We start from the raw sequence: 242,712 nt of genomic DNA, 5'->3' as shown, positions 1-242,712 counted from the left end.
TCAAGATTTGGATTACTGCAGTATGTTCTACATGGGGCTGCCTTTGAAGTGCTTATAAACTTCAGTCAGTCTGAAACACAATAGTTAAGCCAGTTATTAAGAGCACATTGGTCCCATGTTGCAAGGGTTTCACCAGCTGCTGGTCTGTTTTCTAGGCCCAACTCAAAGTACTGCTCCATTTATGAGTGCTAAGCAGCTTAGGACCAGGGTTTCCAAAGGGCCATCTCTCATTTGAGCTCAACTACTTATTAAGATCAACTGGAGAGATCACCAAGAACTGGAAATCCCTGCCGTTAACCTTTTTTTGTTGGTACCACAAGGTTTGGAATCTGGCACTGATGGAAAAACTAACTCACAGATTAAAGTTGCTACAAAAAGGAACTGAGTTGGACAAATTTCAGGATTTATGGTACATTACACAGACCACCAAGGACAAAAATGTTTGTAAAGCTCCAGCCACACATGGTCAACTACACCTAAGTACTTTGGGCTGACAGATAAAATAGAAACAAAAATCAGCTAATGAATTCTCTATACTAGTTTGAACCTGATTATATTATGCAACATTATATGATGAACTGTCTCTTCATTGTTACATATTTTTGCAATTTTATATCAAAATCAATAAAATACTTTTAAAAAAAATCTGATGGAGAGTGTCTCCTTTGCACCCTGTCTGTATCTTAGGTGTGTTTGGTGTAGATGCAGAGGAGAGCAGTACCTAGACCCCTTGCTGGTTTCGCACCATCTCGTGGAAACTTTTAGCACTTGGCCTGCTAAGCTTATAATTGGTTTGTCGACTATCTGAGGAATGATATTTTTAAAGGTTACCTTTTCTGTTGTTTCTTTGACTTTATAAAAATTTATTATTATTATCTTACATTTTAAGTTTTGTAGTAACTTGTAGCAATTATTCCATAGAAAGATGAGGTATAAATATTTTAATAAAAAATAATTTCAGTATACCTGAAAATGAGCTGCTGTTGGGGATAGATTGGACACAAGACTGCTATTTACGCCTGCACATAACAGCTTTCACGAAACTCTTTTTAAAAAATATGCACTTTGTCTAATGTATATAAAACACTGGATAACAACACTCTGGTGTGACCAAGAAACAGAACCTGAGATGGAGCTAAGACATGCAGATAGGAATATGCTTGATTTTCAAAGGTTTGGATTAGGAGGGACAAGGAGCAGGTTAAGCTCCCCATGGTGCCCTGGAGTGTAATTGCTTTCCACCATCTATGTCAGAGGTAGCAAAGATGTTAGAGTCCTTCCAGCCTAGCCAGCATGGCCAGTGGTTAGGGATGATGGGAGCTGAAGTCCAACATATCTGGAGGACACCATCCTGGCTACACCTGATGTAAGCGAATGGTTGCCATTCATGCCTATGGAAAAAACTTAAGTGGTATACTTTGTGGTAACACTTGTAATGGGTTTGTAAACTGGGGTGCCTGGACTCGACAGGGATCCCATAGTGGTATGTTTGAGCACACAGCAAACACACTGCAGTCCCTCTCAGACAAGGCTGCATGCAGGGTTCAAACCTGTCCTCTGCTCACCCATCACAATGAAGAGCGTTTTGCCAGGGGAAGCCAGGTATGATTACCATTTGATATTGTAGCCCATTCAGCATGTAAAGTGCAACCTACCAGCTGAATACAACACAGATGCAGACGGTGAGTCACTGCACAGGAGACAAAAACGTTTCCCCCCCCTTTTCCAGCCACATCTTTGTTTCACTAGTGCAGCAAACCATATTTGTCTTATATACATTGTGACTTCTGTACAGGATGCAGCATAATTTTCATTCATGGGAACATATTGCTTTGAAGGGATAGTACATAATTCTGTTGACAAACAATACATGTTTACCTAAGTAAATAGGCAAGAAGTTCTGTAAGCTTAAAATGTTTAAAACAGTGCATGATAAACAATAAACCTTTCTGACATACATATATAGCTTCCCTTGTGTGGGAATAAAGGGTAGCATTTAACTAAGTTTTACTCAGAGAAGACCCATTGAAATGGGTCTTTTCTCCATACTGTATCTTTAAAAGTAGGGGAAATTATATATGATAGTTAATGGAACCTCCACCTTCAGAGAATCGAGTACCAGATGCTCTTGGGAACATACAGCGATCAGAGAAAACCGGTTACAGTGCTTTCATGCCCTGCTTGTGAGATGCTCAAAAGACCTTGATTGTTCCTTGCGGGAAACAGCATTTAAGGGATACTGATGTGTAGTAGCAACAACAACAACAGACCAGCCTTGTATCTTTACAAAAGGACGCCGCCGGCACTCTGCCCCGCGGTCAGAGTCACTTCCCGCGGAATTCAATTTAAAGAGAGCGGGAAAAGCCTTGCACCCTCGGAAGCCGAAGGCCCGACAGGCCTTTTACTTGCAGACAAAGGAGTTTTCAGTATAGAGCAGCGCGGTGGGTGAGGGGAGGCGAGCGGGGCGGAGTGAAGAAGCGGAGGGAGCTGCCTGCGCGGCGGCGGCGGGCCGTGGTGCGCGCTTCTTTCCCCCCCTCCTGAGGGAAGGCGGCGGGAGCTGCTCAGGCAAGGCCGGCGGCTGCAGCGCGGACTCCAGGCCGGCGAGCGCGAGGGGGGGCGCTGCGGTGGGAGGCCTCGGCGGCCAGGGGGGGGTGTGCCGGTGCCCGCCCGCCGGCCGGCTCATTCTCCCGCTGCCGCTGAGGGCGGGGCGACGGAGCTGCCGAGCGGGTCTCTGCCTGCCTGCCGGGCGGTCCTGGCTGTGCCAGAGGCCACCGCTGCCGCTCGGTGGGGTCTGGACGGGGGAGGCCGGCCGGCGCCATCACCATGAAGGAATGCGAGTACCGGCAGATCCCGCCGGGCACCCCGGCCGCTCCTCCTTCCTCGGAGCCTCCGGCGCCGGCAGCCTCTTCCGTGGCAGCAGCAGCCGCCGCCGCCACCCCGGCGCACGGGCGCCGCCGCAAGTGGGAGGTCTTCCCCGGGCGCAACCGCTTCTACTGCGGAGGCCGCCTCATGCTAGCCCGGCACAGCGGCGTCTTCCTCCTCACGCTCGGCCTCATCGTGGTCACCAGCGGCCTCTTTTTCGCCTTCGAGTGAGTCCGTGAGTGAAGGAGCCCAGGCTGGGGGGGGGGGGACGGGGACACCCAACGCCCCCCCTGCTTTTTGACATTTATTTACTTCCTTGAAAAACCGTGACCTCGCTTTGCAACCCCTGCTCCCCAAAGGGGTCGCAGAGTGTTTCCACATTAGTCAACCTTTTTCGTTATTGCCGTCGGCAGCAACCGAGCTAATTGCTAGAGGGTGTAACCTGTTTGCGCCTTGTGGCGACTGAAAGGCTGGCCAGGTGCGGCGTGGAACCAAACCTTTTCCTCTAGAAAGTCCCGCTGTGTTCAGTGGGTGTTTCCGCCCGCTTTAGGGGTGCATAGGATTGCGGACTAGAGCCCCACTTCGCCAGGCTAGTATCTAGTCCATAGAAGCTTAACATATATAACTGTCTGTGTAGATGTAGGTAAGATTTAGGAGCCACTTTTTGATGGCGTTTTCTGAGCAGTAAACCAGTATGCCCCAGTATATTTGTTAGGTGCTGCAGTACTGTGTTTTGTGTGAAGGCACCGTGCCAAAGCTTTACTTGATAAGACAAGATAATACAGTGGTACCTCGGGTTACATATGCTTCAGGTTACAGACTCTGCTAACCCAGAAATAGTACCTCAGGTTAAGAACTTTGTTTCAGGATGAGAACAGAAATTGTGCTCTGGTGGTGTGGCAGCAGCAGGAGGCCCCATTAGCTAAAGTGGTCTTCAGGTTAAGAACAGTTTCAGGTTAGCAACGGGCCTCCGGAACGAATTAAGTACTTAACCCAAGGTACTGTGGGCTAAAGCCTCAACGCCTAGGGCTTGCCGATCGAAAGGTCGGCGGTTCGAATCCCCGCGGGCGGGGTGCGCTCCCGCTGTTCGGTCCCAGCGCCTGCCCACCTAGCAGTTCGAAAGCACCCCCGGGTGCAAGTAGATAAATAGGTACCGCTTACCAGCGGGAAGGTAAACGGCGTTCCGTGTGCGGCTCTGGCTCGCCAGAGCAGCGATGTCACGCTGGCCACGTGACCCGGAAGTGTCCCCGGACAGCGCTGGCCCCCGGCCAATAAATGTGAGATGGGCGCACAAACCCCACAGTCTGTCAAGACTGGCCCGTTCGGGCAGGGGTACCTTTACCTTTACCTTACCACTGTACTGAAAAGGCACAGTGAAATAGGCATGGTTTTTACACTCCTTTTGAAAGGGAGGGTGTGCTTACTTCTGACCCCAACAGGGGAAGGAATTTTGTGATTCCAGTGCCACTGCTGTAATAAAGTTCCTGCTTTTGGATAAGCGCTAAATCCCCCCCCCCCTTAATTACATTTTTTAGGGCTTAGGGTAGCTTCCCCCCACCCCGCCAATTTATTCTTGCATCAACATTGTGAGATATGTTAGGTGTGAGAAAGCAATTGATACAAGATCATCCTGGAAACATCTGGCAGAGTTCACTTTCTCTCCCACTGGTGGGATTCCCATTGGCAACAGTAGCCCATAAAAAGCCCTTAAAATAATGTGTTGTGGAGAGAGGCTGAGCCAGTAACACTTGGCCTCTTCTTACATTCTTACTGCTGGCATAGCTCTCCCCTGAAAATGCAGAAACTTTGCTTGGTGCCCACAGCCCACACAAGAGGCACATCAAAATACTGCCTAGTGAAGGCAACCTGCACTGCATGCTTTAATTGTAAGAAAAAGCATAATAAGAACAGTCACAGTGTTAGGAATACCAGAAAACTGGGGAGAGGTATTGACATCCCTTTCCTCCACCATCTTTCTCAGCCCCCTCTCTCCCATGCCACCAAGGTGTTAGCAGTTTTGTATTGAATTGTTAGGATCCTCCAAGGCATTTTACGACAGATCATAACCAAAGATGAAAGGCAAGATGTACATCATTAAAATAAATAAATGTGCAAGACTTTGGGCTTCTCATCTCACTCAGCCTGTATGTGTGCATGCACATTTGTTCTAATAGGAAAATAAGGGGGTGGTGCTTCTCTTTTCCCACTTTGTCTTCCAAGTGCCCTATGAATGGACCTGAGTGAATCTTTTCACCATTGGTTATTTTAGGCTAACATGAGTGAAGAAAGCTGACTTGACTCATTGAAAGTAAGATCTGAGGTTAGGATGATTTAAGAAGTTGTTTTTCAGTGAATAGCACAAACATTCAAGAAGTTAACTTCAGATGACACCATAGGAGAGACTGCCACTTCTTAAATTTGCTCCAGAGCTTAGGTGGAAATGCAAGACATCATTAGAAAGGGTACGATTCATTGTGGTCTTCTTGCAGAGTAAGACGCATAATTGTCTATGGGGCAGGGAGAATGCAAAGAGCCACTAGGAGCTACATACATGAAGTTGGATGTTCATGCAAGTGAACGTTTGACTGAGCCCTGTCTGACTTGTGTTCATATTCTAAGCCACTTGTGGGCTTTGTTTGTGTGAGAGGAAACAAGATCTTCTGAAGGCATGCTAGCTCTCTTGCAAAGGCAGGTGGAAGTGAGTCAGGTGTGTGTGTGTGTGTGTGTGTGTTCAGTGTTGTGCTAATGAGTATGACAGAAAGGTCAGCAGTTTGAATCTGCATGATGGAGTGAGCTCCCATTGCTCTTTACCAGCTTATGCCATACCAGTTCAAGTAGATAATTAGGTACTTCTGCGATGGAAAGGTAAATGGCATTTCCATGTGCTCTGGCACTCATCACGGTCCTCCGTGCACTGGTAGTGGTTTTGTCTTGCTGGCCACAACCCGAAAGGCTGCCCGTGGACAAACGCCGGCTCCCTCGGCCTGAAAAGTAAGATGGGTGCCACAGCCTTTGACTGGACTTAACTATCCAGGGGTCTTTTACCTTTACCTGCTAATGCGTAGAATTGAGGCAGTTTTCCAAGATACTGCTGCCACATGGAGACCGCTTGAAACTGTCTCCATTGCTCCATTTGGGGTGTGCTAGCTTGTATCAGGTCTGCAGGGCCTGTCTCCCATTCTGCTAGAGTTGTTTGGCAACAGTGTGGGGACCATTCAGCCTATTCAGCTGCCATGCATAAGCATTCTCCAGCAGCTTCTATATCAACCTTGTAAATGTCCACCAAAGTGTGTAGGCAGCTTGAGAGCTGGCATCCGGTTCCTTGCTGTCTATGACTAACAGGTGAGTGCTTAAATACATGCCTGCCATATCATGAGAAACAACTCTTAATCTCCTTCTAACGTGCAATTAAGACATCTCTGTTAGACTCTTTACACTGACTAGAGGCTTTTAGCCAGGAATGGGGGGGGGACATACTGTGTACCAGCTTCACGTTGTGGTATCTGGTGTTTTGCCAAGAATGGTATTTGGCTCCCCTGTTAAAAAACCCTTTAAGGGGCGGCATCTTTTGTTACTTACACCCTCTCGGACCACTGGGATTAGCACCACTGTGGGGAAGGAAAAGTAGTGGAGGATTCAGGGATGTATGTGAAGGGCTTATGACATGTCCCTCTGCCCTTGGTTGCACAAAAGGGAAATCAAAGGACAGCTGCAGCAGATGATACTAGTGTTGATCTGGTGTGGCTTCACAACTGAACTTGGGAGATGCATCAGATTCCTCTAATCCTCTCATGACTAGGTATCAGGAAGTATTTGGGTAGCTTTTTTTGTATGCGTTGGGAGTCCGTGTGATTATCAGTGCTTATAATAGTAAAGTCCTTCTGCAGTGGGCGGGGGTGTTCTGTGTTTTCCTTATGTAAATGGTGCATTCCCCAGAGTGCTGGTTTTGTCTAAAGCCTCTGCTTGTGTGTCCAGCTCTCCTTGCCTTTGGTAGAAATTTAATCTTGGGAGTTTTAGCAGCTAGGCCCTGTTATTCCGTTCCAGCCATTAGGAGAGTGGAGTTGTAAGCTTTGTCTTCGCTACTGCAAAACTGTGGGCCAGTTTAATATGTTTATCCAGCCCATGTGACCTGCGCTGTGGATGGATTTTGGTACTGGTGTGATTGTGGCATTCCCTCATTGTATGCAGTAGCACTAGCCCCATGCCATCCTGTACCACACCACACATGTCAACTACCTAAACATAAACAGAGACCAGCCGCAGTACCCTAGCTGCCTGTAAATCTACATCCAGTTGTTTTCAGTCACAGAAAACCTTAACCACCTTCAGCTTTGACTTTATATTCTCAGAAGCTGACTTTGCTTCAGAAGACATATTAATGCTGTTCCTTAAGTTGACAAGCTTCCTCTCTGGAATTTTCTCTCCCCCTCCCCTGCTAGATCAAAAGTTGATGTGATTTTGAAAAGTGAAATAGTGCCTTGGAATAACTAGGGGCTCTCTCCTCTACTCATAGCCATGTAGTTTTGCAGATTGGAGGGCTGGAGCTAGAAGGGACCTTTGCCATTCTTTCGCTTGTGTACACTTCCCCTTTCTGCCCACTGTTCAGCGAAATCCATGCTTCTTTTGCCTTGGCTGCAAGGCAGACTGCAAGATGCTGGCTGGCAGGGGGGTTTTGTGCTGTTTTCCATTGGCTTGTGCTTTTGGTTATCTGTAGTAGGGGTGGGAATGAAGGGGGAAGCGTGCTTCTTCCTCAGCCAGTATGCTGGGTTCAAAGGCTGTTACTCCAGAATCCATGCAAATATAAATACATTATTGTTGAGATGATCCATTTCTGGACCGCCTCTCCCTATATAAACTGTCCTGGACTCTGTGTTCATCATCTGAAGCCCTTCTTTGTGTGCCTCCTCCGTTTGAGGTCCAGAGGGTGGCAACATGAGAATGGGCCTTTTCTGTAGTGGCTCCCTGTTTGTGGAACACCCTCCCCAGGGGGGGTTTGTTTGACGTCTTCAGTATATACATTTTAGATACTAGGGAAAAACGTTCCTCTTCAACCTGGCTGATTAATATACTACAGCCTGTTAAATGTATCTGTGGGAAAGGGGGGGTATTGTTTTGTTGTTTTGGTTCAATTTTTTACTTGTGTTTTATCTTGTATTTTATTCTGTGAACTGCCCTGAGATCTTTTGATGAAGGGCGATATATAAAATCAATCAATCAATCAATCAATCAATCCATCAATCAATCCTAGTTAGCCTTTGAAACAGCCCTGTTTACATAGATAAGCTTAAGTAGCTGCTTGGGATCCACTAAAATCAGTAGGGATTAGTAAACATATGTTATATGTTGCATCCTGCTTGTGATAAACATTTCAGAGGAAGCAGGGCTTGTGCTGAATTTTCCCCCACTGAGCAGGGTTGTGGGGCTTTTAGCTGGTCTCTGCAGCCATGCTTTGAATGGCAGATGCCAAGAAGTGGTAATATTGATCACCAAGCTGTGTGAAATTTCACCTGTTGATTTTCACAGACCAAACTGCCGTTTAAAGACACAGGATCAGACAAGGACATTTTTCCCTGGTTAGTTGACAAGCCTCTGTCACAAACTGTGCTTCTGCCATAGTCTTAGTATCAGCTCATTCACTGCACCTTCTGCAGCCTTTGTGGCTGTCTTTCTGCCAAACAACCCCAGCCCTTGAAAATCTGTTCTTTACTGAGAAGAACAGAACAGAAATAGTATTAATTTACCTCACGACACACAGCTCACTCCCACTTCTCAAATCAAGCTCCCACCCACCCTGCTTCTCCTTTTTAAAAAGAATGCCATGGTTACCCTTGACAACTCTAGGCCCAGCGTGATCAGGTTCTCCCTCGCTAATTTCCCCCTCTCCCAGATATGGTGACATGTCCTTGGACTATACTTGTGGTCTCATATATTGAAACCCTAAATAAGGATTCAAATGTCATTGCCACCTCTGGATTCAGATGGAGTTACTGTTCTTTTATTTAAAAAATTGTTTGGATCTGGCTTCGTTAACATCAGACGCAACAGTTCCGGTAATCTGGCTGCCCACTTTCGTGGACCAGAGTACAGCCGTACCTTGGAAGTCGAACAGAATCTGTTCTGGAAGTCCATTCGACTTTCAAAACACTTGGAAACAAAAGCACGGCTTCTGATTGGCTGCAGGAATCTCCTGCAGCCAATAGGAAGACATGGAAGCCCTCTTGGATGTTCGGCTTCCAAAAATAGTTCGCAAACCAGAACAGTCACTTCTGCATTAGCAGCATTCGGGAGCCAAAATGTTTGAGAACTAAGCTGTTCGGAAACTAAGGTACAACAGTATAGCTCAGAGTAGATGCTGGAGGCACAGGGTCTGGTGGCACGTCAACCTTGAGTTAAAGAGCAAGGGGGAAACAGCTGTGCTTCAGCAAGGTGATCCAAAATTGCTGGAGGCAGTGAAGCTTGTTCTAACCAGTGGATTCACTGTGTTTTCCAACACCAAATAATTGTGAACCAGTGTGATCCAGACAAATATTGGCATTGTCAAGTCTCATGCAGTCACACTGGCACTGGGTTGCCATTGACAAGTAACTTACCTCATAGTCCCTGTTCTGCTTCAATGAAACATAATAACTGTGGCCTCCCTCACAATATCTCTGTGATAGAAATCTAAAAAGATATTCAACTATTTGTTCATTAAAAATGGAGCTGTATCCATTATATAAAAAACAATGATAAAAGTGGATATATACACAGCAGGTTAATAAGATAAGAGGGCATCAGCTCTGTGACTAAACAGTCTTTAGAAACTGTATCAAGCTTACACTTGAAAGAACTTAGTGGAGATGTGTTGAAAAAAGGAGGGGAAAATAAAATAACTCTAGTTTGTAGATTTGCTTTCTTCAGGATTTAAGGAAAAACTAGATTTTTTAAAAATTGAATTTATATACTGCTCCATACCCAATAACTCCCCCCAGCAAAAAAACAACATTTTAAAAGGACTGTGTAGTAGGGAAGGATTTACTCCAGGAATAAGCTATGACTGATATAATGATTCTTACCTCATAAGATAGCTATTGCTGTCCACTTTGCCCCTTAATCCAGCCTTGCATTTAGCAATTTGCCTGGCAGGCATAGGTGACCAGGAGTTTTATGTAGGCAGGCATATGAAACTCTATAAAGGGAAGGGGCACTAGATCAAACTGTCCCTTATCCACTCTGTCCCAACTCCACAACGAGCATGGATGCACAGGCAATTTGCTTCTTAGCCGATGAGTAATTTTTGTAACTTTTGTGAGCTTATTTGCAAAGCGGTCCTTAATCATATTCTTCTAAAAGATCTACAAAATTTTGCAAGGTGGAATCTGAAGAAGTTATGATCTGTTGGCTTCAGAGGCCAACTAAAAGAAACTGTCCGCGAGTGTAGTGTTTGTGTGGTGAATGGAGGCCCTACTTCAAAAATGTGTTGTTCTTTTTTTCAGCTGTCCCTTCTTGGCTCGTAACCTGACCTTGGCCATTCCCATCATTGCTGGCATCCTGTTCCTCTTTGTCATCAGCTGTTTGCTGCAGACCAGTTTCAGAGATCCTGGTATCCTGCCCAGAGCCACCCCCAGTGAAGCTGCAGACCTGGAGAAATGGATAGGTGAGGTTCTAGTTGTCATTCTTCTACATCCTTGGAAAATTTTTAAAGCTCTACTCGTGATCTCATGGTATGCAACATCCTCGTTTGAGCATTTTCCTGAGTCTGAGGCTATCATGAGGGGAGACAAAGCAGTTGCCAGATCTTCACTGGAGGGACCCAATGGCTTAAACCTTTTCTAGGGAAAAACCGTGGTGACAGTGAGCAGCAGGCCCGTCCTATGTGACATTGCCTTTCCAAAATCTCCGAGAGAGATGAAGCCTGGGGACCTAGGAGTGTGAATTCATTGTAGTAGGAAGCTGGGTCCTAAAATGTTTCAAATAAGGGAATTGCAGATGTCTCTAGCTCAGTGTTTCCCAACCTTTTTTGGGCAAAGGCACACTTGTTTGATGAAAAAAATCTCGAGGCACACCACCATTACAGCCCCGTGACGTCAGCGCGCAGCGTCACGCCGGGAGGGACGCACAAAAGTGTAAGTTTCAATTTTTTCCCCTCCCCCTTGCCGGGGAACCTCCAAGCTTTGGGGGTGGGGGGAGGAGGCAGCAAAGCGAGGCAGGAAGGAGAGCGCGGCTTGGCTGGGTGAGCTTTGGCAGGGGCAGGGAATGAGAGCCGCGAGGCGGGCGCTGCGGACGGAGGCGCTGCCCGCCGAGCTCGCAGGCAGCCAGGCAGACAGACGGCGAGAGCCCCGCGCTGGGCGGCCTCTCCTTGCCGCCGCCGCCACCCCGCCTCTCGCCGCCCGACTCGCCCGCCTCCCTCCAGGCAACATCTCGCGGCACACCAGGCAACATCTCGCGGCACACTAGTGTGCCGCGGAACAGTGGTTGGGAAACACTGCTCTAGCTTCCTGTTGGATCTAACCCTTTATAGGTCATATGACCAATTTCCCAGATGTCTCAGCCAGATAACATAGTTCTGTTTCCTCTGCCCCAGGCATGTCCAACCCCCAAGAGTCTGCAATCTACTCCCAGTATAAAAAAATTGGTGATCTACCCATTGTCATTGGATGGAGGAGGAGCGTGCGTGGGGTGGGTGGAAGGGGAGGATTGCCCAGAGTTGTTCAGCTTTTCTTGGGGATGATTCCCCACAGTTGTTGAGCTTTTCTTGGAGGGGAGAGAGAAGAGTTGCTGAGCTTTTTTAAAGAGAGTATGCCAAAAATCCCTAATAGGCTGCTAATTAATGCGTCTAGCGCTAAACGAAACTATTGTATCCCCAATCACCAGAAGCAGACGCCAAACGACCCCCACTAGACGTGATGGAGCGACAGAGAGAGGGCGGCGGGGGGGGCGGACCCATCTCCCGGGGATCTACCTGTCGATCGCGGTCGACCGGTTGGACATCTGCTCTACCCTACTGCAAAACTTGGGTTGTTTTTGTTGTGACTTCTACTAATAAAAAATGCAACCCTTTATGTGTTGTGATGGTGGCTCACTGAGCAGTCAGTCCAAAGTTACCAAGAGCAAAATGAATACTTTTTCATTAATTTTTAAAGCAAACAAGATTTTCCAAAAGATCTCTATGCTTCCTTTTTTGCCAGTGACATTCAAGGCAACTGCAAACATTCCATAACAACAGCAAACAGAATAAAAACATGTCATTAGTACAAAATAGTAGATGAAATCCACCATTAACTAATTCAGTAAACTCATCTTCATATCAAACTGGGCAGACTAGTATAGTGATACACACCAGTCCCTACAACAAATTATATTTAAATCGCCCAAATTGTCAAAAAGATAAATATGAAGTGACCAGGAAAAGAGATGCGAATTTATTGGCTTAAATATGAATGAATGAATCTTTATTTGCATCAGCCATAACAATAAAACAACAATATGGTATACAAAAAATAGAAATAAAAAGTCAATTATATGAAATACATTTTAGCATTTTGAATAAATAGTCAAATAGTGGATCTTATTCTGATTGCCCCAGCTAAAAACCTTGCAACCTTTGCTATTGGCTTAAATATTGTACCAGCCTTCTCATTTCTGCCCTGTGGCTTGGAACAAATTCTGATGCAGGCATAGTGAGTGTTGAACTTGGAGCTTATCCTGTGTTTTAGCCTTGGTGGTGATAAGCTGTCAGATCATTTCTGCCAATTCCTCATCTGAGCCAGATATTTATTGTTGCTGTTTAAAGGTAAAGGTAAAGGTACCCCTGCCCGAACGGGCCAGTCTTGACAGACTGTGGGGTTTGTGCGCCCATCTCACATTTATTGGCCGGGGGCCAGCGCTGTCCGGGGACACTTCCGGGTCACGTGGCCAGCGTGACATCGCTGCTCTGGCGAGCCAGAGCCGCACACGGAACGCCGTTTACCTTCCCGCTGGTAAGCGGTACCTATTTATCTACTTGCACCCGGGGGTGCTTTCGAACTGCTAGGTGGGCAGGCGCTGGGACCGAACAGCGGGAGCGCACCCCGCCCGCGGGGATTCGAACCGCCGACCTTTCGATCGGCAAGCCCTAGGCGTTGAGGCTTTAGCCCACAGCGCCACCCGCGTTGCTGTTTAGGGCTAGGCAATAACTGATTTTCAAGATTGCAATTTATAACCAGCTAAATATCATGATACATCGATATATCATGATATCTGAAATAAGGAACTACACAGAGGCGAACAGGACAATGTCCTGGCAACTGCTACTACTTAAAGGTCTAAAACTGGTCACTTTTAGCAGCAGGCAAGCCAAAATGCATCCAAATGAGACATTTGGTTTTGGGCTTGGCTACAAAATGGTGGTATTCCAGACAGTCCAAAGTACGGTGATGAGTTATAGTGAATACAGATAATCTGAGACTGCAGGCAGGCTGCTAGGCAGCAGTCTGATGGCAGCAGAGCTATTAACAGAGAGGGCACAGAAGCAGCAAGAGCCTGGCAGCAGTGGCACAATAATCAGCAGCCCGTGAAGCCTCGGCACGGCAGTGGGCGGCAGCAGCAGAAGCAGTGGCAGCCAGTTAGGCCTTGTGGTGGTCTGCAAGGCCTTGCAGCAGTGGCAGAAGCGGTGACAGCCTGCAAGGCATTGTCATGCCGGTGGCAGTAGCAGCGACTTGCAAGGTCTTGCAGTGGTGGCAGGAGATAGTAGCAGAAGCACAGGTGGCCTGCAAGGCCTTGCTGAGGCAGGCTGCCACAACTTCTGCCACCAACTCCCACTACCGCCAGGAGGACTTGCTGGCCACCGCCACTTCTTGCCACCACGGCGAGGCCTCGCAGGCTGCCACTACTATTGCTGCCATCTCCTGTCACTGATGCAAGGCCTCGCAGGATGCCACTACTGCCATCACCTCCTGTGACTGCTGCAAGTCCCAACAGGTTTCTGCTGCGAGAACTCGCAGACCACCACTGCTTCTGCTGCCAAATCCTGTCACCACTGCGAGGCCTCACAGGCTAATGCTGTTACTGCTGCCACTTCCCATCGCCACTGCAAGGCCTCACAGGCTGCTGCCATCACTCTCTTGCAGGCCACTGCCTTTACTGTAGCTATGTTCCGTTGCTGCCGTGAGGCCTTGCAGGGTGTCATTATTGCAGCTACCTTTTGTCACTGCCTTGAGGCTTTGATGCCGCCGCCGCTACAGCTGCCGCCTCCCGTCACTGCTGTGAGTCCTTGCAGGCTGCCACTGCTACTGCCACTGCCTCCCATCGCTGTTGTGAGTCTTCGCAGGGTGCTGCCGCTACTGCCATCACTCTTAGCACTGCTACAAGGCCTCGCAGGTCACCACTGCTTATGCCACCACTGCTACTGCCCCCAGCTCCTGTTGCCACTGTGAGGCCTCGCAAGTTGCCACTGTTCATTCTGCCGCCGCAAGGCCTTGCAGGTTGTTGCTACTACTGCTGACACATACTGCGGTCATGGCAAGCTGTTTCTGGCACTGCTGCTTCTGCCTCCTAGCCTCTGCCTCCTGCCTGCTGGCAGTCCCAGATTATTTGAATTCACTAATGACTCATTGCCGTACTTTGGATTGTCCTGAATACCACCATTTGGTAGCCAAGCCCCAAACTAAAAGTCCTGTTGGGATGCATTTTGGCCTACTGATGAAACCGAGTGTGTGATGATTGATAATACTGTCATTTATCCATTTTTGACCCCTTAGTAGCAGTTACCAGATATTGTCCTGTTTGCCTCTGTATAGTTCCATCCTTATTTCAGACATTGTGGTAGTTTGCAATGTTTAGCTGGTGATATTGTGAGGTTTAGCTGGTGATAACATTGCAGTGTTTAGCTGGTGAGTTATTGCGATGTTTAGCTAGTGAGTTATTGCAATGTTTAACTGGTGAGTTGTCACGATGTTGAAAACCAGATATCGCCTAGCCCTTATACACATTGTGATTCACAATATATTGCCAGCTCAAATATTATGAAACAATTATCACAATGTGAACTTCAAACTGGTTTTGGACGATATATTGCCCAGCCCTTTTGCCATTCCATTCCTCTGAAGCAGTTTGAGGGGCAGCTTGTGTGAGTTAAACAATCTTTCTCTCTCTAATTCAGAGCACAGAGGGAAAACAGCTTCTAGCTGTCTGTCATAATTTGTTTCTGGCTGTTCACTTGTAGGTGACCAGGTAGGGAAGCTTACAAAGTTGTTGGAGAGGAGAGGTTACACCAGAACTGACTGATTTTTGGGGGCAGGCACACTAGAGTAAATTTTCATGGAGTAATAACTTATATAAACATTGTTTGTTTGTTTTTAAATGATATTTATTAAGGTATCCAAAAAAGAAGAAGTTACATGTATAATAAAAATAGAAAAAATTCAAAATACAGAAAAAATAAGAGACTTAAAAAACAAATCAATCTTTCCATGCCTTACATTTCATTTACTTGTTTCCCTGACCTCCTCATGCCTCCCTTTTTTGTATTCCAGTTCAGTTAATTAATTCAGCAATTCCTTTCTCTCTTTGTTTTTATCTTAATCCTTTAACTTAATATATTATAGCTTTAGGTTCTCTCACCTGTTAACAATCCATTTTTACATACACCTTTATAACATTGCTGCTAAAAGCACTTAACTTCATTCTGACATCATTCTAACATTCATTAATTTTACAGTATTTCTGTAAATAGTCTTTAAATTTCTTCCAATCTTCTTCCACTGACTCTTCTCCCTGGTCACGGATTCTGCCAGTCATTTCCGCCAATTCCATGTAGTCCATCACCCTCATTTGCCATTCTTCCAGAGTGGGTAGATGTTGTGTCTTCCAATACTTTGCAATAAGTATTCTTGCTGCTGTTGTGGCATACATAAAGAAAGTTCTGTCCTTCTTTGGCACCATTTGGCTGACCATGCCCAGGAGTAAGGCCTCTGGTTTCTTAAGAAAGGTATATTTAAATACCCTTTTCATTTCATTATAAATCATCTCCCAGAAAGCCTTAATCCTTGGGCACGTCCACCAAAGGTGAAAGAATGTACCTTCAGTTTCTTTACATTTCCAACATTTATTATCAGGCAAATGATAGATTTTTGCAAGCTTGACTGGTGTCATGTACCACCTGTATATCATTTTCATAATATTCTCTCTTAAGGCATTACATGCCGTAAACTTCATACCTGTGGTCCATAACTGTTCCCAGTCAGCCATCATTATGTTATGTCCAACATCTTGTGCCCATTTAATCATAGCAGATTTCACCGTTTCAACCTGAGTATTCCATTTCAACAGCAAGTTATACATCATTGACAAAATCTTGGTTTTGGGTTCTAACAGTTCTGTTTCCAATTTTGATTTTTCCACCTGGAAGCCAATTTTCTTGTCCAAATTATATGCCTCCATTATCTGATAATAATGAAGCCAATCTCGCACTTTATTTTTTAGTTTTTCAAAACTCTGCAATTTCAATCTGTCTCCCTCTTGTTCCAAAATTTCCCAATATTTCGGCCATTTGGCCTCTATATTGAGCTTTTTCTGAGCCTTCGCTTCCATCGGTGACAACCACCTTGGGGTTTTATTTTCAAGTAGGTCCTTATATCTTATCCAGACATTAAACAATGCTTTCCTGACAATATGATTTTTAAATGCTTTATGTGCTTTGACCTTATCATACCACAGATATGCATGCCATCCAAATACATTATTAAAACCTTCTAAATCCAAAATGTCTGTGTTTTCAAGAAGTAGCCACTCTTTCAGCCAGCAAAAAACTGTTTTCCTTTTCTGGGGGGAGTTGCGACCATTACAATTCCAACTTAATAGTTGCAGAGCCATGATGTAGTTACTTTACTTTCCTCCAGCTGCACCAAGCGCCTGTTCCTACTCTGTCGGTGCTATCACCTTCTCTGGGCAGTCTTTTAATCCAAAAGGTAGTTTTGCTATGTCTAATATTCCTTCTAGTGTTCTTGACTCTTCTCCAGATTCTTTCTGCAGGTCTTCTCCGTGGTCTCTCAAAAATCTTTCTTTGTCGTCCACTGATCTTATTTTTATTTAACTTATATAAACATTGTAACATCACTATTTTATTCAGCATCTAGTCTCCCACCAGAAGTGCATTTAGTGCTGCATCTTAAAATTCATTGGATTGGTAAAAGGAGGGGAAGGATGGCTTACTTGAAATCCATATGATCCCAGTTTATTAGAAATTGGAAGTGTGAGTTTAAACCAGTCTTTCCCTGTGCCCAAGCTTTGTGATTGAGGAGCCAAATACCTATACCTGTTCTCGTGGCTTTACTGATTCTTCAGATACATTTTTGGAGGTTTGTTGACAGGTCTGATGGACATTGATTGGCTTGTTTAGAACTGGTTTTATTTATTGGTTTAATGTATATTTTAAACCGTTTTGTGATTTTATTATATGAAAGCTGGTAAAGAAGCGTATTATAACGTCATCCCTGTTCATTTTGCCCACTAAAATCTAAAGAACTACATTTTGAGTGTAATTCAGTTATTTGCAAATCAATTTATCCAGCAATATGGAACTGTAACTTAAATGACAATGAGGAGCTGTTGTGGAGAAGGAAATAGAGTTGTAAGGGTAAGGAACCAAATACATGGGACAAAAGTCAATTGTCAATTGTCCAGATGCATTTTAGAGTTGTGATACTGGTTGGAGTCTAACTCACATGTAAATGCATATTACTCCTATTTTGTCCCAACTGCAATGCTTTCCTATTTGCTTCTGAGTTCAGTTCAAAGCATGGCATTCACCTTTACTGCTGTAAGTGATCTGAAGCATGTGTTGCTGTGGAAATGACTTCTTCCATATGTTATTTCCCAATTCCTTAGATCTGCAGGGGAGGTGTGCTGATGAAATGATTTTTAAATGTACAGTTGTTTATAGCCAAGTAGCCTGGATTTGCTTCTGGCTGTGATTTTATGTTCTATGTTAACTGTATTTTCTGAATATAGATTTAACTACTGAAGCTGCATGCCACTGAGAATCCAGCTAAATAAAATGAACTCTTCTGCCATGCTAAGAATTGTTGTGCAATAGCACTACAGAAAAAATATCTGGAGGCTGTGTTCAGTAGCTTCTCCCGTTTACTTAGCTTCAGCCTGATAGTGTGATGCTAGCTGGAAGTGCTTGGATATGAGGGAGATAAGGTAGAAAGTTGGCATATTTTATGTTTCACAGTGGATCAGATTATAGATTTGACTAGCAGCAATTCTATAAAGAAAGCACTTAAAGCAGGAATATCAAAGATATGCCCACAGATTGTATCAGGTCCTTTGAAGGTCTTAAATGCTCGAATTGTCATCTTTTTGCTGTAGTCATCTTAAGCCATCACTGTGTGCAAAATTTACAAAGCAAAAGTACCTACTTAGAATTTCTTAACAGTTTAAGACACAACTAATCTGTTGTAAGTAATCCTTACTATTCAGACTTGACAGTGGTCCACAATATTTTGCTGGCCTTGTAGTCAAGAGACAAAAACTGTATTCCTGCATGTGCCCTCCAGCTTGACTAATGAAACCCCCTTCCTTTTTTCATGTGTGGAATGCACCTTAATCAAGCATTAGCCACCCCCTTCTTTTTCTGGCAGAGAGTGTGTTGCCTTTGGCTGCTGTTTGGCAGAGGGGCTCATCTGCCGAGTAGCAGCCAAGGAAACCTCCTACCTCCCTTTCCAGCTCTGAAGCAAGGAAGCAGGCAGGATCTTGCCCCCTTGGCTCTGTATGACTGAAGTGCTTTAGGCACCTTAGGCACATAATTGCCAAAGAATCCAGTCTTGTTGCCAACCTTGGTATTGGAGAGGGAGCCAGGGATTGTCGTAGAGTTGCTGGGACAATCCCTGCCTACCTCTGTAGTTTCAAAGCCTGGAAGTTAGGAGAGATGCTGATCATGCTCATTGGGGTAGGGACTGTCTAGCTGCCCTCATTAGTGGAGCAAGCAAAGATGTGGAAGCCTGCTTAAGAACATAAGATGTGCTCTTGCTGGATCAGACCATAGCTGGCCCACCTATTCCAGTATTCTTTGCAAGGATTCAAGCAACCAGCAGACACTAGGTGGCCCACAAAAATTTGGTTGGTGGTAGACCATAATATAGCACCTGCTTGCTACAGAGCTGCAAAAAAATCTCCACAATTCTAGAGCCTCTTACCTGTAGCCAGGGGCCTGTTCTGTTGAATGTTGCAGCCAGGCTTGTAGCACCATAGAGCATAAGGACTGGATATAGGAATCCAAAGAGAAATCCTGTACAAGATCAGGCTGCCAGTTTATCTTTCTAAAGAGAAAGACATGTGAGAATCAGAAAGGTCTGATTATTTCTGTCTTGAGGTCAGTAATTCACACATCTATTTTCCACTCTGGCTTTTCTTAAATATCTAATTCAAGTAAACTTTCATTTTAAAATAGGGTGTATGTTCTGAACATGGGTTGTTTGTTCAGAATCCTACACTTTTTGTATCAGTTATAATATTATATAGACATGAGGAACAATGCATATTTAAAAATTAGCCTCTAAAAGATGCACTGCAAAAATGGATTCTGTTTCATACCTGTGGCATTTTATTGTTCAGATGGCATGTGTGTGAGTTGCGAGTTCTGCTTTTGGACAGGGGACTCAATGAGAAGATGGTCACATTCCCTCCATCCCTATGTTCCCTTCTCGGATGAGTGTAATATGTGGATGTTTTTGCCTTTGCAGACAGCCTGGGCACTTCAACCTACCGCCCACCTGCCCGCACCATGGAAGTTGTTATAAATAAATACATGGTGAAGTTGAAATACTGCTATACTTGCAAAATGTTCCGTCCTCCCAGGACCTCCCACTGCAGTGTCTGTGACAACTGTGTAGGTAAGTTCAGAAAGAGTTGCCTTACAGGCTGTCAGGGTTGCAGTTCTTACCTAATCTTCCTGCTTGACTGAAGGCCAGAAATGTGTGAATTTGAGGCAGTGTGTCTCCTCTTCCATAATCAATCTCAGCTATGCCCCAAATGATGATATTTGAGTCTGGGTAGGCATACGAAGAGAAGTATTGTCTATTTGCAGAGTGAAGAGAGGGCTGGTCAGGACTTCCACTGGCTGGTTGATGGGCTTCATTGTGCTTAACAGATCGGATAGGCTTCATTGACTGTTGCGCCTCCCCACCCCAATTTTTATTGTACTCCCATCTCCATTTTCCTGTTTTTGCTGCTTCAGTAACCATCCCCCCAATGCCAGACTTCAAACGTGAAAGCCTCAGTCTTGGAAGAACAATATTGTAATCTCTTGTTCTAAATTGCTCCAGGATTCTCTCTTGTGTACATGCAACAGATTAACCAAGCCATTTCTCTAGTGTCTCGGAGGAAGAATACATGAAACACAATACTTGTAGAATTTCTAAGGTGTATGATGTTCTTTTTTATGTAAATTGCAGTGACTAGACAGTACTCCCCTCACTGAACACACACATACATACACAAAAATACATGCATTTTGAAAGCAAAACATTGGTTTCCTTGATATAGGATTTAAACTGACACATTGCACTGATTTGGGGAGCATCCTCTTGGAGAAGGGGAGATGTATATTCCTGGGAAAGATTGCCAAGTTCTTAGACATGCTAAGATCTGTTGAAGTAGTTATGGAGAGGTGACACAACAATATTGTAACCTTGCTGAAAATTCAAGGGATAGGCAAGTTGCAAAAATATTTCTGCTTTAAAGAAAATTCAGCCCTAAATGCCTTCCATTCCTGGGCTGTTTGTAATGGTGATTTTTTCCTTTAGCAGTGGATTGTAATAAACATTAAAGGGCATATCAAGACATGAACAAAAGCTGTGGAAACGCCCACATTGTTAACTCTTGCCAGGATGTATAGTGCTTCAGGGGAGGGGGAGGTCTCTGGGAGACAATCAGTCATGAAATGGATTGCTGGATGCTTGAATTGCACAGTTTCTTTCTCCCGTTCTCTTTCTATATATGCTAAGGCAGTCTGATGAGTATACCTTCAAGAATTCAGTCTGAAAACAGATTTCCTTCCTCAGCCAAGTACATGTATAGTCATGTAGGTTATAGAGAGCAATTACAAGAACCAACTCGAAGGAAGTGTAATGTTAGGTTGAGTTGCTGGGCAGCACAGAACAACCATGTTCTGGGCAGGCTATGGCCAGCAGCCATTCAAAGGCTTTTCAGTAAGACATATGTTTTATATTCATCCAAAGATCTCAAGGCAGTTTGCAGCATAAAAATACAAAATAAACAGTATTCTTTGTGTGTGTAAGAGAGAGGAGGGTGAGGAATATAGGATCAGGGACCAGATATTACAACATGACTAGTGTACTTGTTTTTGTACAAGTAAGGCCACAAATCCTTGCTTTGGGAGTCTTTAAATGCATATAGATGTGGTAGTGCTGCAGGACAAGGAATATAATTTAGAACAGGATAGATCCACGCAGTGGGCACAATGGCTAAAGGAAGACTTGGAGTTGGCTTTTCCACAACCAAGCCAACACCTGAACGTCCCCCGAAAGGTCAGCCCTCAACAAGGTTATGTGTGATACAATCAGAAGCATCCATTGATTTCAGACAAAGTGACTTAAAATGGCCACAGCCCTCTCCTTTTTTCTTTTTTTAAAAATCAAGTTATTATTCTCACTATGTATATGTTAGAAGAGGACATGGTCATAAGAGTGGCCTCCAGTATTATTATTTTTTTGCAGTGCATTTTCTTGAAAATATACTTGAAATGCTGAAAATAAAGCTGCCAATATAATAATGCTACTATACAAATCTATTGTGTGACTCCACTTGGAATGCTTTGTACAGTTCTGGATGCCACACCTAACAAAGGATGTTCTAGAGTTAAAAAAGGAAGCAGAAAAAGGCAACCAAAATAATCAAGGAACTGGAGCAACTGCCCAGAGAGGAATGCTTACAACTTTTTAGGTTAGAAAAAATGTCAACTTTGGGGGCACAAGATAGAAATGTTTAAAATTATGCATAGCGTAGAGAATAAGTACAGGAGTGAGTTCCCATCTTCTCCCTCCCTCAAAATACTAGACCTAGTGGGACGTCCAATAAAGCTGAATGTTGGAAGATTCAGGACAGACAAAAAAGAATATAGTACACAATATAAAGTGGAATTAATGGAATTAACTACCATAGGATGTAGCGATGGCCATCAACTTAAAAGGGAATTAGACAAATTCATGGTGCTGCTATGCTTCTTTTGCTTTTGTTTTCCTTGGGTGTGTGGTATGTAAACCACCCTAATATTATCATCTTGTTGCCTTCCCTCCACAGAACGGTTTGATCACCACTGTCCCTGGGTGGGCAACTGCGTAGGGAAGCGAAATTATCGATACTTCTATGCCTTCATCCTCTCCCTCTCCTTCCTGACAGCCTTCATCTTTGCTTGTGTCATTACCCATCTTGCCCTGCGTAAGTATAGCTTTTAATAAAGTACTTTCTGAACCAGAAGCTCTTCAGCTGTCCCTGTAGGTGTCTAGGTGAGCACATTTCCAAGCCAGGATGCTTTTCAATGCACCATGCCACCAATCTCTTTGGATGGAGGGAGAATTTACAACACCAAGCCAACTGTAAAGCGTTATTTAAAAGCTGGTAGAACACAACATTTTACATACGTGCATTATCGTGCTAAATTTAGGCAAACCTATCCAGGATAGCCCAAAACTTGCCTCACTGCTTCAGTCTTCCTGAGAACCTGGGCTTCCAGAAGGGTTCTGTATGCCGTCAGTGTCACGTGACCTCTTGCATGCTTGAAATATAAAATGGCTTCGTTCAACTCATTCCTCTTTTTGCTTTGCTTTGCAGGCTCCCAGGGAAGTGATTTTCTCACTGTTTTGAAAGCAACACCAGCAAGATATCCTTTCACTATTGGCCTTCCTTCCCCCCTCCCCTCCTTTTTTTGTTGGGGACAAAGAAAGAGCCAGTTTAGCATAACAGATTCTAAAATCTAAAATGTCCTTCAATGTGTTTTCTGAGTGGGTAAAGCAAGAAACAGCCAAACTCTCATGATCACTCACACAGGGAATCTTCTTCTAGCAGTCAAATAAAACTTTTGCTTTGGGGCTCGATCTTTGTTAATCATCTCTTTTTTTCTTTTTGCAGAATTGTCCACATAATTCTGCCTAACAGCTAGGACTGATACAAAGAATGGCTTCATTTTGTAAAAATTTGACTACGTAGCCCAGTGTTTTCAATCGTGCCCAATCTGAAAAACAAATTCTCAGTGGCCCAAAGCAGAAATAATATTCAGCCCTGTGATCAGACTTCCCTTGATGCAGCTTGCCTGGTGCCATGTTCATTTCTTTTTGGTGTCAAATGGAGACCTTTTACATCTTCATTTTAACCTGGCCTGTGTGGCTGTCCTGTATGATGTACAGCTTTACTTTGTTGCCACCATTTGTTGTTAGTTTCATTTTCTTGTTTATGGGTTTTAAATTTTAAAAACCTGCTAATTTCTAGGACCTTTAACTAATCATTGAATCCTTTAAAGGACTGAAAAGCTGGGTATCTGATATTGCATATAAATAGCTAGAGATATCAGAAACTGAATCCTGGTCCTCTTGTACAGTACGTTTCTTGTTTTAGTGAACTACTTATGATAATTATCAACCAGTTTTTTTTGTTCATGCCACCTTCCAGAAATATGCTGAAAGTGGTTTGAGGGGTGGTAAACTAAAGGAAAAGATGCCTGTCTAGGGCTATTTGGGGTGAGTGGGTTCTCCACAATCACATACTGATGTTCCTTCCTTGACTCTTCACTCACTGTGTTGGAATTGGTGGTCTGTTTTTTCTCAGTATGGTCTATTTTTGGCCTCTCAGGGTTTCACACTTACTTAGTTGCCTCCAACTTGACAACCAATGAAGATGTGAGTATATATTTTTTCCATCTCCATTCATCAAATAGAAGCCCAATCACTCCTTATTAGGGTTTTAAACCAATTCCATAATCAAGTGGTGCTTGCTATCCACTATTTCTGTCAGATTCTCATACAAAATCCATCTGATTTCATCAGGACAACTTTTTAATTGATTATACTACAGTGGTGCCTCGCAAGACGAAATTAATTCGTTCCGCAAGTTTTTTCTTCTTGCGAGTTTTTCGTCTTGCGAAGCACGGTTTCCCATAGGAATGCATTGAAAATCAATCAATGCGTTCCTATGGAGACTGTCCGGGGACAGAGGGGAAGCGCTGTGCTTCCCGCTGTCCCCGGACCTGGGGCTACGGGGAGAAGATCGCTTCTCCCCGCCGCCCCTTGCTTCAAAAGAGGTCCAGGGACAGCAGGGAAGAAGCGCTGCGCTTCCCACTGTCCCCGGACCTCTTTTGAAGCAAGGGGCAGCGTGGAGAAGTGATCTCCCCGCAGCCCCTTGCTTCAAAAGAGGTCCAGGGACAGCGGGAAGCGCTTCCCGCTGTCCCCGGACCTGGGGCTGCAGGGAGAAGATCGCTTCTCCCCGCCGCCCCTTGCTTCAAAAGAGGTCCGGGGACAGCGGGGAAGAAGCGCTGTGCCCGGAGCTTGCGGGGCTAGCTTCATTTTGCGAAGCAAGCCCATAGGGAAATTCGTCTTGCGAGGCAACTCGAAAACGAAAAAACCTTTCGTTTTGCGAGTTTTTCGTCTCGCGAGGCGTTTGTCTTGCGAGGCACCACTGTAACTTCTTATTTGATGAGATATGTTATAGTCCTAATTCATGACTGGGGATAAGAGCAAAGCAGCCCTTTATGCTTCTAAAGACTTTTATTTTATATTTGAATTTGTTAGTTGCTCTTATATTTAAAGTGTTCAGACTGGCTTGCAAGTGAACAATAAAATTCTATATTATGTAAGACTTTAATCAATATATGGGGAACAAATCATTGTCATGCACTCCTCTATTGTGGAACTCTCTGCTCTGCACCTCAATAGATTTCATATATGTAAATGGGGAGAATCCAGAGTAAGGCCTCTTAGATCTCCAGCATATCTAAGAAGGCGGAGAGGTAATGATGCAACAATGCAGCACCAGGGCTCTCTATGATAGCAAAGTGTCATTGTGTGATTTATGTGCTTGTCAGTACAGTGGTACCTCGGGTTACATACGCTTCAGGTTACAGACTCTGCTAACCCAGAAATAGTACCTTGGGTTAAGAACTTTGCTTCAGGATGAGAACAGAAATCGTGCTCCGGCAGCGCGGCAGCAGCAGGAGGCCCCATTAGCTAAAGTGGTCTTCAGGTTAAGAACAGTTTCAGGTTAAGAACGGACCTCCAGAACAAATTAAGTACTTAACCCGAGGTACCACTGTATGTACCAACTTTCATAATAGAACATTAAGATGATACAAAAATGCAGATGGTGCTCTCCACTGAATGGTTATAAATTGTGCAAAAGTCAAAAGATTGTAGGAGACTTTCAGCAGAAAATGTATTGTATAGATGACACACACACACACAATTTCAGTTGATGCACTAAACAATTGCTGTGTTGTGCATTTTGAGCCCTCTTAAAAAGTTTAAGATTCAGCCACTAACTTGTCAAGAGAGGGAGTAGTGTTTGCATGAAACCCCTTCTTTGCTTCCCTCTAACCAAACAGTTGAAAGTCTCATCCTTTGGATTAGTGTGAGAAGATTTGTTAGCATTAAAATATACAGTTGTTTGTGATGGAACATTCACAAATAAATGGTGTGTGCTTTGAACTTGATATCTTTAAATTTGTAAATTTTCACTTGAATCACCCATGCAACCATTTTGGCTCCCAAGGTCCAAATTTCCCCACCCATCTGTCAGTCATAGGAAGTCATATGACTGAGCACTTGGTGGGGCCACCATCTGTCAAAATCCCTGGGTGCTTTGCAAAACTTGTGTTCTTCTCTTCTAAGCCCCTATCTCAGACTCTTAAAAGAGGGAGATTTGTAAAGGGTTCTGCTAGTCTTCTTCCTTCTGCCTTTAACTCCCCAATCTCAGAGGATTAAAAGGGGAGCAGGAGGAGACTCACAAAGCTTTTTGCCAGTCTCCTCGTGCTTCCCTTCCTAAGGCTCCAAGATGAAGAACTTAAAGCAGGAGGGAGACTTACCAAAGGCTTTAAGACAGCCCCAGTTTTCCGATTTGACCCTCCAGAAGCTCAAATGGGGGCACAGGCTATTTCAAAGGGTGTTTTTGAACAGACTTTAATCCCCACTCAGATGTTGAGCGGGGATTAAGTCCTGCTGCCTGCTGGGAATAGGATAGCACAGCCAGTGCAGGATTAAACCCCTGGTGATGTTTGCTAATAGGTGGGTGGACCTAGTTTTAAGAAAACGACATTGCATGTGAAATTAACTTAGCCTGGTGGGAGTAGCAACAACATCTGAGGAGTGCCAGTTGCTTCCAGCCTTCCTATAGAAGAGTGATGCGGAACTTGTGGTCATCCAGATGTTGCTAGACTCCAACTGGACCCCTTGACCATGCTGTCTGGGGCTGATGAGAGTTCAACAATATCTGAAGGGCCACATCTTCCTTGCTCCTAATGCAGATAGATCATAGAAATTACCTAATCATGTTAACTAAAGGCAGCTGCAAGTTCAGTCACTTTGCATTCTGTGGACAGTTGTTTTCTTCAGAAATTCCTTCATTGCTGAAGTGTGCTGGCACTTCTGTCATTTACTGATTCTTCAAAACTTGTTCATGTAGTCTATCTGCTCCAGACCGTATATGAATAACTCCAAGATGACTCCAAAATTATTTTATAGAGCATCCCAACACATGATTTTCATTATCTCCTGCCTCCCTTTCCTTTCCCTAACCGTCTCTCTCTTGGATTGTAGCTCAAAGGAGCATGGTCAAATAAAAGAGGCTCTGAATTTGCCAACCCCTACAGCCATAAAAGTATCTTCACCAACTGCTGTGCAGTGCTCTGTGGACCATTCTATCCCAGGTAAGGGCACTTGCTCCAGAATACCTGCTCCTGAATCATGTTCAAGTTAGGAGATAGATACTGAACAGCAGTATGAATTGATGTGTGTGTCAATATTGATTTGATGGGTAAGATATCACAGAAACCCAAAAGACAGGGACTTGCTAACTTGCCTAATTTTGCTTCTACATTCGAATTGTAAAGTTGAGAGGGATGTTGCTGTAATCTGCCATGACTGGCTTCTACCGCTACTCTGTGCTACTGTGCATGTAGGGAGAACAAAGGGAGAAACAACCAGTGTGTCAGGATCACACAGGTGGCCCATCACTGTTAATAAGGAAGAAATGGGCATGTGCTTCCAAAGGTGGGACGTTAACTGCAAAAACTATCTATACTGCTCAGAATGATAGCTGCTTCCTCCTTACAGCTTGGAGAGAGGTTGGTCACATTCATGCATAACACAAAGCTGAGGTTATTGGCTTAATAAATCATACTAAGCACAAAGTGCATGCAAATCAATTGCTTCCACCTCGTTCCTCCCCTGGTGAGAGTATACAAACACAGCACAAAGGGGATGGTTTGGCATTGCCTCTAAACCCAGCATTGAGGTTGGTTTTGTCCTAACAAACAGTGATTGCTCGCCAACCTTAAACCATGGTTTGTTGTTGGTTTACTGGTTTACTTGTTAGGATGAAACAAACAATGATCCTGGGTTCAGATGCAACACTAAACTGTCCCTTCATGGTTTGTTTACTTGCTCATGCCAGGAGAGGAGTGAAGCAGGACCGATTAAGTTGCATGCACGATACGATTTGTTAAGCCAAGAACCTTTGCTTACCATTATGTGCACACATGTCTGTTGAAACAACACAGAAACACATGCTCCTGTGCAAAACATAGACTTGGAAAGAAGGAGGAAATTAAAAGAGATGGCGGTGGGGAGGGCTTGGGGGGCGAGACTTAAACTAAAGGCAAGCAAGAAATTAAATGTTGAATGATGCAGAGCTCACCTGATATATTTTTGCACTTGAGGCTGGAAATTCAAGTTCATCCCCTTTCTCTCTCCTCTCTCTGCCCCTTAATATCACACACAAATTGCCTCCTTCAGGCAGCTTTTCCACTCAGCCTCATGGCAGGCCCAGCCCTGGAAAGATGTCAGATCTGTAGTGGTCTGAATTGCAAGTGCTATTATGAGCATTTGACAATTGCTGCTGTGAGAAATCTCCACTGAGTAACATTCTTGTCTGTCTAGCACACAGTTCTTCTGTATTTACAGATCCAAGTTTAATCTACCTGGTGCCTCGCTGATAATCCTAATTTAGCAATCTTCATGTAGTCACAAGGGGGCAGAATTGGACAAAGTGAAGTACAATTATATCACTAGCATGTGGTATTTATGAGATGACTCCTTGAAGGAATTCATGAAAACATAGACAGGAGGACAAGTTGTCAGCAAAAGGTTTTCCATGTACAGGATTTGAGAAGGATGATTTGGGCAGGACCTTTTGTTTCTGTTAAGTGGTTTCTATGGTATCCTGAGAAAAACTGGACATCTATGTGAGCTATAACTTTTCCACCGGGCGTTCGGCTTCCAAAGAATGTTCGAAAACCAGAACAATTCTGGTTTTCGTTTGTTCGGGAGCCAGAACATTCAGCTCCCAAGGCCTTTGGGAGCCAAGGTTCCACTGTAGTTGAAGAGCTCTTTCAGTTCAGCTTATTTTTTTACAGTTACTTTTTGTGCCACTTTTATTTTGGATTTCTCAGCTCATGTCTTCAATATATAGCACGTCCACATTGTTCCCTCTCTGAAACTACAATGGGCAATGAGCTGCTCTCATCATATGGGAGTCTGGTCTTTACAAAACTTACTCAGAATTTAGCCATGATTTAACAGTACTTCCAGTAGACAGAACTCCGTACCATCCAAACCACTTGCAAGAGACACACTAAGTGTTTGATGGGCCTTGGACTCTTCACTAATCCCTTCCTGGATGGAGGAATTTATCTGCTTCAGGCCTTCTTGAAGGGAAAATTCAAGGTTTTTCTTTATGAACATTCACCTAAATTTTTGACCACATGCCTTTGTATTCCTTTTTAAACATATTTATCGTTGTTTCAAAAACCAGGAAGAGAAGACGCAAGTAAATATAATAAAGAAGCATACTTTTCACCATCCATAATGCAAATCTTGATCTCCCCACCCAAGGGGACAACTTTGAAAGGAACCACTCACCTCTCAATTATCTGACAACATAATGACATCACATTTGGCACATGAGGAGGAGAGAGTGACCAACAGGACTGAACTTATGCACTAGCTGATGCACAAAGAGTTCCCTCCTCCTTTATGTAGAGCTTGGGGACATGAGAGTGTTCCCTGCAAGGAACTCAGACATGCACTTGAACCAAGTGGGATTTAGGTTCTCTACCCTTGCACTAATGCATAAATGATGCCCCTGATTTCATGTTTGTGATCCAAATGCAGATTGGAATTCCCACCTTATCCACAAACATGCATTGACAAGGTGAAAAAGTGCTGCTGCTGCTCATTTGGTTTAGCATTGATTACCAGACTGGCCTCCCTGTTACTTGTTTTTCTTTTTCCCCACTCCAGCCTAATAGACAGAAGAGGATTTATCCAGGCAGATGCTGGGACCCCATCCACTCCTAAGAGTGAAATACCTTCCTTTGGAACGAAATCCGATGCCAGCATGGTATGAGCCAACCCTTAAGCAGTCCTATGCCTATGCCTACCTCCAGCCGGTGCCTCTCCTCCATTTTACCATTTCCTGGGCCCAGGAAGGACAGCCTTGTAGGGCGGAGCCTCCAAAGTTCCTACTTAAAGCACATCCCATCGCCTTGTGCATTGATTTTTATTTGGTTTCATTTTTATACAGTGGAACTTAAATTGAACACTGCGGACTGCTGCAGTTAAGCCTCTAGACAGGGCCGTCTTTTCACAGGGGGGAAAAGAGTACTGGAGCCGCTTAGAGCAGAGAGTGCCTCTGGTTGGGAAATGCCAGCTTCTTGAAAGCCATTCATTCTCAGAGGGTCTTCTACAGGGGTTGGTTGAAAAGGATGTAGTAACGTGCATGGAGTTAGTACAATGAAGCAGGGGGAAACCAAGGTATCATCCCTGAAGCTATACTCCGGGTTATTTTTGAACTTGCTTCTTGGGTAAGGTGGACCGCTCTGCATAAGGGATCCCACCACAAAAGATAATTGGTGCTGCCCTAAGTTGTAAGGCAGAGAGCTGTATACAGCACTCCATGCCCTAGCAGCAAGTGGTGCTTGCTGATCTGGTTTGCCTGGCTCCCACCGATGGGAATGAAGGGGGTGCAAGCAGTTGAAGATCCCTAAGAAAGATCCTGAGCAGATCTACTTGATCAGCAGACAATGATTTCTCACTTTGGGAACTGACCAGGAGTTGTCCTTGTTCGTTTCAATTGCATGATTGCTGTGACAAGAGGATAAACACAGCCCAGTGAGGTTCTTTGTTTAATGGTTAGGAAAAAAATGAAGCAAGCCAATCTGAGATTCTTAAGTGATGTGAATAGAGATGAGACATAATTCATTGATGTGCATATGGGTGAGAGAGCTATGGTGGGGGTAGGGGTAAGGAAATCCGTACACCTGTTGACCAAAGGCTATTTTCAAAGAGGAATTTGGAGGGATATCTTCCTGCGTACACTGTCCAAAAATAAGCTTGTTTCCTGTAGGAAGTTGAGGCCATTCACTTCAATTCTTAACTAGTGACATAAAGACCAATATAACATGTTTCTTCTTACTGAAGATCCTCTTGCAGTGCCTCCCATCTTGTTCTGCTGAGTCCTTATGCATATAGGAAGGTTAAAATATGTTAGATACTTGAAATGTGTTTATTAAAAGCTGCTGGATATTTTTGCACATATTTTGTAGGTTTTTCTAAGGGTTTTTAAAAAAGTGACTTTTTACTATACATAAACCTGTGTCACAGGTTCTTGGAACCATGTTAGATATATAATTATTATTACAATGTTGAAATTTTTGTATCAAGTAATTTACATACACAAAGATCTCTAAGCCATTATTTCCTAGACTTCACCAGTCCATAGGAAAAGATGGGGAGCCCATAGCACACATTACGGCTAACTAGATTCTCCTTTCTTATCCCTATAGACCTGCAGAAACTAGGGTTTGTGGAAAACATGGTAGGATCTCTGGGCTCAAAGGGACAATTAAAGGGACATGAGCATGCCTTTCCCTGCCTTGCATCTACAGAGAATCAGGAAAGGACAAACATTGCATTTTTTAAAAAATAAAAATTTGCATAATTGAAGTCACCTTGTAGGAATTTGTGCTAATAGCTAGTGACTGAGTTAGCAGTTGGATAGTGAATAAGTCAGATCTTTCCTTCCAACGTCATTCATGCTGTTCAGGGCCATGTGTTACATCCATCAGCACTTTTGAGTAGCACCACCCCATTCAGCAGAATGTCCTTGAGAGCGATCAGTTACAACAAACAAGCACCTGGCAGACTTCACCCACTGGCCACGTAGAGGATTCTTGTAAGGGTTTCTCAGACGGGCAGCAAATTACCCAGCCCTGTAAAGAGGTATGTGTTTTGTGAAGAGGAGTAGCCAACTGTGTGTCCTCGAGATGTTTTTGTACTAAAGCTCCTATCATCCCTAACCAGTCTGGGGCTGATAGGAGTTGGACCTAGAGGTTCCTTATCCCACAAGTTCCTTAACTCTGTTCTATGCTTCCCTTGCTTTTCTTATTATTTTTGATTGTTCAGACAGCATAGTCCCATTCTAATGTGTTTGCCTGACAAATCAGGAGAGTTACAATGAGAAAGCAAGAAGCTCATATAATCACGTTCCTTTCTAAAACTTGGGTTTGCACTTAAGACAAGCTCAGGTACATACTGGACCAGGGCCATACTGGAACATTCTGCTGGTGTCTAAAGACTTCCACACCATTTCCCATTCAATCGGGTGTGTGTCTGGACTACATGATAGACACCCATCTCTATAATAGGGCTGCTTGACCAGTATATTTATTCTGATAGGTATAATTTGGCTTATTCATAGTACAGATCTGAAGGGTTTCGTAACTGATCGGCCTCTTGGAGAACCTCTGAGTATGATTTATTCCCTCAGGAGGTATGGCAGGTCTTGCAATTCTCTTCTGCTAAATATAGGACCCCAAGATACTATGGGTTTCCTAGCTAGTCCTCATCCTGACATCTGGATGCTATTGCAAAGGCTATTCCAAGTGTTGTGCTGGCTGATGCACGGGACAAGCGCTTGAACTCATGTGCCACTTAGGCAAGTGCCAAATCCGTTAATATTAACAGTCATGAACCTTGATGTTGAAGGCAGCAGTGCCCCCCAGTTGTGCCCTGCATCATGCCAGAGATGTTGTCAGCCTGTGCTGTTCCCATCGCAGCCACATTAACAGTCTCATCTGTGAAGGGTGCATTTCCAAAGGATAGCCTTGCCAGCAAAGCAGTTTTGGTTGGCCAATGGAGCCCCAAATGTTTTTGGAACTACCTGCTGAAAAGATAGCAGCTTTGCTTTCCAAGAGTTGATCTTATTTGGAAACACACTCATTTCTTGTACAACATTTCAGGAACAGAATCAGAAGTGCAGGAGGGAGAGAAGATTCCTGGCTTCCATAAGCCAGGCACACTAATCATTGTTTGTCCTAGATTGCCCACTTATTTACAGAAGGGTGGCCTCATTCAGTTATCAGGGAAGGATCCTGTTCTTGTTGAGGGAGAGCTCATGCCATCCTCCAACACCATCATATTTGTAAAGCTCAGGTGGGGAGGGAGGGGACAAGGACTTGTAGCAGTGTTACGTCTGTGTGGGGAGTTTCTTTTGTTATTTGCTTTTGTAATAAAAAAATTATTTTTAAAAAGCTAATTGCTTTGGATTTTGTGTTTGCATTTCCTTAATGCTAGATTTAAGAAGCTCAAGCTCCTTCCTATGCAAGAAGCTGAGCTTGGGCAAATCACTGGAGGAAGAACACCTGCTGGTTAAGATGGATGCCTGGATGCTGACACTAGAACCCAGCAGGCATAAAAGCAACTACTAAGGGCTCTCATTGTGGTTGAGGATATACATGGGGGGTGGGGATCTGTGTACTGTTAATTGCAGTGATTTAGTAGTGTAGAGTTTCAAAGTAGCCATAACTTAACCTGGCCAATCCCCGCACAAAGCACGTTATGCTACTGATGGAGGGTGCCCATGCTCTTTCTTTCTCTCTTCCCCTTTCCCTCCCCCAATTCTACTTCCCCAAACCTGAGACTGCCACGGTGCATAATCTCTGGTGTCTTCTCTAGGAGGATGCCTGCCAGGACTTTGCCATATCTTGCACTGCCTGATGGGATAACCCCATCCCACAGGATGGGTTAGCACTGCTCTCTGAAGGTTAGCTGGTAAGAACACATTGGTTTTTCCCCCCTCGCCCTCATCTGGTGAATCATCTCATTGTTGCCGCATGAATTGCTTCAAGCCTGGAGCCCATCTATCCCTCCAGTCTGTGTGGCTGTTCTCATTTTGTTGTGTGCCCTACAACCCATCCCACCAATAGCTTAAGCCACGTGAAGATCTGTGAGGCCTGTGTGACAGCAAGGTAGCCTTGAGGGATAGGTTAGGAGAACCTTGAGCAAATGAGATAGATGTTCATGGTACCTTCTACTCTCACCTCCCACGGCAGGACTCCCTGTGGCACCAAAACCATCATTACACATGTGGAAGTTTTCCAGGCAATCTTTTCAATGTGATGGGAACATGTTTTCACACACAATCTGTTTCTTGCCATGTATGGGCTACTGCCAGATGCCTGGCTTACCCCAGTGGATTTTGAGACTACACAGAAAGCAGGAAATGTCTTCACAAGCTTTTTTGGCAGGTCTTTACACTTCTGTATGATAGCTTGGAGGACTAAAAATGAAAAATACCTCCCATGTACTAGCTACTATCATGAAGTAGTCAAAAACTAGGCAGAAATCTCTTGTTTGTGTAAATCAAGTTATAAATTAAGGTAGGATTGTGGTTGAGCCTAACAGATGTCATGATTATGCCATGCAGTTATTTCCCAAAAGCTGGGACCAGGGAGATGCTTAAGCCAGACCCGGGGGTGGGGCCCAAGTCCCAATACTGCCAACTCCTTATTGCAACTAGTAGCAGATTATTATTTTTATAGTAGGTTATCAGCTCAAAAAAATTTGGGGGGCAGAACAAGGGATGATGTCCAGGATCATCAGCCTGCCCCTACCTTGTTTTCATAAAGGATCTTTTTGTTCATGGCAGGTTAAGGTGGGGACAGGGTAGAAAATATCACCACTTAGCATTTATATATAACTTTTTATATAGTATGTGAAGAGCTTCACATTATCTCTGTTTTTCTTATGACTATCCTGTATGATCAGTCTTCTCCCTATATTTCAGGTGGGACAGAGGCTGTGTGTGGGTGGTTTGCCTAATAGACCCACTCTCACATTCGAGGTGACAATTGAACCAAGGACTTCTTGGTTTACAGCCCAGTCTCTTAACCATTACCCCAGCTGGTGTGCAGGGTAGCCACCCAAATTTTTAGTGAAAAGCCAGAATCTAATCTGCTATCTTGGCTCTGCTCTTTTAATGGCTGTTGCCCCCACCCTCTCTGGTGCTCTCATTTTGTTGCCATCTCACGTCCTCCAAAATGAGGCTTAACCGTATCACATCTGTCTGTGCCCTGCTGGTAAGTAATTATGAGGATGCTTTGTTTGACAACAGTGTTGAATAAGGTGTGCAGGTGTTCCAGAACTCTGCTTCTCATTTGATTCAAAAGAGTATATTGATGTATGGAAGTTCATTGTCTTAACTTTTGGAAGTTCTGAATGCTTATATTACAGATAGATGGCCTGAGGTCTTGAGATGGACTAAATTTATGGATGTCCTGGAATAAGAGATATCTAGCAGCATTATCACTCACAAACAGTCTCATATTTTAATGTCTGTTTGCCTGGCTTGAATTAGTGCTGTTGCCCAGCCTCTAGGTTTATTTGTTGTGACTGTTCCATGGCAAAAATAGTCATAGCTTCCCAAAGTCTTTGATTTATATTAGGGATGGGCAGGGAGAGGGGTCTGACTCTTGAGACTCTTACCAAACCACACCACCCCTCGCCAGGAGTGCTTTGCACCCTTCCTTAAGTGTCTTTGCCTTGAACTCTTATAATACTTTTTCACTTGCCTGGATGAAGGATAGTGTGTGTGACGTGTTTGGAAACAAGCCTGCTGTACAAAGGTAAAATTAACATTCATTGCTCCTTCTGGCCCTGCTCATTGCTGTCATTTGCCCCTCAAGCTTGCCTAGGGCTGAAAAACAGGTTCCCCACCCCTAGTTTATATGCTACCCTTTGTGAAGAAATGCATGTTAACCACCCACTTGCCCACCTCACTTTCTCCTGTCTCCCATCAGCAAAAACAAATCTGGAGAACCTTCCTTATATCTTGCTCTCTCTTCATCTTGCCTTCCCCACTCCCCATCACTCACACGGAAGGGAGAAAGCTGTTGCTGCCCACTTGTCCTTGGCAAGAGCAAAAGGAGCAGCAGCTGGGGCAATGAGGGTTCTGCTAGCCGATAAAGCGAACTGCTTATTTTGGACTTGCCGCGACAGTTCTCTCCTTGCTGGAGTGCTGGGCAGAGCAGAAGAAGACTGAGCACTTGGGTTGAGCTGTCCAGCCACCTGCCTGCATTCACTGCTAGGGAAAGGGTGGGAGGTGAATTCCAAGTAGAACCCATCCCAGGCAAACTGCAACTTGCTTCCATCTGTTCCTCCGCAGCCTGAGCGCTCAGCAACCCAGCAAAGCCTCTCTTCACACCAGGGGCAGCCAACGTGGTGCCCACCAACAGCTGTTGGACTGCAGCTCCCATCACCCCTAAACATTAACCATGCTGGTGGCAGGTTGGAATCCAACAACTTCTGCAGCTTCACACTGGCTATTTCCTACTTAATGACTGTTGCTGCATTTACAGTATTGTATGATGGGGGCAGTGTGAAATGAAGTTCCTAACCATCCTGCTGAAAGTGGGCCGTGTATGTGTCTGAATGGAAGAGTCCATCAAACGGTCCTTTACCACACTATTTCTAGTGCTGAGATGCACCATGAACTTTGGGACACTTCTCTCTTCTGATGTGGCAGCAGAAGCTGTAGCTAAAACAGATGCCAAGGGAAGTGAATTAAGTGACTTGGGAGGCAACCTGACACACTTGGCTTCTGCCTGTATTTTGCTATCCAGACATTATGAGGTCTTTCCTTGCCTGTCCTGTCCTTTTCTTACACTTGCATGCCCACATGAAACACTAATCAGAAACCCTTTTTTGTTTTTGTTTTGTTTTGTAATTACACTTAACTAATCAGGATCACTTTGAAATCCCTTTCTTTGGTAGTCTGAAATACCGAATGCCTCCTTTTCCTGACATTTCTCACCTGGGCATTCATAAAGTCATCCTTACCAGAATGGCACTTGTTCCACATTTACCCAAACTGCACTAATTTCCCAGGATCTTCCCCCTTCCTCCTCTTTAGCTTGCCTGAAGGCACACCTACTCCTGTGAACATCCTTTTTTCTATCTCTGGTGTTTCCTTTTACTAATCCTATCTCTTTCTCTCTCTTTTTTCCCCCCTTCCTGCACTGCTTGGGAACATCCAGTGTGTCCGGGGCACAAAAGAGATTTTGAGGACCCTCTGCGCCTCGTGGCAAAACCCAAGGCGACCCCAAGAGGCTCTGTCAAATATCTGAAAGTACAGCCATTGCCACCACCTGTGCCTCTCTACCCTCCAGGGCTATCTATTTATTTATATTTAATATATCGCTGCATCTCTTCCCGTTTCACAGCAAGGATAGGGAGATGCCACATGCACAAGGAAAAAGCTACTCCAAACCCTCAGGCAGAGGTTGCTCCTGCTGTCTGTAGGGTTCGAAGCTTAAAGCCATACATGCCACCTGCTGTGAGTGCAATAACGGGAGTTCCTATTTTTTTGTGGGTGGGGGGAATGGACTCTAGCATCTAAGCACATAAAGACCAGGGAGAGGTTTTATCTAGTCTTGCTCTGCAGAAAAGATGTCTCAAGGCTCCAGAGATTGTAGGAGATAATTGTGTTACTTTTCTAGTCAATTGAAGGCACCCACCTCTTCTCTCTCCCCTCCACCCCGATCTGCTTGTAATGTCAAGAACTGATGTGGTGTCTTTAGCTGCAGCAGAGCAGGGCCCATTAAGCTGTGTTTGCACTAGCTGTTTAATGTGCTCCCACTTGATGCAGTTGGTCAAAACTTGCATCTGTTTGAATGCGATATGGTGCATTAGAACTGTGAACCAATACCCAGGGCTCTGTGTGTCTGTGTGTGATGTGATGTGGTTCCACAGGAGCATTAAAAACAATTTTGTTTTAATGTGGTAATGGATGCAGAATTCCTGTTCCTGAGAATCATATGCTTTTTTTCTTTAAAAAGGGCAAGTTCTAAACCTTAATTGTTACAAAGATATGCTTACTATGTGTAGGTGCTGTTTCTGCCGAAATTTCAAAGCCAGAAGGGTAGCAGACTTGGATTTCCAATGACTCAAGGTGGAGATTCGGTTCTCTACATCACCCTTCACTCCTTCCCATCACTGGCGAAAAAACAGAAATATGCAAATTTGTTAAATGATTATGTAAATAAGTCAACTAGCATAATTTATACACTGCGGAATTTAGCTTTTCATGATATAGAACTTTCTTTTCTTCTACCTTCTTAAGCACAGAGTGGCACACAGCCCTGCTATATAGGATGCTGTGCCTAACTCCTGTCTTGGGCTGCCCCATGAGGATGAGCGCAGCCAGGTCACCCCTGCTGACATGCACAAATGTAGCTGATACAGCCTGCAAAGCAGGATTTTGCATAGGCTGTGGATTAGAAAAACCCACATCTAAGCTGCTTGTTCAAACTTTTGAGTGTTGGGGGAAGGTGCACACTCCTTGGGTGTAGTCAGATAGGAATTTGTACCTTCCGGCATTTTAACTTGCTAATAAGCTCACTTGTTTTTAGGATTCCTTTAGATCTATTCCCTCTCTTTCATCCTCCACACCAAAAATAAATAAATATACCATTAACAGTATTTTGTAGTGCTTATCTAACAGTTCCTGTACAGAATTCTGCCTTGCCTCACCTTTTGCAGGTAGGTGAGGGCCAAGGAGCAGGGAGGTTGTCAGGTGGCTCTAGACAGAGAGCAAAACCAAACCCTTTCAGTCCCTTAAGTGTAGTTGTGTAGGGTTTGAAATTCAGTTATGCCTTTCACTTTTGTAACAATAAAATTTCTCCTATCTTACTCCATGACTGTCTGGTTTTTGCCTTTTAATTGATGGAAACATCTTCTTTGCAGGGCTGCCCATTTTTCTTTGCTGCCTACTATTGTTGCAGTGCAGTACTGTATACACCTAACTCTGCCTGTGATCTTGCAATCTCATGGTGTGACATGGTGGACTGTGTTGCAAACAACAAACTCTTTAGACTTAAATCTGCAAAGGCTAGATGGATAAAAATAGCTGGTACGAGGCAGCTTTGTATGATATTCTCTCTCTCTCTCTCTCTCTCTCTCTCTCTCTCTCTCACACACACACACACACACACACACACACACACACACTTTGCATTGTGTACCACAGAGCTGGGGAACTTGTGTCCCTCCATCTGTTGCCTGTCTCCAGCTCCCATCATCCCTGCTCGTTGGCCAGGCTGGCTGGTGCTGATGGGGGCTAGAGTCTAGCAACATCTGCAGGCTCACAGGTTCCTCGCCCCTACTCTACAATGTAGAGAGGCTCCTGCACAAATGAGAAAACGTGGTACAGGAACTGACAACTGTGGTGGATTTTTACACTACATAGAGCATTTTTATAGTACTGTACAAGCAAGACAATGTCACTCCATACTTATCAAGTCAGAAGTGTTTCTCAGACTCTAGGACAAAGACTAATGTCAGTTCTTGTAATGTATGGCTGGATAATCAAGAACAATGAATGGAACCCGGATCTCCCTCTTTCATTGTTATTTAAATGTTGAACCAAGATAATCAGTACTTAGGTGTTAAAGAAGACTGCTGCTCTGGGTTGCATCTGCTCTCTACGTACTCAGACAGCCTACTTTACCTTTTTATTTTGCAGCATTTATGTTGCTGTATGTGCAAAAATATAAATTGGCTGCGGGGAGCTGAAATCTGGTAAGGATACTGGAAAGTCTGACAACCATCCTGTGTCAAGCTTTCTATGTTCAGAACCCCCTTCTCTATATATTTTTGTTCTGACATTTTTTATTTTTAACATGCAGAGTTCTGGCACCCTTTGTGCTGTAGCCTTGTTTTTTTCTTGGTGCAGAGTAAATAAATAAAATAATAATAATAATAATAATAATAATAATAATAATAATAATACCCCACTCATCTGGCTAGGTTTCCCGAGCCACTCTGGGCAGCTTCCAACAAAATATTTAAAATACATTAGAACATCAGTCATTAAAAACTTCCCTAAACAGGGCTGCCTTCAGGTGTCTTCTAAAAGATCGTTGTGTATTTCCTTGATATCTGGTGGGAGGGCGGGCGCCACTACCGAGAAGGCCCCCGGTGCTGGACCTCACTGCCCAGGCTGAACAATGGGAGTGGAGACACTCCTAAATACAGCCCTGGCACAAGGTTGGAAAGTAGACAGCATGGGCACTTCTCTTTCATGATGGCAGCATGCTCTATACTGTTTGGAACACAGGCACAAAGACCCGCCCAGATGTCTGACATTCCAGCCTGTCATAGTAAGTTTGAGCCTTTCCTTTCTAGCAGGGCTTCCCAAGCTGTGGTCTACAGCATGGCTGTGAAGAGTTCAAATTGCAATACAGTGAAATACAACATATGAAATAAAAGCAGCAAGAAAAATACAATTAAAACAGTAACATGCTGCACCTGTGCTCGGCATTTGCTAAAGTGGTTCACTCAGCAATTATCGAGAACTGGAGTCCATGGGGAGGTGGGGGGGCAGGGAGGAAGGAAGTGTGGGAACATTCATATATCTAGTTATTTACAGCATAAAGTAAAAGTTGCTTACGGTTTAAAATATGACTCAGAGGTGGCTGGAGTGGCAAGGACAGTGGAGGGATGTTTGTGGGCCAGAAATCTTGTGCATATTTCAAACTTTGGGTTGCCTGAGGTTAAGCATGTGTTTCATAGGGCAGGTGGGTTTTGAAGCGATAATAGGCACCAGCCAGAGCCCAGTTGGTAGCATTTATCTCAACCCTAGGGCAGCCTTTCAGGCCTCTAATTGGAAGAACACCAAGCACTCGCTCTCACACACAATAATTGCCAGTTAAGTCACTGCTGTCATCACACTGTGTGTGTGGAAGGAGACGAAAAGGCTCTAGGTTACTCCTCTGCCTTAGGAAGTCACTGTCCATGGAGGTTCAAATCTCTCATCTACTATCTGTTAAAGCACCCCCCCCCCCCAAATAATCATGGTAACTATAGTTTATGCATGACAGCTACAATTCCCAGCATCCTTAACAAACGACAGTTTTTCTTTTTTGCGGGGAGATATGTGCTTTTTAAAGTATGGCAACCCTAGGATATTGACTTAGCTTACAGCAGGAATGGGTAGCCTCTTGCACTCCAGATATAGCTGAATTACAATTCTCCACCATCCTTGAGCGTTGCCCATGCAGCCTGGGACTGGTAAGAGTTGGAGTTTAATAACATCTGGAGGGGTGTGAGCTCCTCACAGAGGCTCCCCTTAGAGGCTTTGGATGCTCAAAAGCACTTTACACATGCTAAGTATTGTTCCCTGATGTGGACTGCTATTAGCCCTGAGAAGATGGAACCGCTTTACACAGAGGTAATATACCTGCTGGGGTTCCTCCCCCATTTATTTATTTTTTTACATCCTGCTTTTAGGCTTTCTGGAAGCAGCAGGTTGACCATTGCTGGGAATGTGAGCAATAGCCATCTTGTATGAGCTGAAAATGCTTCTTGGTGGCTTAGTCATGACATCAGTATGCTGACCAGCGGCAGGCAAACCCCTTAGATTCAGAGCTGACTCAAGAATCATGAACTTTCTTGGCGAGTGATTAGAAAACACTCATCTGTTTCCCAAGAGTTCTTGCCTGGCTTGCAATGGCGCATTTGCACTGATGGTACCAGCCGCATGCTCATTATATTGTGTTCTCTCCTGGGAATTGTATTCCAGCACCCCCAATGCCAGAAAACTGCTTGGAAATTCAGCCTCCCAAACCAACATAGCCACAGACATTGGGGGCATTGCTAATGCCAGCAGAAGCACTGTGTTTGTCATGAAAAAGTGCCACACAAGCATATAATTGTGTCCTGCGATTCTGCAATCTGATACAAGACACTCCCTTAAGAACCTGCAGGAATGTGAGGAGGTTGCAAGTGTAGCTCAAGAACCACCTTAGTGCAGAATCTGATAGCAGACGCCCACAAGGTTATTTTGTTTTCCGGTGCTATTGCTTTTTATAACATTTCTATTACCACCCTTCCTGTAAAAGGCTGTGTACAATCAAGCAATGAAAACACAGGGACCCTTGATAAGAAACGCAGCCCCTCCAAGTCCTAATAGCTTTGCTAGCTTGAGGAAATAATTCACCGTTTGCGAAGAGTTTTAATTTATTTGGATTGGAATCTTGGGGAAATACCCTGTCCCTAAAACAGGCCAACTTCCTTGCACAACCAATTAGCAATATATGGATCTGAGTCAGACCCATCATCTATATGGGCTGACAGCAGCTTTCTAGTTTTTCAGGCAGTGTTCCCTCCCCCCCCCCACGCCCCTTCATCACTTGCTGCTTTTTCAACTGAAGAGGGTCAGAAATTGAACCTGGGGCCTTTTGCATATAAATCAGGTGGTTTTGGCATATAGCATATAGCACTCTTCAAATACTTGGTATGCTGTCATACTGAAAAAAAGGACAAAGACTTGTTCCCTGCTGCCACAGAGGACAGGCCTAGATCAACTTACTGGGAGGGCAGGTTTCAACTGAACATGAGGAGAAAGCTCTTGGCCGAGCGGTTTGCCAGTGGAACCAATACCTGGGAGCGGGTGGGCTCTGCCTTGCGGAGATATGCAACCAGCCACCTGCAGAGCTGTACCTAGAGGTTGGCAAGACTGCCCCCCCAAAACACCCCAGAAACCTGTCTCCAGCTATCTGTGAAAGACTGTGAGCTTAGATAAGAGCTGGGAGCTGAGTGGTAAGAGCAGGCATAGGCAAACTCGGCCCTCCAGATGTTTTGGGACTACAACTCCCATCATCCCTAGCTAACAGGACCAGTGGTCAGGGATGATGGGAATTATAGTCTCAAAACATCTGGAGGGCCAAGTTTGCCTATGCCTGGGTAAGAGAAATGGCAAGACAGTATGATGGTAGACAGCTGGAGACTATGGGGTGTATGACGTATATGTGTGTGGCGACGCAATGCCGCCATCACAGCGAGATCAAACACAGGAGAAGCTTGCTTCAAGTACTTGGGTCGCATAAAATGTAGCAATTTCTAGTGCAGCTATTGCAGTAAGGTGATTTTTTTGTGGGGGGGGGAGCGCCGATACAGCTCCTTGCCAAGGGCACAAGGGACCCTAGGTTTGCCTCTGGCCATCAGTAAAAGGCTGCTCTAGCTCTGGATCCCCTGCTTTGAGCAAAGGTTGGACCAAATGATTCACAAGGCCTTCTCCTTCCAGTGCTCTGAAAGTGGACACCCCTCCTACAGTGCTGGTTGGTGCCCATTGTGATTGCTGGGGCTGAATATGGGGAGCCCAAACAGTAGGTGGCACCAGAGCCAATAAGAGGCAGAGCCACCTAATTCTGGTTTTGTCCCCATCCTCCCAGCTGAGTTCTGCTAGAGCAAAATGAGGCTGGGGAGGAGGACACCCCCTAGGCTTGCACAAAGTCAGGCACGTGGGCTGGCTGAGACTAGAATGGAAGTTGGTGGGGCTAATGGACCCAATTCCACTATCCTGCTACAAGGCCCTTGAAGCTGCCTGGGTGTGTTCCGGGGCTCCTGACCCATTTTCCTCCCTCACCTTAGGAATCTCCCTGCACCACCCAGTCGCTTGAGTTGAAAAGAAAAGTGCGGTCTGTGTCACCATGCTAAGATGCTACGAGGGAGTTTTGCTCAGACCACATAACGTAGATCAGCAATGAGTCACCCCTGGTGGAACAATTCACCTTCTCAAGCTGGAGCAACTGAGCTATCAGCCGCACCCATCCTCTCCTCATGCTAGCCTGGGATGTATCACCCTAGGCTCAAAAAACACTCAGCAGTGCAAGGAATTTGTCATGCAGTTGGGCTTTCTCCCATCTGCCTTTTTGGCAGTGTCAGAAGAAAGGAGAAGTCTTTTGGCAAGTGGCAACAGGTTGAGTTCTGAGAGTGAAACTTTTTCTGTACTTTCGTGGAGACAAAGGTGGAGCACGGTAAAGAAAAGACGAGAATGTATGGGTAATGTTTGTTGGAGTCTCTTTGTAGCTATATAGAAGGTCCCAGGTTCATTCCTCAGCATCCCCAAGCAGGTCTGTGAAAGACTCCTGTATGAAATCTTGGAGAGATGCTGCCAGTTAGTGTAGATCAGTCAACATGGTGTCCTCCATATGTTGCTGGACTATAAGTCCCAGCATTCCTAGCCATTGGCTATACTGGCTAGTGCTAATGGGAGTTGGAGTCCATCAGCATCTGGAGGGCACCACATTGGCTACCCCTGCTGACTATATCTTACTTTATGTAGCCAGTTGGTGTATATGGAGCTAGACTCTGTATATGGCTGAATCCTGTGCAATGCTGTACAACATAGGCACCAACTCCTTAGGGCTGATGTGTCTTCAGCCCCCTCCATATTGTTTAGCAGGGGGATCAGCCCCACTCCCAATATCAAGGGGGCAGAGGAGGCTGAGCGCTGAGCCAAATGTGGTGCAGCATCAGTGGCAGGCCACATTTGTGGTGGGGAAGAGAATGTGCTTTAAATACACAGTGGTATCTCGGAAGTGTAACGGAATCCGTTCTGGAAGTCCATTCGACTTCCAAAATGTTCAGAAACTAAGGCACAGCTTCTGATTGGCTGCAGAAAGCTCACGCAGCCAATCGGGAGCCGTGGAAGCCTCATCAGACGTTTGGGTTCCAAAGAACATTCGCAAACAGGAACACTCACTTCTGGGTTTGTGGCGTTCGGGAGGCAAAACGTTTGACTCACAGGTCATTCACAATCTAGGGTACGACTGTATGGTGTATATGCAGCCTTAGTGATCTGAGTACGGCCTCTCTCAAAATGCAGTGAGCCAGTTACAGTGGAACTTCGGTTCTTGAACATAATCTGTTCCAAAAGACCGTTTGAATTCCAAAATGTTTGAAAACCGAAGTGCAAAGGGCTGTCTGCAAATTCAACTGAGAAAATTGAAAAACACATAGCGGATGCTGTTTGACTTCCAAGGCGTGTTTGAAAACAGAAGCATTTACTTCCAGTTTTTCAGCGTTTGGGTTCTGAAATGTTAGTCAACAGAGACATACGAGAACCGAGGTACCACTGTATTCTGCTGCATTTGAGGGTCCCTCCTGGTGAGTTGGGCCCTGGACCTCAGTCCCAAAGTCCTTCCCTGACAGCACCTGCAGTTGCTACCAGTCAGAGTAGACAGTACTGGGCTAGATGAACCAATAATTTGATTAACTACAAGCAGCTTCCTAAGATAGGTGTGTGAGATCCTTGGCCTGTGATGATTTGTTGTGGCTGATTCACATATGCCGATCATCACATGAGGTTGCAATCACCGAGTGTGAACATGTGTGAACAGATGCCACATCCGTACCTCTCCAAAGAGGAGTCCACTCCTCCCTGTCAAACTGTAAAGTGACTGTTAGGTGTGGCAGGTGCTTCTTGGAGATATCACAGAAAAAGAAAACGACTCCAGCCAACAAGCTTGACACCTTTGAGCTAAAGCGTGATGTCTTTAGGTGATTATCTGTATTATTGTCTTCCTATTAGCTGCAAGTCACTGGGCTAAGGAGATTTGTGTTCTATCACATGCAGAGTTCCTTGAACTTGGATCTCTACGTAAACTTGAACAGCTGCGTTAAAACCAGAACAGTTAGGAGGCTGGGCTATTAGGGCAAATGGGACAGTGCCCCACCAACCTCAGTCTGCCAATAAGCTTCCAGTGTCTTAGTCCTGTGCTGCCAGCCATGGCAGAGCTCAGCAGAAGAAGAAGCCAGCCAGCCAAGTCTCAGGGGGGTACTTGCCTGGAGACAGAGTTTGCATACAAGGTCCAGTCCTAAGGTCAGGAGTATCTTAGTTCACGTAGTCAAACAATCCAGGGGTCAAGAAAGCCAAGGGTCCAAGGTCACAAGAAGCAGCAAGGTCAGGCCAGGAACGACGAAGGTTGTTTCCTGCAACTGACTAAGGCTGGAAACCCTGCTTAAGGAAGCTGGAGCCTGCTGGTTCTCATCAGGAGCAAGAAGGCTGATCAGCAGCAGGTGGAGTCACTTCCCCTTTGGCTCCTTCAGGCTGCTGCTCAGCAGGTGAAGCTGACTCCTGGCCCATGACATCGAGTGAGTTTCTTCCAAAGAGCCTGGAGAAGTGGGGTGAGCATAGCCATATTTGACTATCTGCACATTCTTGCAGGTGGCAGTGGGATCTGTGTCTAGTGGGAATATGCCATTTTGAGTTACAGGCAACTTATCATTTACGCAGGGGTTACATTCCAAGCCACCGTGCATTTAAGTGAAATTGCATATATTTGAAACACCATTGAAAAAGCCTGCAAACACCCTGTTCAGCCCCAACCCTGTCCCTTTCTGTGACGTTTTGGGGTCACGTCCGTGTTCGACATGGCCACACACAGTTTGCACACACATATTGAACACACATAAATTGCTCCAGATAGCCAAGTATCGTCCGCCCATGACTTGTCTCAAAGAATCCTGGGAACTCTAGTTTGTTATGGATGTTGGGAATTGCATCTCTGTAAGAGGTAAAATGTAGTTCCCATGGTTCTTTGGGTGGAACAGTGTACTTTAAATGTATGGTGTGTAGGCAGCCTAAGGCACCTTCCAATGGTCTTATGTTCCTAAATGGTAAAGCTGTTCCTGGTTAGTTTGTAGGTGGCTTATTTCCCCCCACATATTTGAATACTGCTCTTTTCCCACAACCCCCCCCCCACATATGTCAAACTTATGTGTCAGGAAGAAGGCCAGGTTTAATGCGTTCTGTGTGCGGGAGGGTGGGATTCCTTTTGTTTAATGGCAGAGTATCCAAACATGCACCCCATCTCCTCTGCTGTGGTACATTTCAGGGAAAGCTTTATTTGTTAAAATAATTTACTATATATACTGCTCTCTAATTTAAAATGGCTCATGCAGCCATAAAATCACAATAAAAATCCAGTTTAAAAGATCAATAAAACAACAACAGTATATCAGCCACAGTAACCGCTGTGGTCCTGTTCCATTGATCATATAAACTGGTCCCATGTTTGGAAGGGAGGCAATTTCACATAGTCAGTACTGGGTGTGTAGATGCCACACATTTAAAGCACACACAACAACAACAATAATTCTGGGAACTGTAGTTTACCCCTCACAGGTCTAGGATTCCCAGCACACTTGGAAAAACTACAGTTCCCATTATTTTTTGGGAGGATGAATGTGATTAGATAAATAGTACTGTAGGCATACTGAAATCCCCTGGAAAATACTGGCTAGAGAATTATGGGGATGGACAGGGGTTAAGATTGGGACTTGTGGGTCAGGTTAGGTTTTTGTGCACTGCCCCCTGGAGGGGAAGAGACGCTCTTTTATTTGAGCTCATGCTCTGTGGCCCATTTTTGTCCATGATGCCTGTCAGGAGGACAAGCGACCTCTTGCCTAAGAGGTCTCAGGGTCTCTCTGTCTGTCTCTCTCTCTCAGTCTGCATCCCTGGGCAGGTGAGCATTCATTCACCGTCTTGCTCAAAGAGTGAATCACTGCCACTTTCCTTTTAAGGAGAGGCTGCAGGAAAGGAAGTGGGGGAAGGGCAGCTCATTGAGCGCTTCTTCACCACGCCTTGTTCTTGCTCCAGGCTGAGACGCCAAAGCCAAAAGCCGATCCCGGCAGCTGAACTCAGCAGAGACTCTTGAGGGCTCTTCGAGTAGCTGCCTGATCTCTCTCCTTGCCCAGCACTCCCTTCCGTTGCCCCCACGATGGCCAGGAACCACCAGGTGCAGAAAGCCAAGCTGGCTGAGCAGGCCGAGCGCTATGAGGACATGGCCGACTTCATGAAGGCAGTGGTGGAGGACGGAGCTGAACTCTCGAACGAGGAGCGCAACCTCCTCTCCGTCGCCTACAAGAACGTGGTCGGCTGCCAGAGGTCTGCCTGGAGGGTCATCTCCAGCATCGAGCACAAGACCGAGGAAGGCGACGACAAATCCCAGCTGGTCAACGAATACCGGGAGAAGATTGAGAAGGAGCTGAAGGATGTCTGCAACGTTGTCCTGGGGCTGCTGGACAAGCACCTCATCAAGAAAGCCAGTGACCCAGAGAGCAAAGTCTTCTACCTGAAGATGAAAGGTGACTATTTCCGCTACTTGGCCGAGGTGGCCACTGGGGATGACCGCAAGCAGATCATCGACAATGCACGGAAAGCTTACCAAGAGGCAATGGACATCAGCAAGAAGGAGATGCAGCCCACTAACCCTATCCGGCTGGGCCTCGCCCTCAACTTTTCGGTCTTCCACTATGAGATCGCCAATGCCCCAGAAGAGGCCATCAAGCTAGCCAAAACCACCTTTGACGAGGCCATGGGCGACCTCCACACGCTCAGCGAAGACTCCTACAAAGACAGCACCCTCATCATGCAGCTTCTCAGGGACAACCTCACATTATGGACCGCAGAGTGCTCAGGAGAAGAAGGGGGAGAGGCTGGTGAAGAGCCAAAGAACTGAACTTTGCAGACTGCAGAACGACGGTAACTCATTGTCTCCCCTGCAACCTCACTGTCTCTCTCCCACCCGTCCCACTTTCCCAACCCATCCTATTTTTATAAGATTCATTTTCTCCAGCTCCTGGGAGCTCCAGCTGGATTTTTATAGCAAAAGGGGACTGATCCATGCGCAAATGGGACTTCAGCATTTACCTAACTCTCGTGTGGCAGCTTTTTGGAGGGGCATCGCTATTTCCTGGCCTCTGTACTTCCTGGTATGTGACCTCTTCCTGCAACCCAGAGCTCCTTGCTTTGTATTAACTCTTGTATCTATCTGGTCAGCACCTGGTTAACACAAGAGTCTTCCTGACCTGTTATGGAGGACAGAGATATCTGAATGTATATGTGTGTATACATATTTAGTGTTTAACTGTGGAAGAATGAATTTTTTTGTTTTGTTTTGCGTGGTAAAGTTGCCAAAGTAGCAGCTGAACAGAATTAAGCAAGAGTTGTCACCTTTGCTTCTCACGGCCCCCTTTTTAAAAAAATTAATCTGCTGGGTTTTCTCACTCAGGGCATCCTGTTGTAAGAAGATGGAGGTGATGGGCCTTTTCAAGGGTAGCGGGGGGCAGGCAGGATGGGGGGGAACTCTTCTGAGCGGGTTAAGAATAGCAATCTCAAGAGGGCCTCTTGTTATCATGGTGTTACTGAGGTGGTTCGCTACAATCTTCTTCCCCAATAAAAAGTTCACTTTCACACCTACCTTTTGTAGTTCTGGTCTTCACTTTCTTTCTCCCCGCACCCCAGACCCCCTGGGCAGTAGGAGGGGGAATGGGGTGGCACCCAGAGGGTTCCCCAACCCTTCTTGCTGGCATGCTGTGGGACGGGGAGAGGAGATCCGGGAAATGCGCAAGCCTAAGCAAAGCGTGCGGAAGACAGGTTGATGCACGTCAAGGCAGCTTTTCTGCTCCTCTGAAATCTGAGGCGCTCCCGCAAGCTTCGGGGGAGGCGGGAGGAAAGGTTACGCCTGAAGGCAGAGCGGTGCAACCTGAAGATGAGGTTGGGCCTTATCTGGGAAAGAAAGAGGCCAGGGTGGAGTTGCAGAACCACCCTGGGGAGAGGCAGCCAGGGACAGGAATGGCTTTGATCTGGGCAGAAAAGGGAGGCTGCTGTTGCTTACCTACCCAGGAGAAGAGTGTGCCCTTGCTTCTCACTACCTGCTGCAAATGTTTCTCCCTAGCTCAGGTGACAGAGGAGACAGAGCTAATCCCACCAATGGGATACCTCCCACCCCGCACACTACAAAAAACTGCTTCAGACTTTGGACATTCAGGGAAACATTCTGCTTGACTCATGTGCCAAGGACTCCCATTGCCATACAGAAAATTGGTGAGGAGGGCGCATGCCTTAGGGCAGGGCCATGGCTCAGTGGTACAGAGCATGTGTGTTGTGCACAGAAGGTCCTGGGTTCAATACTTGGCATTCCCAGGTCAGGCTGGGAGGGAGATTTTGTCTGAATTTATGAATCCAATGCTAGTCCAGACAAAGTAGACCCATTGATGTTAATGGACCTAAGTTACAGATGTATTGATTTCTGTGAGTTTAGGTAGGACTAGTATTGGTGACAACCCAGAGTTTCCGGTGCAGGGCACACACTGGCCTAACCAATTGGCTCCTCACAAAAATGAGAATGGGACCAATAGTTTAACCAATATCCTTATGGGCTGAAAGTGTGGCTGGCCAACTGCAATTCCACTTGCAGCTTTCAGCAGAAGAGGAATAATTTTGTAGAATTTATGAGTAGGGATGGGGAAGAAACACAATCCAATTCACATTTAAAAGCAAGCTTACCTAATTTATACTTTCCGAAACAATGTGTGAACCAAAACACAGCCATCCTTTTAAATTCGTGCTTCTGCAAATTTTGCTGTGGCAAGTTATATTTGCAAAAATACATTATATTTGGAGAAAATGCTTTGTATAAATGTGCATACAGTATTAGGTACCAAATTTGCACTAAAATGTTGACAATTTTTCACGAGGGCTTAAAAAAACCAACCACTGCAAATTGATGTGTATAAGTAGGGAATTGAACTAACGACTGGAAAAATGAGAAACTAAACGACACCAAAGTTGAGATATCCACACATTCCTCCTTATCTGCTATTAGCACTCACAAAGGAATCCTTGATAACCCACCCACCCCACCCCCAAATCCCACCATGATTCCCTGGAACACAATTTGAAAATCAACGTTTGATAATAAATTAAGCCAAACCTTCCACTTTATTTCTGGAAGAAAGGGTTTATTAAACTGCATTGCCTCTATCACAGGGCGGATGAGCAAACCTCTTGTTCTCAAATCTCAAAAGTGATTTTTCTAGTTTTCACGGAACCTGACAATGTGTTGCCAGTTTCTACTTCCAGTGAAACTGGAGAGGGTGCGGCTCAGACTGCAAGCAGCCAGCAGCTGGGGCTGTCTCCTGTGGCATTTCAGTAGCTTAATGCTTTTCCCAGGACCTTGAGAGCTGCTGCAGTGCCACTGATTCCTGTAGCATGGCTTGAGAAGCTTGATCTCCAGGCATGACCAGGAAAGACTCTTCTCTGAAACTCTAGGGCAGAGCTAGCCAATGCAGTGCCCTCCAGATGTTGCTGGACAGCAACTCACATCATCCTTGACTTGGCCATGCTAGCTGGGGCTAATGGGCGTTGGAATCCAACCATGTGAAGGGCACCACATTGGCTCTTCCTGCTTTGGAAATTTGCTGCCTGTCAGTGTAGACAATACTGAGCCAAATGGCCCAATGGTCTTGGCTCACTATAAAGCAGTTTCTTACGCAGAGATTTGGCAGGCATTTTACGTGGCAGGGCCAAGCTCAGTAGTACAGCTGTGCATTGCATGCAAAAGCTCTTGGGTTCAATCCCTGCCACCTCCAGATACAACTGGAAAAGACTCCTGCCTGAAACCTTACAGAGCCACTGCCAGTCAGTGTAAACCAAACTCGGGGCTTCTGTGGCCCTCTAGGTGTCGCTGACTACAATTCCCATCATCTCTGATCATTGGCCACGGTGGCTGGGGCTGATGGAAAATGGAGTCCGACAATACCTACCAAGTTCCCCACTCCTGGTGCAGACAATGCAAAACTAGACGGACTAATGGCCTGATCCAGTATAAGGCAGGTTCTTATGTTTTCCCGGCATAGCCTGGAGTTTCTCAGTGCAGGAAGGAGTGGTTTTTCATCAGCTTACACACCACTGAAATGAGTAGCAGGCCATGGTATCCCTTTACAGACCAGTTCGGTGTTAGGGAACACCGAAGTGGAAAATTCCACTTCTGCCTTCACCAATACTCCTGACCTACAGCCTGGTGCAAAAAAGCAAAAATACATCAATGAAGGACGTGGACTGGAATTGAATTTTGGATGCAGAACACTTGGTATGCATTTACTGAATTTGCAGAGTTTATAAATATGAAAATTATGTTTGGCAAAGAACACCAGCCCATTTTTCATACACAAAGGGAACCTGCCAATCCCAAATTTATAAGCTGTGTGGCCCCTCCACATTTTCAGGCTTCTTTTGCACATGAGGCACACAATTCACTAAGAAGATCAGTTGTGCAATCCTCACTGAAGTGAATGGGAGCTGACTGAGAGCACAGCTCTGCACCTGCTTGTTTCATAGCACCTCCCATTCATTTCAGTGATGCTTACAGAGAAAAACATGCCTGTCTCTTGTGCTCCATTTAATGCAAGAGGACTCTTGGCTCATGGGGGAGGAACATAGAAAGCTGCCTTATACCATGCTGGACTATTGGCTAATCTAGCCCAGTGCTGTCCCAGTACACTGGCTGGCAGTGGCTCTCCAGGCTTTCACATGGGAGCCCTCCCCAACCCTGGAGATGCCAAGGACTGAACCTGGGACCTCCTTCTCCAATGCAGGCCATGCAGCTTACATAGAAAGCTACCTTATATCATTTAGCTCAGTATCATCCACACTGACTGACATCAACCCTCCAGGGTTTCAGAAAGGGGACATTACCAGCCATGTCTGGAGATGCAGGGCATTAATCTAGGGACCTTCTGCACCCAAAGCAGATGTTCTACCACTGAGCTACAGCCTTTTCCCTTAGAGGCCAGTATGCCTGCAGACCTGCTGCTGTTCCAGGCACAACTTATCAGCTTCCTTTCCCTCCTTGCATTAGCTCTCTCACCTCCAAGGTACTGGGACAAGGGAGTGACATGCAGGAATGTGGGAAGCATCCTTTTAGCATGGGAGGGCACCAGTCACTTACAAGACATCTGGGATGAAAGCCAGCAGGGTTCTCCACCCCACTCACCCACATTCAGCTGTTGATAGATTGTGAGCTCTACCCAAAGGATTACACTAACTTCAAACGAGCAGCGCAATCCTATAAATGTCTACTCAGAATGAAGTCCCACTGGCTTCAGTGGGGCTTATTCCCAGGTAAGTGTGCACAGAATAGGGTGGTGGCCTAAAAACAGCACTCGTATGTATTGCCACTCCTGATGCACAAACTCAAAAACATGTAGACCATCGAGGACCGTCCACCCTCCTTACCGCCCCCCACAAACTGTTTCCACCCACATTTAACATTTGGAGGATAAGGCTATCAGGACCCACAATGGTTGCTGGGAATCACAAGTGTGTAGAATGCTGTAGCACTCAGGCCCGGCTGGCAGGCTTCCCACAGGGACCTGGTTGGCCATGGTGAGAAACAGGATGATGGACTAGATGGGCCACTGCCCTGGTCCAGCAGGGCTATTCTTGCGTATTCACTGCCTTGGCTACCCTACAGGGTTGTGAGAATCACTGGGTCAATTCCCTGAGCTTACATATATACACATTCTGCACTTAGACCAAGCAAATAGCAACAAAATAAATGGAATGAACACCCATGTTACATCAATGATACTATTTCAGCATGGGGACATTATATCCAGTAGAGAGTTCTTCCATCTTTCCATTTACTATACCTCCATTAATTATCCACTGTCCATATTATGTTATCCAAATCACTGCTTCCCCACCCCACCCCACCCCACCAGTCTGGATTTCATCATACCAGGGATACTTTGAAAAGGAGAGGGTATGAGAAATCCAGATTGAGGGAATGGGAAAGTGTGGGAAGGCCGTGATTTGGAGAAGAATGTCATATGGACAATGGATAATTATTGGGCAACCATCCAAGGATCATATATGCCAGTGGATGTGACCTGAGGCAGAAGTCAGCAGAACAAAGAGTACTAATTTGACCTTTCTCTATATGTAGGCTAGTTTCAGTGCACACTTACACACCCCTCTCCATCCAGGCAAGCGAGAGGCATTATCAGAGCCCAAGGACACCTTCCAGCCAGGCAAACACACTCAAGGGAGGTGCAAAGCAGGTCTGGCAAGAGTGAGTGCAGGTAGGGAAGGGTGCATAGCTGTCAACTTTCAGATTTGAAAATAAGGGATCAGCAGCCTCACCTGTCCCGGGGACAGTCTACGGGAAATCTAACAATCCGGGATAGCAGCGGAAAGCAGCGCTGGAATAAGGGAATTTCCCACCAAAAAAAGGGAAGGTTGACAGCTGTGGAAGGGTGTGTGACATGGGGAGAGTCCCAAGAGCCAGGTTGACAGGCTTGGGGGGCTGTATTTGGCCCCTGGGCCTGAGGTTCCCCACCCCTGCTTTAAACTACACATAAAAGCATCTCTGCATTTTCCTCTGGGTGACTTTTTTATTCTCACTAAGTGTTGTAGCCAACTAAGTTTTAATCAGAATAGACCCATTGAAATCAATGGACCCAAGTTAGCCCTGTTCATGAACTGCAATGGGTCGGGTCTGAGTAGGACTAGTATTGAATATAGCCACTTCCCTTTGATCATTTAGCACTGGGATGCTTCATAATGATGCAATCCATCAGGAATTTCTCTTACACAAGACCTCTTCAAACAAATCAGAGTTGGAGTACAATATTCCTAGAGCTGCCATACGTTCAGATTTTCCCAGGCATTACCAGGATTTAACAGATGGAACTGACGTCTGGGGGGATTTCCGAGAGGTGGCACTTTGTCCTGGATCTTAGGCAAGTCAATCAACAACTTTCGGGGTGTCCTGGTTTTTACTTTTTGAAATATGGCAATCCTAAGCATGCCCAAGTAGGAGAACCTTCTGAAGGATCATGCCCTATAGCTCAGACCTCCTGCTGCGGCATACTTAATGGTGCCCAATAAGATCCACTCCCTGAGGCTTTTGCCTCTGAATTTCTGATGTTCACCAGAATATACGTGCTAACATGTAAGCTTCTAGAAGCCATGAGTGTCAAACGTTAGACCAGAACCACTCCCACAGCCTCGTTGGAGGAAGAGAAGGAGGAGCCTGAGTAGCTGATGCAACATTCCCCCAATCCTCGTGGCTGATTCAAGCGGCGAATGCCCTTGCTCATCAAACACACTTAATTGCCCAGGGAAAATGAGCAGGGAACATTTCACAAGGCTATAGTTGCTGACTCAGTGCATTAATAGAGATGGTACATAATTTGGCATTAATTGTGGGCCCACAGCTACCAGGCAGGAAGGGTCACGTTTCAGTATAGTTAGCACAAGGTGTGGGATATGGTGTCTTTACCCAAGCAAAATCATTGACCGTGCACTTTGAACTGGTAGGAATCATGCTGGGGCTGAAGGAAGGATCTCAAAGCAGCTGATGTACAATTTTGATCTTCACAGCACTCCACAACCCATTTACTCATTCATTTAAATATTGTCTCAAGGCACTGGATGGATCCATAGTAACCCTCCATCCTCACTTAGCCTCCCCTCAGCCCAATGAGGGCCGTTGGGGAATCCTCTATCTCGTCATTCATGTGTTATAGCTAGGGAAACTAAGGCTGAGAAAAAGCAGCTACTTGCCCAAGGGCTGCTCAGCGAAGATGGGATCTCTGAACTCAAACTTCCCAACCACATAAAAGTGCTAGAGCTTTTTGCTAGCCCTGCCCCTGTCCTGTTGACAGCCCACATGGCATACAGGAAGTAGAATCAGATTTTCTCAATGCAGATCTCCATGCCAGGAAAAAGTGTCTTAGCTGCTAAACTGTATTACAGTATATGTTCATTTCATGTAATAATTCCCAGGAGCCTTAAAAAAACTACAGTTCCCAGGATTTTAGGGAGGGAAATGTGCTTTAAATGTATTGTGTGTACCCAGCCTAAAAACGAAAAAAGGGTTGCCATAAAGGGAGGGCCAGCCCGAGCATTTAACAAAATGGACTGTCTTAGTCCAATTGATGCTGGGGATGAGGGCCAAAACAGCAGTCCCACCCTGCTGTTCTTTCTGAGGCATCCAGCCATTTCCCTATGTTGTCGCATGGCCTTTCCTGGACCCCCTAAACTGGTCTCCTGCCTGAGCGCCAGTAGTGGCTGCTATTCTGTCACTACTGTTGAAGTAAAATTGGATTATTGTTCCAGGTGGCTTCTGCTTGGGGAATGGGGATGGGGGTGCCGTCTTGTCCTTGCCTCAGGTAGCAACATGTCTTGGGCTGAACCTGGAGTCTGGGGTGGGGTTTGAGAGACACAATATTTGAGAAATAGTGGGCTGCTGTTTGAGAACCACATTTCTCCCTGAGCATGTTTTTTTGGGATCCCAGTCAATCGTTGGCAACCATCTGTCTCGAAAGACAATGGAGTGCACCTCCAGGGGCAAAGTCAAGCCACTGGAGAATCACAGTGCCTGCTGTGGCTGCAGAGACTGGTAACTCGTAACTGCTGCCTCCCAAGTTGTTTTTCCTGTGTTAGCAGCACTGAAGTGACCTCTCCAAGGCGGAAGCCTGGGCAGTGTGTATGGAGGCTCTGGGCTGCCTAGATGATAACACCCCCTCTCAACCTCACTGATGTGGTCCAAATGAAAGCAGAGAAATACATTTGGCACCAGCTTGGCTGCAGGAGTTGCCATAAGGTGGTGTACAGGATGCCACCCAACCATCTTAAGAGCACTAGATTCGTGTAGGGTTTACTCCTTAGCCTTTTATTCTCCCAAAGATGTTCCGCAAAACAATGGGTATAGATTTTTCCTCAGAGTTCACTCCTAAAGCCTTTCTCATGGATGAGTATAGCTGCAAGGCAGCAGAAGTTTAGGATCAGAGTTTTCCTTCTCCTAGATGGGCTACCTTCCCAGGGTGACAAGCCCCATCTGCCCCTCATTTCCCTCTACAGCACATGTAGAAACCACATTCTTGACCACTGGACCCACTATTGGTCTTGTCCACTCAATCCGCTTGAGCATGTTTTGGCCTGCAGGCGAAGACCCTAACAGACCAAGGGTTTGAGGCCCATTGGCTACACTCACCTAGTTTAGTCAGCCAGTCAATGCTGTTTCCCTGGGTGTGGCTGCTGTCAAAGGCCGACAGCTTCTAGGAGCCACAAGTGAGAGCTGAGTGCAGGGTGGAAGCAAAGGTGGAAAAACTACCCCAGAAGAAGCATGACATGTCCACCACCAGAGGTATTAACACCCCAAACATCCCAGTCGATATACAAATGCAAAGTGTGTCAGTTCAGCTCCACCTCTGGAGTAGTTTGTGAAACTGCTGCAGGTTATTTGCTCTAGGGCCTGTTTTAATTGGGAGGAGGGCAGGGAGGAAAATACTTACAAGAAGGAAAGAACAGGTCTATAATGCTTTCAGCAAGAAACCAATAGATCCCCCAAAAGCTCCAACTTGAGTGTCTGGTTATCAGCTTACTCCTCCCTCCTGCTGCTGGACCTTTACCAGCTGCATGCCATGAAGAAATTGAGGAGGCAAAGCTTCCTCACCCACCCTAATCACTGGCATATCAGGAGAGGGGGCCCATGTACCCTGTGTCCAGTCCTCTGTTTGAAGGGTTGTCTGGACCAAGTCTTGTTGAAAGATAAGGAACGCCTAAGAAGGAAAGCTACCAACATGAGTCTGACCAAACTCCATGGGGTCATGAAGAGTTGGACATGACTAAACAACAACAAAAGAAGGAAAGGGGGAGAGGAGGTGGAGCTTTGAAGTTGTCTATCAGTTCCGAGCAGTACCTGGACAGGCACATCTGGCCACAGTCTTCCCCACTATGGGGAGATGCAGTGCTGGCCCAATACATTTTAGCACCTGAGGTGAACCACAAAATGGCACCATGGAAGAAGGGCCGAGTGAAGATCTACATCAGGCACAAGCAGTTGCCTCACTTTGCCTCATAGGTGGACTGGCTCTGGTGAGATGGATACCATTTCTCTTTTATTTGTATTAAATATTTCTAAATCTATACCTATACGTGTAAATGAGTATGTGCATATTTTATGCAACTCCCCCCCTCCTACAAACACATTGTACATCACTCAAAATTATTTAGGTTTTTCAAATTCCTTTGGCTTGCCAGCATTTATGCCTTGAATAGCTGCCTAATATGATAAGAAATTCAACAGGTGAAGCCTTCTCCATCGTGAAGCTGTGGTGAGCTAGAAAGCGGAACCTAACCTGGCAGAAATGTTGTGGCGAGGTGCCCCAGGGAATAATTGCTGAACAGCTGGAGGACAAATAGAAGGTAAACCTAAAACAGCTAAAATACTTTAATTGTATCATTTCTTACTAGGCAATTGGTTAGAATGCAACTTGCATACTTGTATTGCCACACCTAAACGGAGTAGATGTGCTTCTTAAAATAAAGCTAAACATTCAGGAACAGAGCCTGAAATAACCCTGAAGTAGTTAGGCCCTCATAATCCTTGTCTCTACCCCAGGCTACACAGCACTGTGAGCCAGAGGGCTTATTTCCAGCCATGCAACTGTTTTAAAGCACAAGCACCTCAGTCGGGAAAGGAGTTGGCAACCCTTTTGACACACCCTACTCTGATGGACTTGGAAGATACATCATGAAAGCAGTGAGCCAGGGAGCACTGGGTGGGTTAATGCAAAGAACTGCACCCTTGCTTGGCTGAAGCAAGAAGCAGCTTGGATCAAAGAACTTAGCACATTCCAAAACGCTTCCACACCCACCTCCTCCATTCCTCTGGGAATCGGGGAAGCTGTGCAGCTCCTGAACTGGCCCCTGTCCCATTTAATTTCTCCTGGGTGGAGCTCGGCAAGCTCAGCTGTGCTGGGGTTTCTCACTAGTTTCAACTTGAGTGATTAATTGTAACCAAATCCAGTCATGCCACCTTAGGGCTATGAACTGTCTAAGCCAGCAGAACAGAGCCTGGGTGCTCCACGACATTGGGGGGGGGGGGAGGCCCAGGCAGCAGCTGCAGCGAAACTGGGTGGGTGACCAGGCCAGTGTTACTCTCTGCCTTTGAGATGCTCCTCTCTGCAGTATGCTTCCAGCAAATACCAGTTGCTGGAAACCGCAGAAGGGGAGAGTGCTGTTTCATTCATGTCCTGCTTTCGGGCTTCCCACTGCGGCACCTGGTTGTGAGATCAGGATGCTGAATTAGATGGGCTAACTGGCCTGATCCAGCAGCGCTCTTCTGATGTCCTTGTGGGCTTTCTGTCCAGCTGTCTGTTTCTTCTCTGTCTGTTTGTACTTGGACTCTGATAATGCCTCCTGCTTGCATGTATGGAGGCTAGAGAGCAGTGTGCATGAAAAATAGCCTACTGTACAAAGGTAGTACGGTATTTACATTTGTTGCTCTGTTCACTTTTGCCTCTGACCCTACCAACCCTGGACAATGTGGCCAGCCTCTGGCTGGAAAAGGTTTCTCGCCTCTGGAGTGAATGAATCTCAGCTTGAGGGTGCAAGAGTCTGGCTTGTAAAAATGAGAAATCTTATGCTCTTCCTGTGTTCTCGTGTTTGCACAACAAGCAGAAATTAAGCAGCAGTGTTAGGGAAAACGTCAACTGCTGAATTTCTGCTTTGCACGGAGGGGTCTGCACAGCTGCTGGCCCACCAAGCTCATCACAGCTGTGTACTTGCACCTGCCAAGTGCAGATTTAGAAATATACTGCTGTTTTTGCAATCCTAGGCAGGGAGCAAAAAAAGCAGGAGGTTTATTAAGCACCCAGAAGGCTACTATTAGGATTGCCAGTTAACCAGAGGGGGTGGGGAAACTGGCTTGTCCTGTTTCTCTGCCTCTAAGAGAAGTTTGGGCCCAGAAATCACCAGGAGGAGCTTCCAGTGGCCAGCAGCAAAGCATTCAGTTGCTGCAAGCTATGCTGCCATTCAAGAAACAGCAACACAGGCTTGTTCAAAAGTTGGCAGCCCTAGCTGCCAACCATAGCTGGTAGGCTTCATTTGGCCTCATGGGCCACAAATTGTACAGGTTGTTAGTGATAGATAGAAAGACAGAAAGACAGACAGACAGACAGACAGACAGATAATACAACTCTACCAAGCCTACCCACCCCTAACCGGTCCAGTTCCTGGCATGAAAACAAAGGGATAGTTTTAATTCAAGTTTTAATTCAAGGATGGGGAGCTGGTGGCCCTCTAGCCCTTGCTGGCCAGAGTGGATGGGAGCTGGAGTCCAACCACATCTGGGGAGCCACAAATCCCCCAGCCCTGATTTCTGTATGTCATGCTGCTTGAATGCACAGGAGGGCAAGTAAAAGAGGGGGGGAAAGGGGGGGTATTTAGTACTCCCAGTCAGATATGATGCTTCTGGTCTAATCATTTAGCTGGTGGTGATCCAGTAGTGGAAAACAGAAGCACAAGCAAGGAAGCATCACTCTGAGGTTTCTAATGGAAAGGGGATCGGAAATTGCTGGTGTTCACTTATTTGACCCATATCAAGAAAGGAAATCAATCCAGTGAATATGATCAGTACTGGTTGATATGTAGTTGATTACACCCCTCCTCCCTTCGTGTTTGCTTTACATTAAAATGAATGGGGTGGAATAACATAAAGACAATGCGACGCAATAGCAACATAATTTAGGTAATTTATGTAATTAATTATGTAAATTTGTCAATTACGTAATTTCACCATAGTGAACAGTGAGGTAAATAATGTTATTTTTGGTGGAGGATGAACTACAGTGAAACAGAAACAGCGCTGCGTTCAATGAATACAGGGCAGAACAACAGAAAAGAATGTGTTCTTTTATTCCTAACAGCGGGATCTTATCAGAAGTGTGCCTGCACAATGGGTGTGCCATTAAGGTCTCCCAGTTCCCCTTGCCTACCCTTGGGTGTGTGCTCAGCTATGAGCTTGGCTGCTGTACCACACCCCAACTGGTACTCTGCTTTGTCAGTCTTCACCTTTCTTTCAAAGTGTTTGTGACTTCAAAGTGTGTGTACTCAGAGGCATCTATTGCCAATCTCCTGGTGCAAAGCTGCCTTGTTTGTGCCTTGCTGGAACGGATGATCCCAGCACATTCCATGATCATCATAGCCGGCTATGCCATCCATATTCCAGGTTCATTTGTCTGGAAGGAGCCCAGCCTGGTGGGTGTGGCTGCGAGCAGACTCAGCGTTAAATTCTGAGCTGGGCAGTTGCTGTGCAGGCAGAATGGATGAATGAATGCTAAGCTTAATGGGGCTCTCCTGAGGTCCCCATGTCCCTGCAAGGCCATTATCCCTAGTTAGGGCTGCTGTTGGACCACTTATTTCTTTGTTTTATGGTGTTCATAAGAGCCTGCCCATCTAGTTCAGCATCCTGTTCTCACAGTGGCCAACCAAATGCTTCAATGGGAAGCCTGAAAGCAAGACTTGAGCACAACAGTACTTTTAGAATCATTCAGTTGACAGGGATCTCAAAGGTAATCTCATCCTGTGGTCTTCAACTGGTCAGGACTTGAGGTCCACCTGTGATCTCCAGCCTGCAACATGAGCCCCACTTTCACATCTTCACTTGTTTTATACATAGGAGCACTGATAAGGCACATAATTAACCAGGCTTTGGGGTGATTACATTCTATGGCTTTTCAAATGTGTTTGCGGGAGGTGAGTTCTTGGCTTGTTTTTGTTTTACTACATATTTTGTGTTCTCATCTTGTATTTTTATGTTGTGAACCTCCCAGTTATCATTGGATGAAGGGTGGTATACTACTAGTACTAGTACTAGTACTAGTACTACTACTAGTAGTAAAGAAATAATGTAGGGGGTTTGCTTCAAAGAAAGCCTGTAATTGGGTTGGAGAATAGTGGAGCTGATGTGATGCAGGTATTCAAAGGGCCCTGGCATCCAATGAATCACCGTGGCTCCCATTGTTCCTTCTGGGCGGGAGTGGCACAGATTAAATGGGTTTGAGCACTGGGTGGGGCAGGTGTGCTTGTGTCAGAGAGGGTTTCCATGCAGTGTCCCAAATACTTCTGCTACGAAATCTTTCAGAACACCTCATGTTCCATGCTGGATTCCAGTGCATGCCTATGAGTCAGCAATACCTGTCTGGGATTTCTAAAGGCTATGAGGGCTAGACAATGGAACCCCAGTCAGCAAAATAGTGAAAGGGACGCTGAGTATATTCCTGCCTCTACACCCACTTTGTGGGGGAAATGGGGTCAAGAACTGTGTCACACTGCGAGGGGATAAGCATTGGAAGAGACGTTGGAATGAGGCCAAGCTGGTGTGGATCAGCACTGCTTTTGCATGGAGAATATTTTTATTACATTTATATTCTGCATTTCCTCCTTCTGCATTACCCCTTCATGGATCACTGCCTTGCCGTGGCGAAGGGGCCTGAATAACTCAGAGAAGCTATGAGCTATGCCGTGCAGGGCCACCCAAGATGGACAGGTCATAGTGGAGAGTTTTGACCAAACGTGATCCACCTGGAGCAGGAACCGGCAAGCCACTCCAGTATCCCTGCCAAGAAAAATCCATGGACAAAGACAACAGGCATATAAAAGTTATGACGCTGAAAGATGAGCCCCTTAGGTCGGAAGGCGTCCAACATGCTACTGAGGAAGAGTGGAGGACAAGTACAAGTAGATTCAGAACTGATGAAGCGGCTGGGCCAAAGCCGAAAGGACACTCAGTTGCGCATATGCCTGGAAGCGAAAGGAAAGTCCAATGCTGTAAAGAAAAATATTGCATAGGAACCTGGAATGTAAGAACCATGAACATTGGTAAGTTGGATGTGGTAAAAAATGAGAAGGCAAGAATAAATATTGACATCCTGGGCATCAGTGAACTAAAATGGACGGGAATGGGTGAATTCATTTCAGATGACCATCACATCTACTACTGTGGTCAAGAATCCCGCAAAAGAAATGGAGTGGCCCTCATAGTCAACAAAAGAGTGGCAAAAGCTGTACTGGGATGCAATCTCAAAAATGATAGAATGATCTCGATACGAATCCAAGGCAGACCTTTTAACATCACAGTAATCCAAGTTTATGCGCCAACCACTGGTGCTGAAGAAACTGAAATTGACCAGTTCTGTGAAGACTTACAACACCTTATAGAAATGACACCAAAGAAGGATGTTCTTCTCATTATTGGGGATTGGAATGCTAAAGTAGGGAGTCAAGAGATAAAAGAAACAACTGGCAAGTTTGGCCTTGGAGTTCAAAACGAAGCAGGGCAAAGGCTAATAGAGTTCTGCCAAGAGAACAAGCTGGTCATCACAAACACTCTTTTCCAACAACACAAGAGACGACTCTACACATGGACATCACCAGATGGGCAGCATCGAAATCAGATTGATTATATTCTCTGCAGCCAAAGATGGAGAAGCTCTATACAGTCAGCAAAAACAAGACCTGGAGCTGACTGTGGCTCAGATCATCAGCTTCTTATAGCAAAATTCAAGCTTAAACTGAAGAAAGTAGGAAAAACCACTGGGCCGGTAAGATACAATCTAAGTCAAATCCCTTATGAATACACAGTGGAAGTGAGGAACAGGTTTAAGGATTTAGATTTGGTGGACAGAGTGCCTGAAGAACTATGGATGGAGGCTCGTAACATTATACAAGAGGCAGCAACTAAAACCATCCCAATGAAAAGGAAATGCAAGAAAGCAAAGTGGCTGTCCAACGAGGCCTTACAAATACAGGAAATTGAATGCTGATTTCCAAAAAATAGCAAGGAGAGACAAGAAGGCCTTCTTAAACGAGCAATGCAAAGAAATAGAGGAAAACAATAGAATGGGAAAAACTAGAGATCTGTTCAAGAAAATTGGAGATATGAATGGAACATTTCGTACAAAGATTTCCATAATAAAAGACAAAAGTGGAAAGGACCTAACAGAAGCAGAAGACATCAAGAAGAGGTGGCAAGAATACACAGAGGAACTATACCAGAAAGAAATGGATGTCTCATATATGCCAGGTTGTGTGGTTGCTGACCTTGAGCCAGACATCCTGGAGAGTAAAGTCAAATGGGCCTTAGAAAGCACTGCTAATAACAAGGCCAGTGGAAGTGATGATATTCCAGCTGAACTATTTAAAATTTTAAAAGATGATGCTGTTAAGATGCTATACTCAATATGCCAGAAAATTTGGAAAACTCAGCAGTGGCCAGAGGATTGGAGAAGATCAGTTTACATCCCAATCCCAAAGAAGGGAAGTGCCAAAGAATGCTCCAACTACCGCACAATTGCACTCATTTCACACACTAGCAAGGTTATGCTTAAAATTCTACAAGGCAGGCTTAAGCAGTATGTGGACCGAGAACTCCCAGAAGTGCAAGCTGGATTTCGAAGGGGCAGAGGAACCAGAGACCAAATTGCAAACATGCGCTGGATTATGGAGAAAGCTAGAGAGTTCCAGAAAGACATCTACTTCTGCTTCATTGACTATGCAAAAGCCTTTGACTGTGTCGACCACAGCAAACTGTGGCAAGTTCTTAAAGAAATGGGAGTGCCTGATCACCTCATCTGTCTCCTGAGAAATCTCTATGTGGGACAAGAAGCCACATGACAATGGTGGACAAGGCTAGAGGCAAAGTGGCCAAGGAAATTAATGTGGCACTTTGAAAAGTAGGTCACACACACCAAGCATGCAAAAAGCCAGGTGCTTCTATCTACTCTCATGCACCTCTGCTTCCAGGCAAGCAAGAGTCATGATCATGCTTCAAGGACATATTTCAGCCAGGCAAAAGCACCCAGGAAGGGGGCAGGTCCAGTGAGGGGTATGGATGGGGAGGGTGGATGGCATATAGAAGGACATGGCTTGGGAAGGGTCCCAAGAGCTAGTTTGAGAAGCCTGGAATGTCACATTTGCCCTCATGCCTGAAGTTCCCCACCCCTGTTCTACATCCACACACCCTTCTCTGTCCTCCATGCGGCATTATCAGAGTTCAATGACACATTCCAGCCAGGCTAAAACAATAATGGAGGGTTCAAAGCAGGAGCAGTATGGGCCATGGCTTGGGAGAAGCAGGCATGGCCAGGGAGAACTAGAGGGAATTTTGAGGGCCAGATAAAAAGGTCTGGAGGCCTGAGGTTCTCCACCTGTGTGCTAATTACTACACCATACTGGCTTTCTCAAAATAAGGGCTCAGAATATCTAACCTTTCCAGTTCGAAAGGATCTTGGCTAGCAGAACTGAGAAAGGCTTCTGCCCCAGATCATGAAAAGCCAGTAAAACAAGAAGTCAGTACTGGCTACATAAACCAGTGGCTCAGTATAATGTGGTTATATGAATACTGAGCAGTGGTGCGCTTAGGTAATTTTAGGACACATCCATGCTAGATAGTTAAAGCACTATAATGCTACTCTTAAGAGTCATGGCTTTCCCCAAAGAATCCTGGAACTGTGGATTGTTAGGGGTGCTGAGACTGGTTAAGAGATCCCTATTCTGCTCACAGAAGGTACCTTTCTCAAAGTGCCCTGCGAAGAGGGATTGACTGTTAAACCACTCTAGGAACTGTAGTGCTGTGAGGCGGATAGGGTTTTTTAACAAGTCTCAGCACCCTAAACAAACTACAGTTTGCATAATTCTTAGGTGGAAGCTCATGGCAGTTTAAAGTATAATGGTACCTCTGGTTACAGACACCTCGGGTTACAGACCCTTCAGGTTACAGACTCCACTAACCCGGAAGTAGTACCTTGGGTTAAGAACTTTACCTCAGGATGAGAACAGAAATCGCTTGGCGGCGGCAGTGGGAGGCCCCATTAGCTAAAGTGGTGCTTCAGGTTAAGAATGGTTTCGGGTTAAGAACAGACCTCCGGAACGAATTAAGTTCTTAAAGGGAGGTACCACTGTAGTGTGGTAGTGCTTTATATGCATGGTGGTGCAGTTATGGCCTTTGGATTAATGGGGTGTGTGTGCTGCTGCATGCATGCATGCGCATGTAGGTGAGAGAGAGATCACTCTTTAGATGGTAATGTGTGTAATTTCTGTTCAAAACATAAGCCAGCCAGCCCTGTGTATTTGGGAGCCCTCCTGCTCAGGCTTTGGACTGGGGCCCTGGACTTTTTCTTCAAACTCCTGCTCTGTGTTGGCTCCTGCCTGTCTATTGGAGCCATCTGTGAACTGGGCCCAGGAACTCTCTGTTCCTTTCTCTCTTGTTCACGAAGCCTTTAAGTGTGAGCCTTGTGGGGCCTGAGCAACTTCAAAGGGCCGTTCTGGACATAAATGAGGTATGAAAAAGCACAGTTTGTACACCAGAAAGTACGATTCAGGCAATAAACTCAAAAGATGCAAATTACCTCAGGGATGACAAATTTCGAAAAACAGTTGTGTTTTGGTACTCATTGTTTCTGTAAGTGTGAATTAAGTAGTTTCACCCTGAAGTGCAAAGTGAATTTAATGTCTCACCCAAGCCTCGTTACGTTTGAGCAGCTTGGCCTGTTTCTTGACTCGGGGTGGGGTGGGGAGGCCTTTTTATGGCAAAATTTTGAACCACCCTTGCCCCATTTTGTTCAGCCAAGCAGCATCTTGGTCCTCTTTGCTACAGCACCACAGGAGGTGCTTGCGATTGGATGATTCGTTCCTTCATTTACTGGCGGTCCTACAGACAGCCACACCCATATTGGAGGGATGACCTACATGCCTTGCTCCAGATTGCTGAGCTGTCTTTTCAGTGATGTAACCGGAGATTCTTTTGGCATTTCGTTACAACTTTCTTTCATGGGAGCACCTGTCTCTTAAGTCTTTTGTCTGATGTAATGTCGTGGGAGGCAGCTCTGCGTAAACCTGGACCTGTTTGCCCTGTTTGCAACACCCAGGGCACAGCTCAGCCTAGTCCCCTCCCTGGAGTTGTCACTGGAGTCACATTTTAACCCTTGCAATGCTCTAATTTCCTCCCAGTTTAGAAGTCACTATCACAAGTGCTTTTTCACCATCTCCACCTGGCAAAAAAAGTACGATCCTCTCCATAGGCACCCCCCCCCCAATCACAGTTATCCAGAGTGACCTATGTATGATCTAGGCCAGACAGCTATGACACCATGTTCTTCATGTAGAGAACATGAAGCTCTGAGTTTGTTAAAATGTGTTGGCATCTTTCCTGACAGCCAGTGAGTCATGGGGAATTAGGGCTGCAGCATTTTCTTGATTAATTAATTAATTGGTTAAACACACTTTTATCAGATTAAAAATGTGCCACTTGCATAGCAATTACTACTCAATGGAAAACAGCTCAAAATCTCACACTGGACACTTGTTACCGCTCACTCTGGAATATAGATATAATAGAGAAAATCATGCGTAATTTGAGATTTCGACAAGGACCAGAACCTCCAGACACATTTTATATGATTTGGCATTCCATCATTTTTCAAGACAACCCTTGTCACAATCCTGGGAAATCTAAAACTATGCTTGATGTTCTGATAAAAGATGATAGTCTTTACTTTGTTATTTAACTTATGTGCAACTACTCATTCTATGTGTCTGCTTTATAGTTTTGTACGTCTTAGTTTTCGTCTGTTATAATTGTTACCTTTGTTTTATATACATTATAAAATGAAACAATAATAAAACACTTTACCAAAAAAAAAAAAAAAGTCTGATTGGGCAGCAAATCCCTTTAAAGAATAAGAATAAGAAGTTATATTTAAACAAGTAATTACAAAACTCCGGATGGCAAACAGCATCTTCAAAGAACCATTCTGTGTTGTCTTTCACACAGGATGGAAAGCCTGCTTATACTCCCCCTTGAGCCATTTTGGGACCATCTGGTTCCCCCTCAAAGAATGGGTCTGCTACTAGCACAAAGAAAGAAAATGAAATAAGGTCACCCCATACCTCTTTTACCCTGGTCATTAAATGCAGAACTTTTGTTGCACAAGTATGGGTAAGCTTTGGCCTGCCACATAGTTGTTGTTGGACTTCAGCTCCCATTAACCCTAGCCAGCATGGCCAATAGTCAGGGATGGTGGGAGTTGCAGTCCAGAGACCTTTACAGTAGTTCATAACATGTATTTAATTATTATTTATAAAAGCATCCCTATACTTCCCTCTCATAAAATATCGGGGGGGGGTGTACAGCAATATAAAAACATTAAAAAATATTAAAGCCTGTACAGAAAAATAATTAAAATGACTGGCTACTTGAGAGAGTAGCAGAGGACAAGTGACACTTGATTAACTTTCATTATACAGGTGCTCCACAGTAGCAGAAGAACAACACCCTTCAGATATGGAAGCTTGCTTTTTGAACTTGGTGCTGGAGTTTAGTCAAAAGCATGCCAATTTTATTCTGAGGAGAAAGCAGCCATGCAAGTTCCCAATCTGGATCATGCTCCCAATCGGAACTAGGCCTCAAGCCTGTTTCCCACTGAAGAGCCATCCATCTATGCTGGCATTTGATTGATTGATTGAGTTTACTTATATGGTGCTTTTCCACAGTGAACTGTGCCCAAAGCAGCTCACAGCAAACATTCAAAAACGTTAAAACATTGAAAATACAAATATGCAACATACATGTTAGTAAATTCAAATGACAAAAATCAGCAATTGAACAAACGCAGAATAAATATTACAAAACAACAACAACACCAAATCAATGTTTAAGTACATAAATACAAAGTAAAGTGAGAGTTAGTTAAGCAACAATAACTTGCAATCTACAGCAGCTTTGGGGACAAGTACCAGCCGTTCACTGGGAAATGGTTCAGGGCTCTGATTCCATTTGACTTTGACACTGACACACACACACACACACACACACACACACACTGTTTTTCCTTCAAAACAGAAGTGGCGCAGCTTAAATATGTGTTGTTGTTTAAAGTCTAAATTAACATGCAGTTTGGGCCGTACATTGATCTTAAACATTGTGATGGATGAGAGATGAGGTACACATGCATGTAACATATCTGTAACATATCTGGGTGCGTAAAAAGATTTAGAAATGTAGAAGGATTGGATGTAAGAAAATGATTGGAAGCCAAAGTTTATAACTCTAATTATTTCTATTGGAATGTTTCTGCCTCATCATCACCACTCAGATCCATCAACTGTCTGCTACTAAATCCCATGCTGTGGAGGCCACACAGCAATTTTTATGTTAATTATATTAAATTAGAAGTAGTCTTATTTAATTAACCTATGTATATCGCCCTTGAAAATACACCCACAAAAGTTACAAGGTCTGCATAACATTTTATTTGCTGGTTAAGAGACTAGTAGCCCACATTTCCATTCTAGCCATGGAGGAGGGGAAGTCATATTTGAAGCACATTTAACATATGTTTAAAGCACATGGCTTCCCACAAAGATTCCTAGGAACTGTAGCTACAATTCCCAGTATGTACCCATAACAGACTGGGGGGGGGGGAGTCATGTGCTTTAAATGTGCATTGGATGTGCTTTAAATGTATGCTGTGGATCATTTGCCCTCTCTTCCACAGTCAGCACACAGAATTACAGGCAACGACCTCTTAGCAAGCTGGTTTTTTAAAAAGGTCTTCTACAAGGTGACTGGTGGAGGAGGGACAGTGCTCTATCCACTATCTCTACCAGGCTGTTGAACCCTACACTGATCATGCATTTGTATGTTATTTTTATTAATACAGTCAAACCTTGGTTGTTGAACGTAATCTGTTCCGGAAGACCGTTCGACTTCCGAAATGTTCGACAACCGAGGTGCAGCTTCCGATTGTTTGCAAGAGCTTCTTGCACTCAAGAGGAAGCCACGTTAGACATTCAGGTTCCGAAAATGTTTAAAAACCAGAGCACTTACTTCTGGGTTTTCAGCGTTCGGGAGCTGAAACATTTGAAAATTGAGCCGTTCAAGACCCGAGGTTTGACTGTATATGCATTTGTATGCACACTTTCCCATAGTATATGCATTTGTATGCACACTTTCCCATAGTATATGCATTTTTGTACACGTTCCTTGGCTGGAGAACTGTACTTCAAAAATTGGAGAAAGTGAATTTTTAAGGATGGCTGTGTTTTAGTTTGTGTGCTGTTTCAGAAAGTGCCAATTAGGTAAGTTTACTTTTAAATCTGAACTGAATCAAATTTATCCTCCATTCCTACAGAGGACGGACAGGACAATCTCACTTTGAGCAATCACAGAGAGTAGCAACAACCCACTCACTCCCCTGACTATAATTCCTGGTCACCTACCCTAAACCAGACACTGCTCAGCTCCTGACAACTTTCCCCCAGCAATCTGTTTAAAAGCTGCTCTGCCACATTTTTTTAAAGAACCAACAATTTTGTTCCATTCTGGTTCAAGTGGACCCGGTCTCTTTTGTACAGGACCAGCTTGTCCCCCTCACAGAGCTACAGTTCCCAGCATCCTTAACAAACTCTAGTTCTCAATATTCTTTGGGGCAGGGGGTATATGCTTTAAATGTGTAGGGTGCACACAGCCTGAATATTTAAATCAAAATGAGGCCTGCTGCATTCAGGGGCCTTCCTGATTCTTCTGCCGAGTTGGGCACTGGACCTCTGCCCCCAAATCCTGCCTCTATGGTGCCAATGACACAAAGGTACAATGCAGCACATTGCCTTTCTTTTCACATAATGCAGCGATAGCCTTTGAAGCTGTTGTTAAAATGATTACACACCTCAAATATATCTTTAACTATAAACAAGGGAGGTGGCTGGGCTGATTGCTATATTAGAATTGGGGTGTGCGTGCATACAAGCATGGCTCTACTTTATGTGAAATTAAATTTCTGTGAAATTAAATGTTGGGAAGGGCCATAGCTCAGCGATAGAGCATCTGCTTTGCATGCAGAAATTCCCATGCTCAAATCCCAGCATCTGCAGGTAGGACTGGGAGAGGAGCCCGTCTGAAATCCTAGACTGACTCAGGGTAAGGCAGCTGCCTCATCTTTGGGATGGTACGTTGATTCTCAAAAAGCTATGATGCTGAGAGCCTTCAATGAGTTAACAGGGAACAGCTGGAGCAGAGTTGCCCAATTGCAAGATAGACTGTAGCAAGCCAAGGAAACGCTAGAATTGCCACGGGCACCCAGAACCTCAAAGCCGGTTTAACGGCTTCTCTCGAGAGGCCCACAGGGCGATTGGGCTTGCTGAAAAAGCCGTTACTAAGCAGTTTGTGTAGGGTGGAGGATCGGGGCATCTCATCACGCAGGCTACCAAACAGCTGCCGCTTTGCAAACAAAGCTGTTTGCTCCAAGAGTGCCGCTTGGGTGGTAGATATGGAAGAGGAGGAACAGAAGGGTGAACGCTGGGGAACTGAAGCCAAGAGCAGGTGGAAATCAGCTGCAAAGCTCCACCTTGTTCCCATCTGGAGCAGATTCAAATATCCCATTCCAGCCCCAGTCTCCAAGCATTTTCAATTTACTTATTTGTCCACACTGCAATAGTTTAGAGGTGATACATACAAAGACTGGCTGACCAGTGCTGGGCCACCACTGATTTGGGAGGCCATTAAGGTTATAACAGCTTCCCTTGCAAGTTTCATCACAGTGCAGAACTTTGATCCCAGTTATTTGGTCTTGATTTAGAGACTCATTTCTTTTTACATTGTGATGGCTTTGAAACATCCTGTCAAGCCTTTTTTGTTTCAAACACTTCTCCAGGAGCCTTTAATTACACTATAATAACCCATGGATAGGCACTAGTATTTCACAATTAGTTGAACCGCACTAAAGGGCATTGAAGCACATTAGCTACGTATAACTTTAATACATTGGCAAACAAGTGGCAGCATTCAAAGTATGATAAGGAACAGCAATATAATGACAACACACTAAAAGTGCAGTGAGGTGGAAATAGGAGTCTATTACAACTCATTAATTCATTAATTCATTTCAGTAATATATTTGTCACTTTTCAGGACCAAGCCCACAAAGCAATCTACAAAGGCAGCTAAAACAATATAACCTTAGGCAGAGTATGAAGCACTGTGTGGATACAGACATACAGATAGCTGATACTGAATTAGATTTCCAGATTCTCCTAAAGACAAGCAACAGCAAAAAGAACTGATGGGCCCAAATGAATGTTAACTCGAAGAGAGTTCCAAAATTGTGGGGACACCACCATGAAAGGCCCTTTCTCATGTGCTTCCCAGCCTGCTACTAAATTAATATGCTACTGGGATGATGAACCTAGGAAGCCAATTTCAGGGCTGGGAAGGGCCATAGCACAGTCCCTGGAATCTCCAGGGCTGGGAGAGAATCCTGCCTGAAACCCTGGACAGCTGCTGCCAGTCAGTATAGAATAATACTAGCTGGATGGATCAGTGGTCTGACTCAGTATAAGGCAGCTTCCTGCATTTCATGTCTCCCACTTTGAGCTCTTTCAGTCTTTATAAGGGGTAGGCCTTGACCTTGCCAGCTACTGTTACTTTACTGCCCACATCAGCTGCTGATGAGCCCAGTGCACAGGGGTGGTGTGTCCCGCTGCCTTGTCCTGTTGCTGCCACTTGTGCTGCCCACCTCTGCCAACTCTAGAGAAGCGGCGCTGGCACTGCCGCCGATTTTGAGCAAGACCTCATCGATTTTGGGCAAGATCTTACACACGCCGCAATATATGTTGCACAATATTGGTGTGGTCTTGGCCAAAATTGGCACTAGCACTGCAGCGGAGGTGATGGGGCAGGCAGGGTGCTTATACTGTCTGAGGCAGGAGCCTCACCCCACCTAATGATTGTGCTGGCCCTGTCAGCACATACCCTGCATAGATCACTAAAACATGGAGGAGGCTCAAAGGCAGAGAGCTACTGAGGCCCAGCCCTGCCCCATCACACCTGTGAACCTGCCGCTGAGGCTGGGAGAGGGAAGAGCCCCGGCGTTCTTGCAGAGATAAAAGGCACTTGGGGAGGAAATCTAAAGTGCCATCTGAAGCAAGGGTTGTGTCTATAGAACAATGTGCAAATCCCATAAATGGGAAATTTGCAGAGGAGGCAGCGGCAGCAAATGATGCCAACACCTTTGGGAGCCTTGGCTGGGAAGAGCTGGAGGGCTGGTCTCTGATGCACACCCCATAAGGCTCCCAAGCCAAGAGGTTTCCACGTGCTGTCACACCTGGGCATGGACATGCAACATAAGGTGGTATGCCACCTGAAGCCTCAATCATGCACAGCATTTCCGTGGTGATGATGCAGGCTGCCTCTCAGAAAGAGTTGCCACTGGTGTGGAAAGGAAACACCGTGTGTGATCCTGGGGAGGCCCAACAAAAGCGGCACAAGATGGCTGCAGTCATCTTGAACAGGAACACAATATGAACAGGGACACAATATGGAGTTGCCTCCTACTAAGTCAGACTACTTACTAGTCCGTCCAACTCAGTATTGTTTACAGCAGGGATGGGGAACATGGCTCCAGATGTCTCTTTGGACTAAACTCCCATCATCCCTGACAACCGGCCATGCTTGCTGGACCTAAAGGGAATTGGAGCTTAAAATCATTTGGACAGCCATAGGTTTCCCATTCTGAGTCTCTGGACTGGCTGTGGCTTTTTTAAAATTGATTTTTCAATTTTTTTATTTTATTTGATTTATATACCACCCTTTGTCATAAGACCTCAGGGTGGTTTACAGACTTTGGCTTGCTATGTCTCCTGTCAGGGCCTCCTTCAGCATCCCTCCCCCGCTCTCAATGTCCTTTCTTTGTGCCAGTTGCTTTCTTACCACGCTTCCCTCTCAGGCCCAATTTCTTATGCAACTTTTTCACACAGTAAAGTAGCTGTGAGTTAACAGAAAAGAGTAATTCCCTCCTGCCATTCTGGGACCGTATTAGTGAGCTGAGGTATCATAAGCATAAGGACAAAAGGGAAGCCAAGTGATTTCCAGAAGCTTCTCCTGAGGAGAAGCTATTGGGTTTACCTCAGCAACCATGTCCTTAATCCTGTTTCACCTCATTGGTGTCAAGGACAAGAATTCACTGACTGGGCAAATACTTATAAAGAGATCTAAAAATTGCTTACAGCATTAACAATGATTATATACAGGCTTTAAAAAATATCCACAGTAATACCCAAGATCTACATTGAGACCAGAAGGCTCTTATCAGCAACAAACACTCAGAGATTGTAAAAACTGCAGCCTCTGCCATGTTAGAATAGATCTAGCAAGGCAAATGTATCTGTTCTTACATGCTTAGTGTTTGACTTTCCACTCTGAGGTATGATAAAACACGTGATTGTAATGATTTCAGCAGGCTGTGTATGTCTCAAAACACATCAACAACCGAATTTTTATTTTTTAAAGTAAGACTCAAGACAGTTCTGCAGGCTTGCTTCTCCCCCTCCTTTTTTTTTGTTAGGGATCCCCATTCATAATGACACGGACCATGAGAACAAGCCTAAGGCCATCTTTGTCCGCAAAGTTTTGTGCTGGAGACTAGTTTCAGTCCTAGGCACACCCAGAAGTCCTCCTACCTGTTCCTTGCAACAGCAACCCCTTGTGGCACCAGTAAAGCTGTACTCCGTTGAGTGGAAGAGATGCTTCTCCGGCAGGAGCACTCTTGCCAGATCCTTGCTGGAGGAAGCCAAAGTCCAACATCCTGTTCTCACAGTAGCCAACCAGATGCCCATGGGAAGCCAGCAAGCAGGACCAGAGTCCTGTCATTCCCAGCAACTGGTATTCAGAGGCATACTGCCTCCAACAGAGAAGGTAGAACACAGCCATGGTTCACTTGCAGGATCACCATAACTCACATATGCCCATTCAATCACTTTGATATGAAGAACAGGCATTCTAACAGGTGCCACAAAATACCCATTAGTGCTGCAGGACTGAGATAAGCTGCACCTGCTAGAATTCTCTCTACACCATTTCCAAAGGAAGGAGCCAGCATACAACAACCACATTACAGCTTATCAAGAATTTCAGTTTTCACCTGCAGTTTGAATCCTGGTAACAGCTTCCTGGCCCAGTGTGATTTGAATTGTGATAATGGCTTCCTTTCCCACTATAGGTGTTAAGTGATTTAGCAAAGTTTGATAATCAATTATTGCTGTGGTCATGGTGCTTTTTTTTTTTTTTTTGCTTTCTTTAAAGCTTTACCTAGTAAAATTTACTATAACTGTCAGAGATTTTATTTTACATTATTCTATTTCCTTTCCATCTGAACTCACTGTTCCCATCCCATGAAGTGGGACTCTAGTCCATGAAAGCTTCTTCTGTACAATTTAGGCCACAAATATCTAAAAGACTGCCTGCTTCCCTGTAGACCCCATTTTGAGTATTAATACCAGCAGAGCCCTCTTGGTAATTCTACCACACACAAATGTTTGGTGGTTGGAGTGGTAGCTCAAGAGAGAGCATTCTGTGGCAGCTCCTAGGTTAAAGAATTCCCTCCCAAAATAGGCATGTCTGGCTCCTTCATTATATAGTTTCAATTGAATGCTAAATGTATACCCTCTTTACCCTGGCCTTTTGACACTTGAGAAATGTTTACAGGACCCACTCTATTTCTGTAACTGCAACTTGTTATCAATTGCTGTTAATATTAAATTTTACATGGCTGCAACTGGCCCTGAGACCTTATGGTAAAGGGTGAGTAAGAAATTGAACGAAATAAGAGTAGTAGTATCAATAATGATATATTTAAAGGTGTCTTAAGTGCACAGTGGTACCTCAGGTTAAGTACTTAATTTGTTCTGGAGGTCCATTCTTAACCTGAAACTGCTTTTAACCTGAAGCACCACTTTAGCTAATAGGGTCTCCTGCTGCTGCTGCTGCACCGCTGCTGCACGATTTCTGTTCTCATCCTGAAGCAAAGTTCTTAACCCGAGGTACTATTTCTGGGTTAGTGGAGTCTGTAACCTGAAGCATATGTAACCTGAAGCGTATGTAACCCAAGGTACCACTGTATATTGTTTCTCTTCCATGCAGTTATTGTGGGTGGGGCAGGAAAGCAATCCTCATACCAAAAGAAGAATACCAGACATGGATATAGACACATAAGTCTGAAACAGAGTGTATGGGTTGAGCAGTCCCTCCACCAGAAGGACTCTCCTAAAAGGCCAAGGCCAAAACCTGGCATTTACAGGGGGGGGGGGGTTCACAACAAGTGGAGTCAGGAGGCTTTGAGGGTGCTCCTGTCCCTAGTGCCCAGCATCACTGCTTGTCATCTCCACACTTTGAAATGCCAAACAGAGGCAGAGCATTGGCGGCCGCAGAAGAGAAGACAGTCAAGCTCTTATGCAATTGTACAAAGTTAACAGAATCCCATGCTTCTCAATAAAACAACAACAGAGCGGTTACACTGACAATCTTTGGTGCAAACTTCTTTCAGGCAGCAGACTTCTATTACTTTTGCCATTTCACCGGTCATCTTCTGTGCCTCACAACTGCCCATACCGCAGCTCACTGCTAACTTGTTTTTTTGGTGGGGAGGCCCCTCTTTGTCTCAAGCACAGAGGCTCCCAAGTACACCAGAAAGAAAGTTAATGTGTGGGAGGAACCTAAAGGCACAAGCTGAATCTTGGTAGTCCATATCTTGCAGGGTACTTCTTCAGCTTCAGGTTAATACACATGGGAAGCCAACTTGGATGGGAAGAGCTGTCCACCTGCAGTGGACAGTTGCAGCAGGCATGCTACACATCCATGGTTTCCTGCTCCACAGTTTTCTCCTGCGGCTGCACATACTTCTCCTGGACTGCTAATGTGCTGGTTATATGTGAGTTAAGGGGAAATAAACAGCAAGTGGTGGCTGATGCTTAGAGTGTGTGTGAGAGAGAAAGGAGCACAGATCTCTGTTTGACTGCTAGCTGACAGTGCAATTAATGTGAGGACATTCCATCCAAAAGGTACAGTATCGGAAGCAGCAAACAATACAAAAAGGAATTTGAGCTACACGGAACAAGAGTGGGAGAAGCAATTTGTCTCGATCAGAGGTGGCTACCCGGCAGCCCTCAGGCTATGTCCAGCCCACAAAACAATTTTATCCAGACCCCAGAGGTGCTCAGATTTTAATCAAAGAGTGGTAAAAAGTTTGCCCACAGCTCATAAGAAATTGTTTTCAAAAGCTACGAGAAAGAGAGTCAGTATTACATCATCTTTGGGCTTTTGCTCTGCTTACTGCCCTAAGGGTTAGAAACTTACTAACATCTGACCGGACATGCAGAATATGGAGTAATAAACCACAGCTTATGGATTGCATCCATGCTGGCAATCTCACATGCAGGATGTAGGTGGGTGTATCTTGGTGCTCCTGTATATCAGCCTGGTATCACCTACATTGGTTCTACATGTATTAATTCACAAAGCCCTAAAAAAGTGGGTCCAAAAGGCCCTTAAGGACTGCCTGATTCCTTACTCTCTACTTCAATCATTGAGATCCTTCAATGGGGCACTTCTATTGGCTCCTCATGCCTCTGAGTTTCGGTTGGCCTCTACTTAGGGACTGGGCCTTTAGTGTGACAGGACCTGCCTGTGGAACTCCCTGCCAGTAGAGGTTCATCAGGAATCGTCCATACCATTTTCAGATGTCTTCTGAATACAGGTCCTGCTTTGCTTAGATAGGCCTTTGCAATATGATTTGTTTTCTTTTTCACCAACCAGTATTTACTGATGTTATAGTGAAGTTTCAAATGATGTTGCTTTCACTGATTTTATTATAATCTTGCATACTGTATACTGCCAAGATTAGATTGTAAGAAAGTGTTGATTACTTCAATAAAATAAAAATAAATAAATGCTATCGATATTGACACAAATGTAGCTTATTTCCACAATCACAACACACCTTTGAAACTGGGCTGGAATTGTAGAAACAGGCTTATTCATGCACATTGGACAGGTTTGATTCATAGGTTTATACAGTACAGTGCTTCAACAGCTTTATACTATGAGGCAGACTATAAATTTGTTAAATGAATAAGATAAATAAGTAAAACTTCCATCTGATCAGATACCAGTGCCAATGGTAGTGTAAACTGACCCTCAAAACTGCAATATAGTTATGGGCATGCAGAATTCCCCCAGATGATTATTTCTTGGGATGCATAAATAAGACTCAGTCTTGCAGCAGGGAAGGGGAACACAATAAAAAAGGATACGATGTGAAGTGGAAATCGGCTCCCACTGCTGCAGACATCAGGGCTTGAAGGCTTCTATGCTCTGGGTCTCCAAAGCAGTAGCCATTGGCTTTGTCCACCGCCTGCATCACACGCTGCATGCTCTCCTTATCCTAGGAAAATGGACACGTTAGGGGCTGAAATTAATTTCTCTTTCATGTTCCATAATGCTACTCACTGGGCCGGTTAACACACGGCATGTACCATCACTTGATTTCTCACCACTTGTGATTTCTCATCACTTGGGACTCCACCTGGTTTGGGTCTGATGAGATATGGAAGTTCTACCTGTGGATTTTGAATTTTAGTAGCTCATTCACACATGCACGTTGCACCTTGATGCCGCAATCATCAGGTGATGAAAGAAGAACATGTGAGCTAGCTTACAGGCAGACTGCAATCCAAAGATCATCTTTCAATATTCCCTTCCCTTTCAGCACTTTTTTGGTTCACTTCCAGTTTAGCTGGATTCCCCATCAAACTTCCATGATTCTTGCTCTAATATAGGCATGCCTTTCACAGATAAGCAATGTCACATGGTGCTTCCTTATATGTATTTTTAAATCATTTGCCTGTTAGTTCCATGCCCTAGCTCCTGTATTAACAGATGTTTTCTTTTCAGCATAACTGAGCGTAAATACATATATTCATTTATATAGCATATTAATACATGTGGGAGTTTTACTTTCCTAGTGACAAATAAAAGCAGTCCAGCTCCTTTCTATATTTTTAATTCTCTTTGATCCTTTCAGCATCACTCTCCAATCTGGCTAGTATATGCAAACGCATTGCCAAATTATCATCTGTTTCTTCACTTTCTGGAACATAATTTAAGCAAACTTCCCATTTTAAACTGTGTATCTGAAGAAGTGTGCATGCACACAAAAGCTCATACCAAGAACTAACTTAGTTGGTCTTTAAGGTGCTACTGGAATGAATTTTTTTATTTTGACTATGGCAGACCAACATGGCTACCTATCTGTTCCTATTTTAAATTTAGTGTATAGCAATACTTAGCATTATTAAATAGTGCTTTAGAGCACAATCAGATACTCAGGTGCAAGCTTCACTGAGTGAAATAGGGCTTTCCTTCCAGGTAACTGGGCACAGGATTGTGTATTTGCAGGCAATTACAAACATTATCTCAATACTTTTTACAGTGGAAGTGGGGAACCCATGTCCCTCTAGATGTTGGTGAAAAACAACTTCCACCATCCCTGACCATTGGCCATGCTGGCTGAGGTTAATGGGAATTAGAGGCCAACAACATCTGGAAGGCCACAGGTTTCCCACTCCTTCTTTACAAAAATCCTGAGCCTGAAAGACAGAAGCTTGCTTAGATCTACCAAGTGAGCTCATGGCAAAGGCAGGATTTGAATTGGAGGACTCCTGGCTTCCCAGTCCAGTGTCTTAGTCACTAAACTATATTAGACATTTATTTCATGTAATTTAATAAAACACATTATTATTTAATGCTACAGCAACAAATTACAGCCAATATCTGAAATGGAAAAGCCTATAAAATCCAGATCCTGAAAGACGCTGTTTACATTTTCCAGCAGGAAAAGGAAGTAGTCCAAACAGAACCTAAACTGAATGGCTGCCTGCTCCCCAAATGTCAATTATTACTTTCCTGCTGATTTGGCTTGGCTACCTGGACATTGAGAGGGACAAAGGAAACCAAGCTGTAGTCTTCAATCACTTCCACAAGCTTCTTGTTCAAGTGTTGGTAGTTCTTGAAGAAAGGATCTGTAGCCAGGTGATCCACTAGATAGGACAAATCAAGAACCTCTGTGTAATAATCGAGATTGAAGGCTGCAAGACAAGAAAAGACAAGTCTCTAGCAAATTCAGGAACAAAAGGTGCAGATAAAGCCAAATCACATCACTCCCTACCCATAGGCTTACAATCTAAAATAGATATGCTATGCATATATTAAAGGGAAGTCCACTGGAGATCCCAGTCTCCTGTTAATGCCAAAACTCAAGTTTTAAAAGTGGCTTCCTAAACATATAAAGAGCTACCTTGGGAACCTGGGATCCTGCAGAGATTGCTGGACTCCCAACTCCCATCAGTCCCAGCTTGTATGCCCAATGATCAAGGGTGATGGGAGCTGTAGTCAGCAGCACCTGGAAAGTCTTGGGTTTCTCTTCTCTAATGTAGTGACTAGAATCTAGCCCAACAGTGGGGAACATTTAGCCCCCGAGACACTGCTAAACTACAACTCCCATCAGCCTCAGCAAGCATGGCCAATGGCCAGGACTGATGGGAGTTGTAATTCAGCAATATCTGGAGGGTCAAAGGTTCTGCACTCCTGGGCTAGCCCACAGCTGTCTTCTCTAACTGGAGCTTCTCTCTAGGGCAAGCATGGGGAATGTCAGGTATGGGGATTAAATGAGGTCCTCCAGGTCTCCCTATCTAGCCCTTGGGGATCTCCCAGGCCACATTCTCTCTCCAGCCACACCCCTCAATGGCCTTGCTTTGCACTCTCCTTGTGTGTTTTTGCCTGACTAGAATGGGCCCTTAAACTCTGACAATGCTTCTTGCTTGCCTGGATGGAGGATAGGTGGGTGTATTTAAGTATGTGTAGAAACAATCCTATGGTGCAAAGATAGAATTGACGTTCTTTGCTCTGCTCGCTTGTGATTCTTGCCCAACCACCACTAGTATGTGGCTCCTGGAAGGTTGCCTAGAAGGGTATGTGGCTCTCAAGCTGGAAAAGGTTCCCCTCCCTTGCTCTAGGTTAGAGGGCAATTGTCTTTTCCAGAACCTGCTGTCTCCGTTTCTTTTCTCTGGAAAGGTAGCAACCAAGCATGTGGGGCAGGTGCTTTAACACTGAATTATGGTTCATAATTCTCTCAGGCTACAGGATCTGATTATCCACAACTTCTCACTGTCACTTAGTAAAAGGTTACACCCGTCTTCCCTGTGGCCATTCATTCAAGGACCTCCTACTGATGGCTCTCACCCAGTTTCCCATACTGCTCGATTAGGTCCATTTTGGAGAGGATGTTGATGTGGGGTAGCTCTACGTGCAACATGGTGGAGAGGGAAGTGCAGAGAATGGAGATGAACTTGCCGGGGTCTGTACAGTAATGAGAATCCACTAAATGGACAGCTGCCAACTGTGCAAAGAAGAAACAAGAGAAGGATGAGAATCAGTGTTGTGTCAAGTCTGGGACATCCTGACAAGTTAATGGAGACAAGTAATCGCTTAAGGCAGAGGTGGGGAACGCGTGGTCCTCCAGAAGTTGCTGAACTACAACTCTCAACATCCCTGATTATTGACCATGCTGGCTGAGGCTGGTAGGATTTGTAGTCCAACAACATATGGAGGGCCAAAGCTTCCAAAGTCTCATTGTCTGATCCAACTGATAAATATAAGTAATATTACATAGTGACAGTAGTACCGGTTTAGGAAAACCATTGTAGTGGAAGTTGGGTTGCTTACAGAGTAAGTAAAGAAATAGCCCTGTTTCCCCTCTAAAAGCCCATAAACCAGCTGCATTGAAGCCCCCCACCCCAGAATCTTGCAGGAACATGATCCTACCGGAGAAGCCAGGGATTGAACCTGCAACCATTGGCATGCAAAACAGATGCTCTACACTGAAGCAAAGCCCTTCCTCATGTAAACCACACTCCATCCAGTTTACCAAACAGCAGGGTAGGGTGGGGGGAGGTTATCCAATAATGGTCTTTAGTCTACAGCTAGACAGCAGCAAAAAAAAGAGAGGCAACTGCACCTTAACCAACCAGAGATCATTATTTGATATTTATTATTGTTTTCCGTGAGGTGACCAGTCTGTTGAACCTAGTGGTGTTCAGAGAACAGCTAGAATGGGTTATCTCATTCCTGATATAGAGGTTCCATCTTGTGCCTCCACCTAATCAATGCCTATACAGTCTCTGTGTAAGATTATTAAGAGGTTTAAAGCCAAGTGCCATCATTACATTAAAATCAGAGAGCTGTACCTTTTCATTTTCATCTGATACAGCTACTTTAGTCCTGATACTTCTCTGGAATCTGAACACTATAGGAGGTTGGATGCAATTAAGCCAGCTGAAGCTAAATCCAGACATGGTGGGTGGTAGATTTTTTTAAAAAATCTTCATAAGGTGTAAATGGCCATCAAAACTGAAATAGGGAATACAAGAGCCCAGGACACTTAATCCTAAAGCCCAATTCACACATGAACCTTTACAGCATGGTAGCCAGTCAAAAACATAGCTGCATGGAGGCATCCAAGCTATTCAGATGACAACCACCCCTTTCAGCTCAGGCAATTTTAACCAATCAATACAATCCACAGAAATAAAGCAGTTGCAATTGGGTAGTTTGAACCGCCTGAACCATTTCACTCAAATGGCTTGCCACATGAAAATGAGTTGTAAAAGGCTACTATGCTACATAGAGCTAATGTGCATTGGAGCCAAATCTGGCTTGCAGTTTGGCACCAAAGGATGCTCTCGCTCCCAATACCCATTTTCCATGCAAAATTCTACCACCTAACATTGTTTTATTTTTCTGCACCAGGGGCAGGAGAACTTTTTCAGCCTGAAAGTCACATTCTCTTCTGGGGGGTCACATGCCAGGGGCAAAAGTGGATAAAGCAGCAAGTGTGACTTTTACCTTGGTGCATTAGGCTAGTTTAACACACTCTCACCCACCCTCTCCCTTTCCAGGCATGCGTAATACATTATTAGAATTCAAGTGCACATTGCCGCCAAGCAAAAACTGTAAAAGAAGCTTAAAGACGAGGTGGTGCAGTGCAGGGAGAGTCCCAAGGGCGAGATACAAATGCTTGGAGAGCTGCCATCCCTCATCTCACCAACCATACCCTGAAGTTCCACTTAGCAAGCTGAGCAAAGATGTTTCTCAATGAACTATGATGGGTGCAAAGCTCCACTTGTCCCGGGCAGTCAAATAAGAAGTAATGCCCCTTAAACTGGGCCAGTTTCTCTTGCAGCCAGTCCAAGTTGGCCTCCAGATACTCCATGCAATAGATCAAGCCACCGTTGGGTCCCAGTTTCAAGTTCTCCATTACATCGGCCAAGGTGATAAGTTCTGAGATATCCACAGCGCACTGGTAAGGAATCCCTTCATTGGCTGGGTCCAGGTTCACCACAGCTACTTTGCGCCCAATTGCAGAAAGAAATTCCTGCATGCCAAGACAGTAAGTTGTTTTCCCTGAACCAGGAGGCCCAATCACTGCCTGACCAAAGGCTACTGTGGACTGCTTCTGGCTGTACGACATGATGCAACTTTTGTTCTTTTTCTAAAAAAAGACAGCAAAATGTCAGAATATATGGACCATTTCACACAGTATTTAGGAAGCAAACATGGGTTTGTTATCAAGCATATTCTCAAGGAAAAAACTGATCCAATTCTGATCCAATTGGTGAGTGTACTTCCATGACACCATGTTTGCTACATTTACAAATTAAGGGCACTTCTAAAAAAAGAACCCCAACAACTGAAGTGTACACCTGAAACAAAAATATTTCTAAGGTAATATCAGGTAACTACTGACTTACAGAGAGACTGATACAGTAATGAGAGCAAGGGCAGCCAATGTGATGACCTCCAGACGTTGTTGGACTACTACTCCCATTAGCCCCAACCAGTATGGTCAGTGGTCAAGGATGAGGGGAGCTGTAGTACGGCAAGATGTGGAGGGCACCACAATGGCTACCCTTGATTGTAATGTTAGACCAGGGATGTTCAGATATCTGAATTCAAATATCCAATTGGGCCCCAAAGCAGTTGATTCTTACTCTGACACTGTTGACACAGTAACTTCCTCCACTACACCTGAGGCAGCAGGATAATTTAGTGAGACTAGGACAGACCATGCGGTCAGTACACATACAGTTGTTAAGTCCTCCAAAGGAGCAGTATTGTCAGGGGAGCTTCGGAGGAGGAGCTGCTGGAGGGAGAGAGAGACTGCCTATGCTGCCCCTCCAGCATCTGCTGCCTGAGGCAGCCACCTCATTTTGCCTAATGATAGAGCTGGCCCTGCCGGTACTGAATTAAGATTCAACTACCAGCCCAGTCGGTACTTCACTCCCCTATGCTGGTGCTTTCTGCAGGAGTGTGCGAAGCTCCTCTACTTCTAAGAGGCTTAGTGGGGAAATGGAGAAATGAGGGGCAATTTGAATAAACTGCCTCGGCCCAGAAGTCGTGCATTTTATGGCTAGGATGGGCTTGCAGGGTTGTGCATGTGGTTGAGGGGCAAGAACTCAGAGCTGTGCCTGGAAAGGAACGGCATTGTTAAGATAGGAGGGCTCCTTTCCATCATAATCAATCCCTTCTACGCTGCCCCTAAATAAGTTGGGGAAGAAATGAACAGAGACACAGAGGGGGCCAGGAGAGAAGGAGAATTAAGAAGCATTCAGAGCAAGCGCAAATGCGTCTCTCACCTCCCGAGCAACTGCAACACGGACTTTTTTCAACAACACACCTTGATTCTCTGTCACAGAGATAGTAAAAAGGTTAGAGTTATGCACAAAGTCTGAACATCGGCTAAAAAACAGATAGCCTTAGCCGTAATCACTCCACTCATTAAAACAGTCTAACTGACTTCTGGTTCACTCAGGTCTCCTCTGCCCACCTCTCCATGGTGGCTGTCAGAGCTGCCAACTGAATTTATTGGGGAAACCTCTGATTGTATGGAGTGACCAGTGTGCCTCTGTGCCACCTCACACAGCAAACCCAGGCCTTGTTTGGTGTGGGAAATGTGGTTTACCACCTACACTTCAGTTTATTTATTATTATTTTTGTTGTTGTTTTTCTTGTGGCATTTAAAATTGCAATGTGTGTCCACGGAGGTCAACAGAGCACGAGGTTTCTGCATACAAGAGGCACTGCATCTGGGTGACAGAGAGAAAGGGGGCCCTTTTTCAAATCAACATTTTCCAGACAACATTAACCCCAAATTAGAAACAATTCCACTCTTTGCTGCTTCCTTTGTTCCAGGGTTGATTAATTGGGGCTTAGGCTTTGGGCATGATTCTTGCATTACAGTCGGACTAGATGACCCCCGGGATCCCTTCCAACTCTAAAGTTCTATTCTATGATTCTCCGTTGACTTCTACGGGCAGTTCCCAATGGACACTCCGAAAAAACCAGAAACAAACCTGGAAGGTTCCTCTGCGGGCAACAGGATGAGCTTCCCTACAATTTTCTTCCTTCTATGGTACAAGCACCGTCGCTTTAGTGCTTGGCGCCGCCCAGGCAGCTTTGGTCGCACCGCTGTACGTTCTTATTTCAATCCGGAGGGGGAAAGGAGTGAGAAACGAAGGTTCCGCGCGTATTTTTTCGAACATGGGACTCCATCCTTATTAACTAAGCGGCGAGCGCCACTTGGAGGGCAGAAGTTGACATGACTAGTGTTTTTGGCGTTCTCTCTGAAGACGGAGGTGGGGCATGGCAGCCATTATAGAGCGCGTGGTAAAAGCCGTGAAGTTTGGAAGGAGTTGCTATCCTTTGTTTACTGGAAAATGTGAAAATGATGAAACCAAATGGCTATGGGAATATGTTGCATTTCCAAACACACTGTGGGTAACCAGTCATCCTCACTTCAATGTATTCAACCCCCTTTCTCCCCACTCTCCATGACCATTCGGTGGGAATAATTGTATTCTAATTGGGGCACCTTTTTGAGACCAGTGGCATATTTGGGAAATGTAAGACACTCATGGGCACCACCAAATACTTACATCACATGGGAGTGGGTGGGATTGTGATGCTCAAAACCTGATACACTTAACAGGCAAAATATCTACTCTCTCCAAAACCAGTGAAACATAATGAAAAAGTAGGCAACACCTCCAGAAGAAAAACCACTGGGAAGGATAGGTGCCCAAGGGCATGTCATTGCAGAACCCTGCAATAGGCACTCTGTCATTATTTAAGGCTACATCCATGGCTCTTAGGCAGGGTTGACTTTTTGCCAGCATTCACTAGGGCTTAACCTCCAAATTTGCTTTGGAGCTGTGCAGCAACTATGCAAATAAGAGAGCCAGTGTGGTGTAGTGGTTAAGAATGGTAGACTCGTAATCTGGGGAACCAGGTTCACGTCTCCGCTCTTCCACATGCAGCTGCTGGGTGACCTTGGGCTAGTCACACTTCTTTGAAGTCTCTCAGCCCCACTCACCTCACAGAGTGTTTGTTGTGGGGGAGGAAGGGAAAGGAGAATGTTAGCCACTTTGAGACTCCTTCAGGTAGTGATAAAGCGGGATATCAAATCCAAACTCTTCTTCTTCATCATCTAAGCATGGGTAGAATGTCTTCCCATCACCCTGGTCAGTCACGTGCAGAAATGGCTGCCAGGACCAGTATGAGCTGACTTCTGGGATATATTTGAAACCCAACGCTTCTCATTTTAGAAATTAAGCAGCGGGTGAAAGATACAGACACTGCCTTCTGCAACAACATTGTACTGTAATTATTGTTTGCGAGCTTTAATCATTGGTCCTGATTTTACCATGCAAGATAAAAGCCTGGCCTGTTGTTTTCTGAAGCTCTACATATGTCTTGTTATACTACAGTGCAGGGGTTTCTTTATGCTTTGCAAGCTTATTTCCCAATAAATGTTTTCTTTATTCACCAGTTAGCACCAGCTGTGTGTTCCCCTCTCCACACACAAACAAGGCGCAAGTGCAAAATGTTAGTGGGATAGACAAAATAGATGCGTGGGGGCGAGAGAATCTTGAGCTCTGGAATGCTGAGCAATTGGTTCAAGGCTGAACTCAATAAAAACACAGAAATGCACTGATTAGTGGAAGGTGAACTGACATGCATCTGATCCATAGATCATGTTCCAAAGTGGTGAGAGCTGCTGTATGGAAGAACTTGACTTTCTTCATAGAAGCCCAAAGGGTTGTTGGCAAGGACAAAATGAGAGCAGCAGAACACACCACACAGGCCACGCTGAGGAACTTGAAGGGCAGGATAAACCATAAAAACCCATTAAGGTTGTCCATGGTGGCTTTAGGATGCTCAACACCACCCAGCACAGACCTGGAGCAGGGAGACCTGGCCTCAAATTACTCCTCAAATATGGATCTCATTTTTGGAGTGATTCTAAGGTCTCATGGGGTTGTTGAGACAATACAATGGCAAAACACTGTGTATGCTTCCTTGGAAGAAGTTCTAAGAAATATTATAGACCACTTTATTTTATTACTCCCAGTCCAGCAAGGTTAAAACAGCACCACTGATAAAGTTGTGGATATTTCTGTATTTATTCATCCAGGAGTCCCACTTCTCTCTTCTCTCCACAGCAACAACATACTCCCCCCACCCCTTACAAACACTGCTTTCCTCTCTTATTTCTTGCTTGGAATGGTTCTCTGCATTAGAGCAATGGAGCATGGAGGACATTATTCTTGATAAAGGCCATTGGTAGCTAGGCATGATGTAACGCAGCACGGATCTTGTGGCAACCCAAAAGAAACACAAGCAAGAACCCTTTAATTTTAGCTTACAGGCACCAGGATGCACCCATATTGATAAAAAAAACCCTAAATAATAAATACTAAACATTTTGCCCTTTATTTGGCAACTTTTGTTAATTAAAAAAAATTTATTTGCAAAAGCAAACATGGCTGTAACATAGTCCGAAAGCCATTCCTGGCTAGCAGCCCTTTCATGAGGAACTGGAATTGTGATGAACACCATGCATGGCATGGCCAAATGCCGCATCTTGGCGATGCTTCATACTGATTGGTAGCTGGCGCCGGAGCAGCTGCTCTTCTGCATCCACAGGATATGGGTCATCATAGATGGTGGAGATGAGGATGCTGTTGTCCCCACGAGGCTTCTTGGGCTTGGTGAAAGTCTGGAGCTTCTCACCATGGTACCTACAGAAAAGCAATAAAAGAAAGAAAGGTTCCATCAGGCACAGGGAGAGAGACTGGACTGCAAAGCCCCTACATCAGCTCTGCAGGAAGACCATCAGGCTCCTCCCTTAGTTATCATCTACAGCAGCCATTCTTGGCTGTGAAGCTGGAAGACCTGCTCTCTGCCATGCAGGTCTTTTCTCACCTGGACTGGTGGACTGGGAGGGCGGGGCCCTGGCTGACTCCAGCTAGAGGCTGCTGAAAAAGCCAAAGACTACCTTGGCTTTCTCTTACTACAGAACCAGATCATTGAGCCTGAGCTTTTACAGCCATCACCTGCCATGAACTACCACCAGAAGGATTGAAAGCAACAAGCAGCAGATTTGCTCTATACTTATATTTTATTTGCTTGCCAATTATGCTATTTTAAAAGTGTGTTTTATATTTGACTTCCTTTAGTAATGTTTCCTTTTGAAATGTTTAAAGTTTTTTTGTTAACTTTGATGCATTGAATGTGCATTCTGTAGTTGACCTCCTTTGTAATGTTTTACTGTGAAATGTTTTAAGATAATATTTTAGTTTTCTGTTAATTATGTTGCTTTGAATGTTTACTTTATATTTGACTTTCTTCTCTAATGTTTTATTCTGGGTTGTTTAGTTGATGTTTTAATGTAGGTTCTAAACAGCTTTGAGATTCTTTTCTTAAAAATATAAAGCAGTACAGTATTGAAAAGAAATAAAAATAAAAATAGAGGGATGAATATGGGACTGCAGGGCCTCTACATTAGCTCTGCTGAAAGACAAGTAACTTTTGACATCTCCTCTCCTAGAAACAGATGCTGCAGGTCATTACAAGAACTCTAAAAAAGAGTGCACTGAGTCGCTTCCCCAGTCCCTTTGTCATTCACAGGGTACATCTGAGGGCAGGGGCTGTCCTATCAACCTCTGTAAGTTGCCCTGGGAGCTTTTTCTGGCTGAAGAGTGGGATTAAAATGCTTTAAACAAAGTCTTCAGAGACACAGCAGAGTGAACTGGAATTTAATTTGACCATTTGTTCGTGGAATCCATGATCAGAATTTAAAAGATGAAAACTTTGCTCAGAGCAGATGCAAGATGAGCAAGAGGCTTACCAGCAAAGGTGTGTTAAAAAACAAAACACAACAGGCCTGAAGAAATGTTCTTGCTTTCATGAAAGATGTCCATGGGGAAATCATTCTGAAATGCTGCAGACAAGGAATTCCTCACTTGAGTTATGATCTAAGTGTTTGGCTCATGAGAGGGCTGTGAAAACAGACTGGAAAACATGGAGGCAACATTTGCCCCAAATTCCAGTGTTTTGTGTTGAGGAGGGGAAAGGGGTGAGAAAAGAGCAGAGTTCCTGGGTCCTAGGTGGCTGCCTGTTCTTACCATCATTTCTATTCACTCCCCCTTAGCCAGTGTACTGTAGTGGTTAGTTTTGAACCAAGACTGGAAACAACTAGGTGCAAATCCCCCACAACAAGTGTCTCTTAGCCTAACCTATCTCACAGGTTGCTGTGAGGATAAAAGGGGGAGAGGAAGACCCATACATGCCACCTAGAGCTCCTTGAACAAAAGGTGGGATATAAATGTAATAATAAATAAATATTTTTATATTTATTTATTTTATATAGGTGGAGAGGCTGAATGTCTCGACTGCATGTATTTTAAAAGGACACTCTTCACTTACCCCAAGCCCCTCTTGCATTTGGGATTCTGGCCTTCGTTGTCTAGTGCTTCAGTCATCCCTGAGTTGCTGCTTCCCAGCCCAAGACCCTCAGTCCAGCCTTGCCTCTCCATCACTTTCCTGCCGATACCCTGGGGAGGAAAAAAATATGTTACTTTAGAGATTATTCTATCAATTCCAGAACAAAGAGGCAATTGCTGAGGACACGTAGCACTAGAACCAGATTGAGAATGATTGGCACCCCCCCAAAAAAGGCCATTATCAGCAGAACCAATACAGCACAACAACCCCCTACCCTTTGTATTAAAAGTACTAACACAGTTCAGATCCCCAGGCTCTTACAATAGGGATTTTTCAAATCAAAATAAGTTCAGATGTTTCTGTGCTCTTCCATTTTTTTATTCTTACCTTGGTGTATTTTTCAAAGTTTCCAATTTGTTGGCTCAGAACAGACCCATCTTCCAAACCATCCCGGAGTCTCTGCTCAAACCGCATCTGGACCAAATCCCGAGCATCCTTGTCACCACCATCTGGAATGAATGGAAACCCTGTTATCATTGTCTCCCCATGAAGACCTGAGCTTAGTGGCAGAGCAAGTGTACGCAGAAGGCCCAGGTTCATCTCTGGTTAAAAAGAGAACAGGCAAAAGGTCTGGGAAAGGACTATAACAGAGACCTCACAGAGCCACTTCCTGTCAAGTAAATAATACTGGGCTTAGGTGGACAAAGAGCCTGAGTGTAAAACAGCTTCAAATGTTCATAGGTCCAGAATCTCTTTTTTAAGAGAGAGACTATAAGAGCAACCACCACGAATTCTTCATTGCAGCTTTGCCACCTTAATACAGTCACTGCATTTTTTAACAGTTTCTGTCTGGTCGATGATCAAAATAAATATTGACTGATTGATTGAACTGTTTCTGTTATACTAAGCGCTGCTGGTTTTATGTTAGTTGCCTTGCAAATTGGCATATAAACGTTTTAAACAACAAGAGGCATTGATAGCATAAAGCGAGTCCTTCCCCTCTCAGTCATCTTTAGCCTTAGCAAGCACAATGAGAGAAATAATAGACTAATACCTGTTATGCTGGGCTCAAGTAAAAGCTTTGCAAATTTTACTAATCTGGAACAGTTTCACTTGCTTGGGAGGAAGTGGGAATCTATTTTGGGGTGAATTTGTTGTCATTCATTTGTAAAAACCAAAATTATGAGGTAGGCAATTCTAAACAGGGCTTGGAAGGGGTGGTGGTGAAGAAAGGAACTGCTTCCTGTTCAGAGGTTGGAGTAGGAAGGTGCCAACCAGGGTAGAGGAGTACGTAGGATGTTGCAAGCCAACCTGCCACCCTTCAGATGCTGCTGCACTACAATATTCAACACCCATAACCTGTGGCCACACTGATTAGGGCTGATGGGAGCTGTAGTCCAACCTCTGGAAGGCACCAGACTGGGGAAGGCTATTAAGCCCACATACTGGGGCAGGATAGCAGCTATGACGATTTGTCATATTACAACTGACACTAGAGCAGGTTCTCTGAAATCTGACCATAGCACAGCAGGATGACTAGCACAAACACACACAAGCTCCAGCACCTTAAATTGCGTCTGGAAGACTGAAGGGTGCCAGTGGAAATGCTGGAGCCCTGGTACAATATGTTTGTGATGCCCCACGTAGGCCAGGAAGGCAAGCCAAGTAGTTGCAGAAGCTAAAGCTTCCAAAATGCATTAACAGGAGCCTCAAGTACAGCATGAGACACTAGTTTAGGTTCTGTCCATTCCTTGCATCACAGATCAACAACCCTTAGCTCAAGTACCTTTATCATAGTAGATGCTCATGTCCACGTCCCAGTCGTCCGCTGTCAGCTCATCAAAATCTGCCAAAAGAAAAGTTAAGACATGAAGCAGGATGTATTGGCTCATTGCAGATGAGTGTTACATTAAGATCATCCTCCCCTTTCCCACATTACAATCATGCTCCTCTTCCATACCCAAAGACTGCAGAATTAATTCTATGCAGGACATGATGAACATAGATCTAGAGTTCAGCATCCTAAAAATCTCAGCCCCATTCCTCCCCTTTTGTACAGGGATTTATTCCAGGACAAGCAGCTCTCACTAATATTTAGAGATGGGGAGAAAGCCCTCTCTCCAGAGAGCTTACTGCAGACATAACTATTAACCCCAAATGTAGCTTTGAAGATTCCCCTTATAATCACCATGACCTAATCTATTAGGTCCTCTTGACCACTTCACCAATTTAGCAAACATGCTGAACTGAGGATAGAACTGCCCTGGATAATTCTTTGTAGGGCCTACTGTAGCAGCAGCAGCAGGGAAAAGAACCTTATTCTTGCCAGTGCCATCTGAGTTCTCATGCTCTATGTTTAGGACATGGGGAATAAAGGAAGAGCAGAGGCCTCGTGCACCAGGAAGGCAAGTAAAAAACACAGTGGTCAATGAAAGGGGGCAGGGAAAGATATCAGTGGACTTGGACCATTGGAGGATAAACAACAGAACAGCAAGAGATATCAGGGGAAGAAGTGACAGACTCCAGTAGAGAGCAAGAGAAGAAGTATGCCAGGAAACAGTATGGCTATGTTCTTGATATTTTTGCAGAAAAGTGTCTCAGACCAGTCCCGAGACATTTTCATGTCTTATTAAAGAGGGGTTTTGCAAATTGTCTATCTGGAGATGGGCCGTGAGTTCACAAAGACTACACTGGTGCACACTCTATCCCAGTTCTCAGCAACAAGGCAGAATCAAACCCAGGATGTGTTGTTCAGAGTTACCTCCTTCCTCTTCTTCTTGCCAGTACTGCGCATCTGTGTAGAAGACCAACCCAGAACCCCCCTTCTCCCACTTCAGTTCAATCTCCTCCTCAAACAAACGTTCCTTTGTGCGCTCCTGGCTGGTGACATCCTCATGCAAAGCCTCGTGCCGCTCCCACTCTTCGCATCTGTCATCGTCATCCTGTAGCAGAAAGGGGGGGGGGGACAAATTCAGCAAAGGTTTAGGCCAGTTTCCCCTCATTGCCCACTTCCTCAGTTTCACTGGGCCTAGTTGTAATAAGCTCACTGCTAAGGGCCTGCTCAGACAGAACTCATCTTGAACTTCTGGAGACGGAGAAATTAGGAGCACAGAAACATAATAGAATGGTTTTTAGAAGCTTATTGTATGTATGACTATGGACTCACTATAGTTCTGCCAAGACCCTTCATTGTGATGGGCAATGTTTTTAAACATTTTTTATGGTTCAATGAATGCCATAAAGTTATCATTATGCACCCAACCAATAGATCCAAAATGTGGAGAGATCTTAAACAAGCAGTAAAAGGTTTTTAAGGGACTGGAACCAGGCTGGGTAGTAACAAGATCTTATCTGTTGGTCATCTCATCTCTATTGTTAGTATCTTACTTGCATTCTTTTACCATACTTTCCTCCCGTCACCCTTTTCTCCACCATGCATGTGTTTATACAATTTGCATCTTAAGAGACCATAGGTTCCTTTAGTGCAAAGCAGTCACCCTTGGCTATGAACTAGTTTTCATATTAAACCAGTCAACCCCCACCCCCTTGCCATAGCCTCAGTTTGGTTACAAAGTATTTTCCAGTTAAGCACCTAGCCTGCAGTGTGATGGGCTAATGGAACTATACAGTTAGAATAAAAGCAAGCTTGGCAGAATGAATAAGGGGGACATTACAAAATGTCAGAATTAACAGTTTTGATTCTCCCAGACGATCATCAATTCTGAGGTTTTAATGAGTAAAATAAATTTTTCAGCTAGAGTACAAGAATTCCAGCACAACTTTTCTACCTAACGTTATCATTATGGGTAGCTGCTACCCTGAAGAATGGGAAGACCTTGATTAAAAATGCAGTCCACAGGCTCATTTGTGTGGGTCACATTAGTTTTCAGATTCATAAAATGACATATTTCCCAACTTGTAAGGATGAATAAGTATTAGCACATTTCCTTCTTCCTTACAAAATAATATAATTACATCTCTAAAATATCTATAAGCACATAGCATGACATTGTGTAATTAGAAAAAACAACTACTTACATCATCCAACTGAGCTTCTGCTTCACTCTCTGGATCATTCAAGTATCTCTCTGCCATGCCATTGCCTTGATTGGCCGTGCTCACTCTTGATAGGTCTCCTCCTTCTGTTATCTCCTCTCCTGAAGCTGTGTAAACTCGTTCCTCTTCTACAATAGTCTCGGTTTCTTCATATGAAAATGGTACATTTCCATACCTGCGAGAAGAGCCAGTTCTGGGAAACTGCAACCGCAGCTTCTTGATAGCACGAGAAGGCATTCTGCAGGCTTTAATGAGATCTAAAAAGACACTCAAAGGAGTTCCCACATTCCCACAGGGCATGAAAGATGGTGGGTTTAGTTCAGGAAGCCGTTTTAAATCATCCTCAGTGAAAGTTTCATTTGAGGATGTGCGGAGCTCCTTTTTAGTCTTATAGGAGAGCGTTTCAGCATCTGTAAAAATTATAAACACAAGGGGCAAGCAAAATCACTTAGCAGTAATCCACCAACTTGTATTACATCAGTATACCGCTTACGGTACATATCTTTGCTTCAGCCTCATTTTATTCTCCCCAGCCAAAAGGAACAAAGTGTTTCCCAGAATGACAGCAGAGTCCATCTACTACAGCAAACACACATGAAAAGTCTTATTCTATTTACAAGACTAACAGTTCTAATGTGGCCATAAACTGTACAGTGGTACCTCGGGTTACACATGCTTCAGGTTACATACGCTTCAGGTTACAGACTCTGCTAACCCAGAAATAGTACCTCGGGTTAAGAACTTTGTTTCAGGATGAGACCAGAAATTGTGTGCCGGCAGTGCAACAGCAGTAGGCGGCCCCATTAGCTAAAGTGGTGCTTCAGGTTAAGAACAGTTTCAGGTTAAGAACGGACCTCCAGAACGAATTAAGTACGTAACCAGAGATACCACTGTAATGGGCTAAAGCCAAATTCGTTAGATACATAAAGACACCATCTCATTGACTTGTAAATGGCGGGAGGAAATGAAATCAATGGTCCCAAAATGCTATAAAACGCAGTACCATCCATAATGCTTTTATTCAAAGCTCAAATGTATCAAAGGTAAATGCAGTGACCACTCCCAGCATCTCTCCTTCTTGCCTCTCAGTACCTTTGTCAAAGGAAACCCGAACCCTTCGTATAAGGCACCGGCCGGGCAACGTCTCTCCTTGCGCGTCGATCCAGCGCTTTCCCGAGTACATACGGACCAAGCGGCGAGACCAGCCGGGCTTCACCGCCACCAGGCAGCAGCAGGTCGGGCCTGGCCGGGAAGGAGCGCTGGGACCCTCTATACGTTCAGGGCGATGGCGGTAATGGAAGCAGAGGAAGCCACCGGCCTCGATGAACTGGCTGAAGTAGAAACGGAGATCGGTGGAGCGAAGCTGGGCCGGAACGCAACTGATAAGGCAATATCGGCCGCCGGGCTGGAGGGACGGATTGTCAGTGGTGGGCACCGCCATCTTGTAACACCGGAAGCGCATCACGTGAGACGGAGCTGGCGTATGACCGTGTCAGCGGCGCAAGGCAATGACGTCACGCCAGGCTCCTTTCCCGACGATGCCAATCATAGACCACAGAGATGAAAAAGGCTAGGCACTGTTAGAGTCACGTGCCAAACATAGACGTGCCAATGGGTAGAGCGACCCACTCTGAGGGCGAACTGAATTTGGGTTGTATGGTCTAGTCTCTATGATCCTGTCTTCGATCCTAGAGATATTGCTTCGCTAGCGCCACCCTTCTGGTGGGCAGGACGGAGGGACCTCGAGCTTGCTCTTTTCATCGTCTCTATGGTCCCTCTCCAGTTAACCACATGATCTTGAGGCTGAAGTCTGGCAGCCGTTGGACCCTCTTTGCGTCTGGCGTGCACCTTTTAAACTTTCATATTGGAGCTCTAAATGGTGGCTGCTACGCACTAATTTTTTTGTCCTTTTAGCAGCTGCGGAACAGGCTGAAATTCGACAGGTGCAGCTTCCCTTCACGCTCATCATGGGAAATGGTGCAGCTGTTGAATTTCTGCCTATAAATAGGCACAGGAGTCCTGCCACGATGGCGGGGGAGCATCTCATAGTTCAATTTAAAAATATAAAACTGCCACTGATCAAATTCCTGGGTACAGATTTAATTTTGTAGGGAGTGGGGAAGAAACTACCCAGTCATTCCCTGGCATATGCTTATAAATTAGAACTAGGTACACTTTCTTTTTCATAGTGTTAGTGGAGAAGCAAGAAAGGCATGCCATCTTGCCACTTCTATTGGCTTGGAGGAAAGTACAGCCTGCTAAATAAGTGTAGAACTTTAGCTTAAACATATGCAAAACACTTAGAAAATACATATTTTTACACTTACAAACTTGAAATTGAGTTCCTCCAGGTCACTAGTGTGCAGTCAAACCTCTGCTCCCAAATGGCTTCGTTTTGGGATATTTCAGCTCCCGGACGCTGAAAACCCGGAAGTAAATGCTCCAGTTTTCAAATGTTTTTCAGAAGCCGAACATCTGACATGGCTTCTGCTTGAGTGCAGTAAGTTCTTGCAACTAATCGGAAGCCACACCTCATTTGTCGAACATTTTGGAAGCCAAACAGGCTTCTGGGATGGATTACGTTTGGCAACCAAGGTTTGACTGTATATGGTAAGGTTACGTTCAGTACCAAGGGCAGCGAGTAGGCATTCTGCTAGTCAAATAGATACATAGTATCCTTCAGAGACATTCAATATGCATCTGCAATGGAAACACACAATGAAAAAATTGGGTGCCCCCTTGTACAGCTGGAAAGTACACAATATGGGAATGGGAGGAGATAACTAGGCTACTCTACCTGTGCTTGAGTGTGGGGATAGGTTAGATGCCACCGTCATGAATGATATGTCACCCAAACTGCTTAGATGTATCTGTGCCAACACTGTGCTGTTAGAATCATGGAGTCTCTCTCCTTTCAGAGTGATTCATATAGGATAGCTCAGCGTATGGTGATATCATCTTTTGTTGGAAATATAATCACTACAGACAGACTCTCAGGAGACATGCAGAACCTGGCACCCTCAGCTGTACATATGGTCTACTTTATAATGCAATCAGGTTCTGTTATGATTTTTGATAGAAAAGGAGACGGTGAGCTGATTTGCAGTCATGTAGTGTGGACAAGCAACATGCTGTAGTCAACTATGGTGTCTCTACCGATGAACATTTGGTGAAGGATTTGGGCAGCCTAAGTAGGACATTTGTGGATGATGTGTGAATTCCAGAACAGACATATATTGCTCTAAAATTTGATAAGAAACAGATTTGGATAGAATATCTTTATTATCCCTTGGTGTTAAACAACTGATCAGCCCAAATCCCTCCAGTCTTCAAAATGACACCAGCAATTGTCCAAACTGCAAAAACATTTTATTCATTGTTGAGGTGTTGTTTTTTTAAAAAAATAACTTAGCACATCTTATTTTTACACACAAATTACAAGAAAGCATCCATCTACAAAATACTGACACCCAACGTTTATGCCAAGATAGTCTCATCCCGTGTACTACAAACTGGAGCAAATGGGCACTACATGTGAGGGTAGGCTGGAGTCTAGCGAAATCAGGGAGGGCAGCTTTTATATGGATAGTGTGATGAATAGCAGGCAAGAGGAATTACGGTTTCTGAAAGCTGTTCTGAATATCATGGCAAGCAAAGTGTGAAGAGAAATAGACAGAACCACCAGTCACAGAAACTATGTTTCAACTAAATACTTTGGTTACAGGAACAGCAGCTCCCAAGGCTGGGCTTTAAGTGGTAGTATGATCAGGCCAGGACTTTGCAGGCAGTGGACTAGGAGTCCACTCAACAGATTGGGCTGGTGCTCCTCCTCCCAAACACAGCAGGACTGGCTCATCACATTCTGAAGTAAGAGATTTAATACATAATACAATGTAAAGCAGAGAGGGGGCCGCCTCCTGTAAAACCCTTGGAGCCCACAGACTAACATTCCTGAACTGCACCACTGACACTAATCAGGGCCAGATCAACACATTTTCCTGCTGTAGACAAAGGACAAAATGCTTGCTCACCACCTTTTTGCAAAAAGCAGTTCATTGGATTAGCAGCTGAATCTTATTTCAGCACTGGTGATGGGACAAGCTAGTTTAGGGGCACAGGATAGCCTGAAGGGCTCACAAAGCACTATATTTCTTCACTGTGTCCCCCCCCCCTTGTTGCCTGAGACGGCTGCCTCACTGCCTAATGGAAGGCTGTACGTCCCTTTGTATTCTAAGATCTGCCATCCAGTAGCCCCTTTGTCTGAAAAGTCATCACTAGGAGGCAGGCTCTCTCGCCCACTGCACGATCCAGATGAACTGCACACCGCCATTTGGAAACTGGAGCAAAGCTGAGCATGTGGTGGGTGACCTGGGAGCCAACCCCACTGGAGTCACTGTGGCCAAGGGAGCTCTCTCGCCAGCATCATTTCTGTCAGTAGCTCCAGAATGTCTGCATTCCCAATGACCGGTTGGAAGAAAAGGGCAGTAAGGAGGGCAGGAGGGATGGATTTCAGGGAGGAGGAGATCAGCAGGACATGGGCAAAACGGCCTTGGTCCTCTGGGTGGAGAAAGGTCATGACTTCTTGGAGTGCTCGCTGAGCTTCTCGCTGAAGGCTTTCGATGTACGGGGAAGCCTTAAGACCAGGCACATCTGGGAGCAGAGAGAGAGGAGAGAGAAGAAGAAACTCAGATTATTCACAGGCTCTGTGAAAATGTCAAATGATTTGAACACTTCAATACTGGGCCCCATCTGCACTACAGATTTGAAGCAGCATCATACCACCTTTAAACAGTCATGCCTTCTTTCTGTGAATCCTGGGAGCTGTAGTTAAGGGTGATGGGAGTTTCGAATCCACTACTTCCCCTCACAGAGCTAAAATCCCCAGAGTTCCCTGGGAAGAGGGATTGACTGTTAAACCACTCTGTGAGGGGATTAGGGGTCTCCTAACAACACTCCTTAACAAACTACACTTCCCAGGATTCTTTGGGGGAAGCTATGACTGATTAAAGTGTTGTGATACAGTGCATTGGGCCCTAGAAGCAGGGGGGAAATGCAGAAGAAACAAAGGGCACTCAAGTGGACTCACTTGGATGATTTCATCAGAACATTGTTACTGGATGACGGGGCTCTTGTTTTCACCACCAAGCCAATCCAGAATTAACATTCTCTAGAATGCTTTCTCTACCTTGAAACTCAGAACCTAATCTCTACCAGCTGTCAGTAACTCAGGAGCTTAGAGTGGAGGGTTTCATGAAGGCTACAAGCCTAGCTATCATTTTTTGGAGAAAAAATGAAGTGGTGTGCTATAGTGTTTAGAGCAGGAATGGGGAATGTGTGCCAGCCATTTCAAGAAACAGAATTCAGGCACTCTTAAGAAGCAACAAATTGTCACCCTTAATTTTTTAAAAACCACACTGGGGCAGGGTAATTTGGTCCAGTAAAACTTCATGGACACAACCCTGTGTCCTAAGCCAAGCAGCAGTGGTTAAAATGCCAGATTAGAACCTGGGAGACTAGGGTTCAAAACACCTCTCATCTCTGAAGCTCACTGGGTGATCTGGGACCAGTCAGTCACTATACAATCTACCTCTCAGGGTTGTTGTGAGAATAAGGTGGGAAGAACCATATATACAACCCTAAACTTTCTAAAGGAAGGACAGGATGTCAATGCAATATCCAGTGTTTGGCATACTTATAGCATTTACTGACATAATTGGGCATGACAAATTTAGCACCATTAATTTCAGTGAATCTACTCTGGGCAATTTTTCTCTCTCTCTGAGCAAAACTCTGGCTTCAACCCCAGGTTCTTGAAGCAGGTAAATTGGGTGCAATCTAGTTTCATCTTACCTCATACTCAGAAGAGGAGCATTGAAATCAATAGACACGATTAACTTAAATCCATTTATTCCAACAGGTGTGCTCTATGGCATAGTTGGACACAAGCCAGCTGTGTGATTTTCCCTCTCCCTCTCCCTCCCCCATGCCCGTGACTGCGCAATTGTACATCGGTAAACAACAGGATTTTAAAAACAAGCACTCTGTGTATCTGCTACTCTCCTTTTCAAAGGAAACCAACTCAGCAAAACCAGCCTGGAGCTCTTCACCACTTTGTAGCAGAAAGGTGTCTTTTGCCAGTGAGGATTCATCCAGACCCTAGGAAAATGCTCTTGCTTAGACTATGAACTACTTGTTCATTTCTAGCATGAAAACCTAAGGTTGCACTGGTTTCTTGATAAAAAGAAAGTTAGGATCAACTAAAAAGGTGGATCCATTTAATTAACCAAAAGATTTTATTTTCAAAAAGCCACCAGAAACAGGCATGTGTGAAGACTGCATTTTGCAAGCACCATCTTAAATGAAGCAGTCTCCCTTCTCTCATAGATGGAAGAAGTTCTCCTTTAAGATTATGCTTCTTTTGATGCATGGATATTATCACCTAAAGGAAGAACAAGTGGGACACGCAACCAAATGCTGCAGCATGGGTTCCCACCAGCCATGGGCTCTTAAAAACCAACCAAGCAAGCAAACAACCTACCTCAATTCTATTATTTATTTCATTTATATCCCACCTTTTTCTCCAAGGAGCTCAAGTTAGCACACATGGTTCTCCCCCTCTTCATTTAATCCCCCACAATAACCCTGTAAGGGCAGTGACTGGCCCAAGGTCACCCAGTGAGCTTCATGGCCAACTGGGGATTTGACCCCTGGTCCCCCAGGTGCTAGTCTCACACACTTACCACTGCACCACATCATCCTTTCTCCCATGCCTTCTGTCAGTCAGGGCTCTGTGTTCACTGAGCATAATTACTTCCCACTTGAACATTTCAGGGGTCCCACTTGAGCCTGTCTCCCTCTGGGTTTGTTTACTTCTGCAGTTTAGGGTTCGCCAAAGTCCGTTAATCGCTCACCTCTGGTGAGTAGGTGGTTCTGTTTTGACTGCGCAAGGACCCACACTTGCAGAAAAGAGTTTGCTACTGGTACACAGGATGCTTCTTGTTTCGGAAATATTTTTAAAATCTATTTTAATGTATTTTTATTATGCCAATACTGAGCTTATTTGTAAACAATTTTTATATTTATTGCCCCTCGTTAATTTATTAAGGATGGGAGGATGCATCTTGCTACTGTTTGGACTCATGCCTCAAAAAAGTCATGCCTATTTCCATCTCTGAAAAACAGACCTGTAAGATACACACCAACAGGGGTGATTCAGAACCTACAGACTTCGCATCTGTTTGGTGGTTGTTTGTGATTTATATGACCAAAGAATCTCATGGTTGGTACATTCTTACCAAATGTAATTTTATTTGGTGACGCTTTATATGCTTTGTGTAAATACGAATCTGTATCCCACCATGGAATATTTTACATAATCCATTGTTTCTTTAGCTTTCTTTCCCCACCTTGTATTTTCATTCTCTTTGCGCTTATGACTTTTTTTCATGACATATTTTACTTTGATGTTTTTTGGTATTTGTAACTTTCATTACAGCTTTAACAAGAATCATTTTTTTACCCCTATCATTTAATTGGCTAAAAATGCATTATGATGAAATGGATTCAAAGTTCTTGACTCAGAATGCAGTCTATGGAAAACACATCCCTAACATGCACTGTTAAGATTCTGGCCCTTTTATTCTACTGTCAATGAAAAGCAATGGCCTTTACGAAGGGCTCCTTTGCTATGTGAGGGTCCAGCGGCACTTACCGGGGTTGAACAGAATTGCGCCCTTCAGATAGGCGTACTCTTTAGGGCTCAGGTCCAGGCTCCAGAAAGAGTTCAGGCTGCACTGGAGACGCTGAACGCTGGCCAGGGTGGGCTGCGCCCTCTGCAGCTCCTGCCTCTTACACGGGCCATCGAGGAGGATCCTCTCCAGCATGCTGGGCGCTGGGGTCTCCATCACCTCAAAGGTCACCATCTCCTGGACCAAGCCCAGAAGGAAGAGGGGAGCCCAACAGCTGTCCAGCAGCAGGAGCTGGTCTTTCCAAGGCAGGAGCTGGAAAGAAGGCAAGTTCTTCATGAAGCTGATGGTCTTCACCAAGACATCAGACGCCGCTTGGCAGGTGGCTTGAGGGGTCTGGAGGCAGACGGTGCGGCGCTTCTGGCACAAGCAACGTTTCTGGGAAGGGCTGTGGCTGCCCCTGTGATGGCTCAGGTTCTGGCTCAGGAGGGTGTAGAGGATGGCGTTCTGGTTCTCTTCGTGGTGGCAGGAACACCTCTCGTACTCCATCTCCACGTCGGAGGGCGGCTTGCAGGATTGCTGCTTGGAAGAGCAAATGCTTTATCTGGTCCTGCTGAGCGTGTCCGGTCCCGTTGCAGAGCTTCTTGGCACTTTTTTATGCTATAGGGACCTGGCACCTTCTCTTCGCTTCACACCCTCTTTCTGTCCTTCCAGCAATGGTGGCTGTTGCTTCTCAGCTCTGCTTATAAGGTCCCTGGCAGGGTGAAACCACCCCCCTTCGGCAGCCTTGACCTTCCTTTGACGAGTAGCAGCAGCTCATTGAAAAACAAGTCTGTCCCAAAGTAATTGGTTGGGCAAGCAGCATCTCTACGTGGCACAGAGAAAAGGTTTTCTCAATGAAGGTGCCAGCCAGAGCCAGGAGACTCAGAGGGCTGCCTTATCTGGATTGCCCTTATCAGTATAAACAAAGTCATTAACCCAGCCTGTACCAAGGCACCAAGGCTTCAGGTGTGTAATCAGGTTTCAGGATATGGCAGGGGTCACTGCCAAGGAGTTCACACAACACATCCTGATCACAGCCCAGTGGCAAAACAGCTCATAAAATTCTAACCTTGGATCAAGCAACCTGGAAGTCAAGTTATCTGCAGATTGTTTGTTTAACTCAGACAGTTGCCCTTTGCTGATAACAAAGGAAGGGGGTAAGGGAGGTGGAGGAGCCAGTAAGTTACTACTAAAAGAAAAAAGGGCAAGTCTGGGTTCCACATGAGGCTGACTCAAGTGATTTTGCTGCTCTTGGCTGAAAATGAATGGTGGTTTCAACTGCATCTACAAGGGTCGGGGAAAATGAGTGTCCGACTGCAGCCCCCTCATTCTATACCAGTGAAAGCCATGCAGTGTTCATGGCTGTGATGAAGTCTTAAACAATTGAAATGAAAATGATTACAGTTAATAAAACTTTCAGTTTCTTCTGTAGAATAAAATGTTTGGAGCCTTGTAATGTTTAAGCAACATACAGTTGAGCAGGTAAAACACAACAGCAACACTACTTCTACAGCATTAGGAGGGGCAGCTATTGAACTGCTTGGTCACTTTTACTCATTTACTCGTTTTCATTCTAAATGCACTGAGCTCTTGGAAGGAAGACATGCACCTCTCCCCCTTGTACCCCAGAGGTTTTGGTCCTATGAGGCTCGTCACACCTTGCTAAGTCAATGGATAGAAGACAGGATAATCAGACTTGCAAGGAAGAGAAACACATTTCTGCAGGCACAAAACAGGTGAAAGCTTTGTGGTGTGCCAGCCAGCAAGGGTCGGTAGACAACCAAGGCCATTCCAAGGTTCAGAGGATGACAAAAGAGCACAATGGCACAGGGACACTGTATACTGTTGCCTCACGGTGGAAAGTCGAACAGTCATGGGATGGCCACAGGGCGCAAATGAATGGGGTCAATGGCCTGTAGTCAGCTTAGGAAAAAGGGGAAAGGTTGCAGCTTGCACCACAGGGAGCAGGGGTGAAACAGCCCACTGTCAAAGTATGTGAGGGGTGGCTGACAGCCTGGAATTTATTTAAAATGACAGGCGACAATGCTGTACATCAGTCTATGTCAACCTGGTGCTCTCTAGGTGTTCAGAACTACAACTCCCATCAGCTGAAACCAGCACTGCCTTGAATGCCATATATTCTATGCCCTTGCCTATATTTTATTCCCAGTCACTGCTCTTCCTTCACTGGAAGAATGAGGGTTCATAAATACTCTAATTACAGTTTAGGAAGGTATGGACCATTTTTCTTTAATATTCCATACCTTCATAAACTCTGTAAAAGCTGCTAGCTACCTTCTGGTGGCTCAAAAGTTATTCTGGTAGATGGATAACTGGAATATAGTCACATGACACCACATGAAAACATCACCTTTTTATTTATACATGCAGAATACAAGCTGTTTTTAAAGCAACCACCACAAAAAAAAGAACATGCAGAAGGCTCTTGCTTGGCATGTCCAACGCCGAAAGGGGAGTGTATGTGGAATCGTTTCAATGAGGTGGACAGCTGGTCTCTAACAAACCAGAGATCTGTCTGCCATCCAACATGTGTCTGTTGACAGCAGAAAAACCTTGCCTACTGCTAGTTTTAGACACCAGCATTGTTTGTATGGATCAATTCATTTTAGCTTCAACAAGAGTAGAGCAAGTCAACCTTTTTGAAGTAACTGATCACTTAACAGACCCTTCCTATTCCTAAAAAATTGTTATGTAAGGCCAAATCACCAGCAGTATTGTAACAGGAAGGATAAGGAAGTCATTCTGAAGGGCAAAAACCTCTAATATCTGGGGCAAATATACACGATTGAAGCTTTGAAATGGGTCCATCAGGGCCTGGCAGAAACAGCTGAGTGACAGATCCAAGTGGAACAACATGTAGGACTGATATACCAGATTCTGATGTGGCCTAAACAGTTTGATATTCCTACACACCACCCATAAGCCTAAACAGAGATGCAAAAGCCATCTATCCCTTTTGCCTCCAAGCTTCTGAATGTAACACTTGAAATACTACGGTAACTTTAGAGGTTATAGAAAGTTCTGACAAGCAGATACATGGGTGCTTTGTGAAGCTGCTTCTCGTGCTTTCATTTTAACGTCTAATGGGAACTTTCTTGAGTGAAGTGCTTATCACTCCAACACAAGCTATTCCTTCCGAACAATGGTGCAAGTGCAACAAGCATGAGACACCCGTGGATCAAATTTGTCAGTAGTATTTCTTGCGATGTCTGAAAATGCTCAGTATTGTTTCACTGAATTAGAAGTCTGCAGGGGTTGCTTTGTTTTTAGAATGAAGGCTGCAGGAAGATTTTCAGCTCTGATTTCAAGAGCAGGAGCTGGGAGAGTAGAGGATGACGAAGGCTGAGTGTCTCTCTTGCTACTTAAATTATTGTATTTTAAATGATACTTCCTAGACACTAAGCAAGAACCAAGGGACAATTTGATTCCATCAAGTACTCCCTTTTCCCATCACTCCTTTCTCTCCCTGAAATATTCTTTCCTGTACAAAGGTAAAATGGGCCTTAGGTGATTGATACTGCTGTTGAAAATCCAGAAGCATAAGCAGTGTGCTACATGGATTAACCAGTGCAGCTCTTTTTACACAGAAAGTTCACTCTGAGGTGATGTGAGCAGTCCCAGGGCTGGGTGAAACGACTATACTGTCCTGCTGATTTATTTTCATTTATATTTTATCCTAATGAGTTTAGAGGAGGGGAGGGGAGAAGAAAAAGGCCAACCATATCAGTTGAATTTTGCTTTTGAGAAATCCATTTCTGGATGCTGTTCCATGAACCTGTAAATATGAGAGAAGCACACATTAGTTGAAAAAGCTAGGAAAGAAGGATCGGCAAGGCAATGTTATGAGTACATGAAAATCAGTATTGCCCTCCCTAGGACCATGTACCTCCTCTGAGTTTCACTTGCCAGGTAAAAAGGAATTTACTTTAAAAATCAGGATTGTGTTGCTGCTTTCAGCATTTATTTATAGCTCTTGTATGCTACTGTACACTCAAGACAGTTTATAAGAGTTACAGTTTTGGTTGACAGATGCTTTGTTTTTTTAAAAAAAATACATTGTTTTTATTATGGTTCACACGCCTTGTGTTTTATTGGTTGATGTTTTACCACTGGGGGTTTGGGGAATTGCATCAAGCTGAAAACAGATACCACACTTTGATGTTACCCATTTTGGTTGTTGCATATCGTGCCATGTTTGAGTACATGTGCAGTGTTAGGGAAGATGCCCTCAATGCTACATGATGTCAACTTCATGATGCCGTCTAACCAGCTGGCTCAGGGAAAAGGCCCACCTAATCCAGCATTCCATTCTCACAGTGGCCAGCCAGGTGCCAGTAAGAAGCCCACAAGCAGGACTGCAGCACAACGTTCTTTTCCCCACGTGTGATTCTCAGCAACTGGTATATACTTGTGAAAGGGTCTGTTTTGTGAAGGAAAACACACTACTGGCCCCTGGGCCATTATCTGAAAAATAAAGCAGCCTCTTAAATGCAGGCAGCTGTCATACTGGTTATTAAGGTCATTAAGCTACTGTAGGACCACCCTCCACCCTGTCTTGGGACATCACAGGTGACCCTGATACCATTATGACTCTGACTAACTGTAGCCTATGATGCTGCCTTAAGTCTCCCATTAGCAGTATCAGTAATATTGCCCCATAACGACGTACTACAGTTGTAAATGAGGAACGACAAATTAATCTAACGTGCCCTTGGGAACTATTAGCTTCAGTTGAGACACGTAGCACCTGGCTTATAGAAATGAGTTTTCAAGTCTATGCAAACATCATTTCTGTTTGTGCAATAAGAACACCATGGACTGAAGGGGAACCTTAGAGAAAAACATGTTTAAAAGTCAGGCTTCAGATCTTTCTGGAAGATTTGCTCTGACTTGTGTCTCTTTACCACCAAAACCATGCCAGGAACACTGCACAGAAGTATTCAATCTTTTATGCAGCACTTAGCTCATGCCCTTGTTTATTTTGGTGACAAATCTGTTCTTTATATTATATTTTTTGCAATTCTCCAGTTACAAATGAAAGAAAGAATATAAACACATTAACATTCAAACGAAGAGAAAATGTGGTGGTGGTGAAACAATATATGGAAGGGGACTGAAGGGATAAGTGGGTTAAGGTGCATCAAGCACATGAAAGATACAAATGAACGATGATTCTGCAAGTTAGATCTTTATACATTGCCCAATTGATGGGATGAAGTTCCAAGCATTGCCTTAAAGTCACTCCACTGAACACATGCGGAGTCTGGCAAAACAGGCAGGTAGCTGGGTGGTCTGTGCTAGTGAGCAATAGCAAAGAGACTGTATGCTTCCAAGTTACCAGGTTTCATACATTTGTCACCTGGCAAGTCATTTTGGACTGGCAATCTTAAAACTATCAGTCTGTATTTCTCTACTAGCCACAGGCAGCAAAAAACCGTGCATGGGTGATTGAGTATCCAGCAAAGCAACCAGGTAGGCTGTCAGAGGATAAAAATCATTGCCCAGCATAGAAACGTAACAGGATACCCATCTCTCATTTGCCAGCCACCAGCAGGCTAGTAACTTTTGTGGGCTTTTTTACAAGACTGCTACAAATCCATTCTCTCACAACCTGTTTGCTTATTATGCTATTAAATGTACATCTAATGTGCTATCTTGGATAAGAAAGAGGACACATTTACTAAGTGAATAACTGCACATGGTCTACTAGTGTATTTGAGGGTTGTTTGGCCCAAAGTCAAAGTGAAGCAGCTAAACTATTATTTAAACCAGCCTCCTTACCATTACAGCCATTAGCAGCAGTGAAGGAAAAATAGGATTCATGGTGGAAATCTTGAACAAGGCACTGTTTTTGACTTGGACATATATTTGAGGAAAGTACAAATTCTCAGCTCATCAGCAACACTAAAGACTTCTTCTGAAGCATTGAACAAAGCTCTACAGGTAACAGAAGTAGATGCCGCTGCACTTGATGGTTGCCAATATTAAGACAGTGCATAGCACCTCAGTTCTACTCAGAGTAGACCCACTGAAATTTATAGTTCTCAGCTGGTCATACCCATTAATTTCAGTGGAACCATTCTGAGGCTATGGATGCTGCTCTTGTGATCAGCCTCTTGTTCTGGCTTTGAAGCACATGGCGATTAGTCACACAGCACGTAATTGTGCCAAGCAGAGATGGTACTGCCAGGTAGGTAGCTGTGTGCCCTGTAGTTACCCTCTTTCCAACCCAGAGAGCAGGAAGCATCACCCTGCATGGCCTTAACAGGATAATTACTCACAGAAGCATATAGGCAACCTCTGCCAAACAGGGCAATAAAGCTATAAATGAATGTCTAGCGATCCATCTATTGCTGGGGTGAAAGAGGTTAGGCAATCTGGCTCTGAGGAAATTATAGTTACACACCACGTAATTGATCAAAGCCAAGATAGTACTGCCAGGTCATTTGTTCCTGGACAGTGCCCTACTCCCTGGACCTACAGCTGAACTAGAGCTACAGGCGAGCCATTTCTCACCAACAAGGACTTCTTGCATTCATTGGCCACCAAGACGTGGGTTGGTTTGTGATGCTGTTGACTATACGGATATTTTACTGATTTTGAATTTTAAACTATCAAGGGTACAGGTAATTTGGTGGTACAGCAATGCACAAATGCAGATATCTGTGCTCAGAGAGCGACCCTTCATACTTTCCCCTCATATTCCCCATGAGACACACAAACTGGTCTTACTCACTTTTTCAGGATGTCCTGCTTCTTCTGCTCATCAGATGTGGGGAGCCCCATTGATTTCTGCCGCTGGTCATACATCATTTTCTCCACCATGCTGCGGGTTTCACTGTCCAGATCTGATAACTGGTTGCAACGGGAACAAAGCAATGTGGTTTCACTACGGTGTTGGGAATAATTGAGATTCATGCCCCAGCCCTTTCCTTCTCAGCCCTTTCTAGCTGCTGCCTTCCTGGCAGCAGTGCATACCAAGAATCTCTGAGTCACGGGCTGAGCAGCCAGAACCATTGCTGGCAGCAGCATATTAAAGGAGAAACCTGTGCCTCTTTAGGGAAGCACACCAACCTCTGAGAACCACAGGATTGTGTGTAATGACTTTGTGTTCTATGAGTTCTCCCACTGAAGATGGCACAAAATCTTGACAATTTTTGAACCAAGGAAAGGTATTCATTGTGGGAAATACATTGGGAAAGGATAGTGGTAGAGCATCTGCTTTCTATGCAGAAGTTCAATCCATGGCATTTCTAGGAACGACTAGGGAAGACCCCTGAGACCCTAGGGAGCTGCTGCCAATCAGTATAGACAATACTGAGCTAGATAAACCAATGGTCTGATCTGACAGAAGACAGCTTCCTCTGTTCTGACCCAGTGAACACTATCAAATGATGAACTCTCCAGATGAATAGTATATGTACTTGTTCCATGAAATAACAAGCTATCACTCATCCTTTTAAATAAAAAATTAAGAGCATGAAATGAGCCCTGTTGGATCACACCAAAGGCTTATCTGGTCCAACATCCTGATTCTTACAGAAGCCAACAGGATGCCTGTCGAAAGCCCACAAGCAGGGCATGACCACAACTGAGCAGGAAAAGCACTCACTTTTGAGTTCTCTGGGTTAATTTTCTTGGTGTTAATCTCTGGGTCTGTTTGGACTAACTTGTTCCACCATTCCATCTTGTTGATCTAAAAGAAACAAGATTGCAGAATTAAATGTTTTCACAACCAGCGTTATTCATTAAAATAGTTAGTGTAGGCTAGGGCATCCCAAAGTAATTTACAACCAAAAAGGCAGTAAAGCCAAGAGGAAACAGATTAAAAAATATATCACCCACTTCCTAAAAGGCTGCAGATAGTTTAAGACCAAAGGCCTTGTTATAGGGAAAAGTTTTCGCCTAGTGCCTAAATATATATAATGACGGTGCCAGGTGAACCTCCCTGGTGAGAGCATTCCACGGAAAAGAGTACCTGCTCTGAAAAGCAGGGGGTGAGGAAGGGGGCGTGGGATAGAAAGGGAGGTGGCCAAAGATTTTCAGATAACATCCTGGGCTTGTGGCTCACTGTGGCTTGGTAGCCCATTTGATTTGGATGATCAGACAAAACAAAAAGTAGTATTCATATTGCGAGCTCCGTTTTTGAAGCTCCTCTCTTCAACTGGACATTCAACAGCACATTCAAGAATTTACAACTCTACCAAAATTAGGCATGAACATGGTCTGAATCTTTTGCTGTTACCTTCTCCAGATGCACAGTGACTATTTTCCCATCCTCAATCAGCCATGAACTCTCCTCCACCTTCACCTCATTATATAAGTCTTCGTCAATCACAGGTGGGTGGCCCTTCAGTCCCACCTTCAGGTGCCGTCTCTGTATGTCGACCAACATATCCTTACCCTTCAGCCTGAAGTTGACTTTAAATGGGACGGCCAGCTAGATAGGAGAGGGAGCGAGAGGGAGCATTGAATCCACACATATAAACCTCTGGTACAGACAATTTGTTAACCTTTACTTGCGGCAATCTATTCCGCCACAGATGCTATATCAGGTCTCCAAGTTTTTTCTTTCTGGAACTGATTCTGTGTCCCAAACTAGTATAGTCTGAAACAGTCATTAATTAACAAGACTGAGACCCAGGAACAACAACTCCCAATGTTATTCACCTCCCGTCTGTATTCCCCCCCCCCTTAACAATCAATGCAGGACATACTTGTCTTTTTATGACTCATCATTAAGTTTATCACCTAGTTAAAACATCTCATGTTCTTTTTAAAAAAACCTATACTTACATCCAGTTCAGAGAGGGTCTGTGTCCACCTGTAGTTTGGAAGGTCTGCCCCATTCCCAGAGTTTGGTTTAAGCTTGCCTTTGTCCTTCTCATCTTCTTCCTCCTCATCTGTATCCTAGACAAAACACAGCAAAAAGTAAAAATACTTCTTAGTATTCAACTTTTAGCAAGCCAATTTCATGTAGTCTTTTTCCTGCCTGTTGTATCTTCTGTATAATTGGTGGTTCAGAGGTTCTGCATGAACCTTCTTGAAAGATTATCTTGCTCATGAATCTAGTTTTTAATAGTTCTAAGGCCTCAACAACTCCTATGTGGGTTCTTTGAAACAAAGCAATCCAGAGGTTCTCCAGTGTTCACATGTATAAATCCTAGAATTCTATTCTGGTAAGCATACTGTGTGAGCATCCACCACCAAAAACCATCTTAAACCAATGTAGGTTTAAGATGGGAACCAATATCTGTTCACAAGTTTCAAAAACTTCTGAGAATACATTACCTGTTTGCTGGACTCAGGAGATTCCACTGGATTCTCAGCAGGCTTGGAAGGGATACCTTGGGCCTCATTTTCTTTCTTCTCTTTTTTCTGTTTTAGAAGATAACAGTTGAGATCTACAAACTTCTGTGAAATGTTATTTACTGTTAATAGCAGTAGCACCCTGCCCCTTTGTTAGCTCAAAGTGGCTGGGGGGGGGGAGGGCTTTTTGCTACTTCAAAGCACTATAAGTAGTTGTGATGATTTTGCCATGTGGAACATTGTGGGGGATTTCCAGATACAGAATGTATAACGGTCTGGGAAGTGCTATGCCTTAGAACATAAGCAAAGAGAAGGAACTGATTGGAGATATTCTAAGACAGTATCAAAATAATTCTATAGGAATTGATGCTTTCATGGTTGGTTAAATGCAGTCTTCAGTCAAATGGAAAGCCACTGATAACCTATCAAGCCAGACATAAGCAATATACTTGTTTTTCCATTACAGTGAAGATCCAGTTACAACAAATGGGATTCACACCTGGTCAATTTCCAGTTGCAACCTTTCTGCCTCCTCCTCAGTCAGTTCTTTAATCCTTGGCTCACTTTCTTCCTGTTTTTCTTCTTTGGCAAGTTTTGCAGCACGCTCTGCTTTCTCTCGCTTTTCTGCCTCTTGACGGGCCTTCTTCTCTTTCTGTGCTTTCAGAGCCAACTTGTTGTGGCGACTGAATGTCTCTGTGATTAACTGAGGAGATGGAATAAATCCTGTGAAAAACTAGTTAAGAAGCAGCATCCTGTAGTAGATAAAATGGCTTTATCTTTCTCTGTGGTCTAATTTAAGGCGGGCTCTTCTATCAAAGGAAGGGACTGCTTAGTATCAATTCCACCCCCACCCCTCCAATTTGATACATTTGGTGATAAAGGGGATCAGGATTACTTTCATATCACTTTCAAGTTCTATCATCAGCCAATATATTATGGGGCCGGACACATGATGTGACCACCATTAGCTATAGAAAGGCTATTAATTAATTAAATTTCTAGATCACCCTTCATCACAAGAATAAACCTCAGGGAGGTTCACAGAATAAAATACAAGATAAAATATAAGAAAATAATTAAAGCAAAAACAATAATGCCCGCGCCCCACAAACACATTTAAAAGGCTGTAGAATATTAATCTGCCAAAGGCCTGACTAAAGAGGAATGTTTTCGTTTGACGACTAAAAATATATACAGTGGTACCTTGGTTTAAGAACAGCTTAGTTTATGAACAACTTGGATTAAGACTGCTGCAAACCCAGAAGTGTTTTGGTTTGTGAACTTTGCCTTGGAAGCAGAACATGTTCCGCTTCCTGTTGAATGTAAATTGAGTCACCCGCTGCTATGGGAAAGCACACCTTGGTTTAAGAATGCTTTGGTTTAAGAACGGACTTCTGGAACGGATTACATTTGTAAACCAAGGTACCACTGTACTGAAGGAGCCAGGCGAACCTCCCCGGGGAGAGCATTCCACAAACGGGGAGCCACTACAGAAAAGGAGGCACGTGAATAAGGGCCTCAGATGATGACTGCAGAGTCCGGGACAATTTGTATGGGGAGAGGCGGTCCCTGAAGTACTGAGGTCTTGAGATTCCTATCAACTAGGGAGCTTTTCTTCCATCAGGACTCATTAAAAAAAGTTACTTGCAGTAACTTATCAGCCCTTTTTCCAAGAGCCTAGAGTTGGAATGACAGGAATACCTTTGCCCACAATTCAGGGAAAAGAGAGGGGGGGGTGTGGGGAGAGGAGAGAGACTGAAGGTCAGGGCTCTAATATGTTTGCTGCAAGAGGTGATGTAGTCATCTGACTGCATAACAGACTGAATTTTAAGAATTCCTGCTGCTGGGTGACCTTCACAGCTGCTGCAGCAACTAAAGGCCATGAACAGAAGCACTGACATTGGAACACATGATCCAGCGTGCCCTTTGGACAGTGACATGTTGAAGACTTGCGCCTACTGAAAAAAACAGATTAAAATCTTGTGTCTCACATTTAAAAAATATAGAAGCAATCTTTAGATAGTGTGTAACTTAGATATGAATTGAGAAATTTCTGGTTCCATCCATAATATGGAATCTGACTTGTTAGCATAGACTCTGGTAGCTGTAACTGAATTGTATGTTTCTACTGACCTCCCCCCTCTCATTTTATCACCTTTTAAAAAGCAGAAAAGCATTCCTCTGTAACATGAATTCCTGTTTCCATGTCCCTAATACCTATTGTTCCACAATGTCCACTGGCTTCTTGCATTCCTCCGGATTCTGCCAGGTAAAGAAAAATCCAAACTCTTAAATCCCTCAACCTTTTCCCACTTTAAATATTAATATTCCGCCCCCCCCCCAACAAATGCAACACAAAAGAAAACCTTGTTGCAATAATCCCACTTCCACTTCTTATATTGACTTGAGAAACAGGCTTGGATTGAACTTCTAAGGACAAAAGGAATGGCCTGACATGGAAAATATCTCAGAGGGCAATCTGGCAACCTGCAGCGTTAATGATGCATAGAGGGGTGCAATATCTCACGTCTTATACAAGGCCTCATTTAAGACCTCAGTGGTTTTAAAAAAACCTCCACATTTCTATATAGATTGAGTTTATTTAATCTAATTCCTTTTTTTTTAAATGCATTTTTATTAAAGTTATACACAAAAAACAGACATATATGAAAATACAGAGAAAAAATTACAAAAAAAGAAAAACAAAAGAAAAACCACACATCCGGGAAAAAAAACACAACACACAATCTGAACTTCCCTCCATCCTTTTGATAAGTATCAAATATCTCCTTCCATTATGTATTTGATTTTCAATCTATAGTCTTAAATTCACTCGCTGGTCGTATTGTTCTAACCCCGTCAATTCACTTTAAGCATTTATTCCAATATATTTCCAAAATTTACTCCAATTTTTCAGAAATTTCTGTTCATCCTGATCTCTTATTTTACATGTTAGTTTGTCAAGCTCAGCATAGTTTACCATTCTAATCTGCCAGTCCTTTATGTTGGGGATGGTTTCCACTTTCCAATATTGTGCCAACATAATTCTCGCTGCTGTGGTGGCGTAGAGGAATATCGTCCTATCTTCCTTTTTAATTTCTTTATCCATCATTCCCAACAGGAAGGCTTCAGGCCTTTTGGGAAAGGTATACTTAAATATTTTTTTAAGTTCATTATAAATTAATTCCCAAAAGCCTTTCACCTTTTTACATGTCCACCATAAATGATATAGGTCACCCTCCACCTCGCCACATTTCCAGCATCTCTTATCTTTTAATCTATACATTTTGGCCAATTTCACAGGAGTGTGGTACCATCTATATAGCATTTTCCAGATGTTTTCTCTCAATGCCATACATGCTGTGAACTTTATGTTACAATTCCAAACTTCTATCCACCTTTCAAAATCAATATTATAACCAAAGTCAATTGCCCATTTAATCATTGCCTCCTTCACCTCCTCATCTTTTGTGTACCACTCTAGTAATATATCATAAATTCTAGACAGGGTTTTATTATTGCCTTCTATTACTTCTATGTTAAATTTTGATTTTTTTATCATCAAAACCCGCCTTCCTCTTATCCTCTTTTAACAAATCATTCACCTGGTGGTATTGCAGCCAACCAGTGAATAAATTTTTTATTTCTTCATAAGGTCTGAGTTTGGGCCCTTGGTCAGTTTTTCTTAACATTTCTTCATAGGTGGCGTTTATCTCCTCCATATTTATTTTCTTAATCGTTAAGACCTCTATTGGTGAAATCCACCATGGGGTTTTTCTTTCAAGGAGGTTTTTGTTCCTTTCCCATGCTTGATATAATGGTCCCCTAAAAATATGGTCTAAGAAACTCTTGTGAACTTTCACTTTCCCATACCAAAGGTACAAATGCCATCCGTACCAATTATTAAAGCCTTCCAGATCCAGTAGCTCTCTATTCTCCAGTTTTATCCAATATTTTACCCAATATATACAAGCCGCTTCATAGTATAAGCTTAGGTCCGGGAGAGAAAAACCCCCTCTTTCTTTTTTGTCTATCAAAATTTTCATTTTTATCCGTGGCCTTTTCCCCTGCCAAATATACTTTGCCAAGGCTCTCTGCCACTCTTTACATTGTTTTAGGCCTTTAAGTATGGGGATGGTTTGGAATAAGAATAACATTCTAGGCAGAATGTTCATTTTAACAACAGCTATCCTCCCCAAAAAGGAGAGTTTCATCCTCCCCCAAATTTCCATGTCTTTCTTTATACTCCTCCAGGTGGCATCGTTAATTATCCTTGTATAATTTTATGTTCTTAGCTGTAACCCAGATCCCAAGATATTTCACTTTCTTAGCTACCGCAATTTTGGTCTTTCTTTCTAGATCTATCACTTCTTCCTTTGTTAAATTTTTAACTAACATTTTGGTTTTGTTTTTATTTACCTTAAGTCCTGCCACGGCTCCAAATTCGTCAATTTTTTGTAAAGCTTCTTTTACGCTGTTTTTTGGGTCTTCTAAGGTTAGTACAATGTCATCTGCGAAGGCCTTGATTTTGTATTCCCTCTTTCCTACCCTGACTCCTGTGACTTCTGTTGCCCCCCTCAGTCTCTCGTTTAATATTTCTAATACTGTTATAAACAATAGAGGGGACAGGGGGCAGCCTTGTCTAGTTCCTTTATATATACTAAAATATTCTGTTGTGGTGTTGTTTATTACCAATTTTGCCTTCTGTTCCTTATATATAGCTTCTATACCTTTTCTAAATTTCTCTCCCATTCCCATCATTTCCAAACTTTTCTTCAAGAAATCCCACGAGATGTTATCAAACGCTTTCTCAGCATCAATGAATACCAAGGCCGCTTGTCTATCTATGCTCATATCCAAATATTCAATAATGTCTATCAGGTTCCTTACATTGTCCCTTAGTTGTCTCCCTGGGAGGAAGCCCGTTTGATCTTTATGTATTCTGTTGTTCAAAACCTTTTTTAATCTTTCTGCCATTATATCTGCAAATAGCTTATAATCATTATTTAGTAGTGAAATTGGCCTATAGTTTTTCACTTCTAAAGTATCTGCCTCTTTTTTGGGAATCAAAGTAATATATGCTTCCTTCCAGGTATTCGGGATCCTTCCTTCCTTTAATATATTATTCATCACTTCACCTAACACTGGGGATATTTGGTTACTTAGTGTTTTATAATATTTGGCTGAGAGCCCATCTGGGCCTGGCACTTTCCCGTTTTTCATCTTTTTAATAGCCTTCTTTATCTCTTCTTGGGTAATTTCCTGGTCTAATATCTCTTTTTCTTCTTTTGGGATTTGTTTTAAATGATGTTCTTGCAAAAACTGCTCTACTTGTTTTGTTTCATTTCCTCTTTTATATAAGTCCTTATAATATTTTTGAAATATCTTCCTTATTTCTTTTGGCTCTTCCACAATCCTTTCTCCTTCCCTTATCTTACTAATCGTGTTTTGTTTTCTTCTTTCTCTTATTTGCCACGCCAAATATTTGCCTATCTTGTTTGCGGATTCAAATGTCCTCTGGTTCATCATTTTAATTTTCCATTCTACCTCTTGATCAATTATTGTAGAAAGTTTAGCTTGTAATATCTTTATGTTCTGTTTTGCAATCTCCTCACTGGGGTTGATGGTTAATTTTTTTTCATTTTCCATAATCTGTGTTAGGATCTGTTCCTTCTTTGACTCTTTTTCTTTTCTTACTTGGCTATTTTTCTGTATTAAAAAGCCCCTCATAACTGCCTTTCCTGCGTCCCACACCGTCTCTATAGCAGTTTCCCCGTTTAAATTCCATTTAAGGTAATCTTCTATTGTCTCTATTGCCTTATTTACGATCTTCTGATCATTAAATAGAAATTCATTCATTCTCCATCTAGTTGTTTTAATATCCTTGCCTTTCAGCTCACTGTAAACCGCATTATGGTCAGATATAATTCTTGGGAGAATTTCTGATTTAATTAAATTCTGAGTTAATTCCTTTGAGATCCAAATGCTATCTATTCGCCCCCAGCTCTGATTTGGGTTTGAGAAATAAGTGAATTGTTTTGTAGTGGGGGTTTTGAGTCTCCATGCATCAATTAATCCCAGATTATTTACCATGTCAAAAAAAGATCGTGGTAATTTACCTTCCTTCTTTTCTTGTTTTTTTGTTAGCTTATCTAAATTTGGGGACACCACCCCATTAAAGTCACCCATTAAAATCATTTTTTGATCCATCCATTCCATCAATTTATCTCTTAATTCAGAATAGAAGGCAGATTTTTTATCGTTTGGAGCATATATTCCAACGACGATTATTTTTTCTCCCTGAAACACCATCTGAACAATGATTACTCTCCCTTGATCATCTTTATATAATAGTTGTGGCTCATATTTTTCCTTAATATATAGTACCACCCCTCTTTTCTTCACTCTATCTGATGTCACAAAGTCTACTCCCAGTCTCTTATTGCATAATAGTCTCTTATGCTTATTTATTATATGCGTCTCTTGGAGGCATATTAAGTCATAATTCTTTTTCAATAATACATGTGTAATCTGGTTCCTTTTGTTTTTATTGTTCAGTCCATTCACATTCCAATTTAGTATTTTTAATGTCATCTGTTCTGTAATATAAATTAACTTATCAAACCTATGCGCAATCTACTGTTCTTTGTCTCCTTTCTCTAGTTCTTCTCCTTCTCCTTTTGAGCTCTCCTCTCTTTCTTCTTCTTCACTCCCCCCATTTTCTTCCCCCTGCTGGTTCCCCACCTCCTCCTCTCCCATCATTTTCCCCAGGTCCTTCTCATATCTCCTTGCGAATTTTTGTAGTTCTGAGATGGTAGACAGTTTGAACTTTTTTTCTTTGAAATAGAATGAAATGCCTTCCGGAAACTCCCATCTGTACAGGATCCCATTTTTCTTCAATTGATTTGTTAATTTTTTATATGGGTCCCTCCTTCGAAGAAATCTCGAAGGAATCTCTTTATAAATAATAATTGGGTTTCCTCCAATATATAACCTTTTAACATAATTCTGTTTCAAAATTTCATTTCTTATCTCCAATGAATTAAACATGGCTATTACATCTCCTGGCAATTTTTTCCCTCTGGCTTTTGCCGATTTTATTCTTATTCGGAATATGTTTACCAGACCATGGTTTATCTCTTCTTCTTTTCTATCTAACCATATTGCCAGCTCTTTCACCACTTTAGCTCGGATATTCTCATTTAAGTCCTCTGCTATTCCTCTAAATTTTAAATTAGATTGATTCTGGCGCATCTGTGTTATAGCCATGTTGTCCAACAACTCTTCCTGTGTTGCTCCTATCTCTTTAATTTCTAGTCTAATCCTGTACATCTCTTTCTTACTGTCTTTCGCGTCCTTTTGCACCCCCTTCACTGAATCCTCCAAACCCTTAGTTCTTACCGAGAGATCCTTAACCTTTCCTGTCAATTCTCCCACCACTTCCTCCAGTTTCTTATCTAGAGTATCTTGAACCTCTATCAATTTTCTCTCAATATACTGTTCATTATTTTTAAATTCCTTTCTTATTTCGGCCATCAAGCTATCATAATCTCTGATTTCTCTTGCCTCCTTCCCCTCTTCTTGTCTTGAAGGCCTCCTTTCCGCTGGAAAGATTTATTTAATCTAATTCCTAGTGTGTGTGGGTGTGTGTGTTTTGGGGGGGATACAGATTTCTCTGAAGTTCTTACATTCACTGGAAGATTAAGTAAGAGTTGTCAAATTCTAAAGGTAGGCTATGTCATATGCTTCCCTCCTAAAATTAGCAAAGGAACTAAATAATCACATAGCATCTAAGATCACCAGCAGCATTTCTCACATTGTTAAGCAAACTTTTCTATTGGGGGTGGGGGCGGGGGAAAAGCTACCACTGCAGAAGTGGACTTTAGTGCTTTTCTAGGAGTGAACAAACAGAGCAAGCTGGAATTATTGATCCATTGGTGTCTGTTGGAGTTAACTCAGTACGTCTCAGCATGCTTGCTTTTGAAGCTAGCCTTTGTTCAAACAGCAGCCAAAAAAAATCACAACCAAACAACCTCTCCACTCTCCAAAAAGGTTGTTAGTAGTGTCATCTGCAGATGTGTATATGCTCCTGGCCTTTCACAACTGAGACGTGTGTTTATTGGGGCCCACCTTATACCTGTGATAGCTCTGCTTTGGCTGTTTTTAATTCTGCTGCAACACTCCCTGGGACCTGCTGGTGAAGGGCGGGTGGGAAACCCAGCCAGATGGGCAGGGTATAAGTAATAAATTATATTATTATTATTATAAATTTAACAACAACTGATAAACAGGATACCTTCTCAGCAGCGCCCTCTTCTCCTCCTACAAAGAAATCAGTCTTGCGTCTCAAGAAGCTAAAAAAGGTGTTCACAAGCTGTAAGGAAAGGATACAGTATGTTTTCAAGAACTTGTTCCAAACTCCATAATGAGGAATATGCTCTTTAAAAATTCAATGTCTCTTACAAGTGATCTGATTTGTAAAAGAGCTCCCAATATTGTTTCAGTAGCAATGCAATATATGATATAAATGGCTGCTAATAATATTTCACTTTCAAACTTTGCTTTCATGATGTCAAAATGCTAAATGCCTTCTTATATACCGATCTGTTCCTGTTAGGTTATACATAATGGGAACTGAAGCTCTCAAAGAGGATGTGTAAAAACAAAAAATGGCAAGGGAGAAGTTGGTTAGTTGGACAAACAATTTTGTTTTTAATTCATATTTTTTCCACAATATATATATATAAGATTGACTGCCACTGCAAGATGATGTGATGGCCACAAACTTAGTCAGCTTTTAAAAACGATTTGGCAAATTCATGGAGCAAAGCACTATTTACCATGATAGCTAAATGGAAGCTCAATATTTCATAACAGCAGGAAACCCATCGCCCTCCAACTGCCCCATCAACCCTAGAAGCAAATCACGTTACTCAACTGCGGTGTGATTTGTTTTATTATCAAGCCCAACAACCCAGAAGATGGAAAACCACTGTTTGGCTCAAAAATCAATAATTATCTAGAAGCTAGCTAGTTCAAAAACATTTAGATAAGTCTATGGTCACAGTTCCTAAGGACTTCAATAGGCTAAGATCCATGTAACCTAGGAACCAGCAGCAAGGCAGATGCCACTTAGGTGCTTACAAGCAGAATGTGAAAAAGGCTTTCTCTCCAGCATAAAGTATTCCGATACTGGCTCTATAGAGCAGAGATGTGCAGACAGTATCCCTCTAGATGTTACAAAACTAAAATTGCCACCATCTCTGGCTGCTGGAGTTGATGGAAGTTGGCATTGCAATAGGACAGATCATGGGTTCCCCACCCAAAATTTGGAGCTTCCATTTACCTATCATGGCTAATAGTAACAGGCTTTTGCTCCATGAATTTGCCAGCTATCTAAGCTTGTGACCATCATCCTATAAATTTATTTTGGAAAACAGTTCTTTTGACCAGTCCTGCATCTGTTATTAGGTGACCATGAGTTTTAATATTATAAGGGGAAACTGTTTTCTATAGAGGTCAATATAAATGAAACTGGAAACTTTTGCATTATTAAACTTAAGTGTATTACAATGATGTCCGTACATGTGATCTTAACACCTTTTGCTGTCTGTTTATGGCACACTTAGATCAACATTTTATGTATCCTTGAATGGCAACAGAAGTTGGATTCTTGTCAAGAAATGGATTTTTAGGGTCTATGCTGTTATCTTTCATTAAAACACAGGAATTTCCTCCTATGTCATAAATCAGCATCACATAATACTGAAGGGTGGTCTTATGCAAAAAGCCTACTGTGTTGTCTAAACAGGTGCTTTCTACATTGCACAGAAGCACATACAGGCATCCCCACACTTATGCAGAGAATACTTTCCGGACCTCCACACGTATAAGTGAAATCATGTAAAGTGGGGAACACCCTCTGCATGCCTATTTCCCCCTGCTCTCCAATCCAGACCAAAATATTTAAAGTTGAAGCTCTGGGGCCAGAAGGAGGCTGTGCAGAAAAGCAGCTGTCAGGCTGGGAGGCTGAGCAGCCTAAACAAAGCCCAGCTGTGCCTCCAGTCTCTGCAGGCATCCTCAGCTTTCAGTGACATCCTCTTCCGGCTCCAGGGAGGGTCTTCTCACAAGCCACGAGGACTCTCCAGCTCTGTCCTGCCATTTCCTGATAGGATTAAAGTTTTTTATTTATTTCCTGGCACTGTGCCTATATGCAGTTGCAGATGGGTAGAATGCACTAAGAGGTGTGTGCGCGCCTATACTTTGAAGGTACCATTTCAAACTTTTTCATGGTGCTTCTGGACCTCTCCCAATATCTAATGCAAGGCATTCACACATTTCCATTATGTCAAGCCACAAAGTGAGTACTATGCTGGCTATCAATGCATCTCCTAGAGACAGGATACTAGTTATATGAACCATAAATCTGACCTAGAAGAAATAATAAAACAGTGTCAGAACACAGTGGGTCAAAGTAATTGGGCAAAAAATTCGACGAGATGTTACCTCCCACTCCTGGAGCAACCCTTCAGCCCTCACCGCATATGTCCAAAATAATTGCTCCACAGATTCCCCACTCCTCTGGAGCATATTTGGAGGAGGTGTGGGGAGATGCAGGGAAGGGAAAGAGGAAGGTGAAGTCATCCAATTTGGTGGCCATCAGGTGCATTTCATGCCACGAGGGCAGCAGCTGTGTCGCCTGCTGCTCTTCACCAGGAAACGGTATTGGGAAGGAAGGGAAATCCTGAGGGGGAGGGGAAAAGGCGGCTAGGCCAGCGAGGGGGTTCGCGAAAGAGAGACTCCAGGAAGGGAGACCGTTAAACGGCGGAGCGGGAGGAGAACTCGGATGAAGGGCCTCCCTTCCTGCCCTCCATCTTACCTCCCGGACGCCGCCTTGGTGCTGCTGGGCCATCGCGAGCAACATGCCGTCGAAGCGCTCCTCGCTATCCGTCCCATCCTCCCCGCTGGCCCCCATCGCCCGCTTAGCCGCTTCGCTCTTATTTCAGCTTCGACCACAGACGCTCCGGCCTTGCTCCTCTGTTACCAGCACGCTCCGTCAGTGGCGCCCCCGGAAGCGGAAACAGCGCGCACTCGCCGAACCCGGTCCTCGGCAGGCTTCTGGCCAACCGCCGGCTTCTCTGCGTTAACTGGCAAGCGTTTCGTCCAATCAGAGATAAAAGGGAAGGTCAGGGGACGAACCGTTGGTGGCGGTGTTGGGCTCCGTTTGGCGTCCGTTTCCGTGGTTACCGTTTTCCGATGCGCGCGAAGGACGACGGGAAGCTCTAGAAAGCTCTCGTTCACTCCGGACGCGCGCGGAGTCTGAAGCTCCCACGTTGGTCTCACTGGGGCTTGGTGTTTATTTATGGCTTGAAATAACGAATTAAGGCGGGAGCTCTGTATTCGCTTACCATGGGAGTTCACCCCATTGAATTCAATGGGGTTTACTCCTGAGCAGGCGTGTGGGGTAGCGCTGTAATCTGTGGGTCCCCAGATGTTGTTGAACTACAACTCCCATCACCCCTAGCTAGCAAGGCCAGAGCTCAGGGATGATGGGAGTTGTAGTTCAGCAACATCTGGGGACCCACAGGTTGAGAACCGCTAAGCCTTGCTTGCATGCGTTTTATCTGTTTATTAAAGTTGCATCTTGACGTTCCTCCAATAAACCCAGAGTGCCATCACAACAACCCTGCGAGGTATTGCAGGTGGAGATTTAACTGGCCCTGGCCCAAGGTCGTGCGCTGGATTTCTTGACACTGCACATTTCAGTCCAGGGCTGTTCACAGCCTCACACAACAAACATTAAACATGCTTTGAGTCTGATGTTCTCCAGCTCTTCAGTTTTAGAATTCCTGAATATTGTATCTTTAAAAGCAACAGGGAGGTAGTTAAGTAATGTGTCCTTTTCAAAAAGCTGATGGTGGTGGTAGGAGAATTAATCACACCCAAATGTACAACTGAAATGAAAATAACGTATGCCAGTCCTGGCAACCACCACCACCACCTAGTGAGTTTATAGTAAATGAAATATTAGAACTGGGTCCCCTAGTTTGTAGCTCAGTCTCTTAGCCACCATGCTATGCCATAAATAAATAAATAAATAAATAAATAAATAAATAAATAAATAAAATGTACTTCAGCACAATCTTATTCTACTTGCTCAGAAATGAGCCCTACAGACAAGGTGTTTAGGATTGCAGACTATTGCATCTTCATCTCATGAGCTTCTAGGTCAGGACTAGGGCTCCTGTGGCCCTCCAGATGTTTGTTGAACTACAACTTCCACCCGCAGCAGGGGCGCCGACTTATAAAAAATATTGGGGGAGCCCATGAATAATAAATAATGAATAATAAATGAAAGATAGATAGATAGATAGATAGATTCTTTATTGTCATTACACAAGTGCAACATTGCACAAAGTGCAACGAAATTGGATGCCATCCCTTAAAACAACAAAAGCAAGACAACAACAACAACCAAACAAACCACATTCCAGCCACACCCACACCACACCCATCAAACTCCCAGGTCACACTAACGAGTTACAGCATTCAAAAGGGCCACAGCTCTTGGATAGAAACTGTTTTTCAGTCTATTTGTCTTTGACTTGATGTTTCTATATCTTCTGCCAGAAGGCAGTAGTGCAAACAGACAGTGTCCCGGGTGAGATGAATCCTGCAGGATGTTATTTGCTTTCCTAAGACAACGGGAACCGTACAGTTCTTCCAAAGATGGGAGAGGATGACCAATAATCCTTTGGGCTGTGGTTATGACCTTCTGGAGCACCTTCCTCTCCCTAGCTGTACAACTGGAGAACCAAGCACAAATACAGTATGTAAGAATGCTCTCTATGGAGCCTCGGTAGAAGGACACCAGCAGTCTCTCACTCAGATTGTTCTTCTTTAAAAGTCTGAGGAAATAAATTCTCTGCTGGGCCTTCTTCACCAGAGCAGTGGTATGTGCGCTCCAAGTCATGCCCTGATCGATAGCTACTCCCAAAAACCTGAATTCCGCCACCCTCTCCACCCGTTCCCCGTTGATATACAAGGGCTGAATGTCCGCCTTTTTTTTCCTGTAATCCACCACCAATTCCTTGGTCTTAGCCGTATTAAGAGCCAGATTGTTCTCTCCACACCAAACACAGAGCCGCTCCACCTCGTCCCGATAGGCGGACTCATCCCCTCCTGAAATGAGCCCTACCACCGTAGTGTCATCAGCAAACTTGATGATTTTGTTGCTGGAATAGATGGCTGTACAGTCATACGTATAGATAGTGTAGAGCAGGGGACTCAACACACAACCCTGTGGTGAGCCGGTGTTAAGGCTAAGGGCTGTGGACATGTGTGACCCTACTCTAACCCTCTGGGAACGTTCTGACAAAAAATCCAAAACCCAGAGACAGGTGGAGTTGGAGAGTCCAATCGCCTCTAGCTTGGACACCAGTCTATGGGGGAGGATAGTGTTAAAAGCAGAGCTAAAATCCACAAACAGCAGCCTCACATAACTCCCCGGCTGCTCCAGATGGGACAGAGCAGCATGGAGAGTGGTATTGATGGCGTCTTCTGTGGATCTATTTGCTCTGTATGCAAACTGGTAGTTGTCAAAAGTTGATGGAAGACAGGAGATAATGTGACGGCGCACCAGTTTCTCAAAACACTTCATGATGATTGGAGTCAGTGCAACTGGTCTATAGTCATTCAAACTACTGATTGTGGATTTTTTAGGCAGAGGGACAATGAGATGAAAGCTCATGAATAATAAATAAGCTCATGAATATGCAAATAAAGTGGCGCCGTCTCCTCGTGAGCGAATAGGGGAGAGCGTGCTGCGCCTATTAATCAGCTCCGAAGGAAATTGGGTGGAGCTTTTGCTCGGGAGGGAGGGCAGGAGGCATGCAGCCCGACCCTGTGCATTTTGGGCTGGGGGAGGGGCGGCAATGGCGCTCTGCTGGAGGGGCGCCTGAGATTATTGGGGGGGCAGAGCCCCCCCAAACGAATTTTTGAGGGGGCTCGGGCCCCCTCAGGCCCCATGGAGTCGGCGCCTATGACCCGCAGTGACCATGGGTCATGGTGGCTGGGGCTGGTGGGAACTGGAGTCCAATAATATCTGGAGGACCAGATATTGTTTTCCATTTTTGTTCTAGATGGAAAGACATGGAGTGCTAGGAATCCACATCTTTCCTGGCTCTCTCCAGTCTTGTGATTTTGCTTTATTTCAGCATTAGCATTCAGGGGCTCCTTTGATCTTCAAAGCAGGATAAAAACAATCCATCTGGGGAAGTCCACCTAAAGCCCTTCCTATGGAGCAATCAACAATGCAGGAAATTGCACAAGGCAAGGTCATCAGAAAGAAACACCTTCTATTCTGCAGACTTCAAGGGTTAAAGTCCATCGATTTAGGCCTAAAGCCAACTTTAGTTCACAAGCGGTCATTCCTGTTTGTAAAGGTTAGAAGATATGTGCAATTTAAAAAGTTGCTAAGAAATGTACAGCCTGAATCTAACATGTTTACATCCAAGTCTAGTAAGTTCACCTCAACTGTTTTACCATGAAATTTCCTTGGTTATACCTTTCCCCAGTAAACCATTGTCCCTCCAGAGCTCCTATTTTTGTATTTTAGATTGTGTCTTTAAAAGTCTTATACCACTAAAGCACACTCAAAGCACATTCTTTCGCTCAAAGAATTCTAAGTTGGTCTCTAAGGTGCTACTGGACATTTTTATTTATTTATTTCAACTGCGTCAGACCAACACGGCTACCTACCTGAATCAAAGAATTCTGGGCATTTTAAGGGCTGAAGGGAATCGTAACTCTGTGAGTGGTAAACCACAGTTCTCAGGATTCTTTGTGTAAAGCCATGTGCTTTAAATGTGTGTTAAAAGTATGGTGCATACACAGTTGATGTGTGTGTGTTGTGTGTTATTCCCACAGCAACTTCAAAGTTTGCAAGGCAAAATGAGAATGACATTGTATACAGCTTGGGTTCACTTGGAGGAGGTTTTAAAACTGGAAGAGATATAGAAACAGATAACCAAAATGATCAGGGGCCTAGAGAAACTCTCCTGTGAAGAAAGGTTATGGCTTTTTAGCTGGGCGAGGGCAGGAGAACAGGACAGAGGTGCATTCCATTGTGGAGAGGCTTTCCATCTCAAGACAACAACTCAGGCTAACCCAATGAAGCTGAATTGTGGGAGACTCTGAATAGAAAAAAGGAAGTTGTTCTTCATATAGGGCACAGTTTAACCATGGAATTTGCTGCCAGAAGATGTAGTGATGGCCATGGAAAACTTTGAAAGGGGATGAGACATACTCATGGAGTGGTTACTAGTCATCATGATGGTTATGTATTGTTATACACCACCCCAATCTCCACAGCAGTGTGAGATTCCAGGGGTTCCAGGCAGTTACTCAGGGTTCGTGTGTTTCCTTTTGGACAATGAGGCACAGCAGAGACTGTGGTGTCTTTATGATATATGGTTTATTTACACATATATACAGCCTGAGCCTACGATGGAGGAGTTCACAGCATTCACACCCCAAGAGGTTCTGGCTTCTCCCATAGCCACAGCAGCCTCAGACTAAAGCAGACCCCAATCATTGCTCTCAGACTCCCTCTCCAGCCCACTGCTTACTATTGGTGTTGCTTAACTCATAACTACAATCCTAAACACTAACCTAACACTGGCATTGTCTTTTAAACTAACTCTCAGTTGAGGGAGGGAGGGAGCCAACCCATTAGCACATGCGATTTGTCCTTGATCCTTTGTGTTGCCCAAACTATCACCTCAAAAGGAAATAAGCCTGACTAAATTAGCTTGTAACACTTGTTGATTCCCTATGATTAAAGAGGTATCTTGATACACAGCCCAATACACACAGGTCTTGATTAGATTCTAAAATGTGGGAGTCTGACACATAGTTTTAACACACAGGCCTTAATTAAATTCTAACACTAGCTTGATTCGGAACTTAAGGTGTCTTGCGCCGACAACTCATAACAGTATTGCATTCAGGTCAGCGTAGAATCCCTCTGTGTACCAGTTACTGGGGAACATGAGTGAGGAGAGTGCTGTCGTACTCAAATCAATTGTGCACTTACATAGCCTTTTGGTTGGCCACTGAGAACAACATCCAGTAGAGCTCTTACGTTCCTTCCCTTAGGAAAGTTTGCTGCTGCTCACCAATCCTATTACTTAGAAATTCCATTTCACCTAATGAGATTTATTATTGTCTTAGTTTGCCCTGCATGCCTCTCACCTATGCTGCAGGAAAACAAGGCTGTAGAAGTAGTCATAGCCATTGCTCAGCCTATGAGTTACCACAGCACAAACACAGGTCTCGCTCTGCTTTTCCCGATACAAGGCCACCATGGCGGACTGCCACAGATGCAGTGCTGTCACCGAAGGCCAAAATGTTCAGGAACCGCGGCCTTGGCTGGGCTTAGCGCAAACAGTCTGCCATGTCCTGCAGCTATGAAAACAAACAGGCATGATGGGAATGGACTTTAGCCCTGTGTCCAGAGTGCTCCTTTTGCTTGAGCTGAAGTTGGCTGGGTCAGGTGGCAATGGTGGAGTTTTCTAGGCACAGGAATGGGAAAAATCCAACTGGGGGACACACAGATAATGTTGACCTAGCATTCAGTTCAGGTAGAAATTCCCCGCCTGTGCATATCTAGATAGGGGTTAGAAATACAGGCTGTTTTTCTGTTGGCACCAGAATTACACATTACAGAGGACACTGCCCTGTAAGCAAGGTTTTTGCCATTACCAGGTCAAAATGCGTCAGCTGGACCCTGATTCCACTGACTAAAGTGCATCAGGTGAAGGTTAGGACTGTCCTGTCCTCATGATAGCTAAATAAAACGTATCGTCTGCAGAACAAAGTCCCCTATGTCCAGGGCATCTCTTCAAGTGGTGACTCCTGTAGACACCCGAGGCCCTGTAGTAGGGTGGCAGCTCATGCTCTGTCAAAAAAGAGGAAACACGTAACTATAAAATGGCAAAAGACACTGATTTGCATGTGGTGATTTACACATACAGATACCAATGTAGAGATAATTACTACAATTTAAATAGAAAAACAACACATCTCACCCAAGTGGGGAAGACTGTGCCCATGTGATCTGTGTCTGTGTCCAGGTGCTTCTAACTGTGGATGGGCAACTTCAAGCCTCCACCAGCTCCTGTACAGTGGTACATCGGATTAAGAACTTAATTCGTTCTGGAGGTCTGTTCTTAACCTGAAACTGTTCTTAACCTGAAGCATCACTTTAGCTAATGGGGCCTCCTCCTGCTGCTGCCGCCGTGCAATTTCTGTTCTCATCCTGAAGCAAAGTTCTTAACCTGAGGTACTATTTCTGGGTTAGTGGAGTCTGTAACCTGAAGCATATGTAAACTGAAGCATATATAACCCGAGGTACCACTGTATTTGAATTATATATATATATATTTCCTTATCTATCAACGGCTATTAGCCATGATAGATATGTTCTCCCTCCACTGTTGGAGGCAGTATGGCTCTGAATGCCAGTGGCTGGAACCCACAGGTATGCTCAGGTCCTCCTGAGCTTCCCATAGCCATGTGGTTGGCCACTATGGAAACAGGATGTCGGGCCGTTATTACTGTTGAGCTTTCTCTGGCTTTGCTAACCTATGACTTCCAAGGCAGAGAGTAGAAAGGATGATTTTCCAGTTTTCTTCCTTACAAGAATGCTTTTCAAATAATGTGCAAGATCCGCAGCAAAATGTTGCAGTAACGAATGTTGCTGTTCAGGATTCGAGCCACTCCACTCCTCTCACACACTCTCTCCCAAGTTATCCAACTTCCACCCTGAAGTCCAGTCAGCATTTCATGCCCACGTAGACCTCATAGGGCTGTTTTGGTCCCACTCCCTGCCCTGCTCAGGGTCGTTTCTCCTCATTTTTTATTTTAATATTTCTGCAACTTTTGGAATTCCACCAGGGCTACAGAGAGTGTAGGTGTTGTTGTTTTGGCTCCATGAACAACAGCACTCGCACTCTGAACGTTAGACATAGGTGGATTATATTCATTGTCATTATTCCTTGCCCACTTTTCTACATACCGTTCAAAGCAGCTTATGCAGAATGATTTGCAAAATGCAATTAAAACCCCCAAATAACATGTCACTCAGTGAAATGGCAGCAATAAAACATGGGAGTAGCAATTGTAATAAAAAACCATATCAGACCTGATCATAAAACTGAACGGCAGTCGCCAGAAAATCCCTAAAAGAGCAGAAAAGTTAAACATTAAAAGCCTATCCAAATAAAAATGGCTTCAATCATTGCTTAAACACAAAACGGAGAGGGAGAACCCCTGTGGCAATTCGGAGTAGGGATAGGCAAAAATGTCAGTTTTGGCTACTGATTTTTCCAGTCATCAGTTCTCCACATTTCCGCATCAGTTTGCAAATAGTCTTTGTATAAAAAAATCCCCATGAAATTTCACCAGCATTTTATTGCAAATTTCTCATAATACACATTTTCTTATGCCGTTTTGCCTAAGACACGCACTTTTGCAAAGCTGTTTCCCCTTCTGTATATATGCACACTTTACCCTAGTGTATACTGTTAAGTTGTGGGTGAACATATCAGACGACACAGCAGTTCTTCAAACAGCTCTTGTTTATTCAGAAGCCAGAACAGAACTGAACTGAAGGGTTCAGCCAGCCTGCTTATATAGAGCTCCAGTACAACACTACTGTAACAACTTTCTGTAACTATCCAATCACTGAACATCATTTTCAATCCCTTATTTGCATATGTGGACCTGAGTGAAAACTATCTACAGTATCCCCCTGCTGGCCCAGGGTGAGAACTTCTATTAAATCTATTAAAACCATGCCAAAAACAGGAAAGTCTTCTCCTGTCAGTGGAGGGACAAACAAGGAGGGAGCCAGTCAAGTTTGTCTAGTAGCCAATGGAGCTGTTACAGCAAAGAAATGACGTACGTAAGCTTTCTTTCAATGAAACTGTCTGCCATTTGTAAACCACTTTGAGCTTTGTTTGTTTGTTTGTTTGTGTGTTCGTTTTACAATCAAGCTGTTTACACATTTTATGAAACAAATCAATAGCGAATTAGTGAACTTGTTGACAAATGAGATTCAAAAAGAACTGTTTAGAAAGCAGCTCCAAAAAATACTTCCTGTTCTGTGAATTTAACTCAAGGTCAAGATTTCTTTCTTTTGCAGCATTACGGCAATGTGCAATATTATGTCAACTCTGGGGGAAAAAACTTTAATTTTATTTTTGTTGCTGCTGCAAAATTCACTTCTACAGTAGTAAATGTATCCCACAATTCCTTTTTCTAGCACTACATCCTTGAATGACAAGAAATTGAACTGCCTGTTTTGAAGCAATGCGTATCTTTTGTACTAGCCAGATGTTTGGAATTCCCCAGTTTATCGTGGTGATGCTGCCACCCTCTGGGAAAGAAAAGTGGAGCATGTGTTATGGCTGTACTAAGAACATAAGAATGCGAGAAGAGCCAAAGGCCAACATATGAAGTGCCTGCTGGATCAGACCAATGATCCACCTGGGCCACGCACCCTCTTCTCAGTGGCCGGTCGACCAGGTGCCTCTGTGAAGCCTGCAAGTAGAATGTCAGCACAACATCACTTTTAGAAGACATCTGAAGGCAGCCGTTTAGGGAAGCTTTTAATGTTTAATAGGTTATTGTATTTTAGTGTTTTGTTGGAAGCTGCCCAGAGTGGCTGGGGAGACCCAGCCAGATGGGTGGGGTATAAAGAATAAATTATTATTATTATTATTATTATTATTATTATTCCCCTCCTGTGATTCCCAGCAGTTGGCATTCAGAGGCTTACTGCCTCTGATAGTGGATTTTAATGTTAGATTTTAAATTGTTGTAACCTGCTCTGAGACCTTAGGGTGAAGGCAGGTATATCATCATCATCGAACATAGTCGTGAATTTGTCTAATTATCTTTTAAAGCCATCCAAGTTGGTGGCCATCACTACTTCTTGTGGGAGTGTGTTCCATTGTTTAACTACACTCTGTGTGAAAAAGTAGGTTCTGTTGTCCATCCTGAATCTTCCACCATTCAGCCTCATTGAATTTTCCCAAACTTTGCTTTGATGAGGAACAAAACTTCTTTGTCTGCTGTCTCCAACCTATTTTATATACCTCTATCATGACTCATCTTCCTCACCTTTGCTCTAAGCTAAAAAGCGTCATATGTTGTAAACTCTCCAGAGGTATTCTTCCAATTAACAACCATTAATAAGTTCTTATGAAAAATGGAAATCAATGAACTGGAGAAGAGAAGGAGGTGGCCACCTCAGCTCTATTGTTACTTTCCACTGAAACAAAAATGAGCACTCATGTCCACATTTTAAACAGCAGGAGCTGATGATGCCCCATAGTCACACCAAGGAGAGTCAAAAAGAAAAGCAGCTGAGTTGATTCATAATATATTTTACCCCTGCTTTGGGCTGGGTGGGTAGCAGCAATACATATCATAATGCCCAATTTATTAGGATCACCATGACTGCAATCCCATGCATCATTTCCTGGGAGTAAATGCCACTCCCAGTGGTGCTTTCTTCTGACTGCAGAGTGCCAAGTTGTATTTATTTGGGATGGCTCAAAGCTTATTATGGTGTGCACACCGCTGTTCCTTGTTTTTTTATTGTCATCCCAGAGAGTCACTGGTAGAAGCTTAAAATTTCTTTTTTCTGCAGAGGAAGTTGATGGTGAAAGCTGGGGGGAGATTTTTCTCCTAGTAGTAGGAGAAAGGGGAAAACTGGTTCATCAAGTCCAGTGTGTTCTAACCTTTGATATCCCCTGAAGCTATCTGTTCTCTGACAAAGAGGCAGAGACTTAATCCACCTTGGGCACATTTGAAGCATTTTCCTTAAGACCACACAAGCCTACACCATATGGCTTCCTTATCTGTGCAGACCCACAACTGATACTGCTCCCCATAGGAATTTGCTCTTATTTTTCAGGGTCATCAAATGCTGCTTTAAAGGGGAGTTCCAGACCAGATGCAACAGATCATACACTTCCTAAACCAACCAAACCTAAGGGCTCAGACACTACTCAACCTAAACAGCTTTGAACAATTATTTGATACTACCAACACACTGGAAAAAGGAATCATTTCCCAACTATATAAAATCCTCTTGCTACCCCTCCTCTTATTTCATTTTATTAAGAATAAAATGGGGAAAATATTGTGGAGAAGAGCTAGAGGAACAACTATGGAAACAAAATTGGATTAGACTACCATGTGGATCTCTCTCAATTAGGACTTGAGAAAATGCTCTAAAAATAGCACATATGCCCAATCAGATTGAATAAAATTAACAATACATCCAAACTCTGTTGGCAGGAATGCAATTTTCCTAGTTCCCTAATAATCATTTTGCCCCATTCATTCCCTTTTCAAATAATTAATCAGATGATAGGACAGTCACTATGACGAGACTCAAAACTAGCCCTTTTATTTTACTCTTCAGATTAAGAATACAATTAATAAATATCTCATCCTTCGTTGCAGATTGATTAGTGATAAACAAAGAACTGGAAAGCCTTTAACTGCAAAACTTTTTGAAGCTTGAATTTTGCAAGTATGGGACATCGGGCTTATGGACAAACCACCTCACGAAAGGAACATTGATCTGGAAAAAAAGGACTCACTTCTTCTGTACAACATGGTATCCTTTTATTGACTTTGTTAAGACAATTGAACATGGTTTTCACCCTCCATTGACACACGCAACCCTGTGAAGGACCTTCATTTGACTGCCTACTTTGGAACGTTTTAAGACCACAACCATCAACTGATTTCTTTCTTTCTTTTCTGAACAACTGTTAAGTTCTGTATTCCATTTGTGGGTATGTTTTTGTCAACTGAAATTAATAATCAATAAAAATATGTACATATTTGCAAGTGGAACAAACAACCCATTAGAACATTATGCAAAGTTCATGGTATTTGCAAAAGGCAACATCAGAACCCATTCCTAAATGCTGCTGTCAACCTTGAGATTAAACCCGTCCCTTGGTATGGGTGGAAGAGGGGTAGATTTTTAAAAATCATCATAATCATCATTACTATTTTTTAAAAGTTCACTGGCTTTTTAAAAAGAGCAAAAGGACATGTATTTTCCATATTAGCTCCTTTCCCAAAGAAAACACACTACTATTTCGAAAATGTCCCCTCCAGGCAAGCTAAGGTACAAAACAGAAAAGTGCAGGAGAGAAAGAGAGGTAACAGTGGGGAGTGACTGGCACTTTTTTTAAAATCAGCACAGTATTGTGTATCCAGTGTGTTACTGACAACTAGGTGTGCACATTTAAAAGAACTGCTACCAGTTCTGATCAAGCCTAAGTTAAAAATGAAGATAAGTATACAGCAAATCACCAAAATGCCACCAGCTGCATGAATTAACCTGGCTGAGGATTTCCCTGCAGTCTTCTGCAAAGAACAACACACACACATTGGTCCAATCTGGGAAGACTCCAGATGAGAGTACTGGGATTGGGGGAACAGAAAGGAGAAGGAATTCACTCACGAGATGCAAGTGGGGGTAAGGGTAAGGGAAAGGGAGAGCTATGCGTTCTCCCCCCCCAACAACATATGCATCCTTCCAAGAGCACCAAAAACAGTATGCAGCGTTATGGGGCTCTGGACTGTGGCCGCTGTTTAATAACATTACACAAACGTGCTTGCTCTGCCCAGCTAAGCCCAGTGTTACACCACACTTATCAGTGGGTCAGTGTGTGATGCTGCCATCCTCTATGGCAGCAGCTCCAGGGACAAGAGTCCTTTTGCAGAGCCGTTGTTGGAAACTGTCCATCCGCAGTAGCAGAACATTTCATTGACATCTCAGCTCTTCTGCCACTGAAATCAAAGCAGCCTGAATTTGAGGCACAAGGTGAAAAGGGCTCTGAACAAAGGAGCCCTGGGTACCTTTATTCTGTCAACAGACTATAGGATTGCTAAAAGGATTGCTAGTAACAATTCACATTGCTATCTGAGGGAAGCAAAACAACTTAAATGGGTTTCAAACCAGTTTGAATTTCAAGTTAAATGTCCCAGATACACTGTGGAGCCCATCCATCGCAAACTCCTTGATGTTCCATAAGAGAAAAAAGGTATCAAGTTTCTAAATGCCATTCTGAGGCTTGACAATTACTATGAAAGCTATGATTTGCTTGATATAAACTGGCTTGTTTATAAACTGGTTTCTTCTTTTACCCTCCAAGGCTTAACTTTGATGTAGAGTGGGATGGGCTTAGAAAAAAAGGAACTGAAAATGACACAATTTGCCGAGTCCTATGGTTTTTCATAGCAAGCCCCAATCTGCTTGAGGACCCCAGCTATCATTTCCAACCCTGGATGACGGTTGTCAGTTGACTGCAACAAAGCTCTGCAACAAATGGTTGGCAAGCCATATGAAGTCATGTCTTGGCTGGTTTTCCAAGCAGCTTGCGTTAACTTAGTTAGAAAGTCTGTAGGATGGCCACAGATTACACACTGCTTGAAAGTTGATTTGCCATCATTCATGTCAATTTGCCATCATTGAAGGCGGTTTCATCATCACTTGCTCAACACAGTCCATCCAAGGCACAGATGTGGTACTCTTGAGCCAAGCATACTGTACTAAGTAACGACAGATGTAGAAAGATGTCTTCAAGGTCTCCAAGCACCATCAAACCAACATAATGTGGGATATTGCATAAGAGGAGCCCTTACACTAGTGGGACGATCACACTTAAGAAAGACGTGTGCAAAAAAACCATCACTGCTACTTAACGTCCATTACGGCAAAAAGTTGCTTATGGATGTAGTGAAAAAGGCACTAGCTTGGTCATCTGAAGGCAAGTTTACAGCAGAATCTATCTTGGAAAATGGCAACAGAACCAGGCATTCTGGGAAAGCCCAACTTATGGCTGGTGCCAATATCCTTTTCCTGTCATTTTGCTGCTAGACAACAATCTGCTTATGAGGCTCCCTTAAAATGCAAGTTAAGGGAGTCAAGTTCAATTTTTAAAGATTGACAAACAAAATAAAGTGGCATCGTATTTGTCATTTAGAAATCGGGAACTTGCCCCGTGGCCTCGTTGCCTAGCACGTTCGTTCCCGAGGTCCATTTTTCAGCAATATACTTTCAGCAGAGGAGCTCCAGAGGAATCCGTCTCTGTATCCTGGAAAGAAGAACCTCTGCTCAGGGGAGATCCTTGAGAGGGGAAAACAAAGAAGAGGGTGTTGTTGTTTTTGTTGTAAATAATAGATCACACTGAGTTTTATACACAATATGCAAAAGCCTGGAAAATGCATACCCAAAGGATAAGCTGGAACACTGTACTATAACCAGGGCTGTATATCATCAGCACACCCACCCACCCCAAATTCAGTGCAGGGGGGGAGGGGGGAAGGGAGAATGAATGAATGAATGAATGAATAATCCTGGAAATTTGAATTGGTCAAATTTGTTTTACTTTAAGTTCCCAAGAGGCTGCAATTTGACATTTTGGAGACTACAAGTTGCATCTGCAACAGAGTTTTGTGTGAAGTGCTCCTGTTCAAGATTACAGACAGTCCATTCCACCAGCTGGCAGTCATTCAGCATACCATGCCCATGGAACATACTCAGTCCACTTTCGGCTGTTATGGACTTCTGCCAACCTTAGGGTTCCTTATTTTCCCTAGTCCCTGGGGGCGAAGTTGGACATATGGCTAGGACAACTCCCCTGTCAATCAACTGATATCATGATGGTGGCAGCACCTACTGCAAGTCCCCTCTGACCTAGCTACACTTTAACCTGCCCCAGGTATGAGTGGCTTGGGCAAAATGGTCCTGAGGTCCAAATGGTGCTGTGGTCCTAATTAGGCCTGCGGTCCAGTGGTTCCCCACCCCTGGTACATATAATAGTTATAGGGCAAGAGGTAGTTCAGGATCTACTGGGTGATGTGCAATGGGTTAACAAGGATTTCCAACCCACAACTGATTAACAAATGCAACAACCAAACAGCTCTCCCCACCCCAATTATGTTGCTGAGATGAAGATTTGGTAACTGGGAGTGGAATTGTGAGCTCAGGTCAGTTCTGGTACTCGAACCAAATTCTGAGGCTCAGAATGTGCTCAGAGGGACTCTTACTCTTTCATTCTGAATGACTTTTGTACCTGGCTCTTGGTTTGTACATCTTTAGGTTCTAGTAAAAAAAGGAGAAAAAAGTAGATCCAAAAGCCTGAAATCTGTCCACCCCTCTTGTATTATTTGTTAAGCTGTTTAACTGCGGCAAAAAGGTTTTGGTCAGCTGTTGGAAATCCCATTTTCCATCCATAGTGGAAGATATGAAATTGCACAAATGGGTAAACTGACAGACCACATCTGTCAAAGAAGTAGAGAAAAATAAACAGACCTCCTCACAAAAAATGGAACCAATTCATCATTTATTGGACTGAAAATCACAATGCAGGAAAACAGCATCTTCTCGTATTTATGTAAACCTGGTTGCTTTTTAGTTTTTTTATAAAACCCCTGGACCCATCTGCACCATATGTTTAGAGCAGTATCATACTACTTTAAATAGTCTTGGAGTCCCCACAATGAATCCTGGGGACTGTAGTTTGTTAAGGGTGCTGGGAGTTGCAAGGAGACCCCTATTCCCATCACAGAGCTACAATTCCACAGTGGTTCAACAGCCAACCCCTCTTCCCACAGAACTCTGGGAATCACAGCTCTATTAGGGAAATTGGGGCCTCCTAACCACTTTCAGCACCCTTAACGAAGTACAGTTCCCAGGACTCTTTGGAGGAAGCCATAACTGTTTAAAGTGGTATGATACCAATGAATTCAAATTACACGAAAAAAGATTCTGACTAAACATTTGGGGAAACTTCCTGATGTTAAGAGCTTTCGACAGTGGAACGGACTACCTCAGAAAGAGGTGGAGTCTCCAGCCCAACAGAGGCTGGATGACCATCTGTTAGGAATTCTTTAGCATTGCAGGACTACATAAGATTGGGGTCCCTTCCAATTCTACAAGTCTAGGATCCTATGATACTGCTTTAAATATATAATGCAGATGAAGCCCCTGTTTCTGTTTGCCATAAAGAAACAGCATTAAAGCCCAGTAGGCTACAGAAGTGCTGTTTCATGTTCAGCTGAAAAAGACTTAACTGCATGTCTTGAAGTGTCTCTTTGTAGCTACAAAAACTTGAAGATCATCTTGAGAGGTAGGTGGGGAAAGAAAGCCAGCATCATGGATGTGCAGAAGACTCACAGCCCTGTTTATAACTAACCCAAGATCCCATGTAAGACCCAAGAACTGCACCCAGCCATTCTTGCATCAAGCTCGGGGAATGTAGCTTGACCACAAGCTGTGTGCAAGGTGCTCTCGGACTCTGTCATAGTCGGTGTCTGCTAAAGCACAGCTAAGGCACACCGGTGATGCTGCTCTTGGCAGCCATTTTAACCCTAAGAACAGGAGGCAGAAGGAACAAGAAGAGGGAGAGGAGAGCCATACCGGACTATGGCATACTTAGGAAAGGGGAATAAGAAGAAAATATATGCAAAAATGGTACGCTGCAACCCCTAAAATCCAATGCAAGCAGTGGATCCCTCTCAAAAAGTCCACAGCCATGAGGACTAGAACCTGACTTTTGGTAAGAACAAACAGAACCTGAGATTCTTTGTACCCTACTTGACCTGGCAGATTCCACATCAGACATTACAGCCTGCATTCCATAATACAATCATGGCAAAAGCTGTCTGGCAATGAGAAAGACTGTCATGGGAGACAGTAGGTTCTCTTTCACTGGAATAATCTAAGCAGAGGCTGAATGACAGCTGTTAGGGATAGCCATAGTTGTGTCCTGCAATAAGCAGGCAGCTGGACTATAAGGTCTCCCCTGTCTCTGTGACTCAGATTTATGCAGCCTCCACCCTCCACTCCCACCAATCACATGTGTGGAAACAGGTATTGCAGGAGAGAAGTCAAAACTCCTAAGAATCTCGGCGAGCCTGTAAAAACCAAGAGCAAGTTCTTAGCCTTCAAGGCTGTGCAAAGTAGGGTCAGAAAAACACAGGCCATGGCCTTGGGAAACCTCAGGAAGAAGCCGGCAGAGAGAGAACCATTTCCAGCTGCCAGACAGCAGGGCTTCCGTACCTTGTATAGTACTTTGCCTCTCTCCACGGCTAGCAGAAAAAGAATAACGTTACCAAAGGTTGTTGCATATATTAAAACAGGTCAGCAAGACCATAGCCAGAAATGTGCGTGGAAGAGGGTATAGGCGAAAAAGCTAGCCTCATCCAAGAATTTTAAAACAGGACTATCATGGGGAAAGAAGTAGTGACTGGAATTAGTTGCTACGCTCTCTTCTCAAGTCATGTCTCCGATTTTCCTCATTCATCAGTAACACGGAAATAATTAAGCCAATAAATAAAACCAACCCCAAAGTCACATAGGAGAACATTCCACCCACCCTGCTGCCAAAGCAAAGGGCTTGCGAATCCTACCAGTGCCTTTGGGCTCATTAGGGAGAAGGCAGGAATGGGTTTACTTTGCACTCAAGCCAATTGTATGTATCGCTGCATCAAAAATATATCTCTAAACAGTTTACATAAAATGGTATAAATGTTTTGGGTAGACTAGCCCACATAAAACATTTTTGGGCAGCTGTCAAAAATAATAGAAGAGAATTGCCTGCTTGACATTAACAGGTAGGGGATTTCAGAAAATAGGTGCTGCCACGGTAAAAGACTGATTTCTTGCAAGTGCAGAGTGGGTCATTTAAAAGCACCAGTTCCAAAATGGGAGCATATAGGGGAAGGAGATCCTTCAAGTACATGGGTCTGAAGCTGTTGCAGGTTTTATATATTAACAGTAACACCTTGAATTTATTGGCAGCCAGAGCAAATCTTTGAGCAGATGTGCATTATGCTGACAGGGTCTCACCCCTTCTTATAATCTCTATAAACAAGTTGATAATTCAGGGCTGCGTCACAAGTTTCCTAGCCCTGGAGTTCAGAAGCGCTGTTTAGACAACATACCCCATGCACCTTCAGTTGAACACCTAATTTTCCAGAATTCCCAATAACATAAATAGACGTGCATGATCATAGGTTCCGCACACTTGTTCAAAGGAAATCGTCGAATTAATCTGCAGTTGGATCCCCAGGACCAGTTGGTGTTACCCATTTCTACATTTGAATATTCAAATTGCATGATGATTAAACTGCATGGAGCAGAGCTGTGCTCTAAGCCAGGAGTTCCCAAAGAGTGATCCATGGAACACCAACAGTCCATGACTCAGCTTCATTTGTGTGTGTGTGGCACTGATTCTGTGGAGTTGTGCGGTTATATGTACAGTCACGGGGAAAAGAAAGTGCACCCTCTTTGAATTATGTGGTTTTACATATGGAGACCTAATAGCAATCATTTGTTCCTTAGCAGGTCTTAAAATTAGGTAAATACAACCTCAGATGAACAACAACACAAGGCATCTTATACTGTGCCATGATTTATTTAACAGAAATAAAGCCAATATAGAGAAATCCTGTGTGAAAAACTAAGTGCACCCTTACTGCTTCCATAGGATAATGAAGAACAATGTATGTGTGTGAAAAGCAGAAGATGCAGAGGCTGTCTCTCTCTGAGAATAAAGGCAAGTACAGCAGCCACTCCAATGTTCTTTGAAACTAGGTGGTTTGCAGAATGGAGCGGTTGGAAGAAGGCTCTGTCTTCCTTAAAGGAATAACGCTGCAGCAAATTACCATTGCTAAACAGGCAGAAAAATCATTAAGTGGTTTGCCAAGACCTTCAGCAATTTTCAACAGGTCCAGGGGACAAATAGTTTGAGAATCACGTGGGGGAATCTTGGGAACCACATGGGGAATCTTGACTGTGCAGAGTTCTGCAGGTTCCCCCAAAAGCATAGGTGGGTTAGGGGTAGGGTTGCAATGTTGGTGGGGGGCTGGTACAGTGGGCACCGCCAGAGCTCTATACGATTATTCATTCTGCAAGTTGAACTCCTGAATAAGGCTCATGCTATTATTTCAATATAAAACCCAAGCCAATACCTTGCTTAGTAACAAACAATAGTACTGTCTGCAAACGACGTTTATAGTGAGCCTAATTATAAGTGACTTCAGGCTCACTTTGGGAAGGCGGTGATGGCTCGATGGTCGCAAATGGAAAAAGGAGGTAACACGATTCATTCTTTGAAGATGGCTTACCAGCAGCGCTGTATGCTCCATGCCGCATGTTCCTGGCTTTCATATCTGCTGTGGTTTCTACAGATATCTGAACAGGGAAATCTAGAAGACAGATAACCAAAAGAAGAAGAAGAAATTTGAAAGGAAACACACATCATTTGGCATCTACATATTTTAGGGATATACCCAAACAGTGTGTGAATGTGGGGAAACGGGGAGCTGATGAGCACACACTGGGCAACACAGCCAGGTTTGCCTCTGTGAAACAGACAAGGGTATAGCCAGTTTGCTAGTGAGTGCACAAAATGTTACAACCCCCAAATGTACCCAGGATCTTATGTAAGAAAACTTGAGCTTATTTCAGTTTGTAGTCCACCCTCATTCTTTCATTCCTTCTCATCATCACCCTTCAAATTGTGTTGCCGTTATACCCCTTTTTGCAAATACGAGGTTGAGGTTTAGAGGTAGTAACTTGGAGAATCACTCAGCTGCTGAACTGGGATTTTGGTTCAAGTCTTTGCTGAGTCTCCTAGTGGCTAGATCCAGTTGCTAAAGGAGAGCCCACCATATGCTACCTTAGCTATGAGCGAATATTTTCATGTCATTCAAAATAAGAAGCTACTGATAACCTATAGCAGGAAACCTGTGAATCTCAAGATATTGCTGGACTACAGCTCCCATCACCCCTCATAACTGACTAGGTTGGCTGGGTCTGTTAGGAGCCCAACAACATGTGGAAGGACAGGGCTCTCCATCCCTGGCATTGGGGGTGTATGTGAGAGACATAAAAGCCTTCTCCTTTGCTTGCCTCCCAGGCATTTCTGGCCTACAGCAAAGAAAAAAGCATGAATTCAGGTAGCCTTCCAAGCTGGATTTTCATAGCTTATCAGGGAGTGTTGGCTGCAAACACCCCATGCATTTGACCCTAGCAGAAGGCTCCTACTAGGTGGCAACACAATGCCCCCCCCCCTTTTTTAGAGGAGGTAATGGCCCCAGGCCTCAAACAAGCAGGGGCCACATTCATACTGCCGAAACAGTGCGCTCCAGTTGAGGGGTATAAATGACATTGATGTAGGTTTGCGTGTGAAGGAAGGGGCCACTCAAATGCACATTCAGCCCCTGGGCCTCTCCACATCTTAAAACATGCCGGTGTGGCAACTGTGACACTTTGGGAAAAGATGGCTGTTTGAACCTACTTAGGCAGAGTGAGGGATATGCACGTGCATGTGGGAGAGGAGTATACATACAAGCATGCCCACCAAAGGATTTTATTGCATTCTTATTCCATCACTCCTGCAAGAAGCTCAGGGTAGCATACTTTGTTCCCTGCTGCCACTATCGTCTCCACCCTCCATCCAGTTTCATCTTCACAACAGGCCTTCCCAGCAGGGGCACATAGGTACAAATGGACAGCTGATCCAAAATCACTCAGTGAACTTTCTGACCAAACAGGGATTTGACCAGGGTCTCCCACACTACTCCAGCTTCCAAAGCTTTAAAGTTGCCCACCGCCATATTGTAATGCAGAGCTGGGACCTACAGTGGCATCCTTTTGCAATTTGGGGACGTAGAGTAGTAAAGGTTTTCAACTGGTTCTTATCTTTTACCCTTGTTAAGGATCCTATGAATGCTGACTCCAGGGGAAGATTAGTGTTGTTTGTTAGGCAAATTGGGCTAAAATACAGGCTATTTCTTTGTATATGGTACAGGTGAATTGGAATAACTACCACTGAGAGAAACCAGATCTGGTGTTAAAACTGGTGCTTAACTATTCATGCATATTTGCTTATTTCTTCTTCCTTCTCTCTCACTAATATGTATTAAAAAGCCCCATACTTCATAGGCTTTTTAATGTATCTGTGGTAGGCACCCTTGATTATTATGGCTCTCCTTTGCTCTACACACAGCACAGAGCTTCATACGTACCTCCTTCGCTAGGGAGCACAGATGCCAACATGGTCTCGTTGCCACTGTCTGGCAGATTGCCTCTGCTCATGCTCTCCTCCAGACTCAGGCGGGTTGGGACAGAAACGCGGGGTCGGACCCGGCTCTTGCGCGTGCTGATGCGTATGATCCCCCGGACCAGCCTGCATTCGGCATCCTGCTCATCCAAGTGATAGTCCTGAGTGATGCTGTTGATGAGGTCTGAGATCTTGTTGGTCTTCTCCAGGAAGACGGTGTCCGAAGTACACTTGGCCAGCTCGTCAATTTGGTGAATGCTGAAGAGCTCGGTCAGTTTCCTGTGGATCAGGTAATCAATCCGACCACTGGATATAGAGCTATTCTTTGGGTCACTGTCACTGTCGGTATCCAAATCATCGGCGGAGTAATCCTCAGAGCTTCGAAGGCTGCTGGGGAGAGGTTGCTTCTCTATGCTGTTCCTGGCTATCTTCTCCGGAAGAGGCTCCTTGTAGCATGAATCAGTATCCGTGTGGGGGCTAGGGGTATAAATCCCCACTGGGATCCCTTTCAGTTTCACATCTGGGTAGCTGAAACTGCTCCCGATCGTGCTCTTTTTGGTTTGGCTCCCATTTTTTTCAGCAGGGGAGCTATTGGCAGGACTGTTTGGCGAACGCCCATTGCACTCTCGGCTCTCATCTGTCAGTGCCTCATTGTAGAGGCTCCTAGAAGGGCAGTTCCTGAAGCAGTCCCCGCATGTCACAATGCAGCAGAAGATCGCTTTGTAAACACTCCAGGCCTGGGACAGAGTGGGGCAGCAGGGGGGGCGGGGGGTCTCCACAGCGCCAGGGATAAAGGTACTCGTTTCGCCCTCCCTCCCACTGGCATCTTTGGGGTCGGCTTTGCGGCTTCTCGCAGCTCGTGTTGGCTTGCGGGTTTGCTTGAGCTCAGGGGTAGAGCCACTGAACACCTCCAGGCTAATGTCAGTCGCTCTGGGAGAGTTGATCTGCTGGGGTACCGCAACATCTCTAGGGGGCTGGTGGTAGCTGCTTAGGTTTTGGCGATGTCCTTGTGTCTTTCCAAGCATGACTTGCTACCCTTTTGACTCCTGACAGGGGAGAGAGAGATAAAACAGAAAACAAAAACCACACATGCTCAAACATACATGCTCCCCATCAAACCCAGATGACCTGAGCAGAAGCACCAGAAGAGAAAGAGGTTAAGATGCTCAAGTTCTGCCTCCACCAGGACAGCAAGAGTCTGCTACGGTCAAGATTCACTTGGTATTAGGTTCCATGTTACTGCTGCTGTAGTGTGGGATCTGTATCTGCACAAAAATCCCACAAAGCAGAGATTGCAAGTGGCTCAGAGAAGGAACGGTGAAAGGCTGGCAGGACTGAGTGCCATATTCTGAATCCCAGTACCTCTTTGCCTCACATGCCCCCTCTTTCTGTTTATATGGGAGCATGGTCACAATGCTGCCAATTTTCTAATGAAAAATTCCTTTGGGCACTGGGAATGCACCAAAGATACTCCTCCAACATTGCATATAGGTGTCAGATGATACAAGTCTCCCATGAGGCTCCCTTAAGAGGCCAACAAGCTGTGGAACTTGTGTCCACTTCAGATTCTCACCCCCCCACCTTTGCATTAAAAAGGTAAAGGGGCCCCTGACCATTAGGCCCAGTCGTGACCGACTCTGGGGTTGCGGCGCTCATCTCGCTTTATTGGCTGAGGGAGCCGGCGTACAGCTTCCGGGTCATGTGGCCAGCATGAAAAAGCCGCTTCTGGTGAACCAGAGCAGCACACGGAAACACCGTTTACCTTCCCGCCGGAGCGGTACCTATTTATCTACTTGCACTCTGACATGCTTTTGAACTGCTAGGTTGGCAGGAGCAGGGACCGAGCAATGGGAGCTCACCCCACCACGGGGATTTGAAGTTCTGTGCACATACAACACACCTGTCCTATATGGGAGCTGGGTGGCTGAAGTTTCAGGAGGGAGAAGAATAGCTGAAGAAAACCTCCAGTGGTGAAGGGGAGAGTCTGAGCTTTGGCATCTCACAGAGCTCCTTGTAATGGCAAAGCCAGAATCAAGTTATGGAACGCCTTAAATATTGCAGGATTACACAAATTAAGGAATCATGTAAATGAACTCATTTTGCCTTATTTGTACAGGTCTAACAAAGAATTCAGCTTTCCTTGAAGACAGAAATAGAATGGCCTGAGGGAAGAAAGGCAGGATTCCACCCCCCCCCAGCGCAGAGCATGTCATAATTTTTGTGCCAACTTTTTCCATCTCCCTTCTCTTCTCCCTCCCACCCCCCAAAACCCCCTCCTTTTTTGTTATTTACCTTTTGCCTTGCCTTCTTTGGGGTTAATCTAAACCCTAAGCAGTTGCTTCGTCCATTTCAGAATATCCTGTGCTCACAAAGACAAAAAGGAAAAGTTTTGTTTTCGTTAAGTAGGTTCAGAGGATTCGTTTCTCTTAGTTTGTAACTGTGCAAAAGAGACTGCTTTCCCAGGGCAGCTGACTAAGATATTGAAACAATTTTAAAACGACATACAAATATCAAACATTTCGCTAATGTCAATAGCAGCGGTAAATCATTCTCCCTTCTTCCAATCCAGTTCCATTAGCCATCCATCTGAACAAAGTTAAGAAGCTCCTTACCTCTTGCATATCCCATCAAAAAGCAGTCACAAATACAAATTTAAAAATGCATTTAGGTCGCTCTTAAGTAATATCAAGAAGGAGTCTGATTGTGTATCCTGGGTTAGGGAGCTCCACAATGGTGGAGCCACGATAGAAAAAGCCCCAATCCTTCCTGTCTGCTAGCCTGGCCTCTCTTCCCGACAGGTGTATGAGTAGGGCCTCTGTCAAGAAGCTTAAATATCTGGCAGGTTTGCATGGGGGTAGGCAGCCTATTTTTAAATAACTGGGCCCTAAACCATTAAGGCAGGGGTTGCCAACTGCTTAAAGTCTTTGGATTTTTGAGCAAGTGGTATGGGTACCACCCAGGGCTGGATTAACCATTAAGCAAAATAAGCATGTGCTTAGAGCATCAAGGAAAAGGGGGGCACCACTGAATTTTTCCATTGCCAGATTTACCATGGACCATATGGCACAGCTGAACAAAAAACATTATTTATACAAATATACAAAAATCAACATTGTTTTCCATCTTATTGTAGGTTTCTTTTTATTTTGGCGGCAGCGAATTATTTTACGGTTTATTATTGTTTATATTAAAATTAGATATATATATGGGGAGGGGGGGCGGCCTAAATCTTTTAAGTGCTTAGGACCTCTAAAGGTCTTAATCCATCCCTGGTACTGTCCCCTCTGGTCACTTCTCCTTCCCCTCTCCCAAACCAGCCCTCACCCGCCTAGAGAGAGAAAAAAAGAAAGTGTGTGCACCACCTTCACTTTTTCAAGGGATCTTGCTAGAAGTCAGACCCAGTAGAATGTGCCTGAAAAAACACATCAAACTGAAAGAGGAAGTGGGGGGGAGGCAGCACTACACTTCCAACTTCATCCTTCAGCTCTATGCACTTTTCAAGGGAGAAAAAGGTAATCACCTCCACCATCTCATGACCAAGGGGCCAGGGAGGCGGGCGGGCTCAGAGGTGTTGTCAGCACCGGGGAATGGACTCAATGGCACCATTGTTCTCATAGATGCCACACTGGCAGGCCCAATTAAGGGCTTTAAAGGTCATAGTTAGCACTTTGGTGGGACCCAGATGCTCTTAGGTAACAAGCACCTAAGAAGTCCAAATAAATAATTAACGACAACAACAATAACAACAACATAAAAGCCTTAATGTGTTTTAAGATCCTCTGCAGAAGCCCAGCTACAAGCAACTTTTTAAATTGGGGTACATTATGAATTTACAAAGGAGAGGTGTTTTCTACAGTGGTGCCCCAACTCCAGAATCCCCTCCCTAAAGGAGCACTTCTGGAGCCGGCATTACAATCTTTTTTGGCCCCGTGTTAAGACCTTCTGTATGTCTTATTTTAGGCATGTTAGTTGGGATTTTGCCTTATTCATCTCTTCAGTTGTATGTCTACCTCTATTTTACTGCTTATTTGTAGGGTTTGCCATTGCACTTCTCTTGTGTAAGTAGCTTTATCCACTGCTTCGTACAAAGACTTGTAGTTAAGAAATATTTTAAATTAATACAAATCAATGCTTGTGCAATGGGAACCCTCCAGAGGAAGTAGAACTTTTCCAGGAACTGTGAGCTGTATCCAAAATTAGTCATACTCAGAGAAAAAGGTAGAAGGTAAATGATCCTTGGACGGTTAAGTCCAGACTAAAGGGTGAGGCGCTCATCTCACTTCAGGCCAAAGGAGCCAGTGTTTGTCTGCAGACAGCCTTCCGGGTCATGTGGCCAGCATGACTAAACTTCTTCTGGCACAACGGAACACCGTGATGGAAGCCAGAGCGCACGGAAACGCTCTGCCACAGCGGTACCTTCCCGCCACAGCGGTACCTATTTATCTACTTGCATTGGTGTGCTTTCGAACTGCTAGGTTGGCAGAAGCTGGGACACAGAGCAGACCCACTGAAATGAATGGACATGACTAACTTTATGACAAATCAGTGGCCGCTAACCATGATGTCTATGTACTATCACCACTGCTGGTGGCAGTATGTCTCTGATGGGGATCACAGGTGGCGAAAGCGCTATTGTACTCAGGTCCTCCTTGTGAGCATCCCTTAAGCAACTGGTTGGCTTCAGTGAGAAAAGGATGTTGGGTGAGATGGGCCATTGGCCTGAGCCAGGAGGCTCTTCTTATATTGTTCTTAGGTAACTTAGGTCCACTAATTTCAATGGGTATACGTTGAGTAGAACTTAACTGGATATAACCCTGTGTGTGGAGAATGGCTTCATCACGAACATTTCTAGGACCAATCTGATACAGATGCAAGAAAATCCAGAAGAACATGAATGCATGGTGAGAATTAAAAGGCTTTGTGAGAGTAATAAGGGGCAGCTTAAGCAGTTAGGCTCAAGCCAAGGTGTCCTTGGTGGACAGGAGCAGTTAAGGTATATGACCAGCATTCAGCATTGCTGCACAAAGGGGTTACTTTGAAATGAAGGAAGGAGTCAGACAAGTACATGTTGAACAAACACAAGATCTCTCTGTTGGATTCCCTTGCTAAATAATTCCAGAATCAACAGATCAAGCTATGCCAGCTATTTGTAGTTTTTTGTTTTGCTTTTTAAAAAGAGAATTGCCCTCCCCCACCTACCTAATCCTGTTATTGCTTTGGTTTCAACCAAAACAACTGTTTCAATTTTATATGTAACCCCCGCTTCCCCAGTGCAACAGCAAAAGCCAGTAACCACCAGTTTATTTTGGCCACACTGTATTTGTAAACTCAGTAACTACTGCTGAGCTGGTGTGCAATATGTAGATGACTGTTCTGGCAATGGATGGTAGGACCACAGCCATAAACCTAGACTTACCACTTAACATATTCTGAATCTCCATCCTACCCTTAAATTTCTGACAAAGTCAAGGGTGGTCTTGGATAGTGGAACATTTGCTCCCACCAGTATATCAATAAGTATATCTATATTGACCACAAAGGCAAAATAAAGTAGTTACCCTGCATTCCAGGAAGAATGGGGCAGACATTTTAAGGGCTACTCTTTCAGTTCAGTGAGAGTGACATGTTTGCTCCAAAGAAAAGAGAGTGCATGCAAGTGTTAAGGGGTGCAGAGTCTGTGGACCGGTCAAGTTAGTGAGTGGTGGTTTTTTGCAAACCACTTTGAGGTTTCTTTTAAATGGTGCATACATTTTACAAGCTAACTAAATAAATACAAGTCGTCCGTGCACAGACAGTCCTCTTAAGTCAGACAAGAGGAAGTTCCAAATTTAAAAGACTGGTAAACCTCTAGGCTAAAAATCACCAATCCCCTCCACTTGAGGCTATAATCTCAAACATACTCACTTGAGCATAAGCAGCAGGAGCAGCACTCCCGCCCTGAAATCGATAGGGCCCCCTGGGATTCATATGCAGGACTGGAGGTGAAAAGGCTACTGCAGATTACCTGTAATGCGGTGGGGTGGTCTCTCCACGTAAGCAAGTGTCAGACCTGCATCCGCCTGTCCCCTCAAAGTTGGTCTGGCCTCAAATCTTCTGGGTTAAAGCCCTTCCTCCCCAAATCGAGGAAGATGCCTGGGTGGGAGGCGAGGGGGGCGGGAGACGGGGGTGGGAACCACTCGAAGACTAGGAGGCGGAAGGAAGGGGGCGACGAGCGAGGCGCCGAGGGGATTGGTGTCACCATTAACACCTGGGCAGGGCCTAGTCCTTCTACAGGTAGGTCTGAGCCTAGCCTAGCCGAGGCCGCTGGGGTACCCCGGGGCCCGCGCCCGCTTCTCTCCAAGATCCCTGCTGGATCCCTGCGCCCCTCTTCCCCCCGGGAATGGTTTCCGCCCCGCCAGCCCCGCCTTGGCATTACCTGCCGAGCCAGGTGAACGGCGTCCAGGGCCCCTCCTTCACCTGAGCCCAGGTGAAGTCACGTGTCTACGGGTTGCCTCGTGGGACACGCTTTTACGGAAGGCAAAAAATCCCCCATAGAACAAATAATTCGCTCCCTGGAGAGGCCACCGCGTTCTCCCTCCCCACTCGCGGGAATGGTCTCCGCCCCCAGCAATTAACTCTCACGCAAACCCTGACCCCCCCCCCACTCTGTTAATACACTTCCAAAAAACAAGTTAAGATAGTGGATGAGCAACAGCAACGTATTTTGTTTTTTAATTAATCTCAGATTCGACGGGTTTTTATTGCACTTACTTAGCGGTTAGGGAAAGGCACTCTGTAGCTGCTCAAAAGCATTATTTAATCATTGCTTTTCTCTCCCCTGCATATATGGTAGCCAGGGAATAGTCCAATGTCGCAATTCCCTCAGTTTTCCAAGTTCAAAGGTGAGCGTAGATCTTTATGTAGCCAAAACGGAATCGTCGATGTGTAAGCAGACATGGAGAAACCCCAATATGTGCAGAACTGCAACACACACACACAAAAGCCAAATGGGGTCGGGGAGTACTAAAATAGCCCATTGGGAACGGAGCTACTTGATGGCCGCCACAGATGCTGAGAAACTGGTTTTACGGGTGGGGGGGGTGTAAAATATGAGGGAGGGGGTGGACTATTCTGGTAGAGCAGAGGGTGTTGCTGTCTTTTGGATAGCTGAACAGGAGCATTTCACACTGCAACGCTTTGTTGCAGATTCTATTTGTCTATTGTATTGTATTCCTCTCCTAGGGATATTTTTTGTTGTTTGTTTTTTAAATCTGACCTGCTCCTGGCTGGAACAAGATTTCAGCATGACGCAGTTAAAATACACTTTGTATTGAAAACCAAGGCAAATGTCACATACCAGGTGGTTATCTCCACAGCGGCAGCTAGGACAATTAGGATTTTTGAAGCTGAATGTTGTTCATTCTTAAGGAGACATTCTGATATTTTATAAAATTCTGCTTTGTCTTTTCAGTTCTGTATTTTAAACTGTGATGTCGACCTATGGTTCAGTATTGTTCATTAAGGCTGTATTAAAAAAAATAATTGCTAGCAAGTAAGCTCCGTTGGATTCAATGGGAATTACTTTTGAAAGCCAATATGCATAGGATTGATGCAGTGTTAATCTGCGATCTTATGCTATTATGTTTCAACAACTATTTAAATTATTAAATTGTATTATAAGATCCCACTCTTATATTCTGTATTAATCAATCCAGAACAGATACTAGCCCTGTTGGAGTAGCTTTTTTGTTGTTGATAAGCACGCATTACTCATTGAATCAAAGAGTTGGAAGGGACTAGTTGTCCAGAACAAATGGGCAAATAGGACACTGCTCCACCAACCTCAGCCTGCTCCCACCTTCCTGCCTTCTGACCTAAAAGTCAGAGGGTAGATCTGCCTGTTATTGGCTCTGGCTCCCCCTACTGTTAGCCTCCTTTCCTTCCACCCTACCAGTACATACCAAGGAACACCAGCTGTAAAGCAAACTGAAGTGTTGGGCTTCATTAAGGATGGCTAAGTGGGCTCATGTCATGCAAGTTGGAGTTAACTCTTTATTACCAAGAACACAATCTGCCTGGACCTGGTGGCCTATCAGGCTTAAATGAGCATAGCAACTTCTTCCCAGCTTGCCGAGACTAGAGGTCCCTGCCTCCCTCCAGCCTCTATGTCCCCTTCTCCCCAGGGCTTTCCCGAAGCAATAAGAGATTGCGCCTGCCTTTGCTCTGTAACTGTATAATGCACACAGATACACCACAACACTGGGAGAGCTGTGTGGTGTGTGTGGCAGGTTTCTTCCTCATTGTTAGAAGTACCGGTAAGTCGTAGGAGTCACTGAGGCTGGTCTTTGCTCTTGACTTCCATGTGACCCTGAGGTGAAACTGCTTCTTCATTTGTCTCAGGTTAGGTGATACTGATCTTTCTCATGGCTGGGCCTGCTTAATTAACCAAGCCAGAAAAAGAGCTTTCAGATCTTTTGAGATGAAAGAAGCTTCAGAAAAACAATCTAAATGAAAAAGAGAGTTGAAGGACTGTGTCCGCTAGATGGCGGGCTAGAACTATGGGCTTTGAGCCAGACCAAGTCACACTTTATAGTTACCCTGAAATCAGTCGGACAAGTTAGGCATGGCCAACTTAAAATCTGGATCCAACCCTATGTATGTGGTTTAATGCACTTGCTAATTAGCTCACCAGTACCCAGATGTTTGTGTTATTGTGAGGTTTCATCAGTGTTTTGTGAATAGTCACTATAATTATTTTATATGCATTTACTTTCTGATGGTAAAAACTGTTCAAATATACCCACAATATAACTGGCTGTATCTAACTATATAAATTATTTATACGTCATATAAACATAGTTCTTTTCACATTATCTAGTTGAGTAGAAGCAATTAAGGACCAACATTTAGAACAGAAAATACAAATAGATCAGTTCTTATATATGTAATGTCCAAAGATAAGCTTTTGTATTCCATGTATGTACAAATGAATCAGTTTATTTAAACGTAATGTGCAAATAAAAGCTTTTTCTGTTCCACGTATGTCTTAGCGAATACCAGTGTCAAACGTAACAACTTTTAAGAAGCAGTACTTGCAAAAGACGAACTTTTCCTTGTAATGTTCCACATCTGCCTTTGCAAAGTATGGTTGTTGTATGCAGCTGCTGTATGCAGGTATCAGACAAAGGATACGAAAGATCTTAACATGTGCCTTTGCAAAATGTTGTTTGCTGGTATCAGACGAAAGAACTTAAACGTGACAAGAATTCCCAGAATAATACCTTGTTTTGCCCTGCTGGACTTCGTCAGCCAAGCATACTCTAAATAATGCAGATAAAATTAATAATGTAGTTTTTTTACAAATTAGAAAATAAAACATATAACACACATATTGAACAATGAATCTACATACCATATTTTGTGTATCAGAGACATGACACAAACAATATTGAAAACAGAATCATGTATAACCACCCCAAAACCCAAATCATCATGGATGCACAATAAAAAACTTGTCTGGAGGTTGCCATTGGTTATTTAGTAGTAAGTAAACCTGTGGTATAGCATGAGTGCAAAACATGCTCTAGATCAGGCTTCCTCAACCTCAGCCCTTCAGATGTTTTGCGACTACAATTCCCATCATCCCTGACCACTGGTCCTGCTAGTTAGGGATCATGGGAGTTGTAGGCCAAAAAATATCTGGAGGGCTGAGGTTGAGGAAGCCTGCTCTAGATACATTGGCTAATGCCCAGCTTGTGTTGTGTTGGATTGGACTTGAAAGCAGTCTTGGTTAAGTTCTCCTAGCATTCTGTCCCTGTGTGTGAGTCACTATTTTTCTGAATGGGAGTGACTCACACTCTCAAAATGTCTGGTGGAAAGGAACAAAGTAGCACCTCCAGATTGTCACTATTATCCAAGATGGTTTCATGCACATACCCAGAATGTTAGGTTTCTGCTACTAAAGTATATTAAAGGACTCTGTTGCCCTAGCCGAACAAATCCACTTTTTTTTTTAAAAAAAAAGGTAAGTTTTTTGCAGTTTGGAAAGTGTCAGAGAAATGGACTGAAAAGTGTGGGATGAATGAAAGGCTAATAAACACTCCACAAGCAAACCAGGATAAATATTGCATTGCATATTCTATGCAGGGGCAGACAAACTTCAGGCTTGCAGGATCCACTTTGGCTTTCCTAGAACACAGAGATCCACCAAGTGGAGCCAGGTAGGTGCAAAAAACATAAGCTTAAAATAAAAGAACCCTATGCCAAGGAATTTGAGAACTGCTTTGAGAACCTCAGGTGTGAGAAAGCTTTGGCCCTCCTGAAATTGCTGAACTACAACTCCCATCATCTCTAACCATAGCCTTTGCTTGCTGGGCCTCTGGGAGTTGTAGTTCATCAACATACAACCTAACTGAGTTCATAGTCCTTCCACACAAACATCCACTCCTGATTACCTGCACCCCATAACACTTCCTTCCTGCAGTATAATTCAAGGGAAGAGGGGGTCATCATCTTGTTGCCATTGTTAAACAATTGGGAATTTCAATCCATGCCAATCTACTACACATCAAGCAAAGAACTAGCAGTAGATCCTGATCCCCCTTCTGCCCACCCATTCTCTAGAACCAATCTGTTAATGGTGTGATAAGTGGGTATGTTTGTCTGTATTCTGATCTCTCCAGCGTTGACAACCTACCGGAATGTCATTCTAGAATTGCTGATTGCAGGATCAGGTTGTGCACTTTGGCAAGAGCGAGCTGCAGACACATTTGCTGCCTGAGTGATGTCCTGCATCCCAGAGTGAAACGCAGTGTTACTAGTCAGCAGACAGAGCTGTGCAGCCAACAGCGCATTAAGGCAGCAGCTGCTGACGTCAAGGCTGCTTATTGGGGGCTGAGCTCCCAGATGGATAAGGCTTGGATGAGGGGCCTGAATGCATCTTCAGTGCAGGATGGGCTGGCGGGCTGCTAATTTAAGCATCTGTTCTGCTCATTGTGGTTGATTGGAGTAAAATCCTGCTGTGTTCTTGAACTCAAGGTGCTGCAGCCAATTTCTGATGCACTTAAAAAAAATAAAAAAATCAGCTATGCAGTCGGAGCCAGCCCAAACATATATTGGAAAACTGCAAAATTCAAGTGGCATTCATCTTCCTTCCAGTGAATGCAGTGCACCATCTATTGGAAAGTTTTCCTGAGTGAATCCCAGTTAAATGAAAAGGAGCTACGCAAGAGTGATCATTCATATGCTAGAGCTATATTTATAGGGAGGTTTATGCAGTGGAGCATTCAGAGATGGTATATCCACTTAGCTATTTGTGGATGTGTTTCACTACATATGATCTACATAAGTAAATCTCCTCCTGTGCCCAAGAGGAAATTAATCAGCAAAAGTAGGTTCCTCTTGCAGCTTGAATTAGCTGTCCTAGGTCACCTTGCCCAGAAACGCTCCATCGCTGGTCACCTTCCTTGCCTGGTGATAGAACTGGCCAGGAACATTTGTTACTGATGCAGAGGTATATTCAGAAGTGACTGAAATGCCTGCAAAGCTGAAAAGGGCAGGCTGATGGTGGTTACAATGGGCCCTGACTGTGCAATGCATCTGTCGTGACAGCAGATGGTTTGAAGAGTTGGGTCAATGCCAGAGCAGATACCAAATAGAAGGCACCATCTCCACCCCTGCCAGAGTGCTAATCCAGATCAGGCTCCCAAGGCCTATTATTTACTCATAAAATTCATGTCTAGTTTTGTCCTTAGAACAATGGTTACTGTGACTGAGGTAATGTACACTCTATACCATTCAAACACATTCAAAAGCACATTTCCCCTCTTAAAGACTTCTGGGCACTGTAGTTTGCAGACCCTCCAAGTGTCCCTACTTTCCATGGGCAGTACCAGATTTACAGAAGCCATCCTGGTTTCTGATTTGATCCCAGAAAGCCCTGCATTTTCTTAGGACATCCCTATTTTCATGAGATAAATGTTGGAGGGTATGCAGTTATCTGACCCCCAAGCCATCTGAAAGCAGCCCTGTATAGGGAAGTTTTTAAATGATTAATGTTTAAATATGTTTTTATATATGTTGGAAGCTGCCCAGAGTGGCTGGGGCAACCAAGTGATAGGTGGAGTATTAATAGTAAATAATAATAATAATAATAATAATAATAATAATAATAAAAAAAAATGGAATAGGACACCCCTATTTTCATCATAGAAATGTTGGAGGGTATGAGTTTGCCCCTCACAAAGCTGCCATTCCCAGCAGCCCCTTAACAAACTACAGTACCCAGAAACCTTTGGGGTAGAATGTGCTTCGAATGTGTTAAATGTATAGTGGCTTCTCAGCCTGAATTATGAACCAGAGAACCGTGGTGAAGCTGAATGTGACCCTCCAGGCCTACCTGTCTGGCCCTTGGCACTCTCCTTAGCCACACCCCACTTCAGCCCTAATTTGCACCTTCTTCCAGTGTTTTTGCCCAGCTGGAATGTGCCCCTGAACTCTCCGATAATGCCTTTTGCTTTCCTGGAGAATTGTTTGTGTGTGTGTGTAGCAAGAAGCCTGCTGCACAAAGTAACATTTATGTTCGTCGTTTTATCCATTTTTTGCCTCCGGTTTCATCCCCTACTAGCAATTGGCCACCAAAAGGTTGATGAGAAGAGAATGCAGCCCTCAGTCTGAAAAAAGTTTCTCAGCCCTGATCAAAATCCTCCTGCAGTTGCAATATGCATTATGGGAGTTAAATATTTACATGCCTTACAAGGTTGTCAGGGATGGACACCTGGACAGAGGAATCTTAAATCCCCTAATGCTGGAAGGTACCCAACCCTGTGGTAACTTTGGTGCTATGCCAGTATAGTTCCCCAGTATCAGTTTATCTTAGGGATCCACCAGTATGAGGAGACTTGAAATTATCAAGGCCCAAGCCATTTAGAGCTGGAACAATGCAATCCAAATCATGCCCACTCAGAAGTTAAAAGTTGCAGTTCTAATTTTAGAGAGGTAACTGCTCTTTCTGGGCCACTGAGCATCAGAACTGTATCATCTCTTCCTCTCCAACAATATCCACTTTTGTCTTCTTCCCTGTTGCCTCCAGCAAAATAAATGTTTATGTTAATTTATGTTTCAGATTATGTGCATGTCTGTTATTGTTTTCAGACATTATCTGTTTTGTACTTAATTGAAAACCTTGATATTTATATACAAAAAAAGAAATTAATGCCATTGAGTTCAGCAGGAATTAAATGCAGTTAAGTATGGAGACAATTGCAGCCTAAAGGATAGAAAAAACAACGATTTGGGCCTGGAAGCAAATTGACAGCCAGTGCAGCAGCTTCCAAGGTGGCAAAATATGAAGAAGCTGGTCCACACCTGTCTGCAGGCAAGTCAATGCAATCTTCAATAAGTGAAGCTTGCAAACTGTTTTTGTAGCTCTAAGTACCAATGATTTGATCTGGATAAGTAAAACAGAGGGGTGGGGCAGGGGATGCACCCAAAAAGAAAGCAATGTTTCTGAATGACTGCAGAGGATGGAAACTAATACATATGGGGTATGCTCAATTTACTACATACTCCGCATCCAGTTTGCTTCTGTTGCTGGTTTTTGAAGCCGCTTACATTTGATGTTGGGAGGCTGGTGATGCTGTGGGTTAAACCACAGAGCCTAGGACTTGCGGATCAGAAGGTTGGCAGTTCAAATCCCCGTGACGGGGTGAGCTCCCGTTGCTCTGTCCCTGCTCCTGCCAACCTAGCAGTTCAAAAGCATGTCAGAGTGCAAGTAAATAAATAGGTACCACTCTGGCGGGAAGGTAAACTGCGTTTCCGTGCGCTGCTCTGGTTCGCCAGAAGTGGCTTAGTCATGCTGGCTACATGATCCGGAAGCTATACGCCGGCTCCCTCAGCCAATAAAGCAACCCCAGAGTCGGCCACGACTGGACCTAATGGTCAGGGGCCCCTTTACCTTTACCTTTACATTTGATGTTAGCTACAATCCATATCAAGCTTATGGCTTCTTGAGAAATACTGTTGTTTGATGCATTTTTTTCTTCAAACCAGATTCAGCTTGACTAGAAGGATATTTAAGAAGGATGTTGAAAAGCTGGAACATGTGCAGAGTAGGGCAACCAAGATGATAAAGGCTTTGGAAGCCAAGCCTTAAGGAGGGACAGTTGAGGAAGTTGGGAGGTGATAGGATAACCATCTTCAGCTATCTGAAGGGTTTTCACATGAATGATGGAGAAAACTTGTTTTCTGCTGCTCCCAGAGGGTGGGACCCGAACCAAGGGATTCAAATTACAAGAAAGGAAAGAAATGTGAGTAATTGTGATAATATGGAAAATTGTCAGACAGGCTGAGGGAAGTCTAAAAGATGTATATGTTAGAAGTGGATGCTAAACATGGATGGAATGCATATTGGAAATTGAATAAAAATTAATTTAAAAAAAGGAAAAGAAAGGAGAATCTGACTAAGCATAAGGAATAACTTTCTGACAGTAAGAGCTGCTTGACAGTGAAACGGATTGCCATGGAAAGTGGTGGAACTCTATTCGTGCTGAGTTTTAAGTCACTAATTTGAACATACCCAAAGAATCCATATCTTAGGAGTGGGGAGCTCAGGAAACGTTACAGCTGGAAAAGAGAACTGGAGCAGGGTTCAGCAAACTTTTTCAGCAGGGGGCCGGTCCACTGTCCCTCAGACGGCGGACTGTATTTTGAAAAACAAATATGAACAAATTCCTATGCCCCACAAATAACTCAGAGATGCATTTTAAATAAAAGCACACATTCTACTCATGTAAAAACACCAGGCAGGCCCCACAAATAACCTAGGGATGCATTTTTAATAAAAGGACACATTCTACTCATGTAAAAACACGCTGATTCCTGGACCGTCCGCAGGCCGGATTTAGAAGGCGATTGGGCCTCAGTTTGTCTACCCATGAACTGGAGCTTCCTGAGAAAACCCTGTAGCTAGTGGAGGCAAGTGAGGGAGGATATTCATAGATATTTACGGTAACCAGTGTCAGCTTAGCAAACAAGCAGTGCTTTTTTCTAGGAAAAGAGGTGCCAGTACTCACCATAAAGCTGTTACAGTAAGCGCCACACTTTTTAACAACAAGAAAAGAGGTGCCAGTACTCTGTACCCTTGAATACTCCCTGAAAAAAACACCACTGGAAACAAGACTATGTTCAAAAATAAAATGTCAGATCAATCCATCTCCCCGCTCCTTTACTGAGATTTTGTAACAAATACTTCAAAGAAACCCTGCATTATAAAAGAGACATCAGGTCGAAGAGGGTTTAAATATTTCATCCTATTTAATAAATAGATGTATCCCGGCAGCCTAGTTATGAACAGAGGACTGGAGTAGCACAATCTGCCAGGAAAGGGCAATCATTTAGCAAGTGATGTGCAGCCCAGCAATGAATTTATTCCTGATTTTCTGTAGCACTCCCCAGAATGACCGTACATTGTTCTTTGCCCTCCCATATGTACAGTCAATTTTCTAAGAAAGCATTTCCGTTAGTTTTCAGACAAGAGTGCCTATTTCCAGCTCTGGCTAGTTTTCTAGCTACAGCCCCTTTTGGACAGAGGCGATCAGGCCATGGTACTGCACATTCTGGTAACTTCCAGATCGCATCATTGCAATGCACTCTACATGGGGCTGCCCTTGAAAAGGACTCTGAAACTTTTAACTACCCCAAAATGGAGCTGGATCACTCAGTTGGTTAGAGCATGGTGCTGATAATGCCACAGTTGTGCAGGTTCAACCCCCATATGGGACAGCTGGATATTCCTGCAGGGGGGTTGGACTAGATGATCCTCAGGGTCCCTTCCCACTCTACAATTCTAAGATTCTAATCAGCAGCCACTTTTTGGATGGGATTGCTTTTAGAACTCATATAACCCCTGTTCTAAAGCAGATGCATTGGCTGCCAGTTCATTTCTGAGCCCAATTTAAGGTGCTCTGCTAGTGTTTAAAGCCACAAACAACTTAGGCCGCAAACATCTCCTTCCCCACAGAATCTCCTGGGTCTTAAATCAGCAGAGGAGACCCTCTTGGTAGTTCCACCTCCCTCAGAAATATTGGGCGCGACCCCAGAGAGGGCATTCTCTGTGGCAGCCCCTAAGTTGTGGAATTCCTTCCCCACAGAGGTACGTCAGGCTTCTTCACTATACAGCTGAGGGCCCAAGCATTTTCATATAAATGACGCATGTACCCAGAGCTATTGTGAGACAGTGATTCCTGCATTGCAAGGGGTTGGACTGCATGAGCCTTGGGGATCCCTGACCACTCCCCATTTCTGTGAGCTGGGGCAATTGCTAATATATGACACTGTTACAATAAGGAGCCATCTTCCTGATATTGCACGGGTCTGTTTCATGTCCTCCGGTATTGTAAACTCATCCTCCCCTAGCCTTTTTAAGGTTCCCTATTGAGAGGCTTAACATCATGCTGTTTTCCATAGGGAAAAATACTGGAGAGTAATGGGTAGGTGTACCTCTTGGTCTCCTGAGGCAACCTGGCGGATGGGAAGCACAGCTGATCATTAGAGTGATGTGCCAAGGAAAGCCTTGCCTCTGGGCCATCTTTGATCACCTCCTGCTTCTTACTGATGTTCTCTGTGTTGGTAAAACCAATTCCACTGGGGCTCATTGTGCAAAAGGTGTACCCCATAGACAAGTGTTCCTTAGGGCCATTCATTTGCAATCATCACATCTTCCAGTCACATGTGCACCTGGCAGAGCTGTTGTCCTTTTGAAGTCTCCAAGCCTGCAGAAGGCTAAGCTGATCCTTTAGGACTAATAGGGCCCTCAGCCAGCCCATCTTCTCTCTGTCCTCTTACAACCAGTTCAGAGGGTAGCACGGGTTGTCAGCTACCTCCTCAACCTTAGTCTTACCTGTTGCACTTGTAGAACCCAGCAGGGAGGAAGGTGGGGACAAAAGTAGTTTTAGTTTGCTCTGCCTGTCAATTGCTTTGGTGTCCCCTACAGTGAACCTCCTGCCTTGCACTCTGCCAACCCCAACCGGAACCAGGGACCCTTCCCTACAGATATAACCTCTCTCTCACAGGCCTTTTGAAGGGTACTGAAATCCCCACAGTGCACTGCAAAGCAGTGGAGCAGTCTACAGCACAGATTTAAACCACTTAAACCAGGAACAGGGAACACAAGGATCTCCAGCTTATAACTCCCCTCATCCCTGACCATTGGCTATGTGACTGGGGCTGATGGGAACTGGAGCCCCACAAAATCTGGAGGGCCGCAGGCTCACCATCTCTGGGTTATGCAGTAATTTCCTCTCCCCAGGGAACGCTGGAAGTGGTAGTTATGTGAGGGGGTATCACATCAGCAGGTCTCTAACTGAAAGCCCCCAGCAAACTACAGAGATCTGAATTCAAATCCCCACTCAGTCATGAATCTCAGTGTGACCTTGGGCCATATTTCAGCCTAGACTACCTCACAGGGCTGCTATGAAAATAAAATTGGCAGTGGGACAGGAGAGAACCATGTACTGTATGCTGCTCTAAGCTCCTTGGAGGAAGGGCAAGATATAACAAGTAACAATGATGTTCAACTGAATGTACAGGACCCCCTTTTTTTTGCAAGCTATGGTCCTTCAGACACAGGAATAAAAGCTTACCTTATGAGCCAGCAAAAGAAAAACTGCAAATGAAGCAGCCTCTGCCCCCCCTTTTTTTGGCATGTGTTCTATATTATGTTTATGCACAATAGACTATATCTTGCCTCAAGGCAGGAAGGGTCTGTGTCCTCATGCCTGGTCTTTGTCTTCAGAGGACAAAGAACAATTCCTTCCAGGACAGGTATAAATCTCTTTGATGTTAACCCCCCCCCCACAAACCCAACCCTCCATTGTCAGCTTTGCAAGGTGATATCAGGAGATCAGCTCAGAATGAAAAGTCTTTAAATAATTTAGCAAAGAGGCTGAGCTGAGGCTCAGAAATGGAGATGTTTGGAGCTGCATTTCTGCAAGAAGCAGCCCAAACATGTTACATTTATACTGGGGTGGGGAAATCTCAGGCCTGGGGGCTGAGTGCAGCCCCCCCCCAGGATTCCCTTGGGACTCTCACCAGGCCATGCCCTTCACCGGTCCTGCTCCATTCCTTCAAGTGCTTTTACATGGCTAGTCCTTGAATTACATGGCTAGTCCTTGAATTGTGACAATGCCCACTGCATTTAAAGCACGTCTTATCCCAAGAATCCTGAGAACCATAGTTTACTTCTCAGAAGCTACAACTCCCAGCACCTTTAACAAACTACAGTTCCCAAGATTCTTTGGGGGCGGGTGGGAAGTAATGTGTTTAAATGCACAGTACTTATGCAGCTTGTCCCTGTGTACAAAAACTCTTGACTTTTGGGGGCCTGAAGGTCACATTGCTCCACTCACTTTTGTCTTTGGTCCCACCCACCGGACATGCATCTCCCGGCAGTTTCCCCCAGTGTGACTGCAGTGCTTGGGCCAAAAAAGGATTGCTACTTGCACCATTGATAGCGATCCTGTTTGCATTTCTAGCTGTGCAATTCTATCTGCCCAGAAATAAACCTCAATTGTACTCACGTGAGGTTTATACCCAGGTACTGCAGGTCTGTATACGATTACTGCCTCAAAACCTAATGACAGAATTGAATGGGTGGAATTTGCATAAAATGAGCCTCCCTCCTCTTGAACATGGAGGTTTGGATAAGAATGCTGGCCACGATGCGGGATTTGATATCCAATTATTATCAGGCTGGGTGCTCTTAAAAGGAGGGAACAACATTTCTGGGAGAAGAAAGGGCATCGAGCCCCCTCTCTCCCTCTTTTTTTCTTCTTCATATTGCAAGCCTGCTGGGGAGCAGGGATCTGTTTGTACTCTTTTCGTTTGACAGCATATGCCGTGAAGCTGCAGAGTCAGTCAAGCTATAAGCTGAAACAGGCAAACAAACATATTGGATGAAGCCCCCAAATTCATACTGCAAATTCACCAGTGTCCAGTCTGTTCCAGTTCTAACCAGAAGCAGAAAAAAATCAAATAAAAAAAAATTCAATTTAGAAAAGCAAGAACATCCCCAATGGGTGGGCTGCCAATGCTACCTCCTGTTTAGCAGGATACAGCCAGCTCTATGGACGACATTTCGCTGCCACACAGCTCTCAATCTTGTTCTGAGTGGGTTTCCTGTGGTTTCCTGCCAACCCATCCCACTTTAAGCCTTATTAATAAAGCCTTATGTAACCGTGCTGTTGGCAGACACGTTGCAGTATCAGGTGGAACATCTAGTGGAAGGATGCTGTAATTCAGAGAATGTGCAGAAATGGTGGTTATGTGCATGTGTGAGGGGGAGTAATGTGATTAAACAACTCGAGAGAACAGGAAAACTTGGGGACGGTTCCTTAGGATGAGAAGTGCGAAAATGGGGGGAAAAGTTAAATTGTATATGAAATGGCCACTAAGGTTGAAGCAAGTAAACAGACAAGAGCTGGGTCAGATTCTGCTTTCTTGGTAGAAACCTCTGAGCCCTCATTCTCCCAGGCACAATCAACTGTCCCTCCATGCATCTTCCCATAGGGACTTGGGTGGCACTGTGGTCTAAACCACTGTGGGCTTGCCCATCAGAAGGTCGGCGGTTCAAATCCCTGTGATGGGGTGAGCTCCCATTGCTCTGTCCCATGTTTAGAACTGTCACTCCAAGCATGTTCCAGTCTCTCGCTTCCCCTGGCCCTGGCCCCAAAATTCTCCAGCCCATCCGAGTGCTGTTAAAACCTTCCAACAAATAAAAATAAAAGTATTTCCCCCATAACATAGGAACAGAGGAAGCTGCCTTATACCGAGCCAGTTCAGTGGTCCATCGCCACTTAACTGACAGCAGCTCTCCCTACCTGAAGATGCCTGGGATTGAACCCAGGGCCTTCTGCATCCAAAGCAGATGCTCAACCACTAAGCCACAGCCCTTCCCCTAAAGAGCTAATATATAATATAAATTAAAGCATTTATTCCATACCCCACTCAGATCTGCCTGGTTCATGTAATAGAAGGCTGGGTGTTTTGGCGTTGATGAATCTAAGTTCCAATGGAGAAGAACAGCATGTGCATATACTGTCCTTTGTCCATGGAGTTCGTGTCACGAAGAGTCGGACACGACTAAACGACTAAACAACAACATACTGTCCTTGTCAGGATTAGGAAATCATGTAAATATGCACCTCTTTCCAGTAACCACCCATTATCTCCTTTCTCACTGGGCTGCACTGTGTCCCTAAGGTCAATATTTTCCTGTCTGGATTACTATAGAAACATTTCCCGCAGGAAGTTGCCAAGGTTTCACCCTCTCATCCGTTACCCCCTCTGAATTCACGCAGGAGGCATGACTGAGACAGATGAAGCTGCAGCTCTTTGATGAAACTGACTCAAGCTTGCAGTAGCTGCCTTTGCGGGTGGGGTGGGCATGGCAAAGAGAGTCACCTGCATTTTGCACACTGCAGAGAAGGAGCGGAACCAGCCCCCAGTCGTGCTTTTTCAGCTGCAATCCGATAAAGCACTTTCCAGGGAGTCAGTTCTCTTGACTGAGTGGGGACTTATTTCTGAGTAGACATGAGGAGGATTGCACTGTGTTTTACCAGCTGCAAGGGAAGAAAGAAGTTTGCAGATTAATCCCTTCTAGAACAACAACAAAAATGCAAGCAGCAGAATGCAGAAAGTTATACATTATATACACAGGGCAGTATCCATCTAACACTCCCTGCCAGTGAAAAGATTTAAGCTTGTGCAACAGAACTCCACCCCCCGTACCCTCCCCAAATCTGCTACAGAGGGTTGGGGGGACGCCCAGAACAGATTGGGGAGGGGCGTAGGGAAAGCTAGGAGGGGAAAGTTTCATTGTGCAAGACAAAGTCCTTGAGCCAAAGGAACTATTCACTTAGTGATACTTTGAATACAACCCAACATCCCTAAAATCTGCAAGAAAAGTTAACGAGAAAAAGAAAAGATGGCACCAAAATGGCATAAAAATGAGAGGAAAGCCTCAAGTAGTTTCTGGATAATTTATTGTCCAGTATGCTGCTACAGCTGTCCTCATCAGGGGTGCTGGAAATACAGATAGGCAAAAAGTAAAATCAATATATAACTTTCTATAGTAAGTCTCAAAGGAAAGCAATCAGAGTACAAAATGGGCAAAAGCAGAAACTTACTCTATTATTTCATTCTTATTTATTAAAAAAGCCTACCACTCACTGACACCCCAAATACTAGATTGGGGTAAAACATAAATTATAATACCTAAATCAATAAAACAGCCAATTCATTAAAATATTGGAGAGGCAGCTAAAAACAATAGAGGAAACTGCATAACACGGGTGGGGAACACTTTTCAGCATTATTTTTCTTCTATTGCTTTATTACTCTGTAGATCATTGGTTGATTAATCAATGAAAGCTCACTGGATTGACAGTGCAATCCTATGTTCATTTCCTCAGAAGTAAGTATAGGTTTAGGGTATAGGTTTAATTAATACATTTACTTGGAAAATGTATAGACCATGAAACTTAAGCTAATATCTTTACAGGGTTTACTGGGCCTGTGACTACTATAGTAAAATTCATAATACATTGCATTGAATAATAAGACTGCAATAGGACAATCAATTTTGTACAGATAGGATTGTATTAAGATTTCTTTCATCAGCCCTAGTTGTTAATGGGTGGAAGGTAAAGGTAAAGGACCCCTGGACAGTTGAGTCTAGTCAAGGGCAACTATGGAGTGCAGCACTCATCTCACTTCAGGCTGAGGGAGCCGGCATTTGTCCGCAGACAGCCTTCCGGGTCATGTGGCCAGCATGACTAAACCGCTTCTGGCACAACGGGGCACCGGGATGGAAGTCAGAGTGCATGCAAATGCCATTTTCTTTCCCGCCGCAGCAGTACCTATTTATCTACTTGCACTGGCATGCTTTCGAACTGCTAGGTTGGCAGAAACTGGCTCACCCCGTCACACAGATTTGAACCACTGACCCTTCTGAACAGCAAGCCCAAGAGGCACAGTGGTTTAGACCACAATGCCACCCGCTCCCTGTTCTTTATGGTCATGGGGATGGGAAGTTGCCATGATTAGCAAGTGTATGTGTTAAGTCAATGTGCCTGTCCACCTTTGCCAGAAGCATGTATTTTGCCCTCAGCAGGGGAGAGAAGCCTCGAGTAAAAGTGTGCTATTGGCACGTGTTTATCCGCCGAGGGAAAGGGCGTCGTGAGAAAGGGGTGTGTTTGTGCGTGGTCTGGTCTGCCTCCAAGCAGAGAGAAAACGTGTCTGGCCAGAAGCTCCTGCGGCAGGTTGCTGCTGGGTTGGCAGCTCTTCCGTACATAGGCAAGGGGCGTCCGCGGAGGACAAACAGCGGAGAGTCCCCAGGCGGACGTGCGCGAAGGTGATGCAACCGCTAGGCGGGAAGAGGGGAGCCGGGGTCGGGACTGGCGAAGGGATGCGCACCGGCTGCAACCGGGTGGGCGGGCAGGCACCGGGCGGGGATTCGCTGGCTGAGTGATGCTCCCGCCGCTTCGATGACTGGCTCAGGGCGGCATCTCTCAGCCGCCCCCCTGCCAACACCCCGCCCGCCCTGCCGTCCCGTTATAAGAGCGCTCGGAGCCGTTCGCCACTTCGCCACAACATCATAGACCGGCGAGACCTGCGCTTCGCTGCCGCAGCAGCAACGCCGCCGCCGCCGGTCCCCTGGCTGGAGCCTCGGGGCGGGGGATCGGGGGAGAGAAAGCGCACCCCGAATCCCCGAGGCGGTCCTGGGAAGGAGCTCCTTAGCCCCGTCGAGAGCGGAGCCCGGCGCGCCCCGGGCGCCTCGCCAGCAGCAGCAGCGGCGGCGGCTTCTCCAAGGTGCGGCGGGGCGCTCCTCTCGCTCTCCGAAGCGCGCGCGCCTGGATGCCCGGCTGCGGACCCGCGCCCTCTGCCGGCGAAGCCATGACGCCGCACAGCCGCTCGGAGGCCGGGAAGCCTGAACAGGCGGCCGCCGCCGCCGCCGCCAGCCGCGAGCTGGAGTTGCGCGGCGCGGGCGCCTCCGCCTCGTCCCTGCCGGCGGCGGTGCGGGGCGCGCTGGAGCTGGCCGAAGCCCGGCGCCGGCTGCTGGAGGCGGAAGGGCGCCGGCAGTTGGTGTCGGAGCTGGAGAGGCGCGTCGAGCAGCTGCACCGCGTCTTCATCGATGCCGAGCTGCGCATGGCCAACCGCGCCGAGAGCCTGGGCCGCCTGGGCAGCGGCGTGGCGCAGGCCGAGCTCTACCTGACCGCGCACGGGCAGCGCCTGAAGAAGAGCCTGCGGCACTGCAAGAAAGCCAGGCCGCCCGCCTTGCTCGCTTCGGCGCTGGGACTGGGCAGCTGCGTGCCTTGGGCTGCCTGCAGAACGCGCCGCGGCCGAGGGGGCGTCCCGGAGCCGCCCGAGTCCCCCTTCAAGAGGATCCAGCAGGGGGCAGCTCCTTCTCCCCATCAGCCCCGGCGAACCCGGCCTTAGAAGTGGGGCGGGGCGCTGCACCCCTCTGCCACCCGCTTGGGGGGAGGGATGTTGCTAGGAAGGTGGGGTGGAAGGCGACGGGCGCTAGTAAGCGTGCAGAGGCTCTTCCTTGCAGAATTTTCCTCCAAGGATGGGGACCGTTTCCCCGAGCCCCACAGGGCAGGAGGGTGTGATGATGATGTTGGTGAGCTTCCTTCCCCATCTGCTTGTGGCAAACAGCTCCCTCCAGGCAGATCCACTTTATGCATTTAAAGCATACTTAATACGCATTTAAAGTATATGACTTCCCCCAAGGAATCCTGGCAACTATAAATTTGTTAAGGGTGCTGGAAAGGTTTGTGAAGGAGTAAACTACAGTTCCTAGATTCTTTGGGGGGAGTTGAATATGCTTCAGATGTATAGTGTGGCTCTTTTCCAGCTGCTCATCACCATCAGATCTCTTGGCCTTGGGCTCAACTGTAGGAGACATCTGATTCTCATGACCATCTCATTCATTGACTTTCCTTTGGTTTGGATAAGTTTGGCTTGCAACCAGCCCCAGATTCAGCTGCTGCTCTGCTGCTCTTGAACTGGTCTGCTGAAGCTTTGAAGTTGTTCCAGAACTGGCTTTTTTGCTCTGACGGTCAGAGGGTGAGATGATGGTGAGAACCAGTCCTAGACTGCTGGCCTTTAGGAAGCAAAAAACGACACCTTCTGCTCCTAGCCAATGAGTCCTTTTTATCAGGAGTTGAGCAGTTGGGTGCTTCAGCTTCGACTTCTGGCAATGTCTGTTACCACAGGAGGCCTCTGCATTGCATTCTAGTGAGGACCCAGAGCAAAACGGGCAGCATGGAGATGTCTAGGCAGCCATTTTGGCAGCAGCTGGAGAGAGGGTGTTGAGTCTGTTGGTTCTTACGCAATCGAAAAGTACCCATCTGTTTTGTAGAAACTCATCCTCTTTAGTCCAGGGCCTGGGAGAGTTTCTGGATTCTGCAGAACTTGGAAACATTTCATCTTTGCATAACTCTTAAAAGCAGTCAGTTTTTTGTGACTTGACATTGCCCCTCCTAAACTCTGCTAGTACCCATGGGTCTTTGAAGAAAGAAATTTTGGTTCAGGAGGAGAAGAGCAAGTTCCATCCCTCTGATTTTTTTTGGCTTGGCTTCCAAGTTGTCTGCCAAAGATTCCACCTTGAAGTTGCTTGTCCAGCCATGGGACTTAAGTGATGTGGAGGAGTAGGCTTGCCCAAAGGTAAGCACCTGCTTGACAGACTTGACCTTCACCTGACACTCTGCTGCTAGATCTTCCTCAACACAGGTGCTTCTTTTACCCAGCAAGGCTGCTGGTCATGCTTGGCTTCTGTTCTCCCCTCTCCATCACATTTCTGCTTACTGGATCCAAGAAATTGGCCTTATTTTTGCCCTTGTACATAACAAAAGCTTCCTTTCTACACCAGGGGGAAACTGCTATCGAACTGCAACCAAGACAAGAGGTACCCCGAATTGCTCCTTCCCGCTGTTTTGGACAATGGCGTTAAGGGGGACTAAGCAGGAACATTTTCCTACAATGATTGTATTAGAGCTCTTCTTTAGCCTCTTGTCTAGCACTTACTGACCTGAGTTGGACTGACCTGCTGTTCTGAACATCAGAAACACTATAATTTCTCATATTGAGAATCTATCCTGGTCTTTATGGGGGCTAGATTTTGCCTCTTGCTGGTTAGCTGATGGGAACTTCTGAAATACTTTTATTGCACTTTTAATGTAGATGTTGGCGTTGCTTTGCCATTTAGAATCTTACAGGGTAACGAATGGGTGCAGAATATCCACTGGATATTGTGCTCTTGATCCTCTGTATCCAACAGGTTTGGGTATATGGGGTGAAGAAATGCCAGCTTTGTACTTTTGTATTAGTTCCAATTTCAGCTGCTTTGACAAAGGAACAGATTGAATCAGATTTCAAAACGGGGGTCAAAACAGGGCCCTGAAAATGCTGAAACGAAGCCAGGCTACATTTCTCTTAAGTAGGGCTACAGTATGTGCTTAGAATTCGAAGCTAAAATACTTGTTATGTAACAGGAATGTACTGTGCAGTCTAAGTAATACTGGACAAAATTGTACAACTTTCTCACTGCAAAAATAACTGTAGGGGTTTCCTTGTAGAATTTGGATTGCTTTTGCATCTAGCGAGGTAGCCTAGTTACTCTTCTGCAGCAAACGCAACAAGGAGCTTTGGGCACCTGTGAGGTTCACCAAGTTTAAGCTTTTGGTGGTGCCATCCAGGCAGGACTTTGGGGCAAATGTCCAGGGCTGCACTCGGCCAAATGGGCATGGACATGGGCATCAGGTGGGGGACCTATGCCACAGGTTTGGCTAATCACATTCTGAAGTAAATGAAGTAAACTGGCATTGCCATCAAAAGAGGTAGGGAGACAAGACCATTAATTCCAGAGACACTGCAATTCTAACACCGCTTACTTGGGAGTATGCCCCATTTGATTCAGTTGGTCTTACTTCTGAGTAGGCATGGTTAGAACTGCATTCTAAAATTACCTAGCTATGCTGCTGCAGGAACTGGAGCAGTGAAGGAGATTGATGCATGATGCACTGGGAGACAGTAGGCGGAGTGGTGCAGTAGGAAGAAAAGGAGCTCAGGAAGAGGCACGAGCTCACTGGAGAAATGCGAGCGTCCAGAGAAACCACTTGGGTTTGATAACAGCCAGACTTAAAAGCAAGAGGGGTAGAAAATCCCTTTAAGAAAAAAGGAGGGAGATTGCAAAACCAGGACTGAAATAAAGTCACTGCATTTAACCTGATGTTATCATAACCACCAGGATAACAAGAGGTTGGTTGAACAACAATAAAAATAGTGGGGACAGCAGGAGAGGAATTTTAACATTCTCATTTTTGAACACCGATTTCTCAAGAGACTGACATAGTATTTTACAAAAATATATTGGTGTGTATTTAAAGCTTCTGAAATAAGAAGCTTTAAATACACACTAAGGGCTCACCCAAACTTACACTAGGCACAGGTCCACACTTTAAAGCACTGTGTCCAAGCACTCCCCCCGAACACTTTCCCCAGGTTGAAGCCCCAGAAGGACATCTTGAATGTGTTAAATGCATGGAAGAGTGACCGTATGAAGAGTGACCATTATCCAAATATGCAACCCCTCTTCTCTTTCTCTGGAACATATACAGTGCAGTCCTATACAGGTCCACTCAGAAGTAAGTCCTACTGTGTTCAAGTGTGGATAGGATTGCAGCCTAAGAAAGGGCTAGCAATTTGGATAAACGCATGCTTTCAACCACAAAGTTGCATTCTTATAGAGCAGGGATGTCCAGCTTCCGAGAGACTGTGATCTACTTGCACTAAAAAAACACTGGCAGTGATCTACCCATTGTATTGACCATAGTTCTTGAACTTCTTTTAGGGAGCAAAATTTGTTGATTTTTTTTTTTGGGGGGGGTCAGTGTCTCAGGATAGACCACGGACACTCCGCCATCGACCAGTAGATCGCAATCGACCTGTTGGACAGCCCTGACAAAGAGCAAAGAAAATTGGGATTCATGTGGTTTAGATAATGAGGGTACGAGAGGTACTGGTTCTGACCTAGCTGTCTTGCATGGTTGCCAGAAGCAAAAGAGGACAGGGCTCCTGTACTTTTAGTAGCAATGTAGAAAAGGGAATTTCAGCAACTATAGCTGGTCATGAAGCTATTAAAGGTGCAGGAGCCCTCTCTTTTGCATCTGGATACCCTATTCAGTTATAATATTTCCCCTTCCTGTACAGCAATCCATTACAAGAATGTAAAGGATAGGAAATTTTGAATCTGTTTCTCCCCCCCACCCCGACCTTTGGCATCAGAAAGGGACTCCTGTTATCTTCGCCTAGTAGGGATAAAATGATATGTCCACTCTCCTCTTTTATAAAGGAACTCGAAGGTATTTGCTGGTGTGTTTGTTTTTAGAAATAAATAGATAAATAAATTGCTATTTCATGAAAGTGCTGCAGGGACTACCTTAATGTGGAAGAGATAATCAGGCAGCTGGTCTGTTACGTAATCTTTGCCTCCCATATGTTTCTGGCGAAGGGCTCTCCTGCCCTGCTGATGCGGCATTTGGGCTCTGTTGGAACAAATGTACATATTTTGCTACAGGCACCAGCTGGAAAGAAGCACATAGTTTATACCCAAATAAACATTGTGTTCATTGTTTTGAAGGTGGTTGACTTAAGTCAGATGGAAGAGGTGAGACACACAAAGCAAATCCCAGCACCTGGGTGATAGCTTTGCAAATAAACAATGGGAAATACTTTGAAAGTGTGATTTTCTCCCTCCCTATGGTTGAACACCTGTGTATGCTTACCTGGGAGTAAGTCTCATTGGGGATTGCTTTCAAGAGGGCATGTGTAGGAATACTGAATAGGCATGATCACAAAATCATATGAATCTGGAGGAGTGTCATTGAAATTAAAAGTGCTTATTGAGTAGATTTCTGCAGCTGAAAATAAAATAAAGGCACATGACACAAAGTGGAGGCTGGCTGATTTATGGGAATGTGAATGTGTGCTGGTAAGGCGTTGACAGATGCTTGAAGTAGGATGAGAAGCTGGTAAGTAAACAGTGGAGAAACCTTTTAGTCTGGTGGAATCATTGTCCCTACCTTCATGGGTCAATGTTGACAGGAGGGTGGGACAACCATCTAAAAATCCCTTGTGGTGCTTCCCAAGCAGACAGCTGGTTGTCTGGCACTTGGGAAGAGCAATGCAGGAGGCTTTGCAAGCCCTTTGCTCAGCATTCAGGATTTGCTGAGCACAGGGCTTGCAAAGTGCTTTGGACAGCACTTCCCAAGCACTTGACCACTAGCAAGATGGCAAAGATGCTATTTGCGTGTTATCAGCTGTGGGATTGAGTTTGCCACAGGGAATTCTGTTGTGTAGCTGATGCAGCTGTGCCTCTATCTGCCCCACACATGATATCACATCAAACAAACAACCGAAAGCCACATCCCGGTAGCAATATGGGCTGGGAATGAATCTGATTAGGGTTGCAGCACAGTGCAGAAGCTGTGAATGCCTCCTAATACCTTAATGAACAGCAGTCATTGCAAGTGCACAATAAAAAATGTTTGGAGATGCCAACAGAAAATACACCTAATGGCAGATGCACAGGTTGGTATGTATTGTTCCCAATGTGTTTTGAAAAATGTTTCTTAAGGAAAAACAAACACCATTTATTTGCAGTGTGTACCTTAGTAAGATCTGGGAGTGGGAAGAAACTGATGCTGCAGCCCACCAAAACTGACACATAAAACTCCCCAGTGTCGTGCACTTGGAACACTGTCAAAGAGTCAGTAATGGCCACACCAAGCCTCTAGTCACAATGCAAAAGCATCTCTGCCTGACTTAAGAGCAAACATAGTTAAGGCACAGTGCTTGCGTGTGATGGGAATGGCTCACAGGAGCAGCCCGTGAATGAAAACTATAATGTAGAGAACCAGCCCTGCATGATGCAGCCCTATGCATGCGTACTCAGAAGCAACTCTGCTTGACTTCATCAGAACATATGACTCATCCAGACTTGCCCTTGCCCCAACACTTTCCTCTGAAAAGCCTCTTCAGTGGTATACGTCAATCGGGTTCTGCGGGTTTTCTGGGGGAAAGTGGCGGGGCTAGAGCAAAACCACTTGTCCCACACTTTCTAGGCACAGGTGCAACTGGAAAACCACTAGGACCTGTTCTTTCTAGGCAGGAGACAAACGTAAGTCTGGATGAGCTCTTAGTGTGCTTCGGTCAGGACTATAAACTTGTCGTCATCCCCACCACCCCAACCATGATTACGTTATCCCTCCACTGTTGGAAGCAGTATACATCTGAATACCCATTTCTGGGGACCACAGGTGGGGAGATTGTTGTTGCTTTCTGTTCCTTGTTGTGGGTTTCTCAGAGGAGACATCCGGCTGGCCACACTGAGAACAAGATGCCGGACCTTTGACCTGATCTAGCAGGGCTCTTTTTATGTTCTGTTGCCTCTCAGTCATTTCTCCTGCAGCACACGTAACTCCTTCAACCTTTCCTCAAAGTACTTGGATGGCAGGTTTTAGATGTACAATGCAAATCAACACACGTTTCCACAGAAGTGCCATTATGCTCAGTAGGACTTTGCCCCAGGTTAGCGTTCATAGGATTGTTGCCCCAGTGTGACAAGTTGCTCCATAAGGAGGAAACACAAATAAGCAAGCAATTTTTAAAAAACAACAACACCTCTACTTGACATACTCAAGTAATTCCCAAGCCAGTACTGTTTCCCTTAACCAGCCTGGTGACTTTTCCTACTGCTGTGTCAGAATGTACCAACGCTGTGCGTCACAGTGCCAGCTCATACTGTGGAAATGCCAAGAGGCCTAGCTTGCAGCTGACTCATGCTGCCTGCCTTTCTTCATGCTAATGGGGAAAACGAGCTCCTTCTCAATGCCTCCACTTGCTCCAAACTTCACACTGAGCTATAACAACGTCCAGGTAGGTATGGCGCTGTTGGAAGTTGACCGTAGGATGTAAGTCAGCTGCTGCCAGTGTCAGATTCAGGCTCAAAGGGGGATTGAGCTCAGATGAAGTCTGAGGAAAGCCAACTGAAGCCAAGGAACTGATCACAAAGATCAGTGCTTCCAGAAGTTTTTTTTTTAAATAATTTGTTTTATTTGGTGGAATGTTTATATCTCAACACCCTTCATCAAACTGATGGGCCCAGGATAAGTAACAAGATATAGTCCTCATAAGAAACTGTTTACAAAATTGCAGCGAACAGAGTTGCAAGCACACTTTGTCTGTGTTTCCTTTTGGAAAATGGGGCACTGCGGAGACTCTGGTGTCTTTATGCTATATGGTTTCTTTACACATATATACAACCTGAGTCTACCTGGGTCAATGCATTACACTCCAAGAGGGCCACTTGCTTCTCCCATAGACATAGCAGGCTTGGGTCTAAGAACAGAGAAATCAGTGATTCTCCCTGTCCCTTGGTTGCAGCCTGTTGCAGTCAGCCCGCATGGTGCTTTTCACCCCCATTCTTCTTCCTTTTCACCGCTAACCCAGTGAAACCATTCCCCCTACAGCCTTCATCATCCAAACAGGAATTCTAAACCATTTTTTTGTCTCTGCCCACTAACACACAGCTGGAGGAGGGGCTCCATTCCTCTTGCTGTCTGGCACTGAACGTCATGATGATTCATCTTTTGTTAGGTTAACGATTCAGCCATTGTCAGTCAATTACTTCAGGAGGAAGCCAGCATGTGTTATTTCCATCTTGAATCCTTACTGGATCTGGGACTTCAGTGTTTGCATTTAAACTCCCCCAACCTTGATTAAAATCTAACACTAAATCTAGAACTTCTGCACCCACAAAAGCTCTAGCACCAAAAATTTATAACAATATATTTTCTTTAAAAACCCCCCGACAACCTTGGATGTCCTCAGTAGGGTGATCACGTGAAAAAAGGTGCTCCTGCACCCTAAGAACTGTTTCCAGATGGGTGGCCCCTAACACTGCCCAGCAGTGACTTGCCTGGCAGTAGGGTAGAGCAGCAACAATAGTTACTGCTCAGTGGGAGACCAATGCAAGGTCTATGTTTTCAGTGTTGGATTGCAACTCAGCTTGTATTGAATACTGATGTGTCTGCATGGGGAGAATGGAGAGAGAGAGAGAGAGAGAGAGAGAGAGGAACCTCCAAGCTCCCTAGACCAGGCATGGCCAAACTTGGCCCTCCAGCTGTTTTGGGACTACAACTCCCATCATCCCTAGCTAACAGGACCAGTGGTCAGGGATGATGGGAACTGTAGTCCCAAAACAGCTGGGGGGCCAAGTTTGGAGATGGCTGTCCTTCAACATGTGCTGACCTTCCTTCAGGTGCTAGACTGATACTCTCTGGGTTGCCTTCCTCATTTCCTTTCCCCTTCTCTTTCATCTTCACATTGGGAGAGGAGACATCTTTTTATGTCTCTCCTGCCGAGAGCAAAGAGCAGGCACATGGCTCTTTGCATCTCTCCACCTGGATTAGACACAATCTTTCCTAAGAAGTATGCATTTCCTTATATAAACTTAGCATTCTTATATTACAAAACTGAGGGTCTCATTGCGATTATAACCAAGGGTAAGCTGTGCTTATCCAGCAGGGAGCCAGTGCTCTCTTCAGCTTCCAAGCTGTGTGTTAACCCTGCATGCACATTTTAAGAGGCACATCTGTGAAGCCAATCTGGCGCTCCCACTGGTTCATCTCCACAGCCCTGACTTTGCCACTGCCTTTTGCCTGTCCCTGCTGGTAAGTGGTAGAGACTCTGCTGCCATGAAGCTGCTCCCAACACTATCAGGAGTATTGCACTTTTTCTATATGTACATCTGACTAGGTTCTGTCCATACCAGAGGGCTGATTCTTTTGTGGTGCACAGGGATTGGAGAATCTGCCCATTTCAGTTTCTCTCCCTCTTTTTTCCAGTCTCAAATTCGGTTCTCCACATTTCCACATAATTGTGTGTGTGTTTATAAAGTCTCCATGAAAATTCATCATCGCTTTAATGTGAATTTCTTTTAATATACACGTTTGGTATGCAGTTATGCCTAATAGAAACATTTTTTGCATAAGACTTTCCCCTAACATTATCCAGTTCTGTATGTTATTTTCACTATGTTCACTTTGCAGTTTGTGTACGCATGGCTTGGCAGGAGCATTGTGGTGCAAAATTCAAAGAAGTGAATTTTTTGTTTTGTTTTGGTTGTATTATTTGGGAAAGTTCAAATTAGGTAGATTCATCTTTAAATGCAAATTGAATATAAAATCTCCCCTATCCCTAGTGGTGAGTGCCACTTTGACCCTGTTTTGTTTTTATTTTATTGATTTTTTTAACTATCACTAAAACACAGTTCTTGCTGCTGCTGCTTCTTTAAGCAAAAGACAGATATGGCACCATAGACCCCATAAAGGAAGTGGAGGAAGGGAAGGCAGAGCAGACCCCCTCCTTTCTCACTGTTGCCATAATCTCATCCAGGGTCCAGTTGGCCAAAAGGAAAGTGGAGAGGATGGTTTTAATAGCAGTGTAAGGGAGGGAGGGAGCAGGGTTCAGATGGGAGAAGGAACACATTAACTCACAGAGGGTTTCAATTAATGGTATGAAATGCACAGCTTGGTCTTAAATCCTCCCGTTCTCTCTCCTCACTCCCAATGAGCGATTATTTTCAAATCAGCTTTTGACCCTATTATAGCAAAGCCTACTTAAAAGAATTGAAAAGAAGAGTCTGTAAAAAAAAAAAAAAGGAACCCACAAAGATTAAGATAATGCAGTCTGCCTCCTTTTCGACCCCTTTTAAATATCCAAAAGGAGACACTAGGATATAGAAATAACACAAATATAATAACAATTAGAGACCCCAAAAAGCCAAATCAGAGCAGAGTAAAATAACAACTGTAATATGCCTGGTCAAACAGATAGATTTTGACCTTGAATTGGGCCTGGAAATGAGCTGGCAACCAATGCAATGCAGCTTTTTAGAGCAGTGATTATATGAGTTATAAAAGCAACTCAAGCCAGTAATCTGCATTTTTTTTAAAAAAATATTTTTTATTAAAGATTTTCCTCATGTACAAAAGCACATGCATTGTCTGTTTCTTCAGGTTGTGTTTTCTACAGATCAGTTACATTTGTTGTGAGGCATTGGCATTATATGAAGTATAGGGCTGGGAAGAAAAGTGGTGGGGACAGGAGAGGAGTGGCGGCAAAGCTTATGTTCTTTTACTTAGTGTATGTGTGGGGTTTTTGTGTCAGCGTCATATGGGTATGTTCTCTTTCTATTCGCTTCCCATGTTTCCTTGGTGATGAGAGAAGTTGGTGTGGCCTAGGGTGTTGTTGATTGTCTTTAGTTGGCTGCAGTGGAATTTGTTTATGTGTGGGTGTGGGTTGTTGGGTCAAGTTAGCCATATTGAATTGAATGCTGTTGGTGGGTTCATGTTGTTGTCTTGTTGGGTTGTGTATGTGATAAAGGGGAGCCATACCAGAGTGAAGGCGTCGTCTTCTATTTGTCCCCTTGTCAGTTTAAGTCTATTGGTTAGCATTTCTAGTAAGGCTGTTTCTTGACAACTGTGTTCCATGTTTATTCCTGACAGTTCCCTGACAGGCTATGATGTTTCTGGCTGCTGAGAGTAGGTGGGTTATGAGCTCTTTATAGTATGAGTAGGCATTGTTATCTTGGAAGATGTTCAGTAGGGCCAGTTCTGGGGTGACTTCTAGTAGCTGTTTAGCTATTTTGCTTATTTCTTGCATGACGTTTGATGTTTCCAAGTCATTTTCAAGGGCAGCCCCACATATAGTGCATTGCAATAACCCAGTCTGGGAATTACCAGCGCATGCAGTTGCATGGCCAAGTCATCTCCGTCCAAAAGTGGTTGTTGTTGGTGAACTAGAAGGAGCTGGTAATAGGCACCCCCAGCGTGGCCACCGACACCACCTGGACCCCTCAAGTGACAATGTTTGATCTAGGTGTACCCACAAGATGTGAAACTGTTCCTTCCAGAGAAGTGCAACCCCAACCAGAGCAGGCCATCTTCCCACCTCCTGGACTTGAGAACTTGGAATGTACCTGTAGAATACCTCAGTCTTTTCAAGAAGAAGAAGAAGGTTTGGATTTGATATCCTGCTTTATCACTCCCCGAAGGAGTCTCAAAGCGGCTAACATTCTCCTTTCCCTTCCTCCCCCGCAACACTCTGTGAGGTGAGTGAGGCTGAGAGACTTCAGAGAAGCGTGACTGGCCCAAGGTCACCCAGCAGCTGCATGTGGAGGAGCGGAGACGCGAACCCAGTTCACCAGATTACGAGTCTACCATTCTTAACCACTACACCACACTGGCTCTCAGTCCATTTGTTGGCCCACATCCAGCCCATCACTGCTTCCAAGCACCCGCTTAGCATCTCAACTGCCTTTCCTGATTCAGATGGAACAGAGAGAAAGAGTTTGGTGTCAGTCATATGTTGGTGACCACTACTTGATTGCAGCTCCCAGCGGCTTCATATAGGTATTAAACAGACAAATTGAAATTGCAGAGCTTTGAGAAACTAAAAGATAAAGTGCGAGACTGGCTTCATTATTACCAAATAAGAGAGACCTTTAATTTAGATAGAAAAATTGGCTTCCAGGTGGAAAAGTCAAAGTTGGAAACAGAACTGCTAGAACCCAAAACTAAGATTTTGTCTAAGATGTATAACTTGCTGTTGAAATGGAATACTCAGGATGAAACGGTTAAATCTGCAATGATTAAATGGGCACAGGATGTGGGTCATAATATTATGTTTGCTGACTGGGAACAGTTGTGGACCACCGGTATAAAATATACGGCATGTAATGCCTTAAGAGAGAATATTATGAAAATGATTTATAGGTGGTACATGACCCCAGTCAAGCTTGCAAAAATCTATCATTTGCCCGATAATAAATGTTGGAAATGTAAAGAGACTGAAGGTACATTCTTTCACCTTTGGTGGACGTGCCCAAGGATTAAGGCTTTCTGGGAGATGATCTATAATGAATTGAAAAAGGTATTTAAATATACCTTCTTGAAGAAACCAGAAGCCTTTCTCCTGGGCATAGTCGGCCAATTGGTGCCAAAGAAGGATAGAACTTTTTTTATGTATGCCACAACAGCAGCAAGAATACTCATCGCAAAGTATTGGAGGACACAAGACCTACCCACTCTGGAAGAATGGCAGATGAAGGTGATTGACTACATGGAAATGGCTGAGATGACTGGCAGAATCCGGGACCAGGGAGAGGAGTTGGTGGAAGAAGATTGGAAAAAGTTTAAAGAATATCTACAGAAATACTGTAAAATTTATGAATGTTAAATGGACGTTGGATGGAAAATTAGCGGTATTGGTAAAAAGATTAATAAGAATATGTAAATATAGATTGATAATGTGGGAAAATGTATTTCTAATATAGGTTAAGATCTTGAGTAAAGTTAAGGATAGAGGGTAAGGATTTGCTGAACTAAATATCTGAACTGGAATACAAAAAGGGAGGTGTGAGGAGGTCAAGAAACTAGTGATGAAGTATAGGATATGAAAATTCTAATCTTTTTTCTGTTCTGTTTGTTGGTGTTCTTTGTTCTTTTTTTCTTATTCTGTTAAATGTTTTTTTTGTTCTGTATTTTTATTAATTGTTCAATAAATATTATTTCATATAGGTGTTAAACAGCATGGGGGACAAGCTGTGTAGCAACCACTTCCACCTGAATATTAGAATCATAGACTCATAGATACATTTGAGAGTGTATCTCTTGAGAGCCAGACAGCAGCTAAGTGCAGGAACAAAACTGTGGGGTGAATATTTCAGCCAATAATAGCATTTCTGGAAGCAGTAGGGTAACATGCCCTTTTTATGATAAATTGCACAGCATTACTCCATGAGGATGTTAATGTAACTCCAAAGACAGGATCAATCTTCTGAATGATGCCCCACCTTCAACCACCACCACCTCCTGCACAAACTCAGATCTGTTCCAGGACCTTGGAATACAATGATACAAATGCATGCTTGGGAGATAGAGAGATCAACCAATGTAAGCTTTAGTACACATTTCCCCCCCTAGACTGTGCATCCTTCCCCCCCCCCCTTAACATGACATGCTCGCATTTTGGAACTGTTGGGAACTGTGGATTGTAACTAGTGTTGTGAGTTGACAGGAGACCACTGTTTCCCTCATGGAACTACAGTTCCCAGACTGATTTAACAAACAATCCCTCTGCCCAGGAAAGAAAGAAAAAAATAATAATACTAGTAGGGTGATAACTTTCTTTTTGACCAATATCTAATACAGGAGTTAGGAATCTTTTCCAGACTGACTGACTATTTTCTCCTGGGTCCACATATTTTCTTCTGGGGGCCACATGCCAGTGATGGGCAGGGCCAGAAACAAATGTGAGGGGAGCAATGTATATACTTCTTAATCTTACACACAGTAGGCTTCTTTTATGCACCCTCATCTATACTCCATTCAAGCAACCAAGAGGGATTATCAGAGTTCAAGGACACATTCCAGTCAGGAGGAAACACTCACAGAAGTGGCAAACTATGGTTGGTGAAGTGGGTGTGGCCTGGGGAGAGGAAATATGGCTGAGGAAAATGTGTAGCCTAGAGAATGACCTGAAGACCAGAGAGATCGGGGGGGGGGGCAATTTCTCCCTCAGAGCAAGAACTGGCCATCTGTTTAGGGTGCTGACCTCTGACAGGACCTTCCCCTCTTCCCGCACCATGGAAGAATATATCAAATATCTCCTTCAAGGGTGGAGTTATTTAAGCTACTAGGAAACAGTGTGGCATGCAAATGAGGTGAGTGTGTCTGCATATGAGATGGGTTTATGACATGTGCTTGTACAGCCCAGTGTGTGCACCTAGAGAGTATCTGGAGGGAGCTACCATATGGTGGTACTGATCAAAGGAGCTCTCAAGGGACATGTCCACAATGAACGGTTTGGGGAGTTGCCTGAGCTGGAGGGATGAGGATGCTGGACTGGTACTGCTGCTGCTAAGGTATCTCTTCTTTCTGCTGACGACGTTCCCTTTGCCAGCCACTGCTGGGAATGGGATGTCTAGTAGAACAGTCATTTTAGGCATGAGGGTGGAGAACAGCACCAAACCAGGTACTACAGTCTTGGAAAATGGCATCATCCAAGTGGTGGAAGGAAACATCATCCGGCTTCGGATCTTCGGCCAGGGCATCCACCGACCTACTTGCCAGATGTTATACTTTGCTGACTTACCTGATGTGTCAGATGCTAATGCTCATGGGGACCCCTGCATCAAGAAGAGCAGTGACATACTGGTGAACCCATACTGCCACGAGGTACGGAACACCACCGCCCTGGTGGATGTGTCAGTTCAGATCCTGCGGAAGGAAATCGAGTTCAAGAACTATGTGATGTGCTTGGAAGATCATTCGGGCAAGCCACGGTATTGGTTTAGCGACCGCGATTTGGTGATCCAAGTGATCGAGGGAGATCATTTCAGACTGCCTCTCTGGCTGAAGTTAGTCCTGGTGGTCATCCTGCTGGCGTTGTCAGGCATGTTTAGTGGTCTCAACCTGGGCCTGATGTCCCTGGACCCCATGGAGCTGCGCATCATCCAGAACTGTGGCACACCCATGGAGAAGAAGTATGCCACTATGATTGAGCCTGTTCGGCGGCACGGCAATTACCTGCTCTGTTCTTTGCTCCTCGGCAACGTCTTAGTCAACGCCTCCTTCACCATACTGTTTGACTCCATGGTTAGTGCAAGCCTTCTGGCTATAGTGGCTTCTACATTTGGCATTGTTCTCTTTGGGGAGATAATCCCCCAGGCCCTCTGCTCCCGCCATGGCTTGGAAGTGGGTGCCAAAACCATTGTCATCACCAGGTTTGTCATGCTGCTGACTTTCCCTCTCTCCTACCCTATGAGTAAAATACTGGACTATGTACTCGGTCAAGAAATGGGCCTCAGGTACAACCGAGAGAAGCTGATGGAGATGCTGAGGCTGACTGAGCCGTACATGGACCTGCTGAAGCAAGAGCTGAATATCATCCAAGGAGCACTGGAGCTGAGGACTAAGGCAGTGGAGCACGTCATGACCCCCCTGCATGATTGCTTCTTGCTCAACAGCAACGCCGTCCTTGACTTCAACACCATGACGGAGATCATGGAGAGCGGCTACACACGCATCCCCATTTACGATAAGGAGAGGACGAATATAGTTGATATGCTGTATGTCAAGGATCTAGCCTTTGTGGACCCAGATGACAGCACCCCGCTGAAGACAATCACTAAATTTTACAACCATCCGGTGCATTTTGTTTGCCACAATACTAAACTGGATGCCGTGCTTGAAGAGTTCAAAAAAGGTAACAAGGTGGAGATCGAGTCAGCTTCAGCCTCTATTTAAAAGTTAACTTTTTGTTTCTCTTTTGGAGAAGGAGCAACTTTTAAATAGTGGTTACCTTTAGAACAGGCCAGAGGGGTTGGTCATCATCCAGAGAAAGTGATGGCATAGATTGGTGCCAACGTTTTATGGATGACAGAAATGGCCCTTGCCCATTGAGGCCCAGTGTCTCCCCAGGCAGAACTCAGACGAATCACAGGAGGTGGGGTGAGAGAAGAGTTCAGCACCCCCTTATATAGCACCCTGTCAGGGGCAGCCCAACCTGTTTTGCCACCTGAGGTGAAACAGGAAAGTGCCACCCGCGTTGCCACAGCCTTGTGAGAGCCCCACAAGACCTCATGGAGCTCTCGCAGGGCTCTCGCAAGATCTTGCCATAACTCAGAAGTCTCAGCCACTTCTCTTTACTTCTCTGCCGGTGGGGGCACCCATGGCAGCACCCCTGGGATTCTTCCACCTGAGTCGGCTGCCTCACTCTGCCTCATGGGTGAGCTGGCCTGAGCACATGGCTCTCTCATCGTTCTTTGCCTCTGGGGATGACTGCCCTGTAACTTCTCCCACTCCATAGCCATAAGGATGTAAGAAGAGCCCTGCGAGATCAGGCCAAAGGCCCATCTTAGTCCAGCATCCTTTTCTCCTAATGGCCAACCACATGCTTATAGGTAGCCTGCAAGCAGGACCTGAATGCAACAGCCCTCTCACCACTTGTCCTTCCCAGCAACTGGTGAATCCTATGCAGAAGCAGGTGACTGCAGAATCAGCTACAGGCACTTTAAGGATTGCAGGCAGCTTTCCTGAAGGAACAGGAGAAGGATCTCCTACAGCCTTCCCCAAACCTGGTGCCAATCTCCAGGTGTTGTTTTTCTCTAACTCACAGCCAGAATAAGGATGACAGGAGTTGTGGTCCAACAATATCTGGAGGGCACCAAATTGGGGAAGGCATATATACTATGACTCTTCTTTAAATGCAACAGTTGTCTTAGTTAAAGCAGAATGGAAGCGGGGGATCTACAGGATGAAAGAAAAAGGCATGTCGGAGGTGGGATTGCATTGAAAGCAGAAAATTCTTGTGTTCAGTCCCTGACACCTTCCATTCAAAAGGGTCAAATAGCAGAGATGTGGAATATTATTTCCCATCTGAGACTTTGGAGAGCCACTGCCAGGCAGAATAGGCTGGGCTACCGGTAGATGGACAAATGGTCAGACCTATAGATAAGTTTGCTGAAGAGCTGTAAGGCACACCTTGAGAGACACAGGTTCCCCCATCTCCATAAAAGAACATCTGTGGGCCAAAGCCAAGATTATATAAGAATTTTATTTAATGGATATACCGGTAACTCTTTTTGAAACTAATTTTTATATATATTTGTTTGTTTTTAAAAACACCATCAAATGATGTCTTCGCCTCAGTGCATGGGTGTAGCCAGGATTTTTGTTGGGGGGGGGGCAGAACTGATGTGATTAGTCAGTTAGTTAAGTACTTCTATTGTTTTACTTGATCTAGGGGGCAGCTGCCCCCTGCTTCTCCCCTTGGCTATGCCCATGCCTTAGTGATATAACCAAAGTCTGCCCCACAGGTAAATCTCACCTGGCCATTGTCCTAAAGAAGAATGAGGTTGAGAATGAAGATGAAGGTGAAGTGGTGGGTATCGTGACCCTGGAGGATGTCATTGAAGAGATAATCAAGTCAGAGATCCTGGACGAATCAGATCTCTACAGTTAGGTTCATTCCTAGTTGTTTTTCTACCTATGAAACAGCAGTGTGTGTGTGTGTGTGTGTGTGAGAGAGAGAGAGAGAGAGAGAGAGAGAGAGAGAGAGACTCACTGCATTATATTTCCTCATCTTGGGTGTGGGTGGGGAAGCTATGGCCCTACAGATATTGTTGGACTCTAACTTCCATTAGCCCCAGTTAGTATGGCCAATTTTTAGTGATGATGGGAGTCCTACAATATTTAGCAGGCCTTGTATTCCTCACCTGTCTTCAGATGAAGGCTTAACACACACTGTGCTGTGGCAGGTGCAACTTTATTTTGTTCCCACCAATGGTGACTCAGCTAGCCTATCTTGGACTACTGCCATTTCTGCAGAAAACTCTCTGAGAAGAATGGTAGAGGGAAAAGATCATGATCGGCACTAGTTGTTTCCAACTGAATTTTGCTCATTTCTCTTGCAGTTTGCCTAGAATCAATAGTGTCATGAGGTAATTTGGGACTCTGGCCTTGGGTTTAGGGTTACTGAGATACTGTTGCAGGAGCTATAATTGCTCCAAGCTGCAATGTTATGAAGCACCAATAGGCAGAATTAAAATAAGGAAATTATGGGCTGTCAAAACAAGGTGGTGCAGGACCTCACTCAGCAGAAGCAAGTGAAGGAATGCACATTTATCTGAGGAGCCCTCCTGAATAATCATTATCTAACTGCACCACTGCTTTTGACCTGCTCCCAATGGTGACCGGTGCCCACTGGGCCTGGTGGAGCTCAGGGCATTGCAAACAGAGCCAGGGAAAACAATAGGCGAAGCAAATAGTCTTTTCTATGGCAACAAAACAGTTCCCCCAACCCACTTCATGGAAGGCAACATGGTGAGGCTCAGAGGCACTGCCCCACTTTGTCCTCTTGAGGGGCGCTCTCTAGTTGCTCCCCAGTCTTGCCTCATGGTTTGTCCGTCAGTCCTGGCATCTGGTTTGCTCCTCAACCTTGCTTCCTGATTTGTCCTCCAGTTCCAACCACCTACTTGGTCCTGACTGCTGGCTTTGCCCCTGGACTCTGATCCCTTTGTGCAACTCCTAGTTCTTGGTTTGGGGCCCCCAGCTCATTAAACTACAGACAGGTATGGAGCCCTGCTGTTTATCCTTACCTAGCCCTCTGCGTTGCCAGGAAAAATGAGAAGCTTTGAGAAATTCCAAGTACAATCCAGGTTGCGTGTTGCCGGTATTTTCAAAAAAGCCTAAACTCCATGGATATATCAACTCTGAACTTGATCTTGCCAGTTAAACACATTTATATTTATACAAACATATTTCTTTGGTGTGCTCTGAAGGGACATGATGCAGCCAACATACTCAAGCTAAGCAGATCTGGGGCTGCTCAGTGCCTTGACGACAGTGGCGTAGTGTGGGTTCTCAGCACCCGGGGCAAGGCAAGTAATTTGCGCCCCCTAACCCGTGGATTTTAGCACTCAAGTCTCTTCCGCGCCCCCCCAGATGTTGCGCCAGGTGCACACGCTACGCCACTGCTCCCACCACAAGTCTTCAGGACAGCCATCCGAAGGCTGGCGCGGGGAGAAGGTCTCTACGTCCCACCGCCAGGCTTCGGAGCAGCCTTCCGAAGGCTGGCAGTGGGGCGGAGAGACCTCCTCCCGCCGCCAGGCTTCGGAGCAGCCTTCTGAAGGCTGGCAGTGGGGCGGAGAGACCTGCTCCCGCCGCCAGGCTTCGGAGCAGCCTTCCGAAGCCTGGCGGCGGGAGGAGGTCTCTCCGCCCCACCGCCAGGCTTCGGAGCAGCCTTCCGAAGGCTGGCGGCGGGAGGAGGTCTCTCCGCCCCACCGCCAGGCTTCGGAGCAGCCTTCCGAAGGCTGGCGGCGGGAGGAGGTCTCTCCGCCCCACCGCCAGCCTTCGGAGGAGGTCCGAGGACAGTGGGGAAGACGCGCTGCGCTTCCCCGCTGTCCCGGAGATTTCCCTATGGACTTTCGTCTTGCGAAGGGCTGGCCAAACGCGCTCCCCCCAATGTTGCGCCCGGTGCGGCCGGCACCCCTGGCACCCCCCACGCTACGCCACTGCTTGACGAGGGACCACATGGGGAGTCCTGTGGATGCCATTTTGGGTTCCCTCATGGAAAATTTCAAGAACTTAGGGTATTGCTGCCACCAAAGGTGTGGTGAGTGGTGTTGCGGGGGGAGGAAAGGAGACACCTCAGTGGTGATACTGACTTTGATACCATTTCAGTATCAGGCAAAGGTCTCCGCTGTTTTATCTCTGCTGATCACTCGGACTGGGGAGACCCAGCCAGGGACCATAAAGCTCACTGGGTGACTGTGGGCCAGTCACTATCTCTCTGCCTAGCCTTCCTCGCAGGACTGATGTGAGGATGAAAGGTGCAAGGGGGGAACATCTGGATTTGTTAGCTGCCGTAAATGTACTTGTGAAGGCTGGAGTATAAAGTCATCCAAAAATGTAAAACAAAATAATTTCACACTTCAAGCTTTTTGTATGGCAGCTCCTACACTTTGGAACTCTCTGCCGGTGGACATCAGGGAGGTGCCTTCACTGTGCTCATTTTGGCACCTGCTTAAAACATTTTTATTTAGGCAAAGCTATCCGGATACATGGATGTTGATGTGTTTTAATATAACTATTTAAAATATTTTCAGTTACGGGATGCGGGTGGCGCTGTGGGTTAAACCACAGAGCCTAGGGCTTGCCAATCAGAAGGTCGGAGGTTCGAATCCCCACGATGGGGTGAGCTCCCGTTGCTCGGTCCCAGCTCCTGCCAACCTAGCAGTTCGAAAGCACGTCAAAAGTGCAAGTAGATAAATAGGTACCGCTCCAGCGGGAAGGTAAACGGCGTTTCCATGCGCTGCTCTGGTTCACCTGAAGCAGCTTAGTCATGCTGGTCACATGACCCAGAAGCTGTACACCGGCTCCCTCGGCCAATAAAGCGAGATGAGCGCCGCAACCCCAGAGTCGGTCACGACTGGACCTAATGGTCACGGGTCCCTTTACCTTTACTATTTCCAGTTACATGTTTTGAACTGTTTTATTGATCATTTTAACACTTCTTGTAAACCACTTTTTGTTATTAAGAAGTGGTATATACATTTTGTTTCTTAAAAATAAAATCCAAATGCATGTCAGTCACGGTAGAATCTAGCAATCTTTTCAACAAGGGCTAAAGGGGAAGCAAAATTGGTGTTGAGATGGGGGGGTCACCCCCTCGGAAGGGGGGACAAGACAGGAAGCTCCCATATTCCACGACACTGGTTTCTGAGCCATCTCGCAGACAGCTACCATGTGCTTTCAGATTTTCCTCAGTGATCATGAGGACTAGAAACATATATGTTCGTTTAGATCCACATGCAATTGCGAGATTCTGCTCTTTCCATTTCCTTCCACTCTTACATTGCGTAGTGTTCCCATGGCTGCTTCTGTAACCACACAGTGTAGTGATTCCTTATTTGGTTTCCTCCCTTGCAGCCTACAATCGTACCAGAAGACGAGATGCCAGCCCAAGGAAGTGGGACTTCTCGGCCTTCAAGGGCAATGACGCTGAGTTGAAGATCTCCCGTCAGCTACTCCTGGCTGCACACCGCTTTCTCTCTACAGGTACGAGCCCTCAGGGACCACCTGGGCCACTGGAAAGGTCCCGTCTGATCTGAAACTTAAAGCCAAACCTATCTGAGTCGCACACATGCATATTCAAACTCCTAGCTCTGTACACATACAGAGTATCTTCCCAATGAGCTGTGCTCCTGCTCAGTTCCTGTTCACTTCAGTGCAGCAGGCACAAAAGGATTTTCAGGTAGCTGATGTCCATAAATATGTGAGTGCCATCACTCTCCCACTCTGTTCCATCCGACGCCACCCGCCATCTGCCTCCAGCTGGCTAACTCGCTTTGCCTCATGGTGGCATGGATCTGGGAAAGGATTTTGCTTACAGGAAGCATCCTTTGATTCCTGTGCCCTCTCCTTGTCATGCAGAGGTCTTGCAATTTTGCCCGAGCCTCATCTCTGAGAAGTACCTGCTACGTCTCCTCAAGCATCCTGGTGTCATCTGTGAGCTGAAAATTGATGAGCAGGACAAGGAATCTCCTGAATATAACTTGTATGAAAAGAACAAGCCGGCAGATTACTTCATTCTCATTTTACAGGTACTTTGTTGGCACTTCCTACTCTCTCTGCACAGCCAAGGAAGCACCAAGTGCATGACCTAATCTGTGGGTCATCAATGCAGCACTTTTGGTAGCCAAGGTGCCCACAGATGTCTTCCTGGTGCCTGCTGGGTCCCATCTTTGTGGTGAAACTTGAAAAAGGCCTTCTTTAGCCAAGGGGGTGGGTGGGTTACAGCTAGGGAGCAAAGACAGCACACGTGTGAGGCCAATTTCTACGCATGCCGAAGCTGCCAAGCCCATTGTTTGAGAGATATGAATAATGCTTGTCTGCAATGCTTCCTTTGATTGGGTTTCTTGGGAGTTACTTCTGCTTGCCATGGAGATTCCAGATTGGCTTGGGTGCTACAGGTTGACCCTTCTCTGACAAATGAAGTTTGAAGGTCCTAATATTTCCTCTCTGTTCCAGGGAAAGGTGGAGGTTGAAGCTTGCAAGGAAAACATGAAATTTGAGAACGGACCCTTCTCCTACTATGGAGTCATGGCCTTGGGTACACCCATCCAAGGAGGTAATCTGCATTCCTTCTCCTCTCCCCACTTGATAGTTTAGGCCATGGGTCAGCAAGCTTTTTCGGCAGGGGGCCGGTCCACTCTCCCTGAGACCTTGTGGGAGGCCGAACTATATTTTGGGGAAAAATACGAACGAATTCCTATGCCCCACAAATAACCCAAAGATGCATTTTAAATAAAAGTACACATTCTACTCATGTAAAAACACTAGGCAGGCCCCACAAATAACCCAGAGGTGCATTTTTAATAAAAGGACACATTCTACTCATGTAAAAACACGCTGATCCCTGGACCTTCCACAGGCCGGATTTAGAAGGCAATTGGGCTGGATCCGGCTCCTGGGCCTTAGGTTACCTACACATGGTTTAGGCTGTAATCCTAACCACGTCTGCTAAGAAGCAAGCCCTACTGAATTCGATTGGGCTTACTACCAGGTAGGGTGATAAGAATACATCATTTCCCATAATGTCTTCTATTTGTCTCATGCATCACTGTTTCCATTCCACAGCAGTTAATTCTCCACTAAAAAGTGCATTACTTGCCTTTCTGCTGCAGCAAAATTACATAAATTACGTTGCTATTACATTATTCTACCCCATTTATTTCAAGTCAAAGGAAACACAATGCAGATGGCAGGAAAAAATGGTAAGTATCCATGATTTGCAGACTGAAGGAAACACAAGTACACCCCAGCTTCAGTTGGTAGAGCATAGATGGGTTTTCTGTGGGAAAAGCAGCAGGACAAAGGCAAAACCACTCTCACCCATGCCTAGAAGATGTGGGGCAAGCAGAAAACCTCTTGGATCCATGCTTTCCAGGCATAGGACAAGCGGAAGCATGGGTGAGCCCTATGAGCATTTGGTCTGATTTGTTTGCGGAACAGTTTACAACAAGGAGCATGCATCCTAGTTTTCTCGTGGGCAGGGGTGGAGGAAGGGGTGTGTGGTGGAGGCAGGTCACCCCAGGTGTCACCACGGGGGGGGGGGGGAACGACACAAAATGCAGCGTGCCCGAGCCACGCATCTTTCCTGGGCGTGACGCGGTGGCTTGGGTAGCTGCAGGCTCCGCACTGCCCCAAACAGTCCGCCCACCGCCTCCTCCCCCCAGCTGTAGAGTGGCTATGGGGGAAGAGGCAGGCAGACTCCTTGGAGGCCCCACAGAGTGTCCTGCCCCGCCTGGCCCTGCCCCATGGGCACAGGGCATGCGCATCGCCCCAGGCGCCTGATCGACTTGCTCCGCTGGTGCTCATGGGGTGTTTATACATCTTTTCATTAATCAGAGGCACCAGGTTGCCCCTGAGACTGAGGGGGCCTGGCATGTGATGCATGTGAAACATCACATTGTCTGGAGGAGGCCAAGCACTTTGGAGGAGATGAGCACTGAAGCTGTGACGCCGCACGCGCATGACAACCCACACATGCAATGCACAACAGCCTCCCCCAACAAATATTGAGGGGCCTGAAGATACCTCAGCCCCCTACAGTTGGCACACCTGCCGTTAACCTTTCAGTCCACACTTTCCCCCATCACTTTCTTGGCTGCAAAAGGTCAGTTTTGTTTTAAAAGTGGATTTGTTTTGCCAACACAACAGAGCAAATTTGGTAGTGATGAAATTGAAAAGTAAATTGTGTGTGTGTGTGTGCACGCACACACACAAAGTGGATGAGGCAGCAATTAGTCATCTGTTCCTGTGCATTTTTGGAGGCTGGATAATTGCGTACTTGGTTTGCACCATAGTCTGGTGCCATCTAGTGGTTTAATCAGAACGATTCATCCATCCCCAGTACAATATTCAGGGAAGGGCCCTTGAGTTTCCCTGAGGGTGCCAGACCTTCTTGCCGCTGTTTCCCAGACAATACAACTCCCTCTGGCTCATCATTTCTGCTCTCTCTCTCTTCCTCTTGGTTAAAAGAGTCCTATAAGCAAGTAGTTCTCAGGCATAGGCAGGAAAAGTCCAGCACAATGTTGCTTAACCAAGCAAGCAGGCAAAACAATCCCACCAATACTTGCTGCCACCCCCTGTTCCCCAGACCTGCTATTCTCAGTGACCAGCACTCTAGGCAGCTGCCTAGTATCCCCTAGAGACAAACCTGACTGACTGTGGTGGGAGAGGGCTGACAGCTGGGTGAAGGAAATGGAAATGGAATACAGCGGCTTATTGAATAGCAGCACTTCACAAGGCAACATTTTGTTGCAGGTTCCAGATCTATATCCTTCCATCCATGGCTTCTAGTTCCCCAAGTTGTTTCAGGGGCCTCTTTACAGGGCTTGTGTCCTTGGCAAGGAGAGACTCTGAAACACAACAGATGTGGGACACATGCGCATAAGCAGCGCTGGCCTCAAAGCAGCACCAGTCCCCCCACCCAAAAAACAACAGCGCTCCCTTGCTGTCCCCAGAGGCTGCTTCTTGCAGCTTGGAACTGTTTATCTCTGTGTCCAGTTCAATGTTCCCTCTTGTTCCCTTTCTCTTGGATACACTTTCCTAGGCAGGACCCTGGTCTGAGCCCCTCCCCTGCTACATAAATGTGACTTGCATTTCTAGCTCCCTTGGGTTGGTGGAAACATGGTTGAAGGCAGTTCAGCAAAAGTAGATGGAGCTTGGGTGGGTTGGCGGGCCAAGGGAAGCAGCTGGGGAAAAGACCGAGGAGAGCAGGCTGGAGCGTACAATTCTTGCTTCACTTTTCCCCATGTGCAGGTGTGGAAATCATGGGCTCCCAGATTCGCATGAGCAATATGCAATGCATTAGCATCACCAGCACCAACCAGGTCATCCCCAGCAGCAGCCTACAGTACATGGCAGACTACACTGTCCGTGCTCTCACTGACCTCCTGTACATCAAGGTGAGGCCTCGACGGATTTGTTTGACCCCCGAAAAGGAGATTCTGGGTGAGGTGAAGGGTGATACTTTCCTAATAGATGCCGGTATATTCATTCACCTATAACAAGGGTGGGGAAACCTTAGCACCCCAGATGTTGCATTGACAACTCTCATCAGCTCTAGCAAGCCTCACCAGTGGTCAGGGAAGATGGGAGTTGTGGTTCGGCAGCATCTAAAGGGCCCACTTCTGATCTAGAAAATTCCAAAGCTGCCCTCAGTTGAGAAAACAGCTTCAGCTGGATTCACAGCCATTGCCTTCTCTCAGGGGCAAACGGAATTTAATGGCAGCAGACCTGAGTGAAGACTTGGGTCTCCCAGGACATTCCTCTAAGGCAATGGGATGCAAGGGGCATGACTAAAGCACTTCTATGTAGGTCTGCTCAGACATAAGTTCCACTGAGTTCAATGGGACTTCTTCCAGGGTAAGCATGCGTAGGACTGTGGCTTTGCATTCACTTTTTGCAGGGTCATAGCCCCACCAGTGAATATTTTTGTGTACTAGGTGGCGGTCAAAGCTGTGGTTTAGCATTTGAAGCTCAGGCCCAACCTTTGCTTTGTAACTAGCCATGCTGCTCAGGGCAGCAATTTGCTGTTGGCACCTGCGGCCATGTCTCAGATTTCCAGATTTCCTGGTCACCAACGGTTCCCAACCCCTCATAGCTCATTCTCGAAATGGTCTGCTGAGGCAGGAGAGGAATGCCCTCAGGTTATAGGAACTTGAGAATGTGGTCGCATCTCTCATTATTTTTAATGCATTCCACTGCCCATCTAGGCTTCCCAGAATTGTGGGTGGTCTCCCTCCTCCCAAAGGCGGAGCTAGCTGCTCCAGCACCTGGAGCAGCGCACATGCTGTGTCTTGGGGGAGGGCATTGTGATGTCACACCCCCTCACGGATGACACCTGGGTCAGGCCGCACCCCCCCACACCCCTTCCTCCGCCACTGCCTCCTCCCACTTGGGCAGTTGATCTGACCATCCTGATAAGGCTTCTCTTTAGACACCTCTTTGCGGGTGGGTGTAAACTTGATGTTTGCTACTTCTGACTTCTTTGTAGCTTATTCTTTGGCCGCCTGCAGTTCTGTGGGAGAAGGGGTTGAGCTGCCACCTTAGCAGCCCCCACCACACCATTTCTGGCCAGACTACCTGTGTATACATAAGACAGGAGTGAGGAATCTCTCTCAGTCGGAGGGCCTCAATCCCTTCTAGGCAACTTTATTGGAACCACATGCCAGTGATGGGCAGAGCAACGAATGTGAATGTTTACCTTTTATACACCAGGCTGGTTTTTACTCACCCCCTCTCTCACAGGCAAGAGAGAACCATGATCAGAGTTCAAGAATACACCCCAGCCAGACAAAAACACTCAGCCTGCACTTTCCTTGTGTATTTTTACCTGGCTGGAAAGCGTGAGTAGGCCTGGGGGAGAATCCTGAGGGCCAGATAGTGAGGGCTTGGAGGGTAGCATTGCATAGCCCTCAAAGGTCCTGGGGAAAATGAAACATCCTGGTATTTTGCTCGAGAGCATGGTGGCCATTGCAAATCTCCTATGTTGGGTGGCTTAGCAAATTAAATAAATTGTAATAATAATGGATAGGTGAGGTCTGGTTGTGCATGCTGGGTGTTGGCAGTATGCTTCTGGAGTAATTGCTTTCTCTCTCCAAAACAGATCACACGGAATCAGTATCAGAACTGTCTTATGGCCTCACTGGCGGAACAAAATGCAGCTGCAAGTGTCATCCCGCAGGCTGAGATTTCTGCTGACTAGAGTCAGTGCTCCGAAGTGTACCCCAGGCTTGAATTGAATTGAATGAATCTTTATTTGCGTCAGCCATCGGCCATAGCAATCTTTCTTTCTCTTTCTTTGGCTATCACTCGTAGCCAAGTAAGATCGTCTTCCATAAACACGGTTTCAACAATGAGTCCGTAAGTGACTGTGGAGGCCAATTCTGGATCCACACATCTTTCCACAATGGGGACATTGGTTTCTGGGCGGGAGCTGATCACGGTTGGATTTGCCAAGCATGCCTTCCTCTTAGCGTGTTTCTCCCTTGCGTCCTGAGTTTGAGTGTCTTCAAAGCCCATGACACCTTTGGTAAAGGCTGTTCTCCAATTGGAGCATTTGCAGGCAAGTGTTTCCCAATTGTTGGTGTTTATACTACGTTTTTAAAGATTTGCCTTGATACAGTCATTAAACCTCTTTTGTTGACCACTAGCATTACGCTTTCCATTTTTAAGAGTAGTTGCTTTGGAAGACCGATAATTAGGCATCCGCACAACATGACCAGTCCAACAAAGTTGATGTTGAAGAATCATTGCTTCAACACTGGTGATCTTTGCTTCTTGCAGTACACTGCTATTAGTACGCCTTTTTCTCAAGTGATGTGTACAATTTTTCAGAGACACTGTAGATGGAATCTTTTGAGGAGCTGGAAATGGTATTTATAAATAGTCCATGTTTCACAAGCATACAGTAAGGTTGGTAGTGCAATAGCTTTGTAAACAAGCATTTTGGTTTCTCTGCGAATGTCCCGATCCTCAAACACTTTGCACTTCTATTGGGAGAAAGCCTCACTCACAGAGCTCAGGCAATGCTGGATTTTGGCATCAATGGCGGCCCTTGTGGAAAGATAACTGCCCAGGTAGTAGAAATGATTGACATTTTCCAACATTACACCCTTGAATTGGATATGTGGTGCTGCAGAGGGGTTAGTTTGTACCTGTTGGTGCAGCACTTTGGTTTTTGGGATGTTGAGCAATAGGCCAAGCTTTTCATAAGCTTCTGCAAAGATATTTAGGATGGTTTGGAGGTAATCCTGTGAGCGTGCACACACTACGTTGTCATCAGCATACTGAAGCTCTATGAAGGAAGTTAAGGTAACCTTACTCTTTGCTTTCAGCCTGCTCAGATTGAAGAGCTTTCTGTCTGTTTGATATATGATTTCTACTCTGGTGGGGAGTTTCCCTTCGACAAAGTGTAGGATCATGGCAATGAAAATAATGAATTGAGTTGGGGCAATAACACAACCCCTTTTAACACCTGATCCCAATGGTTCACTTTGAGAGCCATTGTTACCTGTGATTGTTGCTGTCATATTATCATGGAGGAGCCGAATGATGTTCACAAATTTCTCTGGGCAACCAATTTTCAGAAGGACAGTCCACAGGGCATTACGATTTACAGTGTCAAAAGCCTTAGTTTGGTCAATAAATACAAGGATTGGTTTTACTCTCTGCATTTTTCTTGAATTGAATGCATCTTTATTTGCGTCAGCCATCTGCCAGAGCAATACAAAAACCATGTGATATACAAAGAATTAAAATAAAAAGTCAATGATATAACATACATTTTAGGGTTTTGATTCAATAGTCAAATAGTGGATCTTATTCTAATTGCCCCAGCTAAAAAACCTTGCAACCTTTGCTGTCACCTGCTCCTTTTGATCAATCTCATTACATTCAAACTGCTAGAGTCTTCACGGAAGCTTCAGTCTGTGACCTCCTCACTGGGAAAGTCATAACTGGTCGTGACCCTACAGATAAGAACCAAAAAACCTTACATTCCAAATGTTGTAAACCTGTCAGCCATGCCAGAAACCAAGAGCCAAACATAGAACACTTTAATCTGAGGGGGCAATTAACTGACTTTAAATCAACAACTGTGACACGTCATCCTGGTGCACCCCAGACTTTACTCAGTTCCTTCCTAAACAAGGACAAAAAGGGACACGGGTGCCAAAAGTGAGGACAGTTGTGTGTCAGTCCAGCAGGCCATGTGGAGCTAAGTCCAAATGAGATGCCTGCTACCCCACCATCAGTGTGAACCTCCCAACTTGTCACTTTCTGATACTTTATTTCTCTGAGATGGTTTACAATACAGTGGTACCTTGGTTTACAACCATAATCCGTTCTGGAGGTCCGTTTGTAAACCCAAACAGGTTGTAACCCAAGGCGCGCTTTCGCCAATGGGGCCTCCCAAAAAAATTTGTTCGTGATCCCCCCAAAATGGGTTGTAATCCAAAAAAAGTTTGCAAACTGGGACACGCACTTCTGGGTTTGACATGTTTGTAATCCATAAACGTATGCAAACCAGACTGTTTGCAAACCAAGGTACCACTGTAAATGCACCTCAAGGTGAGAAACCAACAAAAGAGGGACCTATGGACTGTTGCCTTGCCTGCCAGCCTTTCTATCCACTCTGTTTCTCTCTTTTTTTGCTGTTGATTGTCCTCCTGCGAATTGCTATTATCTGTTGGGGAAAACCTCCCACTGGAGCCAATGGAAGTCTCTTCCTCCTCATTTCTAATAGCAGCATAGCACAGGGATGAGCGAATCTGTCAATTTCATAGAATCATAGAGTTGGAATAGACCACAAGGGCCATCGAGTCCAACCCCCTGCCAAGCAGGAAACACCATCAGAGCACTCCTGACATATGGTTGTCAAGCCTCTGCTTAAAGACCTCCAAAGTAGGAGACTCCACCACACTCCTTGGCAGCAAATTCCACTGTCAAACAGTTCTTACTGTCAGGAAGTTCTTCCTAATGTTTAGGTGGAAACTTCTTTCTTGTAGTTTGGATCCATTGCTCCGTGTCCGCTTCTCTGGAGCAGCAGAAAACAACCTTTCTCCCTCCTCTATGTGACATCCTTTTATATATTTGAACATGGCTTTCATATCACCCCTTAGCCATATCACCCCTTAACCTTCTGTTCTCCAGGTTTCCATCTGTTCCTCATTTTTTCAGTTTTAAGTTGAGTTCACCACATTTCTGCACCAGTTTTTTGTTTTAGGTCTTCATGAACATTCATCAGCATTGTAGTGTGAATTTTTTTCTGATATAAATTTGCCTAATGTATACATTTTTGAGAACATATTTCCCCCAAATATAATGCATTTTTGTATGTTATTTTCTCTATTTAAACAAAGTTTACCCTGGTAGATGCATTTTTGCACATATTATTTGGCTGGAAAACTGTGTTACAAAAATCAGACAAGTGCAATTTCAAAGGATGGCTGCGCTTATGCTTCCATATTGTTTCAGAAAGCATAAATTAGGCACGTTCACCATTAAATGTGAACTGGGAAAAAAATTGTCCCCCATCCCTAGCATGGAGAGGAAGAATTTGAATCAGGACTGTTGCTGGGAGGGGGAGGGTTAATCCTCTTGTCCTTGTTCACCAAGGAGCCACCCTTCCTCTTCTCTTTCTTTATAAACTTGATGTAATGATGTGTTTAGCTTCTTGTCTGCTTTGACCCATGGCTATCCTAGCTGGGCACCATAAGCAAATGCTCATAACTACGTATTTTATTTAACAGGGTTTATATGCTGCTTAAATCACCAAAAACATCCAAGCGTCTTGCATAAAACAAAACAAATTTTCCATTAAAATTACAAATAAAACCAAACATTAAAAACAAGTTGACCAAAAATGTATCAAAATATAATTAAACAATGTTTATTATTCATTATTTATATTTTTATCTCACTCTTCATCCCAAGGTCCCAGGACAGGATACAACATTAAAACACAATATTTTTAAAAAAACGAAAATGAAAAAGGCACTCTGCACATGTTTGAGGGAGCCCTAGTCCTCATGACAGTCCTCAAATATTCTAGAATTCAGCTGAGTGTTGGCGCTGGAAACAGGTTCCAGGAAGACTAAGTTCTGACGAAGCCTGACTCTAATAATTAATCCCTCTTGTAGGCAGTTTGAGTGTGAGGCTTTGAGGAATTAAGGGATGGATTGTCTTCCTGGCCCCACCCAACACCTCCACCTTCCACTTTAAAGCGGAGTTGCCACTTACGGATCCTGCTCCTGCACCTTCAAGGCAGTCTGAGATGGAAAGTATTTTTCTAGTGTGAAACATATTTTCCAACCCCCCTTAATTTCTGCACTCAGGTTGCTGTTAAAGGCATGGCTCCAGTAAAAAAAGGAGAATCAAGCTCTATTTTAAGCCTTCTACTCACTTGCCCCCTCCCATGACAATGTCTATCCTTCTCCATTGAGGTGTGTGTGGGGGGGGAGGATACTTGGAGACCAGCTAGGAATCCAGATCCAAGATTGAGAGAATGTACCTTTTCATTTTTCATCTCTGCATTTGTGATGTCTGGTTTTCAGAACCTTGCAGGGAACTTGGACCACAACTGGGAAATAAACTTTCTCTTGCTTTCAAGACATATGTAAACTAGGCTTGCCAACTTTCTCCCCCAAACCCTGCTCCTGTGCTAGGGTAAAAGGTAAAGGTATAGGGACCTCTGACCATTAGGTCCAGTCGTGGCCGACTCTGGGGTTGCGGCGCTCATCTCGCTTTATTGGCCGAGGGAGCCGGCGTACAGCTTCCGGGTCATGTGGCCAGCATGACCAAGCCGCTTCTGGCGAACCAGAGCAGCGCACGGAAACACCGTTTACCTTCCCGCCAGAGCGGTACCTATTTATCTACTTGCACTTTTGACGTGCTTTCGAACTGCTAGGTTGGCAGGAGCCGGGACCGAGCAATGGGAGCTCACCCCGCTGCGGGGATTCAAACCGCTGACCTTCTGATTGGCAAGTCCTAGGCTCTGTGGTTTAACCCACAGCGCCTCACGCGTTAGCACCGCGTGCTAGGGTAGCCAAATGCAAAAGAGGGCAGGGCTTCTGAGCCTTTAATTGCAGTTTGATTTGTAGACAGTGGCAGTGCTTACCTCTATGTCCTATGAAAACCATTTAACAGCTGATGTCTGCTGCCATTGATGGCACAAGAGCAGGGCTTTCTTTCTTTCTTTCTTTCTTTCTTTCTTTCTTTCTTTCTTTCTTTCTTTCTTTCTTTCTTAAAAGCATTTATGTATTAATACATTAATTTCAACATTTCCTCCAAGAAGACCAGGGTGAATCTCTCCCTCCCCATTTCCCCTTTACAACAAACCTGTGAGGTGAGTTAGGCTGAGAGAGAAAAGTCACCCAGTGAGCTTCGTGGCCGTGTGAGGATTTGAACCCAGGTCCACCTAGGCCTAGGCCCAGCACTCTGACCCACTGCACTACCCTGCCTCTCTCGATTTGTTGGCAATCCTAATGTAAATGAAAGTCAGGCACAAATACTTTCCCACAAAGGCCTCTGCCCCTGCGCTTTGTCTGGGGCTCAGATGCGGGAGGAATTTTGAGCTTCAGTTCCTCGACTGAGTTTCTGTGGAGTGAGCCACGGCAACCTGGATTGTCTCAGTTCATCTTCCCACAGCTGTCACTGGCAGCCAGGTGACAAGTGAGCAAGGGATTACAGACAAATAGCTGGCAAAATCTTTTTTGACATCTGAGGAAGCAGGAAGGGAACCCTCCCACAGCCTTGGGGATTAGGGCCAAGATGATGATGATGACAATTCAGCCCAGCCCTGCGGTTGATGTTTGAAGTCCCTTCTGCTTCCTTTCCTGAACAAGGAAAAAACTTGTTTAGATGAAAGAATAAAAGGCTGAGCTAGCAATAGTCCCAGCCGTTCTACTTTCAGCAAAGTTCTATATATTTATATGTCATACACACACAAACCCACCAACATTTAGTAAGTAACCTTTGTCAGAACTGAGTTGCTTGGCATCTAGCATGAGGTAGTTCAACTGTGAGCAGGAACAGAAAGATGTGTCATTTTAGGTCAGGGGTCAGCAACCCACGGCTCCAGAGCCACATGTGGCTCTTTTACACCTTTGCCGCGGCTCCGGATTGGATACTAGCGAGGGGAGGAGGCGCATTGTGCGCCCCGACACTCCCCAATGTGGCGGGCGATGTACTGGCTGTGACGTCGCATGGGGGCGGTGCGTGCGTTAGTCACGCACCGTCCCGACGTCACCTTCCCGCCCGCCCGCTACATTGTAAGGGGCATGTATGCTGGTCACTGTTTTGAAGGAGAGTGAAGAACACACACACACACACACACACACACACACAGGTAACTTGTTAATTTAACGTTTATTTCTATGAGGAGGAGTAATTCTGAGGGGTCAAACAAAGAAATAATAAAAAAGTGACAAAAAAGTTATTTTTATAATGACGAATTTTGCAGCTCCCAGTTTTTTTTCCTTCGGAAACGGGTCCAAGTGGCTCTTTTTGTCTTAAAGGTTGCAGACCCCTGTTTTAGGTTCTCTCAGATTCTCATTTTTCCATTTTTAAATTTCATTCTCCATACCCCTGCAGCAATTTGTGATTTCTTTTCCTTTAAAATCCTTATGAAAATTCATTAGCATTTGGGTGTGAATTAATCCTAATAAACACATTTTTGTGTGTGCATTTTTGACTAAAATACACATTCTGGCAACAAATTTTTCCTAATGGAACGCATTTTTGAATGTTTTTTCCCCCCATCAATATATTCATTTGTATCCACACTTTGCCCTTTGTAAACATTGCTGGGTGAATCGAAAATGAGAGTTAAGTGCAAATATTTAAAGGAAGCTCTGTTTCAGTTCACATCATTGCCACAGAAAGCGTGTGACACATTAGCCTTTGAACATGAAGTGAATCAAATTTCTCCCCCGTCCCTAACTGTGGGCTCATCCAGACTTGCCCTTGCCCTGCTGCTTCCCCCAGGAAAACTTCATCTGTATTACTAAATTGGAGCAAACGTCCATCAGGCTTTCTCCTAAAGAGGGTTTTCCCAGGGAAACTGGCAGGGAAAGAGCAACACTGCTCAGACCTGTGCCTAGAAAGCACGGAGCAAGCAGAAAACCGCTCTGACCCCTTGTTTTCTAGGGGTGGGGCAAGTGGAAGTGCGGACGAGCCCCATGAAAAACCTGTCTTTCCTCTCCCATCCTTATGGGAGTTAGTGGATGTTAGCGGGTGGATGCTTTGCCATTGGGCCACAAGCTATTCCTTTATTAATTGCATTCACACCCCACTTTTTCTCCAAGGAGCTCATGGTGGCCTACATGGTTCTTCCCCTCCTCATTTAATCCACACAACAGCCCTGTGAGCTAGATTAGGCTGACAGGCAGTGACTGGCCCAAGGTCACCTAGTGACCTAGAGCCCAGGTTGAGATCCGAACTCAGGTCCTCGCCTGACACTCTAACCACTACACCATACTGCCTTCTCCCTTACTGGGGCTGTGTTTTGAGGTTACACATTCAGAGCTCATTCACACTTACCTTTTGCCTCACACTTTCTAGATACAGGTCCACATTTTAAAGCTCTGCATCCAAGCCCCCCCCCCTTGCCCTGCTGCTTTCCCCAGGCGGCAAAATCTCTTGGGCTGACCTCATGTCTGCCCTATTCTCTCCTGGGGTCAAGCTGAGCTAAGGTAATATTACAAGCAGTATTACCACTGAGGAATTAGGTGCTCAGTGCTTTCTTTATTTCTCTACCTTCTTCCCCCTCGTCAGGTCACTGTGCTAAACTCATTTTGTGCCAGATTCTGAATTCTACTTAAGCCCCTCAAATCATTGATCCAGTTATGCCTCAGAAAATTGGTTTGTTTCACTCTCTGCACATTAATATAGCTGACTGACCTGGTTCCCTTCCTGGTCTATTAACTGTTTGATGGTTAGACATCTCCTGACCCAAGTCAATTTGGGGTGTGTAGGGGCTAATGTGTATTACGCATTATTGACTATTATTATAGTCAATTACTATATTATTATTATTATTATTATTATTATTATTATTATTATTATTACTGTCAATTACTATTATTGACTATAAAGTTTATTTTTTGAAGCAATTATTTAACGTTGCATGGAAATATATTCATATTAAAATTTATAGGCTACCATAACTTATTTATCCGTCAGGGAACATAAAGTTTCCCACAGGCATCTGGCTGGCCACTGTGAGAATAAGATGCTGGACTCAGTGGGCCATTGGCCTGAACCAGCAGGTTCTTCTTATACATGAGAAGTAGATGGATTACCACTGAGCTACTGCCCTTCCCCACACTTGCCACTGATCAAAGCCACAGAACCTGCAATGCTCAACAGGTTAAAAGCAGCCACCGCTCCATCTCCTGCCTGTTTAACACACTTGACCACATCTCTTATGAATAGCCTTTTCACAATGCACCAAAGGACGCCCCGTGTCTATTTCTGTCCACTTCCCTAATCTGTTGGTTGTGCAGCAGCCAGCTAAGCAGCTCCTGCCAGCCAGCCTTTGGGGCATTCATGCCTCTTGGCAAGGCACATTTAGAGAAAACATTTGAGCCAATAAAGATGGCCCATAGATGTGTCGAGAGCATGCAGGGTCAAGTAGTTCCCTTCACCTCTAATTCCCATGCATTTTATGGCCAGCTAGAACATACAGGCCCATGACAGGAGATTCAGTTACATTGGCAGGCAAAGCACTTCATATGCATTGTATATGCATTCTAACACTGTGACACCAGATGGCGCTGTGCAGTTCCGTTTTTGCCAACCCGATTTCTCATACAAAGTTTAACTGAAACGCTTCTTTGATGTGTCCAGATCCAGCCAGGGTTATGGTGAAAAGGGAAGGTCAATACAACCTTTCCCACTAGGGATGGAGGAAGAAATTGGTTCTGCTTGCATTTTAATGCAAACCTACTTACCAAACCAATACACCAGGGCCGGAGCACATTTTTCAGACTGAGGGTCATGTTCCCTTCTCACAACCTTCTGCCAGCAGTGGGTGGGGACAGAGGCAAAAGTAGGTGGAGCAACAGAGGCAGAGGTGGTGGGCACCAGGGATGGCATCCTTGATTTGAAGAGGTCTATAGGGAAAAGAGCATAGGAGCTTAGGAATCTGCCTCTTCCTCCTCCTCCTCCTCCTCCTCCTGCTGCTGCTGCTGCTGCTGCCAGAAAATAAACACCAGGGGTCTCCTGACAAGCACCAGAAGTCGCTAAAGCAGATTCCACACCTTTAAGCCTTGTTTAGATCTGTGCAAACTTAGGTATGAAATTGAACGTTGTCTGAATTGGAGGCGTGAGGGGGTGGTGGGGTTTACAGCGACACAATGCCAGAGAGCCCACTGGTGTAGCTAGCAGCCCCGAGGCCCTGAACATGGAACTGTACTGAGGACTCCCTCAGTACAGCCAAATTCCTTCCGGCCTGCCTCAGCATCTTGGACGTCAGCAGGGAGTGAAGCGAGGGACTATATCTGTCAGTGACAGGTCAGAATGGAATGTGCTGGGGTGCCAAGATGGGGCCTTTTTCTCTTTCTCCTGTCCACCTCTCCTCTTATGGAGAAGAAGAGAAGGGAGGGCTGAGGGGGGAAAGCCTGGGGCCTTTGCACCCACAGCCTGAACAGCTCCTCTTATGGAAAGGCAATGGGGGAAGCCCTCCGTGTCAGCAGCAAGGCGTAAGAGATTCTCCAGGCCTCCCCACAGCTTAACACAGGCTGGAATACTAGCAAAGTGGAATAGCGATGCCACTGCATGGACGTCAATGCAGGACAGTCTCCCATCCCTGCCTTGCAGATTCCAGAGGAAGTTGCACTCCAACTTTGAATGGTTATATAGGGGTGTAAAAGAGATGCTTCGCTATCCAAACCAGAGGCAACATGATATATCCCCCTGCCACCACATTGGAATGCATGTTTAAGATGGTTTAATGTGGGTGGATTAGCTACCCCTTAATTAATGCCATTTTTGTGCAGCATGCAAGCAGAGTGGTTAAAGGGTAAAAAGAATGTCGCACCCTTTCAACACATGCCAGCTTAGTTTATGGTGCTTTTATCTTATACTTGTGGGACGCGGGTGGCGCTGTGGGTTAAACCACAGAGCCTAGGGCTTGCTGATCAGAAGGTCGGCGGTTCGAATCCCCGCGACAGGGTGAGCTCCTGTTGCTTGGTCCCAGCTCCTGCCAACCTAGCAGTTCGTAAGCACATCAAAGTGCAAGTAGATAAATAGGTACTGCTCCGGCGGGAAGGTAAACGGCGTTTCCGTGCGCTGCTCTGGTTCGCCAGAAGCGGCTTAGTCATGCTGGCCACATGACCCGGAAGCTGTATGCCAGCTCCCTCAGCCAATAAAGCGAGATGAGCGCCGCAACCCCAGAGTCGTCCATTACTGGACCTAATGGTCAGGGGTCCCTTTACCTTTACCTTATACTTGTATATCTTGAACGCCTCCTTCCGACACCTCCTGCAGCCAAACATATTGACTGCTTTCCCTTGGGCCACATCAGTGAGGCTGAGAGGGGGGGTCTTATCATCTGGGCAGCCCAGGACCCCCATATACACTGCCCAAGCTTGTGCCTTGGGGAGGTCTCTTAACCCCCTGAGGCACATGCCACTGTGGCTATTGGATGGCCCCAATTTTATGGAACTCTCCCAGCTACAGTTAGACAGCCCCCCTCAGGGGCTGGGATGCTCCTGACCTGGCAACCCTAGATGTGATCAGAGCAAGGCCTGATTTCCTGTCCATAACCTGCACATGACTGAGACAGGGAGAGGTGGCCTCCCATTTCCCTCCCTCTTCTTTCCCTTCCTTCTTTTTCCATGTTCCCTTTCTTCCGTTCCCTTCATTCTCTGAGTCACTGAACAGTGTTCCTGACCAGGAGCAATTCATGCCAGTTGGATTTGGATTTCTCTTCCACCTGCTTGAAAGCATTACTCAACTGACAGTTGTGGAGGCCACAATTCCATCAGGGGAAAAGAAAATGAAAGGGCTGCTGCGAAGGAGGACGTTCGCATCCAACGTGCCCAGCTTTCAAGATGGAATGTTCCAGATCCTGTTTATCTGGCTTTGCCTATGAGGAGGCCCGTATAACTCAGGCTCCAACAACTGTGATTTTGGATTGTACATAACAGTAGGGGGGCTTCTTCAGATCAGGACACAGAAGAGACGCTGGTAAAACTACAGATCACAGGAAGATGGCAGGGTTAAGGGCCGTCCAACCGGTAGAGGACCTCTCAGAAAAGATAAGGCTGTGTGAATTCTGTTCAAGTAAAGGGAACAGATGGGCAAACCTGTCAATTTTGGTTTATCTCAGTTTCTCATTTTTTCCAGCCTTAAGTTTCACATCAGTTTGCTTTTTAAAAAAGGGGGGGAAAGCCATCATTTAAATTCACCAGCATTTTATTATTATTACATTATATTTATACTCCCCTTTTCTCCAAGGAGCTCAAGGTGGTGTACACAAATCTCCTGCTTACCATTTTATCCTCACAACAACCCTATGAGGTAAGTTAGGCTAAGAATGAATGGCTGGCCCAAGGTCACTCAGTGAGTGGAGAGTTGAGCCTTGATTTTCCAAGTCATAGTCCAGCACATCACACTAGTGTTGATTTCTCCTTGAGAACACATTTGTATGCAATTTGTTGAATATGCACATTTTTGCATGTTTCACGAATGTATTTTTATGCACACTTTACCTTCACATATGTTTTGCTTTTCGTTTTACAAAAGAAACGCATTACTTCCTCAAGAACTGCATTGCAAAATTCAAAGACTTTCAAAATTTGAAGGTTGTCTGTGTTTTGGTGTACATGTTGCTTGAGGAATCAAATTTCCCATCGCTGAAAATCAGTGTGTGTGTACAGACACACGGACAAAACACACAGCAAGTGTCTCTAGCCCTTTTTTGTTCAGTATCTAGCCAATGCTTACTGACATCTCAGGAGTCAGAATCACAGATACACACACACACACACACACACACGAGTTTATAGTCATTATTGCTGAAAGAGTATGGGCACTGCAGGCTCATACCTTAGGTGTCAAAAGGGTGACTAAATGTGAAGAGGAAGGAACTGGTCCAGCTTTCTTCTCTTTCTTTGCAGTCTTCTTGGACTGCATCCAATTACATCCCTATCTAGTTTCCTAGGCACAATTAGATCGACACCATAAAGTGCTAGAGTCTTAGCACTAACGATGAGTTAGAAATGTGATTCGGTTTTAATTTCAAGGCCAACCTCCCTAATTCACACTTTCCAAAACAATACACAAAATGAAACACAGCTGTCCTTCAGAATTCAAAATCATCTAAATGTTGCAATGTAGTTCTCCAATAAAATAATGTGTAGAAAATGCATATAATGGGATAAAGGTTACCTAAAAATGCACTTAGTGAAAATAACATAAAAAGGGGCAATATTATATATTCAAATTGTAATAATGACAAAGGTGCATCATTATATATGGGGAAATTGCTTTGGTAAAATGTGAAAACTAGGCAAAACAACATACAAAGATGTGTATACATGCAGTCCCCACTTACCAAACATAATGCATTCTCTAGATATTGGTCGTTAGGTGAACACTCACATAACGAGTCCACAATTTCTATTGATTCCTTTGAGGACATTTCTAATCCAGGATTTGTCTGATCTCTCTTGCCCCTCTGGGTAGCAGCCAACCAGCAAAAGAGAGATAAAAAGGAAAACTGATCTCTCCTTCTGTCTGATTAGTTCAGGGGTCAGCAACCTTTTTCAGCCGTGGGCTGGTCCACAGTCCCTCAGACCGTGTGGTGGGCTGGACTATATATTTTTTTTGGGGGGGGGATGAATGAATTCCTATGCCCCACAAATAACCCAGAGATGCATTTTAAATAAAGTCACACATTCTACTCATGTAAAAACACCAGGCAGGCCCCACAAATAAACCAGAGATGCATTTAAAATAAAAGGACACATTCTACTAATGTAAAAACACACTGATTCCTGGACCGCCCGTGGGCTGGATTGAGAAGGCGATTGGGCCACATCCAGCTCACAGGCCTTAGGTTGCCTACCCCTGGATTAGTTCAATCTCATTTGCTTGTCCATTCCCTGCATGATTTCTGCCCCAAAATGGCTGCTACTGGCCAGCAAAGCACAAATAAGTGAGGGATTAAGGAAGTGGGCAAACTTCTGCTGTTCAGATATCTGAATTTGCGGAGAGTATAGTGAAGTTTGGACATACAGTAATTATTTACATTCGGAAAAGTGAATATTTGCATAGCGAGCAAGCAGAAACTGGGACCTGTGTGTATTAGGAGAAATTTGCACAAAAATGAATTTTCAGAATGGCTTTGAAAAAATTAACAAATCACAAACACATGAAGATGTGGAGAACTGATGACTGGGACAATGAGAAACTGATAGTGACAGATTGTCCCATCCTAACATAGCACATGCATGTGCATGGCAACAGTATTCAAACATATGCATATTGACAACACAAACAACTGGACTGGATTTGGTCCTCCCTGCTTGTTATGTACTGAGTTGAATAGGATCCAAACTGCAGCAGTCTGATTGGTCCTAGAACAATAGGATCCAAATTGCAGCAGTCTGATTGGTCCTAGAACAATAGGATTCAGAATGCAGCAGTCTCATTGGTCCAAGAACAATGCAGCAGTATAATTGGTTGGCAGGAACCACCCAATCATGCTCCAGATATGAGTGAATCCACAACCTGATTGGCTTACAGTAGAATTCCAGAATTAACCAATCATGTGCAGCCCATTGTGTAAATAATGTATATAAAGCAGATACTTTGAGGGGACTTTTATTCATTCCTCCTCACTACTATGAGCTGAATAAAGAGCTTGAAATCACTCCTTGATTTTCTACCCTCCAATTCTGGACATTGGCTGAGAAGATCTTCCCTCCTTCCTTCCCTCCTTCCTCCTCTGTATGTGCATGACTGGAAATGGGAGAATGGGTCATTGGATGGCCTTGTGGACCTCCCTGTTCACGGGAAACCGGCAGAGGGCAGCGAGAGGAGCTCTCTGCACAGAAGCACACGCCACATCTCGTAGGCCAGGGCGTTCTTGTGCCAGTGAACGCTAACCATCAATTAGGCAGTTCAAGGAATGGTTGTTATGGCGATGCTTTGTCTATTAAACAATATGGCTGTGATTAGGAGGCATTCTATGTGCCAAGCAAGATGGGCGGTGTTGGTGATTTATAAGTGTGCAAGAAATGTCTGGATGTTTAATGAGATTGCATTGGGGCTTCCCCAATTTAATTTCCGCTCTTCAGTGATGAGGTCACTAGGCTGGTTGGCCCTCTGCCCTCGGTGACGAGCTCTGCTTTCTCACATCCAGGCAGAGGCATCCTGATAGTATTAGCAGTGCTTGGAATGAACTAGTTTGATTTAACAAAGTTCAGGGGCCCATCTGCATTATACATTTAAAGCACTGTTGTACCACAGTCATGGCTTCCCTCAAAGAATCCTGGGAACTGCAGTTTGCTAAGGGTGCCAATAGTTGTTAGGAGACCCTTATTCTCCTCACAGAACCGCAATTCTGAGAGCTCCCCGAAATGAGCTACTGACTGCTAAGCCACTCTGAGAATTGTAGCTCTGTGTCCTAGCAACTTTCAGACCTATAGTTCCCAGGATTCCTTGAGGGAAGCCACAGACTTTTAAAATAGTATAATAGGGTTTTAAGTGTCATGCAGCCTAGTTCAAAACTCTGAACTACACCTGAAAGTAGTTCCCATAATTCCTGAGTGATCTGAAATTTTGGGGGCAGTACTTTGAGCAATCTAGAACACTTAATAGAATATTCAAAATTCAACATCTTCAAGTTCAATATGTTAAAACTTTGGGGGCCTTTAAGCTTAAATATGATATTTCTTGGGGGAAATAAATCAAACAATTCACATTCCTCTGTATCTCTGTGTTTTTGTGTTTTCTTAGTCTGTATATTTTATGCTTCAGCACTGCAGCTTGCAACGTTCCACATGCTGAAAGTTGTTGTTGTTTCTTCTTTTTTTGCCAAGGATCGTTTGGATCAATCAAACTGTGAACTGAATGTGAAACAAATCAGTTCGTTTTGTAAAGGGACAAAAAGGATCTGGAATAAATTGCTTTGGGGGGCATGTTGAATTTTAATTAGTTTCTTTTAAAAATGAACTTTCCAAGCTCTGACTCTTAGTCTCTCCTAACATTCCTATGATTCATTTCAAGGCATCAAAGTGTCCTAGTAGCCTTTTGCAGATGTAATGCTAGCTCTTGTTAAAACCACAGTTTGCAAACTCCAAGCTAGTTTTGTGACCACCTGCTCCTTCTTTTCATCTCACTTTTCCCCACACCGCTTCTCTGATATGCTCCTCCTCCTTGCCCACCCATTTGTTTCTGCATCCAGTGGGAGTAAGGAGGAGAAGGGCCCATTCACTGTCATGGGAGGTGCCCACTTGGAAGAGCCACCAGAGGGCCTACCGGTGTTGGAGCCAGTCAGGTGCCTCCTCCATCTCTGGCGCAGTTTTTCAACTGTGGAGGGGAAATTGATCATGCAATTAAATCAGTAGTCAAATTGTAAGCAAAAACACATCTGTCAACTGCATTGCAACTTGTGATCATGAGGGCGGGGCAAGGAAATGGGCTCCCCCTTTGTTTTTAAGGTACAGCACCCAAAGAGTGCTGAGGAACACACACATATGTTCCCCCTTTGCCTAGATTTCTTCATTTTAACTGCTGTATGGAGTAGGGAACTGCCAAATGGAACCCTGCCATTTCCTCATCATGAAAATCTATGGGCCAGATGTTATTTTGACAGGTTCGTGCAATAGTTACATATGTTTTGCTTGTGTAACTAACTTTTCAGTAAGCATGCTGTAATGTACAACTGCTGGTGGTTTGGGATGCTCGCTTATCCCTTCTATCTTGAAGGTCTGGCAATGAAGGAGCATGCATTGAGCCTCTGCCAGATCAACCCCACATTATGCATTCTTTTGTGGTGTGGACTCCTAAAGGACAAAGATTTGCAGCACATGACATAATAAAAACTAAGGCCTAGTTCTTCACCAAGGTCATAAGCTGTGGGCTGTACCATTTCATATGGAATGCTTTATGCAAAACAAAAACAACTTCCTGTAGCCTGCCAAAGGGAAATATAAATTACATTCTTTCATAATTAGCTTTCTGTGTGCAGGGATTTTATTTTTGTTAACAAGTAGAAGCATTCAGTCCTGAGAAGTGGTCTCCTGTTTACAGTCAGTAGTGGTACAATTCTAGGACAGGTTTACCGTTCTTAATACCTCAGGGAGAACTATGCCTCAGTTGTGGCATTATATATTTATTTACTATTACATTTATATCCCAAATTTCCCCCAAAGAGAAAGTTGGGATACAAACTTCTCCCCCTCTCTGTTTTATCCTCACAGGAACGCTGTGAGGTAGGTTAGGATGAGAGACAGTGACTGGCCCAAAGTCACCCAGTGGGCTTCATGGCTGAGTGGAGATTTGAACCTTGATCTCTCAGGTCCTAGTCCAGCACTCAAACCACTACTCTACACTGGCTGTTTAATAATATTAATGTTATAATATTAATAAGCCATGTGGTAAGCCTTCTTATTAACAACCCCACAGAGGGTGACAAAGGTATACAGGATTGCTTATAGCTTCATTGGTGTGAAAAAGTTTATGGAACTAGTTTATGGAACTAGTTTTGGACTTCGCTACCATTTGTTTGTAAAAATGGTGGTCGGTCTTCTAGGAAGAGAACTGTAGTTGTATAGGGGATTTAATGGGGTAATGAATCCCACATTGGAAAGCCAAGTAGTGACACATAAGGCCAATGTGCTAATCTCTTATACCACAGGAATGTAAAAAGTCCAGACCAGATGGAGGGCTGACAGATTTATGGGCGTTCTTTATTCCAAAAGGGTAAAAAAACAAAAAAAAAGAGAGGAGGCAAATATCATTCTGCTAGAGTGTGTGTGTGTGGGGGGGGTATCTCCTCATGAATCAGTATAATTGCTTTATAATATCCAAAGTATTGCACATGACTACTTATTGGCTTGGCAGTGTGATCCTAAATCAATCTGACAGAGTACAAGGCATTTACTCATAAGCATAGCCCCAGGTACAGATTTTTTGGGGGGTGCGAGGTAGGTGCCTCCACACAGGCAACCCCAGGGCGGCCCAGCCTGGTGCTCCTCTCCCAGGTTTGAAGAATCAATGTTCACAAAGAGGAGCACTGGGCCGGGCCGGCATGGGGGCGCCTGGTTTGTGTCTGCCAAGAGTTGCGTCAGGTGGGCAGAAGACGCAGTGTGGCCCTGCTTGACTTCTGGGCAGGGCAGTGTCACATCAGCAGTGAGGGCTGAGGTGCTGCGGCAGGCTCCTTCACCCTTCGCGCCCTGCCAGCACCCTCCGGGCACACGTGCAGCTCCCCAGCAATTGTATAATTAAAATCAGTAAATCACAGCTTATCATTTTCTATGCAGAGAATGCTTAGATCAGACAACCGATCTTGGGACATTGTTGACTGTAGATTATTCTTTATCCTTTTTAGTCTAGAAAATGATTTTCATCAGAACAGTGTGTAACCATTAAACACAGGAACATCCGGAACATTGTTTTCACATTTGGAAAAGCTGTCTGAATTGTCTCCTGGAATATTATTTGATTCATACCTTGGTGTTTGGCATTTTCTTTTTCAGGGTGAGCTTCTTTACAGGTGGAAGAGCAAAAATTCATCAACTAGACTAAGGTCAACATCCTTTGGGTACTTCTGCATCAACACCTTAATGCCATTGTGAATTTGTTCCTTGGCTTCTCACAGGTTCATACAAAAATGAAAAATTGCCAGCTACACTCCTACACTGTTGCTCTTCTTATCTAGGTTGGTTTTGAGAACATTCATGACAGGAATAAATTAATTTACCCTAAACTTGTCCCTTGGAGAAAGTTCATCTAAGGTTTCGGGTGTTGTCCCCCCCTTTTTTTGTACCCGCTGTCTTCTTTTGACAGTTTTGTACTCCATATCTGGTACAGCAAATTTCTCTAAAACAGAACAGAAAACATTAAGGCACCAGGATAACTAAACTTCAGTTGTCATATGCTATTACTCTAACTCCCCCATCCTGCCTCTGCAATATGGGCTTTATCTCCCATGATTATTTTTTTTAATGGGTCCAAACTAAATACACTTATTCTGCAATAAGACCTGAGTTAGAAAGATGATGAACTCCTGTCTTTGCTACTACCATTTGTTTTTGGGTACCCATGCTACAATCACAGGTACATGGAAATGTTTTCTTAGGAGCGACAACCGCTTCACCACCAAAGAACAATTAAAGGCTTTAAAACGAAGAAAGACGTTCCTTTACCATACAGCGGGTGTGTCCCTCTAGCTTTTCTCTTTGTCTAACTGTCATTATTGCCATGGCTTCTTCATGCTTTGGGTAAAAATACCGAAAGGCAGAAGGAGGCTAGTTTCACTTGAAACAAACAGCGTCTGCATGTTTTGCCTCAAATCTTGGGTTAGGCACTTCAAAACAAAACAAAACGATCTGGAGAATATGGCTAAACCAGGGAAAGGATTTTCCCCCTCTCCTACCCCTCCCCAGTAGATCACCACAAAAATGATATTGTACAGTTGGAAAAGTTTCAGAAAGAGGCAACCCAAATGATCAAAGGGATGGAGTCTGGAAAGGCTGCACTGTTTGGGACTTTAGTTCAAAGTGAAGATGAGTAAGGGACATGGCGGAAGTGTATAAACTTACGCATGGTGTAGAGAAAGTGGGATAGAGAAAAGTTTTCCTTCTCTCATGGACATCCATGCAAATTCACTGACTGAGAAGAAGGCCATCTGTGGCTACTAGTCATGATGCCTCTGTTCTGCTTCCACTACCAGAGGCATTGTGCTTTCGCTGTGAATCTCAGGTGGGTGAGGTGCTGCTGTGCTCACATCCTGCTTGCGGGGTCCCTGTCCACTGTATGAACAGGACGCTGGACTAAATGGGCCACTGGCACAATCCAGCAGGCTCGCCTTATTACATTCTGATGGGTGCCAAGTAGCCTATCTGTCTCTGATACCTCACTTCCCTTGTTGGACTGTAGTCTTCCCAAAAGAAGGAATCATGAATTGTTTTAAGTCTGTGTTGCAGGTACGCCCGTACTTCCGTGCAGCCCATGTGCGTCTTAAGCACAGTCAGGAACTTTATAAATTCCCTGAACTGAGGATTATGTTCAGCTACAGCAAGATAGTTTCCAGAGGGGCAACTGCATCAGTCTATTGCAGAAAATAGGAGACCCACCCGATCAACTACTAAAGGATATTCTGTGGTGATAAAGGATTTATAATAGAATTAATGGGTATTACTTCAAGACACAATCCAAACCACCTTTGTGTTGGGCTGGTGGAAGGGGGCTTGGATTGGGTGGCCCTGCCCCCCACAGCTCTGCCAGCCTCCACCCATGGAGTGATGCCAAAGCCACTCCACCTGGATGAATATTGCATTCCACCCCTCAAAGGTGTGGGCAGAAGAATCACCAGTGGGACCCCCTGGGGTGTTCTGGGGTTGGCGAGGGGTTGAGCTGGCCTAAGTTCTGCTAGATCCTGAGCTGTCCCCACAGCCATCGCTTGCTGGCACTAAGCCTGATCCAGACTTAGTTGCTGTACCAGCTGCAGGCCTGTCCCCACTTTCTGCTCTACAGCTCCATCATTCCCTGCCTCTGCCCTTCTCTGATTTGGGTTGTCCTGCCCAATTGCTGTTTTGAGAGCACCAGGTCTTTGTCATTATACATGGTTGTGTCCAGCATCATAAACTCTGCTGGTGAACTACTGTCACTATCAATTGCAACTTTGCAGATGTTCTATCTCAATTTTGTGGGCCCTTGTTAAGGTTTCTGTCACCTTGAAGATCAGAAGTGACTAAGCCCTCACTCAGGGGCATTTTCCCCCCCTGCCACCCACCCCAAGAGCCACTGATTTTTAAGGCAGTGGCAAAACTATGTATATTTAAGTGCACAGCCCACCCCTGATGGATATACAAATCACCCCTTTCACAGTTGTTCAGTAATTTGGTCAAGTTGGAGGTGGGTGATGCCTCCATAGATCAAATGAAGGGAGACACTGTGTGTGTGTGTGTGTGTGTGTGTGTGCACGCCTTGTGAGTGTGTGCATAAGAGAGCATAGTGTGGCCACACCCACTACCCTGGAGAGTTGGCCAAGGGTGTACATGGTTTTCAGCCCTTGTTAAAGAAGGGAAGGATATATTCATGATGGCATCAGCTTTCATGGGCTAAAGCCCATGACTCAGATCTCACAGGACTCCTTGTTCTCTTTCTCATTATAGCTGTAACTTGGGAAAGTGATTATTCACTTTCTAGAGAGGAAGTTAGAACTTGTCTCCATGTTACTTTTTTCACCCAGTGCAAACTTGGAGCAGCCTCTGCCTGAGGGCTTTTCCACGCCACTATCAGGAATGGGTGAATCTCTCCATTTCCACTTCTCTCATTTTATTGTTTCTTCCACTTCTCTACATTTCCACATCAGTTTGTAATTTATTTCACCAGCCTTGTAGTGCAAATTTCTCCTAATTCATGATACACAAAACACATTTTTGCAAATCAGCTTCCCATAATATAATGCATTTTTGTGTTTTGTTGTCACTAACATGTGCTTTTCCATTCAGTACATATCCTGTAACTTCCTGCTGAAATCCTGTAACTTTTCATACCACAAATGCTTCGTCGCAGAACAACAAATAAAGCAGAATAAACGCACAATGGAATATATCCCATTTGAGGAATGTTTTTGCTAGGGAGAAGTGCCTGGTGCCTTAATCAGTTTTATTTAGGGGGGGGTTATTGGTTTGTTTTTGTTTCTGCTTTTATTTTATTATGTATTTTGTATTCTCATTCTTGTATTTCTCTGTTGTCAACTGCCTTGAGGTTTTCAGATGAAGGGTAGTATACAAATTTTTAAAACAACAACATACACTATTATTGTGTCAAGAACACATTGCAGGATACATCTGCACCAACGTGGAAGAGCCCTAAGAAATAATAAAAGACTACATTGCTTTGTAGTGGCAAAGAAGGGAATGGCGGAAGAATACAGAGTAGAAATTGGAGAGAGGTGGCTGATGCACATGAGTATTTTAGGATGAAGTCATTGGGGTGCATTTGCAAATAATCTAAAACGTTTTGGAATCCACAGCCCAAGGTACCTGAATGTTATATTACACCCATTTCACTCAAGGCTGTTTCCGAAATCACCCAAGAAATGTCATGTTGATGCCTCAGTTTAACTTATAAGTGGGACTGGGACTTGCAACAAAATCTTGCAGCGTGGAGTACTCCTGCTAGTCTTCAAGGAGCCACGTTTTTTTAAAAAACACTGCAGTAATTATTTGGGTCAAGGTAAAGCGAGATGAGGGGACGTTGGTGGTGCTGTGGGTTAAACCATAGAGCCTAGGACTTGCCAATCAGAAGGTTGGTGGTTCGAATCCTCGCAACGGGGTGAGCTCCCGTTGCTTGGTCCCAGCTCCTGCCAACCTAGCAGTTCAAAAGCATGTCAAAGTGCAAGTAGATAAATAGGTACCACTCTGGCAGGAAGGTAAACAGCATTTCCGTGCACTGCTCTGGTTCGCCAGAAGTAGCTTAGTCATGCTGGCCACATGACCCGGAAGCTGTACACCGGCTCCCTCGGCCAATAAAGCGAGATGAGTGCCGCAACCCCAGAGTCGGTCACGACTGGACCTAATGGTTAGGGGTCCCTTTACTTTACCTTTAAAGTGAAATGAGCGCTGCAACCCCAGAGTCGTCCGTGACTGGACCTAATGGTAAGGGTCCCTTTACCTTTACTCTGAGGCAGGGGCTGCTGGCAATGTCCTACACCCCCAAACCAGTTCGAATTTTCATCCCATCTACCAACAGCTGTTTTTGCATTCACTCTGAAGTAAGTAGTAATGTTTATTGTCCTTTGAGAACACCCTGAGACAGACAGGAACGTCTGTTGCAGGAGTCGCAATACTGGAGTGTGTTATGTGCACCCCACCGATCTGGGTCATCTGAAGTTTCTGTCCCTTCACAGCCTCTCCTTTCCCGGCTGCTTCACAACTGCTAAGTTGGAGCTGTTTCTCTTGGCTTGTGACTCAGGACATTTGGCTGGAGTGTAAAAAAAAGGAGGGGGGAGGGAGGGAGTAATGGCCTGACTTGGCCAGAAGCAGCTGTTAGTAATGGCTGGGGACCAGCTACTGAGCAATGGAAAATACCAGGAGCTCCACAAAGACAGGGGGCAAACTGGGAATCTTGGACTCTTGCAGTGGTGCAACTGTGGGTGCTAGGCACAGCGGCACATGTATCATCTCTGGCCACTGTGTTCCATGCTTTGGTAAATTCCAAGCCGGATGACTGCAGCATGATCTGTGTGGGGCTGCCCTCAAAGATACTTCAGTGCAGCAGCCAGATTGCTGGTTGTGGTTCCATAGATAGATAGATAGATTTTAAATTAAATGTTATTCCATCATATATTATTTTAATGTATTTTTAATCTTTGTTGGAAGCCGCCCAGAGTGGCTGGGGAAACCCAGCCAGATGGGCGGAGTACAAATAATAAATTATTTTATTATTATATTGGATTTAAACACAAACAATACAGGTCGGATATCAGATTTGTCAACAAAATTGGAAGAGGAGAGGAGATACCTATTTGGAGAAACATATTTCCCGCATCAGAAGCACCAGGGAGTCCTGGGGGTTAGTTGTATTGGTATAAAAGATAAAGATCCCACCACACCATATTAAAATGTTCTGGATTTTCTAAGCTGGGATTCCATTTAGAATTCATACAACCACTGTCTTAAAACAAAGAAAAAAGAAGACTATATGTGCATCTTACTTGCTTCAGCCTGGCAGCAGCTGGCTACAATTTATTACAGAGACTCTCAGGATATGAATATGATTGATAAATAAACACATTTAGGTGTTTGTTTTGTATAGGGCATTATACAACATCATCAGTACGTCTTGATTCTCCTGTGCTTTCTCCCATTTCTTCTAGGAGCTCAGGACATCTGACCTTTTAAGGAAGGAACAGATAAGTTTAATCTCCACAAGGGTAGCTCATCTCTCCTCCATGATGCCTCTTCACTTTAGACCCATTTCACTCTTTTCTTTCTGGCAGTGGCCATTTCAGCAGCAATGTTTTTAGCTGTTTGGTTTTTTGTTTAAAATTGTGCTTTAAAACTCACTTGCCCGTGGTCATTCAAAAAAGATTCAAGCATTTGCACAGTACCGCTTAAACAATGACAGAAGTTCTATCACAATTTAAAAAGTGGATTTTAAATTTAAAATAACTATGCTGCTAAAATGGTGTGCTTACATGCATTGCTACTGCCCCAATCTCATGCCTAGTGTGGACAGAATGTAGCATGATGCAAAACCTCTACACCTCCCAAAGCATGGAAAGTGAGTTGCAACAAACCATAAGGACAAGCCATTGTAACCATAAGGACCAGGACATTACATTTTCTTGTTTCTTTTTATTAAATGGAAGCTGAGATTGTCAGGAAGCAGAATTCTTTGCTAGGGCTGCCATGCATCTGGGGAATTTCGGGTTTGTCCTGGATCTTCAGCAAGTCAACCAAAAAAGCTCAACAACTTTGAGGGTGTCCAGATTTTTACTTCTTGAAATATGACATTGGCCAACACCATCCTATACTTTTTCTGTCTTTTTGCAGAATCACAGCACATTTACATACAGTCTGGGCTCTGGTTGACCAGTGGAGCCTGGTCCATTTGGGCGAATGGGTCAATGCCCTACCAAGCTCAGTCTGCCCTAGGCTAGCACCCCAGCTGCCTACCTACCTTACCTACGAATTCTTCAGAGGTAGCCCAACCTCCTCAGCATTACCCTTGTAAAACTCATCAGGGCTGAGAATGGGGCAAAATTGACTCTGCCTGTTGTTGGCTGTGTCTCTGCCCATCATTGCCTCTAGCGCCACCTACTGTTAGCCTCCCTGCCTCTCACCCCACCAGTCCCAAGCCACCACTGTGGTTGCTGATGTGTGTTGAATTTCTAGCTAGTATGCCGACACATCTTCCAACTTTACCCAGTCCTGCTGCAGGACTTTCAAATGCTGGCAGTTCTGCAGCAGAAAGCTAGATTCTTCTCTGCATGTGCCTTTCCCCCCCAGAAAAGGGAAGGATTGGTTGCTAAGCTGGCCTCTGCAAGCCACACCCGTCAATGTGCAAGGGTGTTGACTGTATCTATTCAGTTACAAGGAAAAGGGATTCTGCACATGTTCAGAAACACCAGCATTGCTATGATGGCTTTCCAACGTTCCAGGGCTGAACCTTGGAGTTAAAAGTCCAGGCTAAAAGAAAAAGCCTGCCTGCTGTTTGCACAGCCGCACCCGTGTTTTTCTAGACATCTCATTCATGCCAGGGCAGAAAGGTGTGTATTTAGCTTAGGATAAATTCATCAGTCTGAAGGAAGCAAAATAATTCAGTGAATTCCGCCATGCTGTGAGCATGTATGTGTTGGTTACCAGATCTTCTCTCCAGGCCTGCCTGAGGTCTCCCGTCCCCTGTGTGTGTTCTCTGACTAATCTCTTACCCATTCCTGTGGGCAGGCTTCCCCATCAAAGAGAGAGAGAGACAGCCAGCAGATACTAAGAGGAATCCCTCCGCCCAGCCCGGCAGCAGTGTCCCTGGGCAGACGGCACAGGACAAACCTCGCTGCTGGATCCCTGGGCCTTTCTGGAGTGGAAAAAGTTACTCAAGACAGTTCTTTCCGAGGACATAGCTGAGATAGCACCAGAGATGGGGCTGCGGGGAAGAGAAGAGGAGATGTGTGTTTGCATTGCATTGAGAAGCCTAAAAAGAAATGCTGCAATGCGGTGTGCTCCTCTTCGGGACCAGCCCACCTGTGGGGCAAGGGGAGACAGTTGCCTCAGGTGGCAGATCTGGCCTCTGAGGAGCACACTGCCTGCCTGCCTGCCTGCCTGCCTGCCTGCCTGCCTGCCACCTTCTTTTCTGGGGCTGCCCGGGGCCACCCACCACAGCCTGCCTCTTGCTTCCCTCTGGCCTCCTTTTACTCCCCTGTCGCTTTCAGCATGAAGCTGCGGAGGAGGAGGAAGAGGCAGAAGAGGAGGAGGAAGTAGTGGGCCAGCACTTTCTGTTTTGTCTCAAGCGGTAAAACATCCTGGAGCAGCCTTGCTCCTCTCCAGGGTTCCAATCTGCAAGCCAGCCAGCCATTCCCTCCTCTGGGCACCTCCATTCCATTCCCCATGGAGGATGTCATGTGCTTTAAATGTGTGTTGATGTGTTTTAGGTGTATGGTGTAGATCTACCCTTAAAGCGGTATAGCAGTGCTTCAAATGTCTGGTATGGATATGGCCAAACATTTGTGCTTTAGTCTGCAGTTTGGACTCTGAAATGGGATAGTAGGAGATGGAGAGCACAGCTATTTCCAGGGCAGCCCAAGACATTTTTGTTCCTTGAACTGGAGTGGCAAATAGCCCCCTTCCCACCCTCAGTCGAGGTGCAGAGTATCCAAGGCCAGCCAAGTTATTTTGGCACCTGAGGCAGAAAATCCTACAGGTGGTTCTTTTCCTCCCTGGCAGTAAAAATGCAAAGGCTGAATGTTAGAACAAAGTACAAGAATACATTTAAATAAGTAACCCTTTGCTGCCTTTCCATGACACACCAAATCAGCTGCTTCACTCTGCCTAATGACAGTTTCTCATTTTCCCAATCTTAAATTTAATTCTCCACATTTTTGCAGCAATTTTGGATTATTATTTTTTTTAAAAACCCTCAAGAAAATTCACTACCATTTTTGTATGGTTTTCTCCAAATAAACACATTTCTCTATGACGGTTTGCCTAAGACACACATTTTTGCAAAGCTATTCTCCCTAATACAGTGGTACCTCGGGTTAAGAACTTAATTCGTTCTGGAGGTCTGTTCTTAACCTGAAACTGTTCTTAACCTGAAGCACCACTTTAGCTAATAGAGCCTCCTGCTGCCACTGCCGCGCGATTTCTGTTCTCATCCTGAAGCAAAGTTCTTAACCCGAGGTACTATTTCTAGGTTAGCGGAGTCTGTAACCTGAAGGGTATGTAACCTGAGGTACCACTGTATAACACATTTTTTGTATGCTGTTTTCACTAATATATGCTCTCTCTTTTTTTGGCATGCTTTACCCTCATATATACATCTTTTTATATGTTACTTAGCTGGAGAACTGCACCGCAAAATTTAGAGAAGTGCACGTTTTGAAGGACGGTTTGTGTTTCAGTTTGCATATTGTTTCGGAGAATGTGAATTTGGAGGTTTGCCTTGAAAGCAAGTTGAATCAAATTTCTCTGGCACCCCAAGCAGTCATGTGTGGCCTGTGGGTGGAACCTGGCTCATCCAGGGACCTTTGAGCCTCCCTCCTCTGCCTCCTTGTTCTTCCTATATATCAGCACCTGATTGCGCAGAGAGATATGAAGGGAAAGAATCCTTGTTTCGGTTTCTCCATATACGTGCTACCTTACAACAGGTACCTGCCTATTTAAATTTTGGGTGTCATATACACATTGCCAAACCTGAAGACAACCCTCACCCTAAAGAAGCAAAAGATACAGATTTGCATAAAATTTGTTTACCCTGGAGTGCCCGCATGTATGAACATTTAATTTAATGCATCTCACTATAGTGGATAATTATTTGAGTGGGTGAAGTATGTACCAGCTCAGTCTGCTGTCCTGGTGCTAATTGTTGATGGGCAACTTCCAGGCCCCTCTTGCTCTCCCTTTTCAGGGCTCTTTATGTTTAAAGTGGACTTGGGCCGGGTTTAGACCAGATAACACTTCAAAGAGTGAAGGACTGTTCTGTAAAGTAGGACACATGGCCACTCCATTTAAAAGCAGGCCAACAGGGAGCTGAATGGGCCTCCCTTGATCCTACCATCCCCACCCACTTTTTGGGTTTTTTTGGCTTGAAGATTGAAAGAATTGTAGGTATGGATGTGAATGTATTGTTATGGGTTTGTGGGGTGCCTGGACCCCTCTTCTAATTCCTGGACCCTTTCTTTTGATTCGTGGTGCCAGACACTGGATTTTGCATGTTAAAATACAGGTCAAACCAGCTTGCCATGTTCAGGAAATCGCCTGGGAGATCACCCATGAACCAAAGAACAAAGGGAAGGTAATGACCCATTAAGAAAGCCATTAAGAAGGCAAAGTCTGAGCCAGGCGGCCCTTGGGAGGGGCCCCTCCTCCAGCTCTGAGTTAATTAGCAGGACAAAGGCCAGAGTTGGGAGGAGAGCAGGGGTTTAGGATTGCAGTTGGCTGGGATGGGAGCTCAGAGAGGAAAAAGTGGGAGGGTGTTAAAAGTCAGCAAGCTGGAGCAAAGAGTCAGAGAGCCATGGCTGGTTTCTGCTGGCCTACAAGGCTGTGGCTATGGCAGAAACACTCTTGGAGTGCTAATGCTGTTAGCCCCTCAGTCACAGGTTGCATATATGGGTAAATAAACCATATAACATAAAGACACCACAGTCTCCACTGTGTCTCATTTCCAAAAGAAAACACCAACTTAGTAAGCACCTAGTGCCCCTGGAAGCTCACACTGCTCAGAGATTGGGGTGGCATGTAACAGTATTTATTTTGCCAATTTATACATTGCTTCGATTACAACTGTCTGTAAGCACAAGCGAGCTCAACAAATGCAGTAGAGATGAAAATCCATTAAAAGCTAACTATAAAATAAGAAGTGGATTTAAATGCCCATTGAAAGAAAAATAATCAGTAGGTACTAGATGTTTGACAGAGGGAGTGCTTGTCTGCCTACAATACTGAAAGCACAGCTCCTGATGGAATCACCACCTCTCAGCCTAAGCCCACCTCACAGGGCTGTTGTGAAGATAAAATGGGGAGGGGAAACCATGTACACCACCTTAAGCTCCTTGTAGGAAAAAAGTGGCATGCAAATGTAATTAATTAATTAAATAATATGAGCGGCACATCCAAACCATGGGGAACTGCTCACAGTGAGTCCCCCTGAAGAGCTCAGTGATATATGCACACACATAAATACCCAGTTCACCTATAGCCTATGAATCTATGAGTGAATGGCACAGGGGCCTACATCCATCAATGTCTGTATTTATGCTGAATCTGCTTTGAATACATTCAAACTAAGGACTGTTCACTGTAGAGCAGGACACATTTGCAATCGACTTAAATCTGTTTCTTTTTTCAAAGTCCGTTCCTCTGTTTTCTGTGATGGTAACAGCTTTTGGCCCCCCAGTTTGGAACGTTTCATTTCAGTAGCAGCTGCTGTCTTGCTTATCAGAAAAATCTATGGCAAGTTCTAACAAACTACCGTACATGATCTACTTCCCTGAAGGCATGGCACTCCAACTCACTGAGATATCTCTGCTTGTGGAAGTAGAATTTGGGCTTTCACAAACTGAAACACAGTGAGATCTTTCCTCCCACCACTGCTTTTCAAGTCGCTTTCTTACGTCACTGTACGCACCAGAGAGGAGACGGGCATGTCTTCACCTGGTGCCCATTATCTGATTTGTTTTCCTGTGCTGAACTGCAAATTCACTGAAGCTGTCATCTGTGCATATGCAATGGCTGCCTGAAATGTACACACCTCAGCTTAACTGCGGATTTTGTTTTCTAATCGGATGGATGCGGCTCAAGAGAAAGCACATCAAACGGGAGTATTTCTCGAGAAACTACAGGGTACTGATGAATTGTGGTTAATATCATGTATACTCATGTGTAACACCAGTGTTGGGAGCACAATGGAGTAAGTGGTAATGTATACACAGCCTTGGAGTGTGAAATTGTTGTGTCACCATCCACCTTGTGATGTTCAGCTGGGCTTCACCCAACTGGATGGATGATATCCAATCAGGGACACTAATGTGCATGGCTAATTCTGTCTCTTCAACTGGAGTTGAATCTCAGTCCAAGTGTTTAAACCTCAGCTTTTCCTCCTGATTATAAAGTAGTTATGAAGAATGTGTTTTATTCTATTCACCTTCCCTGCCACACAAAGTTCATTATTTATTTGTGTCCTGGCTTTGTACGAGCCAGCAGAACGCCCAATTCAGTGGACGATGAGGCTCAGTGTAGCAATTTATCCCTGAGAACAGAGTCCTAGGTAGCAGCCCATAACTAGATAGCAGCCAAGATGATAATCCAGGTTGCTAAGTGGCCAGAAAAGCAACACCGCCAGGCCAGCTCCTCTTTCTTTGACAGAGGCTTCGACTGCAGGAATCAGCAGGTAAAGTAACATCAGAAAAGCCCACTGGATCAGGCCAATGCCCCAACTAGTCCAGTATCCTGTTCTCACAGTGGCCAACCAGAGGTCTCAAAGGGAAGTGTCACAGTCTGGTTCACAGGCAATCAAAGTCCCAGCAGGGGACATCAGGACCGGGGACAAGATGGCGGGGTGGGAGCAGGAATGGGGGCCCAGAAGCCAGGAGTCAAGAAGCCAAGGGTCCGAGGGTCAGGAAGCAAGGAGGCACGAAGTCAGGGGTCCGAGGACCAAGAAGCAGGGAGTCAAGAAGCCGAGGTTCAAGGATCAGGAAGCAAGAAACCAAACGCAGCAAGGCAGGGAGCATGTTGCTGTGGCAAAGAGCCAAAGGGAAAATGCTGACCTTATATCCCTCCCTGGCTCTTGCCACCAGGTGCTGTGAGTTACCAATCGGCCTCACCTGTGAGGCCGTACCTTGCCTCTTCAGAACAAACATAGGAAGGCCCCAGTCCTGCAAAGTCCTATTGGTCACAGGGCCTGGCTGCTGCACACACACCTGACAGGAAGTCTGCAAGCAGGACCCAAGCACAGCGGCTCTCTCCCCTCTTGTGATGCCCAACAACTGGCATTTGGAGGCATATCGCCTCCAGAATTGGAGGTAGAAGTCGTTGGGACTCTCCGCAGGTCATACCCCTCCTTGGGTGATTTCACTGGTTGCAATGCATTCTTGAACAGTAATAATGCATGTTGCTTGCCTGGTTGAAAAGATGGAGGGAGGGTGTATGTGTACCTCTGACTTTTGCATTAGTGACTTCTATCACATCTGTTACCCCGCCCACTTCATCCTCTGGTCACACCCACCTTTTGTATCTCATCTCATCCACCAGTGGCATGTGGCCCTCAAATGGTTGGCCAGGAGAGAATGTAGCCCTTGAAGAAGACTCCCCAAACCTTAGCTATGCTGTTCTGTTCTGAGTGAAGCCCCATCATACAACTTTAAATAGTCATTGCTTCCCCCAAGGAATCCTGGGAATTGTCACTTGTCCATGGTGCTGAGCATTGTTAGGGGACCTCTGTTCCCTTCACAGAGCTACAGTTCCCTGAAAAGAGAGGTTAGACCACTTTGAGAACTGTAATAACTCTGTGAGGAATAGGGGACCTCCTAACAACACTCAGTACCCTTAACAAACTACAATTCCCAGGATTCTTTGGGGGAAGCCATGACTGCTTAATGTGGTAGACAACACTGAGCTAGACAGGCCAATGGGTCAGACAGTATAAGGCAGCCTGTTGGCAGTGGGTTCAGAACAAAAATATCACACACACACATTCACTGATGTGTAGATTTCATCATTGAAATGGCTTTTAAGAGTCTGTCAATAGCCATTAGTCATGAGAGGTAAGAACTGCAAAATAACTGCAAAATAAATAGATAAATGTTGCAGTGTGGAGCTTTCCTGCTTCTGGTCTCAGGCAGGCAGCCAGCCATAACCACTCCATTCCCTTGCCTATCCCACCTGGCTTTCTGTTCCACTCCTCCAAAGTCAGCACACTCATTCCTTAGTATACTATTCCCAATGTCTTTTTTCCCTAAAGTTTTTTTGTTTTGTTCTTAGTTCTGCAAAGCTTGGGATCCCCCCCCCCCAGGCTTCTGGTATCTGCCTCTTGCATGTGGAATTGGATTGTGCCATTTTGGCTATATAAGGACAGGCAGTCGGACAACTGAGGTTGCTATTAGTATAGACATCAGAGCCATCCATTATTTTAGGTCCCACCCCCTTTTAACAGTTTTCCTTTAAATTTGCAATTGCTTTTTTTTTTAAAAAAAAAATATTACTTCCAAATACTCTTTAGCACTTTCTCTGACGACTTCCAGCATTTTTCCTTGACACAGACAAGGACAGAAGGTCGGGAATGCATCCCCGACATGGAATGAAAGCGGAGGCTGGAATTCTTGGAATAGCAACGTACTGAGTTAACGGTTCTAACTTTCTTCATAGAAACAAAGTCCAGACATTGGTTGCCTGTTCCAAGTCCCAGCTGGCAGCCTGTCTGGGGGCCAGAGGTAGGGGGGGAGGACTCTGGCGTGATCAGAGAAGCTAGTGAAGATTTCCTTCTGAAAAAATCGTATTAGGACAAAACCAGCCTCCTAAATTCCACCACCATGGGAATTCTGGAAACAATTAACCCATTTGTCCCTGGACCACCAAAAGTGCAGAGTGGAAGGAGGGCTCTTGCCTGCTATGTTGTGCTAAAAGGGAGAATTGTATATGTCTATATTGTTTTTGATGGGATTGGTTTATTGTATATTTTAACTATGTGTTCTTTCAGTGCACTGTGTGCTCCTGCTGAGTCAGGGGCCCTACTTCATGGGAGACAGTCCTCCAAGTCTGCTAAGGGATCGTAAGATGGGGGAGCAGCAGGGGCCTTGAGGTTTCCCCATCAACAGAGAGCATCTGGATAATGGACTGAGCAGGTACACACAGCTCACCTGGTCACAAACCTCTCTGCTATGGTGAGATGGATTTGATTTCCATTTAAATCATATTCATTATTTCTACATGTAAATTAGCATATGCCAATTGAATGCAAACCCATGTCCTCTTTCATCCTTTGTGTGTGCAATGTATGCAATACATTTGCTCATCTTTGGTGATCCATAAAAGGTCACCCTACTATCTATCTATAAAACCCTTACAAATGGAACTGAACTATCTAAATTCAGCAAAAAAGGTGGGTCCACAAAATGAAATATCTTGACTACATAGTTCAACCATTGGTCCATCTAGCCAGTATTGCTTACTCTAATCGGCACCAGATCTCCAAGGCCAGCTTTTTCCAAGTCCTGCTCCTGAGATCCTTTTCAGCTGGAGAATGAACCACATTCTCCACAACTGGGCTGTGTCATGGAGATCAGAGCCGCTCAGTTCCTCACCTGCTAACTTCCTGTGTGCTGGGCTGCTGCTCCAAGCACAGGAGCAGTGTTCATTTAAAAGATAGCAACCCTAACTCCCAGTTAGGGATGGGTGAATCTGTCAATTTCTGTTTCTCTCCGTTTCACATTTTCCCAATCTTAAATTCAGTTCTGCACATTTCCATATCGGCTTGTGATTATTTTTTTTAAAAAGTCAGCATGAAAATTCATTCATTTTTGATGAAAAGTTCTCCTAATATACACTTTTTTTGGCAAAGCAATTTCCCCTAATATACTGAGTTTTTGCATGTTATATGCATTTTAATGCACTCTTTGCCCGAATATATGCATTTTGTACACATTACTTGGTCAGAGAACTGCATTGCAAAATTCAGAGAAGTGCAGAATGTGAAACGTGACTGGTTTCAAAAAGTGCAAATTAGATAGACTTGCTTTCAGTTGTGAATTGAACCCAATTTCTCCCCATTCCTACCCCCAGTAGACCAGTCCTTGGTTAAATTCCACTGCTTGCAGCATCCATATCCCTTCCCACACTCTTTTCTATGTATTATGTTGCCAATTTGACTGGCAAATGCACTGTTGGCTTCCTGTCGTGAATTACAGAGTGTAGCTGCTGTTTTTGTAATAATACTGAATGCATGCAACTCATTTGCCTGAGTGGGAATGCTCCAAACATTTAAACAATGCTAACACAGTGTCCTTGGGGCAAGCTAGAATCACCAACAGGATCTGGAGAGGGGATAGAGAAACTCTTTGCCTGGGCGCCAGCCAGTTGAGTTTCCTATGCAAAATATGTCTGGTGCCTAACAGTATTAGGATAAAAATAAATGCCTTCGTCAGATCCGCAGTCCCTCTAGCTCACTGCTATTTGAGCTAACTGAGAGCGACTCTCCAAAATGTATCAGGCAGAGTTTCTTTCCTAGGCCTACAACTTCAGAACTTTAAACTGGACACTCAATCAACTGAATAAGGGAGAAGGTGATCATGACTGGATACACACCATACTTGTAAACCACATTAAAAGTTCCCAAGAATCCTGGGAACTGTAGTTTGTTAAGGACGCTGGGATTTGTAGCAATGTGGTGGGTAAACTACAGTTCCCAGATTTCTTTGGGGGATAATAATTTGCTTTTGATGCACTTTAAATGTATGGTGTAAATGCAGCCCAAATGCAAAGGTGGATCGGCTTCCTGTACTTTTAATAACTCTAGGCAAACGAGGGGGGATTTTGTTTTTCTCACCTCTGGCGGGAGGTGGGTGGTAATTTGCCATGACACAGTGCTGTAGCCATTTGAAAAGTCCCATCATTTGAAAACTCTCCCCCTCCCTGCCATTAGAATGATGATTAGGGTAATAATAATAATAATAATAATAATAATAATAATAATAATAATAATAATAAATTTTATTTATAACCTGCCCTCCCCAGCCGAAGCCGGGCTCAGACCGGTAAGACCATCAGACTGGGTGCTTTGCACAACATTGTTGTACAAATTGGCGGGGGTTGTGGCAGTGGCTCTGGGGCAGCATCAGACAGCATAATGGAAAGGTTGGTCAACAAAGGGAAATGGACACGGCTTGCACAACTGGAATCCAACACAGAGCTAAATGGGGGGGGGATGAGGCCTATCTACTCATGCAACAGGACTTCCCTCCTCTTCTCTTCCTGTGCACCTCCTAAACCCCATTTTGTGAGTTCCTCAACCCTCCAGAGCAAATTTAGGGGGTGCAAGGTAGAAAGGGGGGGGGGAGTCTCTACTGCATATGCAACAACTTAGTTGAATCCTGCTCTATACAAATTGCCATTTTATTTCCTTACACATGTATATCCCACCTTACATGGGCTCCAAGGTGGCATCCAAGTGGCTCTCAGGTGGTTGCCCATCCAGGTATGAACCAGGCCCAGACCTGCTTAGCTTCAGCGCAGTGGTAGCCACATGTGCCTTCAGGCCATACTGAAACTGAAGTCCTTCTGGTGGGCTTCCCAGAGGCATCTGATAGGCCACTCTGAGAACAGGATGCTGGAGTGGATGAGGCTTTGGACATATTCAGCAGGGCTTTTTGTATCTTCTTGTATGAGGGCACATGTCCTCACACTAGGCCTTCTTTTCTTTCTTTCTTTCTTTCTTTCTTTTTTTTGGGAACTGCTGGTTCTTTCTCTCAGTGGCCACTGCAAGGCTGTAGGGTATGTTGACCTCGTAGGAAGCCAGCTGCCAGATCTTTATATAACAACCCTGCACTTTTACTTTCATTCTTCCACCATCTGGATTTGGCCTTTATCTCTTGATAAGAAAAACAAATGGAAATTCTCTCAAGCGATCTGTTGTCCCTCTTGATACTGGCACAGTGAGTTCTTTGGTACCAAATGGAAAAAAAAACACCCCACAAGCGGCCAGCCAGAGCAAGGAAATCTGACCAATCTGGCCTATTAATATCCGGGATGGAAGTTCCTTCCCACTTTGCTGATAAACTCAGGTGTGCAGTTGTGTTAAACAAGAGCTCTCACCTTGTTGCTTTTCCAGGTCTGGGCCAAGATATTTTGAGGTAAAAGATAAGATGCCTCCTCCCATCGCCATTCCACATACAGAAGATGCCTGGTGTGGCTACTGAATCTTACTTAAGCACTAGTGATGGGGTAGTGCCCTCCTCTAGTCCATACCTCGGTGGTAGGGCATTTGGTTTGCATGGAGGCGTCAGGTTCAATTCTACAGTAAATACCTTGTGTAGAAGCACCCTCAGTTCCCCTCTCCTCTGCTACTTCTCAGCTACAAAGAACTTCCCTCCAGCACCACACTAAGCAAAGAAAAAGGGCAGCTGGGGTATTATCATGACTGTTGCCATTTTTGTTTATGGATCCCCCCACTTCATCTGATGATTGCAAGGTGATGTTAAATCCTACATAAGAAAAGAAATACCATGGGCTTCCCATAGGCATCTGGTTGGCCACTGTGAGAACAAGATGCTGGGCTTGATAGGCCATTGGCCTGAACCAGCAAGGCCGTTCTTATGGGCTGTTCTTATGCTCTTGTGATTAAAGGCTATTAGTCAATGAGTCAATTTGTGACTAAAAAGCTACATTACACGACTCCAGTCCAACGTGCAGCTTGACCCAGGAGGAGCGACATTGTATTTAGCATTATCTCTGAAGGGTGCAGGGCAAGCTTTGATACCTCCTTCAGTAACATATCTTCCCAAGCACTTTGTGTGGTCACTTGTGGCTGAGAGTGAGCGGCATGGATCAAAGTCTGCTTGGTCAGCTTCGTGTCTGAGAGGAGGGCCCACACAAATGGAGATTTATGGCTGGATGTGATTTCCCCTCCTCTCCCACCCCAACCTTAACGCACATGCCATGGAAGTGGGTCAAGGGGAGCTTTTGTTCCCAGCAGGAGGGGCTCTCCTTACTTCCCACCCACCCAGCAAGCAAAAATAAAAAGCAGCAACAAAAACTGATTCTTCCACATTGTGACAGGTAAGTACAATGGATCGTGCACAGGCCAGAGCCAGAGGGGAGAAATCAGGCAGAGGAGCATGGCAGGATTTAGCAGAATGTCTTCAGATGATGTCCAGAAAAGCAAATAATACCACACACACAAGCATGGAGTGTTACAAAGTCCCCCATAAAAATCCACACTTTCTGAGACTGTTTCCCCTTCTTTGAGGGAGGCTTGAAGGAGGGTGATAAGGGAGAAGGCATTTTTTGTCTCCCCGTTTGTGGAATGCCCTCCCTGGTGATTTCTTCCTGGCACTTTCTCAGCATCAGGTAAAAACATTCCTCCCTTCCCGCCACTGCCCCAATACATTTGATGGGCTATGATGTCCTTGTCTGCTGTTAGGGCATCATCACAGCTTCCTGCTGATGGCAGCGGTGGGTGAGGTTAATTTTTTAATGACCTGCCTGTCTTTTTGAGTTCACATGCTTATATTGTAATGTATTTCCCCCCTGTGTTTATGTTTTAAATATGCTGTAAGTGGCGTGGATACCCTTTTGTGTAACAGGTGACTAGCAAGTTTAAGAAATAATAATAATAAATAATTCTCCCAGCACTGCTTCCCTGATCAAAAAACTACTTCTCAAAGCTGCTGTTGCTTGCTTATTTGTTATTAAAATAGCTTACCCTTCCTTCCTTTCCATCCTTCAAATGAGACTGTCTGTGTTAAGAGCTCCAAATTATTTCACAATTTAAAATCTTAGCAACAATAAATGTCAGAAAAATATTCTCAGGTCAGCCTCAGGAGCTGATAGCACAAGCTCCCTGGCCTGCTCTCCCTTTCTTGCACATGCCTGGTGCTACGGCATTTGCACCAACATTTCGATAGGCTTTGCTGTTAAGGAAGGTCATGTACCTGTTTTGCTTGTTTTTTAGTTACATTATATTCCAGGAGGATATGACCTTAAGGTTGTAACGGATAGCTCAGTGAAGATGTTGCCCCAGTGCGTGGCAGCTGTGGAAAAGGGCACATTCAATGCTAGGGGTCATTAGGAAAGGAATTGAAAACAAACTTGCTGATTTCACAATTCCATTATACTGTACAAATTTATGGCGCAAGCACCTTGGGAATGTGCTGTACAGTTGTGGTCGCCTCACAAAGGATATGTAGAGTTGGAAAAGAGCAACCAAAATGATCAAGGGAATGGAGTTGACTCCCCTTTGAGGAAAGGTTGCAGCATATGGGGCTCTTCAGTTTGCAGAAAAGGCGAGTAAGAGTTTGTAAAATGATACATGGAATGGAGAAAGTGGATAGAGAAAAGTCCCCGCCCCCCACTTGACCTCGTGGACATCGGCTGATGCTGAGTGTTTGGAGATTCAGTGCAGATTTTTAAAAAAGAACCTCTCTCTTCACACAGCACATAGGAGCTCACTCCCGCAAGTGGCCACCAACTTAGATGGCTTTAAAAGCACTGGACAAGTTCAGAAAAGACAAGGCTAATATTGATGGCTACTACCTAGGATGGCTATGTTCTACCTTCACTGTCAGAGGCAATATGCCCCTGAACACCAGCTGCTGAGAGTCACAGGTGGAGAGAGGACTGTTGTGCTCAGGTGCTGCTTGCGGGCTTCCCAAGAGCATCTAGTTGGCCACTGTGAGAACAGGACTCTGAACCAGATGGGCCACTGGCTTGAGCAAGCAAACTCTTCTATTGTTTTTGGGATAAATGACTACAAGTCATTATGGCAGAGCCAGCTAGTATAGCCAGTGTTCAGGGATGATGGGAGTTGTAGTCCAACAACACCTGGAGGGCCACAGGTTCTCATCCCTACAGTATGTTTATATGTTGCCTCTAGGATCAGAGGCCACATCTCTCTGGATGCCAGTTCCTGGGGAAGAACTGCAAGAGAGGTCTATTGGAGCTCATATCCTGCTTGCAAACTGTCCAGAGTTTGGTCTGGTTCCCTACCATTGGAAACACAATATTGGACTTGGTACGCCTTCGACCTGATCCAGTGGGACTCTTCTTATGCCCAGTTCATCTGGATTTCATGTCGTCCAATCCTACACTTGTCCCATCATGTTCAGTGCCACTTATTCCCTTGCAAGTGTGCTTAGATTGCAACCTAAAATTCCATGCCAAGAAGCAAAAAAGCCAAAGAAAATTCATGTTGATTTAATGATATTCGCATTGCCTTGTATAACTGACAACACCGTCTGCCTGGACAAAGGCTTTAATTCTCCCCTCCTCCCTGCAATGTTTGGAATAAGTTTGCAGCCTATCTGACGGCATTCCGCACACTAATAAGTATGTATAGCAATGCATTAACCTATAACCTCGCACACCAGTGTGCTAGGGAGCAAACATTTCCCTTAAGTGTGCACAGCCTTGAGAAAATAATAGCACAAACTCCAAAATGTCAATATTTAACAGGTCTTTATTGGAACAATCCTTTTGGTTTATAGGGAGGAAACAGATCCGGAAGGAAAATATTTATTTCCTTTTCATTAAACAGACAGGTTATTCATTTAGGAGCTGCTTGGGGGGGGGGCAATTCCTTTCAAAATGATGTGCAGAGAGAAATAAAACAACAGAAACTCAGCTAGCGTGATTATAGATAAATTGACACATGAGAGACACTGAACTGGATCACCAGCATTTTCTTTAGGAAATGCAGCAGGAAAAAGATAAGGCCTTAAGGCCTCCTTGAGTGCTAGACAGGAAGGGGGCAAATGAAGGCTAACAACTGGAGCCCAAAGTACCTTAAAGACCACCTGATTCCTTATGTTCCACCTTGATCACTGAGATCTTCTCATGGAGCACTTTTTGTGGTTCCCCCCACACCTCCACTCTGCCTTAGTCTTTCTAACAACCAGACAGTTGAGGAAGGAGCTCACACCCATTTGCCCCCTGGTGCAGAGCCACTTCCTTAACAACCCATAGTTAGGGGGCCATGACCATGAAGCTGGCCTAGCTGCTTCAACTATTGAATCCCCCATTAGATTTTAGCTTTTGCTGGATCCAGGCATTAGAAGGGACTCAGGCACGCAGCCTAATCCTGCCCCCAAACTCACAACAATACATTCAGTATTCCATCTTGTTTGACCCTAAGAAGGATGCTCGGGGACTTTGGACCTGATTGTTTAAGAACTTCAGAGCCCTGTTGAATCAGACCACTGGTGCCAACAGGCTGTGCTGCCAATTGGCCATGACCATTGACTATGGTGCTGGGGCTGATGAGAGTTGTGGTTCACAACATCTGGAGGGCAGCATGCTAGTTACTCCTGCCCTAGATGCTTGAGTGGAGGAGGTGGCAGGAAGACACGACGTTGGTTCCTCTAGCTAAGCATTGGCTCCATATCAGGGTTGGGAAACCCGCAGTCCCAAGGGCTGCCTGTGGCCCTCGGCCTCATTTCATGCAGCCCTTGGCCTAGTTTCAAAAGTCTGACCACTTCAGAAACTCTACCCATCTTGGAGCTGCCTCTCCCCATTTTGTCCCTAGTTCCACCCACATTTGGGCCCAGCTCCACCTACTCTTGTGTCTGGTTCTGTCCCCTGTGGTGATGCAGGCCCTGAAAGGTCCCCCCCACCCCTGATCTACATATACTGACCTGCAGCTGCTTGCCAGCATTTCAGCCAGGAGTCTTCCTCAGCCCTACCTGGAGACAGAACCTGGGACCTTCTACAGGCAAAGAAACTGCTCTAACTCTAAGGTCCAGCAGCCTACTCCCTCAGCACATGGAAATTCCATTATTCATTATAGCTAGTCACTGTTGAAAGACCTCTACGCTGCAAGAAATCATTATATATCTAGATCTTAATTACAACAAGACGCAAGAGCATTTATCTTTGGTAACTACTCGTTGCAACACAGAGCTGGAAGCTATGTGATCAAGAGACAGAATGGATCAACAATTCCTTAATTACCACGGGATCCTTTAAAAAAAAATGGTTCAACATTTATGACCCCAACGTTGATTTCATTGCTGAAGACATCTGTGTCTCTTCAGTAGGAAATCCAACTGTTTATTTTTGTTTATTAATTAAATTTCTGTACCACCCTTCATCCATGTCGGTTTACAAACATGCAGAAATCGAAGACCCTGGACCAGGGAAACAAAACCAAACAAAGCTCACTCAGAAGGGGAAAATATGCCTCCCTTCTCCCCAGCCAATCAAAAGCCAGGAAAACGCAGGGCCATTTGGTTGCGATAACCATTGATTTGCCATTTATACCAAGTTGTTTACTCTGGTTGAGGCTTTGGAATGGGACCGGTTGTTTGCACACCTGACAACTTTGGGCTGTCGGGCCCATTCATCTGGCGTCATAATTGCCCTGAATCAACTCAGGGCTTTTAAAATGGCTATCACCTAATGCTGATAACCTTCCCAGCTATGTACATAAACGAAGCCTACACACAGCCCTTTCTCAAGCCTATGCATGGAGCTTGCACAAAGGAGGACCACAATCTTGAAATACGGGAAGAACAGGGTTCTTCCACGGTGGCTCTGAGTGATGCTAAAGAAGGCAATCTCGCAGCACGTAGACCTCAGAGTCACAAAGCGTGTTAAATAGCTTAATGGTAGAGTAATTTTTTAAAAATTGTTTATAAAATCCAACTGCCATATGCTTGCATTCTGATGACTGCTGAAATAGATAGATAGCTATTCCATTGAGATATTCAGAACAGTCAGAGCTATTTTAGGGACTAAGAGTATTTCCTCTGTTGAGGACATATTTGGTTGGTCAGGAGGTATCTTTGGGGTAAATGTTTAGTGTTTGTTGGAGAGCACATTGAGTCCCTTTTGCTGCACAGATTGGGGAACTGCTGCACAGACTTTCTTTCTATCATATCTGAAATGGGCTCCCTCACCATTAACAGGACTCCGCCACTGACCTATTCCATGTTATGGGAGGCTTAAACACGGCGCAGGAAGTAAGGCTGGAATGTTATTAGGCTGGTTCACAGATAACATGTCTTAGCTTTATGTGTGAATGCAACCCAGCAGCTTAACTATGGTTTATTACTGTGGTTAAAAGTTGCCTGTTAACTGAGCTGTGAGTAAAGAGCAGCAAAAAATTCAAACTGCTCTCAAGACTGCTCTCGATGGTGCTTGTGACTATTCTGTGACACAGTAAACCAAGGTTTAAGGGATCACCTGCTAGATGCCTCATCTTTAGCTATGGTTTATTAACTATGGTCAGCTTCAATTATAGTTAATGGTATTCATGAATTAGCGTCATTGACAAACCACCGCTCTCTTAAACAAGGGCACCACAGATACAGTAAATGCCTCACCCTGACCCCAGTCCCAGTTCAATTTAGTCTTTGCATGTTAGAATTTGTATTGGGCTACGAGTAGTTTTAACAATGTGCTTGAGCAAGAACTTGCTTGAGAGAAGGGGCACCATCTGAATGCAGCTAAGGTGTTTCAGAGAACTTGAAAGCTTACACAGTATTTTGTGACATTTTGGTTGGCCTAATATTGTTCTAAATGTGGATTTTGGAACTATCCATGAAGTTGTTGAAGAGGGCTTTTCATCCTGGGCTCCATGGTTTTGCTTCTACAGTAGTACCTCAGGTTAAGTACTTAATTCGTTCCGGAGGTCCGTTCTTAAATTGAAACTGTTCTTAACCTGAAGCACCACTTTAGCTAATGGGGCCTCCTACTGCTGCCGTGCTGCCGGAGCACGATTTCTGTACTCATCCTGAAGCAAAGTACTTAACCTGAAGTAATATTTCTGGGTTAGCAGAGTCTGTAACCTGAAGCATATGTAACCTGAAGCATATGTAACCCGAGGTACCACTGTATTTCCTCTTGCTAGACCTGCAGGAAATTGAGGTCACTCCCGCTTCCCTGCTTGTATCTAATGGTGCTCCTCCTCCTCAGGAAGGCAATTGCCTGGCGCCTCCCCAGCGAAGTTCCTGCTAAGGTTGCCTTGGGAGAAAATTCTTTCCCAGCGCATTCCATTCCTTGATTGATCCAGCCCAAGACATATGAGCAACAGGAGAAATACTTTGGGCTTGCACTTTACATGCCTTTGCCTTTGGCTGGTATGAAGCAATTGGGCACCACCGTTGGGGTCAAATGGACCGCAAAGGGGCACTGCCAATCAGCTGGCGGGGGCACGCTCTTCCGTTGTATTTCACATAGAACAGGAATGGGGAGCCTGTGGCCCTCCGGGTGTCGTTAAACTCCAGTTCCCATCAGCCCCAGCCAGCATGGGCAAATTGTCAGGGACCATGGGAATTTGTTTATTCATAAAATTTATATACCGTTTGATTGTAGGGGGGGACGACTCAAAGTGGTTTACAAAAAGGTAAAACAATAAGATTATCACTAAATATTTACAACCACAATTTAAAACATATGGAGAATTAAAACCATAATGCAGTAGACCAAGACTGCCATATTTTCAGAGGTAAAAATACAGACAAAAAAAGTTGAGCTCAAAATTTGCGTTAAAAAATCCCTCCGGATGGGCATGTAGCTCCCCCCCCCCCCCGAGGACATGTCCAGGGTTTCCTGGACGTATGGCAACCCTAGCTAAAAGAAAATAAAACTCATATAAACTTTCCAAACATCTGGGTAGGTTTTTGTCTAAATAATAATGTCTGCAGCAGGGACAGAAAAAATGCAGTGGAGGTACCTGCCTGTCTGATATAAACAGGCAGGGAGTTCCAACGTGTCTGTGCCGCCACACCAAATGATTGGGTTCTTACAGACGTGGTGTGGGCATCATGGGGCACCTGTAAAAGTGGTAGTTCAAAGCCGTTTGGAGAGTCCCAAGTTTCCCCACCCCTGATATGGATGGAAACTTTCAACTGAACTCCATTGAACTTCTGAGCAGTATGGAAAGAGCTATGTCATTGGATTTAAATGGTTTCTTAAAGGATCAGTCCCTCTCCACCCTGTTATCCTGGCAAATATAGTTCTGCAAGTAGGTGAGCAGGCTAGGGACCTCTAATACAGAATTCTGACCCCCCAAAAAGCAAGCGTGTGGTTGACTGCCATTAATCATTGAATAAAACAGAGATGTGGCCCCCAGTTGCCATCAACCAACAGCACTTGGAGGGTCATAGTTTAGCCCCAAATAATGTGTTGCACTTGATGACTTGCAACTGACCAAACTATGCTGCCAGCAACCCCACAGGGCCTGCAAGACAAGTCTCTCAGTAGAGGAAGAAGACACCCACGTGTACACAACTCTCCGTTTGCTTGTTGCCTGCACTGGAATGTCACTCTGAGGATTCCCTCTTAGGTTATTGCTGTTATTATCATTTGTGCAGACGCGACACACACCCTTTGGACAATTACACACTCTCTGACTTCACCAGCGTACCTACCTGTGCACTGTCTCATCACAAAAGGAATGTTGTAGCACCACGGTAGGTGAAGCACCCAGGCCCAGAAGCAGGAATGAGAAACCGCATTGGAATCTCAGAAAACCCCAAGCTCCAAATTTAGAACCCTGGGGCTGATGCCTTCCCCCAGGTTTCCATATCCTACAACATTTCTCTGATGAAAATAGGGACATTAATAATAATAATAATAATAATAATAATAATAATAATAATAATACCCTGCCCATCTGACTGGGTTGCCCCAGCCACACTGGGCAGCTTCCAACAAGTATAAAATCATTATAAAACATTAAAAAAACTGACTTCAGATGGTTCGGGGGTATCAGATAACTCCATACCCTCTAACATACCCTCAGATAACTCCATACCCTCTAACATTTCTCTGATTTCTAAGGAAAAGCGGGATATTCTGGGCTCAAATAAAAAAACTGGGACGGCTTCTGTAAATCCAGGACCGTCCCTAGAAAACACTTGGAGAGTGTGGGCTTCGCAGGCCCCATTGATCACTTCTTTTAATGTTGATTCAAATGGTGGCATCTTGAGCACGTTCCTTGAGAGATGTGCTGGGGCCCGAGGAAGATGGGAGTGATCAGCCCTCAGCATATTTCTCTGTGTCGGAGCATGTGTGTTTATGAGTCAACACTTGCAAAGCCAAATGCAATTAACTCTAAACGGAGATCTCAATTAAATGGTGATCATCTGCTGAAGCATCCCATTGCCTTGGATGTCTGTTTTAGGTCTCCCATTGTGAGCAGCACGAGCAGAATTACTAAAGGTCTGTGACGCATTTCCCAGCTAGGAGTCAGTCCCTGCTACATTTGGGCACGTTTTATGCAAAGAGTGGCGATCACAAGAGACTGTGGAAATGACGAGCGGCTCGTAAGAGGGGTTGCTTTGTTTCGCTGTGGCCCTTGGGTCTGAACAAATTACCCAATTATGACACATTTCAAACCAGCCTGGATGAATATAGCGGGGCAAAAAAAACCCCAACCACAACACTCTTGATGAAAATACCAGAGTTCTTCTTCCCGCCTTCTGGAAACGCTTCCTGTCACACATTTGCTTGTTTTCCACCCCAAACATCTGCACCGGCCATGAAAAGCCTCAGCTGAGAAGAATAAGAAGTAAAAGAGATCCAGTCACCCAAAGCCCTCTTCCTTACTCTGCCCCTTTCTCCCTTGATGCCCCCTATGACTGGAGCTGCCTCCCAGAATGCCTCTGTGCCACCACACCTCCTTTCTTTCATTCAACACCCCCTTCTGAATCTACCCTTTCTTGGAAGGCTTCGGGACACCCCCTAATTCCAGATAGCCGTATTGTAACCAAATTAAGCATTGTAATTCAACTCCCCACATCATCTACCCCGTCTCTATTTCCTTTTCCTTTGTCATTTTCACGTGTCAAATTTTAGGTTGTATGCCTGTGAAGGATGTTATTTGCAGAGCGTCGTATACATCTGGGGTGTGGAGTTTCCCCCAAATCACACCCACCAGCCCCACACCAGATGTGGGCCCGGTCTTCCTTGGGACTTCCTGTGTGGCTAGTTCCTACACAGACGGAACGTGCCACCCCGACTCTCCTGTGAAATTGTAGGCAGAGGAACTGTTGATTGCTCTTCATTCATGGAAGTAACCGGCCATACCGACAGCAGCATGAAGGCTTAGATTTTGATGTTGCTTATGACAAAGTGAGTGCCCCAGTTTTATGTTTTGCTGCTCTAGGCAGAGACCTTACACCATCTATGGATGGATGGCGGCTAATGGATTGAAGTTGAATCCTGACAAGACAGAAGTACTGTTTTTGGGGGACAGGGGGCGGGCTGGTGTGGAGGACTCCCTGGTCCTGAATGGGGTAACTGTGCCCCTGAAGGACCAGGTGCGTAGCCTGGGAGTCATTTTGGACTCACAGCTGTCCATGGAGGCACAGGTCAATTCTGTATCCAGGGCAGCTGTCTACCAACTCCACCTGGTACGCAGGCTGAGACCCTACCTGCCCGCTGACTGTCTGGCCAAAGTGGTGCATGCTCTAGTTATCTCCCGCTTGGACTACTGCAATGCGCTCTACGTGGGGCTACCTTTGAAGGTGACTCGGAAACTACAACTAATCCAGAATGCGGCAGCTAGACTGGTGACTGGGGGCGGCCGCCGAGACCACATAACACCGGTCTTGAAAGACCTACATTGGCTCCCAGTACGTTTCCGAGCACAATTCAAAGTGTTGGTGTTGACCTTTAAAGCCCTAAACGGCTTCGGCCCAGTATACCTGAAGGAGCGTCTCCACCCCCATCGTTCTGCCCGGACACTGAGGTCCAGCGCCGAGGGCCTTCTGGCGGTTCCCTCATTGCGAGAAGCGAAGCTACAGGGAACCAGGCAGAGGGCCTTTTCGGTGGTGGCGCCCGCCCTGTGGAATGCCCTCCCATCGGATATCAAGGTGATGGAAAACTACCTGACATTCAGAAAACATCTTAAGGCGGCCCTATTCAGGGAAGCTTTTAATGTATGATATTTTAATGTTTTTTTGGTTTCTGTGGAAGCCGCCCAGAGTGGCTGGGGAAACCCAGCCAGATGGGCGGGGTACAAATAATAAATTATTATTATTATTATTATTATTATTATTATTATTATTATTATTATACTATGTATGATTGGGCCAGCCCTATCTGGACAACCACAGCCTTAAAGAGATGGCCTAAGGAACATACTTTTCATTCTTCACATTAATCTGTCCTATTTTTTCAAATCGTGTATAGAAAGGGTGTGTGTGTGTGTGTGTGTGTGTGTGTGTATTTTCACACATATAAATTTGCATATACAATCATCAATGGCAAAATTACTCAATTACAATCCAAATGGGTGAATTATATATATCCATTTACAACCCTTGCTTTAAATTAACTACAATTATCTTGTCTTCTAACAATGAAATAATTTAGGCTGCAATCCTAAAAGCAGGGTGTGGAGGAAGAACTGATGGTGAGTGAACTACCACAGTGAGCAGGCTCTTTTGCACAGATGTCTTCACTGATCCGCCTCCTTCGCTGTCTGTCAGTGTTGAAGCTCAGAAATTGGTGAGACCAAGGCTGCAGAGATTTCTGCAGTGGCAATACAGGGGCCTATGGCAAGGTCTGGTCTCTCTTTCCCTTCCTTCAGATAAGAAGATTTACTTGATCAGGGCTCCCCCCCCCCCAGCTGAAACACACTGGAACTCAGTTCCGGCCCCTCTCAGGTGGGCACCATTGCCATTCTAAGAGAACGAGGGAGGTGTTCCTGGTGAGTTCCGACACTTCTTTTTCTAGAAAAATAGCCCTGTGCTTGATCCTATGGCTTTGGGGGAGCCCTTCTAGGGGCCAAAGGATGGTGGGAACCAATAATTAAAAAATGAAAGTTTAGAAAGAAAGGATGATCAAAGAAAGAAGCATATCTTCTAATTTGGAACCTGAGACAGCGTTGTTTTTAAGCTGGTGGGTCAAGACCCACTCCTGGGTTGCGTCTTGATCCAAGGTGGGTCGCTGCCACCAGCCATGTGCCCCAAAGAGCCATTGCGAAGATCTTGTCATCATGGTTCACCCAGTGAGACCCAGCGAGTGTATGCCTTTTTGAATGCATTACTTGACTGGAGAACTGCACTGTGAAATCCACAAATTTGGAAGGCTGGCTGCATCTTGGTTCACAAAGTCTTGCATCTTGGCTCACAAAGTTAGATAGGTTCGCCTTTAAATGTGAACCTGAATCAAATTTATCCCCCATCCCTAACTAGGGAGAAGGAGATCTTCCTTCAAGCCCTAGAAATTTATCATATGAGGGAAGAGTAGCTGGCTGGTTAATGACAGCTTCAATTGTCAAACATTAAACCTGACAAGTTGGCACTTCTCTCCAAAAGTAAACAAGGGGATCACACAGAGCCGAGAGCAGCTGCCTAGTGCCATGTTATCCCCTGCTCCCTTTGCCCACTGTGGATGACCCCAGATGCTCTTCCCCCCAAGGCCCGCAGCGGCCAGTGCCCCAGTGTTCCTGTCAAAAGAAGAACAAGGAGAAATTACCAGGTCACCTCTCCTGGTTTGTGTTCGCCGAGTCAAGCCAAACCGTGATTGTTTTAGTCTCTGCATTCAGAACTTCTTGAGATTCACTAGAAGTCCTGGGTTAAGGCAGGAAGTTTCAGAGATGAAATTTTCACAGGGGCAAACAGCATTGAAAGCAAGAACTCTGCTGGATCAGGCCAATGGCCCACCTAGAGCCCAGCTTCCTGTTCTCACAGTGGCCGACCAGATGCCTGTGGGAAGCCCACAAGCAGGAACCCTCTTCCCCTCCTGTGCTTTCCATCAACTGGTATTTAGCAACCTTACTGCCTCCATCTGTGGAGCCAGAGCATAGCCATCACGGCTAGTAGCCAATGAGAGCCAAACAGGATATGTAACTGCCCAGATAACATCATGAGCGTAAACAATCTTGAATGCACAGTAATAAAGGCTGTCTAGCCCTAAGTTTTACTCAGACGCACTGAAATGAATGAACCCAAGGGAATCATTCATTTCAGAGGGTTGTCTCCAAAGTAAGTCTCCAAAGTAAGTTCTCTGGAGCAGCAGAAAACAACCTTTCTCCCTCCTCTATGTGACATCCTTTTATATATTTGAACATGGCTATCATATCACCCCTTAACCTCCTCTTCTCCAGGCTAAACATGCCCAGCTCCCTTATGCCTTATGAGGAACGGCTAAGGGAGCTGGGCATGTTTAGCCTGGAGAAGAGGAGGTTAAGGGGTGATATGATAGCCATGTTCAAATATATAAAAGGATGTCACATAGAGGAGGGAGAAAGGTTGTTTTCTGCTGCTCCAGAGAAGCGGACACGGAGCAATGGATCCAAACTACAAGAAAGAAGATTCCACCTAAACATTAGGAAGAACTTCCTGACAGTAAGAGCTGTTCGACAGTGGAATTTGCTGCCAAGGAGTGTGGTGGAGTCTCCTACTTTGGAGGTCTTTAAGCAGAGGCTTGACAACCATATGTCAGGAGTGCTCTGATGGTGTTTCCTGCTTGGCAGGGGGTTGGACACGATGGCCCTTGTGGTCTCTTCCAACTCTATGATTCTATGATTCTATGATTCTAAGTCCTATTTAGAGTTTATCCACTGAAATAATGGGCACGACTAACTTAGGTCCATTGATTTCAATGGATCTACTCTGAGTAGGGCTATCATTGGCTGATCATACAGGGAGAGTGCAGGGCTCCTTGCCCAGTCCAAATGTGGCACCTTTTGGGAGTGTCTGTCTCAGATATTTAGATTTTTGAATCTTGAGATCAGGATGGCTTGGGATTCATTTGTTCATCTCAATTATTAAAAGTATTAAAAACTATTTTCTTTATATTAATACTTCTAGACCAGGCATATCCAATTCCCAAGAGACTGATCTACTCCCAGTATAAAAAAAACTGGCAGTGATCTACCCATTGTCATTGGAGGGAGGAGGAGTGTGTGGGGGGTGGGTGGATTGCCCCGAATTGTTGAGCTTTTGGGGGGAGGATTGCACAGAGTTTTTTAAGCTTTCCCCCCATAACTTTTAGTACTGGTTGGACATCCCTGTTCTAGACCCGTCCTCTAACCATAGATCGTCCCCCCCCCCGAGTTTGCAAAGTTTGACCAAAGTTTAAAAGAAAGAAAAAAGCTTAAAAATACAATAGAACCATGTACTCATGGGTGGGGAACATAAGGCCCAGGGGCCAATGTAGCTCTCCAACCATCTCACATTGGCCCTTGAGATTCTCCCAAGGCCACTTCCCTCCCCAGGCTGCACCCCTCAGTGGCCCTGCCGCATACTCTCCTCCATAACTTTTGCCTGGCTGGAAGGTTTCGTAAACTCCTGTAATGACTTGCTTACTCGGATGGAGAATAGAGAGGGGTGTGAAAATCTAGCCTACCGTACAAAGAGAAATTCTCTCGCTCCGCTCAGCATTGGCATGTGGCCCCCAGAAGGGAATGCACCCCCCTGCAAGGACTAATATGATAATCAATTCATTGTGGAAGGAAGCAAAGAGGGAGGAGGAAACAGTGGGGCTTTTTAACAGAGTCCTCTGCTTCGTCCCAGTTAATTGTGGCCTGTCTCTTGTTTTATCTAATTGTGTGCACAGGAGTGGGATTAATTTGATGGAGGTGGTGAAGAAACCCACACCAAAACCCACACATCCTTTTCAAAGACTATGAAATGCCCCTTTACTTTCTAATTCTGCAAATGAGGGTGCTGGAACCGTCACCTGATGGCCTCTGCTTTTGTCTCATTCTTGGCTGTGCAAAAATGAGAGAGTTGGCCTCTCTCCATTTCTCATTACCGGCAATACATGAGGAAGGAGCAGCCCAGGGGAGTCACAGGAGGCGGTAGTCCTAGGCAAAACCAGCAGCGCCTGCAAATGCAGCTCCTGCTTTCTTTGCTGACCCTTCATGGCTCGTTCCGGTGCAGCCGCTATGCTGGCTGCTGGCGATGGGCAGAACCCCAGCTCCAAATCCCAGCTGTGTGGGACGATGACGTCTCTTGTCATGGATCATTTGTCAAAGGGCTTAGCAGCACTTTGTAGGGCTGGAGGGATCCAGTTTCCTGCTGCTGGGGCTTCAGGCCCTGCTGAGACTGGTTAACTGAGCGTGGGGATGGAAGGATCTCTCCAGTCCAGCCTTAAATTCAGTTCCCCACATTTCTTCAGCAATTTGTGACGATTATTATTTTTTTAATCCTCATGGGAATTCATCAGCAGTTTAGTGCAAATTTCCCCTAACAGAACACATTTTTTCATGCACTTTTGATTAATGTACACATTTTGTGCAAGCAATTTCTCCTAACAGGATGTGTTTTTGTATGTTAATTTCACTGATACATTGATTTTTATGCACGCTTCTCCCCAATATATACATTTTTGTAAACATTGGTTGGAGAACGGCATCGCAAAATTAGGATAAGTGTGAATTTCAAAGGATAGCTGCAGTTTTGCTTTGCATATTGTTTCAGAAAGTGTGGATTGGATCATTTTGCCTTTAAATGAGAACTGAATCCAATTTCCCCCTCATCTGTAGCTGGGCATCTGCTCACAGCAGTCTCAGAAAGGCTGAAAGGCTGTATAGATGACAGGAGGGTTGGTCAGGCAGCTGGCTTAAAGGTCATGGTGGACACTAAGCTTGAATGAACGGTGGGGAATCTTTTTTGAGCTGGACTCAACTGAGCAGAGAAGCAGTTGCAGAGCATTTCCTAGTTTTGAAAAAAAGAAACCATTGTGTGCAAGACAGTATGATAAGGAATGAATGATTTACTTCTATGGGAGCCAGGCATTTGTGATGGGAATAATCATTCTAACCAATGTAGGTTTTTATGTCCTTTTACTAACCTTTAAAAAAACCAAAACCTTCACTTTTAAATGTACTCTACTACACCATCTTGTCAGGGGATGATTAGCTGCTTGTGCTTAAAATTGTGCCCCTTCAGAGTTTGTGCGGCCCCACAAACCTCTGTGTGTGACAGAGCTCCTCAGACATGTCTGCTCTAGTCACTAGTAGAGTCTGACAGTGGCTGCCTGCGGAAGCGCTTCCAGCAAAGAAGTTCCTTAACGGAAACGCGTCTCCTGGACTCACGACGTGGCAGCTTCCGGCGAAGCATGGGTCTCCCTGCAGTTGCTTCTGACACCTCCCCGCTATTTTCGCTGGATGTGTCTCTCACCCCTTTCTCTCCCCTGCTGTTTCCTGCCTGGGCTGCTGCGTCTCTCTCAGCATTACTGAGATCCTCCTCCAGAGACCCCTCGCTCCCCCTCCTTGTCCCTGCTTTAGCTGCTGACTCTCTCCCAGTCTCTGGGAGCCCTACCAACTCCCTTTCCTCTGATGTCAGTTCCCTGACATCCACCTCCCCTCCAGGGCCCCCTTCTCCCCCGCCCCTACTCTCTCCTCTGGGCGGTGAGGAGCTGAAACCCCGAAAAGAATCCTCTTCATCTTCAGACGTCTCGAACATTTCCCTCCATCGGTCTTCGTTCCGACTCGCTGAATCCTCCTCCACCTCGGAATCAGAGAACCCCTCCAACTCTTCTTCTTCGTCGGTGGTGGCGAAGTATTCCCTCCGGAACCTCGCCACTGGCTGGGGTTTACGAGGGAATCTCTGATGAAAAGTTTCAATCAAAACCTCGTCATCTACATCCTCTGCCCTGACCCAGGTGTTTTCCGACTCCGGCTCCCCTTCCCACATTACCAAATACTCTACTTGCTCTCCCTTCCACCTGGAATCGAGAATCTCCGCTACATGGTAGCTGTGTTCTTTTTCCTCCATAGCTGGTCCCCTATTGACCCTCCCCTCTCTGTCCCCTATATACGGTGACAGCAACGACCTGTGGAACACTGGGTGCAACTTCATGTGGTTCGGTAACCGGAGTCTGAAAGCCACTGGGTTGACCTGTTGCGTGACTTCAAATGGGCCCAGCCTTTTGGGTCTTAACTTCTTACAACCTCCTTTGAATGGTAACCCTTGGGTGGACAGCCACACCTGGTCCCCCACCCTAATGCTTTCCCCTTCCCTTCTGGTTTTGTCTGCCTGCCTCTTATATTCCTCCTTCGCCCTGTTTAAATTAAGTTGGAGCTGGCGATGGATCGCTTCCATTTCTTCAACGAACTGTTCTGCGGCTGGAACGCTCCAGTTCTCCCCTTCCCCCCCTGGGAAGGCTCGGGGATGACACCCGTGATTAGCCAAAAAAGGGCTCATCCCCGTGGACACGTTCTCTGCATTGTTGTAGGCAAATTCTGCCAACGCCAGCTTCTCCACCCAATCATTCTCTCTGTCATTCACATAACACCTCAAATATTGCTGGAGGACACCATTAGCTCTTTCCGCCTGCCCGTTGGTTTCTGGATGACGGGCAGTAGAGAAATTCACCTCTACATGCAATAAGCTCATGAGCTTCCTCCAGAACCTGGAAGTAAATTGTTTCCCTTGGTCAGAAACCACCCTCAAGGGGGCGCCATGCAGCCTAAACACATTTTCCACAAACAATTTAGCGGTTTCTTCCGCTGTGACCGCATGTGAGCAGGCTATAAAGTGGGCCATCTTGGTTAACAGGTCTACCACAACCATGATGGCTGTTTTCCCTTTGGACCTGGGCAGATCAGTCATGAAATCTATTGCCACTGCCTCCCATGGCCTTTCCGGCGTGGGTAGTGGTTCTAATAAACCTGCCGGTGCCCGCCTCTCCCCCTTGGCTCGTTGGCATTGGTCACACCCTCTCACATATTCCCGCACATCTTCCCTGACCTTGGGCCACCAGAATTCCCTGGTAACCAGCCACATGGTTTTGTGTTGCCCAAAATGCCCTGCTGTGGGGCTATCGTGCAGTTGCTTGAGTACCTTTTCCCTCAATTCCCCTTCAGGTATGTATAACGCTCCCTTGTAGTACAACGCCCCGTTTCTCTCCTCAAAACCCCCGGGTTTGTCTCCCTCCCTCCTGAGACCCCTGAGTTTGTCCTGGGCGTATTCATCCTGCACCGTTCCCTCTACCAGTTCCCTTTGCCCCACCAATGCCGCCCCACACACCCAGCGGTCCTCGGGAATGACATGGGTCTCTTCGGGTGCACCCTCTCCCTCCAAATATTCAGGTTTGCGTGAGAGAGCGTCCGCCCTAACGTTCTCCGGGCCTGGTACGTAACAAATCTCAAAG

At 44.9% G+C, this 242,712-nt stretch overlaps 9 protein-coding genes and 2 long non-coding RNA genes across 17 annotated transcripts; 4 read left to right on the top strand and 7 right to left on the bottom strand.

Moving 5' to 3' along the window:
- The first annotated feature begins 2,662 nt into the window (after positions 1–2,662).
- Positions 2,663–38,077, top strand: ZDHHC18 (zDHHC palmitoyltransferase 18). 3 transcript variants are annotated; one of them, XM_082231846.1, is made up of 10 exons: positions 2,663–3,089; positions 10,338–10,498; positions 19,566–19,715; positions 22,144–22,281; positions 22,675–22,723; positions 23,633–23,735; positions 26,643–26,752; positions 29,346–29,445; positions 33,060–33,155; positions 36,419–38,077. In XM_082231846.1, exons 1-9 carry the CDS (start codon positions 2,824–2,826, stop codon positions 33,099–33,101), a joined length of 1,119 nt encoding a protein of 372 aa, XP_082087972.1. In that variant the 5' UTR covers positions 2,663–2,823; the 3' UTR covers positions 33,102–33,155; positions 36,419–38,077. The 3 variants fall into 3 exon arrangements, with proteins under 3 accessions (XP_082087972.1, XP_082087971.1, XP_082087973.1); XM_082231845.1 differs by lacking the exon at positions 33,060–33,155; XM_082231847.1 differs by lacking the exons at positions 33,060–33,155; positions 36,419–38,077 and having other exon boundaries at positions 2,665–3,089; positions 29,346–31,020.
- On the bottom strand, positions 30,217–48,736 carry LOC309537375. Its single transcript, XR_014221841.1, has 3 exons — positions 48,428–48,736; positions 37,260–37,376; positions 30,217–30,562 (listed from the first exon to the last, which is right to left on the bottom strand). It is a non-coding gene; the product is annotated as an uncharacterized lncRNA (long non-coding RNA).
- Positions 46,851–48,426, top strand: SFN (stratifin). Its single transcript, XM_082232085.1, has one exon. The coding sequence runs from the start codon at positions 46,946–46,948 to the stop codon at positions 47,684–47,686; it is 741 nt and encodes a 246-aa protein (XP_082088211.1). The 5' UTR covers positions 46,851–46,945; the 3' UTR covers positions 47,687–48,426.
- Positions 48,737–74,842: 26,106 nt separating the features above from the next.
- GPN2 (GPN-loop GTPase 2) lies at positions 74,843–84,231 on the bottom strand. Of its 2 annotated transcripts, none has more exons than XM_082231942.1 (6): positions 84,097–84,231; positions 81,798–82,235; positions 79,928–80,084; positions 78,614–78,774; positions 76,942–77,072; positions 74,843–75,550 (listed from the first exon to the last, which is right to left on the bottom strand). In XM_082231942.1, exons 2-6 carry the CDS (start codon positions 82,212–82,214, stop codon positions 75,478–75,480), a joined length of 939 nt encoding a protein of 312 aa, XP_082088068.1. In that variant the 5' UTR covers positions 82,215–82,235; positions 84,097–84,231; the 3' UTR covers positions 74,843–75,477. The 2 variants fall into 2 exon arrangements, with proteins under 2 accessions (XP_082088068.1, XP_082088067.1); XM_082231941.1 differs by lacking the exon at positions 84,097–84,231 and adding an exon at positions 83,380–83,429.
- A 2,295-nt stretch (positions 84,232–86,526) lies between these two features.
- Positions 86,527–94,068, bottom strand: GPATCH3 (G-patch domain containing 3). The gene is made up of 7 exons (XM_082231723.1): positions 93,677–94,068; positions 92,567–92,994; positions 91,290–91,470; positions 90,315–90,374; positions 88,916–89,037; positions 88,511–88,638; positions 86,527–86,823 (listed from the first exon to the last, which is right to left on the bottom strand). The coding sequence occupies exons 1-7, from the start codon at positions 94,044–94,046 to the stop codon at positions 86,610–86,612; spliced, it is 1,503 nt and encodes a 500-aa protein (XP_082087849.1). The 5' UTR covers positions 94,047–94,068; the 3' UTR covers positions 86,527–86,609.
- A 1,863-nt stretch (positions 94,069–95,931) lies between these two features.
- NR0B2 (nuclear receptor subfamily 0 group B member 2) lies at positions 95,932–101,156 on the bottom strand. Its single transcript, XM_082233563.1, has 2 exons — positions 100,296–101,156; positions 95,932–97,234 (listed from the first exon to the last, which is right to left on the bottom strand). Exons 1-2 carry the CDS (start codon positions 100,816–100,818, stop codon positions 96,975–96,977), a joined length of 783 nt encoding a protein of 260 aa, XP_082089689.1. The 5' UTR covers positions 100,819–101,156; the 3' UTR covers positions 95,932–96,974.
- Positions 101,157–102,670: 1,514 nt separating this feature from the next.
- NUDC (nuclear distribution C, dynein complex regulator) lies at positions 102,671–120,725 on the bottom strand. Its single transcript, XM_082233562.1, has 9 exons — positions 120,521–120,725; positions 117,938–118,015; positions 110,141–110,344; positions 109,624–109,710; positions 109,129–109,242; positions 108,578–108,772; positions 107,945–108,028; positions 107,069–107,187; positions 102,671–104,107 (listed from the first exon to the last, which is right to left on the bottom strand). Exons 1-9 carry the CDS (start codon positions 120,614–120,616, stop codon positions 104,056–104,058), a joined length of 1,029 nt encoding a protein of 342 aa, XP_082089688.1. The 5' UTR covers positions 120,617–120,725; the 3' UTR covers positions 102,671–104,055.
- Positions 120,726–125,097: 4,372 nt separating this feature from the next.
- Positions 125,098–231,928, bottom strand: LOC309537384. The gene is made up of 2 exons (XR_014221855.1): positions 231,403–231,928; positions 125,098–126,927 (listed from the first exon to the last, which is right to left on the bottom strand). It is a non-coding gene; the product is annotated as an uncharacterized lncRNA (long non-coding RNA).
- On the bottom strand, positions 131,322–147,343 carry KDF1 (keratinocyte differentiation factor 1). 4 transcript variants are annotated; one of them, XM_082231830.1, is made up of 6 exons: positions 147,229–147,343; positions 143,106–143,172; positions 140,779–141,859; positions 138,874–138,954; positions 136,805–136,833; positions 131,322–133,867 (listed from the first exon to the last, which is right to left on the bottom strand). In XM_082231830.1, exons 3-6 carry the CDS (start codon positions 141,836–141,838, stop codon positions 133,856–133,858), a joined length of 1,182 nt encoding a protein of 393 aa, XP_082087956.1. In that variant the 5' UTR covers positions 141,839–141,859; positions 143,106–143,172; positions 147,229–147,343; the 3' UTR covers positions 131,322–133,855. The 4 variants fall into 4 exon arrangements, with proteins under 4 accessions (XP_082087956.1, XP_082087953.1, XP_082087955.1 ...); XM_082231827.1 differs by lacking the exon at positions 136,805–136,833 and having other exon boundaries at positions 147,229–147,340; XM_082231829.1 differs by lacking the exons at positions 136,805–136,833; positions 147,229–147,343 and adding an exon at positions 146,718–147,194.
- On the top strand, positions 161,971–168,800 carry TRNP1 (TMF1 regulated nuclear protein 1). The gene has a single exon (XM_082233071.1). The coding sequence runs from the start codon at positions 163,704–163,706 to the stop codon at positions 164,283–164,285; it is 582 nt and encodes a 193-aa protein (XP_082089197.1). The 5' UTR covers positions 161,971–163,703; the 3' UTR covers positions 164,286–168,800.
- Positions 177,553–192,479, top strand: LOC309537100 (metal transporter CNNM4-like). The gene is made up of 7 exons (XM_082231588.1): positions 177,553–179,180; positions 180,793–180,933; positions 184,406–184,534; positions 184,910–185,079; positions 185,507–185,606; positions 188,303–188,448; positions 190,152–192,479. Exons 1-7 carry the CDS (start codon positions 177,761–177,763, stop codon positions 190,248–190,250), a joined length of 2,205 nt encoding a protein of 734 aa, XP_082087714.1. The 5' UTR covers positions 177,553–177,760; the 3' UTR covers positions 190,251–192,479.
- Positions 231,929–242,712: the final 10,784 nt, after the last annotated feature.

The sequence above is a fragment of the Podarcis vaucheri genome (assembly GCF_965113315.1).
Source record: "Podarcis vaucheri genome assembly, chromosome: 7".
In the NCBI taxonomy this organism is placed as follows: domain Eukaryota; kingdom Metazoa; phylum Chordata; class Lepidosauria; order Squamata; family Lacertidae; genus Podarcis; species Podarcis vaucheri.
This window is presented reverse-complemented; position numbering and strand designations above follow the sequence as displayed.

Coding starts and splice junctions, on each gene's coding strand:
- ZDHHC18 (XM_082231845.1), top strand. CDS start 2,824: ATGAAGGAATGCGAGTACCGGCAGATCCCGCCGGGCACCCCGGCCGCT. Junction 3,090..10,337: donor GGCCTCTTTTTCGCCTTCGA/GTGAGTCCGTGA, acceptor TCTTTTTTTCAG/CTGTCCCTTCTTGGCTCGTA. Junction 10,499..19,565: donor AGACCTGGAGAAATGGATAG/GTGAGGTTCTAG, acceptor TTGCCTTTGCAG/ACAGCCTGGGCACTTCAACC.
- GPN2 (XM_082231942.1), bottom strand. CDS start 82,214: ATGTCGTACAGCCAGAAGCAGTCCACAGTAGCCTTTGGTCAGGCAGTG. Junction 77,073..78,613: donor TTGTCCCTCTCAATGTCCAG/GTAGCCAAGCCA, acceptor CCATTTTCCTAG/GATAAGGAGAGCATGCAGCG. Junction 75,551..76,941: donor GCCGATTTCCACTTCACATC/GTATCCTTTTTT, acceptor ACATATAACCAG/CACATTAGCAGTCCAGGAGA.
- TRNP1 (XM_082233071.1), top strand. CDS start 163,704: ATGCCCGGCTGCGGACCCGCGCCCTCTGCCGGCGAAGCCATGACGCCG.
- NUDC (XM_082233562.1), bottom strand. CDS start 120,616: ATGGGGGCCAGCGGGGAGGATGGGACGGATAGCGAGGAGCGCTTCGAC. Junction 109,243..109,623: donor CTCCTGAGTCCAGCAAACAG/GTAATGTATTCT, acceptor TGTTTTGTCTAG/GATACAGATGAGGAGGAAGA. Junction 107,188..107,944: donor TTAACCCAGAGAACTCAAAA/GTGAGTGCTTTT, acceptor CGTTGCAACCAG/TTATCAGATCTGGACAGTGA.
- SFN (XM_082232085.1), top strand. CDS start 46,946: ATGGCCAGGAACCACCAGGTGCAGAAAGCCAAGCTGGCTGAGCAGGCC.
- GPATCH3 (XM_082231723.1), bottom strand. CDS start 94,046: ATGCGCTTCCGGTGTTACAAGATGGCGGTGCCCACCACTGACAATCCG. Junction 91,471..92,566: donor CAGAAGCTCAGTTGGATGAT/GTAAGTAGTTGT, acceptor TTTCTGCTACAG/GATGACGATGACAGATGCGA. Junction 89,038..90,314: donor GAGCATCTACTATGATAAAG/GTACTTGAGCTA, acceptor CATTCATTCCAG/ATGGTGGTGACAAGGATGCT.
- KDF1 (XM_082231827.1), bottom strand. CDS start 141,838: ATGCTTGGAAAGACACAAGGACATCGCCAAAACCTAAGCAGCTACCAC. Junction 138,955..140,778: donor TGTGCTCCCTAGCGAAGGAG/GTACGTATGAAG, acceptor TCTGTCTTCTAG/ATTTCCCTGTTCAGATATCT. Junction 133,868..138,873: donor TGGAGCATACAGCGCTGCTG/GTAAGCCATCTT, acceptor TCCCCTCTCAAG/GATCTCCCCTGAGCAGAGGT.
- NR0B2 (XM_082233563.1), bottom strand. CDS start 100,818: ATGGAGTACGAGAGGTGTTCCTGCCACCACGAAGAGAACCAGAACGCC. Junction 97,235..100,295: donor CGCAATTCTGTTCAACCCCG/GTAAGTGCCGCT, acceptor CTCTGCTCCCAG/ATGTGCCTGGTCTTAAGGCT.
- LOC309537100 (XM_082231588.1), top strand. CDS start 177,761: ATGTCCACAATGAACGGTTTGGGGAGTTGCCTGAGCTGGAGGGATGAG. Junction 180,934..184,405: donor GGACGAATCAGATCTCTACA/GTTAGGTTCATT, acceptor CCTCCCTTGCAG/CCTACAATCGTACCAGAAGA. Junction 184,535..184,909: donor ACACCGCTTTCTCTCTACAG/GTACGAGCCCTC, acceptor CTTGTCATGCAG/AGGTCTTGCAATTTTGCCCG.